The following is a 288,358-nucleotide window of genomic DNA, read 5'->3' as shown; positions in this document are numbered from 1 at the left end:
AAGCATAGCGCTTCATATGCAGGGATAGGATCCGAAAAACGTAAATTGCGCAACGCAAAATGTAAAAATACTTTCTGGATTCGTTCAATTCTAGCGGCATGGCACGAATAATACGGCGACCAAATGAAAGATGCATACTCCAGTTCGGAACGGATAAACGGCGTATACAAAAGCTTCAGCGTATGAAGATTGGAAAAATCGGAGCTATGACGCCTAACAAAAGCAAGAATGACGTAAAATTTGGCAATAATTAAAAGTATATGACTAGTAAAAGTAAGTTTTGAATCAAATATTACACTCAAGTCTTTAATTTCATTTGCACGTGATAGGGGTGTTCTTGAAATGTGATAAGAGGAGTCAATAACAGTGACTTCAAGCGTAATTTGGAAGCACTTATTTATGTTGAGTGATAGACGATTATTGATACACCAGTTCCTGAAATTATCTAAATCAATTTGGATCAATTCAGAGTCAAGTGAGCTAGTAATCGTCGATTAAATCTTTTCGTCGTCTGCATAAAGCAGGAATCTTTATTATGAAAAGCAAGAGTAAATATCGTTGATAAACAGAACAAAAAGAAGCGGGCCCAGAATACTAACATGCGGAACCCCAGAGCAAGCAGCTAAATTGCTATATCCATAAATCGGTAGAAAACTAAATTTTAGGAAGCTACTTGGAAGGTCAAGTCGTTAGCTATTATAAAAATATATTGAATTCACGTCCAAAGTCGAAAAAGGCAGTTTGGTCAGAATTTTCTGTATTAATAAATACGACTTTTGAAATCAGTTTATTTCAAATTTAAAATGCTTTCAGTTACTGAATTTTTACTCATATTAAAAATTGTATGTCCCAAAATGAGTCCCGAAACCAGTCCCGAAATTTTCGTATTAGTTTAAAAATGTCATTGCGCCGCTACTAGGGACGAAAATATTAACGGAATATTTTTTATCCCGACATTTTGGGATATTTTTAAACTAATCCCGAAAAATCGGAATCAAAATATGCCGCTAATATTTTCGTCTCTAGTAGCAGCGTAATGACTTACTAATTTGTTTTTAATTAGACATATTTGCTACATTTGAGCTCTACTCTCTTCAATGCTAGCAAGCAAGTTGGTGAAAAAATGATTTCCTAAGCATTTACAAATGCTACCTTAGTGAAGAGATTCATAGCGCCTGATTTCACGTGGATTTGGGATTGCATAATAAAGGGTGGTTAAGTTTTAAGGGTCGGTATTGATTTTGAATAAAATAAAATTTTTTTAGGAAATTATTATCATTTCACCTTATTATGATAATATTGGTATGGCTCAATTACGAGTGGAACAAAATGTTGGCCAAATGGGTGCCATGGCTTCGGCGGCACACCTCCATCCGATGGTCCAAATTTTCGATGATGCTGAGGCATAATTGAGGTTCTATGCCGTTAATGTGCCGAATTATCTCATCCTTTAGCTCTTGAATTGTTGCTGGCTTATCGACGTATACCTTTTCTTTCAAATAACCCCAAAGAAAGAAGTCCAACGGTGTCAAATCACATGATCTTATCGGCCAATTGACATCGCCGCGACGTGAGATTATTCGGCCATCAAATTTTTCGCGCAAGCCATTGATTCGTAAGCTGTGTGACAAGTGACACCGTCCTGTTGAAACCACATATCGTCCACATCCATATCGTCCAATTTGGGCCATACAAAGTTCGTTATTATCGTTAAATACGGCCCAATAAAGCCGCCGGCCCATAAACCGCACCAAACATACACTCTTTGTGGGTGCATTGGTTTTTCGGCAATCACAATTGAATTATCATTCGCTCAAATGCGGCAATTCTGCTTATTGACGAACCCACGGAGGTGAAAATGTGCCTCATCACTGAAGATGATTTTTTTCACGAAGAGTGCGATATGAATTTTGATTTGAACGCCCGTTTTCATAATAAACCTGAATAACTTTAAAGCGTTGCCCGATTATGTATCTTTCCATCATTTAAATTGAGTTAATCTGAAATTGAAAAATGTCAAATGATATGCAGAAAAAACTTGATATTTAGATGTGGTTTACATTCAACATCGGCCCTTGAAATTTAATCACCTTTTATAATGCAATTGTACAAGAAGCATACAGTGGTCGTACATTGAGAGGTAGATGGACATGTGCTGATACTCGTATTAAAAAAAAAATTTTTTTTTGATATTTTAAGCTTTTTTGTGAATAGCAGAAAAGTTCTTTTCATATTGGCCTGCATGAGCACCACTACTTTTTTTACTGGATATTTTTGTTTTACAGGTATAAAATTTTGGAATGAAAAAGACATATTACCCTCACGGCGCTCCAATGTATCTGGCTTATCAACGTAAACCAGCGACTAAACATAATTATATAGTACAATAAATTAAAATTTTTTATCATATTTCGTCTTTTAGTTTATATAAAAAAAGCATTGGAAAATTATTACAGTGTTTTTTTGTATGCAATTTTTAAATTAATTAAAATTTTCTTAAATTTAAAAAAAATTTTTTTTAATATTTTTTTTGTTAAATTTTTTTTATAAAACTTTTTTTAACATTTTTTATAAATTTTCTTTTTGTAAAAATTTTATTTGTATACAAATTTATTTAAGATAAAGTTTTATTATTTTTGTTTTTATTTATTATTATTTAATACATTTTTTTGTAAAATTTTGTTTTAATAATTTTTTTTTGTTATAAGGTTTTTATGTATAAATTTTTTAATAAATTTTTTGTAATGTTTCAATATTATTTTTTGATAAATGTTTTGAAAAAATTTTTTTTTATTTTTTATTTTGTGTCTTTTTTTTTTATAAATACGTACGTACTTTAAAATATGCATGAGAACAACAAGCGTATGCGCTGCGGTCTCAGTAAATTATTTTCAAATTCAATTTATTTATCTTATTTTTGCTTTCTCACATCGCACCTTATATGAATTTGAGGCTTAGCGTAAAACAAATTTTCCAACATTCTCACAAATATTCAAATACTCGCCGCACCGCAATACAATTTCCGCGTTTTTGTACATTTGTATGCGCACGGAATGCTCTTTAAATACTCCCAAATAAATTGCAGCGATGACAATGTGCTTCTGCCACTTAAGTTGCCGCATGCCGTTGCATTCTATACCGCAAACGCCGAACAGCTTCTGTAAGTTGCTCATGCCGCAAGTAGACCGAGCAAGTAGCAGCATTCTAACGACGCTGTGATTAAGCGCGCAAATATGTGTGCGCATTCGTCCTTGCGTGCGTATGTGTTAGTGCGTTTAGTGCAAATGTATGCACTAATTGTGCATTTCCCTAATTATGCAAAGCAGCGCACCAGCGCACCACACAAACACACACGCACACAGAAGAGCCGATGGAGAAAACAGCAAAATGTAAACTCGCACAAGTGAGCGAAATTAAGCAGAACGCATACAAACAGACGTGCACACACACACACACACACACATGCATACATACTTGCATTCTAAGTGAAGCACTTTGTGGCGTTAGCTGTGGAAATGTTAATGGTGCCATGGGAAATGCGTTTGCGGAATTTTCAATTTCTTCATTTCACACGAAACGCGATGCACAAGAATAGCAGCACAAATCAGCGAAGAGGCAGAAGAGTGCGAACTTACGTCCATATACACATAAATATACAAAATGCCATGTGGAAATTAGTGTTTGAAACTAATACGGCTGAGAGTTTACAAAAATAAGCGCACAACTTTATGCTTGCAAATAAGTGCTTATGTATATGTATGCTTGCATGTGTGTATGTATGTAAAGGTGCACGACGCAAGTATAAGCAGATATTTGTTTACTAAAATTTACTCCTTCTGAGCGCCAGTCAGCAAAATTCACAGCATTGTCTTAGTGGAGCGGCAAAAAACAGCAATAAAATCAAAGTAAGCAAGCAATGCATGACAATGAGTAATAAATAGAACAAAAGCGAAAAAATATGAAAATAAAGAATGTGCAGAAACACACGCACACACACACATGCACTCGTATAATCGCTCTTCTGCACTATGCGATCTGGCCACACTTCGTTGCACTTGTGAAATTGGCAGAATTTTCACCTTTTTTGTTATAGGATTTGCTACTTTTACGCCCACAGGCATAATACAAGTACACCTTGGCAGTTGCTTAATGTATTGCATATCCGCTCTCACTCAATTTCACTGAAAATTGAATGGCTGCAAGTGCAAAAAAAAAATTGCTTTTGTGTGTATGTAGTGGTGCATGACATAGAATTGAAAAAATGCTCTTGTGGCAGGCATAAATTGCCGGCAGCAATTAAAGTGGTTTGTTGCTGCTTTTCTACACATTCATGCTGTTTTTTGCATTGCCGTATTTTTACTACCTGTATTTATTAATGCAATGTTGCATATAAATTCTCACGAGATTTTTTCCCCCTTATTCCGTCTGCTGTTGTCGTGTCTTGTTTTCGTTTTCTTGTTTTTATAGTCTCTTATAACTGCATTATGGAAATATGTTCAACGAGCAAAAAGTTTTGCTGATGTTACAAATATCAATATGCGCTTGTGTATGTATGTATGTATTTAGGCGTACAACATACATACTCAGGCAAACATATGTGAGTTAATATAGATAAGTAAAATTTGGTGAATGACAGCTTCCTGCGTGCCTGCGTCAGTCTCCCCAACCGTCCATATATCTCTTCCTTCAGCTACTAAACGTTAAGTAGAACAGACGCATAGAAGTGTATTAAGCTGCTCATGCCATAAATCTTGATATTTTAGGCTTTTTTATGAATAGCCGAAAAGTTCTTTTCATATTAGCCTGCATGAGCACCAATATTTTTTTACGTCATATTTTTATTTTACAGGTATAAGCTTTTGGAATGAAAAAGACATATTAAAACGTGACAGAGGTCATGAAAATCGTTTTTTAAGAAAAATATCATTCTATGCCATACTTTTTTTCAAAGTGCACTTTTTTGTGCAGCTACCCTCATGCATATTGGCACTAACTCTATGAAAGTTGGCCTTTGGGCGATCCAATATAACTGGCTTATAAGCGTAAGCCAGCGAGTAAACATAATTAAAAATTTACATTTTTTATCGTTTTGCGTCTTAGGTAGCTTTGAAAGTATTGCAAAATTATTACAGTTTTATTTTGTATTCAATTTTTTTAATTAATTAAAATTTTTTAAATGCTTAAATTTTTTAATAAATTTTTATTTATTTTTGTTTTAATAAATTTTCTTAAGCCAGCGACTAAACATAGTTACAAATTAAAATTTGTTATCTTCGGTAGCTTTGATAAAAAAAAATAGTATTGAAAAATCATTACACCTTTTTTTAGTTAATTAAAATTTTCTTAAATTTTTTAATAAATTGTTTTTATTAGGGTTTTTGTAAATTTTTAATAATCTTTTTTATAAAATTTCCCTTAATAATTTTTTTTGTGAAATTTGTTTTAATACAATTTTTTTTATAAATTTTCTTTTTGTAAAAAAGATTTTTTTATACAATTTTTTAAGATAACATTTTTATTCCTTTTTTATTATTTTTTTGATAAATATTTTTATAAAGCTTATTTTTTGCAATAAATTTTTTTTGTATCCAGTTTTTTAATGCGTAGTTTTTATTAATTGTTTTTAAATGTTTCAATATTTCTTTTTTATAAATTTTTTGTGCTAATTTAATTTTCATAAATGTTTTTATAAACTTTTGCTTGTAATAAATTTTTTATGTATAACATTGTTTTTTTAAAACAAATTTTTGATTAATTGCCTTTTGTCCGGTTCTCGAATAATCATACCTACTTACAAAAAAAATTCCCTAAAATCGACTATTTTTTTAACCTTCACAGTGGCGTTCCCCCTTAATTAACATTTTTCAGTACATTTTTTTTTTTTATAAATTCTTTTTGTTTTCTTAATTTTCAAAAAATTTCTTTAATAACTTTTTTTTTTATTAGTAATTGTTTTTCCTACAAATTTTTTTAGACAAATATGTTTTTTAACTCTTTTATAAACAAGAATATTTATAATTTTTTTTTTTCATTTTTGAAACTTACTTTTATATGGCAGCTGAGCTTGGCTATTATCACATTTGCCAATTTGTAATATCAACCAATTACAAAAGCTACAAACGCAACGATTTTCCTTGAAATGTCCCAACTACTACTTGAAGAGGAATAATTAAGTGCAATATTTTCAATAGAACTAAAAATATTCATGCAAGTTGGGTAACTTACTTCCGTGCCATGGGGATAACGCTCGATCGATTGATCGGTTCGGGAATTTTAATTTTAATTTTTTAAATTTTCTTCTGTTTCTTATCCCTTAAATGAAAATGAAAAATCTATCTAAAAAAATGTGAAGGTTTCAATAAACTCTATTAAGGCTCTAGTAATAGGAACATTTTGCGCATAAAGAGATTTTATGAGACTAACACAGGAAAACTCCGAACTATGCGGAGCTCTGGCCGAAGTATTAAAGAAAATTCTCTCAAGAAGCACCGGACAGTCAACAGCATCACTGATGAAATCAAAAATGAAAGGCAAAGATAAGATTATTCTCCTGCACCGCTATGATTTTAAGTTAACCAATACGCCATTAGTCACACTGTCTTCTTTGAACTTTCTGTTTCAGAGGTAGCTTTTTTTAATCTTTTTAATTGACAATTCTTAGACTAAATAAATAATAAATAAATAAATGCCTTATTACTTTTTTACTCTTAGTTGGGTAGTTTTTCTCTTGTGCAAAGTCTTATACTTCACACGAATATTTAATCTATATAAGAAAGAATAATACGTATTTTTTTTGATTTTTTGAATATTTCGTGTAAGAAAAAAATTAGTTTCTTCTAGAAATTTTGGACAGAAAATTGCGGTTGTGCATGGAAATTAGGATAAGTGAGGTAGTAGGTAAGCTTTTTAGAATTTTTGCACTGACTATTTCACACAGGCCGTGTGGCAAAAGTGTTCTGCTCTGTACACTGAACATCATGTGCTTTGGTGTTCGTTTCTACTCATGATTGAGAGAATGCAGAAAGTTACGCAAATCGCGTTACGACTACTGAACGCTCAGTGAATTTGACAGAATCAGTTGTTGAGCTGACGTTAATGTAGATTTTTGCTTAGCAATCGCTCCTAACAATCGTTTTATTGGACGAATGGACCTTGCAACTTTTAGGCGCGGCGGTTATACTATATGAAAATTTATTCCAACAATATTTACGCTTTGTATTATCATTTTGGGTACTCAAGCCCATTAAAAATACCCGCATCTGAAGTAAAAAAAAATGTTATTTAAAAGCCCAAAAGCTTTATTGACCAACCTGTGCTATGCATGCCAAGATTTAGTGCTTAATTTTTTTACAATTTTTTGGTTTTTCTTTTTCTCCACACTTTGACTTACTAATTTGGAAGTCTTTATTTACTGCAGCGTTCATTTTTGAGTCTCTGTGTTTCATGCATGCAAAGCAAGAAAAAAGTACACGTATACATGTGCACTTACTTAAGTATGTGAATTGCTAAAGATGACAGCATTATTCATTAGACTCTAGAAGCAACGCATTTTTCAACTTTCTACTTTTCTTTCCCGCAGCTGCTTTACTTTCAACCTAATCTTTTAACTTCTTTCATTTGCACATTTTATCTCGTTCTCATAATTTCATCACATATTCATGTGTGAATGGCTTGCTTCATTCCCTATGTATGTGTGTATGTATGTACATATGCAGCGCTTGTTTCTTCTGCCATTTCTCTTTGATTTAGTCGGTTGTCACTTTGGTGCTCAAAGCAAAATGTTGCCGGAGCCACATTTAATCACTGTCAACATTTTATCAGACGACAGTCGGTATTAGCAAATATTAGCAAAGCTCTTTCGCGTTGCGTGCAACGAAGTTGAAGTTGCCACAAGCAAAAAACACACACACTAACACACCCATTTCATAAGCGTTATGTATGCAAAATAAAACAAAAGTATTTGCAACTTGCAGCAGTGAGGAGTTCGTTATACATACACATGCACACATACACACATACTCACATTGTCTCATGCAGTGTTTCATTTGCCAAAGTTTATGTGATTTAGAGTGAGTGTGTGGTTGCGTGTATGAAAGCAGCACGATTGTATGACATGTTGCAAATGCAATCACCATCAGCTAAACAACTGCAACTACACGTACGTATGTATAAATGGGTGGACAAGCTGAGTTTGAAATGGCAAGAAATACACAGTAATACGCCGTTTGAAGCGTTGCTGGAGTGCAACACGACACAGATACATACGAGTACAAGCATACATATCACAAGCGCAAAACCACTGGAAGGTATACAAATAACAGGAGCAATACCACGCAGCAGCAGCAGCAGCAGCAGCAGTAACAGTGGCGGTAGCAGTCGAGTGTCAGAAGGTTTGAGTGTTGTCAGCATAGCTGCTGTAAGTGTCGCATGCAGAAATTGACAAATAAATTTAACTACTTATATATAGAAACAAATGAACATTTAACACGTACATACACATTACGTCATATAAATACAGATGATGTTTAGTAGTCATGAGCGTGCCACGGCTATTTCTTTGGAGGGATAAACCAAACGATTTCATTAGGTGTTGATTTAATGCCGTCAAAACATGGGACCAACGTCATCTGGTGGGCTCGACAGTCGGTTCTATATAACCGGAATGACCCCCCCTTAAATTCGATCTGTCACTTGAGCAGCATTTTCCAGAAATGTATGGCGAATGTTTCATGATTTTACAACAACAATAACCAATTGTAAAATTTTAACTGTAACCTCTGAAATATCAGCTCAGGTGGCAGAGTTACTATCATATGGAAGCACAAGGAATATGAAATATAATTGGCGTTGCATCTTTTTACTGCTTCAAAAGTGTAAAAATGCTAATCAGTCAGAGAATATGCCATCCACCAAACGTAGTAGCCAAAGACGATAGATCACAAGTTTCGGTCATTCGAAGCAAAATTGTGAGAATAACTTCAGCTGTGAGCTCATAAGGAATTCTGCATGCTTTTTTCACTCGTATGTTTACGCTCTCCCAACCAGTCGTAGTTCTGACGGCAATGAAGTAATATGAGCAGTTTTCTTGCATTACCAATACAATCTCAGCTTTGTCATAAGCAAACCGCTGTCACATTCCCTGTTACGTTGGCAAATCAACTGAATACTTCAAATTTTCTGAGACCCCTCTAAAGGTCTGATGTTGGCCACACCTACTGAATTATCTCCACCGTGGGTAGAAGCAACGTCTGGTGAGTATAGCGGATTAGGTAAGACGCCCCTTTTTAGTATTTTTAAATGCATATTTTAAACTTTTGGTCAAACATTATCCTGTTGAGGTTAGGTGTTACTGTTTCTCATTCAGTATCTTCATCTTCTGGTCCTCAATCCCTGGTGGGACTAAGGGCATCATGATATTGATTTTATCTGAGGCTTAATTGTATGTTTCGTTATCGCTGAGTAAAACAGGGCGCCAGCCTATTTACCTCTATTTTAGTGACGGAACTTGTCCTCCTTATAGACTTCAGATATCCTTATTTTACCAGTAACCGTCTTCTGGGACTTCAAACCCCACCGTTGACCCACAAGGAGCTCATCCGCCACCCTTTCCATACGACCAAGGACCCTGGTGTAGTCCTTAGTACCTTTCCTACCTCGACTTCAAATCTGTTAAGGAAACTCCGACTAGGAAAAAAGAAAGTTGGTCCTCATTCGACTCCAGCTACCGTTTTCGCCTGCTGAGCTAATGCTAGCCTTACCGAGGGGTTCAACAGCACGGTCACAGGGTTCGCTGCTCTACTACATATCTACTACTGCCCTACTTTCGCAGAATACAATGTTTTGAAAATGTTTTCTGTTCGCCACTACTATGCCGCTCAAAGTTAAAATGATTGATAATGAATTTTTAATAAATAAATAATTCAGCTAAAAAGCCAAAACCTACCTCAAATGTTGAGAATTTTTCTCAAAAGCTAATAAATTTAGGAAGAAACATACATTTGCTAATGTGGTTTTGAGTTTGCTCATAGATGTTCGTGTTTACTGTATTATATTTTAGACCTGTTTACTTTAACAAACAGTTCCCACAGCAGTCATCTGTCGAGAAATGGTAAAAGCAAAGCTATACACTTACAATGACAGCTCTTTGTAAATAAGAAAAATATAAGCAAAACTCTAAAATTACGTCAGCTCAACACTTAATTTTGTCAAATTCACTAAGAGCTGAAGAGTGATTAAGAGTGACTAAGAGCACAGCACATGAGGCTTAGTTTAGAGAGCGCCTTTCTTCCTGGTTTACGTGAAATAATCAGTGCAGTTTCACCTGCAGGCTGTGCTTACTATAGGTCGCTACTGTCTTACTTGACTTAAGAGTCTCGCACAACGGCAATTTTCTGTTAACAAACTGTCAACCAGTTTGTATGGGATGAACTGAAATTGAACGGCGTCTGTAAGAAGTGAGCTTGATTTTTGAAATTTGGTTTTGCGGCAATTTTCGATGTGCTCTTTACACGCCCTTAATATTTTATTTCTTGAAATTCTTTCTTGAGATTTTGGACAATTAGATTCGAAATTTTGAAATACCACCTTTTAAGTATATTTTTCAACACTGCAATGAAGAATTGATTACTGCAGCATAGGCTTTAAAAAAAAATTAAGTTTAAATATTACGCCTGCCCAGCCAGCTCGATTAATACGTATGGCTTTATAAACAAGAGGCACCTCAAAATATGATACAAAGTGGTGCAAAATTAATCATCCTATCAGGAGATTGATAATTTTTGCAAATGGCGTCGTACGTCAATCATATTTGATACTAATGAAGCAGATAAGCAGTGGAGCGCCTGAAGTTCTATATAATGATTGACATCACTCAAAATCTTTTGCTTTTTAATTTACTAAAAATGGTATTCGAAAACAGTATTGGGTGATTATTTTTGCGCCGCCATGTATATGAGCAAATTTTCATAATTGGAGTAATTTATTTATTTATCAGGTAATTTTTTATATATTATTATTAGGTAATATTTAAATTAACAGTCAACTGAAGGCCCTGACAGTCGTGCTTTCTTTAAATTAGGAACATAATTATATTTTGTTGGTCTTATAATAAATAAATAAATAATTGGAGAAAGGTATACATTCGCGATTTAATACTATTTTATAAAAAAATCTAGTAGTTTTGAATTCAGAAACGTGCACTCAAATGCATTTCAGGCGACGTATAAAAAAAATTTGAGGCCGTGCGTTTACCTCTATCAAATTAGGGCTTTAATTGAAGGAGTGAAAATCTCTTAGCCACTTATAAAATAAATAAATAATTGGCGCGTACCCTTCTGTTAGATGTTTAGCCTAGCTCCTCCCCCTACTTAAATTGAAATTTGAATTTGAATAGATCGGTCCAAGGAGCACCAAGAGATTTGGTGGCTCCTAAAACTCTAACGCTAAAAGGCCCATTGTATAGTATTTAGAGCTCTGGAAAAATGGTAGATAGTCAAGGAGGAAAGGAGAAAAGTATCAGAGAAAGAGATAGGAAAGAATAATCACAGAGTCAAAGTAGTTTGTCCTGTGAGAATTTTCCAGATTCTCTGGCAAATCTGTAAATATCCTCCAGTTTTAGAGAACGAATATTACTCATTCTCATGACATTGGAACCCAAAATTCGTAGCCTTGCTCCTGCAAAGACAGGACACTCACAGAGAATGTGCTCAGTGCTATCCGCCTCCTCCAAGCAAGACAGGCACATCGGGTTCTCAATGATTCCAATGGTGGTCATATGCTAAGTCCATGGGTTTTGTCCTGTAATAATACCGACCATCAACCGTAGTTGTGCGCGTCTTGATGTTGTTACACTTATGCCTACTTAAATTTATTTGTAGCGCTCTAATATGCAAATTTTCTATAAATCATGAGTAATAGTCGTGCAGGAGACTTGATTATCATTGCAACGCGTCTTCGCACGCGTTATCGTCTCACACGACTTATATACGTACGTACGTTACATGTCCAAAACAGCTGCTGAATTTTCTTTACTGGCGGAAACTCACATGTATACATGCTCGGCTATGTATGTACGTGCATTAATGATTTATCGCGATTTAATATGAAAAATTAGAACTTTGTTTTCTGGTTTTTTGTATTTTGAAGCACCGAAGCATATTTTTGCATTGATTTTTTAACTCATACATTTTTTAATATCTTATGATTTTTTTATCTCATGACATTTTTTGTTTTTCTTCGGACTCAAATTTTTTTTCAAAATTCAATTGATATTTATGCCCTCCATACCCCTCTTTGACGTGCCCATTTACTGGCCATATTCCTTTTTTCTCTTTCAGCATTTCTCGCAAATTGTCAGCTGTTACTATGACAGAAGTGTACTTGAGATGTTTATGGTTGTAAACCTGTATATTAAACAATCAACTCCTACCAAATACTCGACAAACCAACGCACAACTTTTTCGCAATTTAGTTTTCAAACTAATACACATACAAATACTAAATGAATGTTTTCCAACCAAAGTTACTGACTGAAAATTTCCAAATATTTCTTGTTTTTTTGATATCCTTTGCAAGAAGTTTTTTCACATACCCACTCACTATTTCCATTGCCGCAAAAGGTTATTTGTTTTTGCAATAAACACCTCTGGGAAAGTGGAGCTGTTTGCCACTGTAAAAGAACTGCTACATTTAAATGCGTATATGTTTGTGTATTGAAAATAAAGTATTTATCTGCAGTTGAAGTAACGTGGATAGATGAGTGGATTTTATTTAAACGAGTGGACTAAATTTAAATTGAAAATGTTAAAGGTTCCTGAGTTCCAAATGCAAGTTTCGAGTTTAAGCATTTAACCTTTAAAGAGTAAGGCTGATAAATATTTCGATACATCATCAAACATTTCGTTCATAACTAACAGAAGAAATGGAAGTCATAGTGTATTGCTTGCAGCTGAGTATCAGCGGGCCTTGTAAGCTCTCAAATCCTTACTGTATTTTCAAAGCTGCCACATAGAGATAGCCGTACCTATAGATAGCTTATCATTAGACACCGGCTCTGAATATAAGTGTTTACAATTTTTGTGTCGAGCTCGACGCGAAAATTTTAGTAAAATCAGGCAATACTCCGCTGAAGTACTGAATCAAAAACCTTAACGCATTTCTCTCGAAACTATTGTACATTCTTCAAATTGGCCGGATAAATAGAGCAGCTTTTCAGAACTATATATTTTTTTTAGCTCAATAAAGCACATTTCCTGAACTACTCTTTACTGTTTATTGCTTGAGAAGAATAATAATTATTTCACTTATGTTATAAACTGAAGCACTGTCTACTTAGTCCTCTGGCCCTAAAAACTCATATTTTGTTAAAGGGAGCAACTTCGAATTTTCAACTCCAAGAATTTTCACAACTTGTTTACCAAAATATTTTTTCCCCCGCCTAATCCTGTCATGTCCTTGCTTCAAGGCTGCTCATTTCCCTACGAAATGGTATAAAATATAAAAAACTATTATATTTTACTTGAAGGCAGTCACTGTGAAATTCGCTGCGTTGAATGGATGGATGAGCTTCAAATGCAACAAAGTAAAAGACAGTTTACGCAATGCGCTGCAACGTTGCCCCAGCTTTGACACCAACTACTGCTGCGCATAGAAAATTGCAAACATACAGTGGTGGGCAAAATAAGAGCAGAGCGTCATGTTGGCAAGTTTAGACTAATGATTGATTTTTTATATTTTTTTTAATAAAAAACAAAATTTTTTAAATATTTTACAAAAAACTTTAAATGTTAAAACATTAAAAAAAATTAAAAAAATTAAATTTAAATTTAAAAAAAAATCTTAATATAAAAGAATTTTAATTTTTAAAAATAAAAAAAAAAATTAAAAAAGTTTAATTAAAATAATGTCTTTAAGTTTAAAAAAGTTAAAAAAAATTGAAAACAAATTTGTATATATTTTTTTTATATATGTATTTCGGCCAAACACCTAACAGAAGTGTACGCGCCAATTATTTATTTTTTTTTATTATTTAAAAAAAAGTTTAAAATTAAACATTTTTTTTTTAATTTTTTAAACAAGTGTAGTTAATGTTACAAGAGTCATACAAATCAAAGTTTCGAATTTTGTAAACGTTTTAAATATTCAACAAGTTTCCATCAGGTTTTAATCAAAATTAAAAAAAAAAATGCAAATTTCAAATAGCTTAAACTTCGCGTTGATTTTTGATCATTTTTTTGTCGATTTTTTGAAAATTTTACTATCATAATGAATGATAGAAATTTCTTTTAATTGATGAAAATACGTTACACTGTCAACGAAAAAAATTGTCAAAAATCAATGAGAATTTTCAGTTTCCTTAAAATAGCACTGTTTTATATCGGGTGTTTTTTTAAGAGCTTGAGAACTTGTAATAAAAATAGAAAAGAGAAATATGCTTGGAATGAATTTTTGTATTATAATCTAACAGATAATTACATGAGATTTATTTATTGAATATGAAATCCCTCATAGGTCCGTTGCTGCTCCGATTAACATGGTCCAATAAATCCAATAAATCTACTTTTTCCAATAAATCTGAGTAATAAATCTAAATGCGCCCAAACAGCAAAAGTGCGACGCATAAGATGGTCCTTTGGACGCAAAATTTTGCACGTAGTCGAAGGACAAAGGCCAAAAAGGGGAGACTAACGGCGAATCGGCGTCTTCTTTAACACTTCGCTCTATGAACTTCACGAGGAGATTAACTTCAATAATTTTTTTGTTGGCGGAAACACCAGTTATGCTTTTTTTTATGTAATGATACTTTTTTGTAATTAAAGAATTTGTGCAACTTTGTCAACAAAAAAATTGCCATAAATCAGTGAGAGTTTTCAGCTTCCTTCAATTTCCACTTTACTATACTTAAATACACTTTTTTATACTAAATCAAATACAAAACTGCGTCCACAGAATTTTCGGTGAAAATCCGAGTGTTAAAATTTGTTGCATGTTTAAATTTTGTACAAAGTTTGAAAATTCTAGTTATATGGCTTTTGTAGTACGAACTAGTCAACGGTATGAAGTGTTACCTATTCAAAACACCATAACTTTTTTGTGTGAAATTAGTTATTATTGATTTTAAAGACTTTAAAAATGATTACAATTTTAATATTAATTTACTTTAGTTCGATATGACCACCTTTTGCCTTCACTATAGCCTTCAAACGGTCAAAAAATTAGTTGTATGCTGCACGAATGTGATCTTGAGGTATTTTGGCCCATTCTCGCATAATCGCTTTTTTCAGCGCATCCATACTGGCATATTTTTTAGTCCTCTCCTTGCTCTCCAAATTGGACCAGATGGACTAGTCCATCGAATTTGCGCCTAGCGTATTCGAAAGCCATTGTGTGGACGAAAAGAAGTGTGGAACATGATTTTTTAACCATTCTTGGTTCACACGAGCTTTATGAGACGGTGCCGACTCTATTAGAACGTCCATGGTCTACGACCAAAATGTTTGCGTGTCCATGGCTCTAAAGCCGCTTCATAAACATTTTCCCGATAATAAGTCGCATTCACTTTGACACCAGGCTCGATAAAATCGATTGGAGAGCGTCCATAAGCGGTCACTGCGGCCCAAACCATTACTTGCGATGGGAAATTGCTTCGAGTGGCCATACGTAGGCTCAAATTCTCGTATGAGCGTTTGGTCAAGTAAACACGATCGTTCAGAGTGTTTATGAACTGTTCAATTGGAAAATTTTTTTCATCAGAAAACACAATGTGAGGAAATTCGCCTCGTTCGTGCAAGCGCAACAACTCCTTTGCTCTTTCGCACCGAACTTTTTTTTGCTGCGGTGAAAGATCGTGTGCTTTTTGGAACTTGTAAGCGTTGACCTTGAGCTCATTTTTCAATATGCGTCGAATGCTGTCTTGCGTTATTTTCCGTTCTTTGGCCATTTTTCTTAAACTTCGACGTGGATTTCGTTCAAGTCGACCCTTCACTTTCCGAACCATTTCTAGCGTTGTTGCGGTTTTTTTGGTCCAACTCCATAGCGTTTTGCAATGCTACCAGTATCATTGTATCGTTTTATAGTGCGATATACAAACATTTTATTCACTTTGAGGTGACTGAGCTCACGAACAATGGCTGGTTGTGATTTCCAGCCAAATATAACGCAATCACACTATTACGTTTGAATTCCATAACAGAAAAAAAAATTCAACAAAACTGAGATGCAAATGCTTTTGATGGCTTATAAACTATATATTGAACTGTCATTAGAAGAATTTTGTCGTTGATGTCATGAGCTGTTTTACAGATACAACCAGTTTGAAGTTGGTAACACTTCCTGTATATAAGAAATAATAAATTTTCAATAAAAAATAAAAAATCTTCAATAAAAAATAAAAAAAATCCAATAAAGCATATTCAATAATATTCAATATGCAATAAAAAATGAAACATATAAATATTCAATAAAAAATAAAAAATCTTTAAAAAAAAGTTATCAAATAGTCGAAACTTTGCAATATGCTGTGCTACTATATTTCGACCGCCACTATGCATGCACTGAGTGCAAACGTTTGTAATTTACGGATGCAAAGTTGTATATACATTTTTCTGAATTTTTTTCTCCTAAAGCTTCCTTCGAGTGCTTTGAAAGGATTGTTTTAGTCGCAAGGCAGTAGTAGCTCTATTTTTCGAATTTTGTTTTCATTCATTTTCGAAGATTTTGTTGGTTCAAAACTCTTAAAATATAGGACACGTATATCGAAAATAATGCGGTTATTACTGAGATTTTAATATCTCTGCTGAGTATAAATCAAAACTCCTTCACTTAACTCCTAATTTCTGCATTTTCCTTTTTATCACAATTAAAAACTACTACAAAACAACAAAAACAAAAAAAAAAAAACTGGCGATTAAATATTCAAATAGGTTTTAATGTTCCTTACGCTGCCCATAAGCAATGTATGAATGATCATAAGTTTGCTTACAAATCACTCGGCAGAAAAGTTGCGCTCATAAGTAGACTACGCTCAGTACTAAGTTGACGAACTGTAGCGATGCCAGTGCCACCACCTGAGTGTGTGTCAATGCAGCCATGAATTCCAGCAATGCAATTTAGCCAACTGTCAAAGGCTTACGCGTACTTACGCCCACGGCACCATCGGTACGGTATTAGACCTTAAGCGGTTTTCGCATGCCGCTTCAGGCTTTTTTCATACAATGAGCTCTTTGTGTGCACAGCGCTGCGAGGGTGTAATGACACAACTTAGTAGCATAACGAAGATACAATGAAAAACAAAAAACTGTACGAAAAACCAAGGAGGGAAATGTATGAAATAAAAAATGAATGCAGCACAAGCTTATGAAATGGCATTTTCCATTGAAAAAGGGGGAGTTGCGAAAACGGATACAGAGCAAGGCAACAACAATTCTGCTGCATGCCACTATCTAGAGTTGGTGCCAAACTTTACTTTAATACTTTTTTATAGCTGTGAGCGAAATGGCAAGCATTGAAGTCCCATTCAATTGAAGCATTTTATAAAGCCAATAATCGCGGCGTTAGACTAGTGGAGTCATCACAATTCTCTTGTACTAATGAACTAAATTTAGAGCTCCTCATTCCAATAAAATCGCAACTTAAAAATGCCTACTTATTTTTGCTAAATTACACTGGTCAACAAAAAAAAATTATTATAGCAATGAACTATGATTTGAGTTCCTTATAAAAATAAATCTACGAATTTGTAAAGTCTACCCCTTCTTTTTTAAATTACACTGGTCAAAAAAAAATAAAAAATTATAACAATGAGCTAAGCTTAGAGCTCCTTATACTAAATAATCAAGGAAATTAAAAAGGTCCACCTCATTTTTGTTAAATTACGCTGGTTAAGAAAAAAAATATTGCAGCAAATTTTTTATACGAAAAATTCCCGAACTTAAAATATGTCACCTTATTTTGAAAAACTACACTAGATAACAAAAACAAATTTTTGTACCAATGAACTAAACTTAGAATTCCCCATTCCAATAAAATAACAACTTAAAAAATTCCTACTGATTTTTGCTATCTTACACTGGTCAACAAAAACAAAATTATTATAACAATGGACTATGCTTAGAGTTCCTTATAAAAATAAGTCTACGAATTTGAAAAAAAAAAACCACCAAATTTTCGTTAAATTACACTGGTCAACAAACAAAATATTATAACAATAAACTAAGCTTAGAGTTCCTTATAAAAATAGGTCTACGAATTTGAAAAAAACACCAAATGTTTGTTAAATTACACTGGTCAACAAAAAAAAAATTATAACAATGAACTAAGCCTAGAAGTCCTTATACCGAATCCTCGAACTTGCAAAATGCCAACGTATTTTTGATAAATTACACTGTTCAACAAACTGCATTTTTTTAACTTCAAACTCCTTATACCAATATATAAACGAAGCTAAAAAATCGAAAAACTTAAAAAATGCCATATTACACTAGTCAACAAAAATTTTTTTTACAACAATGTACTCAGCTTGGAATTTCTTTTACCTACGAATAAATCGATGAAATTAAAAAGTCAAAAGAAACAAAAAAATGGGACATAAATATATGAACTTAAAAAATACCACCTTAGTTTGTTCAAATTACACTGCTCCACACAAAAAAAATTGTATAGCAGTGAACTAATTTTAGAATTTCTTTTCCCAATGTTTTCGGGAACTTATTGTCGACAAAAAAATGAGAAATGTTCCTTCATAATCAAAATATGGAGCCTCGAAATAGCGGCATCGAAAAATTTTGTTTCAGACAAATCGCCGCGGCGTAGTGCACGTGGCGGGGTCCGTTTTTTCAATACTACAGCAGATATTCTAATAAAATCGAGTTACAGTTATTTGACGTGGTTGCAAATATAGAAAAATATGCTATATTTTACGTCTTAGTGGCTTTTCAGCTGTTCAATTTCATACAGTTTTCAATCCCCATTGCTTCGACTTCTTAATGTTTAATGACTAAAAAATTTGAATCGATCAATTAATTTGGTCCCTGTTCACGTTGCTACAAATTTTCCGTGAGGGGCATACAAATTACATCACTTTGAATGCTATTTATAACAACAAAATTCGTAATAATCATGTAATATAAAAAAATTTACATCATTCATTAATCTGCGCCACTTCCTACTAACTTTTTTTCGAATACCCTCATGGCACAAATCTCGAAAAAAATAATTTCTATTTCTTCAAAACATTTAAATATTCAATCATTTTTAGTTGCCACAGCTGTGAAAAAGCTCGTTAATAGTAAAAATTCAATCATCTTGGGAGAAAATTAATTTTTCATTTAGGTGGAGAGGGTATCCCAAAAAGATCGATGCATGCGCAAAAAAAAAAATAAACCTGTTTGCATGTAGACCTACGCACACATTTACAGTAGCGGATGTTGTGTCGCTTTAGCGCGGAAGTTTTTACTTTTCTCACGTTCACGCAATTTCATCCATCCAATTTAGCCGATTTCAGCCATGATTTCCAACCCACACCAAATCTTAAGAAACAAGAAATTTCAAAAAAGTTTCAACGAATCTTGGCTGTTCGACTGGAAATGGTGGTTGGTGTGAAATAGAAAAATCGCTGTTACGATAGAAAAAATTGCGCGTAAATAATTTCGAACAGCTGCGCCCAAAGAAATGTATTCACCCCATGTCGTATACTTTAATTTCCCTTCAGCAAAAGCAAACAATAAATAGGTGTCGTCGACACCATTAAGGGGGTGCCCCGCGGCCTCTCTACCCACATACATATACAAACTTTCAGCACACAACAGCAGCTTGTTTATGTATGTATGAGTGTGCATGTACGTATCTATTTATGTAATGACTTGAGCTAACTGTGCGCGGCAAGTAAACAACTGTCGCGTCGTCTTCTCTTGCTTGCTTGCTACCTGACACATTCTTGTTTTTCCGTTCGCCGTTCGCCGCTCGTTTTTCTATCGCGTTTTCAATCAAATCAATAAAAATCACAAGCAACAACAACGCGCTGGCAATGTGGCAATGAATAATGTTACAAATTTTAAACACCTGTTTCTTATGTTTCACAGCTCTCAATGGAGGAGCGGAAGAAATCCAACGAACTAGAGTGTGTTTTTTTACGAAATGTGAAAAACACCGAAATGTGTCGCTGAGATTTGTTGCGACGCAAATGCATAAAATATTAGTAGCAACCCTCCATCACAACCCAAGATACAATCGCAGCCAGGTATTCATACTGCCTTCCCAAAGAATTTTCTTCACAGTGGATTTTCAAGCACTTCAGTGTTGCTTCTTTTACTTTTTACTTCACTTTTAGTTTTCGTTGCAGTAGAGTTCAAATTTTGAAGTTAGAATTTGTGTTTGTGCTGAAGTGAAATGAGAGTGAGTTTTTTTACAAAAATTTATACAGGGTGTTCTATATATACATTGGCAGCTAAAATAACAACCGCCATGAAGTGTCAGAATTTTAGAAATACTCATTTGGCGGTGTTTGGGCGCTTCAAATCGTCAAGAGATATTAGTTCTGCAGATAATTTTAACTTCAAAACGTCAAGAGATTTCACTGCCTCGGACAATATCATCTTGTGAGAATGTGGGCCAAAGTTTCTATGCAAAATTCGACAGGAAGTTGACTGAGTTACTCCGAATTAGTCAAATTTTGAGATGAAGCGCTTACGGCTACGATATTTTTGGTACTTTGATCGCTACATTGCCTCACTAGTTTATTGTACAGTTTGGTTGCAAAGTCAGAAAGCAAAAATAAATAGAAACTGATATTCTTTATTTAATACTAGGAAATATTTGCTGCTGCATCATTAGGGCAAAGTATAAAACCATATATGAAAAAATAGTACCTAACACAATAACACACCTTCAGTTATAGAAACCAGAAAGCATAGAGTTTTTATGTTTGCTTTGCTTGCTCATTTCGGCTTAGAGGAGTTGGGCACAGAGCGAATAGCAATTTTTTTACATTTTATTTTTCTATTTTTTTCAAAATTTTACTAGTAGTAAGAAGAAACTTATGCATTCCAGTAATGCAGAGTGCTAAAAAACACTTCGGAGTTTTATAGCAACAAATCCAATTTAACAATCGGTTGAGCGATTTTTGCTTTGTTGCAGTTTGAACTAACTTTATAATTGCTTGGCACATTTTGTCAAATCCACTCACTTATTTTAAAAAATGTATGCAATTTATGGTAACAAAAACCTTCCAAGAGAGTTTACCTTTAAAACACAAAAGGTCCTGCATTATTCGGGCATTCTGCGGCCGTTGTTCGATTACATATGCTCAAATCCTTAGACTTGATTTTATACGATGTGGAGTTAAACTCCCTCAACTCTAATTCGCTTATTATTATACAATAAGCCTTCAATAAGTTATGACATTTGTGGTGAAAATAGTAGAGCTAGAACTCCAGTTAGCCTCCTCTAAAATAAATTGTACATATGTTTGGTTTCCGCTTATTTTTGTTATTCCATCGGTTGTTGTTCCATATTCGGTACATGTGTGATATTTTTATTAGAATCAAAGACAATTTTTTCATGGAACTATATAAATAACTTTATTCAGTAATGTATTGCCCATTTTGATCAATGATCTTTTGCCATCTTTCAGGCAGCATCATAATCCCACGTTCATAAAACTTCTGGTTTTCATTAGCAGAAAACTGAATCAGGTACGATTTGGCATGATCATCATTATTGACATTTTTACCGTTCAAGGAGCTTTGTAAAGAGTAATCAGATGGTGCAAAGTCAGGACTATATAGTGGAAGTGCCAAATTATCCAAACCAAGCTCCAATATAATAATTTTTGCTGAGTGGCCAAAGATGTGTGTGGCCTTCCATTGTCATGATGGAATACAATACCTTTTTGATTTGTGAATACGGGCCGCTTTTCTACAACTGCATTGTTTAATTTCGTTAGTTGTTCAATGCAGACATCAGAATTGATCGTTCGGTTGGGTGGTAAGAGTTCAAAGAAGAAAATTCCATTGTAATCCCACCAAACTGATAACAATTCTTTTGATGAATATCAGCTTTTGATTTTGTTTGAGTTGGTCCACTTGCCCTGCTCCACGATCTCCCCCACGTATCGAGTTTTTGAACATAGCCAAGTTGTTTTAAGTGATTTTCAATGCATGTACGTGATAGATGAAGCATCTCTGCAAGCTCACGTATTGTACAATGACGATCCGAGTCGATTATTACTTTGATTAGGGCGTCATCAAATTCGTCTCCATAAACAGCACATAACTTTTTATGAGCTTGCGATGCGGAAATAAAAAAGCAAAATATGACGAAAAAGTCTCTTTCGATTTTTCATTTTTCAACGAACGCCAAACGAAAAGTACAGAACCGATCAAAAAACTTTTTTTACTGATTGACTGCTGAATTGCCAACTATCAAATAAGAAAATGTGTTTTAAATTTGTACTACGTCTCACCACCTCAAAATTCAACTGAAGCCATCTATGAGTGAAATCCGCAATTACTTAGTTGCCAACCAAATATTTCATGCATATAAAACAAATATTTTTACAGTTTTATGATTAAAGGTAAAGGCCTCAGTAATATTTCAAAATAAAATTTATAAATATTTCAGTTAGTTTTGCATCATTTCAGATAAGATTTTTTCTATGATATCTTGGAATTTCATGTAAAACGATAATTATAAATTTTTAGGTGGCATAAAATGAAAAAAATTACTGATACAAATATTTGTAAGTATAAGTGTCTTACTATTTCCTCCTTCTATTTGTGGCGTGCGTCTTCCTGTTGTTCCATAAATGGAGGGATCTACTGTCTTCAGGCAACTCCGAACGGCGAATGGTTCGTATGAGCAGGTTCTTCATGGCAGAAACACACTCGGAGGATTGCCATTGACTGATATATTTATATTTTACTTATAATTAGATTTTCACCAAAAGGCGTTTTAATTTACGACCGCAATTTGAAACCTCGAAAAATATCCCTCATAAAACAATTACTTTTTCCTCTATTAGCAGCAAAAAAGAAACCAAAATTTGGCATTCAGAAGCCATACCCAAAAATCGAAATTTTACAATTTAGTTCAGAATTTTTCCACTTCAACGGTAAGACAAAGTTTTCCTGCAAATATTTTCATTTTTCATGAAAGTATTCCTTTTTGCTCCCGCAAGCTGGTTTTTTGTTTAGGCAACACTGGTAATTTGCAAATAAAACAGACCCAAATAAGCGTTCCCTGCGCACACCGAACGTGTAATGCTGTAAAAGATGGTGTTGAAATCTAAATTGAAAACATTTACGCGCAGCGACTTGATAGAGTGAAGAAAAAAGCTTACAGTATTAGAAGCTGTTTTTGTTTTTGCGCAATTGCTTTACAACTTTTTGCTTTGTTATTATTAATGTAGACTCATTATAGATGCCAAATTCGAAAGCGAACATTGATTGTTTATTTGTGTTTTCGCTCAAATTTTGATATTTATCAGAGGCATGTTGCCGCCAGGAAAACGATTATTTCAGCACCTCGTCTGCCAACGAAACGTTGCAGTAAAAACAATGGCAGCTATCACACGTGCGATCTTAGTAAACTTACTTACACAATCCTGACAGTTGGGTGTCAAAAGTAATTACGTACATATGTACGTACACATGACAGCAACAAGAGGGTGCTTATATTTATAATGAAAACAGTTATGTGCGAAAACACTTGGGAAATTACAAATTTTGCTAAACACCTAAAAAGGTAAAGGGTAAAGAGATTCAAAAAGTAAAGTATGTACAGGGTCTTTCAGTAAAAGAACGTTTCAAGCTAAATATTTAATAAAAAATTATCGCTGAATTAGACCAAAGAAAGATTTAAGTTGTAAATAGGTTATTAATGCAATGAAACAGCAATTTTTCAGACTCTGCAAGGTATGCAATTGATCCAAATGCTCTCACGGATATTATCGAAATTTTTGTTTCGCAACCTTTTCTGTGTTTCAATTGAAGCAATTTACCGCGTTAATACAACATCTCAAAGCAGGCTAGTATGTACATGCATATGTGACACATACATACGCACATTTAGATACGTAAAACCAGTTACGAGTATTTTCATTTTCAGTTTTCTTTGGAAGACAACATTCAGTGGGTTATTTGTTTTTGCTTTGGTAGTTAGTCTGCATTAAAGGAATTAAGCAATTAAAGTTAACTGTAAGTGGGGATTATTGACACTCGAATAGCAATAGAGCCGTTTGTGTATAGTTCCTATACATTCACAATACAAAAACAAATGGCAAATGAAATTGTCCGTTAAATAATTGAAAGGGTAATTGCGTAAAAAAAGCAATACATACCGACATATCGGGCGGTGAGTCAATGATAATTGGTTGATTAAATTGAAATATTTGCGGAATATCTGTGTGAAAAATTGAATTAAATAGGGCAAAAATGTTGATTGAATTTGAACTTAAAATTTTGTGCTATACTTTTTTCTCTATACATTGCAATATATTCTTACAAAACGATACTTGAATATACTATACTTGAATGAAAAAAATTAGCAATGTTTAGCTATTCAATGAAAGTAAAAATTTCGGTGTATTTTTATTGAATTCACTAAATTGATTCGCTGCATCGATTTTCTCTGGGATGAAAGTTTTAGCTTATTCCGATTTTTTTACGCATTTTTTGTCACAAAATATTTTATATATTTTGAAGAAAATTTTCCCAAAAAAAGTGAAAACTCGGCAAATTTCCGCCTGTTGTACTTAAACTATTCAAGTGACTAAGGGAAAGGGTTTCCAAGCCTCAGAATTGCTTCGTTGAATCGATTTTCTCTTGGGTAAAGGCCTGAAGCCCTCATAAACATTTGTCCAATATGAAGCAATGAAAAAAATGCAAAATTTTCAGTCTTTTTAAATTTTTTACGTATTTTTTGCGACACAAACTGGTATATTTTTAGAAAATAATATTACAGAAAAAAATGTACAAACAATTTTTTCTCGAAAAAAGTAAAAATTCGTCAAATTTCCACCACTTCCAGCATCCACTTAAACTAGGGAGAAAAATTAAATTGGCATAAATATTTGGCCAATATGAAAGAATGGAAAAAATATGCAAGTTTTGAGTTTCTCTCGATTTTTTCAGAATTTGTTTCCGAAGTTTAGTATTTCTAAAAATATAAAATATTTTGTCACAAAAAATACCTAAAATTTCTGAAAATAATTCTGTTGCACTTGAACTATTAAATTGAGTGAGAGAATTTTAGTCTAAAACTGTTTGTCCCCTTTTGCATTACAATCAGTTACGCATGGCTCACCAAAAAAATTTGGTGTCCTCCCGGTGAAATTATATAATGTAACATATTTTAATGCTTTCGCCAAAATATTTCGGAAAAATATTAAGATTTACGTGAGCTGTACCGATTTGAAAATACCTTCAGTCGATTTTTTATAATTTTTTTCTAAAAAGGCACCTTAGACGATAGAAGAGTTTTGAGCTTATAAGTCTGCTTAGCAATATTTTTAAAATGTTATTGTTAATAATCACAAGAACGATAATATTGGTACTTCTAATTTGTCCAGCTCACGTAAATCTGAATATTTTTTTGAAATATTTTGACGATGGTCTTAAAATACAAAAAAGAAAAAACTTATAATTCCCATTAAAAGGTAGTGCTGGATTTTTGCGATGTACCCTAGTGTATTATGAGGATATTTTAAATTTTAGTTAATTCTAAAATTCAAATAAATTTTTTTTTTTAGGATTGTGGCTTAAAGAACGAAGCGTAAGAAAAAATTGTGTCAGCTCAGTATGGAAACTTTTTTCTGGTTTCGCTGTCTGGTATTATTTTCAACTAAAAAAAATATATACATATATGCTTCAAATATAAAAAATATATAAATTTAATTCTTTTTTTTGTTTTTGATTGAATATTAAATTTTTTTATTAATTCGAAAATTGAAGTCAAAAGAACATACATTTTTTTTCTTGAATATACAACTTTTTTATTAATTCTAAAATGTATGTCGAAAATATATTAAAGTTTTTTGTGTTTTTATTTAATATTAAATTCTTTTTATTCATTTTAAAATTAAAGTCAAAAAATTCGCTTAGATTTTTTTGGCTTAAGGAGCAAACTGTATAAGAAAAAAATTGTATCAGCTCAGCAAGGAAACTATTTTTTTATTTTTTTTGCCTAGTGTTATGTTCAACTTAACTGCTTTAAATATTCAAAAATATAAAGTAAATTTTTTTTATATTAACATTTTTTTATTTAATAATTCTAAAATTCAAGGCAGAAATATATTAATTTTTTTGAAATTAAAAAATTTTATTAATTCCAAAAATTCAAAAAGCTTTTAATGGCATAAAGAACGAACTGTATAATAATTTTTTTTCTGTTCTGGTTTTATTTTCACCCAAACTGCTTCAAATATTAAAAATTCAAAAACATTTTTTTATTTTTATTTTATCAATATTTAAAATATATTATTAATTGTAAAATAATTGTATATTATATTACTTTTTTGGATACTAAATTTTTTTTATTAATTTCTATTTTTAAAATTCAAGTTAAAGAAGGTTTTATTGATTTTTATGGCTTAAAGAACGAACGGTAAAGAAAAGAATTGTGTCAGTGCAGCATGGAAACTGTTTTCTGGATTCGTTACCTTGTGTTATCTTCAAATATACTAGTTTAAATATTTAAAATATTCCTATTTATTTATTATTGTCACTGCTAATCTTGTTTGCCTTTTCTGGTATACCAGACAACTGAAGCCAGTCAAGGAACAGCAGCAGTATATAATTTCTAAAACTAAAAAAACTTGCCATGGCAGAGTGCACTCGCACTTGCTACATACCTTCAAATGTCTTTACATTCCCGCTCTCCTGCCCTCGGCCATTTTTCCGTGGTTTGTCATATCATCATTTCCACCCTCTATTATTTTTTTATTCTCCTACTGCTTCCAGATTTATCCTTATTGCATTGAGCTATACGATATGTGTATGGCAATTGATTTAGTGGTGTCTCCGACGGTCCCTGCCCACCAACAACCATCTGTAGCACCACAAATGGCCCCCTTAGTCGCATCGCTGGCGACCATCAACAACATCATCAGTGACCACTTAATTGTCGCTAATTCCAATTTGAGTGGATAATTTAATTGCGGATTGATTGAGAGCGCAAAAGAGGCGGTCTAACTGTCGCTCTACCACAGCATATGCACCTTTGCCACGTCAGAGCGTCATTGCTGGCTTCTTGACACCGATGTCCTTGCCCGCCGTCATCCTTGCAAAATCGCCACGAGATAATTTGCTTTTGAGTATCGGTTTGTCTCGTGTATTTATCAGCTAATTGGCAGCGCAACTTGGTCAAAGGTTATGCTACTCGTACTCAATTCAAATGCCAGCGCAGAATTCTGCTGAATGGCGCTTAGCCCAGCAGCGACTAGCTGTCACTATTAAAATCAGATTGGCTGACAGAGCGATTTCCATTTAAACAGAGTTCACTGTAATTACAAGCGCTTTGTTTACAAACAGTATTAGTGTATGTGTAAATACATGCGAGTGTGTGCGCGTATGTGTTGTGCGTTTGCACTGGTAGTGGTGAATTATTGGTTGTGTTTGTGTACACGCAATCAATTCAATTACAAATACTGTTAATTGTTGCGGAAATTGGTACCCACATCCAATCGCCTCACTTCTTCAGAAGCTCAAAACTGTTTCTTTGTACTGCGTGGTGTGTGCCGCTTTGCTCTTAGTCTTTAAAGTTTAATTATATAAACTTAACCATAAGTATATTTTTACAGGCACAATTTTTAAGCTTTTTATTTCAGTACCGTAATTGGTATAGCAGACAGACGAGCATATAATTCTAACCTAAAATTCTATTGCAATTTTCTTTCTGTCCATTACCAGTAAACGTTTATATTGCCAGCGTTTGTGCTTTGGGAACCCCACTGAAATTTTCTGATAAATATTTTTTTGGAGCATTTTATTCAAGAAATGTTCTAGATAATCGGATTTTTTGTGTTTTTCTTGAAAAAGCGCTCAAATAGACCCACAAATATGGTCGCTAGCGGGTTAAAATGTTCCACTAAATAATTCCCATAAAATTCTACTCTAGAATATTGGCAATAATATTTGAATAAAATAACGATTTATAATGCTTTTTAAGCGAAATATAAAGGTTTATATCGGAAAAAATTTAAAATTTTGACTAACTGTTAAAAACAAATTTCGAAGTACTAGACTATAACTTTATTTTTCAAATCTGGTCCACAAATGCTATAATTTCAGGGGTCCGCCGCTAGGGGTGCTTAACTATCGGCACGTCGGCCGGTGTAAAGAATAAATTTGATTGAACAGAACACAATGATAGTTCAAAAATTTTAAGGATTTAATAGAACTTTATGCACTTATTAGGGTCTGTTTACTGTACCAGAACAATTTGATTGCAAAAGATGTCGAAGGAGCAAGAAAAATTTTTAGAGCATTTACACAGTAAGGTCATCGTCTCAGTGTCGCCAAAGGGACATTTTCCCGCCATTCCGAAAGTAGGCTATTGACAGGTAGAGCAACACCTATACCTACAAAATAGCTAAAGACACGTTGCCAGATTACAACAAGTCCAGAACTGACGAACTGTTAAGAAAGTCCAGAGCAGGCATCTTCAGAATTACGTCAACAATAATGGGTCATTGGCATATCGGAGAACATGCTAGGGAGATGGCAAGACGGTCTTCCACTACTGTGCACGTGCCCAAGTCTGAGCGCTCTACGACTTAGAAAGGTGAAAGAATTCTCAATAAACAACTTATTTGGTAGAAATTACAGGAAAGAAAATAGATGACATGGGCAGATTTATAATCAAATCAAAATGGTTTAACTAAATAACAGCATTGGTTCTACTAGTGGTGTGCCAAAATTCCACCTTTTGTGTTAATTGAGTCTGGAATGTGTCACTCAGACAGCACCTGTACCAACCAACCAACCAAGCTAATCAGGAATGAACAACTCTAAAGTGATTTCAGACTTTTACGATTAGTACTCAGTTGCTTGAATAGAAATCCGGAACATATATTTTCTGTATTGGAACTACACGAGCTACCTCGCATTTATACTGGTCTTGCTGAGGATACACGCGGACTCAAATTTTAATTGCGAATTGCACAATATTTCGTTTTTTTTATTTAAATTATTTGCTATTTGACCAAATTTCCTGGAATCTATGTTCAACGTTTGGTGCTTAAATGTATCATTGGCCTCCTCTGATGCTCTGAAAACTCTTTTCTCCTTACCTCCACTAGATTTGCCTGGCAGAACAGAAGGCAAGCAACACTGCTGCATGGCTTGCCGCAACTAATCAATGGCGCGATTTAGGTGTTGGACACTCGGCCATAACACTTGGTCTGGGTTCAAAAAATACCGTTGACTCTTGTTCGGATGAACCATAAATTTTAATAGATTATTTAGTACTAGAATTCCAGCTAGACGTGACTGGGTTGACTATATAACTGGTCGGGAAAACTGTTGACAATTCTTTACTGGTGGCTTAAAGGCGTCTTTGTTGATAGCTTTGACGATACACTTAGCTCTGGCGTCTACTGTAAGAAGCCAAATAAGCGTTTCGGCTCGTTTCAGGCTGAAGCTCTAGCCTTTAATGGGGTAGCTGTCTGGTTAGGCAAAAATATGACTACCCTTAGAGAAGCCTATATTTCTTCTGATAGCCAGCGGCGATCAAATCTCTCGCTAAAGTTGTCACTAATTCCATGATTACTCGCAAATGCAGGGCGTCTCTTAATGAGTTGGCGGAATATTTCCGCATCCTTTTGATATGGGTGCCAAGGCATAGTGACATATTAGGGAATTGTGCGGCAGTCAAATTAGCAAGGGAGGTCACTACACTCGCCTGCCCCTTGGTATGGAGACTGTAGGTATACCCACTCAACCCACAAACTGCAAAAAGAAATTGACTAGAATCAGATATCAGACGGGCTGCTTAATCGGTCAAGGAGCAACGTCTCTTTGAGTTACTTTGATCTTAGGCCACTGTCTCTTAGATCAGTATGCTCAAAGATTGAACGTAACTCATTTCGATTATTGCAGAAGCTGCGAAAATTTGGAGCAGGAGGAATCTGTCAGACTTCTTCTCTGTGACTGTCCTGCGTGGCATGTCACTAGGTTTAGGTACTTTGGCTGATCATTTTTAAATGATACTGACACCTTTAGCGATATAAGCGTCAGCTAGATCAATGGGTTTGCACCTAAAACAAAATGGTTTTAAAGAGGAATATCAGGTAAACTGCAATATCACAATGTATCCGCACCGTTCTAAGTGAGTTGGTTTAAATACCAACTACCGCTTCTGCCTACCTAAGTTCAAATACTTCTACGCTTGCATTCCCATCATCTAGTTGAGATTTATCAGCCAATCGCTGAAATTATTATTCTCGAACTTATAACTCTCTCGTTTCAAAAACATTAATCCACACACCAATCGAAAATCAAGCAAGAAGAAAATAGCTCTCCATCCCATTATAAAATCCGAAGTTCTATAAGAAGGTAGAGAAAATTATTGTTCCACTTAACCAGCATACACGTGCGGATACGTTGGCTGAATTCTCTTCCTATTTAAGCCACGCAACGTGTTTTCAATGCTGATTGAATTGAAATTTGATGTCAGCTTTGAAAATATTGGCTCTTCAAATACACAACGCAACCATGCCACTGGTGCTCTAGCAGGCAAAGAAGTGTCTAACAAACAGTGGCAAGTTTCGATGTCAAGATTAAATTTAGCGGGCAGCGTTGCTGTTGTTGTTATTATGTGTGAATGTACTTGTGTATACATGGGTAAGCACTTGCAGCATGCCACAAAATCAATGAGCATAAAGAATTTTCGAAAGGTTATATGACAAAGATCTAAGTGAAAACAATAAAGAGACAAAAACAACAAAGCTACTGGTATCAGTGCGAATAAAAGAAACAGCAAGCGAAGTTCAATCAATGTCGTTCCCTTTTATTTTGCCTGCGCTTGTATTGTTTAGCTTCGAAGCCAATTGTTAATTGATACTTTGTCACATTGCGTGGCAACATAAACAACAACAACAATAAACAAAAGCTTGGCACTTGGCGCACTAATTGACACTTGCGAGGAAAATGTGCATACATATGTATGGATGTGTGTGTATAGATAATAAAGAAACCTGTTTGCATTTGCCAAAAGGCGCACCTGTGCAACAGCAACGGCTGAGGCAGAAACAATGACCGGCACAGCCGTTGTCACCAACTTACTATGGCTTCTCTGCTACGTTGTATACACCGGGTGGTTCAAATACAGGCAACTTTTTTTTATTACTGCTAGCTTTTTCAGCACAATTCAAAGTACTAAATGCTAGTGCGATTATATCTTCGCCGAAGAAAATCCGTCATTTTAGGCCTCAAAAAGGGTCTGTTAGGATAGGAGAGATAAATGCCTGACCAAGAGAGGGGGCCCACTTGGACAAAAAATCAGAATTCGTCCATTGTAAAAGAGAAGGAAAGGAACCAAACAGGTGGCAGAAAGGAAGAAAGGGTTATGGATTAGAGGATGACGACCAGGCTACTGACGAATTTCGCCAGATGTGTGACATTTAACCAGAAATATTCGCAGGTGCAACAAAACAGTAAGAGCCCAGTTGTCTAAATCTTTTCTGGACGAGAGCAGGGCAGCTGAGAAGAAGGTACTGAGGGGATTCCACCTTGTTCTCCTTCTCGATCCAAGTCTCACCGCATACCTACCAAATTCGAGAACAGCGGCTTTGTTAGCCTTAGAAGTTTCCTCGATCGCCCCCAATCTATCCATAGCCAGAAGAATCTTGAGACTTTGAACATTTACGCACTAGACCAGTGCTCGCTGTATGCGTTTGTTGAAAATAATTTTTGGTCTAAGTAGATCTGGTTTAGGCAAGCTCGTACAAAAAGTTCATGAGCCTAAGTGCTTAGGACAAAACTCGGTAGACAATAGTCTTAGCCCTCATCGAATGTTAGTGAATGTGCCTGCTCCAGTTGAGACTGTGCCACTCAAGGCTGAAATATTGAATTCTATCAATCTGAAAAACTCAAGATTTCAGACGCCAGCTTAATGAGAACTTTGCACAAACTTCGCATATTCTTCACTTGTAAAGTTAAATTAGCTTGAGCTTCAAATGAGCTTGAATGAGGTTAAAAAAAATTTACTTTCTGTGGAAAATTTGCACGGTAGTCTAAATACATATTCGATTGAAAGAGGTTGGCCTCTGGAGGCAAAATCTTGTAGGATATGGTGGTACATATTTTGAGGCAGATTGCTCTTTCTTTGTTTGTACTTCGTACAGATCTCTCCATCCGCAAACAGGGTTTTGAGGGTTATGCTAGCGCTTTCTTCCCAAGCAGGCCGAATTGGAAGGAGAGGAGAGATCCACGGACATAGGTAACTCTATTTTCACCGACCGATCTAAGACGGAATCTGGAGTTAGAGCGGGGGTATTCTCTAGATCAGCCTATATTTCAGTCTCCTTTAAACTGTCGAAAGCTAGTAGTGTTTTTCAAGCAGAGTTCTTTGCGATCCTGTAGACATGCAAGATGCTTAGGAATCGCAGTTGGGAGGGAGACAAAGATATCTTTTCCGATAGTCAAACTGCGATCAAGGCGCTGTCGTCGTCTGGTCGACTCCTGTAAGGTGAAGATCAAACGTCCCAAATTTGCAGGAAACATTTATCGCATCTGTGTTGCAGGAACCTAGAAGGATATGGAATTGACAATAAGCTTGGCAGGAAGGTGTTCTCAGAACCGGTTTCAGTTGTCCCCATCTGACATCGGTGTCCCCTGGATCGTTGCTGAAGGAAAATTGCACAATTTTTTCTCAAAAAAGGGCAAGAGAGATGAAGTTCTATCTTATCGAGTACTATCTCAAAAATACTTTGGCCTCAGTATGACAAAGCAGGATACTTAAAGTGCCAAGCCGTTCAATTTCCAAACTCATAGCGGTGTTCAGTAGTCACTGGCTGATTGAAACTCATGCGGAGAAGCATGGACTCCCGTACATCCCCCATTGTTCAAATGTCTGGGTTTGGTGGCTAAGCGCTTCAGGTTTCTTAGTGTGCCTTTCAGGGGCAGTCTGAGACAGCTCTCCAGCATAGATCCCGTTTCTCTATTCCACTACATCAACAGCACTGGATTGGATGTAGATGGGTTTTATTAACCCTTAGTTACATTCTCCCTTTTGACTTATTGTTGGCGTTTGAGTTAATTTTTGAGCTTAAGTCTATTAAGAGGCTTATAGTAGAATTTTATGGCAAGTATTCTTGTGGTACATTTCAACCCGTTATATCCATCTTTTATATATATTTCTTGTGCTTGCCCACAAAAGTGACAAAATGGCCACTTTATTGAGGAGTTAGAGAGTTAAAATATTCCACCAAAATATTTTCCATAATTTTTCCATAAACCGTCTGAACACATCAGGCATCCAAACTGTGAAGATCTCATAGTTCCCTAGGCCGATTTACCATACAAATGTGCAAAAGCGTTATGACTTTGTTGCTTGTGCTTGAACCACCCGGTATGTATTCTCTTTGCTCACAAAGTTCATACACACGAACATTTTTACAACGCCACAGTGACAGGAAGCAGGCAGTGAAGTGAATGAAAATCGAAATTTGTGGTATGAAAAAATCAAAATTTCACTAAGCTAAGCGCGACAGCGAGCGAATAAAGGAAGTCCGTTTTGGGGCACTGAGCAGCATGCCACAATAAAAGCAGTAATGGCCAATCGGGATATCACTAATGGGCAATCGAGTGTTGTCAACACCTGCTTGCATCGTCCGCCCAGGCAATGCAGTGACCACCTTTTTGCTATTTCGAGTCACTTAATGAGTCAGTCAACTGTTTTCGCATTCCCTGCACACTTTCAACACCTACATTTACTTTTATATCCTTTCTCACACTCGTCCCCTTGTTGTAATAACTCATATTTTCAAGACTGCATTGGAAAAAAGTAGACACATTTTTTTTATATATTTTTTTTTTGTTTTACTCACTTTCCTTGTTTGCTTTGCTGCTCACCGAGTACTTAAAATGTTTTGTAAATTCATTATAAAATTATATAAAATATTTGGATTTTTTTCTTTGCCAAAGCGGAAATGATATTTTTATTAATTTCCGTTTGTCGTTTTTAATTAAAAAATTAAACGTAAATGCGTAGGGGAGCAAAAAAAAGGAGGAAGAAGCTTGAGTAATATTGTTGTTTTTAATTTCCTCTTGGCGTGCGAAACACGCATACGCTGCGTTTGCCGGCCACCCACCGACAAAGTTGACAGCTGAGATTATTTTGCAACACCGACGCATTGTCGTAATTTTTGTTTTCAAGTGGGCAAAAGCGATGTAAATTGAATTTCATACACTTACCCATAGTGTACGGAAAATTTGTGTTTAGAACTTTTAAATTATTTAATTAAAATTTGATGTGGAGAGCCAACACAAAGGAAATAATGGATATTACAGAGAGACTGGGAGTTGGAAGGTAGACAGTTATTACACGTTTAAAATTATGTTTTAAACAGACATAATTGAAATGATGTGTGCACACTGTAAAGCAGCAGACCAGTGGGGTTGTTGGTACAAAAGAGGGAATATGTAGATATTTTTCTTTTACCTCCTATTGGAGCATAGGACGTCACGCACACCAGCTTGAAGGCGCAGATAGACAGCCTGTCACCTAGCTGGGGTAGGTTAGGAAAAGTGGCTGTCTTAACCCTGCTACTACGTTAGGGTCTTTTGATGACCCAAATTGCATATAACATCACCGTATTTCTAACTCGTGGAATATATTTGAAAGTTTTTACTACTCAGTGCATCAATTGTTGAAATATATTGAATTCAATTAGTTTTATCACCATTTTAGGCTTAGAAAATTGTTTATTGCAAGTGCTTACGCATATCATGTTCGGGTCATTTTATGACCCCTTTCATATTTGTAAAACGAATAGTAAATATATAATGTAATATCCCCTGTTGCAGAGTCATCGTCTGGAACATCTCTCTGTAGTGAATGCTGGAGTGCGCTTACAGTTATAATTTTTGTATTCAATAACGAAACCAAATACTTTCAGTTCTGTGCTAAATATTGTAGTGATCAGTTGTTATTGTAAATCTAAGTTTATAGACGATAGATTTTGATAAAACATGGAATCAAGACATATTGTAAGTATATATAATCTACATTTTTTTTTTAAATTCATACTAGTATTTATACGGTAAAATTCGTTGTTGTATTTACTTGGCCATAATGTCAGCGTGGACAAATGACTGAGCATGACATTGGTGCATTCTTGAGTGACCTTGAAGACGATGCAAGTGATGATTGTGATGGTAATTTTGTACTTGAGGAAGACGAATGTTTATCTTCAGAACAGTCCATTTCCAATGGCACAGAAGCCTTCATTTCATTGACCGTAACTAATAGCACAGAAGTTTTTGATAAAGATCGGATGATAAAGTGGACAACAATACCTTCTTTGCAATGTCTAAGTCGTGCAGCAAATGAAAATATTCTTCACGGAAAACCTGGAGTGACTTCTTATGTTATTCGTTTCAAAAATTCGTGATACTTTTGATGTATGCCTTACAGAAGCTATGAAAAGGGATATAATTCACTACAGCAATTTGCAAGGAAGTGCTGTTTTCGAAAATTTTCAAGCTATAGATGCTACTGAGTTCGATGCTTACCTGGGACTTCTTATACTTATTGATGTTTATTTACAATATATTTTTCCTATTATAATTGTATAACGGACATATTATTCTTTTACGAGTCTACCGGTCATACGGTGAAAGTGTTAACTCCCTGTGGGACGAGTTTCATGGACGTCTGTTTTTGAAAGCAATCATGTCTTTGGAGCGATTTAGCAATATTTCTCGTGTACTAGAATTTGACGATAGGCAAAGAAGAAGATCAGAACAAAGAGGAGATAAACTTGCTCCTATTCGCACATTTTATGAGCAATGGACTCAAAACTTGCAGCTACTTTACGTTCCAAGTGCTAACATAACGATTGACGAACAGCTTATTCCGTTCCGAGGTAGATGTCCTTTCAAAGTAAACATTCCAAGTAAACCTGGGAAATATGGCATGAAAGCGTGGATAGCGGCGGATTCTGACACCGCATTTTGCTTACAGTTCAAAATACACTTGGGCAAAGTAGGAGACAATGCTGAAAGGAATCAAGGCGAACGGGTTGTTCTGGACTTAGTGTCTTCATGTCGTGGACGAAATGTGACTACCGATAATTTTTTTACGAGTCATAACCTTGCATTAGAACTGCTTAAGCAGAAAATTACTATTGTTGGCACAGTAACGAACAACAAACGTTTTCTGCCGGTTCATGCAACATCACAAGAATTGCGTAAGCTTCCAATACACTCAAGTAAATTTTTTTTTCATGAAACTGAAACTGTAGTTTTGTATGTGCCTAAAAAATACAGAATAATTTATTTGCTTAGCACCCTTCACCATAATAGCAACATTTTGGAAGATCATCCAAAAAAATTCCGGAAATAATTGAATACTACAACTCGACAAAAGGTGGAGTCGACACATTGGACCAAATGGTTCGTACATATTCCTGCAAAAGGAAAACCAATCGGTGCCAGTTGCCCTGTTTTCTAATTTATTAGATATTTCTGCTCTATAATATGGACCGAAATATATCTTGAATGGCAAAAACATATCAAGAGGCGTAGTCGGCTTCCTCGCGCAGAAGTCTCTGCGTCATTGGTACGAAGAATTCGAGAAGAAGACAGTACATCACCATCTACGAATTCGCCTTCTCCAAAACGAAAATGCGCTAGTGAACGGAAAAGGTGCAAGTTTTGCCCGTCGAAAAAGGAAAAAAAGACCTTTACTGAGTGCATAACTTGCAATAAACCAGTTTGCCCGTCACACCGACACACAACCACTCTAACGACGACATATTGCATTGATCACAAGCCTTAAAAATATTTTTGAACTGTACAAATTTGAATTTTCTCAATAAAAAAATTTGGGGTCAAAATATGACCCGAACATAACATGTGTATTTTTTTTTTAACATAGTAGCAGGATTAAGATGCATCCAGGCGAAATAGAGGCCCCTTGTGTGACCGCCGGAACTCTCCCATCCTTTTTCCTATTGGTCCTCTTTAAACCATCTTGCGGACTTTATAAAACTAGTTAGTCTAACTTATTTCATATGTGCAACTGGCTCTTCCTCTTCACCATCCTGACAGCCTCTGCAAAAGTCAAAATATGGTGCCCCAATTCTACTTAAGGAATTAGGGGCAGTCAGAGGCCCGAAAAAATGATGATTTTCAATAATTTTTTTTGTGCTAGTCAGTTGCTTTATTTTACAAAAATACGTAGTATTAATATGATAGATCATATTTCGATTTGACTTTAGCAAAATTTCAAAAAAAAAAAATTAATAATTTAAAAATTACCGCTGTTTGTGTAGAGCCCGTTTCTCCAGAAGTCCGTTGCGATGGTCATCACAAGTCCTTGGAGATTCATCTAAAATCAATCGGACAGGAGAAATTAGTTTTATTAATAGACAATCCTGCGCCTGATCGAAGCTTTTTTTTCCACAATTAACAATATGGCGGCCTTAGGAAATAGATCAGATTTTCGAAAAAAAAACGACAATTAATTGTTAAAAAAAAATCGAGATTTTTGAAAAGAAAAATTCTTGGATTAGGCACGAGTTTTTTATGTTTTTCTAAAGGAGTATAAATTCTATTGAAAGCTACCAAGCGGTTTTTAAGTTGCAGTGATCACCAGTTCAAAAAACATAATTTTGAGAAAAACGCATTTAAAGATTTGCACCGAGCACCGGATCGCCCTTTGTTAATTGTTGAATAACTCGAAAACTATTTGTTGGATTCACTTCAAATTTTCACCCAATATTTTTAGTATTATACTCTAAGAAAATGCAAAGAATCCAATATTTTGAAAATTCTGACTATCCCTAACCCCTTAAAGGACGTGCCCGGTTCAGGGTATTTCAAATAATCTCCACTGAGGCCACATTTCGCATGCTTACAGTTGGACAATTTTATTTACATAACATTTTTATTTATTTTTATCATATCGGACAGTTTTATGGTCCATATTCCCATGCCATATAGCAGAACTGACTACGCATAGCATTTCCTGAAGCGTATTTTTAGTTTCAGATTGAAGTCACAGCATTTTATGACTTTGACATATTTAAGATATGCGACCTAACTATGCGACCCCAAACTTTGCAAAAAAATAGTTCTAAAATTTTTTCTAAATAAAAAATTGTCAAAGAAGCTCATCCTAAGTTTGCCTGCCCCACGCTACTCCTACGACACTTTAGTTGCTTAAGTACAAAATAATAAATAAAATCCAATAATCCTTACAATTTAAAACGTGTTTATACACACATATACAAATACTTTTATGGCGCACTGTGTTTATGGAAGTAAAACCAAATCAAGGAATTACATTTTACCTGTCTTTTTATTTCACTTTTGCTATACCACTTGGCCCATTTGCTGTTCCACTTCATAAAATATGTAGGCAACCTGTACCTGTATGCATGTCTGGATTTTATTTTATTTGCGTTGTAAATCCGAGCATGAAACCAACTAACTAGAAAAATTTTCTGCTCCAGCTAAATTAATTTACAACCTACAATTTGGTATAAATTTACTATCTTTTACAATTTCACTTTATTGGGTATTTACATACATTTTGCAAGAGCGTGAGGCCAACGATCATTTCGTGACATGTTTTGTTACTGTTTTGCCTGTCTCATTCATTCATTTGCCCTTTTTGTTTCTTTGTGCTTGCTCATTTGAATGAATGCCCATAAAGTACCGCAAGTTTTACTACCCAGAGTTACTATTTACTATCTGGGATTTTACAGCTAGGTTGGTTTATTTCTGCCGTTTTATAAATGTTTAACTGCCTTTTTAGACAATTGTGAAAGATAAGAGGGGGGGACTGGCAGGTTGATTTCAATTCATTAAAAGGACTGGTGAAAAATAAACAGTTTATTTACAGGATTTAATGAATGCCGATTGACATAAATTTTTATAGGATATTAATGCATTTTATTTTTTTTTAAGAGATGGGCGGCTGTAAAAATTAAAATTTTTTTTTTTTTTTGTTTTGCTTAAGAGATATCCCAACAACTTAAAAATGATATACTTGAAGGATATAAGCGGACACAATTCCAAATCTATTTTCTGTTCTAGCGCAGCCGCACTCAGTTTAATGTGTACCCTGCCGAACACTTCAAGCACCTTTCCCTCGAAATTGCATTTTTCAAATCGGCCGAATTCTTTGCCTTGAAATTTTACTTTTATAAATATTGTATATTCACATTTTATTCCATATAATGAAATATCCGGCAAATAAAATGTGCTTGAAATGTGCTTTTTTTTAAATATTAATAATGTTTTGCAAAAATTGGCATTCGATTGGTATTTACATACCGTCGATGATAAAAAAAGAGGCATCTACTGGAACTTCACCGAACATCTGGAAGACCTGGCTGCTTATCAGTCGCGGATGACATTTGCTTGTTATCAGTCAAATACTCCGACACGCAAGCAAAAAACTCAACGTGCGTATAAAAAATTAAATAATGTGAAAAGTGCGCCTTCTAAGAACACCATTAAACGTTCGTAGGAAAGGTTTTCGACTGGTGATGCTCTTTCACATCCAAAGAGGCCAAATCAAGGCGTCGCCAAGGACATCCCAAAATCGCCGTTCTCAGCAGTTGGGCATTGCTCGGACCACCTTACAACGAATTATCCGGATTTATTTGCATTTATTCCCGTATAAGATTCGATTGTCGCAAAGATTGTTACCTGCGGACAAGCCTCGTTGATTGGAATGGTCCCAAAGAGTCATCGAAATCCGTCGAGTCCATCGAATAAGGGCAACCCTGTACAATTATATGGAGGTGGATAGGCAACACACTGCGAAAAGATGGAATGGAAGTCTGTCAGCAAGCTCTTGATTGGAACCCCCAAGGGAGCCGCTAGAAGGGCCGAACTTAGACTACATGGACCGCCACAAAAAGAAGTCTATGCATGTGAGAAATTGTGGAACGCACTAAAATTGCTAGCTAAAAACAGGACCACGTAGAAACGCTATATTGCGTCCTTATGCTCCAATGGGAGATAAGGGAATGATGATGATTGGTATTTTAAGAGTATTTTATAGTAATAATAGAGCGTCAAAATATTTCGGGGGAATAATAAGATTTTCGTGAACCGAACACATTTAAAAAAAAAAAAATAGTCCAAATATCAAGTTTTTTTTTTTTGTAATAAAATTAGTTTTAAAAGTTTTAATATCAGGTCAGTCCATAAGTTCGGCGTTTTTTAAAGGTGGTTTTAAAATTATTAAAAAAGATGTTTATGTTAATCAATAATATATTATCCTTCATTATTTACAATGTCTTCCCAACAATTAGGCAAATTTTTAATTCCCTGCTCAAACAATTTGTTGTCCTTGGAGGATAGCTTCTTTTGAGGAGTAGTTCTGGTTACTCATATGGAAAAGGTGATAATCACAAGGTGCAATATCCGGAGAGTATGGTGGATGAGGCATTAGCTCCCATCCGAGCTCGTTCAGCTTGCCTAATGTTTGCCTGGCGGTATGAGGTCTTGCGTTGTCGTGGTAAAACAAAACTTTGCGTCGATTTTTGTTAAGTGCCTCATTCAGGTTTGATAGTTGATGGTAATAATAATCAGCAGTTATCGTCTGATTTGGTTCCAGAACTTCATAATAAACAATACTGGCCATATCCCACCAAATAGGCATGAGAATCTTCTTGGGATGAAGGCCATCTCTAGGGGTCGGTTCTGGTGTTTCATCTTTATCTAACCATTGGCGTTTGCGAACAGGATTATTGTAAAGGGACCATTTGGTTAAAAAAACTTTCATTTTCAAGCCGTTGCAACAGCTGAGAACTCACATTCACTCTCTGCTGAAGGTTGGCGATGGAAAGTCTATGCGAAACCCATTTTCCCAGCTTTGAAACCTTTCCCAACTGAACCAGTGCCTGTGAACTGACCTCTTATACGCGTTCGAAGATTCCATTTTATTTTTTAACAACACGTGCTTCTATCCGCGATTAAAATCGCTTGTTGAATGCACAATATATCAAAAAAAATATAAATAGTTCCGTTATATTCCACGAATCATTTTTTGTATGCAAAAATCGTACAAAAGTGAAATTATGGGTAAAATACGCACGAACTTATGGACTGGCCTGATAGTTTTAAAAGTAATTTTATTTAATATCCCCAAATAGAAAACTTCACGCTTAAAAGCTGTGCATAAAAAATGTTTAAAAATTGTAGCAGCTCAATAAAAAGAATAATGAGAGTTTTAATGAGAGTTTTAATGGTGTATTTAATTTAATTTGGGAGACATCTTTAACTGAAACCTGTATAACTTAAGCAAATCGTGATCGACTTAAACCCATAAAATAGCATTAGAAATCTATTTTCTCACCACTTTTATCTTCTTGGAAAATTAACCCATTCTCGTCACACGTGGTTTTCTCCAAATATCACAATCTTGTTATTGCTGATAATTTGTTTTAATATATTTATGAATACCGTTTTAGCTTAAACTCTTCCATCCTCTGAGTTGATTTCTTTAAAAAATATTTAGTTTTAAAAATGTATCTTGTTTATTAAAATCTCGCTTTTTTGAAGTACTTTCAACTCAGTTCAGCTTACATAAATCTTATTAATAAATTTTTGTGAAATATTTTAATGAAAGTCTAAAAAGTCTATTTGCTAGAAGTCTAGAAAGAAAATACTATAGATTTTTTAATTAACTTGGAAAAACAGTGCCACTCTTTTTTTATCGAGAGTTATGCCGCCTTAGCAATCGTCAACATTCATAAACATGAAACGACAGAACGCCTGTAGACTAACGGCAGTGATAAGCAGCCAAAATGGGCATCCGTCGCAACACAGATTGTCACAGTTGCAAACAAACGGAGAAAAAGAAAACAATTTTCAATTTCCTCTGTGAATGCCCTGCCCCATGCAAGGACAGAATGTTAACCCTGGGCAAAGCACTATTCAAATGTCTTAAACTACTGTCTGGCTTAGATGTCAACAACCTGGTAAGGTTCCTGAACCGCACATCCTGCATATAGACCTGCTGCAAATAACAGGTAAACAGGTTGGTCCCGAGGATGTGGCAACAAAAAGGTTCGGAAGCGCTAATTGGATCCACACCGACCAGCCAACCTATGCCCCCCAAAGTGCCAGGACGACCTTTGTTAGATGTTTAGTTGAGCTCTTCCTCCCATTTGTGATGCGCGTCCTGATTTTATTCCACTAATGCTATTTTATGCCGCTTCCGAACGGCAAATGGCTTCAAAGCCAGATCCTACCGAATGATAGTCACGCGCGAGCTCATTCGAGCATTTCTGCAAGCGGCCGAAAGCGATAGACCGCAAAAATACTCCAAATATTTCTATTTGGAATTTTAACGCAGCTCCTCTCAGTCCGATGCGTGCCGTATTGAAGAATTAATTTTTTTTTTTCAATTTGCAACTGAAAGAAAACTGAAGGTTTAGCTAAAAACTACATAATTATTTTTTAAAAACAATTTTTGATCCTTTTTCGATTTGTCTGTAATTTCGAGCGCCATTTTTGCAAAAATCGATTCATCGAAAAATTCAACCGTATAACCGAAAAAAAAACTTTTCTTCCGAGAAAATGAAAAATTACAGGTGGAAGCAGAGAAAAACTTTCCAGCCGCTGTTTGCGCCTATATAACTTTGAAAAAAAAAAACAGAAAACAAATTTTGTTGTCTATGATACGAAGAACTTTTTCACAATTTTTATTTGTTTCACTGTTCTGCTGAAAAAGTTCCCAAAAGGTGTTTCTTTTCTTCCGCAACTACCGGGACCTACAGGATTGAATGTATAAAGCGTGGTAATATTTCGTATTAAGAAAGCCTCCAGACGTCCGCGCTTTGTAAAGGTTGCCTAACCCCATAACCCTAACCTTATCCCCTCTATAACCGTTACAGCATAACTTTATACCTAAATTGGATGCTTCTTCTCTTCGATGCCATTTATATTTCAATCCCCTCTTCGCTACCTAGAAGTACCCTCAACTTAACTTGTCTAAAATTGTGAGAATTGCTTATGGCTTTCCCAGTCAATTTGGCCTATGACCTATCCCAATATGTGTACTCGTATAGCTTTTTTAGGGTTTCTGTTTGTTGTCATTTTCTTTTACTAAATATAATAAATTTCCCGCTTACTCCACCACATCCTTCGCCTTGCTGTGTCGTCTAATCGATTCGGCTGTGCATGCGAAGTCACAATTGTATTATATTATATTTAAGTACCTTTTTTCCTAACCGCTTCTCCCTCCCATCATCTCACGCACATTAGACTTTACTTTTCGACCTCTTTCAGCTACTTTTTACACCTTTTCCAGAAATTTTTTTTTCAATTTTACGTTGCCACTACAAAGTTAAGTGAAAATTTTTCCCATATAATTGGATTTGTTAGCTAAAAAGGGCTGGCAGAAAGGTGGGAAGGATGATGCAGGGATGCGGGTATGGCAAAGCGTTTGGAAGGCATACAAGAAGCGAGCAATTGCTGTCATCGTATCGCTGCAAACGTGACGGCAATAAAGTTGTATGCATACACGCACACACCTACACATTTATGTATAATATTATGTACACACACACATATATATGTGCGTACGTATTTACTTGTGTAAGGCAGAAAGAAAAAATTCATGAACCGTGTACAAGTACTAGTGTAGCAAAACGTAAAATTAGTAAGGAAAGGGGAGGGGAAGTCACTTAGTAAAGTAGGGAAAAGTGCGGCGCGCAAAAGTTGTAGTGTTGCATTTTGCACAAATGACGGCAGCAACAGCTACAGCAACATGAACAAACTACAAAAAGGAAAAAACTCTGAACAATAAGGCAGCTTTATCGCTGTCGGCTTTGTACGGCCCGTCATCAAGTCACATTTCTATGCAACTCTGCAACTTGAGCGGTCCTGTCGCCATGGCGCGCGCTACCTTGTTAACTAACAAGCCTGCAATATGCGGACTACAAACTACTTGTACGGCTATGTATTATAAAGCTCCACGTATTTAACTTTTTAGAGCGCACATTATTAAAAGGTTACAAAGTTGAACGCCAAAGCGTATTAAAATTTTCACAAACGCACCAAAGTGAGGGCAAACAAAGCGAAATGAGCGCAAAAACTTTATAGGAAACTTTACAATCAACTCGGAGCAGGCAAAGCGGAAAAATGGCAGGGTTATTGATCGATAACATTAGCTGATTTCTTGGTGCTATTTAGAGGGGCTTACATTAACTCGGCAGGCAGGAGGTAGTTGTCAACAATAATGCAAAAAAAAAAACGGAATTAAATAAATGAACTGCTCTCAAAAGAGTTAACTGAGTACTCAAAGCCTCTTGTTAAGAGTTCATAAGAAGTTTGAAATCATTGTAATTAGAGGTTCGTAATAAGTGCAAACTATGCCTGCCAATCAAATATAGTCGTCATCATCATCATCATCATTTGGCGCTGCAGCTCCTTGCGAGCCATCGCCAAACAAATTATTCCAACTTCTTCTTCCTCTTGATTGGTGCGATAACCGCATAAGCGATTTTGGCCGAGTTTAACAAAGCGCAACAGTCGTGCTCCTGCTAACCGGCGTCAGTTGGACACACCAAATGAAGGCAAGTCCTTCTTCACCCGATCTTTCCAACGCAAAGGAGGCCTTCCTCTGCTGCTATGAGCTGATGCCACATCGAATACGAATTAAGAGCCGAAGCGATCGCATCCATTTGAACGACATGACCCAGCCAACGTAGCCGCTGGATCTTTATTCGCTGCGCTATGTCTATGTCGTCGTAAAGCTCATATAGCTCATCGTTCCATCGCCTGCGATATTCGTCCTTGCCAACGTACAAAGGTCCACAAATCTTTCGCAGAATCTTTCTCTCAAACAATCCAAGGGACACCTCAACGGATGTTGTCATCGTTAAAGTTTCTGCAACATGCGTTAGGACGGGCATGATGAGAGCCTTGTAGAGTGTTAGGTTTGTTCGTCGAGAGAGGACTTTACTGCTCAGTTCCCTACCTAGTCCAAAGTAGCACTTGTTGGCAGGAAAGATTCTAAGTTGGATTTGGAGGCTGACATAATTAACGTTGGTAGTGCTGGTTCCTAAATAAACGAAGTCTTTTACAATCTCGAAATCATAACTGTCAACAGTGACGTGGATTGTTTAATGGCAGGATGTGCTTCGTTTTGTCTTTGTTTACCTTTGCTTCTCTATCCAATTTGGATAGTTGATATTTGTATGCTCTTATGAAAGATTGTACATGAGCGCTTAAGTTCTGCAGCTCGCACGCTCTTTTCCAGCACTAGGTTGAAAAAGTAACACGACAGCGAGTTATCCTGTCTGAAACTTCATTTGGTATAAAACGGCTCGGAGAGGTCCTTTCCAATTCTGATGGCGCTGCTCGAATTGAGCAACCTCATTTTGTATAACCGTATTAGCTTTGCGGGAATACCAAATTCAGACATGGCGGCATACAGGTAACTCCTGTCGAATGCAGCTTTGAAATTGACGAAAAGATGGTGTGCGCCGATTCATTATTGTTAATATATTTGGTCGATGGTGGACTTTCCAAGTCTAAAGCCTCACTGATGCGATCCAATCAGTTGGTTGATAGTGGGCCTCGCATTTCACACAATATGCGCGCTAGGGCCTTATCGTCGATATTTAGAAGACTAATCCCGCGGTAATTGGCACAGATTGCAGTATCACCCTTCTTGGGGATTGAGCAGAACGCATTTAAATTCCAATCGGCAGACATGCTTTCATCTGACCGTATTTCGCATAGAAGCTTATACATGCAACTTACCAACTCCTCGTCGTTTGAGTAGTTCAGCCGGCAGTCAGTAAACACCCACGGCTTTCTTGTTCTTTAGCAGCGTTATCGCTATTCTCACCTCGTCATGGCTGGGTAGCGGAACGGCAGTTCCGTCGTCAACGATTGGAGTATCGGTATCTGCACCTTAGCTGTGAAATGCGCAGCTGTCACTATTTAGTAGGTTCGAGAAGTGTTTTCTCCATAATTTAAGAATGCTCTGGATGTCTGTCATCAGACCTTAGTCATAAGAGATTTGTTCTTACAGGAAATCGCCTCGGTCTTGAGACCTTCTGCCTAGCTGTCAAGCTCCTGGTAGAATTTTCGGGTGTTTTTCATATTGGCCGGAATTTCAAGTTCTTCGCAGTCACGAATATCGGCCTCTCGTCTCTTCCTTCTGATAATACATCTTTCCTCCGTTTTTAGTTCCCCCTAGCGATCCCACATGACTCGAATTGCGTCCGATCGCAGCGTAGCCCTCTAGCATCCTTTCTTTCAGCGGCGGCAGGGCATTCCTCGTCGTACCATAATAAAGAGAATAAAAGGAAATAAAGCCTACGAGTTTCTTCGGACTTAGGCTTGGAAATCCTGCGTTGTCATAGTCCGGTTTGACGTGTGACTACCATTCCATGGAGTCCGAGTTCAAATCTCTGGGCACGAAGCACCAAATAATAGGAAAAGAGTCGCCCCTCGGCAGGCACTGGCAAACCTTCGTGTGAATTTTTGCTTTGAAAAGCCCCTTAAAAAAATCATCTGCACTTTGGAGTCGGCATAAAACTGTAGGGTGCCTCAATTTGTTGAAAACCATCAAGGCGCAGACGAGAAATTGGAGGAGAAGGACAATTAACAAAAACAACATAATTTGTCATATCATATCATCACAACCTCAAATATAGCCAAAAACAGTGAATTTGCATTTCTAAGCCAGAACAACTGATGTGCTGATACTATTTTAACTACATTCAGGTCAATTTCAAATTTTGCGCATTAAAAATATGTGGACAAATTTAGTCTGCTTCTTGTTTATTTAATAATAAAATTTTGAAGGCTTTTTAATTTTTTTATTATTATTAATGCTTCCTCTTCTTTACTCAAGTTTGACTACCACAATAGAGATATATAGAAGCATAACTGATATTAATTTCAGAAGCTTCTAGTTTAGTTGACTGCGCTGGATTCACATTTTTCACGGCGTGTACTTATCAAATTTTATAGAAAGTTTTTGGAAGAAATGTATTTAAATATTTATTTTAAAACGAAGTCTATGCAGTTAGCGCCTACATAAGCGATATCAACTGAAATGCCAACTAAATCACATTTAAAACTCTTCGCGCTTTCCCCAACGCTGATTACCAACTCAGAAGCCCTTAATGTGTGCGCATACACACATATATACATACATTCACTCATACACACATATGCACTACACTAATATTGCGCCAGAATGAGCTTAAAGTCTTCAAAGTTCGGGAGGGCTTTAACAAAAACGGAAACCACAACAAACTAAATAAGATGTAAAACCTTTACGCACAAGCGTCAATTTTACCGCTAAAATAAATATGTAGTTTATTAGACTTACGTGTGACACATACATGCAACTCTGTATCGTTGTATGCGTTGAAAATAAAAAACAACTTTTTAAGTTAAACTTTTCGGAAAATATGAAATCTTTGTCAAACATAATCCTAGGCGAAATTTTTGTATTTGCGCACGCACACGCACACACACATACATAAATAAGTATATGGGAAAAGTTTTGAAGCACATCAAATAAAATAGAGTGAAGCAGGAGCAAACTTTGCCGCGCCCAATGCACGTTTGAGTGTTTGTAAATGAATGTTGCGCTCAGCAGTTCATCAACACACTCGTACATATAAATTAGTGGCAATAAAATGCTGTGCTGTGCGCGCGTGAAACAGACCAAAGACAACAACTTAGAAGCAGCAATGATACGATACTAAATATACTCCAAAAGACATTCATTCAGACGTATTTCAACTTAAATCCGCGCCACAAACTTCATCTCTCTCTATGTGACTGCATTCTGTGAGCACTGGCCTCAATCGACGCCTCAGCTACTTCGTAGTCTTTGCAGTGGCTATTTTTTGCATGAGCACAATTCTGCGCCGGCCACATATTTAGCTGTTAATGCTTACCGTTAAAAAGCTGTCAACCGTCAGCGGCTGCCAGTGTTGCCAGCGTTTGTGTGATTTGTAATTTTCGTTGATAACTTTTCAGTTGTTTGAGCGTAACTTAAAAACTTTTCCGGTATTGTTGTGCGCTCGTTGTATTTGTTGAGTTATTATTGCAATTGCACGTTTTGATGCCACATTATCAGGCCCCCTCTTTGTTTGGTTGGCTACAAGTGTGCCGGATTTTTTCATTTTATATTCTGACAGTTTTAAACTATTTCCCGCACTCTATTTTCTCTCTTTCACACTCGGCGATTTGGTTTCCCATTTCCAATTCATAGCTGTTTATTTATTTGTGTTTTCTCATTTGTTAGTTTCAAAACGGATATAAACTTTTTAAACAAGTTTTTGTAAGTATTTGCTATTTGACATTTGCTGCATAAATATTGTATTTTGCACTGAATGACAATTAGTTAAAGTTAAATAGGAAAATTGCGATGATACGCGCTCTTTTAACCCGGTAGTAGTACCAAGTTGCCATCGCTTAATTCCTTCAGCCAAAGTTATATAACTTCCTCAGCTCTCCGCTGATTTGCTGGAAATTTTAACTCAAAGTTACGGGAGCGTTTAGCTTTATAAATGTGTAAAAACGTAAAAATCGGTTACAAAAAAATTGGTCAAATGATTCCAAAGCGTCACCAGCCGACACCTGAAGCGAATGCATGCACGAGCTTGCTCTTCTTTGTCCGTTGCGCTTACCATTTCTATGGTGGTTTTCAGAGCAGCCTTAATGTATTTAAGTTTTGCATTAATATTTTCTTCAGCTACGCCCTGCACGTAATACTCAAAAACATTTTTTTTTATTTAAATAGTTTTTTTTAATAAATAAATAAAATTAATAAAATTTAAATTAAAATAATTTCATTTTTTAAATAAGAAGAGGTTTTCAAATGTTTTATTTTGTTAATATAAAAAAGGAAGTGCTTTCAATTTTGAAAATTAACAAAAAGTTATTAAATTAAAAATTAATTTTAAATTTAAAAAAATAGAAGCATCTTTTAATAAAAAAAAACATTTTTAAAAACTTACAAAAAGATTTAGCTTAAAAACCTTGTTTTTTTAACTTATATTTATATTATTCATAAAAAATCAGGTTTTTTATTAAAACAGAAATTTTTTGTCTTGAAAATAAAAGGATTTTTAAATTTAAAAAAAAGTATAATACAAATATTTTTCAATTTCAAAAACCTTTTTAAGAAATTAAAAGAAGAAAAGTTTTCAATTAAAACACTTACCACATAAGCTACATAATACAATAAACCAATAAACCACATCCAGCCAAATACAAACCATCGAATCGTCCATTCTTCTGATTGGTTTGATTTCTTGCATTTGAAGTTGTCAATGTGATAAGTGTTTTGTACCTCGATACAAAAAAGAACTTACTTCTGTACTTTTGAAGCAGCATTTCAGATATGCAAATTGCCTTTCTATGTTTATTTGTTCATATGGAACAGAATTCCCCATTTTGTTTGCTTTTTGAGTTTGGCATGGGTCTTCGTCCATGTTAGAAGCATTTTACTCATTATTCACATACGCCAGCAGTGGGAAATTGTCACAATACTTGGCAAAATACTTGGAATTTCCAAGCTGAAAATCTTCAATTGCTATAAGTGAGGCACTACCGACTGAGGATTTCGGCTTATCAAACATTGTATGTTCCATTTACGTAGTTTTTTCATGTAAGTTTTGTCTCTTAAAGTTATGAAATTAATATTGAAAAAATGTATTATTAAATTGCATGCACTGTAAAATATTCAAAATTTCGATTTAAAGATTGCAAATACCTGATGTATCCTCTGTAACCTATCCAACTTTCTCATCTTTGATAGCCTTAAAATACTGCATTTTTATCAAAAATAAAAAAATCTTGTGTTACACTTTAAATTTCATGCGCTCACTTTCAGAATTTTATTCTTAAAAACCGTCACCGAAAAAATTAAACTCAATGTAGCACATCTATACATACAAACATACATGCATAAAAATAGCGCGCATTGCCTTATCAGCTGACATTTGCAGTGACACCTGCCACACTGAATGGCCGCATATGTTGGCCCGGCTTGGCCGCGTGCACGTCCAACAATACTCGTATGCGGCACATTGTGGGCCCTTTGGCGCTGGCATACACACACAAACACATGCGTACATGCAGACATGCACGGCAAATGGAATGAAAGGGCTGCGATGGCACAAACGGATAGAATTTAACACTGCCACACCGGAAAAAAACAATCTGGCTTTCCGACATTATCAGATGGGTTCGCCCATTTTATTTGTTTCTGGACAAAAGTGTAAAAACTTGAAGAGATTGTTGAAATTGCGTGTTGTTGGCAAAGATAAATTGACTTTTTAAATGTTATATAAATTTATAACTGGCTTGAAATGGAAACGGGTGAATGAAATGGATTTTAAAACAAACTCAATTTGTTTTCATATAAATGTTTATTGGTTGAAAAGGTTTTTAAAGTTGATGTTGTGTACAAAATATGTGTGAAAAAAGTTTGAAAAGAATATAGAATAAATTAAAAAAAATTAAAAAAGCAAAAACACGAAAATCAAAAAAAATTGTCTCGGGTGCAATTCTTAGGTATTGTGTCTTGAAGTAGTTTATTCGAGAAACAATGCATATTTTCAATAAAATAAGAGACGAAACGTCTTTCGAATGCCTTCAGAGTATTTCAGGCGGAAGTGCTGGCAATAGGGGAAGCTTGTGGGCTATTTATTGCAGATTTCTCTTTTAAGTGGAATATAGCTTTTGTTTCGGATAGCCAAGGTGCTATCCAGACACTGGATACGACTACAACAACTTCTAAGCTGGTTTCACAAAGCAAAAAATCCATAAATTTTCATTAAAATTTCATAATTTTTAAACAGGGTATGCACTTTTGTAGTCCATTAAATATTAAGGTAAGAAGTGAAAATTTGAAGTCGCTCAAAATGTTCATTGACATTTTACCTTTTTGTCCCAAACAATGTTTCACATTTTTTCGAAAAAAAAACAAACAATGTCGTGCCTTCAAAAGGATGACATAAACTATATTTGTTTTCAAGCAAGTCGCTACATGCCCCGTATTTAGTTTTGTCGGTACGCACTGTCCCGGGAAATCGAATAATTAGGTGCTCAGAAGCAGAGATTTTACTCTACTAGATTTCGTTGAAGATAAATATTACACCCCTAAGCCAGCGATGTCGCAAAAGCCAAAACATCTTGATTGAAGGTGCCATTAACCAGATAAGTGCGAAAACTCGCGAAGGACCGCTGAAAATTTTGGTTGGCGTGACTGGAAGGCCGATCGTGGAAGTCTTTGTAATGAGCGTGAAGATTTAATAGCGAGGTTTATTCCTTAATGATATTTCTGATAGGTGTTTGGCCGAGCTCCTCCTCCTATTTATAACAAGTGTCTTGATGTTGTTCCAGAAGTGGAGGGTCTTACAAGTTTGAGACGGCTCCGAAGGGCAAATGGTTTTTATGAGAAGTTTTTCATCGCAAAAATACATTCGGATGATGTGACATAGGACCACAACGAAGCGAGGAAATCTAGCCTTATCCAATGACCTTCTTTTTATTTCGTTCCAGTTCAATGCACTTAATATTATTTCCTTTTCTAACTGTCTCTCCAACTGTGCGCTGGACGTGCCCTTCTGCGTGATCCCTGTGGGTTCCATTCGATGGCTTGCCTCTTAATATCTTGGGCAGGTTTTCTAAGCGTAGGGAGAATCTAACTGCATCTATTTTTCAGAATATTTGTTTTGATGATCGCATGGTTAGTCAATTCCCACAGTCTGTCGTTGGATATAAGTAGTTGCTGGCCAGCTTACCTTTAGTATACGCCAATGCTGTAAATGATATAAAAATCCTTGCCAAGTTGAGCTCTAACCTGCCAAGATATCTCAATCCGCATAACTTGGGAGTCTTTTGCCGAAGTTTTAAAAATATTTTTAAAATTTTTATTAATCAGTGCCTGCTTAAGGGTACAAAGCCATGTGCTTCGATTTGTGCGCTGAATACCAGCATATTTCTGTTAATATTTTTAGCTTAACTGAAAAAAAATTACTTGTAGAGTAGCTCATTCGAATAAAACTTCCTTTTTTCATTTTCCTTATCCCATCGACAACCTTCAATCACATTAGAAATATATATGTGAAAAACCCAGGTAGATATTTGAATAGAAGAATAAATTCATTATTCATTATTCACTATCCACTCGCAATCAGATTTGTGGCAAGAAGTGTGGCATTCATTTGCATGCAACTTCATTAACTTTTGCTTTTTTACGTTTCCTGTTCGTTATCATTGATTTCACTGGTCAATTCAGGCAAAGGTGGAAAATCAAGAAAGAAAAAAAAAAACAAACAAACGAATAAACGAATGAACCAAAGTCCAAATTGTGAACCAAAAAAGTTAGATCTAATAAAATAGAAACTTTGACAATAACAAGGTTGCCTAGCATTTCCTTCAGTTTCGTGCCACCCACTTCACACCACTCCGCTCCGCTCCACTCTACATCAACCAGCCAACCAACGACAAATGGCGCTCTTGCCTACCTATAATTTTATTTGCGCGCACAAGAGTCATCGCGATTGACCTTTCTGCATATTTTTAGCTATGTACAGGACGCTTGGAAATTCCATTTCACTGCGTGGTATGCCCAACTTTTGACCGAAAGGCACTAAGCAAAAGAAAAGCAAATAGAAATGCAACCAGCTTTGCCTTGTACTCATGTCAGCGCATGATTTTCGTACATAAAAGTTCGCATTAAGTTGAATACACGACTTTTTCGTGGTAGCCCATAGTCAAAAACCAAAAGTCCTTGCCACAAACAAACACCAATTCCCATGTACATAAATTACCGCATATGTGAGCGAGACTTGCTGTGTGCTTTGGTGTGGCGGATGATGTTACTTACATGCACATAAATATGGAAGGTGGAAATCGGTTTAGATTAGTTTGTTTTTTCACATGAGGGACACTTTTTGTATAGAAATGCGCCATTTTCATGGCTTTCTAGTATGCAGATGAGACTTGGTGTGCGGGCGCTTGTGTCTAACTACATGCATATGTATGTATGTATGTATGTATGTATTTATGTAAAATTCAGTTTTCAGTGCTATGCCAGTTTAGTTCTTTCATACTCAACATTATAGTGATCTATGTATGTATGTATGTATGTGCATATAAGTGGGTTTGTTACTTTTTTAGGGCATTAAGCGGACTACCTGGCACATAAATAAATTAAAGTGCGTTTGCTTGGGTGTATGTGTTAGTCCTTATAATCAGGGATAATAGGCTTTTTACCACAATTAAGCTTTGAACTCGGAAAAGAGGACATTACAGGGCTGATGTGTTGAATATTTTTATAAATACTTATCATGCGTGTATGAGTTCGCCAACAGGAGTTTGCGTGTAAAATTATTTTCAGGATAACTTTTTCAGCTTTTTTTATAATTTTTTAATTTCCTATTTTTTTATTTTTGTTTAGTTGTTCGTAAGAATAAGTCAACTCTGAAATTGCAATTTGTATGAATTTAAATATTTTTCGTCGCACAAAATTTTCTGCAAAGTAGGCCTTTCACGCTGACCGGAGACTTTCTGAATGAGCGCAGTTACACTTCTTAGTTTGAGCTCTTTTGCTTTTTTTTAAAATGCAGCTAATATCAAAATTTGGAAAAAAAATTAACATAGTCTCATGCTTGCATTTTTCGATCGGTTAGAGTCACAAAAATAACCTTTTTAAATTTTTTTCCAGAAATTCTCGAAGAAAACAAATTTTGCTTGCATTCTCGCAAAAGTGCTCTTTTAAAATATTTTTCAGAAATTAAAAAAAAAAAAATTTCCTGGTATTTTTCTACTCTTCAGAGTCTCAAAAGTGATATCTTAAAATATTTTGCAGAAACTGTTAAAAGAAGGTAATTGAAAAAGTAATATAAAATATCCATGAATTTGATTTATTAGTATGTCCTAAGTGAGAATTCAAACATAGTCAAAAAGTAAACTAAAAAGTAAGGAAAGGTTTGAAAATGATATTTCCGTCCTAAGAAAAAGTAAAATTATATTCCTATCCAAACTTTTATTGTATTTTTCAACTCTTTAGTGGCTCACTAAAATATGCTTAGAAATCCGAAAATCCCGACTGCATTCAAAAGTTCAAACATTTGGCCAGAAAGACTGCTTCAAAATTATTAATTTTTGACTTTCTTTTAAATTTTCTCATTATTTAATTATTTTTTCGGGAACGGTGTTGATTTTTCACTTGAGAAACTCTCTTCTTTTAGATGCTGTTTGAGTTTTATGTTTCAAACCTAATGGCCATGCGACGAGGATTTTTCGAAGGCTCAATTTTGGCGTTTTTTATATAATTGGAAACTTCGAAGACAGGCCGAAAACTGAGACGTTAGTGCCTATTTTTTACAATTGTATGTAAAATGTATTTCTATTAATAAGCTGCCATAGCCGAATGGTTTCCAATGTGGAAAAGGAGCGAATTCCCCTGTGAATGACAGGCAGTAAAAGTCAGCAACAAAAAGAATGCTCTCAGTTTACTTCACTTGAGCTAAAATAGTTGCTGCTATACCCATAAAATTTTCAAAAATTTACTTGGAAAAACGTCATAACTTTTTACACCACGACAATGCGCCAGCTCACACTGTTCACACACGAACGCCACATTCTTCGGAGCTGGTGTCGTGTAGCTTGGTAGATAGGTGAAACGATTAGCACTCCTCAAGTAGTACTGTAGCGCCGTTTTGATACCATTATGAGACCTCCAAAAGGCAGATATCTACAGCCAGCCAGAGCTGTTGATATGATGGAGAAGTTTGAAGAGACTTAGCTTGGCGCACTGCCCCAGGCTGGCGAAGAAAGGAGCACCCAGTGAGCATAATCGGCTAGCTGCCAAACCCGAACATTTACCGTGTAATTTCTGGTTATTTCCAAAAATTAATGAAAATTTTAGAGAAAATTTTTAGTCTTTGGTAGCAATGAAGATGCGGTTAATGTTGAACTTCAGAAGTTGCACAAACGCAAATTGGAGGACTGTTTTCAACAGTTGATTTACACATTGAAATATGTATCGAAATTAATGCTGATTATGTTGAGAAGATATAAAATAATGAGTATTAAAACTAAACAAATAAAAAAAAAAATGCATTCTCTTTTTCAATTCAATTTCCTGAACTTTTGTTAGTCCTCACGTATGTAAAAATTTATCTGGGAGACAAAAAATTTTATTTATTCTCAAATTTCTTTGTGTACTCAAGTATTGGCAAATATTTTGCTAATAGCCTTAATTTGCTTTATCTCATTACTTCTCAGGAGTAAAGCAGCCAATTCTTAGTTTAATATCAATATTTTTTGTTTTCAAATTTTTCTTATTCCTTGCAAACTCGGTTCTAGACAGAGAAAATTTGTTGCATTTCCTCACAGATATTTTACTACACTTTTGCTTGATTTCTTTTCGTACGAACGTGCATATCTATGTATGTATGTATGTATGTATTATATGTTAAATGCAACAATTCCTTTTTTCTCAGTTCTTGCCACACTTAGCTTACTTGCAATCTCTTTCTGCTGCTGTTTTTGGACGAAAAAGTTTTTTAATAAAAATATTAAATTTGCATATGTTTCGTTGTCGGCACAGTACCTACTCCTCGCCGTCTTCTTAAATGGCAAAGGCGGGTGACTGAGTGCTTTGTGGTTTGGTTGTTGGTTGCTCGGCTCCTGCTTGCTACCTGAGCACACGCGTGGCAGGCTGTAGCGGTCGACTATGTTGCGCTTTGGGTATCCTATAGTTGATTACAGGTACGTGTGTGTGTGTGTTTGCGTGTGCGAGTGTGTTATGCAGGAAACAACAAGGAGGCAACTGGCGAACTTCAAGCGCTCCGCATCATTGCTGCTAACATAGGCGAACATCATGTGGCATGCAACAATGACGTCTCACGAATTATGTTCAATCTTGGTTGCAGAAAGTTCAGTTCAAATAAGACGCATAAAGTGGAAGCTGCGGCTTGTGGCTGAGAGTGAAGTGGCTGCCAGTCTACCATCCAAAGTTTTATTTTGCTTTGTTGTTGATTTGTTATTGCTTCGACCAAATTAACTTCGCTCGAAAGTTTGTTCTTGTTTATTTTTAAGGCTGAAACTTACTTTCTTAAATATTTCCCTTTATTTTCTTTTTATTTTCATATCACTTTGGGAATTTATGCCATTTCTTCGTTGTTATTCGGAGTAGGCGCGCGAAAACGGCATTAAATTATTGGACTTTATGAAAGTTGGCGGCGCCGTACAGAGGACGAACGTGGCACAATCAACAATACTGGTTTTCTTTCATAGACGTTGGAAATTTGATTTTCTATTTACGCGGAATTCAATTTGTTCAAAAATTGTTGTTGATGTAGGACTTAGCAAGCGCCTTAATTAACTAGGGGTGCAAAGTTTATAGATAAAAGGGGAGTTTTTTATTTTTAGAATTTTTTTATTTACATTAAAATCTTCCACGCAAATTATTTAGAAGGAAGATTACATATACTTGCACGTATGTGTGTGTGTACTGTATAAATTCTTGTGCAAATGCGTGCTCAATTAGAAAATGGAAGTTATGCGTGCGAAAATGTTCTGGAAATGAGCGCAGCTTCAATGGGATAATAACTGCCTCGTCTTATAAATGAGTTTGTAAGATTTCAGCAGAAATTAGGCGATAACGTTAGAAATAAAATTAAAAAATTTCTATGAAGAGTGAAATATGAGGTTAGGTATTAGCCACCGCAGTGGCGGAAAAATAAGCATATTTTGAGAATTTTTTTAAGGTTATTTTTAAATATCTCATTAGCTATTTACATACAATATGGCGCAAAAGTGAGTTAGTTTCATAAGAAAATGAAAAAAAATACAAATAATTTTTTTTTTTTGATTCACTAAATATGTTCTTTTCTATGGAGTTCCAATTCATTAACTTTAATCAAAGAATCAAGGAAATATAAATTAACACAATTAAGCACAAAGCTCTAGGCGCACTTCTGCACCTGGCAAATTTTTTTTCTCTAATTTCTTTTAACTTAGTAGTTTGCACAATATTTTTTACATATTTTTATCAGCTTTATGCTATTGTACATCCAATCCTTTTAAGTGGAATAATTATATAAACCTATTACTCTTTTCAATAAATAAATAAATAAAAAATTTAGATATATGTATGCATATGCTTGCATTTCTTAAGTGTGTTGATTTTTACGGGCAGTTCTTTGGTCCGACACAAATTACTGTATCCACACGCATCTTGCAAGCATTCTACCAGCAGGTACCACAATTTTCCGCAGCCCGGCAGGGCAGTCGTTGTCGCCTTCTCACATTAGTTCACTTCAAGCTGGACGCTCTGAGCTGCTTGAACTATTCAATAAAGGAGTCGTTTCTGGCCATGCCCAAGTGCACGGGCAATCAGAAAGCTTTCCGCAATATGCACCGCTATGAATAGCTACATCTTCCTTAGTAGAGTACATTGTTGTTTTTTTTTTAATTTTTGGGATTTTGTCTTTGTTTTTGTGGTCTGAATTTTTAAATAATATAATTTTTCTTAATTTTTGGTAACTTTTTTTCTGAAAATTTTTTATTTTATTTTATTTATTTGTTTCTTTTATTTTGATTTATTTTAATTTTTTGTTTTATTTTATTTTTTTTTTTTTTATTTTATTTTATTTTATTTTATTTTATATTATTTTCTATCATTTATTTTTTATCACAAAATACAAGTATGCTGCACTTACATACGGCCATACATATGTATAAACAATATTTTTTTAATATTATTATTCGTGCTATACTCCGATAGAAGCGCTGATTTTTTTAGTATGTGTGTGTGCACTGTTTTTAGTTTTCCTTAAAATTTTCATCTGAAAGTATACATAAAAATAATAAATAAATAATTGGCTCGTACACTTCTGTTAGAAGTTTGGCCGAGCTCCTACTCTTATTTCGGGCGTACGTCTTGATATTTTTCCACAAATGAAGGGACTTACAGCCCCATGGAGGAACCCTTAAGCCGACTCCGAAGGGCAAATAGATTTTTATGAGGAGCTTTTTCATGGCAAAAATACACTCGAAGGTTTGCCATTGCCTGCCAATGGACGACTGCTATTAGAAAAAGCTTTTTCTTTATTTTATTAAAAAAAAAAATTATTCAAATATATTTCAAGCCCTTGACAGCGTTTGGCATGATGGCTTGGTAAAAGGCACTCCTCCAATAACTTGTTACATATTTATTAAGTCCTACCTCGGAAATTTATATCTTTTTGTCAAACATGGTGAGAGTTCAGCTGGTGTACCCCAAGGCAGTATTATGGGCAACATCCTACACTTGCTATATACTTACGATCTACCAGCTCCTGAAAAAACAATCGTTCCAACTATTGCCGCGCGGATTGCAGTACTCACAATTGACTCCTACCCTATGTGGCCTCCCAAAAACTACAAAACGGACTTGATCAAATAACTCTTTGGTTGACTTTGACACTAAGTCGAGAAACTTGCACACCCGTCAAGCTCAATAATATAATCTTCCTCCAAACTAACATCACAAAATATCTCGACATGCATCTTGTTAACAAACTTACATGAAAACCCCTTATTTTCACCAAACGCAAGGCTCTAGGAATAAAACTCAGAAGCCTATGTTGATTACTACATCGAAATTCTAATGTTTCTCTTGAAACCGATATGGGCACATGACATTAAACTTTGGGGTATGGCAGCTAACCCCAGTATCAAAATATTTCAATGATTCCAGAAAACGCTCAGAATGATCCCAAACTCCCTTTTTACATCACAAATTCACATATTTCTGATGTCAATATACCCACAATAATTTAAAAAATAAGAAAATATACCACATCACACAACACTCGACTCGAATCGCACTCAAATCCTCTTGTCAAAGAAATAATTGCAAGTTCTATAACCTTCACTCTTAAATCAATTAAATAGCTAAAACAGATCGCAATAAAGCAATGGATTAAAAAAAAGAAGATGTGTCATGCATGGAGATTCGAACCTACGCACTACTGAATGTCAGTCACGCAACAACCCATTCGATTACGACGGCCGAGGAAATGAAAAAAAAATATAAATACTGACGAAATATTTTACCATTCATCTTGCGCTCTCCAGCAAAGTGAACTTATTCCGTGAAGATATTTAGCATAATTAGCAGGCTGGTTTTAATTCCAATTGTATTTAAATGCCGACTCTGTGCGGGCCACTTCATGACTTCAAATTGTTGGTTGGTGATCCACTCCGTTACGATGTTCGCCGTGCTCTTATTGTCGTTTGATGACACGCGCCCATATTTTGAAACTTCCATTGCAATGGAAAGGTTATCAACAAACTAGTCAATTAATTCAGAACTCACTCTAATAACTGGTCCGACTCTGTTTGTGGTAATGCACCCGAAACCTTTGAAAGAACTACCAGCATTGCTTCACTGTAGATTGTACAAGGGATGGGCTTGAAGGGCATCATGATATGAGAGCGTTTACATAATAACTACTTTTAGCAAGGTAATTTTAAAGAATTCCGAATGGCGAAGTGTTCTGAAGGGAATATTAAAAGTGATATTTTCCAAAAAAGAGAAAGGCAGTCAATAGATCCAGTTATGACGTTAACGCCAAACTAGCAAGTTAATATGGAACTTCTGTCCCAGAGTAACGGAAGGTTAATGAACTGGTAGTGAAAATGGTAAGAAGGAGAGCAAATTTTAAAAAACGTTTTTGAGATTTTTGAACGGTTAGATTGAATTTTTGTGTTAGGCCTTCAAATAAACGCTGCACTCTCCAGTTTTGATTTAACGGACGCACTACACAGAAATTTAAAAAAAATCTTCAAATATTAATAGCAGCTGGAGCACCTCTTGGCATACACTGAATCAAATGCTATTTTGCAGTCCTATTTCTGGAATAAAAAGCTAGCTTTGGCTGCGCAAAAATTAAAAATAGACGTACTAAGAAATTTTTTCTACCACTGTGCAAAAAAAAAATGTATATTTTGAAATTGCTGCAGTGCCCTAACCCATTACAATAACTCAACTGTTCCTAAAGCGTTCACATAGGCCTGAAGCTTTAAATTCTGCGCTTTGATATTATACTACAAGTAGAGGTACCTACATGAAAACGGCGCTTTAGTGCTACTTGAGGAGTTCCTGACTGGCACAGCAACCATTTCACCTATTTTTTCGGAGGTACCTACAGTTTTAAGCCGTCTCAAAAAGACAACGAGAAGCTCTTTGGTGGCAGAAATGCACTCTGAGGTTTGTCGATAAGTTTTAGTATGAAATTGCATATATACTAGTTTTCTATTTTCCAATTCTAGAAAGTTAATATGACAAATCAAAACTATCGTGTGCAGCCTGTCTTATATTCAAAGTATTTTTGCTATTAAGGAACTAAAATTTTGAGTTAATTATTTCGCATTCGAACCTATGCTTTGAAGCATTTTGGGCGCTTAGCGAGCCTGAAAATATTTAATCAGCTTAAAACCGTTACCAAATCCCATTTAAGTAATTGCACGCAGGCACCGCATATAATATCAATATTTTACAACTACAGCAACAATTGTTACCTCAAACTCAACTCACCTTTGTTGTTGTTGATTAATTTAAGCCCGCCAAATAATATGGCAACATCAATACCATTATCGTTTTGCTGGCCACCTGTGACACAAAGCCGCTTTCTAAATATTACATAGAATAATGGTAGTCGTGGTTGTTTTTGTGTTTTTGTGTTTATGTGTAACGGAACATAATATTTGCCACAGTTGTTACTTCAGCTCAGTACATAGAAACACGCTTTGTTCTTGTTGCCGTTGCTGTTGCTCTTGCTATTGCTGGCATTGCTATATTTCGGCGAATGACTGTGGCATTAACGCTTTACGCATCGTTAGTTGGGGTGATGCGGACTGCTGTGCCATGACCACTATTTATGTACTATAGTTGGAACGCATGTTGTATGCAACATGCATTCTAAAACCGAAACGAAAATGTATGCAACACTCGCAGCAGCAGCTCGATAAGGCGAGGGTCAAATTTTACATACAATAATGCCTAAATAAAAATGTTCTTATGTAAGTGCAGTAAGGTAATGCATTTATGTAGCTGACCTAGAATGATGCACACTGTTTAGCAGAGTGGTGCAGGAGTAGTTCCTTATGGTGCAATAGCAGTCCGCGCCACTTTTACATGTAGTCTTCTGTACATGTAGTTTTATTGCTCATGGAATTTTAGTATAAAAAAGTATAAGTTTGAGGCAGGTACAAAATACCATTGATTTTTTACACCCTTTTTCGCTGACGTGTCACGCTTTTTCTTCAATACAAAGTAGTTGATCGAATATAGTATGCAAGAAAGAGCCTATGACCGTCGACGAAAAAAATTGCCATAAATTAGCGATATTTTGAAGCTACCTTGAACTTATACTTTTTATACTAAAATTCCATGAGCAATAAAACTACATGTAATGAGCTACAAAACCGCGTACTTTGAAAAATTCTCAAAATTCTGGTTAAAAAGTGGCGCTGATTGGTATTACAGTTCAAAGTCAATTGGAATTCTACAGAATAAAAGTTTGTGGAGAAGAGAACTTTGCAAGTTTCGGGACGAATATTTCTGTCAATTACGTGAAATATTCTTTTTAAAAGCACTTTTTGTACTTCTCTTAAAAAAGAGGTCAAATTGAGCCGCAAATAGAGAAGCTAGATGTTTAAATGGTCCACAAGAATTATCATCATAAAATTATACTTTAGAATTTTGATAATAATATTTCTGTCAGAAATCGATTTATGTTTTTTACACTAAAGTAATGACTTAAAGCTGAAAATTTTGAGTCACTGTAAAAAATAAAACTGAGGCGTGCTGGACTAAAATTTTGGTGCCACAAAAGAGGTCTACTTATGATGGGCTTTCAGGATTATATGATCGCTTTTCTTATCCAATACAGAAAATTAAAAATTCATATGTTTTATTTTACAACAACCACGTCATGCCTAGAAATTTCGTACCTTTTCTGTTCGCCCAGCTACACATATGTAGATAAAAGCAGTTGAATAGAGCTACTCCTCAATAGAAACTGTCCAATTATTTGCCCTACTGTGTTTATAATTAAAATAAGGGCGTATGCCCGTAAGTTTTCACACACACATACGCAATACATCTGTGATCTGCATTTGTTTTATTAAGGGATACTCTTTTGTGGTATACTTTTCGGTCAGGCAGTCGACATTGAACTTTAGGTGTTGAATTTTTTTCAGCTCTAACAGGAAGTGAAAAAAAGTTGTATATTTCGTTGTATGCATCTAATTGCAGGCACGCATCTCCATGAGTTGAAAAACGTAAAACATATCGCACTAATAAAATAAAATTTATATTTGTGCCTGTGCCTACAGTTAGCATTTCCTTGCATTTATGTATTCCCTTTTGCTGTATGTCCCATAATTCTTTTTGTTGATAGTGTAATTTTTTAAATTTCCTGTTTAGGTGCGCTTTTTATCATAACAAAATTATTGCCTTCCTCAATTATGTTTTTCAGCTGCTCTTCAATATCTGTGAAAATTTTGGGCATTCGATTATAATCGAAAATAATAATAAATAATTATTTACTGAAGTTGCAGGTGGTATTTTGCCAGTGACTCACAACCACCTACTACTTCACATTTGCTAGTTTATGTCATCAAAATATAGCTTCGAATATGCAGCTCACTTGTGTTTTGAGAATTTCTCCGATCAGGTGGACAACTTTTAAGAGTTCGTGGCATTACTGAATGAATGAATTCCAGCAGCAGAGGAAACAGGAGGAGCCTGCATATTTATTAGGCGTTAATCAGCTATCCATTGCATGTATTTTAGTTTAAAAATTCTGGCAAAGATCCATAAGCAAACAATTTGTGTGCGCCTTGAACCCGATAAAATAGAAAAAATTGCTTGCATTGTAGTGCAACTGGCGATGAAAAGGGATTCATTAGGAGAATTTGTATATTTTTTAAATTTAAGTAAATTTTCAATTTCTTGTAATTTTTTTTTTTTCAATCATAAGTGCGAACAGCTGCAGAAATAAATTTTTTGACAAATCAACTTTATCAAAATAAGGCAAATTTTCCTACTTTCAAACTAAAATGAAAATTGTCCGAAACGAAAAAAAGAAAGCGAAATATATAACCGATTTTTGCGAAACATGCGCATTAAGAAAAGTTAAAAATTTCAAAAAAAAAACATCACAATTTTTTTATAAGTAGACACATTTTAAGAAAAAGGCCTAAGCCCTCTAAAAAAAATTATCCGATACTTTTTTGTAAAATTAAATATGTAATCGATTTTTGCACAAACGGCTAATTTATTTATATTATATTAATTAAAAAATTTCATCCACTTTTTTTTCATAACAAGGAGATATAAATCGTAAAAAATGCAAATTGTTTTTTAATTTCACAGCTGGCAAAAAAATCGTCCTGTATATATTTTTATAAAAACGAAATATTAAAATATTTTGCAAAAATAGCGATTAAATAAAAAAATCAAAATTAAAAAAAAAATCTGGAAATTTTTTAATAAGAGTGAAATTTGCAATGCTATCAGAAGTTTTTTTTTTATTAAAACGTGACATAAATCGTGAAAAAAGGCATTTTAAATTTCATTTCATTCTTCATTTTAAAGTTGACAAAAAGAAAAGCCGTCAGCATTTTTTTTAAACCAAATTACACACTCGGTTTTTGCGAAATAGACTCACTTTAAGAAAAAAATTCAAAATTAAGAAAAAGCTCGTCTGAAATTTCTTTGTAAAATGAAATATGAAATAAATTTTTGCAAAAAATGCGCGTTCAAAAAGTCAATATTTTTTAATAAAAGAAACTATGGAAATTTTCTAATAAAAGCAAAATATGTATTTTTGCATAAACGGCCCCTATTATTAACTCAAAAATATGATCTTAATTTTTTTTATAAAAAGAAGATCTAAATCGTGTAAAACAGCACAATTTTCTTTTAGTTTAAAAGTTAACAAAAAGAAAATCATGAGAATTTTTTTATAAAGACGATAACCGAAATAGACGCATTTTAAAGAAAATACTAAAAATGTTTTAGAAAGAAAAATCAGCCGAAATTTCTCAACGAAAACGAAATTAATAATCAATTCTTACAAAAATTGAGCATTACAAAAATAAAAATTTTTTTCAGAAAATTTCAGAAATTTTTTCGTAAAGCGAAATATAAGTCAATTGTTGCAAAAAAGAAACGGTTAAAAACCAAAATTACAAAAAAAAAAAATTGACTGAAAGTTTTTTACGATCGAAATTTAAAAATAAATTTTTGTAAAAATAGTACGTTAAAAATATAAAAATGTTCAAACAAGTTAGCCGAAATTGGTTTATAAAAACGATAGACACAATGTAAACGATTTTTGCAAAACATGAGTAGAAAAAATTGAGACTTAAAATAAACATTGTCGGAAATTTTTTTGTAGAAATGATGTATGTAATGCGTCGAATATGTGAAATATGAAACGAAAAAATTCTATACTTCCATGCACAAGGTAATTGTGAATTTGTCTGTTGCTAAAACTTCAAGCCGACCGGTAAAGATTTGTGCTAATAATGTGTCCGGTCGACATTAAGAAGTAGTGTCGAGCAAAGCGCGTTCAATATTTTCGTTTATTTAGACAATTTTCCCACCTAAAATTTTGGAATTAGTAGACCTTTTTAAAATCTTACACATTTCTTGGAATTTCTGCAATGGCTGCACCTCTTCAAGAAACCAATTTCTTTTGAGAACTTTTTGATAAAATGCAAAACAGTCAACATTAAAACATCTTAACATTAAAAATTTCCGTGACTTCCCCGAGCGTAGCTTTATTGAACTTACATATTTATATTTCCTTATGCTCCAATTTTTCTCTACTCCGCTCCTTACTTACAGCCGCACTTGATTCTACTTTCTCAAGCGTAAAAATTGTGCCCGACCAATGAACTCCAAATGTGTCTGGAAACCCCCATCGGCCAACCATCACCAGTTGTTCATATCTTTATGCTCACATCATTGTTTTGTTCTCTCCGGCAGCTTACTCGCATTCCATTGCCATTTCATCTTTCTCATTGCCATTTATTGCAACCAACTTCCCTTTACTCTTCCTTTGACATTCTCCATATTTTTGTTGTTTTACTTGTGTCTCCATTAAACCAAAAGCAATCAGCCATTTTCTCGGCAATTCGCACCTGGGCTTTGCCACGCCTATGGCGACTGTGCCCCGCATATGTGGCAGATAACGGAGAAGTCTTACGTGCCGCACAAGAGAAAAATGTACTTACTGCGTATTATTTATATTTACATCCATATGTATGTAGCAATGTGAATAAATATGTATATGCATAAGCTGTACAAAGGGGAAATGAGGGTAAATATGATATAAAGGTCAGCGCTCAAATTTGTTATACCAGAACTTTTGTTTTCCTTTTTACTTTGGACTTTGTGGGTGAGCAAAAGTGTAATGGGATAAAAGTGAGGGAGTGAAGGAGAGAGAGGGCATAGAGCACAAAATAATTAAGTACTAATGAAGTTTATATTTGCACGTAAACTTTCATCAGAGTATAGTTCCAAGCAGGTGGAACGAATGTACATAAATGGAGATGCAAATTATTTGCATATAAACATATTTACATACATTCGTTGTTTCTTAAGGTAACAGGGTATTTTGACTCCACCGAAATAGTGAAATATGGCTCACTATAGATATCTAAAGAGAAAACTGCTCAGAACCTTTACTTCACATTCTACTTGGGTACATAAAAATTCAATAAAATGAACAAAATTAATTCCCTTTATTTAGGTAGGTAGGTGAAATGGTTGAAGTGCCGGTCTGGCACTCCTCAAGTAGCACTGGCAAATATCTACAGCCAGCCAGAGCTGTTGATATAATGGAGGAGATTGATTGGATTTAGGTTGGCGCACTGCCCCAAAGGAGCGCCCAGTTATCTTAATCGGCTAGCTACCAAGCCCGGACATTTACAGAGCCTTTATTTATTAGCCTAAGAATAATAAGATAAGGTATTTGGTCTCAGTTAACTAATTTTTACTTGATATAAATGAAGTATCAGTTAGCCCTTTTGAGGGCTTCGCGGAGCGCCTCCCTTGTCAACCAATTTTTTCAAGACGTTACTGCTGGTTTCTGGCTCTGGCTCTTTATCAATAAGGACTCATATGAAATATTCCTCTTAAGCATTTTCATCGTTTCTGGCTTAACTTCAAACCATCGATTTTTAAAATCATTCATAGAAAGAAAACAAAGGTCGCCAATATTCAGCTTCAATTCGGCTAACTGACATTACGAAGACGACCCAAAATTGGAACGAAAAATAGCTTTTAATGGGTTGTGTGGCATCTTCATTCCACCAAACTATCACTCTCTGCAAATGTTTCAGCTTCACGGCTATCACATGTGGATTTTGCGATTCCAGGGGCAGGAATTTGTTTTATTGATAAAGTTGCCGTAATGAAAACGTACCCTTTTCCAAATTTGTTGTCTAGTAAATTTGAGGATCACTGCAGTTCACATATTTCGAGAGGTCAAGCGAATTCAAACGAAAAGCTGTTAGTGTCAAAATATCAATGTAAACGTAGAAGTATATTTTTTTTTTTTGTAAATATTTTATTTGCAATCTATCTTAATACAATGATATTCAGCAAATTAGGTATTACAATCTAATAGCAGCGGTAGTATTTGCACAAATGCAAAACTTCATATAAAATTACGATATTTGTTCAAATCTTATATCTTAAATGTATTAAATTTCATTTGTACTAATGAGTTGCTTATCTTCATATAGGAACTTATATATTTTTATTTAGTGTTGAATATATAATTTAATTCAGCAAAATTAGAGAATCGGCAAGTCTAAGATATGATTACGCTTCAGTCGTATTGTTTCATTACTTGAGTCTAATAAGCATATAGCATTCGTATTTACATGGTTTGATAGCCGTGCAAGATATCTGTTAGAAAAGTTTGGAATTTCACTCTTTACAAATGGGATATCTAAGTCCTTGTGTATTGCTTCATTTGTGACAAACCAAGGGGCGTTAACAAGAGCACGCAAAGTTTTTGATTGGTAGCGTTGCAGGATTTCTATATTCGATTTGCTAGCAGTTCCCCAAAGCTGTATACCGTAGGTCCATACAGGCTTTAAAATAGCTTTATATAGTCTTATAATAAATGTGGCAAATATTTTTATTTGGGCTGCGCTGTATTGGCGCGTTTCCTTATATGGATGGAAGAAGTTCAGGTGACCATTCTGAAGTACATTTCACGCTTTCTGAAATACATTCTGTAGTACAATTGACCATTACGAAGTTTATTTGGCGCTCTTTGAAGAACATTGTATAGCTTCTGGAGTCCTACTGACTATGCTGAAGTATGTTTTAAATTTTCCGAAATCCAATTGACGATTGGGATGCGACCGAGAATTCAACTGACTTTTCTGAAGTGCATTTGACAGTATCGGGAGTTCATTCTGAAGTGCATCTGATGTTTTTTTAGTACAATTGACCAGTCTGAAATACGCTTGACACTTTCTGAAACGTATTTGATCATCCTTTAGAATGATTCTGTTGCTTACTGAAATGCAACTGCCTGTTCTGAGATTTTTTTGATGCTTTCTGAAATACAACTGACATGTCTCAAACTCACTTAGCGCTTGCTGAAATCTAATTGACTATTTTGAGGTATATTTTAAACTTTCTTAAGTCTAATTGACCAGTCTGAGTTACTTTTGCTGCTTTCTGAAATTCAACTGCCTGTTATGAGATGTATTTGATGCTTTCTGGAAATGGATTTTTGGTCAGGAATTCTGTAATTTATTATCAGGGAAATAAAAAACAAAACAACAAATAAAACCGCAACTATCCAATAGATCTACTCTCATGGGAAAGATGAAGATTCCAAAAATCTGTAAGTTCTCAAATTGGTCGCAGTTTCCACTCAAAACAGTAAATTGATAGTATGCCTAAATTGTGATGTACATACCTATTTACGGCCAATATCCCACATATTGTGTTATATACTGGCACTCTTTCATTGTATTATACTGCATTCATTCCGCTCATATCATCCTTTCTGTGCAAAACTTCCAATCCTGCATTTTCAATTCTCATTTTCTGTGCGCTGCGACACTCCTCTTCACCCAAAATCTCGTTACATTTTTTCGCATATTCGGTCATTGCGTTGTGGCCTACCACTGCAATCATAAACCATACTTTGTTACGCTGCGAATAAATGAAAGAAAAACTTTGCCAACAAAGAATTTTTGTGTGCTTGGACAGAAAAAGCACCACAACAGGCTCTGGCCAAGAGGACGTCTGCAAAAGGGGAGTGAAAATCGCACAAATTGAAAGAAAATTACACGTACGTATTGTTGGCTGTAAGATTTCATGCTTCCTTACATGTCGTTTCGTTACTCTTGTTTCACTATTTGCTTCAATCCTTCACGGAAGTGGCATGACTTTTTCAGGCTTCGAAATGCATTCACACATACAAATACATTACTGCACATACCTATGTATGTGTGTTGCTGTAAAAGGCAGTAACTGCTTGCGTTGATGTCTGATTTCTTTCCGAACTTGTTGCCGCCAAATGCTTGTGTGCGCTCAGGAGAATGTGTTTGGCAGCGCCACAGGGCGTTGGGCCGCACAAGTCGCAAGCGGCTGATAAGTACACCAAAGCAGATATACGTCATATATATATTGTATAGCTATGTAATAAATACATATGTACACATGCAGACATGCTCTGTGTCACTACTACGTGTAGCGCCAATTTTTGACGTTCTGCTTCCTTTTGTCACTTACTTAAATCATCTTCTTTAGTGTGTGCAGGAGAAAAATTGAAATAAATCCTGACAACTGCGTTTTTCTGCGTTTCAGAGATATGCGCAGACATGCATACAAATATTCACACAAAGCTTTTTAAATATTCTTCTACGTTTCCTTTGGGATAGTTAAATAAAATGATAGGTAAAGTTGGTGGAAAGGGTAAATTTATTTATTTATTTATAACGTACACTGATACAATACTCATGGGCACCCACTTTCGGCTGACACGCAATTCTTCTGTGCGCATACTTTTACATGCACACGCATGCTTATAAATACCATAGTATATGTATGTGTTAATATACTACATATATGTATGTACAGGTGTCGGTGCGTTAGCGAAAAGGGTTTTAAAAAATGTCGCCTGGAATTATCTGTGCTTGGAGCAGCATACTCGCTTACGGTTATGCCTCACAAGGGCCATTTAATATCACACGGTGTGATGCGTATTTTTCAAAGCTGTTGGAGTGATACCGGGTCAGAGTGATAAGTGCATTCAAATGCGTATTGAAGTGATTCTAGTATTTTTTTTTTTAAATAAAAAAATTCTGATTTTATGACCACTCATTTAAGAAGCAATATTTTATTTGTTTATTTAAAGTATATTATAAATATATTTCCAAAGAACTCTTTAATGCACGGATTGTAACACCTGGCTCGGTGCCTTTGAAAACTTGTGTATGAGTGCCTTTGAGGATATACAAATTTATCTGAAATTATTTGAATTAATTATTATTATGGGCGCTTCGAACAGTAAAGCAAAATCACAGTGGCCTGCGGACTCCGCCTAGAAAATCGCACAGAGGTAGGGATCTAGCAAGCTTCACTTAAACAAGATTATTAAGAAGTGATTCTAGATTCTCTTATAATATCTAGTTTTGATTCCTCAATCATCAGGTATGAATTCCCATCATTGCTTTGAATAAAATGTGATCCCTAGTGACCCTGCGGATTCTCTAATATTTGATGATCACAACTACTTCACTGAAGCTGCAGTGCTTCTCTACATACCCACATCTCTACTTATAAATCTTCCACTTAATTTCTTCGAAAGAACGCGAAAACTACTGAGCGGTTTTTAAATTTTTTTACACAGTTGGAAAGAAAATCTATGGGTAGTAGCTGGTTTTTGTGTGGCACTAATTTTAGCTGGGTGTTGCCACCTGTTTTTATTTAAAAAAAAATGTTATATTAAAAATTAGGCATATCTATTATATTAAATTTATTTAAATATTAAAAAAACGTATTTTAAAAATAGTTTTTCTAACAGTGCTGCCACCCAATCTTTATTGAAAAAATAATTTTTCACAAAGATTTATGTAGGTATCATATAAAAGGTGTTTAAACAAGTTTTCGAGTCGTTCATCGCTTTTGTGTGGCACTAATTTCAGCTGTGTGTTGCCACATGTTTTTATTAAAAAAAAAATTAATGTCTCAAAAAGTAGGCATGTTGATTATATCAAAATTATTTAAGTAAACAGAAAACATATTTTAAAAACAATTCTTCTAAAAGCGTTGCCACCCGAATTTCGTTGCAAAAATAATTTGTCACAAAGATATAGGTGTCACATGAACGGTAGATATTTAAACAAGTTTTCGAGTCGTTCATGGCTTTTGTGCGGAATTAATTTTAGCTGGGTGTTGCCACCTGTTTTTTTTTTAATTGTTATATTAAAAAGTAGGCATGTTTATTATATTAAAATTATTTAAATGTTAAAAAACTACATATTTTAAAAATAGTTTTTCTAATAGCGTTGCCCCCTGAATTTTGTTGCAAAAATAATTTGTCACAAAGATATACATAGGTATCACATGGAAGGTATTTAAATGAGTTTTCGGGTCGTAAATGGTTTTTGTCTGGCACTAATTTTATCTGGGTGATGTCACCTGTTTTTTATTAAAAAAAATTTTATTTTAAAAAAGAGACACGTACCCGAATTTTATTGCAAACCCAACTATTTGTCACGAATTTTGCTTAAATATTAAGATACAAGCATCAAATAAAAGGCTTTTAAACACATTTTAATAAAAACAATATGTTTATCAGGTATTGCCACCTATTCGTTTTTGTTTTTGTGGGAAATAAAATATTGATTGCAAACATTTACTCTAAAACTGTAAATTGTATTTGTACAAAAAAATATATTGTACTTATAGCAATGTAAAGGTAAATACCAGAAATAGCTTTGATACATTAATATTTTTAAGGTGTTGCCATCTAGTTTGAGGAAAAATTTTGATTAAAAACGAAATTCAATTAGATGTACGGATATGTCTTTGCAACAAAATGTGTTCAAAAAGATGAATAAAACTTTAATTAAAATTGTTAGCGCATGATGTTGCCACCTAATGTTAAATATATTAATAAATTCATGAAATATTAGAAGGTGGATATTACGCAAATTTCAATAGAGAGCGTTTAAAGTATCGTAAGTGCAACCGCGGTAATAGCCCAGACACACCAAAATTAGCGAAGTCCTTAACCATCTGTGTGATCCTTCTGCCAGAAAAATGTGACTCACAGATGGCGCTTCAGGCAGTAAGAAGGCGTTGTTCCTAAGCAACGACAGGTGGGCATTCCCACTACTTAGGACTGGAGGCGGCCGGCCAATCACCTACCCTCCTAGAAATCAAATAAATTAACGAAACCAACGCCAGACTGAGTCTTGTCGAGATCGTATGCGCCCGAGTGGAGTGAACAAGGAGAAAAACAGTCCCTTATACTACAAAAAATGTACGTACATATGTACGCATACATTACATACATTTATTTTGTTTCGAATGATAAATTACCATTTTGTAATCCCTCAATCTCCAATAAAAAATCCGAAAATCTAAAAATATGACTATCAAAAAATCTTCTAGTCAACCTTTAAAATTCAAATAATAAGAAATTTCTCAGTTTTCGAACCTACCTGAAGTATTCTAATTTGTCCCTTAACTGAATAAGAGCTCTTCTAGGATAAATAGTAATTCTTTTCACATATTTTTTTATACCCTCTCGATAACATATTTTTTGACATTAAATTTTATTGACTTTTCATAAAAAATTTAAAATGCCCGATAAACGAGAGCACGTAAATATTTAGACGAATTGTAACAATATTTTTTTTTTTGACGTGATAACGTCTTATAATTCGATTTAACAGGCTGCAAGCACGAAAAAATGTGTCGTTACCTTGCTCATTAGTGTTACTTTGCTCATATGTCGTTACCTTGCTCATTAGTGTTACCTTGCTCATATGTCGTTACCTTGCTCATTGTCGTAACCTTGCTCACTGCAAGCGAAAGCGCGGAACGAACGACAAAGCAAACGAACGGCAACGTTCGACATCTTGCTCTCTCCTATTTAAGTGAGCATATATATGTATGTATATGCGCATATGTAGGTATATAAATTCACATACTTGTATTTGCAAATGCCTTCTTCCTGTGTGCATGGCAATGAACCATTTCTCTGTTGAGAATAGGACGATGATAGAAAAAGTAGGAAATGAAAGGGAGTGTTTCGAGTGTAAAGTGTCTTGAAAAAGGCAAATCGATGATGGTGCCTCTTAGTGTTGTTGACTTATTAACGTCTGATGCACAATCGAAATTGAAGATATCTTTCATGAATTTGATAAATGTTTCGTCATTTTTCACGTTTGTGTAATGTGTAAATGTAACTTGACGTATTCCATTGCAATTCCATTTACCTCCTCCTCTATATCCATACAAAATATCTATCAAACAAATAAAATACAATTTTTTTTTTGAAAATTGCAACCATTCCATCAATATTTTCTTATGACGTTGTCACGTTAAACTATCGTCAGTAAACCGACTTTACAGACAACCTCTTTTTTAATTTTCATCGGGGTTGTTTGTTTATGAAAGTATAGCGAATTGTCTCACAAAAAAAAAATAAATGCAAGCTTTAAAGCTTTTACAAAAATTAGAAAAATTGCGAAAAATTTGCTTCACAATTTCATTTTTCCTGTAAGAACAAAGACGGCGAACTGGTGACCGACGTACAGAGCAATCTTAAATTATGGAGGGAACACTTCTCGAACCTATTAAACAGTGACAGCTGCGCATGTCACCGAGAAAGTGAAGATCCCGATACCCCAATCGTTGACGACGGAATTGTCGTTCCGCTACCCGATCATGACGAGGTGAGAATAGCGATAACGCGGCTAAAGAACAACAAAGCCGCGGGCGCCGACGGACTGCCGGCTGAGCTATTCAAACATGGCGGCGAGGAGCTGGTAAGGTGCATGCATCAGCTCCTATGCAAAATATGGTCGGATGAAAGCATGCCTGCCGATTGGAATTTAAGTGTGCTCTGCCCAATCCATAAGAAGGGCGATCCTGCAATTTGTGCCAATTACCGCGGGATTAGTCTTCTAAATATCGCCTATAAGGTTCTAGCGAGCGTATTGTGTGAAAGGCTGAAGCCCACCGTCAACCAACTGATTGGACCTTATCAGTGTGGCTTCAGACCTGGAAAGTCTACCATCGACCAAATATTCTCAATACGCCAAATCTTGGAAAAGACCCATGAAAGGAGAATCGACACACACCATCTTTTCGTCGACTTCAAAGCTGCATTCGACAGTACGGAAAGGAGTTACCTGTATGCCGCTATGTCTGAATTTGGTATCCCCGCAAAACTAATACGGCTATGTAAGATGACGTTGCTCAACACCAGCAGCGCCGTCAGAATTGGGAAGGACCTCTCCGAGCCGTTTGATACCAAACGAGGTTTCAGACAGGGTGACTCCCTGTCGTGTGACTTCTTTAACCTGATGTTGGAGAGCATCGTGCGAGCCGCAGAACTTAATCGCTCAGGCACAATTTTTTATAAGATATATTGACATCATCGGCCTTAACAACCGCGCTGTTAGTTCTGCCTTCTCCAAACTGGATAAAGAGGCAAAGCGAATGGGTCTGGTGGTGAACGAGGACAAAACGAAGTACCTCCTGTCTTCAAACAAACAGTCGGCGCACTCGCGTATCGGCACCCACGTCACTGTTGACAATTGTAATTTTGAGGTTGTAAAAGACTTCGTCTATTTAGGAACCAGCATTAACACCGATAACAATGTCAGCCTTGAAATCCAACGTAGAATCTCTCTTGCCAACAAGTGCTACTTTGGACTAAGTAGGCAATTGAGTAGTAAAGTCCTCTCTCGACGAACAAAACTAACACTCTACAAGACTCTCATCATGCCCGTCCTAACGTATGGCGCAGAAGCTTGGACGATGACAACATCCGATGAAGCGACGCTTGGAGTGTTCGAGAGAAAGATTCTGCGTAAGATTTTTGGACCTTTGCACGTTGGCAACAGCGAATATCGCAGACGATGGAACGATGAGCTGTATGAGCTTTACGACGATATAGACATAGCGCAGCGAATAAATATCCAGCGGCTACGTTGGCTGGGTCATGTCGTCCGAATGGATACAAACGCTCCGGCTTTGAAAGTATTCGATGCGGTACCAGCTGGTGGTAGCAGAGGAAGAGGGCGGCCTCCTCTGCGTTGGAAAGATCAGGCGGAGAAGGACTTGGCTTCACTTGGTGTGTCCAACTGGCGCCGGTTAGCACGAGAAAGAAACGACTGGCGCGCTTTGTTAAACTCGGCCAAAATCGCGTAAGCGGTTATAGCGCCAATTAAGAAGAAGAAGAATTTCACGAAGAGAAGCCCCAGTTAGTATTTGTCTATAAAATAAATAAATAAATAAATTACCATAACCAATCAAACCTAAAAAAACAGTTTAATGGTTAAAATAGTGAGTTTCTAGACTGGAGCCATAATCGCGCCCAGCTTTTTTTTCACCGTTTATAGCGAACAGCGACTTTTTTAATAAATAAATAATTGACGCGTACACTTCTGTTAGGTGTTTAGCCGAGCTCCGCCTCGTGTTTGTGGATCTACAGTTTTAAGCCGACTCCGACTGGCAGATATTTTATTTTTTTTGTTTTTTATTTTTCTGATGAGGAGAGTTTTCATGGCAGAAATACACTCGGAGGTTTGCCATTGCCTGCCGAGGAGCGGCCGCTATTGAATAATACGCTTTCCTTTCATTTTGCTGTTTCATGCACGGAGATTCGAACTTAGGCACTTCCGAATGATAGTCATTCACCAGCCCATTCGGTTACGGCGGTCGCCCAAGACTTATATCATCTGAGAGAACTATAGAACGAGCTTGACTTTAATATAATTTATGGTGAGTTATTTTTTTTTTTTAATTTAAATCTTAGTTGTTATTTAATAAAATGTTTGGTGCATTGCGGTGTAAGCATTTTTGTTTTTCTTTTTTTTTTCATTCTGAAAATAAAAACTTTTCATGCCAATATTTTCATACTCCTTCAATGAATTTATTTTATGATATTTTTCCTTTTTCCTGCAACTCTCTTCATTATAAAGTTCCTAGTTGCTAGCAGCACTTCGCTATTGCACTCAATTTGCACTCAGCACTCGCAGTATTGCAACTGGAATTGCAAATTCATGCCATGCAACTACTAAGCACAGCTTTGATAACATTTATTTTCCAACTAAAGTACGAAATTATTCATACATATTTGTTGTGTATATTTTCTTGCAAGATATACATTTTTTCCATTAATTTTATAGTAAAATTCATTTAACATGCACCACTGCAGCTTCGCTCAGAGCCACTGCTGCTAGTGCCGCTTCTAAGGCCATGAGAAACTGGCAATATGTGGCAATATTCATGAAAAATTCACCGTCGCTGTTTCTCTAACCAACACCGCGAAAACATTTGACACCTGTAAAAAGATGGAGAAGTGGCGGGGGAGTGGTTGATGGAGCAACACACCAATTCTCAATTAAAATTGAATGCAATGAAATCTACATTTCACCCGGCAAAAATGCACCACAGAGAAATAAAAATTCCAACGAAATATTTGAATTTTCACACAAGTTACCCAACAGCCAGCACTCGCAGTAGCCATCCAACGGGCAGTGGAACAATAGACTAGCGAACAAGTACATGAAAGGGCAATGTGACGGGCATGTGCCAACAAAATTACAAATACACTTGTACAAGTACACTCTTGAATACTCTCTCGCTCACATCGCAATATTGTTGTATAAATTTAAATAGTCCATGCACTGCGAGAGACCTACTCGCATGCAAGTATGTTGACTTGTGCACACACATTTCACTTATTTGGACATACAGAGAATAATTTAAATTATGCACGAATGCACCGGACTGCTCTTTCATTCTTCTGCCAGCAAGAATGCACTTTTTGACTTTGGTTAGTAAATTACAATTTTATTATTACACTTTTCTACCGAAATTCTCTCTTTTCACCACACCCGGTTACTATGCTATTTAATTTGTTCGGCAGGTAGCCGCTAGTTGCAGTGCCACTGTTGAAAAACGTAGGGGTGTGGAAAATTAAGATGTGTTGCGGTTCAAGCCAAGCGGGTCAGTTGCGGAGCATAAAATTGCAAACGAATGTAAGCAAAAGTATTTCATTGCACGTTTATGTGCACTTGCTGGTGGGAGTAATGGAAGCAACTGTAGTCGTCGCCTGTGTACGTGTGCAATAAGCAACTTTACTTTATTTTTGATCAAATAGCCAGCATTTCGCCCGACAGCAAAACGCTCGCACTTAAATTTCAAAATGTGAAAATTGGCATTTCACTCAAATTTAGTGTAACAACTGGCATTTTGCGGTTTTCCCATTTTGTTGCATAAGTTTCAATGCATACTCGTGCTCGGAGCGGTCATCGCAAGTGTGTGTAGATATTTGTGCGTGACTGCAATTTGGTTGGTCCCACATCGGAAATGGGCAAAAAATGCATGAGCTTGCCATATCAAATTATGCAACAATTATCTTAATGCGAGTGTGCAACATTTCGTAAAGGTCAGGGTGGGAATTATAATTTTTTCAGACACTTGAATCCATTTACAGTGGAATGCGAGAAGACTTACAGTGGTCGAAACCAAGCGGAAATTAATTGAAATGTTCTTAATGCAGAAGGGTTGCTAATTAAACTCTGAGCTAAGCAATAAAAAGAGAATTTTGGATGGAAAATGACTTTGTATATAAATATTTAATTGACAATATAACTATTTCACAAAGATCAGCTCTGGTCGCAGTGCGTAATGGCCTTCTAATAATAATAATTGACGCTTACACCTTGTTTTGGGTGTTTGGCGGAGCAGGAGCGTTTTAATGGCAGAAATACACTTAGAGGCTTGCCACCTGCAATTGATCATCCAATTTTGCGCCACCTTGTATTACTTGTAATTATTAATTCCAAATAAAATTAATTAAAAATTCTCAAAAAAGAGCGACCTGAACTTAGCTTTCGAGAAAGTAAAATATATTTCCGAAGAATTGCAAGTAAAATGAGAGGTATGTGCGGTTCTAACTCGTTCCAATCCAAGAGTTTCATGATTCTATAACCTTTTCGAAGAGATATTAAAGCGAAGGCGCTCAAGTAAAATTCCACTTCATATTTTATAGGCAAAAGAGCCAGCGATAAGATATTTCCTATTTTAGCTAAAGACATTAGGTTGATTAACCCGCACCTGGCACTATAAGCAGGTATTGGTTCCGTGAAATGGAAATAATGATGCGCAAACCGTGCAAGGGTACTACTTTTTTTGCTCAGAGTGAGGTAATTTATTTATTTATTGAACTAAAAATTTGTCGCCAAAAAAAGACAATTTCTGTCAAACTAATACAGATTCTTTAACAAATTAAATAATAAAAAGTCAATTCCAATAGATTTGTAAATAGTAAATTCTTTGCATTCAGAGTTTTTATAAAGCGAATATGGAAAACATCTGAATTATGAAGCGCCTAGACAGGCTATTAAGATAGATAAGATAAAGACAGAGAGACAGCCGAGACTGAAGGGATTTCAAGTTGACAAGCAGGTATCTGGAATAATATTAGGTTATGGGGTAATGAAAACGATGGGAATATAAAACAAAGACAATAACAATTTTTTAAACACATAAATAGCTTACCATGCTTTTACTCTGCTGAAATAAGAAGAAAGCACCGGATATCGAAATCAGACTATCCGACAGATGTCTGATCCATTAATTGTTTTTTGAACGCTCAAACATTCATTTATTTGCGTCGTTGTGTGGTAGCTCACATTCCCGTGGTGAAAAACTCTTCATGGTCGCTTTTGCGAAAGGTTTGGCTTACTGCTCAGAGCAATCTTGCATAATTCAGAATTGTCTAATCTCGCTTTGCTCTACTGACATCTTGGCGATATGTTCAGTTACTCCGAAATATCTGGCGACCATTTGCTTCAGATTGTTTCGCGCTCGAACAAGTTCTGTTGGATTTCGCTCCTCTCGAAATATCCACATAGTGAATTCTGGTTTAATTTGAGTTTAGCACTTTTTTTTACTTCTTCACTCTTCCATCGTACACGGTTCTGTGCTGTTCTTTTTGCACCATCCCATGAGATGTCGGCATCTGCTAGTTCGCGCAGTATTGACCTTTTCCAAATGTTTTTTGGTCGACCGCGAGCTCTGCTCACTTGCGGGTTCTAGTCCAGTGCCATTTTCGTGATGCTATCTGCTAGTTTTCTCGATGTGTGACCTATCCATCGCCAGTTTCTGCATTTGATTTGCATAAGGATAGGTTCCTCGTTCGTTAATCTCCATAGTGCATCGTTACTGATGGTGTTTGGCCAGAATATTCTGCAGAATACTGCCTTTACGTATGAGCCGAATATTCGTAGCTTAGTGCGCCTGTAGATTTTGCGTTTAGTATACCAAATATCTATGTTTCTTCACCTGTCATATAAAATAAGAAAATCAAAGTGACGAGTATGCAGCGTTACTAAAGAAAATATGTTGCTTGAGGTGCGAATGAAATGTTTTCTTGATATCAAGAAAAAGTTGATTTTTGTCGCACGTTGTCATACGCCTTATTTACTAAACGAAGGTACTAGGAGTTGTCTACAACAACAGTTATCAAAGTGTTCATTCCCCAGTACTTTGATTTTGAATCGATATTATTTTGCTTCTTTTTTTTTTTTGGTTCCATCCAGTCTGAGAAACACCATTTCGTAGATCGTTGAATTCATTCGTTGCCTTATTCATAGGCCCTAGCTTTCTCACTGATATTAACGCCTTCAATATCATTTTGATTTAAAGAAAGCATTTCTTTCAAGCACAATAATGCCAAATTATTTTTCTATAAAAAAATTCAGCTGCGCCTTTGAACAACAACTACAGTTTTTATAGATTTTTACAGCGGCCTCATCAAGTGATGCGGTGGTCATTTACGTTGCCGCAAAAAAATCTTGGCGGGCGGCATCAATTTTGTCTGCCTCCTACAATTTCCCTACTTGAATGAATATTTACTTTCTTTCTTTTCTGTGGCATAGTCCACTTTTTTCCATTAAATATTTGAGCAAAACGTATTCATGAATAAACAACGCCATATTGTTGAAATATGAAAAAGCAGGCTAGCAAAAGACATAAAAGTCATGCGAAGTGAATAGCAGGGGACGTGGCAGTAAATATTACCACATGCCGTCACAAGTGCGCAATGAAAGTTTACTTAGAAGCAGCAGCAAAGAGAATAGCTTTGCTCGACCCTCAAATGTCCTCGAGGCACTCGTCCAAAAACAAATCATAAACAATTTTATACGTTTGCCTGCTACTCACTCGGTCAAGTGCTTATACCATACATGCGCATATCTGCATATATGTATACACATTCACGTTCACAGATACATGCGAGTTTATTTCCATTTCCCTACCGAAGTAGTAATAATATGAACTCGTGTTTACTTCAACTCATAAAAACATTAACGCATTAAAGTTTGGATTCCGCTCAAATTTTCCAATGACTTTTCGTCGAGCAAACTAACCGTTCGGTGGGAATCAAGTTGACAGTTGTGTGGTTTGGGGGCGGTGAAATGAGAAAAATTAAATTATTGCCAAAAGCACAACAACACAAAAAACATCAATACAAGCTCGTTAGCAGCGAAAGGTGAAAATGTGAAAAAGTGAAAATAAAGGTAGTTAGTCGATAAGGTTGCGGAATCATTCAAATCGCCACAGCCAGCTATCAGCTGTCAGCACTGTACGCAAATTTGTCCCTTGAATGGTTATGCGACTGCCTCCTTTCTGAGCGACCTTCTTTGCTTTCACTGGAAATGAAATGGTAAAGTCAAACCTCCTCTGATACCTTAAGGCAGTGCATAGTCTGTTAAAAAACTATCGCAAATCGTTCAATGAAATCAAAAATATATATTGTTCAAGCAAACTTATTATAACGCCTTCCGGGTAGGCTGCTTCAGAAATATTACTTATAAGCGTATGTATTGGGTTGTTCGGAAAGTAATTTCAGTTTTCCCGACAGAGGAATTAATTGTATTTTTTCACAGCTAACTTCACTCTTAAGTCCCATTGTCATTATATGTTTTGACAACTGATATAGCAAGGCTTGTGTGTGAAATTACTTTCCGAATAACCCAATATATGAAAGAATAAAAAATTATAAATAAAATAATAATTAAAAGTCTTTTTCCTTGAATCAAAAGTTTAACATTTTTGGGTTCTTAAAAAAGTTAGGTCCCGCTAATGTCATTATCTCCGGATGTATTTAACGGATTGGAATTTTTTTGCTGTGGTACGTCCGGAGACTAAAAACCTCCTCCTCTTTTGGAAAGGGTTGGAAATTTTTTCCTAATGAATTTGAAGACAATGAGATTTGCTATGAAGTCTAGGTAAGTCTTAACACTTCAATTGATCTATCGGTTTAAAACCCAATCATGAGACTGTCAAGAAATTTTCTTAATTAGAAAACAAAAAAAATATTCATAAAAAATTTAGCTGACTTGAAAATTACATAGTAAAAACCTGTTACCTGTGGACTTATCATAGTTGCCTCCCATGAGAGCAAGACTTTTTGGCCAGAAAATGAGTCGGTATTCCAAAAAAATTTAACTGAATTTATATAAGTTATAAGCATTTAAGCTCCAATTTCCAAGCTAAACTAAGTTAAAAAAACCGTTTTTCTAGTTAAATGCTTTCTATATGCAAATTGGATGGCGAAACGTAAATAAACAAGAAATATAAAACTTTTGAAATATTTAATTTTGTTTTTTAATTTATAAAAAACTATGTTTTTGATCTTATAAAAAAACTTGATTTTTTTCTTACACACTAAGATGGCAAAACGTAAATGAGAAATCTAAAAAACTGTAAACTTCATCATTTGAAAGTAAAGGCTTTATAAATAAGAACTAAAAAAATGTGTTTAAACTTAATTTGTTTAGGAAAAGTTTGTTATTTAATTTAGTTTATTTTTAATTTAAAAAAACGAAATATGCAATGAAAAAAAAGAAAATTATGAAAGGAAATTAAAAAATATTTGAAATCCAATTTTTTGAAGAAAAAAGTTATAAATTAGCTTTTATTTTGATTAAATCTTATAAATAAAAAACTACATAAAAAAATGCAACTAATTTTTAAACCAAAACTTAATACGTCTAAAAAATTTTAATATAAAGTAGTTTTTATTGCGCAAAAATCTTATTTACAGGTAAAGGCTGTATTAATCAGAAATAAATTAAAAATTTTGTTAACTTAATTTTCGAAAATTATTTAAATTTAAATTCGAATTATTAAATTTAAATTGACTAAAATTTTGATAAATAAAAAAAAAATTGAAAAAAAAAGATTCTAAGCTTATTTTTTTTTAAGAAAAATAGTTAAAATTTACTTTTTATTCTGGAAAAAATCTTACTCATTCTTAATAATTGCAAAAAGAAAAATTTCAGCTAATTTTTATAAGAAGATTTTTTTATAAAATAATCTTTATTGCGCGAAAAATTTACTCAAATTCAAAAACTATCTAAATAAAAGTTAAGAAAAATGTCAACAGAATTTCCAGCAAAAACTTAATCTTTACAAAAAAATTTTATTATCAAATAGTTTTTATTGCATGGAAATCTTACTTAGAGATAAAGGCTATATAAATAAGATGTATAAAAAAATTTAAACTTAATTGTTTAAGAAAAAGTTTGTTATTTATTTTAGTTTATTTTTAATTTTGATATATAAAAGAAGAAATGAAAAAAAATTTTAACTTTTTTTAAAGAAATTTTTGTTATCAAATGAAATTGAAATTTAATTTGTTTAAGAAAATTGAGTTCAAAATAATTTTTATTGTGAAACAAATTTACTCAATTGCAATAATAGCTAAAAATTAACTTAATTGTCTAAGGAAATTTGGTTACAAAATTGTCTTAATTGCAAAGAAAATCGTCTGCTTCTTCTTGATTGGCGCGATAACCCATACTGATGCGATAACGAATACTCTCCCAGTAGCTCACAACTTTCGAGCTGCGCCCAAGGATCCGCTGGGTAGCTTCCGAGAAGGGGCGGTAGCTTCAAATGTGAGAAGGCGAAGCAACCCCGGATATCTTATTATACGCTAGATTTAGGACCCGCCACTTAAATATCGCTAAGCGAGAAAATCCTTCTTAAACGGAAAACCTACATAAATACAAAAAGCAAAACTTAAAGTTAATTTTTATAGATTTCTTTTTTTAAATTGTCTTTATTGCGATAAAATTTTACGCAAATGAAAAAACTATCTAAGTAAAAGTAAAAAAAAATGTTTCTAACTAATTTTTTTAGGAAAATTTTGTTACCAAATTGTTATTGCACAAAAATCTTACTCATAAGTAGAGACTATTTTTCATTAAAATTTGACAGCTCAAATGAACAAATATTTTCTATCAAATAAAATTTTACTTGAGAAATGGCTGTCAAATGTTGCAGATCAGATTTTTTATTTAGTGGCTTCGTGTCACCCAAAGGCATTTATCGAAATCGGAATTGCGAATTCTCTTTCATGCCTTCTATGGATTGAAGAGTTGTTGCTTTAAAGGTGCTAAATCCCCTCATTTTAATTTTTTCCAGTGCACCAATTACAGGAGCAAATAGCAGCTCAAGACGCATTGATCTAGAATTCGCACACTTCCTCGGCCCATTTTTCCTTCAAGCCTTCTGTCTTATTACCAGTTTCTTTATTTCTGCAATTTATTTATTATTCGAGCTCTGGAAAGAAAAAAAGTCAGCCGTAGCCGTACCAGGTAGTTGTTCATTAATATTTGTTCAGTTTATGGCCCGAAGCTCGCGCCCACTTCTAGCCTTCTGCGATGGTAAGTAACCAAGCTGCAAAGTTCATGAGTCTTTTTTCAGAAATTTGAAATTTCTGTATTATATATATTCCTTTTTTAAAATATTTCTTATTTATCATTTGAGCTTTTTTAGAATTCTCTTCCAATTCCTTTGAGCGAGCATTTTAAACGATCACTTCTCAGCACATTTTTAACAGAATGTAAAGCACACCCTCCCTTTATAAGCTAGCGGACCAAGTACTCAGTTATTTGTATTATTTTTTGCTTTTATTAAATACTAATGTGACCTCTGCGCCGTTTAGAAAATATTCATTTTAATGTTGAGTTTGCCCACTTTCATTTCGCAACAAGCTCACGAATAAGCAGTGGTCTGCAGGCGTATGCTTCTAATTTTTATTTTTTATTTCCAGTTAGTTTCTTTGCTTCGTTAGCTAAGTATTCACGCTTTACATACTTTTAGGCGCTTTAGCATTGTGTGTTTATTTAAGCTTCTTCGTGGTGCTCTCTCAGCTGTTTCGTAGAATTTGCATAAAAATTAAAGGTTAATTTTTTTTGTTGTCTTCAAGAATTTAATTACAGTTACAATTAGTATTTTGTGCGCGCGCATTGACACGTGCGTATTTGTGTATGTGCCACTCGCACTGTATTTTATTTTGCTTTATTTTTTCGTTCCTTTAACATCTGCATTAATTAAGTGTGGCATACTTTTGGGATTGTTCACTTGATATGCGCATTTCGCTTCAGCGGCACATTTTCTCTTACTTTCGCTTACCTTTTAGTCTTTATTTGGAAGTTCATAATGCTGATCATTAGCATTAATTAATTTGTATGTACATAGGAATGTAACTTTCATGTTTAAAAGATTTGTCTAATGAATAAATTAAATACCTTTGCAGATGTCTAATGAAGGTTATAAAAGAGCACAGATTTTTGCACAAAAACTGCTTTAGTAAGAAATTATTGTTATTATTTTCAAAGAGGCTGAAATATTTCTACTGCTTCCTTAAAAAAGTTAATTTTGAGCGATGGCTCTACTTGTACGAAGGTGCAGCCAAATATGCTGTGAATGCGACAAAAACGCTGAAGTGGAAGAAATGGCTTCTCATTGCTTCTGTTGCTGCCTTTGATGGTCGGAAAACAGTCCCTAGCATCTCAAGTCTATGTTTTTAGTCATTCTGAATCAGACGAATATCGACTTAACGTGACTGGTGGGATTAATCAGGAGCTTTGAGTATTTCCCGGGAGAGTAGTTTAGTCAAAGGTAGTATACTAAAGGGCGTACATTGTCCTAAACTGGATCTAGTGGTTATAACCTCAACTTTACCTCTCCTAACAGTCGAGTTAATATATTTCTTACATTTGGGCATTTGAATGAGAAATGCATGCTAGGTAATAGAATCAGAGGGGTCAATCACCGATATTGCTTAGCATGAAATGGTGAAATTTGAATAGGTCGAGCCAAGGAGCTCCAACAGATTTGGTGACTCCTAAAACGCTCGGGTTAAATACATTATATTTAGAGCCATGGAAAAAGGGTAGATAGTCACGGAAGAAAGGAGAAAAGTATCAGAGAAAGAGTTAGGAAAGAATAGAGACAGAGACAAAGTTAGTTAGTCCTGTGAGAATTTTCCAGCCTCTTTGGCAAATTTGTAAATATCCTCCAGTTTTAGAGAAAGAATATTACTCATTCTCATGACATCGCAACCCAAAACTCGTAGCCTTGATCTAGCAAAGGGAGGACACTCACAGAGAAAGTGCTCAGTGCTATCCACCTCCTCTAAGCAAGACAGGCCAATCGGGTTCTCAATGTTCCAATGGTGCTCATATGCTGATCATATGGGTTGTGTACTGTAATAATACCGACCGTCAACCGAAGGTTTCCCTTCCAAGTTTTGGTAGGAAGTTTAACAGTTTTCTGTCGGACTTGTCGCAAAACACTTTGCAGTTCGGCAGCGTTCTAGACCGGACCATCGCTCCTTATGTAGATTGCATACATAACCGCTGATCCAATTCAAAATTCCTGCGGAACTGATTTCAATTATTGGCTCTGGCCCTTGTGGGGGAACCGCTGATCCACGGTTGGCCAATTCATAGGCAATTTCGTTTCCTTAAACACCGGAGTGTCCTGGAACCCATATAAGTACAACCCTGTTCTCTCTTGTGACCGTATTAAGCTTCTCTTACATTCTTGAACAATTTCTGAGGTTTGCTTCGCGTTATCCAGGGCTTTCAGTGGCGGTAAGCACAAATGATTTTTCAGAGAAGCGGCCTCAAATACAAGCCTTAACTGGATGTCTAACAGTTCGTTGAACTTGTGGATTATCAACGCTAGACCAATGAGAGCAACGGCTTCTTCAATTTGCTCTTGAATTTGAGGTATTCTGCTCGTGAACGTCCTCAAATCGTGATTTTAATGCATTAACATCACGTTTGCTTAAAACTGATCACGCAACGATAAGTTCGGCTTTGTCACAAACAAATCAATAATCTTCTTATCTTTCTTTACAGATGTATTCTTCTCTGGACCCCTTTGTGGGCTTTCTAAATCTCTAACGAAATTAGTAAATTACGCAACGCGTATTGCCTGAAGGATACGCCAATTTAGCAGCATTTAAATTTGTTTAGAACAGAACTCTAAGTTAAAGTGGTTACAAAAATCCAGCAGGGCTAAAAGAAAATTTGTTTTTAGAAGGGATAACAATAGAAATATAGATAAAAAGATTTTATAAATTGTTTATTAGTACTGAAACTTTATAAAAAAAAAATGTTGCACGGTCTGCATCATTTCTCCTTAAAATGTTGATGGATCTGTCTGTTGGTTAGTTAGAGTGATGATTCATTCAGAATCCAAGTAGCGCTTCCGCACCATTTTGTTGCCACATCCTCGTTACCAACTTGTTTAACAGTTACTTACAGCAAGACTTTATACAATCTGTGCAGCTTAGGAATCTTATTAGGCTGTTGACGTCTATGCCAGACAGTTGCTCGAGACTCTCGAACAGCGGTTTGCCCAGGGTTAACGTTCTGTCCTTCCATAGAGCAGGGCATTCACAGAGGAAATGGAAGATTGTTTCCTTTTTCTGCGGTTGATTACAACTATGACAGTATGTGTTGTGAGGGATGCCCATTTTGGCGGCTTGTTCTCCGACAGACCAGAAGCCAGTTATGACTGCCGTTAGTCTACAGGCGTCCCGTCGTTTCATGTTTATCAATGTCGACGATTGCTTGAGGTTGTAGGTGGGCCATAGCGTCCTGTTGATTTTGCATTTCGTCTGGTCTCTCCATCTACAATCTGCAATTCGAAGGTATTTTAGCGAAGTTGCATTCTTGACTGCACCTAATGGTGTGAGTACCGATTGTGCAAGAACGTTATTCATGGCAGATCCCCCTCTTGCCAGTTCATCGGCTTTTTCGTTACCTTCTATGTTCCGGTTTCCCGGTACCCAAATTAAGGTTACTTTATGGTTTTCACTCAAGTTGGTGAGGCTATTCCTACTTTGCTCCACCACTTTAGAGGTTGTTGTAGCCGATTCCAGTGCCTGGATTGCAGCTTGGCTATCCGAAAGAATAGCGATACTGCCCTTAAATGAGGGATCTGCGATTAGTAGCCTAGAAGCTTCCCCAATTGCTAGTACTTCCGCTTGGAAGACACTGCTGGTATTAGGGAGACGCACAGATTTTTCAATTCCAAGTCTGTGAGAATATATACCAGCTCCAACACCACAATCCATTTTACTGCCATCCGTATAGACTGTAGTGTAGAAGTTGTTTAGTGAGAATCCCTTATTCCATTCCTCCTTAGATGGAAAGAGTGTGGAAAAATTCCTATCGAACGTTACCATCGGGACGATGTAGTCAGTCCTCACCGAGGTTAACTGAGTTTGTCGCAATAATAGACTAGCGTGACCGTAAGTTCTTTTCTTTCCAGCGACCCGCTTCATTTAACCTAAATGCACTCATGGTTGCCGTCTTCTTTATATGTGGGTCTATTGGAATAACATGTGTCAGTTCATTGAGAGCCTCTCTAGGACATGGTCTGATTGCACCGACCATTATTGCTGATCTTTGTATTCTGCCAATTAATTTGGTATTGTACTCTCTCCCTAGAGCTTTCCACCAAACTACCGAACCATACGATAAAATAGGTCGTATAATCGCCTTATACAGCCATAATGTATGCTTAGGTTGAAGACCGCTCTCCTGCTTCTTCCAAGCATATAATGCAATTTCTGCTTTCCTTACCCGTTCTTCGACATTTAATTTCCAGCTAAGTTTGGAGTCCAGAATTACCCCTAAGTACTTTGCACTGGATGAAAGTGAAAGAGTTTGCCCGTTGATATTTGGTAGGGTAAAAGTTGGTACCTTGTATCTGGTGGTAAAAAGCATAAGTTCTGTTTTACGCGGGTTTAAACTTAAGCCACATCCTGTGGCCCAATAGTGAAGCTTGTCTAATGCCCTTTGGATGGCCCCACTGATCGTTTTGGGACACAGTCCTGACACCATTAGCACCACATCATCAGCGTACGCCAGCACTTTTGCCCCACCTCTATTAAGTTTTATCAAGATTTTGCTGATCACACATAGCCAAAGAAGTGGAGATAATATTCCCCCCTGTGGAGTGCCCCTGTGGACCTTCTTAGTTATGTTGATATTACCCATATTAGCTTTGATGATCCAGGTTTCTAGTATAGAGATGACCCAGTTACTAATGCAACTGTCCACCTCTAGGTCTATCAACGCCCGTTGGATAGCATCTGTACTAACATTGTTGAAGGCGCCTTCTATACCCAAGAATGCCGTCATGGTATAATGTTTCCTCTCTAGAGAGCCCTCTATAGTTTGGATTACCTCGTGAAGCGCTGTCTCCGTAGATTGGCCTTTGAGGTATGTGTGTTGTGCAGTTAATATACCAGAACCCTCCAAAGAGCTTCTGAGGTGTATATCCAAAAGTCTTTCAAAAGTTTTTAAAAGGAAAGGCGAAAGACTTATCGGCCTGAAGTCCCTCGCTGATTTATGTCCGCTCCTACCTACATTTGGTATGAAGACGATCTTGACTAGTTTCCAACTATCTGGAATATGGCCTAAGTTTAAACACGCTTTAAAAATTTCCTCTAGCCATGGTAGGATACAGTCCAGGGTTTCCTGTAACATCTTTGGAATAATCCCATCTGGACCCGGAGATTTAAAAGGAAAAAAAGATTTGATTGCCCATGCAACTTTCTCATTATTGCATTTGCAAGGTGCTGTGGATTTTATTGGCTTCGCCTAATATTTCCCCTTCCACTTTCGTGAGCACTGCATCCCGGAAAATGCGTGTTTAGAAGAAGTTCTAGCGATTCTTCTGCCGTAGCAGTCCAAGTACCATCAGGCTTCTTGACCCAAGAAGCCATTGAATGGTCTTTGGAAAGAACACGGTTGAGCCTTGCAGAATGATGGATCTGTAAAAAGTAAAAGATCTTGTAAAAAAAGTCTGTCGAGCTGGATTTTGAACTGCGGTATTTTAAAAAAAATTATGCGTTTTACGTCATAAATCTCACAACTTAATTATGTTTATAAAATTTTTTAATACAAATATCAAAAATCTGGCTGGACAGACTATAGAGAAAACACTTGCGAATATTAAAAAAAACCGCATCAAAAGATATTAAAAACTGTATAAGATAACATGCGGACCGTGCCGGAACAAGTAGTCGAGAAAAACCGAAAGTAACGGCCAACTGCCTCAAACGAAGGACAGTACCTGTGCGCATCAAACTGCCGTCGGGCAATAACATTTTCTACCATAACTTTGTGTTTATGGGACGGATCAGTGTATGCCCTCGCTTAGTCCAAGCGGAACTTTCTCCACCCATATTCCATCAAGAGAAGAGCGGACCGGGGGCAACACTTGGGGCTGGGCCTCCTCGGTTGGAGGAGGAGAGCTCACCATCAAACTCAAATTCAGGCTACCGGATCACAGCCATGTTTTCCAAGCAGAGGTGGCCACAATCAAAGAAGCAGCTGACTGGCTATTTACTTGCGTAACAACTGTAAATATTTACTCCGATAGCCAAGCAGCAATTAGGGCCCTAGGCTCTATTATGGTGTATTCGAAACTGGTCAGGGAATGCCTGGGCTCTCTCCCGATTGCATTAGAATTCTTCGATATAAAGATAATTTGGGTACCTGGTCACAGTGACATTGCTGGAAACTGCGAAGCCGACGAGCTGGCCAGACAAGGGACCTGTGAGGAAGTGTGCCCGCGAAAAGAGAGGATCGGGATCCCCTTGACAACCTGCTGTCTACTCCTGGAAGGATGAGCTTTGCACCAACTCAGCGAGCGCTGGGCAAGTACACGAACGTGTAAGGTCGCGAAGTTCTTCTGGCCACGTTTGGATAGTAGGCGTTCGAGGGATATCCTGGGGATGACAAAATCTCATCTCTCAAATTTCGTGGGTGATCTCACAGGACAGAATCCGCGAGGTGTACATGCCGTGAGACTCGGAATTACTTCGAGTCCTGTTTGCGTCAGCTGTATGGAGGATGAGGTGTAATCGTCTCAGCACCTGCTTCTCAGCTGCCCAGATCTCGCGGGACTAAGATTCAAGCATCTTGGTTCTCACTTCTTTTCTGCGTCTGCTGATATAGCAGGTCTTGATATTAAAAATCTGATGAACTTCATCAGCTGCATAAAGAGGTTAACACAACCGCAGACTAGTCACCGTTCATTGTCTACAAACACTCAACCCCCCCGATCCCTTTCCTTTTCGTCCTATCGTTTTTTTCCTTCACCTCTTTTCCCCTTTTTGCAATGGTATCACAAAGGCTGAACCAAACTTATTTCGTCCAAGTGGGCCCACTCTCTGGGCAACCATTACTACCTAACCTTGTGTCTATGGGAAATTTTTACAATCGACTTGCACAGAAATATGCTTGAAACTATAAAGAATAATAATCTGTTAAAACATAAAATCGATTTTTTGAAAACTCTGTACCTATGTAACCCCTTGAGTTTTGCCGGTCACGCTGACTGAACAGACTGCAGATGCCTCCTCAGAAAATGAATATATCAATAAGTTCTTAGCTTATTTTTAAGCATTTTTTCATCGGTCCTCTTTAGCGCCATAGTCCAGTCAATATTGCAAAAAAAATTCTATTCATTCGCCTTAAAGTGAAAGAAGAAATTTGAACGTCTTTAAAGCCAAGATTACCGAACCCGAAACTCAATGTCCACACAAGCTCTCAAATATAATTACAGATACGTATATTTAATTCATCGTGTCAATTTCAGCGGCTGCGTTTTCTATTTACTTACCTACTTATTACTTGGACATACTTGCACCAACATATTCATGCACACACTTGGAGACATTGCTTGTGCGTGTGAACGTATTGCTTGCGGTTTCAACGCCAAATTACTTTTTCCATGCGAAAGCACATTAATTGCAAAACTGCCAAATATAAGCAAATAAGCTTTCAATGGCGCTGTGTATGGAAGTATTCTGTGTATGTGTGTGTGAGTGGTATGCGTTCCAAGCGTCCCCTTGAAACACTTTGCGGTTAAGTAACGCTGTCATTTACTGTTTAATTCTTTTCACTTGCCATGTACAAACACACACACATATACACACAAGTACACAAGCGAACATTTATCACCGCAGCCAAAGTCAGGCAGCCTGCACGAAAGCTTCTACATGCAGAAATACATATAAAAATATATAAATGCTCATGTACATGTTTGTATGTATTTATCTATGTGTGTGTGTAGTTAGGCAAGCGTGCGCACGTATAACTAAAAGCGAAAAGCCACAAGTGTAATTTAGACTTTGTCAAACGTAACTATGCTGGCGCAGCTTCGCTTCAAATTTGCTTGTATTTCAACTATTTATAGCATACTTTGAGGCAGACACACACCAACTGCTGTTACAGACCAAACAACCAGCTGTTTGATTGCGCTACCGACTATATAACCAGACTGGCTGAGTAACTGCACACATACACGCACTGTCTCTCAAAGGCTTTAGATGTATTGGCCTCTGGTTGACTAGTTTGCCTCGGTGGGTGTGTCTATGGCACAAAGAGTAATTAAATTAAATTATGAGACACGCGAAGGCAGCAAGGATTGAGACAGTGAAAGCGAGAGAGGCAAGGAAAATTTGAAGAAAAACGAATCATAAAATATCATTTAACTGCGGGTACACACACATGCGCATTTCATTAAATTAAAGTTTGCATTTATATGGATTGCGCTAAATAACTATAGCACAGGGACTTTTGAGCAAGTTTTGACAATTTACTTGCTTCTTGTTTAATTTTTATATTTTTTTATGAAAGCACAGTTTTTTCTGCTATAAAAATCATATAAATCGAAGAGTCAAACTTTGTGGAGACTGAAGGAAAATTACCCTTCCTTTAGATACCTTTTTTAAAACTTTCGGTTGAGCACCCAGATTTAGTGTTTTTGCGTCTTGTTCGAGTATTCTTTTTAAAAAGTTATATCCATAAATCGATAGAAAATTAAATTGTAGACAACTACCTGGAGGCCCAAGTTATTAGCCATAATATTATAGAAATATGATAAATTCACGTGCAAAGTCGAGAACGTCTGGCCAGAACCGGCTGCCCAACGGAGGGTGAAAAAAATCTCATCATATATCATTTCAAACTTCTTGAGTCACAAAAAACCAAAAAAATCAAGTATTCAGCTTTATAGTCCAACGCATTTTGGTGTCATGAAGTGTAAGTCTCAAGTGGCCGCGTTGATTTTTGATATTAACTTTATTCTTTTTTTGGGCAGTATTTAATGTTTTTTCCCTACAAGAAATGCACGATATTTTTTTATGCGAAGAAAATGCAAAACATCATCACAACAAATTCTAATGGGATATAAAACTTCGTACCAAATTTTTTTTTTAAATTCTGATAAAAATATTTTAAGTGAAATATTTTTGATGAAAATTTGTTGAATTTTTATATATCTGGTGCTTAGCTTGAAAGTTGGGTTAGTGAAGTATTTATTAAAGAATTTTATAAAAAACAAATAACTGAAATTAAAAAATTTTTAACTCAGTAGTCAAAACTTGTCAATATGTAGATAATTTTTCAATGGGATATGTGGAGAAAATACGCTACACGGGCAGGGAAAAAATTTTAGAAACCAACCAAATTTTTGAGCAACTTAGCAACCTTGAGTATATGAAAATTGAATCAGCCATAAAATTGCCTACCAAATTGTTTTTAGAGATTTGAATTTAGTTAGGTTAGAGATTTCTTATTCAATCTCTTGAATTCTCATACAACGTTTTTGGATCTGAAATGAAAAAAAAAAATTAACTCGATTTTCGGAAGCCGCAAGCAATTCTACATAGGTAGTGAATAGTGACATCCGATATGCAAACAAAAAAATTGAAAATTGTAAACCAGTGTAATTATTCTCAAATTCCTTTTCCATTAAATCCATGAATTTAAGCATCTTTCCATTGCTGTTTATTGTCTATGCTTCAATTCAGAAATAAGCATCCAGTAGCAATTCGTTTATTCCCGCAAAGGATAAAAATAGTATTTAAGTCTAAAAAGAAACACACAACCCTGCGCAAGCATCTGCTGCGCTTGGCCATTATTTTTTGTTCTTCATTTTTTTTAACTTTCCTACAAAACATGTTTAAGCTTTGACACTTGCGGCCAGCAGAGGCATGAGTACAAATTATTACAAATCTTACAAACACAAATACGTACTTACTGAGTCTATGTGTGTGTGTGTGTGGTGTGTATGTGTATGTGTATGAGTTTGTTTGTTCACAAAAGCTAAGGCGAGAGACAAATGTTTACATGTTTGTCGATAATTTTACAAGTTGGCAATGACTCCCCTGTGCACAATTAAAATACGCCACAGCAAACAACAGCAACAACAACCCACTACATACACACACACACATTCATCTATAAGGAAGTTGTTAGCAGCAGCAGTAAAAGCAACAAAAATAGCAACAAATCGCACAATCACAAATGACAGCAACAACACCAACAATAATAATAACACTACTACACATACATATATAAAGCCTTCATGGACCCTTTTTAGCCATTATGGTCGCTTATCTAAATTACGCTCGCACACACACACAACACGCACACAAACACAACCAACCAAATGGCTGGCTGGCGCTGGCAGGGAAGCTCAGCCCACACACCGTTAATAAACTCTTCAAAGTCCAACTTTTCAACAAATGTTTACTCGTACAATAACGTGTGTGAGCAGCCGTTAGACAAACGCTTTGCAAGGTTTACATTCCTTTCGGCACTGATTTAAAGCGTTAAAGGCGAACGGCTCCTTTTCTTCTGCTGCCACTTCGGGGCTTGTGGGCGTCCATTAATAAGTTTTTGTCAGCATTGACCATTGGTGAAGCGATGAAAGGTGCAACGGACAAACGTATGAACACACACAAACACAAATACCATGTAACTGGAGCGTACTACCTTTGCATTGGTGTTTGGCCGAGCTTATCCTCCAAATTTTCTACTCTTGCTAATGTGAGCAAAAAGTAGGTCCACATGATTCTGTATCACCTGATATGAGTTGATTCTTATGAGAAGATTTTTGTTGGCTGAAATGCTCTAGAAGGTTTGCCGTTACTTGATAGATGTTGGCCGCTATTAGAAAAAAGTTTAACTGTCCGTACTAGGCATCGAACCCGGCGTCAATCGATTGATAGTCACGCACAGATCTACTCGTCCACAGCGTCTGCTGGTACTACATAGATGTAGACGCATTAGGGCGGGTCAATTTTTTTTCGACATTGTTCCTAGCGGATTTCTATGATACATACATGGAATTATATGGCAAATAATCGATAAGAGAATTCAATGCAAACTTTATAGTGGGGAATTTCTGACAAAAAGAAATTATTTTTGTTATCTATTTTTTATTCGAATAATTGAAAAATGGCGCCACAAAGCAAATTATATGTAATTTTTTTGTATTGTAATATGAAACGAGACACTGGACGTAATTTTGTTCATACGCAAACCCAACTAAAACTTGTAAAAATGAAAAAAAAATTTAAAAATAAAGTTAAAAAGTTCTTTGCACCATAACAAAAGTAAAAAAGAAAACAAAAACTATTTTCACGTTTATTATTTTTGTTCGCACTATAACTTTATTTATCAAGCTAAAATTTGTAAAAAATGCACAAAATTTTTTTTTTCATATGCAAATCAAACTAAAACTTGTAAAAATAAAGAAAAGAAAAAAAGAGTTTTTTTTTAAATGTTTCGCCCCATAACAAAAGTAAAAAAAGAAATGATTGTTAAAATTTTGTTTTTAAAAGTTTTGTTTTAGTTAGTTTACTTTTTTCACATGAAAATCAAAGAAGAAAAAAAACACAAGAATAGGGATTATTTTTAACAATTTTTTCGCACCTTAACTGTTTTTACAATTAAGAACGAAGTATTTTTTTTCTGCTCTCTATCTTCACATCCACAACTGCATCTGTATTTTCGTACTAATTAAAAATAGCTGATTTTAAAATTGAAACTAAGTTTAGGGGCTCGCACTAATGCACTTTTTAATATAATTTTATGTAGAATCCAAACCAGCAAGGAACGTTGCCGAAAAAAATTGCTCCATACGAATTGACCCACCCTAATGCACATGTGAGGCTTTAAATTCCACTGCCACACCTCATGCCAACAGACCGCCGCCCACGGTGTCGCAAACAACAAACTCTTGCCATTGTCCCTTCTAACGCGCTTATCATGTCTGATGAAGTTGTCGATTGAAATCAGTGACTTTGTTGTTTTTTTTTGGTTCAGCCTGGAGTTCCTGACGTACGTTCGTTGTTCGCCTTTCAATGCCGCTCTTGGCAAATGTGTACGCTTTTCTCGATTTGCCTGCACGCCCATTAGTCGCTTACGTATGTGTGATTTTTTTTTGGGCGTTAATGTGGTAGTAATTGTTGGCAAGATAACTATCAGTGCACCCAAGGTGGTGAAATTGATTTGAATCGTCCAAAAACGGGTGTTTATTAATTTTTAGTGGCCGAATTTAACAACTAAAACATTTAAATTAATTTGTTGGTGACCGTAACGGTGGAAAAGCTGCAATGATAAATGATTTTTTGTTATTTGGGAATAATTAGTAAGATGTGTAATTTTTATGTCATAGTTACTGGTTTTGGAAGCCAACAAAAGCTTCTATTATATTTATGATTTATTATTGTGGCTATTTTGACTGCTATAGAAAATTTCATTTGGAAACTAACGCATTGCTAAGGCGAAAGGCGAGTTTTGTTGTTGTTTTATGTAAAAGAAATGTAATGTTGTGATGGAACTAGTTGGGTTTCCGTGAAATTAAAATGACGTCAAAGCACATGGATTACACCTTGCGGCAGTAAAAGTAATTCTAGAAAAATTAATTATTTAATTTATAAAGGGGTCCCGGTGGTCTGAAGCTCGAAAATTTAGCGTATTTTCAGGATGTTTTTTTACAATAAAAAAATTCAAAAACGATATTTAAATTTTTTTGGCTTTTTATTTAACTTCTTTAACATGCAAAAATGAAAAAAAAATTTAATTTTAATAATTTTAAAAATGGCGCTGTAGTTGACCCTTCCGAAAATTCGATCTGGACGGTGTTGTCCATTTTGGCTCTTCTATTTCTCCTACTAGCATAAAAATACAAAAATTTGACAAAATGGCGCGGCTTTCAATTTGACCCCTAAAATCGGGTTTTCGGGTTAATAGAAAAAATACGAAATAATTCAAATAATAATATGATTATAGTACAAGCGATACCCATTGATGTTGTGAAGAACATATGAAAATTTCAGACGATTCAGTTGAATAGGTTTTTTTTTTGCTTGACAACACCTGGTCGAATAAGTTTTGAGATAATTGAGATTAGAGGTTTGAGAGTGGCCACGTGACGAATCTGACTCTATCTGCTAAAACGGCTGTAGAATCGAAAATACTGGGAATATCTTTCCAAAAATTTGGCAATAACAAAAAATCGGTTTTGAAATTTCTTAAATTTGAAAAAAATATATATATATTTTTTTTATGTAATTTCTCTATAACATAAAATATAACAGAAAATAGAAAAAATTAAATGTAAAATATAAAATATAAAATGTAAAATATAATATAAAAAATATAAAATATAAATTATAAAATAAAAAATATGAAATATAAAATATAAAATATAAAAAATAAAATATAAAATATAAAATATAAAATATAAAATATAAAATATAAAATATAACATATAAAATATAAAATATAAAATAAAAAATAAGAAATATAAAATATGAAATAAACTAAAAATAAAAATTCTTAGAGCATTTTTTTCCCCCAACTCGAAAAATTCGATTTTGGGCTTCATTTATGCGCTTAAGGTTTCAAGTATATTAGCATCCAGAAAATATCTGTACGGCAGTCTTGAACGACAGAAATGTTTTGGAGAAATCTTTTGAGATACCATTTTTAAGAACATAAGGGAACATTTAAAAGAAAAAATATATATTTTTAAAAGACCAGCATTGACAAAGAAGACGCCAGTACCCACACCCAGAAGAAATATGTCACTCTTACATTCATAAAATATCTCGAGGACCTGCAGCTCTGTGGTAAACGGCATCTACACTTAATACAAAATGACTATTCTTTGTGGAAAAAGGGAACCACTGATTCCATTTCTTTTGGAAAAAATGTTAACAATCGATAAGCAGGAGAAAAAATTGGTCTCGTGTTCAAGGAGTGGAACAAGAATATCGATTTTGGCAACTCGAAATGAAAAAGATTTGGTTACCAACTTATCGCCGATATTGTTAGACGAACGTGTCACTGCAATTTGTGCCAAAATAAGATTATTTAACTTACCGATTATTTAACTTACTTTCGACACACAGGGTTTGAAAAACGGGTACCGATAATAAATATTGCCTAAATTCCACATTCATATAATTTTCATAGAAGGGGATGTCTACAACTTTCGGCACTTCTATTAAATGCCAGCACTTCCATTAAATTATTAAATTTCTAAGTATCTGCTTTCAGCATTACGACATTGCTTTAATGTCAAAAGTGTTGTTTTTGCTAAATGATTAACAAATATTGTATAATACATAAATCCTTTATTGAAGCATTAAATTTCATTAAAAATATTTTTTTGCTTTTTGTCCCTCAAAACAAGCCTCCTTGAATTTATTTTAGTAATTAAATTTGCAGCTGCCTCGGTATTTGCCTAAATAACTGAAATGTTTTTAACCACCTACCACGTAACTGGCATAGCTTTAATTAATTTCCATGCAAGGCTCTACCTTTAACTTTTTAATACCCCAATTAATTTTTGCCCCCAAAAGCAGGCAACAGCTTGATGAAACCATCAAATATGAGTGGTTGTCGCTTACCAAAATTCGTCATGTCGCTACTTTCAGACAAGAGTGCGGGTTTTAATGCTATTAAAGTATATTAATGCACGACGAGTTGCTACTTCTCTGTATATAAATTTATTTTTATTAAAAAATGTGTGCATGTTTGAGTGTTTGGGTGTTTCTCTATTTAGTCAACAGAATGGGAATCTATTTAAACATGCCCCAAATTTATAAAATTGATCATTTTCAGTTGTATATTGTTGAAATATTAGGCTATTCGAATTTTAATGTGAAAAAATTACCTGGAAGTTTGGAAATTTACTTTTTACGGTAATTTACCTTTTCAGACAAATTTAATTCATTCAAATTTAATCATATTAAATATTATTAATAAGTCATACAATATTATTCAGTATATTTCACATTTGACATATCAAAAAAATATTTAAAAAAAATATCAACAAATGCCATTAAGTTGCATATTTTTGCCTATTTTTTACGTTCCTAGAGAGAGGCGCGCTGAAATCCGCATAAGTCGTCATATTTGATTTTTGGCAGATAGCAAAGTGCTGGTGCCTGTTGCACGTCAGTGCATTCAGGAATTAAAGTAGGACAATTTTTCAGCAATTTTTTTTAAATAATTATGCAAACATATATATTTAATTTTAGGAAGTATGTGATAACCCTGAAAAGAAGAATGTGCCAACGTTAGAAAAGCTGGATATCATTTTTTATTCTATTTCATTTAAATATTCAAAGGTGTAATACCAGCTCAAGCTTTCTCAACCTTTTAATGGCACCGAATATTCAAGATTTTTTTTGTAATATGAAATATTTTTCAACTGTAATATAAAATAATTTGTTGATGTGCTGCGGCAAGTTGTCAAATTCAAAAATTCGGGAACATTTTTTTTTTGTGATTTTTTAATGAGTTTTTGTCAACAGCCATCAAGCTTTGTTGATGTGCTGAATTCAGAGCTGTAGCCAAGTTGTCGGATTTGAAATGGCTGACTAAGTTTTTTATTTTTTTGTTTGCTTCTTTTTCAATTTTTCTTTATTATATTTTTTTTTTTAATTTTTGCCAACAGATGTCTGAACTGGAATCGATTTTTCGAAAATTTGTCATCTTATAAAAAATTCTTTTTTTGTTTTTTTTTTGCTGTTCATCAATTTTTGCCAACAAACGTCTCAGGGTCAGTTACCGATAATTTGCCAGCTTATAAAGTATGTATCAATCTTTGTTGATGTGTTGAATTCAAATCCGTGGCGAAATTGTCAATATTAAAAAGGCTGACAAATTTGTTTTTTTCTTTTTTTTTGGGTCTTTTGGTCTGCTGATCAATTTTGGCCAACTCACGTCTAAATCGGAATCAATTTTTTGATAATATGACGCCCGTTTTTTGCTTTTTTTTTGTTTTCTGCTAATCAATTTTTACCAACAGACGTCAAATTTAAAATGGCTGACCAATTTTGGTTACTCTTAGTTTGTAGATCAATAATGTTCCATTTTCCAATACACATCAGAATCATAGCCGATTTTTCGACAATTTGCCGCCTTATAAAATATTTATCAAGCTTTGTTGCTGAATACAAATCAGTGGCCAAATTATCAAGCTCCAAATGGCTGATCAAAACTCTTCTTTTTTTATTTTTATTAATTTTTGTCAACAAACAGATCTGATTCGGGCAGAATCGCTTTTTCGATAATTTTTCATCATATAAAATATTTATTTCATATATGTGGCCATATTGTTAAATTCAAAACGCCCGACCCATTTCTTTTTTTGTTTTCTGTTATCTGCTCATGAAATTTTTCCAACAGATGTCAAATTCAAAATAGTTGACCTTTTTTTTTTTGGTTTTTTTTCTGCTGATAAATTTATTCTAACAGATATCTGTATCAGAATTGATTTTTTTTCTTTAATTTGTCACGTCTTAACACATCGGTCAATAAGTGCCAGGCCTGACCTCTAGATGGCGCCACTAATAGCATATCGATTTTGTTATTTAATAGTGCTAACTTCTAATGATATACTGTCAAAATATCCAGACATTCGGTTTATTATTTATCAAGTTATACTGCTTTAAGTGACACCACTTTTGCTATTTTTAAAAACAATGAGTTCAAAGAAATTTCGTGTGTTGATTTATCATTGTTTTTTTATGAAAAAAATACCGTTGAAGCAAAGCAATGCCTCGATAAACGTTATCCGGACTTTGCTCCATCGGAAAGAACCATCAAACGATGGTATGCTGACTTTAAACGTGGCCGTACAGACACCGATGATGCTGAACGTCCTGGTCGTCCAAATGAGGCAGTTACTCCAGAAAATATTGAAAAAACCCCCAATATCATCATGCGCAATCGCTAAAACTGAAGCGTATTTTGAGGCCAAAGATAAATCGTTCTACAAAACAGGCATAGAAAAGCTACTAAGTCGTTGGAATGATTGTGGCTTCGCTAACGGACTACATTGATGAATAAAGAAGAATTTTTGAAAAAAAATTTTATTTTCTTATCCAGGCCCGGGAATTATTGACAGACGTGTTAAAATATTTGTATACCTTTGTAGCCGAAAGCAAATAAGTAACCAAGTTGTTAAACTCAAAACGACTTACTCATTGTCGTTTTTCTTTTGGTTTTCTATTGTTTTTTGGCATTTTTCTGTTCATGTATCTGTGTTTTTTTTTTTTGGACGTTGATTCAGTTTTGCTAATGGATGTCAGATTGAGAAATGCTGAAGACAAGATCATTAGAAAAGTCAAGTTAAATCTATAATTGAGTCGAATCGCTTCATTTTATTCCGACTTATGAATGAATTGCTTCCATTTACATGCAGTTAGAGTTTCCAGCAGAAAGTAATAGGACTATGAATAAGTTCGTGCGGTTTTTTTTCGAAATTTGAAACTTTATTGACGTAAAATGGTTACAAATTTAATATTCAAAATATTGTCCATCGCTTACTACTACTTTTTCCCATCTTTCTGGCAATTCACGGATTCCCTTTGTGAAAAATTCGGTCGGTTTTGCCGCATCGTAATTACGGAAGTGCTGGTCAGCCAGGCCATGTTGCATCGATCGGAAGAGATAGTAATCGGATGGCGCAAGGTCTGGACTATACGGCGGGTGGGGTAGGACATCCCATTTGAGCGTTTCTAAGTATGTTTTGACCACTTGTGCAACATGTGGCCGAGCATTGTCATGTTGCAAAATAACTTTGTCGTGTCTATCGGCGTATTGCGGCCGTTTTTCTCGCAGTGCTCGGCTCAAACGCATCAATTGTCGTCGGTAGACATCCCCCGTAATCGTTTCATTCGGTTTCAGTAGCTCATAATACACAACACCCAGCTGGTCCCACCAGATACACAGCATAACCTTCAGGCCATGAATATTCTGCGCCGACGTCGATGTTGAAGCATGGCCAGGGTATCCATACGTTGCCCGACGTTTTGGATTGTCGTAATGGACCCACTTTTCATCGCCAGTCACAATTCGATGCAAAAAACCCTTTCTTTTGTGCCGTTGAAGCAGTTGTTCGCATGCCATAAAACGGCGTTCAACGTCTCTTGGCTTCAATTCATACGGCACCCAATGGCCTACCTTTCGGATCATTCCCATGGCTTTTAAACGTTTGGAAATGGTTGATTGATCAACTCCCAAAGTTTTTGCAACCTCTTCTTGCGTTTGAGCCGGATCTTGATCGAGCAATTCCTCCAATTCGGTATCCATGAACTTTGGCGGCGCACCCTCGCGTTCTTCGTCTTCCAAGCCAAAATCACCACTTTTAAAGCGTGCAAACCACTTCTGGCACGTTCGCTCAGATAGAGCATGCTCACCATAAACTTCCACCAAGATACGATGACTTTCGGCTGCTTTTTTCTTCATATTAAAATAATGAAGAAGAATTCCCCGCAAAAACACATTATTTGGCACGAAATTCGACATTTTCAAGTGTGGTAAAAATATTGTTGTTTACGCTTCAAATAAAAAACTTATACTGACGTTTGTGCCTTACGACAGTAGCTCTCCAATGAATGTTTGGAAATGTGGATCGATGGAATAATAATCAAGTTACGCCATCTGTTGTAAAACCGAAACGAACTTATTCATAGTCCTATTAATACATTTTTATTTGATATGTTATGATAATTTTTGTAGGTCTGTCAGGCATGCCTCATAACCACTAAAGTTTTTGTTTTTGTTTTTTTTTTGCGAGGAAGAAGCATCGAAAGCCTGTACCCCGCCTTTGAAAACCTCTAAACCTCCTATCGTCAATGTGCCGATCCCTTCCCGTGCAACAGTTAAGTAAATCGTCGGGAAGGCGGTTGAGGGCTAGGCTCTACGTCTGTTACTCTTCACATGTAGGCCGTCAAAAATTGCATGTACTTAAATCTTCCCCCAGTTTTGTTTATTCCCGAAGGAAACCACCTCAGTTGGGCCTGTCCATCCCTCCCACCGTACTTGTAACTCTTCGACTTTAGAGTCCGTTTCTTTGTCAAGTATCGTCTGTCTAGCTGCCGCTTACCTCGTGTATGTCTGCGTACTTTATGCATGTTGCATATCGCTGATTGCCTATGAAATTTTATCCCACGCATACTTTGAAGACATCATGATGTCGACAATGTTTCCTGGTACTATCGGATCTTCTGATAGTACAGCTAAATTGCCTCTGATAGTCGCAAATCGTGGGCATACGAAAAATACATGACTTGCATCTTCATCTTCGTGGCATACTGGACATAAAGGCGAGTCACGTATCCTAATGGGATTTAGGCACTTCTGGTAGCAACCTGTAAAGAGTTGTGTTAGGTGGAAGTTAAGCTCGTTATAGCTTCGATTTAGCCATTTTTCGATGTTTGGGATTAGCGTATAGGTCCACTTTCCCTTTGTGGGGTTCTCCCAACGCTCTTGCCACTTGAGTAAGGACATAGCCTTCTCTGTTTTCATGATTGATGCTATGTTAGTTCGTCCCTGCTCTTTTAGCGCGTACACTCTTGCTCGCTCTTTTGCCAATATATCCATGGGCGACACGTCTGTGAACACCATTGCAGCTTCGTCCAAGGTGGTTTGGTATACCGCTTATCACCCTCAGTGCCTCGTATGGACTTCTATAGATAGGTCTTTGCTTCTAAGGATTTTAGCCATACTGGTGCTGCATATAGCAGAGTCGATGTGATGACGTTTGTTATTAGCCTGTGTTTGCTGCTTCTCGGCCCCCTACGTTCGGGAGCACTCGAGAGAGTGCACCGAGTGGGCTTGATATTTTGCGGGTTATATACTTCGCATGTGACCCAAAACTGAGCCGATCGTCAACTAGGACACCCAAATATTTCGGCTGACGAGACGATTTAAATGTATGTGTGCCTATGCTGAAAGAGGCTATCTCAGGTTTCTTACGACGGCTTATGAGAACCGCTTTCCGCTGCAGTGGATAAACCAACACTATACAGCCGGTTTGTTATTGTTGCAATAGCAGTATTTGCCTTGAACTCAATATCGCTCACCAGTTTGTTAGTTGTAGCTATGATTATCACAGCTACATCATCCGCAAAGCCAGTGACCGCTAAAGCGTTAAAATATTTCGTTTGTTGGCTCATGAAATTCGTACGATGCTATAATGCACTAAAAAATATTTTATTTTGAAAATTAGTTGGCAGCACTACTCAAGCTGTTACTGGCTGGCAAAATGTCCTTCGCTTAATTTCTGTATTTTAATGCTTTATTAACTGCCTTAAACACTCAAGTAAAATTGGCAATTGTATATGCAAAGTCTCTGAGTTAACGCCTTACGAGGCAACAGGCATTTTCTAAAAGCATAATTTCGTAAAAATCGTTCTGAGAAATGTTTACTTCAAGTAAAAGGATATTACCATACTTCAAAGCATATAAATTATAAGGCAAAAGATTTGCCAAAAACATGTCAATGGAAGACAAAGTGTGCCAGTGACGGCAGTAGCTTTGCAAAAAGCAGAATGAGGAGTGTCAGAGAAATGACGTAATTGCATCATAACCAATCATGAATTACTTATACACACACACGCGTATAGGTGCGTACTTACACCAAATTTGCTCATAATTTATGCCACGAGTATGTTTTCCATCTACTGCATATTTAATATATTTCCAATTGTCATTTGCTGTGCAGGTTTTTTGCGAAGTATGCCTGTGTGGGGTTTTCTCGTAGAGGTGGGGATGTGTTTTTGTTTTTTTTTTTTGTTTTGTTTATGGAATCATCTGCTAATTCTGTTGTTTATTATTCAGTCACAGATGCCAAGCTGTCTTATTGGGCGACACGTGTAAATGGCAAATTTTTTTGTCCAATATAATGCCGGAATATCCGAAAAAGTATTCATCCAAGAATTTTTAAAAAGATATTTTAATAAAAGCGAAAATTTCAGCAGGACACCACGGAAAAAGGCTTTGATTTCCATTACCTTCGGTTTGACTTTGCACGCGCCCAAATTGGCAAATCAATGGATTTCTAGTATAAAGTTTTATTTACTGATGAATCGAAGTTCAATTTATTTGGAAGTTATTGCCGCACTAAAATATGGAGAAGAAGAAATGCGGATTTGGAAATGAAAAATTCAAGCACGGCGGTGGTATCGTATTAGTTTACGCACCTATATCTGCATCTGACGTTGGATAGGTGACCCTTATTAATAGTACTATGGACCGGTATATATATAAAAAAATATTGGAACAACATTTGAAGCCATCAGTAGAATGCATGAGTCTTAGGCAAGGCAAAAATCCTGGGAACGGAACGTGGTAAAACAGGGCGAGTTCATCTATGTATACACAGATGGCTCAAAGCTCGAGGGCAGGGTGGGCGGAGGTGTATATTCCGAGCATCTGGGGATCTCCTTCAATTTTCGGCTTCCCGACTACCGTAGTGTCTTTCAGGCTGAACTGATGGCAATAATGAAAGTCGGGACACTTATGTAGTATGATGCGAGACCGGGGGATGATATCTACATTTTCACTGATGGCCAAGTGGCTATAAAATCCCTCACAAAATAGTTGGCAACCTCCAAGGTAGTCATGAAACGCCGCGCATCTCTTAGCAAGATGGCTGAGTAGTTTCACCTAATGATAACATGGGTTCCTGGCCCGGAACTGCAGGGCCGATGAACTAGCGAAATTCGGTACCAAATTGACTGATGAGTACATAGCCAATTATATAGGTATAGCATATGTAAGAGTAGCGAATGAAAGATGGCGTAATGAAGCCACTTGCAAAATCTCCTGACAGTTGTGCTAAACGCACGGAACTTCTACTAAGAAGAGATAACTCTTCAGTCCTAACATACTGATTTCAGTTATTACGGGGCGCTGCCTAATCGGTAGGCACTCACAGAGAATGGGTGCGCAAACACATAACTTCTGAGGAAGTTGTATACACGAGGAAGAGGAAGAGGCAATCCCGCACCTTCTGTGTCACTGTCCTGCTCTATCCAGACGTAGACTCGCCATTGTGGATGGAGAATCCTTTAATGAATTGCAAGATCTCGGCTCTGTCGTAATTGAAGATCTTACGCAACTTTTGAAAAGTACACATTGGTTTTAGGAGGGATAAGAACTAGTTCCCCACGCGGCATCACACTAAGCCATGAGCCTGAGTGTGTCCCACAGTGGAAACCGCTTCAACCTAACCTAAGCAAAGCTGGGTTTTTCGAACAAGACAAACGACCCTAAGCATACTGCACTAAGTGTCAAAGAATGACGCTTGTATTACCCGCCCAGATAACTAAATATATCGCGCGGAATCCGAATTTAAGTCCGATAGATCATGTTTGGAAGCTTTTAGAGTTAAAAATTCGAAGAAGTAAAATAACTGACGCAAAATCACTATAGAAATAGTTGCTGGAGGCATGGCACCAAATAACGCGGGAATAACTCACCCAACTAGAAGGGATCAATGCCACGACGTCTTCAAACAGTGATTGTTAAGGGTGCTGGACCTAATAAATAGTAAAAGTATTCAAAAAAGCTAGTTTGAAATGCATGAATTTCCTTTTTTAAGCTAACTGAACTGCATGTAAACTTTTGGCATGCCGCTGTTTTTGTTGTTTTGTGTAAAGCAAGTTAAGTAATTTAATTTTTTTAAATGAAGAAATATTTATATTTTTTTTATTATCTATAAATTATGAAAATTATTAAAATAAATTATTATGAAATAAATTAATATGAATTCTGGAAAAAAAGCGACATCGACAGCTTTTCATTTATTGTATACCTGCTGGGAAATGAGAAAATCTGCAGCTGTATGTGGACTTAAGTGCTTACCTTTATGTGTACATCTTTCCGAACCAAAGATAATATCATACACACATCATTAACGCTTGACTCACACACGCACACCCACAAGCACATCGTAATGACCCTATTATTTGTTATTTTTTATGCTTTCATGCTTATATACTTACACACTTACCCACTTACGTACTTAAACACTTACATGAGTGCTACTTAGGAAGTGAGGTACTTTTTAATAATGCGATTGCGTTCTAGCTTTGGATTCGTAAAATTTTTCATTTATCACCGGAATTCTAATATTTCTTATTTTGACGTGCTGTTCTTATTTTCCTCTTTTTCTTTATTTTTGTGCTTATGAAATATTTATCTCACTGTAAATGTCAACATATCTTCCACTGCTGGCATGCACCGAAATATTTACTACACTTGCGCGCATATACGGATACAAATTTTATTATTTTCATATCTCAAAAAATGGCAGGTAAAAATACGTGTAGCACAGTGTACACACAAACATACATACATACATACATACACATTCAAAGTCACTAACACACTCTGCAATGAAGCTTATCACTTTAAGCGTCTAAAATTATGCTTTAATATTTTTGTGCACACAACCAATTCGGTAGCTGCTGCCCCGTTGCGCTAAAGCAGCATTTTATGCATCCCTGAAGTATGCAACACATTTTATAGTATATTCGAATGTTTTACTTTCTTATATTCCCCAGAGCATATATGCATACAAACATATGCATGTACATGTGTGCATAAGTGTGAGTATTGAAGTGTGTATGTGTGTTTGTAATCACACTTCCGTGCGCACATACGAAATTCTTTTAAAACTGCTGATGGCATGTTTTACACCTCAACGATTTATGCATGTATGCTCCATCGCTTTAACGAGTATGTATGTGTATGTGTTGTGTGTGAGCATGCGGGTGTATATGTGCCTTTGTTGCTTGGACTGAGCACTGCTGACATGCTGGCGCGCACTTTACCCAGTCAAGCAGCAAAAAGTATGCAATACAATCAATTTGTTATCCCCAACAATGTTCGAAGTGAAGTGAAGCTGTTGCTTTAGTGCTTTGCGATTCCCTTTACGAATATATGGATATTTTTATTCATGTACCTACTTCATTTTATATGCATGTATGTATGTATGTATGTGTGTGTCAGCTACTATGTAAATGACGGCTTCCAAGTAATTTCGCTGGTTTTTCCATTGGCGCATATTCTATCTTCTTTCACCTATCCTTTTGCCATCTTAAACTTTGCACTCGCCTACAATGCACGTTCAATCAATTCGCGCAACAATAAACATACACTTACCTATGCATACATACAGACACGCATATGCATACCAATACACACTGATACATTTACGTTTACGTATGCGTAATTGTGTGTGGCTGTGTAATTTGCCAGAGCTCACTTCTTCGAACGCTTTCATTTTTTGCACGTTTCACATTTCTTTTTTGTTGCGGTTGTGAAAACAACCAATATTCGAAAAGCAGCCAACCAACAGCCAGTCAGTCAGTCGTAGTGAATTTCGCTCTCTGCCGACAGGAAGTGTTGGCGGCAAAGAAAGCACAAAATAGGGACACGGAAAAATGCGAGTATAAATAAATAATAAGCCGGCGTGGCAGACTATAAATTGTAGAACAGTTTCAGATTCATCTCGTATTCATGATTTGCTTCATCAATCAATTAATCGATATTAAAATTGATTAATAAAAAGAAGATACCCCCGAATTTGCCAAGTCGCTCAATGTTAGCGAAATGCACCTCATCGCTGGCATGCCAAGTAAATACATAAATAATGTAACGAGCGATTGCCATAAAATTGCTGTATCAATGGATTAGCGGGGGCCGCTGTAGTCGCAGTGGCTTGTACGTGACTATAGTTTGGTTAACGCCGGATTAAACATGAAATTCTAAAAAAACGTTTCTTCCAATATCAGCAGGTAATGGAAAACCGCCAAGTGCCCTTTTTATCAAAGCCTCTTGCCCTTTGGAGGCGGCTTTAAACTGTAGCTGCTCCCATTTTTAGGAGACGTGCTTCAAAAATTGGAAGAAGAAGCTTAGTCAAACACTTCGTGTAGAATGAAAGTGCCAGTTATAAAGGGTGATTAGATTGAAGGTACTTTTCCTATTGGGTTTTCTTTTTGACAGATCACGCGTGACTACTGTCAAATTTAATACATAATTTTCTTCAGTCTTCATTGACATTTCATCATGGAAAGACTTACGCCTCAGCCACATTTACAAATCGTAAAATTGTATTACGCTCTGCGAAAAGTGTTGATCGCGCGCTCAGGCCAACTTATGGTGCGCAGGACCATTCTACCGAACGCACTATTCGGCAAACCATCGGCAAAATTGTGAATAATTTTGCATTGTCGGATGATACTTCCCCGATTAAATCATACACAGCCTGAAATGAAGAGAATATTACAACTGTAAATGGGAGTTTTGTCGAAGACCCGGAAGAATCGATTCGGCACCGATCTCAACAATTTGGGTAATCTTATGGCACTACTTGGGCGGGCTTACGTAAAAACAACCGTTTGGGATGGCGTATGGGCTGGAGGAATCATCGTCCCATATTTCTTCGAAGACGAGGCTGGTACCAATGCAACGGTGAATCTCGAACGTGCCATGATAAATGACGTTTTTACGTCATTCTCCTGAAATTAAAGCCCGTGATCTCAACAACATTCGGTTCCAACAAGACGGCGGCCGGCTACTTGCCATACAGCCCGTCAAGCAATGGGTCTACTGCGGCGTCGTTTCGGTGAGCAATTTATCTCTCGTCTCGGACCAGTAGATTGGTCACGAAGATCATGTGATGTCACACCTTTGGACTTTTATTTCTGGGGTATGTAAAGTCTATATGGATAAACCAGCTTCGATTGAGGCATTGGAAGAGAATATTACTAAAGTTATTCCGACCGAAGTCCGCCAGCGAGTCATTTCAAATTGATGTTTACTGAAAGGCGATTACGGCGCAGTTGCGACTTCGTTCGGATCCAGCAGTTTTATGGGAGGGTTGGTTGAAAGCTAATAAATAAACATTTACTTGTAATTTCATAGAATCTCATAGCCTAGACAGACAGTGGCGTTAATCGTGATCAATGAATAAATTCGTGATTAATGAATTAATACACATAACGCAGATTGACAACTAGATTTTTTTTTGTCGGGACAACTAACAAGTCCAGCACTCAGTAAACATAAAGTCCATTGTACTGCACACGGATTCCCTTATTAATTTTCTTTAAAAGCAACGACTTTCGAAGAAATCTTAGTAGATCTTGTGGTGCCAAGGAACCAAGGTGGTTGCTTCTTAACACATCAGTGCCAGAGACCTCAAGCCTGATTCGAGCGAAGACCGAGACCGCGGTCTCATCCTCCTTTCCATATGCTGAGCAGAGTGCACTATCTAAGTTCCTACCTTTGCATTTGCTTCGCCCATAGAAAGTGGCCCGTCAACAGTCCAATCAGCTACAGTCCCTTTTGAAGGTGAATGATAACTTATCAAACTTTTAAATAGAAGAACAAAAAAGCACTAACAGGTTCAACATTACATTAATTGTTTTGATATTTCGAAGCAGTTTGAGAAATTGTAATTAAAATTTTTTTTTAATAAATAATTATTTCTTAGTACCAGGGCAACTAATACCCGTATTTGTTGCTTGCATTCCACCTTTTGCTGACACACCTATCCAATAAGCAACCCAGCTGTTCACGAATGCGCGTAATAAAAGTCTGTCACAATACAAATTTTATTAACCGCAGGTAATCGCGATTAACGTCGCCGTCTGTCTGCGCTATTTGAGTATAAAGTTATCATAAAAACTAAGCTCCATAAACAATATTTACAGCTCCAGATTGTATTTTTACTAATTATTGCATAAAAATCATCACTCAGCACGCAATCCCAGCCGCCATTGCACAATCAAAGCAGCTCAACTTTCAGCAGTCTATCAATGTCAGAATTTATGGCCTAAATTAAAATTGTCACGTACACACTTTACCTTTGCCAACAACCACGTTGACTTACCACACACACACGCGCACATATTTCTTCGAAAACTCAACTCGACATTGAGTCACGCAAATTTTTTGCATTTATCACCAATGGCCACACAAATTATGCGACTTATATTTTATGTATGTACATAAGTATTTATGTAGCCACACGCAACTCTTGCGCAAATCCGCAAATATTAATAGGACTATGAATAAGTTCGTGCGGTTTTTTTTCGAAATTTGAAACTTTATTGACGTAAAATGGTGACAAATTTAATATTCAAAATATTGTCCATCGCTTACTACTACTTTTTCCCATCTTTCTGGCAATTCACGGATTCCCTTTGTGAAAAATTCGGTCGGTTTTGCCGCAATCCACGAATCGATCCATTTTTTGACTTCATCGTAATTACGGAAGTGCTGGTCAGCCAGGCCATGTTGCATCGATCGGAAGAGATAGTAATCGGATGGCGCAAGGTCTGGACTATACGGCGGGTGGGGTAGGACATCCCATTTGAGCGTTTCTAAGTATGTTTTGACCACTTGTGCAACATGTGGCCGAGCATTGTCATGTTGCAAAATAACTTTGTCGTGTCTATCGGCGTATTGCGGCCGTTTTTCTCGCAGTGCTCGGCTCAAACGCATCAATTGTCGTCGGTAGACATCCCCCGTAATCGTTTCATTCGGTTTCAGTAGCTCATAATACACAACACCCAGCTGGTCCCACCAGATACACAGCATAACCTTCAGGCCATGAATATTCTGCGCCGACGTCGATGTTGAAGCATGGCCAGGGTATCCATACGTTGCCCGACGTTTTCGATTGTCGTAATGGACCCACTTTTCATCGCCAGTCACAATTCGATGCAAAAAACCCTTTCTTTTGTGCCGTTGAAGCAGTTGTTCGCATGCCATAAAACGGCGTTCAACGTCTCTTGGCTTCAATTCATACGGCACCCAATGGCCTACCTTTCGGATCATTCCCATGGCTTTTAAACGTTTGGAAATGGTTGATTGATCAACTCCCAAAGTTTTTGCAACCTCTTCTTGCGTTTGAGCCGGATCTTGATCGAGCAATTCCTCCAATTCGGTATCCATGAACTTTGGCGGCGCACCCTCGCGTTCTTCGTCTTCCAAGCCAAAATCACCACTTTTAAAGCGTGCAAACCACTTCTGGCACGTTCGCTCAGATAGAGCATGCTCACCATAAACTTCCACCAAGATACGATGACTTTCGGCTGCTTTTTTCTTCATATTAAAATAATGAAGAAGAATTCCCCGCAAAAACACATTATTTGGCACGAAATTCGACATTTTCAAGTGTGGTAAAAATATTGTTGTTTACGCTTCAAATAAAAAACTTATACTGACGTTTGTGCCTTACGACAGTAGCTCTCCAATGAATGTTTGGAAATGTGGATCGATGGAATAATAATCAAGTTACGCCATCTGTTGTAAAACCGAAACGAACTTATTCATAGTCCTATTACTTTACTAAATTAAGCTCAAGAACGATTATCCTTTTATCCTTGACAACAAGAAACGAATGAAAATAACTAATTTTGGCAAAGTATGGAAGTGTGCGTCTATGTTGTTATGCATGAGTGTGCGTGCGTCTGCCAACATAATACTTAAGGCGCTATGCCGACGTATAACCAACACATTTACTTGCGTACACACACACATGCGCACATATTAAATGCCTAGCCATCCACAAAACCACTTCCTCTTAGTCGTTCATTCATTTATTTCTTCGCTCAATCAGGTTCGTCCTCCAGCCATTCCTGCTAGACAGTCTACTTCAGCTGCTTATCCACTCATCTTTGGGAATTGTCGGCATTACGAGTATAATGCCGAGTATAGATACACACGTAGGTTGCTTGGTTGGCATATTTTTGTTGTTGCGAAAATCTATCACCTCATTTTTCATTTTAGCACATTTTAACTAATTTGTGCGACAGCTTGTGTTTAGCCAGCACATCCGCTAGGAGGCAACTCGTCCACTTGAAGATCACAGCTCCACTACATCAAATTCACAAACCAACTTTGTATGCCACTAATTTCAAATCTCTTATATGAAAACCGCAAAAAAAAAAAAAAAAACAAGAACGCATTCACCAATGCCGAATACATTGCAGTTCTCTTTTTCGGCATATTAAGAAAATGTTCACCAACTCATGGCAAAAATGTTAGAAACCTCTTGACTGCATTGGATATCGCTCTGCTTGATTTCTTCGCACTCCCATTGATATATTACATACAGTTACACTCGTATGTATGTATGCGTGTAAGTACTCATTGCCACATTCGTATAAAATTCCAAAATTTCACTGGGCAACCAGCCACGCCCCAGCACTTTGGGCACACACTTGCTGCTGCTCGTGCGTCCCGTCGAAAGCAATCAACTCAAGCAACACTAAACTTTGATTTCAATGGCCGTAAATCGCACTTCATTTCTGATTCCTTTTCATTTCGCACAACTGCTCCCACCAAAAGTTGGTTGCCCCAGTGCGCTCGTACTTTGGTGTGGCAACATAGCAGAAGGGCTAACTGCATGCGGCATGTGGCATACGGCAAAGAGTCGGGTGCAGGTGTGGTTTCCTCTTCATAAATTTCCAATTTTTCCTTATGAAACAAACTCTCGCCAAAGTCTCGCCGAGTCAAGTTCTTTGGTAAATATTTTCGCCCACTTTTGGCCCACCAAATCAAAATTCAAGTAACTCTGCTCCCTATTTATCAACAAAACTCGCTCAACCACTTTATACCCCACCGCCTTCCCCGCTTAGTGGCTACAGCTACAAGCACAGCAGCAGCTACAGTCACAGCTATCTAAGAGGAAGCTTCTTTCTATAGCATTTAAGCCGTTTACAAACATTTTCTTATCTCTGTCACTTCCTCCTATTTCGTTTGCGGTTTACCATTCTCTACTCGTGTACATATACACATACATATGTATATATGGGTGTATGTGCGCGTTTGTGTAACATAACTTTTATACGTTCGTGCTTTTGATGAGTGTGTATTTGCCGATCTTTGGTCAGTTGGTTTGTTGGCGGGCTTTTGCTTTTATAATTCCATTTCCGTTTCCGGTAGCCAAAGTATTCACATATTTTTTTTTGGTTTTTTCTTGCAAATGTCTCCTTCCTTCCTTAACAGTTACAACACCACTCCGCTTTTCTGCACTGTTTGCTCTCATCCATTTGAAACGCATTCATCGCCACTTTTCCTGCAAATCAACACCGTCTGGGACTTTGCACACGCACACAGGCACAGCTGCTCCAATATTTGGTTTATAAGTACAACTTCGTTTAGATAAATGAAGGCGTTTTGCCTTATTCGAGTGGACTTTTATGTCTAAATTTGGAACAACGCGGCATAAATTGTGTGCAGCAATGTAATAATTTTGCACTTAAGTGTACTTGAACTTTGAAAGTATTGGGTTTTTGTTTTATTACATTCGTTCATTTTATATTTGTGGTATGCAAATACTGGATAAAATAGAGCTCCAGAAAAACATTAATCTAGAAAAACTGTATGATTTATTTTACTACTTTTAACTGATTCTGCTACTCTGTGAATTCTAATTCTATAATTCCATATAAATATCAATCAAACTGGGGCGATCAGGAATTAAAAAGAGAATCACTACTTGATGGTGAAAGCAGACGGGTAGTGCTGGGCTTAGCTTAAACACAAATTATACTTAGAAAGAGTTGCACGTGAACAAACTGAGTATCAAAATATTTTATTTTATTTTAATATATTGTAATATAAAACATAATACCTGATACACTTCAATCTGTTGAAGAAACCAAATTCTAAGGGTTGTTTCTGATGCACGTTTCACATTTCATAATCGTACGGATTTTATTCTAACTAAAACGCACTCAATACTTGGTTTTATAAGAGCGAATAGCTTCAATTTTACTACTCTTATGTTACAACTTGCAACATTTGTTTGATCTACTTAAGAATATGCCACGTTTCTTTGGAGACCTTTCTACCAATTATCTATCGACAGAGTTGAAGGAGTTCAACAAGTTTTTCTTAAGTACGCCCTCTCTCTTCTCTGAATTTCTCTGTTCCTGTGCCACCTGGTATAAATCCCGCTGGCTTCTAATTAATCTTAAACCGCCACAAAGTAAATAGACCATCGATTTGGTCACTCTTTTTTGTTTAATATTAGCCCTGAAGTTGAAGGCTTTGAGATGAAGCAACTGGTATAAATGAACATATCTTGACAACACTGGCATAGAGCTGCCTTAAAGTTTCATTTGTTCGTAAAATAATGAGTTATACCAGTTTTATGAGGTATAACGGTACTCGCTAGCTGCGAATCTCACTCGATAACTTTGTTGTTGTTTCCACATGCAAATTTTTCGTCAAGTTAGTCAAACAGAGAGATAGCGAGCACAGTGGTGGCAAATAGAAGAGGCCTATTATCAGGCGGAAATTGACTGAAATATTTTAGAGTCGGTGTCTATTTATAATTTGATTTTACTTTATCTAAACTAAGGTTTTCTGCTCAATTATACCATTTACTGTAATTTAACTTTTTAATACCGGCCGTCATAGCCTAACGGGTTCGTGCGTGACTACCATTCGGAAGTGTGTAGGTACGAATCTCCATGCCTGAACATGAAATAGTAATACGTTTTTTTAATAGCGGTCGCCCCTCGCCAGGCAATCACAAAATTACGCGTGTATTTCCGCATTGAAAAAAGGTCCTCATAAAAAGGCATTTGCCCTTTTTGGAGGTGGCATAAAACCGTTGGTGCGTCCTTTTGCGGAACAACATCAAGACGCGTGCCACAAAACAGGTGGAAAACATAATAGAAGTCGATTATTTATTTTTATTTTAGTAAGTAAGAATATTTGTATTATTTCTTAAATAGTCAAAAGAGCTTTACAAAATTAAAAAATAATAATATAAAGATTTCAGCTTGTTTAACTGGCGTCAGATAAACAGTACGAAATAACCACACCTAAAATGAAAATATTAATAAAAAGTAGTACTGAAAGAAGTTTTAAATATTGGTTAAGAACCTTTTCTTTAACTCCATCTCTATCTCTATATCTATCTCTATATTTTCCTCTATCTCTATATTTTTCTCCATTTCAATCTTTTTCTCCATCTCTATCTTTTCCTCCATCTCTACCTCGATCTCTATCTCTATCTCTATCCCTATCTCTATCTCTATCTCCACCTCTATCTCTATCTCTATCCCTATCTCTACCTCTATCTCTATCCATATCTCTATCTTTATCTTTATTCCTTTTATACTAACTCCCTTTCTGCAATCTCCTAACGTCAGTGAAATATACCGCACACAAATATTAAATTTTTCACACATATGTACATATACCCATACACGTATACTTATAGATACACACATATGTACTTAGAATGGATAATCCTTAACGAGCAAAATCTATGAAAGGTCCATTTATTTATTTAATAAAATGCTGTAATAAAACTTATGAAAACCATTTAAGATAAAAAAGAGTGCTTCAAGAAATTGTACACAAGCACATACGCATGTAAATACATACAGACGTCCACAGTAGCGACAGTGCAATCTTGAAATCATGCACATATTCGGTTGAAGATACGCTTACCGCATAAGGGAGTTGTGCGCCATAAAACTGTCCATTCACTTAACCGAAACCATTCAACTTGGGTAAGCTGGCATCTCACAGGACAACACACAACACAAACTCTTAGCAGTGCGCGCAGATGTTCCTGCAATCTTTGTATCCTCAAGTCCATATTTGACAAGTACAAACCTATATATTCACTGACGTGTGCTGTTGGATACGAGTGTATACACATACGGCCATACCTATGTATGTGTGTGTTTCATCGGTTCCGTCTGCCAGCTTGTTTGCCTGACCATCAGCTTTAGTAGTGGTTACCACGACGTTGACTCTTAACTGCTGATTACATTATCTTGCGGCCAACTCCTTCTGGGCGTTGTAGCTTCCTTAAAATCTCCCAAACTCCTTGCGGCCAGCATCATCTTCTTTCACAAATATACAGCGTTGTGAGTCCTTACACACAATATTTTTCAATTTTTATAACCGACCATTCAACTCAGACATGATTGCTATTATTTTATTTTAGATTTTTATCTCTATTAAGTTTTTGCTGTTGTGACTCGACATTTGATGGATATACGAGTAGTTATGTAAGTGAGTCGTTGCGTCTATATTGGGTATATTTGTATGCATGTGTTTGTGTGTTCTCATTTTTGTGGCTTTACAAGTAGCTTTGCTGTTCTGCGAGCAGCCCAAAAATGAAAATTATGTTCAAGTGCATCTGGAATATGAAATCTCCCCCCGTTCCAGTTAACCCTTGCCGGGCAATAAGGCAATCAATAGAAAATTGAAGAATTTTTTTTTTTTTGGGTGTGCTCGAATAGGAGATATTATGGATAGTAAATACAACAATAACAATAATAAATAATATGACACACACGCTGGTACAATTTCTTAAGATTTTCGTGGGCGCAGTGCATCCAAATCCATAGAATTAGCGCAATTGTAAAATATGTAATGGCCTAAATGGCTTAAAAAATATAGTTTCAAATAATTCTGATTTTTAGCAAAAACACTAAAAAAAGCTCCTAAGTTTCGATGGAAAAGATGCCTAGCAAATCGGCACACACTATTTGTAGTTCGTATTTCTTCATCGCGCGAATTTCTTGGAATGATTCTATGAAATACAGGGTGACTAGTCTAGCTTTTGGTATTTGAACTATCGACCGATTGACTTTGACTGCCGAAATAACAGCCGTGAAGTGTAAAAATTTATATTTGAAATAGAGATTTATGATCCCTTCGCATTTTTCTATTGGAAAAAGTTAAATATGTGTTACATTTTATATATTTATTTTAACCAAAAAAGATTATAATTAAAAACCAAATAATCAGCCGAATTAGTGCAAAAGACAAAGGCTTAAGAATTAATGAAACAAAACAAACACCCAAATTGTACTCAAAATTGTCATAACATGACTTGACTTATACTCTTAGAGCCATAATTGCTAGCGTCTGTATCCCAGAAAGCCAATACACTGCCAGTGCATTAGCACAATAAGCCATAGTAGACATTTAAGTATGCAAATCTTATACTGTAAGAACCAACGGAGGTTTTAGGTAACTACAAAGACAACAAAGAAAAGAAAAGCAACTCAAGAATCAGAAAGCCGAGTCGATAATAGATATTTAGACTATACTTTCTCTCCAATTGGTGTTTTGTGTGTATTTTTCATACAAGAAATATTCAAATTATTCAAACCAAATCTATGGAATAAAAAATCTCTCTGCTATTTGAGCTTTCAAACCAACTTATCCTCCGCGCACTTAGCACAAAATTCGAATAAAAACAAAATTAGCATCACGCAAAATAAACTAATGAATTCACCATCGCGCACTCGAATTAAATCAAGTGAAATTTCAAAGTGGCTAAGAAATCTCTCAGTAATATCTAATCAGCTGCCAAAGTAACAGATTTTCTCAGCTTAGTTTATGCACGCAGGAGTTACCAACCAACCTACAAACCAACTCATTTGCCTGCTACAAAATGGAAGCGCAAAAACTGCAAATAGTAAATTCACAATAATTCTGTTGACTTGAGTAGATTTGGTTGAAATAAGCGAGTTGTTCATTTCATGCGCCCCAGCCGGCCACAGACACACACACATATATACTTATGAATGTAAGATTTGCACACAAGCATAAACGTGTGTATGTATTTATACGCATGTGTGCCTATAGTCTCACTTCAGGTTGTCAAACCTTCGACATAGAATTTTCTCTTGCCCATTTGTGTATTGTATTCCCGGCAATTATTCCGGTGTCAAACTTTGAGAAAGAAACGATAACCTGCACAATACATATTAGCAACAACAACTTATTCATATTATACATACCCATACATATTATATATGAATTTATGCGAGTATGTATACGCGTATTTGGTTAAGTGTGCCGCGTAGGACTTTGCTTTTATTTGCATGAAGTTATATCACTGCGGTGAAAAACGAAACTACACAGCAAACATTCTAGTTGATTGGTATTGCTGTTTGCTGGTAGAAGTCTGACTAGTATGTTTGGGACCAGAAGTGGTCTAGTTTCAAAAGTACCAGTTAGAGGAATTTGCAAAATACGAGTTCTTGCAAAAGTACCAGTTAGAGGTATTTGCAAAAAAAAAACAATCTTCCACTTAATAAGAATTTTAATGGAATCATTCACCTGAATAGCGGGCCAAAAAAATGGCAAAACAAACTTTATCATGTTTATAAGTAATAGAGTTTTTAAATAAAAGACCTAAACAGGAGTTGAAGAATAGAATTTAAATTTCAATCCCATGAAATGTGTAATTTTTAACAATAAAGTCATTTTAAGTCGAATAGCAAACTTAAAGATAACAAAAAGCAAAAATTTCTTTATTTTTTAAATCATAAAAAAGTATTTTTCTAAACTTTCATTTATCACTTTTTATATATAGTTTTTTAACTTACCCAAAACTGGTGATTTTCGCCACAAATGGGACTAGTTTTTTTGTGTCTAGTATGGACCAGTTCATTAACTGGCATAAGATTGAACTATTTTTTAATTTACTTTTTAGACTCGTCCAAAACTGATGATTATCGCCACAAATGGGACTAGCGTATTTGGTGCCTTATATGGACCAGTTCATTAACTGGTCGAAGATTGAGCGATTTTTTAATTTACTTTTTCAACTCGACCAAAACTGGTAATTTTCCCCCAAAATTGGTGATTTTCGCTACCAATGTGACTAGTGTTTTTTGGCTCATTTATGGACCAGTGCATTAGCGGGCTAAGGATAAAGGTGTTTTTTTAAAACTAGTGATTTCGGCCAGGACGTCATTAATTTCGGACGAGGTCATTAACTGATATGATGCCGATGCAGAGACTTATTACTTAAATGTTTATTTAATTAGTATTACTAATTCCTTAAATATTAAAAATACCATTTTAAAAATATTAGTTACTAGCATTGACTAAAGATAAAAGACCTAGAGAGAAAGATAGATGGAAGAACTACTCCAACTGCAATACAAACTGATAGTATTGCCTACATTCAGGGGTGATAGATCAGAATTAGTAATAGTGGATGTAGAGAAGACTGGAATGCAAGAAAAATAGTTCAGACCTAGACGCAGCTTTAACTACAGGGAGGCTTATTCACCACAAATGGTAGGCTTTACTGCAAGGAAAGTAGTTCACAACTAGTAGAAGATTTAACTTCCTGGTTCACAAGCAGTACAAGGTTTGACTGCAGAAAAGGTGGTTCGCTATTAGTAGAAATTATGACTGCAGAGAGAGAGTTTAGAACTGGTGGGAGGTTTGACTGCGAGAATATTCACACATATGTAAAAGAGTAACTGTACATTCTGCCATTGTATGCGTAATTTGGCCTTTTGAATTTATGACTAACAACATTTCAAACATATCCTCCATTCGCCTCCATACATTGGTAAAAAACCTACAAAACCTAAAAAACAACAAAAATACAAACCTGCAAACGGTAAAATATTCAACCGACCCGGAAAAGCTCAAGTAAAGTAACAAAACGACAGCTGTTGCTGGGAACAATCCCAAGAAATTGAATTTTTAAGCATTTGCCTCACTTTGCCCACAACTTGTTTCTTTTATCCGCTGTATTTCTTTTCACTTTCTGTTCATTTTCCTCGCTTTATCTGGCAGTTTGAATTGTATGAATTTTATATTCTACGAGTATTCAAAGTAAATTATACGCAGCTTATCTGTGCCGTGGGGAAGCTAAGGATAACCACAAGTCACATGAAAAAGAAAAAAACAGGAAAATATGCAAAACTTCCTTTTTGTGTCTAAAAAAACTTTATTTCCTATATGTCCCTAGTCAGTAAAGAATGACAGTACAAGTTTGATTTGCCACATATTTCCTATTTTATTATTATCTATTTGATAACGTGGGTATGTGTCAACTCTATCACTGACTTTTTACTTCTTCATTTTAGTAAAAGGAATTGCTTTTTTACACAATCTGAAGTTTCACAACGTGCATGTGTGTATGCGTGTGTGGGTGTGTATGTATTTATTTATTTTTAAATGTGAACTTGAGAATAACTCTATCAACTCATTGAACAAATTTGTAAAGACCCAGCGGAATATTTTATCAGTTTTTTCTATACTTGCACGCATTTACATACTTACAAAAAGGGTAAATAGAGATATAAAAATCGGCTTATTCACAAGGGAGCGATTTCGGTGAAGATTTGTTTAATAAAGATGTGCAGTAACATATTTTTGGGAAGGTGAATAAATCTCTGCCTACCTTTTATTTTTGAGATTAAAAAGAGAATTTTTTATCATTTTTAGAAATAAAAAAAACAGTGGAAGAGCGAAAAAATGGCAACATTAACGGCATTTGGGCATTTTTGCCTTATAAAAGCCAACATTTTGCAGCACATTTTATACTAAAAAATTGTTTAGAAAATATTTTAAATCTATAGCCTGTAATATTCATAATTTTAATTTTAAATTTATTAATCATTCGATTTTCCACTTTATTTCAGATGAAGCAATCAGCGAACACGAAGGCAAATCAGTGGTGATACCTTGTCCGGTCAACAACGACAAATGCGGCAATTTGCATTCGATAAATTGGTTCAAGGGCGACGATCGCATTGCAGCAATGCTGTTGGGCGAAAGTAATGTGACGAGCGTGTCAGACGAGTTTGCGAAAAGGTGAGTAGAAATCAGGCATACGATTGGTATTTAACTAAAGGGCAATATGAGGAAGAAAGATTTTGAAATGCAAAAACATTGTTTTAAATGAAAACTAAATATACATGGCATTTGAACTTTAATACATACATACAAAAAAAAATCATAATAACACATCTAAGACTTCTGTCGAAATGTTTTCGGAACAATTTTAAAATTTACGTGAGCTGGGTCGATTTGAAAATACTTACAGATATCGAGTTTCTTAAAATAAAATTCCTTTTTAAAAAATATTTTTTTCCAAAACATTACGCCAGTTGATCGAAAAGCTTAAGTTTACACAGGGTCTGCATAAAAAATTATAGCAAAGGTATCAAAATAATGGGATTTCTGGAAATAATTTCATGTCAAACCAGCTTAATATTTTTTTTTATTATTACTTATTATAATTTAATATCTAATTTAATTTATATTTAATATCTTATTCTTCAAATTTCATATTTTGTTTTAATTTTACTCTTAATATTTTTCGGAAATATTTTGGTAGAAGTCTTGAAGTATAATTAATTTAATAGTTTAAATGGTAAAACAGTACCGATTATTTACATATGAAGATTTTTTTATTTAATAATTCCAACTTATTTTGGTCGTTTTTTCGTATATTTTTATTTAATTTTTTGTATATTTTTTTTGTTTTATATATTTTTATTTATAATTTGGTATTTATTGGGATCGTTTTTTCGTATATTTTTATTTAATCTTCTGCATATTTTTATTTACTTCTTTTATATTTTTTCGTGTTTCTTTGCATATTTTTGTATATTTTTATTTAATATTTGGAATTCATTTTGTGCGTTGTTTACGAATATTTTTATTTAATTTTCTCCATATTTTTATTTATTTATTGGTTTTTTTTTTTTGTATATTTTTTTAAATTTTTTATGTCTCTGTTTAACTTTTTGTATATTTTTTAAGTTGTTTTATATATTTTAATTTAATGTTCTGCATACTTTTTGGTTTTTGGGTTTTTTTGTTTTGTATATTTTAGTTAATTTTTTTTACATTTTTATTTTTATATTTTTCAAATTTTGTATTTTTTTACTTATTTTTCTTTAATTCCTTTATATATATTTTTTCATATATTTTTATTTAGTTTTTTTCATATTTTTATTTCATTTTTGGTATTTTTCATATATTTTTATTTAATTTTAAAAAGTTTTTTTTTGCTTTTTTCCTAGATTTCTATTAAATTTTTCCTGTTGCTTCGGATTTTATTGACCTGCATATTTTTTTCCATACATATTTTTTCGCCCAATACCTAAACGTACCTAACTATCCATAAATTTTAGTGAACCTCCTATTTTTAATTCTTAATTTGCTTATTTTTCTCTTCTTACAGAGTCAAAGTGGAGCAAAATCCATTTAGATTAGTTATTAATGACTTAAAAATATCTGATGAGGATACCTATCTTTGTGATACAACATTTCTTATACCAATCGAAACGTGTGATAATTTCAACGGCTATCGTGTCGAGTTGAATGTCTTAGGTAAGCTAAATAATTTCCTTTACATTTTTATTTTTAAGTTTGAATTTTCTCTATTCTTTAAAAATATAACTTTTAGATATTTACTTTTTGCTTTCAAAACTAAATTATTTGCGTTTCGCATGGTTGACAATTGATTTCTCTACTAAGTTGCTAAGTTGAAAATTTATTGAAAAAATAAGGTGGCGCAAAATTATTCACCCCACCGGAAGAGCGCGTTAATGTCAAAAGACAGTCACTTAAAATATTTTATTAATTTATTTCATAAAAAAGTTATTAAAGAATTGGGGATTAATTTTGCGCCACCTAGTACATATATGAATTATAATATACCAGGTATATACCTATGAAGTGAGACTTTCAGCTATTAGTCCATAGATGTCGCTAGGAGTATTATTAAACCTTCCCAAATGTCTTGTTTTTTCGCCTGTCATTTGTCAACAATATTCAGTTCATTGTTTGTTACGTTTCATACAACCGACATCGTGAAACGACTTGCGAAATGCTGCTCTTCCGGTTCAAAAAGAAGTATTTTTTGCATCGAATCGTTACGGGTGATGAAAAGTGGGTGTATTTCTCCAATCTCAAGCGTAAATGATCGTGGTCCGCCTGGCCAAAAGCCAAAAACAACCGCCAAACCAAATCGCTTCGGCCGCAAGGCAATGCTGTGTGTTTTCTGGGATCAGCGTGGTATGATTTGGTACGAGCTATTAAAACCAGGTGAAACAGTTGACGGTGCATGCTACCAACGACAATTGGCCGCTTTGAATAGCGCTATACACTGAAAACGCCCAGAATATGTCGATCAGCGTCACAAAGTAATTTTTCTTGATGACAAAGCAGCGCCACATGCACCGCCACATCGAACGAGAGCGACCCGGGAAATGGTGGGGACGTACGATTGGGAACCACTGGTGCATGCGGCTTACTTATGGTACTAGACTTTGCGCCTTCCGATTATCATTTGTTTGCATCGAGCAGCGCTTCAATTCTCACAAAAAGCCAAAAAATTGTGATGATTTGTTTGCGGCCAAAGACGGACCATTTTTTTGGCGCGGCGTCCACAAATTGCCTGAGAGATGGGAAATATGTGTCGCTAGCGATGGCTATTATTTTGAAGATTAAATTTGTAACCATTTTTTGTTAATAAGCGTTTGAAATTGAAAAAAAGTATCATTTCATAGGTATACACCTGGTAATTATTGTTAATGAATTGTAACAAAAAATTTGAGAATTTATTAAATTGTATTACTTACTGTTGATTTTGCTTTGTCTATTTTGATTAAATTACTTTTTGATTCTTGAAAAGCAAATAATTTTACTACAGAAACTGCATGTCATCGTGTCTGCTTACAAATTTTATGTGACAAATCAACTTTTTTGCTCGCGTTTTTGGCTGTATTTTCGGCTTTGCACGTCACCTATTGCATTTTGTCTGACACGAATTCTTGATTTTTGCATTCTTTAATGTGTTTATCATTGTAACACCTGCATTTTTGTAATTTCCTGGCACCCGAACATCTGTAGCCTCATATTGCCTGTTGGCTAAGCAAATCGACGCGCTGTTGGCGTTGAAGTCTTTGGTACGTCAGCACGTAAAAGTAGTTGAGAATGTAGATAGATAAAAGTCACTGTGGGCTTATTTTACTCAAAGTGAGTCATACGAAAAAAAGCATAATAAATTAATTGATAAAATGAAAATACTCAGCTCTGGTGGCCGCTCACAATTTTTTTTTTTTTTTGTTTGAAAACTAAAAAATTTTGAATTTTGCTTTTTAATATTTTGAGTTTTTTCATTGAAAGCTCACCTTTCAAAAACAGCGAGAAAAAATTGTGTGTTAATTGCCGCTTCTCGCGCAGTGCTCGGCTCAATCGCATCAATCGAAGTCGATACCGATCCGCAGTGATGGTTTCGCTTAGTTTTAACAATTCATAACAAATAACACCAACTTAGTCCCTCCAAATACATAGCATAACCTTCACAGCGACGACGTAGAAGCATGACCGGGCAGTCCCCATGACTTTCTTTTCTTTGGATTGCTGAAATTTCAACCGTCACAATGCAATGAAGAAAACCCTTCCTTTTTTACGCTGGAGCAGTTGTTCACAGGCGAAAAACGTTGTTCAACTTCCCTTGGTTTGAATTCATAATGAACCCATGCGTTTCAGCCGCCGTTTTTCGGTTTTTTCGAATGAAAGAGGAACATCAACACTTCCCGCAAATGACGATTATTCCGCACAAAATTAGACATTTTCACAAAACCAAAAGTATATGATACCAAAACAAAATCACTAATGTGTCGAAGTAGTTTGCTTACCATATGTCTAAGCTTGGTTTATGATGTTTAGGTGATGTTAGAATCGACTATCACACACTGCTGGCGGCATCTATTGACAAACAGCTAGGGCTTAGTTGCGCACCTTATATATCTAAATACGCCCAATTAACAAAAATACGACAGAAACAAAGGTCATTTGGCTTTAATTCCTGTACGAGCTGTATTTTATAGGCACGTAAGCAAAGAACCTTACGCAAAATTTCCCACGTAGTTGAAAGGCAAAGGGTAACAAGTGGCGAACTACGACGAGTCGTCATTTCGACGTTTTCTTCAACACTTCGATCTATGAACTTCGTGAACAGATTTATTTTTATTTTGTTCAAAGTAAATTTCCACTCAATAAATTGAGTCCAACGATAATTAGAAATTACCGGTGTAGTTGAACCGACCATCAATTTCTTTATAATTCTTGCAGAAGTGAAAATAATAATTTGCACACCTAAAAGACAAAATACTTCAAAAATATATATCTTTATTTAATTAATTAATTAATCCTAGATGTTTAGGAAAACCAAAATGCCATCTTTGCCAAAGCAATAGAAAGCGTGGCCGGATAGCAATCACAGTCTTTCCAACTGTCATCGGCGCAAATAAGCGAAGCTTTACGCTTAGTGAAAAAACGTGCTACCACCATCCATTGATTTCTAGATATTAGTCTATGCCCATTATTAACCCTTTGGGGACAGAGCCACCTGACGGCCGAGCGTCGCTGAGGACGAGAGGTATTGGAGTAAAAACTAAGGCTTTATTTAACACAAGAAAAATGTTTCATAAAATCAAAAAATAATTATAAACAAACAAATTGAAAACACCAAGAAGAAGATTGGTTGTATTTATGTATGCATTTTATATTCCGGCATTGCAATGACGGCAAGTAATGTAACTATCGAAAGTATCATTTCTAGATCGCTCAGCCATCGTGCGTAGGAAAAAATTCATAAAAATCCTGCTGGTTCCTCTGGCAGTGACCCTGTGAGACTGAATCGAAGAACTGAAATTCGTTCTGACTCTAGCGTCGTCTCACATCGTAAGTTTACTTTATAAGAAAGATAAGACTTCATCGCTAATGGCCCCTAATGTTTTTGAATAAAAACGTGACTCTTTTACTATACCTATGCCTATCTTATCGCTCAGAACGACAGAAGTCGCGAGCCTTACAGCTTCGAACTAATTTGGGCGGCTAAATGCCGACACGCGTCCGCAATGGTAAAACGGCTTGGGCGGCTATATGCCGACACTTGTCCCCAAAGGGTTAAAAACTTTATATTCTATTTTCGAAAAATAATAATTAGGGCACTTATTCGCAATATTTATTCAATTGTCACGCTTTAGCACCCGTCAAAGTTGCCTATGCCATCCATCTGCCGATTATTAATTTGCATTTCTTTTCCCATCACTCTTAACTGGTCCCCCTATATTATTAGTCCTCTAATGCCAATTTGTGATCTGATAAATCCACCTGCAATCTAAACATTCATTATGCCTATGTTGGCGCAATTGTAGGTGTCCGCTTTTCTCTACACCACTGCATTAGTCATGCGAGAGTATTGGTAACGATTCCAGTCAATCAGCAATCCGAGTCAAAAATTTCAAAGGAAATCTCTGAAAACCAGCTTGATCGTGTGTAATTATTGTATGGGCGTGCGATTTGTGATATCACTTGGCGATACTTATGCACTGTAAATAAAACTACGGTCGGTTACAAAAAAATTCCGCTACTAAACTCAAAATTACAAAAAATAGCAGTTGTCCGTAGTGAGTTATTTTGAGTACCTATCTACATACATATTGTACATCTGTAAAAATCTCGTACTAAACGAAAAACTATGCCAAATAAATCCTATTCCTTTATCACTCAACAACGTTTGTGGTTTTGCACTCCTCCATAATATCAGCGAACTCTTCAGGGTGTTCCTACGGAAAATAATTTCATCCACTCATCTTTTCATACACATACACACACACATATGTTATAACTTCTCTCTTTCATGCTGCTTTTATTACGCTTTTATTACTTACTAACTCAATTAAATCCATTTTACGCTTTTTACAGTATCGCATAATTTTCTGTTGGCAAATACTAATCACAAATGTCAATCATCTCTGCTTTGCATCCAATTTTAATATTTACATGCATACAAAAAAAATGTACTTCAGTTGCCATTGCTCAATAAAAAGTGAATGCTTTTTGATTGCCAATTTTATGTTGCTATTCATCTTTTACTATCCCTTTAAATTCGCTTACTATTATTCTCAGTTTTTGATGTCATTTTTTTACATACGAATTGTGCCTCTTTTTTACCATTATTCATACAACAAAAATAAGATCTCATGCGATTTTTTTAACTGATTGTACTTTTGATAAACCCCATTCCCACCGCTCTCTTCTACTACTACTACTACTCGTACCACTACTACTACTACTACCACAAAAACCAAATAAAAAACGCTCGTCAACATCACCACCATGGATTTGTAAATGCAAAATGCAAATGCAATGTTTTTATATGGAAATTAAATAAATTAATATACATACATGCATATATATATACGTATATGGCTATATGAACACTAAATAATAAAAATACACGCCTTTAACACCCGCCAAACCAAATTAAATCGAATCGAATCAAATCAATGAATGTCAAAATGAAATTTGTGCATACAACATAACCCCGAATTCATTTGCTTTGACAAATTTAAATTTATTTGTAACTGCTAAAACTCACAACAACAAAAAACCACAAAAAACCGAAAAAAATGAAAACAAAACCAAAATGCAAATCAAACGTTTTTCAAAAACAAAAACGTAGAAAATATTGGTAAATTACTAAACAAAAACAATTTTAATAAAAAACACCATTTTTTATATAGTTCAAATGGAATAAACTAGTTTTAGTTTTTGTTCGACTTTAATTTCATTTCGCACATGCAATTTTGTTCAATGCTTCAGTTGTTAATTGATTTTCAAGAATTTAGTGGCTTTTGATTTTCGAAACTTACTCCACAAATATTATTTTACAAACTTAAAACCATACAATTATTTCTTATTTTCCTCAATTATTTTAGTTTTATATTAAATGCATAAAAATCAGTAAGATTTACGATAAACTTAATTATTAATTTTGGCTATACAAATTCACGAATTTTTCTTTAATGAATCGACACTTAAATATCAACTATAACAACAACTACTGCAAAAACCAACCCTTCAAACATTTTATCCACTGCCAACAACGCAACAACAAATTGAAATACAAATCCAATAATTATCCTGTTCCAACTGAATCCACACACACACACACACTACTTCCGAATAACACAACTTGCCTTCGAAACACGAATGCTAAAACAACTATTAAAACATGCACGCACACACGCACATCCAACACTATGACGATTGGCGTAATTTGCATACGACTGTTTGGTTGTTGTTGTTGACTGAGCAGTGCCACCAACGGAGGTTGTGATTCTGGATGAGAAAGGCGATCATATTGAAAATGGTTCGATCATTGGGCCCATGCAGGAACGTCAGACACTGAAAGCCGAGTGTGTTGTACGGAACACACGACCGCTACCGCAGGTCGGCTGGTGGCGGAGGGATAAGCGACTAATGACGCGTAAGTACTTATTATAAAAATTTCTCTTATAAAAATATTAAACAAAAAAACACTGAAATATTAATTTATTATGGGGAGTTGTTCACTTGATAAAAAAGAAAAATGGTTAGATACATAATAAAACAAAATAAAAGAATCATTAAAAAGTAGGCAAGTGGAGCTACTCAGTGGGCTAGGATGACCCAAGAAATAATTCTTTTGTTGATGCTACCCCCAAATTTGGTTCTGTGTTACTAGGATGATTCGAGGCGCATTTATTAAAGGTGGAGGCACTAGACCAACAACAACGTTTTGTACGTTTGATTGTCAAAGCAAAGTATTGAGAAACTAGAAAACAGATAATGAATTCGCCTTTTTTCATTTTGAGCTGGCAACTTTGAGAACACGGGAGAACACTGAAAACAACTCAGCTGATTTACCAACGCCACCTTTAATAGATTCGCCCTTAGATGATCCAAATGATGATAATGGAGTGACCTCTTTAAATTTTCCACCACAAAATATTAAAAAAAAAATAATTAAAAATAGAAATGTTTGGCCATAAAACAAATTAAGCATTAAGAATTTTTTTTGTATTTGTTTTGAATACCATTTGTTCCAACGGGATTCCAATTCATGAATTTCATCTCTGAAGTGGGATTCTGGAAAGGCTGCAAAATACGCTTCCACTGCTGTTGCAAACTCATCATTTGATGAAAAACGCTTTCCACGCATGTATTTTTTTAGGTTCACAAACAGATGTACGTCGCTAGGAGTCAAATCTGTTGAATACGATGGGTGCTCCAACAGTTCGAGCTTTATTTCATCGATTTTAGCCACTGGGAAAATGCTCTTGTGAGACGGTGCATTGTACTGATGAAAAACAATTTTTTTCCTTTTCAAACTGGGTCTCTTTGCACGAATTTTTTCCTTCAGCTGGTCTAAAAGATTACAATAATATTCAGAATTTATTTTTTACCAGTTTGCTAGTAATTCTTAAACAAAATTCCTTTCGGACCTTCTTTGTCCGTACACAAACTCGTTTTGGAACCGAAGAACTAGGTTTCCACCATTCTTTAGTCTCTTGTTTTGTTTTAGGATCATGGCAATAAACTCAAGTCTCATACATAGTGATGAATTGAAGCCCAAAATCCAGTTTATTCTCTCGAAAACGCTCTTGATGAGGCTGAGAAAGTCGCGTTTTTGTTCCATTGTTAGCGAATGCGGCACCCATTCAGCACACAGCTTTCTGAAACCCAAAATGTTGCTTACACTGCCCAATGAGATGCGTAGGGCTGCTACTACATCTCTTTCAGTCACCCGACGATTTTCCAGTACGATCACATTTTCTACTGTACTAATTGATGGCGAAAAGTCCTTATATTTTTTCAACATTCGGTCATAATTTTCTTTTACTTTAAACCTTCCACAAATAGGAATTCAATTTTTGTACGATACTTGATTTTTTTCTATTTTAGAAAATACTGAGACACGTCGATACTAAATGGCTCAAAAAAATCTTCGCATTAATGATTTAATTCGCCTAGAGCGGGCTTGATCTGTGTATATATCGAAAATGCCTTTGGTTAGAACATTGAATGAGTTTGACGAGATTTAGTATTATTACAAATATAATTATAAACATAATTTAAAATTATCACCCAATAAATTAGAAGAAATTTTGTATTTCTAGGTTTACTAAATGAATAAGATAATAAATGAAATATAATTTTTTTTTTTTTGCTTGTTATCCACGGCAGACTAACGAGTAAATCGTTTTGGAGTTGTTTCCTCGGGATTTTGAGTTTATTGAGGCGAAATATTCATTCACTCCATTTTCAGCGCCTCTTTTAGGTAATTTAAACAAGAAATCTGGTATTTAGGGATATTATTTTTCGAAGTACACATTAAAGTCTGGCCATTGCGCTGGCGGCTTCAACAAATGTGGGCAATAATATATGAGCCAAGCCTGTACAATAACCGATTTGAGCTTTAGCTCCTTATTCTGATAAAATCAGAAATCCAATTTCATGGCCAGATTCGCGATGCTCTGCAACAAACTATCCTTTAGTATCTGCAGGTACTTAAATTTGCCCACTATTTCTTCAACAAATATCAACCGACACGTAGATCCAGACGCTGCCACTGATATGCTTCATCTTCGACCTCAAGTTTTCTTTATTCAGTTATTAGGCTATACGATTTTTTTTTTTTAAGTTGATTATTTATTTTTTAAATTTAGTTTTAAGTATATGATATGATTATACAATGACTCTAGACGAGTTCTCAACTACATGACGAGCTTCTTATAGATATATATAGTAACATTTAATTAATTGATGGTATTTTAGATGTGTCTGCTTTAATTTGAAGCTTTTATAATATTTTATGATTATATTGCAGAGAAAAAAACCTGTAAAAAACAGTGCATGCTTAGCTTTTTTAATAGAAGATAAAATGGTTTAAAAGGAAGTTGTGTCGGGTATTCGGCATAAAATAGTGTTTACGTTTGTGTATTGTTTAGCCACTAGCATTTTTTATTAATATCAAAGGCTTCTATTTTGTCTCTGGGGGATATGTGTGTATCAAAACGTTGGTTTTCTCTGTTAAGGGCTTTTGTCGTGACTGTTTTAACGTTGGCTCTTCTATGAATGTGATAAATTATCGGTATATGGTCCTTATTTTGTATAAAACCGTTCTTATCAAGATAGAGGAATGTTTCCGGTGGTGTAAATCCATTTTTAATGATTGACAGGAAATATTCATCGCTTTCATGGAAAGGTGCCCTTATTAGAGTGTTATTATTATTGTAAAGACAGCGCATTATGTGTCTCCTAATTAGATTTATTATATGGCAGTCGATTCTGGGTACCTTGGCTGTGTTATATACAATACTTTTGCATTCGTTACATATTTGGTGTAGTTGCTTTTTGCTGTCCTATATAAGGAAGTGCAAGATCTTATAATCCTTCTTTCGAGTTTTCTTATCCTTTCCATGTAAGATGGTGACAACTTATACCAAATAGGACACCCATATGAGAGTATAGGTCTTACCAATGCCTGATACATAATTGATTTTAGCCTGTTATGCAGAAATTTCGTCGAGAACATTTTCTTATAAACATAATATGCTCTAGTTGTTTTCTTTATGTGGTTGTTAATGTGGTGATTGTAGTACAAGAACTTATCTAAGTATATGCCGAGGCATTTGACTTTATCGGTTAGTTGAATTGTGGTATTTGTGCTCTCAGATTTAATTTTGAAATTTTTCCTGTTTTTTTTTATGTTAGTGTTGCATTTTTTGATAGGGGGACGGAATAGGATATTTTCACATTTATTGGTGTTTAATTTGAGGTGCCAGTCCGTTGTATATTCTTCTACAGTATTGTATTTAAGTTGGAAATGTGTGTTTATGTTGGCAATTGTATTGTCTGAGTGGTAAATAACAACATCATCTGCGAAGGCTATTATATTGTCGATTTTATGCAGTAGGTCTAGTATGTATATGTTAAAGAGGGTGGGGGCATTTACAGTTCCTTGCTGTAGTCCATTTTTTATATAGTAATCTCGACTGCTTTTTATATTATTTATCCATACCGAGAATGTTCTATTACAGAGCATATTGTAAATTAATATAATCAGATGGAGAGGAAATTTGTATCCGATAAGTTTTGTTATAAGTCCTTCTATCCATACTTGGTCAAACGCTTTTTCGATATCTAGGAAGCAAGCTCCTGTGACGTATTTTTTACTCCAGTTCCAGTTTATTTCCGAGACTAGAAGGTTGATAGCATGAGTAGTCGAATGTCTATATTTAAAGCCAAATTGTTTTTGGCTGATCAGGTTGTTATTTTCGAGTATTCTATTGATGTTCATATTTATTACCACTTCGAAGACTTTGCTAATATTTGGAAGCAAGCTGATTGGCCTAAGATTTTTAATACTATTTTTTTCAATGTCTTTTTTGGGTATAACAATCATTTTAGCCTTTTTCCAACAAGGTGGGAAATATGCATTGTTCAACATGTTGTTAAATAGAGTACAATATTCTAAAATTATCTCTGAGGAAAGATTTTTTAGAATGATATTTGGTATTTTATCTAAACCAGCTGACAATTTATTTTTAAATTTGCAAATACCCCAGCGAGGTCATTAGGTAGAATGAAAAAGCTTTCAGTCTGTTCCTCGTGAAAGTCATTTGCTCTTTTTTCGTTGCTAAATGTTGTTTTCTGCGATTCGATGCTATCAAATAAAGTTTTTATTCTTAAAAACTCATTGAAGCATGCATTTACTTGTGAGTGAACTAGATTAGTACGCACATTCTGTTTTGAAGAGTGGATTGCTTCGAAGTGGACGCCAATCACATCAACTACGTCTTTGTTGTTTTTAATAATGTAGCTGTTGGTTGCCAGATTCTTTTCAATTAAAGAGCTATCTAGTCCCGACTCTTGTATCAGTTCGGATGAAGCAAAGGGGATAGAAAGGTGACTGATGGTATTGATATACCATATTGATATTTTCCTGGATAAGTTTCTTGATTAATTTTAGTTTTGTTTTTTCTTGTTGTATGTTGCTGAGAGAGCACTGTAGTTGTAACCGGTTATATTTTTTTATATTAGTTAGAGTTTTGCTTTTTTCTAGAAGTAATGTTTTTAACACTGGTATTTTGGCTAGGTTATGAGTAATATTGTTGGTTTTTCTTTTCGGGACTCTCTTTTCTATGGCAGTAAGTATAATATTGTTTAGCTTGTCCAAGTGGTGGTTGATCTCAATATTAGATAGGTTTCTGTTCTCTGGTGTTCAGACTGCGTTCTGGAGTTCAGAAGTCAAGGTGCTTTTGAATTTATGGGGCAGGACATGCCAACCGAACCGAGTATAACGAATTTCCTTTCTGTGAAAATTACTAAAATTTCAGTACACTGAAGCCTTAGAAACATTGTCTGGGGATTTAAATACAGAAATTATGTGGCACAATGCGTTTTTCAATTTATTTATTTATTTATTTATTTACTGCGTCGTCCACGCTCTTCTTCTTCCCCTTCTTAGCATCACAGGTCTTGGTAATGGTAATTAGTAAGGTTGCGCTCATAGCCTTAGACAGCCCCCCAACCACATCAGGCGTAGCCGAGTCCTGTAAACCCAGGCTTAATTATGTCGGTAGACAAAACAGCCTGATGCTAACATGGGTTCCGGGACACGTGGGTATCGTGGGTAACGAGACCTCTGACTCCTTATCTAAGATGGACTCTGAGGCCAACTTCTTTGGCTCGGAGCCCGTTCTGCCACACCTTTCTGCAGCCATCAAAGCCAAGGTTAGCAAATGGGTTACTAGGATCCACAAGCGAGCTTGGCAGGCTTAGTGAGGCTGCAAATGGACTGATCTGATGTTCATGTCCGACCGACTGTCGAAAATTCTCCTGCCATTAAGAAGGGACTACAGACAGCTGGTTGGACTGATCGCGGGCCACTTTTTATGTGTAAAGCACATGGAAAAGGTGGGCATCTCAGACAGTGCCCTCTGCCCAGCATGTGGAGATGAGAATGAGACGGCGGACCACTTTCTGTGCATCTGCTCTGCCTTCGCTCGAATCAGGCTTGAAGTCTTTGGTACTTAGCACCACAAGATTTACTCAGATTTCTTCGGAGGTCGGGTAGCACCCGAGTGCAGTACAATGGACTTAATTGTATCTAAGTGCTATACTTACTAGTCTGTCCCGACAAAACACAAAAAAAAAAAATGGTTTATACTTCGTTCACAACCTTGCGCCATTTGTCTCTATCTGAGGATACCTCCTCCCACCGCCGCACGTTTAGCTTTTGCAGGCCAATTTCCACGTCATCTCTTTTTAGGGCGTCCTTTTCTTCGGCCTTCAAAAGCACGTAATTCAACTGCCTTCCGAGTTATTCTCTACTGGGGCATTCTCAAAATGTGGCCAAGCCATTGCCTCTGAGATTTTATAAATCTTATCACTGTTTCGTGTTTTACAAATAGTTCCAGCTCCTTATTATATCTAATTCAAATGTGCCATCTTGCAGTCTTGCAGGTCCGCATATTTTTCGTCCATGCTTACTTTCGAAAAATTTCAATCTGGAGTTTCTATCTCATCAGCGCATTTGGTCGAAATTCGGTTACCAAATTCGGTTACTACATTTTACAAGCATAGTTTTCAATCTATCGGCACCACACAATTCGCGATCCAATCAACTGATTATCTTCCATTTTTATATCTACACATAAAAAATTAATATTAAATGCTTACTAAGCTCATTAAATGGCCGAGTCCAAAGGAAAATTACATAATTATATGCGAAAAGTGCGGAAGGACTCAGTTTGCATTTTATTTTCCTTTTCTCTCAAAAGTGTAGTGGCGCAGGTCAACAACTTGAGCTGCCACTTAAGGCTAATCTCAGTCAAAAGTCCTGCTGAAACATTACGAACGACAGAAATTTACGACCTTACACGCTCAACGTAAGCCCTGAAAACTTGGGTGGTAGACTTAACACTTTGAGAATTTCGTTTGTTTCAGACTTTTTTCCGCTACTGCTACCCACTCGGTTCACATTGGAATAAGACGAATGCGTGTCTGCTGCGAAATTTATTGGTGTTAGAGCAAAAACACAAAAAAACGCAATGAGCGCGTAAAAAACGTAGTGATATAAGTAGCATCTTATCAAACAACGCTCAGCGGTAGAGCGCAGAAAAAGTATAAAATAAAAACGTTGCCAGAATGAAAGGATCACACTAAGTCCGCTTTTAAGGATGAACAGTGCGCTCTAAAACAAAAAAAAAAAGAAAGCACAAGAAAACGAACCGTTAAAAAGCATCAAATACTCACTCAACACAAGTTCATGCGCTCACACAGCCAAGCTTTATAGGAAAATCGCTGAAAGCGTACCTAATAAAATTTTTTTTATTGCCACGCATAAAAAAGCAATTGCATTAAATTTCTCAGAATGGATGCAAGAACAGGATAAAAAACGTACGCTCGGTCGGTAGTCGTTTGGTATCCTTTTTGCCTGTGCATGTATCTGCTTTAACGATGATTGTGCAACCAAATTAATTGGTTTGTTTTAAGGAGTGAGCAAGAAATATAAAAAATAAAATAAAAATAAAAAATAATTTAAGAAAAGGTGAAAAAATTAAAAAAAACAGAAAAAAAGTGCAATGCAAAAGCACTTTACGCCGCATCTTAAATCTCTCCCACCCTACTCAGGAAGCTGCTTTCGGAAATATAAGTTTGCATGTTTAGGGCAAAAATTAATGGACCACAAGCGTCAAGCCATTATTTAACTGGAATTCCGAACAAATACTGAACTCGGGAAAAACATTCATAGTAAAGGCTATGCGAGCGCATACCTTGGCGGCGGATTTAGTGCGGCTGCCCTTACACTCTTTGTCCACTTTTGAAGAGTTTCTGAATTCGCTAATAATTTTCTCCAACTCTGGTGTACTTTCACCAACATAAATCTTAACAATTGTTTTTTTGTTGGCTATTTACTCAATTTATGGCGAATAAGGAGAAATGAGTTTACGTTTTTAATTGTTGTTGTTTTTTTCGCTTATAAATGCTTGCTTTATGCTTTTATTAGTATAACCTCTTTTGCTTTTCTTTGTGCTTTCCCCTTCGCAGCCCTTTTTCTATGGACGACCTTTCAAAGTGATTTCTTCAATTAGATTTTTATCCACTTCCTTTTCGGTTGGTTTTCTTTTGTTCTCTCTCTAATAAAGGTATCTTTCATACGTCACTTTAAGTTGCGCGTTAATAACGGGCATCTGAATGCGATGAAAAATTTGTAAAAAGTACCATAAAGTAAAAGCGGCCAAAGGGCACAAAAAGGAATGATTAAAAAGGTATGCAGTAACGCCTAGAGGGCATGCAAAATTCATTAAGAATGTTTTTTATGGATTTGGGGATTTTGAAAGAATGTTGAAATAAGTGAGACTTTTTTTTATTAAAAATTAATACAAACACACACATCTACTAAGGCATGTATCGATAAGTACTTTTATGTGGCTGTAGAAAAATCTATTTAATTACTATTTTGTTTTAAAATGCGTGCCCGAAGGCGCTTCAAAAGAGCCACAAAGAAATAGCGAGTCATAATCTGTATGGCAGAAAAACATTCACAATGAATAATGGCATGCATATAGGCCTTAAACAAAGATCTGCATTGCCTTGAGTTGTGGCTGGTAAATTCCTGCTATGTTTGGCCGCTTCCAGTTTCTCCATTCACTGCACAAAAATAAAATCAGTTTTGTTCTGATCCACACTACTAATCCCACGCACGGCATTTCCAGATATACATACTTTAGTCTGCGTTCGGTCGTTCAATAGTCAAATCCAATGTAGCCATGTAGCCTCAATAGAATATTCTGAGGGAATTATTTCTCCTGGTAGGTAGTTATCATTCCGCTGTTTACTTGAGGATGGCGCATGGTCATGATTTCTATTTTCTTTTTCATCGTTCTGATTGTGCATTTGTGATTGAATATTTTACTACATGGTGACTTTCCGTTGTTTGTGCTGAGCCAGATCATATGTATCAAAGAGATGTGCGAGCATCTTACTTTCATCAACTGGGAAGAGCCCAGTTGACTTGAAGCCTTTAACAAGGTTGTCCACTTTTATATTATACCAAATGCTGAAAATTCGTTTCATCACGGAAGGCTGCAAAGTAGAAGCCTCCAATCCTATTTTTTGTTTTACCAAAATTCATTGAAATTCTAATAGTGTTGAGTGACTTTTTTCTAAAATTGTTGGGCTTTGTAGTCATAACCACCATAATCAAGACCAAAAGTTTTATCATTTGTCCAAAGAATCTTCGCTGCAAAACCTCAACAACCAAATTATCCCATGTAGGCAAAGGCCAAATTTCTTATCATTTAATATATAATATATTCTTTAATAATATTTTCTTTATTTATTTTTATTTATTTATTTATAAGACGAGGAAAATCTATATAATTATTTTTACACGAAATAAGGACCACTGGCGTTCGGCTTGCTGATGTTTAGTAGACTATAAATATGTACTTGGTTCAGAGCTTAGAGAATGCAATTTTTCTATTTTATTTCATTCAAAAAGGCCTTTGCACTCCACTTTGCCTATTGAGCCTAAGGAAGGTGCTGTTTGCACGAGTGGTTCTCTGCTTGATTTGATTTTTAGAATTTTCGCTTTTCCTCCAATGAAGCCTTTTAATAAAAGGATTTTTAATGAAGCCCTCAACTCCCATGAAAACGTAACAATTCCGCAAAAATGTGAATGCATTCATTGTCATTTTAAAAACTTCTCTACCGCTACAGGAGCGAAGAAAAGCTGAAACTCCTAAGGGGCTGCTTAGCGAATGATTCACGCTCTGGAGAAGAAGACGGCGTTTTATCCGCATACATTTTTTTGAGTTTCTGAAAGACTTGAATAAATTAGGAATATGGCTATGCTAGAATATGCGGCATCCTCTTCTTGATATGCCTGTGTAATCAATGGGTTTCAAACTAACTTAACATGAATTTATGGCTTCGTAAATTTATTACAAATAATTTCGGTATCAATTATACTTTTCTTGAGTATACGATAACATAATTTTATTAAGGCTTTTCTTCATTTTACCCTTTTAACAGATTCCGCCTCGTATGTCGAGACAGATGGCCTCTTTACTGCCACACTGGGATTAACACTCGAATTGTCAAGGGACGATCTGGCGCGCGACATTGAATGCCACGTGGAGTCAGCGGCTTTACCGAATAAAATAATCAACAAATTTCGCGTCGATTTGCAAGGTAAGCTTTCGAGATAAGCATATACAAGTAGATAGACCCATACATTAGGGTGCCTCTGCAAAAGAACTTCCAAAAATATCTCAAAAATTTAGTTTTTTATAAATAAAATTAGTTTTTAAAACAAAAAATCCTTAAAAAGTCAAGCTTTTCTAAATAAAATTAGTTTAATAAAATAAACAATTCTAAAACAATTGAACTTTTCATAAATAAAATTAGTTTTTAAAACGAAAAAATCGAGTTTGTATAAACAAAACTAGTTCTAGAAACAAAAAATCCTGAAACAATCGAGATTTTTATAAATAAAATTTGTTTTTAAAATAAAAAAAAGTCAAGAAGTCGAATTCTGTATAAATAAAATTGTTTTTAAACCAAAAAAATCTTGAAGAAATCGAAGTTTTTATCAATAAAATTAGTTTTTAAAACGAATTTTGTTTTTTTAAGTTTTATATAAATTAATTAGTTTTTAAAACAGAACATATTCAAGAAATCTTTCTTTTATAAATAAAATTAATTTTTAGAACAATAAATCGAGTTTTTTATAAATAAAATTAGTTAAAAAAAAATCCTCAAGAAATCAAATTTTTTAAAATAAAATTAGTTTTTAACACAGAAAATCCTCAAAAACTCGAGCTCTATAAAAGTAATTCTAAAAGTACAGTGCACTCGCGATAACTCGAACTAATTAAAACAGGCGCTGTTCGATTTATCGAATTTGTTCGACTTATCAATTGAGTGTGCTATGTTAAAAAAACAGTCATCGATATCGATTTTTCGATCGATTGTTGAAAATGGAAGCCAGTAGAAAATTTCTGTAGTATAGTTTCGTTATACGAATTACATTTTGGTCCATTGGCTGAATCAATGGTGTCACATTCGGCGGCATAAACATAGTTAAAATTAAACCATCCTCGGACTTTAATTCGATTTCGTTGGGATGTGATGGGGCATTATCAATTAGAAGAAGAGCCTTCTCAGGTAGTCCCCATCTTTCAAATTTTTTCTTACCTAAATATTAAAGTCATTTAACTTGGTTAAAAAAATTGTTTTAATGAATCTGGATTTTACCTGCGGCACGAACGAATTATGAAACCAGTCTTTGAAAATCGCCGAAGTCATCCAGGCTGATTTGGAATTTTTGTACTCCACCGGACAGTTAAAATTTTTGAAAACACGAGGATTTCTTGCTTTGTCAATAACGAGAAGTTTAAGCTTATGGTTGCCGGTAGCGTTAGTGCAAGCCATAAATTGCCTTATCTTTCTTTTTTATAAGACTTATGGTGGACTTGGCTACCCCATATTCCTTCGCTAGAGAAGTAACACTACGTCCACGTTTAATTTTGTTAAGGACTTCAGCCCTCTCTTTTAATGTTAAACACTTCAACCTTTTACGATCCATTACTCACGTGCACTGATATACTACAAATGACAAATCTAAGCAATTTGGTCAATGCAAGATGTTGTTCCCAGAAAACTAACGGGATATTAACGTCGAAATATTCATATGGACAATACACTAGTATACATATAATTTATATACATATACTATTACATATGTATCTATGTACAAAATGTACATGTTTGAAAAGAATGTGTGTACAAATAAATTTGTTTTTTTGTTAGAGTTATAGCGCTTTTTTATTGTTCGAGTTACAAAGAAGTCAATAGGGGAAAAAATGTGTTCGAGTTAGCACGTCGTTCGACTTAGCGGCTATTCGAGTTACCGCGAGTGCACTGTAATTTTTTTCTTCAAAAAATCAACACAAATGATATTAAAACTTAAACTACATAAACAATTTATAAATATTTTATCAACAGAACGAAGGTAATATTTTCAAAAATTAAGTGAAAATTACAATATATATTAAAACTTTATTTAAAAAACTTTTTTTTGGAAGCAGAAATGCGGCTGCGAAAAAAGAATCATTTGTTTTTTAATTTTTTTTTTAATATTCGCCATTTTGCTAGTGAATTATTGACTAAAGATGGTTGCTTCACAATTTCCACACCCTACCATTTATGGTATTTCATGCCTCAGACTTAGCTGAACATGAGCTTCTCTGCATTGGCTCAACTTTCACGATCTCTTTAAAGCTACTAAAGCAATCAGCATTGAAAAAGAATTTTATTTACGCCCGAATGAGGCTTTAACAAAAAAATTTCATGTTAAAATATGACACGATAAATTCCCATTTTTTAACTATTGAAACATTTTTTTTGATATTTTTAACCTCCTAAGAAAAAATTCTTGAACTTTTTCACCTTTGTTTTCGTTTTTTATTTTTTGTTTTTTTTTTTTGTTTTTTTTTTACCTCCCAATAGTAGCACTCATACCTTAAAACGGCTGGTGTTTAATGTTGTAAATGTCATTTACGACGTTTTTGTTTTTCTCTTTTTCGACGTATTTGCTAACATCAATGCGCAAATTGAAGAGGTCACGACACCAATTACTGTAATTAATTAAATGGAGGCACAAAAATGTCACATCGATTTACGCAGTCAGTCAACTTAAATTTGATGAAATAGCCGCACTTGTAAAAAATAAAGTACCAACTAAACCAAGTTTTTTGTTTGTTTTTAAACAGAAAACTGAAGTATTGGCTAATTAAGCTCTTGAACCTCAAGAAAAGTAAAACTTGCCTTGCTACAAAATCCAAAAACCACTTCATTATAATATTATATAAAAAGTATTGCATACATACATTCACACATACACGCATAGAAGCAGAAGAGTAAAAAACACCGGGAATTAGAACAATAGCATTAAATACTTAAGAGTAATTGGACGAAGGCAAAGGAAAAAAATGAGCTAAGCTGCCAGGAAAATTGATTGATGCCTTTTCGCATTGTAATCGACTGATGTAGAGCAGGGCGGCATTAACGTATACTCGTGCATATGTGTGTGTAATATAACAGGAGCAATAGCAATACACCCGCATGTAGCTATGTATGCGTGTGTAAATGTATGCACGCTAAAAGCCATTTTATTTCACTCTGCTCTACCCATTTTTTTGTTTTTTTTTCTTGCCTTCGTTCACTATTCGAACACGTTGGAGCTGTTTGAAAAGGGTCGCAAAAAAGTTAGATGCCATCTAAATTGATGTTATTAATTATGTAGGCACAAAAAAAAAAAGAGAAACGTAGAGCAAAGTAAAAGGAGCAAAGCGATGAAAACTTTGCCGCTAGCCAGGGTGGAAGGAAGATACCTTCGGTGACACAATATAATTGCCAACATTGCCGAGCATTTATTTTTCAATTTTTCATTGTAATGAAAGCAATTGGCCGCCGTTTTTCACCTGAAGCATTGTTGTGCATTTTTAGCATTCTTTATGCCATTCTATTATGCTGATTTACTTTATTTTGCATTCTCTTGTTCTATTTCATATCATTTGCAGTGCGTCCAACGAGCATATCCATCAATGGCGTGGAGCATCATACGGTCCAGGGCAGCAAAGTCGTGCTGACATGTGATGTAAGTATTTTGCAATTGCAGTTAATTTACATTCGACTATTAACTAGTACGCATACAAGTACTACTTATACAGGGTGGCGCATCTAGAAGAATTTGAATTTGGAATTTGAAGTTTAATTTTCGGTCGATTTGGCTTTGCCAACTATAAAGTTTATAGTTAGGTATTTGCAAATTGAGTGGTCTTTGGCTTGGAAATGGTTCTGTTTTATTGAAAGCCCTCAAAAGGCTTCGATAGCTGAAAAACAGCCGAAACTGTGATGTCAATTGGCCGCCTAGAGGCTGCGATGTGATTAAATCTTATAATTTTTTTGTGAGACGCTGTTGAGAAAAACTAATACGGCAACCAGTCTGACGCGATTCAAGAGTTAAAACATGAAGTTCTTTAATCTCTGCAATGAAGTTTTTGCAGTTTTTAGAGAATTTTAGCGAATTTTTTTAAGTAGAAAATTATTTTTTAAGTAAAAAATTATAAAGTAAAAAATTTCTTAAATGAAATGCAACATTGGTATTAATTAATCAATGATTACAGCGAAAATTCAAATTTTTTTAATATTTTATTTTTATTTTTTTCATAGTTTAACGTGATTTATACGCAAACAAAATTCATGACTGGAATTCAAATTATCTGCAAGCGAAAAATTATTATTTTTTTAATTTTTAACAAATATTGTTATTAACTTAAGTGGTTTCTAAATGAAAATATTGAGAGAGTATAAAAAAGCTCGAAGCTCGTGCAATTTTTCGGCAGAGTTTCACGAAGCATAAAATTTCTGATATCAGAGGAATCTCAAATGAAGAATTACTTATGAGATAGCGCTTCAGGGAGCTCATGCCGCATTCGTCAGTTAACAATTCCACAAAAAATGATTCGAAAAAAAATGTCTCAACCTAATTTGAAGAGCTGATGAAGAGGTTTAAATCCACCACCATGATCTTAAACTGAAACGTTTACAGTTCATTGAGGCTAATTATGATATTTTAAAAGAAGTGAAATTAAAGTATCAGTAAAAAAGGTTTTAGAACAGGTGCAAAAGCAGTAGATTTGCTTCAGAAAGGTAAAATAGTTATATGCAACTATTTTTTTTTTCCTTGTTCAATCCTCTCGGGAGCATAGGGCCTCGACAAGACTCTTCCATCATGCACAGTTCTGTGCTGTTGTTTCTGCACCGTCTCATGAGATGTCGGCATCTGCTAGTTCGCGCTGCTTCGACCTTCTACAAGTGTTTTTTGGTCGACCGCGACCTGTGCTCCCTTGAGGGTTCCAGTCCGGTGCCATCCACGTGATGCTATCTGGTGCTTTCTTCAATGTGCCATCCATTGCCACTTTCTGCGTTTGATTTGCCTAAGGAAGGGTTCGTTAATCTCCACAGTGCGTCATTACTGATGGTGTTCGGCCCGAATATTCTGCAGATGGTGCGGAGGCATTTGTTGATGAAGGATTGTAGCCTCTGTGTGCTGCTGTTAGAGACCAGCCATGTTTCGCTTCCCTACAACAATATTGCCTGTACGCATGAGGGGAATATTCGTAGTTTAGTGCGCCTGGAAATTTGCGGACTCCCCCCTACTGTATGCATTCGGCCGAATGACGCCCTCCACCATCTGCCGTGATGATGCAGCCGAGGTAGCAAAAGCTTTCGACAAATTCCACCGGGCATCCGTCAACCAATATCTGCCTTGCGCTATTGTCGTTAACTCTCATGGCCTTGATCTTGGTGATGTTGACCTCCAGTCCGACAGTGCGTGCCAGCGCGAATAGTTTGTCCGCCTTCGCTTGCATGTCAGAGAGTTTGTGAGAGAGGAGGCAGATGTCATCGGAGAAGTCCAGGTCCTCAAGATGTCTGGTGAAATTGCATACGATGCCTTTTTTGTGCAGGGTCAGTTGGCTCATGACGTCATCAAGGACGATGGCGTAGAGAAGGGGCGACAGGGGACAATGTGAAACTATGTATGTATATAATTGGGGCGTATATCCTTCGTTGGATGCTAGGCCGAGAATATTTTATCTGCTATTTATTCTTCATCCGCACAGTAAGTTCGACACCAGACCTTGCCGAATAGTAGTCATGCGCCAACCTGGTAAAAATCAACTCTGAATATTACTGCATGTTTTTGAATTAGATTAATAAAAAAAAAGCTTTTTTGCTTACAATATTTAGCAGAACTTACGCCTGACGCACTAGAAGTATCCTAGGCCATAAATATAATATAAGTAGCAACAAGTGCGTTGAAGAGAGATTATATTGATTAAAAAAGAAACTAATTTCATGTTAAAGTTTAAATTCTTTTATTTTTATTTTTCATATTTTTAGTTTTTGCAATTTTTTGCTTTTTTTTGCTTTATGACGTTTATATTTTTATTTGATATTTTCTTATTTATTTATTTTTTGTTTTTTTGCTTTCTCATTTTTTTGTTTTTATTTTATAATATTTAAATTTTTTGTTTTTTGTTATTCTTGTTTTTTGTTTCTCACTTTTCAATTAACCTGTATATCCATTGAAAGTATTAGATACTTTATGGCCTGTGTATAGTTATGCGCATCTACATACAAATAGTTTATAATTGTCTCCATATTCGCCAAAAATCGATGCAAAGCATTTTCAATCAACTGTTTTGCTGTTCAGTTTGCTGTCTTGTACGCAACCTAATCACTACCTAGGCACCTTCGCTTCCACTCCACATGCCTCTTATCGATATACGTATATGAAAATTGTGCATTTGTGTATGTGAATACATACTAACACTGTTAGGTGCACCAGCACATGCTGTTGAATGCCTCTAAATGCCGTGAGATAATTGCCAATAATTAACTACCAATTATTACTTTGATTTTTCTTCATGAAAATTTTAACAAGCTTAAATGAACCGTGAAGGTGGAAGTGAACGGTCGCACTAACATATACATACATGTAGCATATATTTTTGCGAAAATGTGTCAGTGTAACTGTTGCCCGGTAGATTGGCACTTTAACAGAATTATCAACGTTTAAACTTGTTACAATAAAGTATTGGCAAGCACTAACTATCAGCTACAAGCTTCCTGAGAACGTTGTGATTTTTGAAAAGTAGTTTTGTATAACTACTTATATGCATCAATATTTGCGATAAGCATATATGCAGATATATACAGCTGTGGGAAAAAATATAGCACCTCAACATTTTGACAAGTTTTGATTATTTATTTGTTTATTTTTTAATTAAAAATTTTTTTTTGAGAAAAATAATGTTTAATCTATTAAAGCGAGTACTAATGCAAGTTTCAAACTTAGCGCAAATTTTCATCAAAATTGAGAAAATAAAAAAATTTATTTCATCTGAATTTGAAAAAAGAAAATTGGCTACGCCGTTTCATAGCCTATTGAATTTTAGTATATTAAAGTGTAATATTGTATTGGCCGCGGCCTCGGTAGTCTAGCGTAAGTGCACCAGTCTGCCAACCCAGAGATTATGGGTTCGAATCTCACTCAAAGCACAGTCCTCGCACTTTTCCAAATTTACCTACTTTCCCTGTTTCTTAAAAAACAAAAATATCTCATAAAAAGAAAAAAAAACACCATATTTCATTCCTCAAGCCCAGAAAAAACTTATCCTTTCCATCCTTACTACCGCTCAATAGTCATCGCATTATTTGCATTGTGACTGCTAAAACAAAGAAAAACACCCAGTTACACATTGCATCAGTGGCGCCAGCAAGAGGAAGCGGGCAATCGCGATAATAGCGCAAACACACCAAATTTAGCGAAGTCCTCAACCATCTGTGCGATCCTTCTGCCAGAAAGATGGTGCTCCAAGCAATAAGATGGCGTTGTAGCGGCAAGCTAATCACTTACCCTGCCAGAAAGCAAAAATAGATTAACGAAACCAACGCAAGACAAGTCTTGTCGAGGATTTATGCTCCCGAGAGTAGTGAACAAGGAAAAAAAAGTTTAATTGGTTCAAAATCCTCGTTTATTTTTAATACTTTTTTTCATTGACGTTGTCGCGCATTTTCTCTATATAACGTATGTCCTGAACGAATCAGCCAAATTTTGTGATTTTCGAAGATATACGAATGTTTTTAATATTTCCTAACTTTAAGTGAAAGTCGACCTACTCTCTAACTGTATTACTTTAAGGTGGCACAAAATTAATCACCCTATCAGAAGACAATTAGACAAGCAGTGGAGCACCTAATGGTCGAAATAAAGATTTCCACTGCACAAAATCACTTTTTTTATTGAGTAAAAAGGTATGCCAAAACATAAATGGATTAAACTTCGCAATAAAAAAAACCGATTTCGTAGCTTTGTGATATGGAGAAAGCAGGATTTTCCAGCGACCTGAAACTTTCATTTTGTTATACTAAAATTTAAGTCAAACTTTCACTTTATTATACTAAAATTTAATGGGCTATTAAACGGTCTCTTGTGCATTTTATCCATTTAACGCCTACTACACATTTTTTTTATGGAAGAAAATACTTAACAGCATCAGAAGAAAATTTTTAAAAAAATCAACATAATTTTTTAACCGCCTGAAACACTTTCTTATACCAAAAATTATTCATCTATAAAACTGCATACCTGAAATTTTTCTAAACATTCTACGTAAAAAATTTGATATTTTGATGGAAATTTGCAGAATTTTTCCAAATTTTATTCAAAGCTCGAAATTTTGCGTTATATGTTTTTCTTTTTTGCAGTATGAACTATAGTTTTATTAAAAAATAATTGAAATTTCAAAATTAATAAATAAACAGCTAAAATGTATAAATATGTGGTGTGCACTTTATTTTGACGCTAACAGTACATATACATAAATAGTATACGCAAAAATATATGAATAGAATTTATGAATTTATTGTGTCATAATACCGACTAAGTTTTTGTTGTTTGAAAATTCCTGTGCGTGTATACAAACATACAAACGTACGTTCTGCCAAATAAGTACCAGGAATCGATCGTTAAAAATAGCTTTGGATATGTGTTTCGAAATTCAAAAAACCGGAAAGAAATAAAAATAAGATAAATAAAAAAATAAAAATGAAAACAAAAATAAAAATAAACAAAAAATAAATAAAATTAAAAATAATTAATATAAAAACGGTTAGCAGTAAATCCAAAATATTATCTGGGTGGTATGAAGCGCTTCAGAGTAACCAATTATTGAAAAAAGGCAGGTGTGTGGAAAGAAAAACACTTCAACTTTTCTTTACAATGAGTCACCATCCATTACACAGGCCTGCGAAATTTAACTTTTTTTAGTTTCTAGAATGGCTGTACTTGTTTCTTGTAGTTTTTTATGCGCTGAAAACGAATCTGACCTTCAAAATGCTCCATCACGTCAGGATTTTTGGTAAATGAAGCCTAAAAGGTCAAAAAATGGCCATTTTAGCCATTTTTGATAATTTTTTTTGGGATAGAAATTTTTTTTTTTCAATTTTCGACAAAAAGGTTGCATAGCACAACTCTTTGGCTTTAAAACCCATTTTTTTAAATTATTGTACGATTTTTTTAAAAAAAGTTATGACATTTTGAAATTAACAGTTTCAGTTACGCCAATAGACGTTATACCCAACGTATACGTAACTGAAACTGTTAATTTCAAAATCTCATAACTTTTTTTTAAAAATCGTACAATAATTTTAAAAAATGGGTTTTAAAGCCAAAGAGTTGTGCTATGCAACCTTTTTGTCGAAAATTGAAAAAAAAAATTTTCTATCCCAAAAAAAATTATCAAAAATGGCTAAAATGGCCATTTTTTGACCTTTTAGGCTTCATTTACCAAAAATCCTGACGTGATGGAGCATTTTGAAGGTCAGATTCGTTTTCAGCGCATAAAAAACTACAAGAAACAAGTACAGCCATTCTAGAAACTCACCCTCGCAGGACTGTGTTATTATCCACCAGAAATGTCGTCATTTTTTCAGACAGCCAGGCAGCAATAACGGCGCAATAGTCCAAAATGCACTCGTCAAAAGCATGGGATTTAACAAACTCCCAAGCGACTTATCCCAGTAGTTCGATGTATGCCTCATTTGGGTGCCAGGCCATAGAAATATTGCAGGAAACTCTGCAGCAGATGAACTTGGCAGAAAAGGTACAACGCAAACTATTCAATCGGATAAAGCGTTGGCACCCATACCCATAGCCACTTGTAAATTACTGATAGACAGACTAACTATTAAAATAGTAAATTCAAATTGGCAAAACCTAACAAAATGTGAATTAAGCAAATTGGCATGGTCGTAACTCAACAGTGGTGGTTCATAATGCCAGCTAAAACTCAACACAGAGAAGACAAGAACTTTGATAGGTGTCGTAACCGGTCAATATTTAATAGGTAACCACTACATACTGCGACTATTGTAGAATTTGTTATAATATAGAAGAGGAGGAAACTATTAGTGAGTGCGAATGATTAGCTATAAGAAGACTTTACACGCTTGGTAGATGGAGCGGATATAGCGCATTTTAAACTAATGAATTTAAGCTCGCTTATAAAGGCGACAGGATAGTTTAAAAGGGATTCCATAGTGTAAGCAGAAGTTCCAGTGGTATCACAACCGACCTACGACAGGCCTAAGAGTGCCATCTTGGCAGCCACCCGACCTATCTACCTAAATAACTATCTCACCAGGTCATCAGAGTGAATGAATTCCTGTCCCAGAACTAAATAAATATCATCGAATGCCCAACATATGGTTTTTGGTATGGGTCCGGCTGCCGTTTTTCTCTTTCCAAAACACAAACCACTACTTTGAAGCAAGCGTTTTTCGAGCGATAGAAAACTTGAAAGGGATTAAAGGCTTAAACTGAAATCAATTATGGAAAATACATTTGGAGACTATTCAAATGTTAAATAGTACTACTCCGACTCACTGGTATGTATAGAATATTAATTCAGAAGCGACCTACCTTGAAGGCAAATCGAATTGGTTACTACTATTAGTTACTGCTTGAATGTTAAATTATGGAAGTTGAAATTATATTTTTGAAACAAAGATAAATACTCGTATAATTGAAAGGGAAATTCTTAGAGGGTTAATTACATTAGCTTTTATAACAAAGAGAGCTAAAATTCACCACATTCAACTTAGCATTACAATTTTTTACTGTTTCCTGAAATTTTCCTAATTCAAGTAGTCTCAGGTTAATTGGAATTGTTCTAAAAAATTCGAGTAAATCTACATTTTCCACTAATATTGTTTTTAAGAGTCTATAAAAAATGTAATAGCGCACATTTTTGTCGAGCATTTTAAGCCAATATTTCTTACCCCTATGTCTTCTTCTTTTTCTCAATTGGCGCGATAACCGCTTACGCGATTTTGGCCGAGTTGAACAAAGCGCGCCAGTCGTTTCTTTCCCGTGTTAACTGACGCAAGTGTGACACACTAAGTGAAGCCAAGTCCTTCTCCACCTGGCAGAGGTGGCCTTCCGCTTCTTCTGCTACCACCAGCTGGTACTGCATCAAATACTTTCAGAGCTGGACATTGTTTCCATTCGGACGACATGATTCAGCCAACGTAGCCACTGTACCTTTATTCGCTGCGCTATGTCTATGTCGTCGTAAAACTCATACGGCTCATTTTGTCACTTATTTTTAAAAATCTGAAAAATAAGAAGTTTACAGAGTCGATGGAGGGTTAAAACATTGCAAAAAAATATTTGCCGCAAAATTTCAGTAGCAGTCCTCTCAGACGAAAATACGCTGCGATAACGGAGTAAAGTGCAGCATTAATTAGTTTCCAATATTAACCCTATTGTACTCACTTTCTTGTCCTTTTTATGGCTGCTGCATAGCTCAATTATTCTGATTTTTACTGTCCAATTCGCGGCACTTTTTTGACAGAATGTGAATAATACTAATATGAAATATTGTCACATCACTCGGTCATTGTTCTACAAAGTTATGTGCTACGCTCGTTATATTCCTGTCAAGTTATCTGCGGCAAATTGATATTCACTGCAACTTCAATCGCGTTTTGTAAACCTAGTTAAATCAATTGTATTTTAACAGCTTCTTTATCTTGATATCTCAGCCAACGTTTATGTATGTGTAGATATACGTAGGCATGCACTTTGAATGACAATTTATTGTTTTTGTAATATAAACTTACAACATAACCCCAAGTCAAAATATTTCAGCTGGAAATGATGCTAATTGGTTTTGCATTCAATCACTGGTGTTATTTTTTTCGGAATGGGTATGTAGGGGCAATAACAGAAACTAATATGCAATTAACTTTTGTGAAATTTGCATGTGAGTGTGTGTTAGGCATATAATTACGAACTTAATTATAATAGGAGCAAGCGGCGTTTTTGTTAGTTCATTGCTATGAAAAGCCTGTGTGGGAAATATGAATTATTAAGACAAATTTCTGGCGCCATACTTTTTAGAACGTGAGTGTGTCAAATCCATCAGTTGCTTATTATGGTTTCAATTTCACTAAAAACGCACCATTTTGGAAACTTTATATTTTTTCTTCCTACAAAAAGGTCAATCTACTCAAAACGAACTCTATGCCTTTGAAAAGCTAATTGTATGATATAATATACATTTCCTAAAACTCCCCGATTAAGTGTAAAACTAATGCAGACTGGAATAAAATTAGTCAGTTTTCAGTCTAAATAGTATTTTTTCGTGCATTAAAATAGTAGCCCATTTTCGTATATGGTAATGGTAATGGTTGTACGGGTTAGGCTAAGGCCTTTATGCAGTGCGACCTGATTGATCTATTGTGCGCCCCTAAACACTTAATTTTACTTATTTAGTATACCGAGGACTCGAACCAGTTCTTTTGGAGAGACATTTGTAAGTCTGAGTTCTCTACTAGGTAAGAGCCCAGGATTCTGTGACTCCTGTGACTTAATGCCCCACAATTTGTGATTTAGTGTTCCATGAACCACTCTTCATCACAACAGAACCTGCATAAATTAGTGCTAGATAATGCTTTTCTACTGAAATGTTTTTTGCAGGGAAAGTGGCCTGTAAGTGCTCCACAGAGTAACCTGAGACCCCTTTTGTCGGGCGTTAGAACAGATTTTGCTGTGTTGGTATTAAAGTTCAGGAACTTTTTGAAGTGATTAAGGCCATTTGTGCCGTTTTCATGTTTGGACCCATTTTTTGGTTTCTTACTTTATGTAGGTTGTTTTGACTAAAATCGAAAAATGGGGTTGGTCAAATAAATGGCTCTTCCGTCTCTCTTTGGACATAAAAGCCTCCTTACTCGTTTCCTTCGAGTTTCTCATGTCCTGGTACCCAAATCAGTGAGACCTAATTGAGAGTCGCCAGTTGTTTGCGTGCATTTTTGCACTCTATAAGGAATTTTGAATTAAACGTAAAGCTATTTAAGGCTTTGAGGAGTGATTGGCTGTCCGACAGTACTTTAATTTTTACTTTTTCAAACTCTCTTTTGGATACGATTTCCAATATTTCCATTATGGTGAAAAGCTCCATATGTTAAATGTGATAAATTAAGGATGTATGTGCTCTAGGCCTCACTATTCCTGCTCTTACCCTCTGGAACGTTTTCAGCAACGTTTTGGATCCATCTGTGTACCATTTTTGCGAGTTATCATGTAGCCATGTGAGAAAAAAGGAATAGCAAATTTAAAAAATATTATCACCATAAAAAACTCTCATAGACGGTATTTAATGCTACCTTAAAAGGCATTGTGGCTTTAATAATCCTTAGTTAAAGTTATAATCTGGATAATTTGATTCACGTTGCGCCAATATTCTACTCAGTTACGATTGGAGACACAAACGTGAACTAAGTTAGATATTTGCTTTTCTTTCTAATTCAATGAACACCCCAGTAATAGCAGAGAATGTTAATGCAATTGCAATTGCATTAACATTCTCTGGTAATAGCGCAGACACACCAAATTTAGCGAAGTCCTCAACCATCTGGGGGATTCTTCAGCTAGAAAAATGTGGCACACAGATGAAGCTTCAAGCAGTAAGAAGGCGTTGTTGCTAAGCAACGACAGGTGGGTATTCCCACTACTTAGGTCTGGTAGCGGCAGGCTAATCACCTACCCTGTCAGAAATGAAAATATATTAACGAAACCAACGCAAGACTGCGTCTTGTCGAGGCCCTATGCTCCCGAGTGGAGTGAACAAGGAAAAAAAATATATACATGTACACAAGGTGGCGCACAATTAATGACCCTATCCGAAGATTTACATATCTGGCACTAGTGAATGAGACAGTTGACGTACACAAACAGTGAAGCAATGAAGCGCGTAAAGGTGAAAATAAAGACTTCCATTACTCAAAATCATTTCTTTTCTTTTGATTAAGTAAAACAAACTATTCAAAAGCAAAATTGGTTGACGAGTTTTGTTACATCCTTCCAATAGATCCATTGTTTTCCTACTTCATTGCAGTTTCGATTTCTGTCTATGTTGATCAAAACTTTAATTTTTAGTGGATAATTCGTAATTTTTGGAAGCTTGAAATCCAAGATATGAAGTGTTTCATTTGATATACTATACCCAACTACATAGGAATTTATATCCAAGGCACCTTTTTTTAATACATTTCAGTGAAAGGCATAATAAAATTAAATTTATTGTAATTATGTAAACTGATTATTTAATAAGTTAAAAAAATTATGTAATTTGACGAGTTAAAATCATTCAGAGCGTTAAAAAATTTCAAGTAGCAGCATTTTCGTCATACTCCCCATCGACAGGAAGACAAATATGAATACATTCTTAATTTTTATCAAATATATTTAGTTAACTTTTTGTGCTGCTTGCTTTTGTATTTATTTAATTATTTATTCAAGCGCACGAAAATGCTTACTGACTATTTCATTTAATATTTACACCCTTTTAATTTCAGATTCATGGCGCTCGACCTGCCGTCAATTTGACGTGGTTCAATTCCTCCACAGTTATTAGTCCGGAAGAGAATGACTTGACAGAAATAAGAACAAAAGCGGTAAGTCACGCAAGATATTTGGAAGAATACTCAAAACATTACTCCTTGAGAAGTCACGCAAGAACTCTGTTAAGCCAAAGGGTTAAAAGGGTGAGGCGTGAGTAAAAAATAGAAATTAATGAGAAATTAAAATCTGCCTTATCAGCAGTGAGAGCGCCGAAAACTTGACGATTTTGAAATATACAGACCAAAGTTTAAAAATTAATGAACTTTTTTTAATTTTTTTAAAACATTGTTGGTACAACACTTAAATCTGTATATGTATAGGTGCATCCCAATAAGTCCTGTTTGAATTTAACTTCTCTTCGTAGCCAACCCAAAGCTACTAAAGCAAAAAATTTAATGAAAGAAATAAAATAAAAATGAATTAGTTTTCCTCGCTTGAATTGAACTCAGTTTTCGCTTTTGTTCCGCATATTGACAGTTCGAGAAAGACGATGGCACGTATCACACGCAGTCGGAGCTTATCTTCAATGCGACACGTTTTGAGAATGACATGAATTTTCGGTGCGACGCGGACAATGTGGTGCTGCAGATAAACCGCGAAAAACCATTCACGTCGTCGTTGACACTGGAAGTTTTATGTAAGTTTCATCAACACCAACAACAACACAATCCATGACTTCAAGCTACGTAATATTAATATAACGAATTTCTCTTCTATTGCAGATCCACCAGTGGTTAAGGTTAGCCCGCCCGAGATTACAGTAAATACCAGCGACACAGTGCTGCTCAACTGCGAATATGTCGCAAATCCCGCTTCCCTCACGCAAGTTGTGTGGTAAGTCATAAAACTTTTTATAAGGGACTCGTATTTTAAATTACAAAAAAAAAATCAAAGAAAAAAAGCAAATAAGTGCAAAAGTTGCCTATTGAATGTAAGGCCGCTCGCTCACTCTACTAACGTATTTACGTTTGACTTGACTCTTCATTTGATTGCTGCTATGTGCAAGTACGCAAGTCGATAAAAGCCTGCAACGACTATATTTAATTGCCTTCAAATCTAACCCAATGAAAGAGGAGCTCAATGATAGTAATTTCCCAGTGCTGCACTAAAAAAGGGCAATGCAACTAATGCGAGTGGAATAGAATATACGCACATGCATATATATAAAATCACGCGTACACGCATATACACACATACACACACATTCAAACGCAATCAAAGTAAAAGCCAGTCAGCATTGAGCATTGAGAGAATGCCATTCAGATGGAGAGACAATGACACTCGGCAAATGCTGCAAAGTGCAACCCAATTTAACTAAATTTCCAAATGTAAACAAAAATCTAATTAAAAACAAATACAAAAGCATCGAAAGCAAACCAGAGAAGGCATTGTGAATATCGCAGAGATAGTGGCGCAAATAAACCAAATAGCAAAATCGAAGTAGAAATGAATGAAATATGTACACATTGGCAGGTTGAGTGTACTGCTGTGGCAATCGGAAATGTGTAAATGCACTAATGCAGCCGCCAATAGTAAAGGCAAATAGTTCAAAACTGTTTGCATCGCATGGCCAAAGCAGGCAACGTCTAATGAAAGGCACACAAGCGCACACAGGCATACGCACGCAAATGCAGTTAACAGCAAGAATGAGGGGGTAGGCGTATATGAGGAGGGAAATATAAGTAGAGCTTAGCGACATCGTACTGCATAAATCAGCACTACAATGGCAGTTCAATGAAAACAGTTACATTTTTAATGCATACCCTCGCACTAACACACCCAAGCATGCCATATACGTACTGGGTACTGGGTACATATTCGTATAACGGCATGCATGTGCTTGCTTTTGTGATAATAAACATGCATTGACGTCGCGAATTCGCGCTTACGTAATAAATGCAAGCTCACAATTAAACCAATCCAACTATAACCACACACCTCCGCATACTACACGCAATTAATGTCCTCTTACTCACTTCCATATACACTCAAATTGCATTAGACGCTGCTTTTTGTTTGTGTTCCATTCAGCAGTGCTAACTGCAGACGACACACAATATGGCGAAATCAATTTATCTCATGATGTTGCAGCGCTAATAGCAACACAAATCTTTTTATTTCTTATTTGAATGGGGCGACGGTGCGTATACGAAACGCTGGAAGGCAGTGATAGCGCTGCATGTCTACTTCATAGGTGAAGGGTGTTTTTTTTTTTTCAAAGAACTTGAGAACTTTAAATAAAAAGGTTCGATTCCACTCGAGAACCATACAAAATAGATGTATAAGGTTTTTGTGACATAGTAAACATAAATAATTATAATTATAAAATATTATATAAAAATTTACAGTAAAAAATGTTGAGCGAAAAGGTTGCAAATATTGCAAAAGTATGTAATGGCTTAGATATGTAGTCACTGTGGCCACAGGTATGTCCATGAACAGCTAATAGATGCCCTGTCAAAAGGTATATTTGAAAAATAAACTCTTTGAAAAATAAAAACTATTAGGTCAGGGAATAAGTTCATAGCGTTTTTACCGAAGACTTTTATTTAAACAAAAAACAATAATTATACCAATAAGTTAATCAATTATATATTCACCGCTGCTGTTTACAACCTCTTCGACCAATTTGTTGAAGTCGTTCCGCCAAAAATCGCCTGGTCGGCTCTTCATATGGTTCGGCAGGGAGCGGAAAAGTTGGTAATCGGTCGGTGCAAGATCCGGAGAATACGGCGAGTGCTAAAAGACCTCCCACTCGAGCTCTTGTAGTGCGGCTTTGACGACTTGTGCATCATTGGACATGGCGCTGTCCTGAAGAGGTATAGTTTGACCATGTCGATCAGGTCTTTTCAGTCGAATAGCCTCACTCACGCGGTGTAGCTAGGCAATGTGGTGTTCCTTGTTACCCGTGACATTCCTTTCGAGCATTTCCCAATACACCATGCCCTCCTAGACCCACCAAACACATATCATGATTCTCTTTGAATAAAGGTCTGGCTTGACTCTCGGCTTTGGCGTATCTCCTGAAGCCACACACTCCTATCTTTGCTTCATATTGATGTCTCACCATTTTTCATCTCGCATGACGATTCCATTTATCACCGCGTCCTGCTCGATGGCGGGCGAGATGCTGAGAAGCAATTTGAAGGCCACTTTCTTTATTTTTTTTCGATGAGCTCATGAGGCATCTAGGCTCCCAATTTTTAGGTAAATCCCATTGAAAGAAAGTAATTGAGAATCGTTTTATGATCGCAGTTTATTTTGTTCGCCAATTCACGACTGGTTTGACGACACGACACTCCTTCAAAAGTGATTTGTGACGTTCTTCATCAAATTAAGACCATTTAACTTATTCCCAGTGCCCTCCAACTCCACCCATGTGACTAGACTCGTAAAAAGTGAAGTTAACCGAAACTCAGTTTGTTACTCCGGAATTTTTCGTACGATATTTCTGAGAAACCTTAGATCTCGACAAGTTTGTGACCAATGCTTCTAATTGCCATAAATTCATGAAAAGCTTGTGTGCCGTGTGTAAGTCCACCAAATATCTGCAATTTATGGCCTAACTAGTTCATTTTCATTTGCAAATTAAATGAAAGGCAGGAGGAAAAATCATTTACTGATGCTTAAGGCCGGCGGGCCAATTAGATGTCCTGAATTCAGTAGTTTTCGCGAAGCGTTGTAGGATGAGAAAAAAAACAATTAGCCAAATGAAGTTTTGGGGATAGTTTAATATATATTTGAACTAAAAAAAAAAATGTGTACAATCTCCAACAATATATTGTAAGCCGAGTTATCAATAGATTCCCAGAGCGCCTTGCCACTGAAGTATCCAACTTCTGTACAAGATACAACTTGCAATTTTCATCTGAAAACAAAAAAAAAAAAAGATTATTAATTTTGATGTAATTATCTTCGATGTGAACTAAGAAACAAGTAAAATTCGAATTTTTGGGGAAGGTAGAAAAAAAAAGTGGTTTTTCAAGGAAAAAAAAAAACTCTTCAACAGGGTAAAAAAGTCGCTTAAAAAAGTTTTTGTATGTTTTTTTTTAGTTCACATAGAAGAGAAAACAATACTGAAGATAACGCATTTTGAATGAAATGGATAGCTCGTTTAGTTCTTTTGCAATCGTGTACATAAAGTAGGTAAAATCGTGAAAATGAAAAGCCGAGAAAACGCGCTTCAAAGTAAGTAAATAAGCGCACGGTTGCTCGACGCCGCACTACGCTCGACTCTGTAGCTCTGCAAATACTTGGAATTTAACTCTGAAAATTTGTGTCTCATGTTCTTGAATATCTAAGCTATTGATTTCAGGAAAAAAAAAATCGATTTTTTTGACCTTTTAATTGGCCCGCCGGCCTTAAATTTAAATTAGAGTCTTAGAAACGTGCCGCATGAGAATATATCTGGTACTTCGTATGTGACTGTCACACATAAGTCCGTTCGTGACCAACAAACAGCACACATGCGACAACTCATTTAAGCTGGATTTCGGCGTGTGTATGTAGGTAAGCATGCAAAGGCACACACTCGCATGTGTCGGCGAGTAGATTGCGAAGTGTAGAGCATACATATACATACGCACACATAAGCCTGCAAACAGGCAAAGAGTAAGATATTCGAATAGTTGAGAGAATAGTTCCAGAAAATAAGCGACACTGACACAGAGGCAAAAGAAAGAAAATAGGGAAAAGTGGGAAGAGGAGTGTTTTGCAATGCACTTGAAAACTGGAAAACAAATGCGAATGCAGTGCAGTCATTCGTATGCTTCCTGCGTTGGATGGGTCATATGCACGCCCTGCTAACTTGCTTCCGCAGTTCCAGCTGTCAACTTGAGAACATTTCTTCATTTCGGTATATTCCCTATTTCAAGCGCCAATTCATAAGTCAAGTCGTTCGGCGTATCCTTCCTGCTGTTGGCCTGCCACAGCTGCACTGAGGGCCGCGCAGTGTAGCATGGTTGAAGTACAACAACAATAGCAACAATCACAACAAAGGGAAATATGCATTTTGAATCAGTAGCACTTCAACTTCTTGCACCGATTGTCTGCCTGTGTGGTTGTTTATCTAGTTGCCTGGTGCGACTGCTATACATACAGATGCATGTTGTTTTTGTTTTTGTTTTTTTCACTAGTTTTGCGGTGCTCTTACGTACACAAACGTGGTTGCAGTTGGGAGTGTGCTATACGTCGTTGCCTCGATGATGTGTTGCTTGTTTAGTTGACAGTTCGGCTAACGAGAAAGTGTGGCATGCAACTGCAGCTTGCAACAAGCCATTTTTGCAAGAGTTTGTTAAGTGCAACTGTACGATTCTAAATTTCTTGTGAAGCATTGCTCGACACACACGCACACACACACGCACACACACACACATGCATATGCATGAATCCATACCACTGTGTATGTGGCGTGTATGGGTGGCATACGACGCTGGTTGGTGTGTTGCTAAATTGAAATTGCCACAAAAGGGCAAATTCTGTATTCAAAAAGCATAAAATCAAGGAACAACAAAACTGGCATACAACAATTTTGTGAATATCCAGGCATTGTTGAATTTACTATTCCATTACTTCCCAGCTGCTAGCAGCAGCATTTGTGGCATTGTTGCACAAATCTTGCCACTCGGATTACTACAATATTCGGTGTATGTATAATTACACGTACATGTACGCACATGTGTATGTGAATGGATGCGTGCGTGTGAGTGGGAGTGGCGGTTGTGGTGTGACATGTTGCCACCGCTCCTTAAAAATATACAACGCATTCACCAGTCGAGTGTGTGTTTCACGCATACATTTTTTTTATGTTGACCCTACAGGGTGCAACTTGTATGCTTACACAAAATATGGCACGCATATGTCACATGCATTTTATCAACATTACTCGAGCCGCCTCCGCCTGAATACCCATTTTTTGTACATCCATCAGTTTGTTGTTCCTCAATCCTCCGGATCTGACGTGGGATGTAGGATCGTATTTTATAAAAAATACAACAAGAAGTTGATGAAGAGGCTTTCCAGCAGCTGTTAACCAAGTCGCAGGCATTTTGTTGTTATCAATTTTAGTACGAAAGCTCCAAAAGCCGAGTCCTCTTAAGGTCAAAAATTTCAAGCTCACAATGTCTCACAAATCGCTAAGCAATTAAATAAAAATTAAACAAATATTGAATAATAAATAAAAAATAAGTAGAAGAGTAAAAAAATTGTATTAAATAATAAATTTTATAAATAATCTAAAATAAATAAATAAAAACAGTAATAAATTGTATAACTTTATTAAACAAATTTATAAAATAAGAAATAAATAAAAAAAGGAATAAATTTTATAACTTTTACATATACTATACAATAAAAAAAGGTAATAAATTTTATAAAATAGATTAAAAAATGTTTTAAGTAATAATTAACTGAAAAAAATACATTTTACTTATTTATTTTTTTTTTTAATTATTAAATATTAAAGTTAAATAAATTTCTTATTGCAGAATTTTTTAAAGCGGTAAATTTTATAAATATATTTCAATAAACATACATATAATTTAGAAATCCCCTATTCGAGTACCTACAAATTAACGTACAAAACGGCAACTTCCAGCGGGCACTTAAATGCACTAATTCCACTTTGTAATAGAATGGCACATTTTCCTTAATGGTGGGATGCCCTGTCGAGTGATCCAAATATTTTGGACAATATCATACATGTTTCTAAAAATTAAGTTAATATATTTGTAGGCCTGAGTAAAATAAGGAAGAAATTGAAAAAATGTTCAAAAAAGTTTAATATTTATGAGACTCATTCAATGTTGAAAATTTGAGTATAGAATTTTTAAAGATAACTATTTGCGGTTCTTCTTAATATTTTTATAAACTTTTTGCTTAATTTTTAGGATAGAATATAATAAACCTTAACAGCCGAAAGGCACCACTACGGGGACATGAAAGGAATTCAGTTTTCATTTCATTTATTTATCATCGCTCTAGTTTTCTATAACAAATATTGCAACTTTGTAGATCCCTGGTTTGTTGGTCATATAAAATTATAAATCAAGTAATTATATTGAATTCATATCTAAACAAATCTGTTTAAATGTTTAGTTTAACTTTTCATCCTTATAAAGAGTTAGAGTTTCACCTAATTTTCCGTCGTCTTATGGGCGAGTATTACAAAAAAAGCTCTCGGCCGATATGGGTTAAAAAGAAAAAAATTGGAAACAATTTTAATTACCTTTATTTCTGAAGTGAAACTCTTTAGGCGTCGATGGACGAGCGAGAATGGCGAGTAAAATTTCAAGGCCATGCAACGTTTTTGACATTTTTGTTCCCCGAGAGGGGAAAAATATATAACGTAGAGGAAAAGGAGAGAGAGAGCTATACCTTATATAATATATCTTACATACACTTTAGGCTATTTTTCCTCAGTTTTTCCTTGTGGTTACTAATTTCTAGTGAGAAATAACACTGCCTACTTTTTGGCGCTTGTTTGTTGGTGCAAACTTGTAAGAAATACATTTTGAGTGCTTACTCATTGGCGTTATATTTCCTTGGTGGCTACTGTTTGCGGTGTTTTTTGGTCCCAATTTTTTTTTGGTGCCTACTTTTTGGCGCTTATTTCCGTTTCGTAGCTAGTGCTTGTGCGTACTATAAAGTGCTATGCATTCCGGCGCCGGATTTATTGGAATTGCCTTGCGGTAATTTTTGCCGTTGCTGCTAGAATCGCTGCGTTTGTGCGGGTGATAATCGCTCGGAGTAGTGCGCGTTGTTGCCACGGTTTGTGTCAGGCGTTTACCTACACCGGTCGACCCTTCTCCGTTTTTTGTAAATTTTGTCTATTTGTATTCTCTGCAAATGTTGTGAATTTATTTAGACATATATTCTTTCTCTCTCTCTCTCTCTCTCTCTCTTATTCTCTCTCGGGTCTCTCCCTCTTTCTTTGTCTGTCTTGAAAGTTTCACTTCTGTTATGGGTACACGCACTTTTTTTTTTGTTTTTTATTTTTATTATTAATTTATAAAAAAAATTTTTTTTAAAAAAGTTGGATTGTTTTTTTTTTTGGTCAAAATTTTTGGGCTCCAATATATAGAAAATAAAAATTTATAAAAAAGTAAACTTTTTTTGTTTTTATTTTTATATATTTTTTGATCATTATTTTCTAGGTAAAGCTATTTTTTGCCATTTTCCACGGTGTTTTTGGTTTTATTTATGTTTTTTTTTCAAACTTTTTTATATAATATTTTTTTATTATTTTTTTTTTTTTTCATTAATGACTGAGACTATGCTCAGTAATTCCAGAAAGTATGTAAAAATACGTACAACGAACCCGTAAGAAACACCGTACGGTACACTGAACAGGGCTAGTTTACTGGGCCGGCAGCCCTTGGTCGGGGGAAAACCCGAGTCATTCCGGTAACGTAGAACCGGCTGCCATGGGAATGTAAAAAACACCGTATATCTGCTTGCCAAGGCGCGTACGGGCGATCGATTTGTAAACGATACGCTACCACTTCGCTGGAGCAGTATTTCGAAAAATTAACGACAATGTCCAAAATACTTAGGTCCCTTGACATGGAATCGATAGGCAAACAAATACTATAGTAAATAAATCTATTGAGTCCTTTATATTTTAAGGCTACCAACTTTTTGATAAATGCTCTTCTCTTGACTTTTTTGAAATTGCTATAATTTTTTTTTGTTGTGTTTGCCTCAAAAATAGTCGGACGTTCGTTAAACGGAAAAAGTACATAAGACCGCCAGCAAAAAAAATTATAAAAAATCAACGCGTTTTTCGCGTACTCCAAGCTTGCACTTCATTGCATTAAAATTCATTCGACTATAAAACTGGATAATCGAAATCTTCCTAAATATTCTGATGACAAAATTTGTAATTTTTCAGAAAATTTGAAATGTTTTGAAAATTTTTAAATTGTTTTTTTGTTTTTGTTTTGTAAAATTTTAAATTAATCGGCTACTATTTATTCAAATTACGTATCTGGTGGACTGGGAAAATATACTTTCGAAAAAAAAAATGCGTTTTCCGTTTGCGGTAGGATATGAAGGCTTCGACAGGATGAAAGATGCTGTGCTAAAACTCAAAATAGAAGTGTTTAGACAATTTTCCCAACTTACTACCTTGAGTATTTAATTTAATAAATAATTGAAACCAAAAACATTTAAAAGTAAATCATAAACCGAATTAACAAAGTTTTAACGATTAAACAAAAACCATCTATGGTAGCGAAAATCAATGGGACTACCGACCTACAAATTTCAAGACTTATCTCTTGAGAGAGAGAGAGTATCTCAAAATACTTAACATCAGATAGGCTTAAGCAAAAACAGTTTTTAAGCAAAAAATGCAATATTTAGAAACTCATACACTGGCCTAAACTCCTATGAAAAATCTGTGCAAGTTTTACTCAGACTATCCCACATTAGTGCACATACATAAGTCACAGCTCTCGCACAATAAATCTATAGCTACTGTATTAAACAATTCGTAGTAGTACGAAAAATTTCCTCAATATGCAATATTCTACCACCATTCGGCCATACACACTCTTTACGCACCACTATTTGCCGAGCTGTCAGTAAGCCATTTGTATGAACTGCAAGTATTCTCGAGAAGTCAACTTAGCCTTTCCATACAAACCGTCGTCTCTTTTAATTCTGATTTCAAATATTTTCTTCTGCGAGTTGTCAGCGACATCGCTACACTTTTGTTTTGAAGTATCGCCTTCGCCAACTATTTACTCAAAGCAAATTTCATTTTCCTATGGCCACACCACACGAAAAGTTGCCACTATACGTTTTAAGCCTTTAGTGTTGCGTTGGAGGCGAAATGTCAAAACTCAGATCTGTGAGAAAATTAAACGCCAGCAACATCTACAACTCTGACAGCCACACGCACACACATACACTTACTCACTTTTAGTTATCTGCACATGCAATCGCTGACCCCGAAGCAAGTGCGCGCGTGCACTGTGGCATATGCAAGGCGCATACTGTATTTGTGTATTTTTGTGTGTCTGCGTGTTTGTGTGCCACCATTCAGTGAGTGAGTGAGTTAAGTGCGCGGAAGCGACTCTTGTGTTGCTGCCTCTTTCGTGCATGTGCATGCATGTTTGCCTGCGTCCACCTTCATATTCATGAGTGCGCCTGACACATTCCACGAGTGTCACACGCTTTCGTTGGAACTTTTTGTGCATGAAATGACACAATTTCAAAAATTTTCCTTTCGCCTACTGACTCGTATGCGCTCGAGTTGCAAGTACTCTTGCCACACTGCTGCTGCTTTGATTAAATCGCGTAAATTTTCAACTAAAAATACTCGTAAATGAAAATACGCAAGACACGCATGTCTTCGCATAAATTCGCAACGCACAACCTCAATAAGTATGTAATTATCGCTTTATTGTTGTAATCAAGCAAAATTTATGTGCACGCAATTTGCTCCCATTTTTAATTCGCAAGCATAAAGCACACAAATGAAGGTAAAAGACGAAATATACAATAAAAATTTAAACAAACCAAAAAATTGTAACGAAGCCACAAAGCACAGCGCTGAAAATCTGTGTGGTACAAATAATCCTTGATCCCGAACGGCAATGCAGCTCCCTCGTACAATTGTATACTTATACATATGCAAGTATGTATGGGTGTGTCGTACGAGGCACTAAAGTGCAATAAAGTTAATGTCAAAGAAAGTGTCTTGCCATGCGTATAATAGTTATCTGTGGTAGGCAAATGGTATTCTTCCACAGGCTGTACGAATTTATATTTTCATGAGGAATGCAATAAGACGAGGTCCGTGCATAAATGGCAAGTAAGTATTTGTAGTAAAGATTCATTTGTAATTACCGCCAGCGGGCAATTACCGTTCGAACGAATGTAATAAGCGTAGGCATGCCAGGCATGACAAAGTTGATTGGGATGAAGTCGAGCTGCGTGAAAGCAGACTTTGAAATATATGAAAATGGGATAAAAAGACAGAGCCAGAATACACACTTCCGATTCTTTAGACTCTTTTTGCTTTCAAATATGCCACTCGGCACTTTCGAAATGACTCTTCTTTCAGCAGACTAAAATTGTTTATAATTTTTCAATATCCAAAGGAGGTTAACGGATACACAAATAAAAAAGCATTTGGAAATAAATCACTTTTATCAATTTGCGACAAAAATTGTTGTTTTTCTGTAGAAGCACTATCAGACACATTTCAAACAATCTACTTCATATTTCATAAAAATAATAAATAGTAGTAGGTGATTACACCCTTTTTTGGGTATTTGATCGACGTTCTGCTAATATTTGTGGTATGAGCAACAGCTTTATGCCGCTTCAAAGAATTTTTATGAGAAGCTTTTTCATGGCAGAAATACACTCGGAGGTTTGCGATTGTCTGCCAAGGAGCGGCCGCTTTTGGAAACATCTTTTTCTATCATTTCGGTTTCAGAGTTTCGAATCCGGGCACTACCAATTGTTATTTACGCATCCACCCATTCGGATAGGGCGGCTGTTTTATAAAAGTAGTAAAGCTAAAACTTAGAAAAAGAAGAACAAAATCACGTATATTTGAGGGATGAGGGGCACGAAGGGAATACAATTGAGGACACTTTAGCGCAGAAGGATGCAAACACTCCCTTGGTAGGTTCTGAATCTTTCTGCGGGGGCCAGTTAAGGTCTGTACACTTCCTACCATTTTCCTTTCGGGAACAACGAGGCTTAATCGAGTAATGGGAGCATTCCATGGAAAATGGTAAATTTCGACCGCCGAATAAATTGCATTTCCGGATGATTATATTAGTGTTAATGTATTTAAAATATATCAATCTTCATTATAAACATCGACCTTTTACTTGACCTCAGTTTGAAGTATCTTTTTTTACAACAAAAACAACTCATAAAAATTTTATTTTCTGCTATCGAAATTTGGTCAAGTTTAAGTGCTTAGTTCTCATTATGTGTGACATATAGCGTGAAACTGATAATTGGTGGTAAAAGAACAAACTTTTACGTTTTGAAACGTAATATTAAAAAAGAAGTTTATTTATGAACAACGCAGATATGCTCTTTTAAAAAAATGGTTCGATGATGTCCCGTACGAACGCACTTAACACTGTACAGTTATTTTTGTGCTCATCCGAGTAACTTATTTGTTTCGATTACTTTACATTTAAAGCAAAGTACTGGTGCTCTTTTTACTTGTAAAGCATTGATTTCAGTTTGCATCGCAAATACGTTCAATATTCAGTCATTAAATTTTGTCCCGTACGAACACGGCGTATAAGTTTTTCTTTTAACAAAAAAATGGAGAAAATTAGTGAAAATAATAACAACCATAGGGTGTCACGTTATAAAAAATGGAGAGACGAGAAACGAAAAAAGGTCCAGATTTCAAAAACAACGAAAGAGAAAGAGTGAAACAGTGGAGGAAAAGAAAAACTGAAGCCATGACCCAGGAAGAAATACAGAAGAGGAAGAAGTACGAAAAAGAAAAAAAGAGAGTCCAATGAGCCAAAAAGTTGATCCAAACCCAAGACAGGGAGGCTGGTTCAAATATTGTTGGGTGATTGCGAATCTGAATGTTTTTCATACAAATGTAAGCAAACGTATGCTAAGGCTGTACAGAAATGTAAACGAAGTCTACCCAGTTCACCCACTAAAAAAAAGGCTGATGTGCGGGTGTGGCAAAAAAACTTGGACTTAGTATTGATAACGTTAGGAAAAAATCTATAAATGAACCACCAAAATGGTGAAAGATTTTTACTTTCGTCCAGACATTGTTTATACATGCCCGGGCATGAACGACACAATGGTCTGTTGGACTAACGGTAAAAAACTTACATTACAAAAGCACTACCTCACCTTATTTTTAAAAGAAGCTTTTTATATATTTAAGGAAGAGTTTCCGAACATAAAAATAGAGTTTTCTAGATTTTGTGCACTACGACCGAAAAATGTTTTGTTATTAAAAGACACGCCATCAGAACAGTGCAAATGTATGATTCACGAGAATTTTATTCTAAAATTGAAGTGTTTGAAAATAAGCTACAATAGCTCCTACTGGAGCAACATTCTCTGTGATACGGCCCTTGATTCAAGCTGTTGGAGAAATGTGTGCGATACATGTAAAAATGGAAATAAAATAGTAATACCTTATGATCCAGGGAAAAATATAATTCATAAGCAATGGAAAAAAGGAGACGATCAACGAGTAAAACTGAAGACAGAAGAAATCAGTTGTGGAGAGTTACACGAAAACCTTATATCCGACTTACCATATGTCATGTATCACATAAATATAAAAAGAGTACAAGCACAAGCATTCCAAAGCGAAAAAATAATGAACATGCAAGAATACTTCAAATTGATTTTGCTATGTCTTATTCTTGCGCATATCAAAACGAGCTGCAGTCAGCTTTATGGAGCAGGGAAAGTGTTACTCTTTTTACCGCTGCTTCATTTTTCATGGCACAATGTAAAACTTTTGTGATATGCTCTGATACAAAGCAAAAAGATAAAGACAGTATATTCGCCTTCGTGACACGTATTTTGCCACTTCCCATGATAAGGGAGTTGTAGACGGAGTCGGTGGCAATATAATCAAAAAGCCCGTAGCCAAGGAAGCAATACTGTAATCCAAAACGCGAATGATTTCGCAAAAGTTGCTGCCACATTAGTTCCTTCAACATCCATTTTTTTATATTTCTGCATCCGAAATAGCTGACAAAATGCGGGATGTTCGTCCCTGGGAATCGTCCAAGCCTATACCCGGAATATCCAAATTTCACGAAATATTAGAAAATGGGCGCGAAGTTACATGTAAAAGCCATCCTCAAGATAGCAACAGCATCAAATTTTCCCTTTAGAGAACGTTAAAATCAAAATTTAAGAGCTGAATTTCGTACGCGTCCCGTACGAACACAATTTGTCCCGTACATTTTCATTTTTACACTATAAGTCATTTAAACTAAATATGTTTTAAATGTTTTTGTTGTGTTAATAAACTCTAATACAATCACAATAAAATGCCATTTTCGTTTTCTTGTTAATATTATTAGTTTCGCTGAAATTTCACTTAATTCACTATAACTCAGAGTAGTGGTAGACTGGAGCTGTCCCGTACGAACATATACTTTTTTTTTTGATTTTGCAAAGATATGCGAATATTTTAAAGCACGTTTATAGGTTTCGTTTAGAAAACTACCGCACAGTATTAGTGCACTAAATAACTCGTTTTAAAAAGTTAGTGTTTGTCTATAATTAAGGTTGTAAACTGTAAAAATTCGTACGATTTGTCCCGTACGAACCATGGAATGCTCCAATGGAGACTTCAAACTTGGATACATTAATCGAAAATACTCATTGATCCAGAAAGTATAAAGGTAGAGGTAACCCTGAACCTCAGCAGGAAAGGCATACAACTCTACACTGAACTACTCACAGGAGATTGTTAACTCAATTACCACATGAAAGAAATGGTGTGGCAGAGTCTTGAATACTCTGTAAAGAGGCACAAGAAACAACGAAACATCTTCTATGAGACTGCCCAGCAGTGGCAAGACGCAGACCAAATTACCTGGGAAGCCTGGTTATATTTAAATCCAAACCTCCTGATTTAGGATATAGTAATAGCCTAAAACTGTTTGAAGAGGTTACTTGGCAGCACAATATATTCTTTTAGGTCGCATTGTACAAGCAGCCATTTTAAAATAGTAATAAAATATTTTTTTATATTTATACTAGCATTTCCCAGTGGGCTTCGCACCACCATACATAAATGTTTTTTTTATATCGCAAGAAATTTTTCATATTAAGTTTTCTTTATAGACCTCGTAAAATGTTTAAACAGTTGAATAAGTTGATTTTTTTCATTCAACATACTTTCTAAAGATGTCACAATAGCCTTTTCTGTACTTTTGTAAAATTTGATTGTGGTGGTCACCTATATACAGGTAAGGTGAAAGAGCCGATAAAAACTTGTAATTAAACTTTGATTCTTTAATTTCAATTTTAATTTTTTACGCTAAATAAATTATGCTAAAATAAATAAAGTTAAAAATGTTTTTCCAGTTCCTTGAATGCTCCAGTTTTTATTATATTTTCGTCCAAAATTAATATTAACATAATAACTTACAACCACAACAGTACAACAGAAACGCTCATAAGCGGCTGTGTATTTGTTGGTGTTTTTCCCATACAGGCATTTCGTATGAGAGGAAACCATTACTCACATAAAATGTCATAACTCAGGAACGGCTGCACCGATTTCAATCAAACTTCACACAAACCACCTTCTCAAAGATAGAAAAGAACTCTAAAATTGTTGTGTCAATCGGTTCGACGGTTCTTGAGTTATAAGATTACCAAGGAAATGTAACTTCTTTTTATATATATAGATTTATTTTCTAATAGAGTATATTCCTCAAATCCATGCCGTTTATAGGCGTTGTGTATCTATTGTTGTAAATTTTGTTTAAACATCTTGAATTACAAGATCAACTTTTGAAAATAAGAAGCTTCTGAATATTTAAAATGCCGGAACTTCTCCGTAGATTATTTCTATCAGGGTTGGACATAGTGCACTAAATAATTAATGCAATAAGCGGATAGTTAAACCACTGAGAAACTGAAGATTTAGTGATAATGAAACTCTTACTTTAACTACCACAAAAAAATTAGTGGTAGTGCAAAATGCCCAAACCAAATTTGTATAAATGTTATAGGAGGCTTACAACAACAAACGAGAATATTATTTCTCAGTCCCATTTCGAAAGGAAGCTTTTGTTTTCCTTCATACAACGAATACTCGATTTTTTTTTTTTGTTTTTCATATCGAGGAAAACACCCAACAGCGTCAGCAGAAAAAATTGTGAAAATTCAACGTAATTTTTAAGCTACATGAAACTTGCACTGGAGCAAAATTCAATGGACTACAAAAGTGCTTACTTGAGATTTTTCTAGGAACTCTGATTAAAAAGTTTGCAATTTTGCTAAAAATTTGCCGAATGTTTATAAATTTTGTACGAAGTTTAAAACTTTGCATTACATGGTTTTTGTTGTACTATAAGCTATAGTTTTATAAAAAAGTAATTGCAATTAAAAAATAGATAAATAAATAGTCAAAACTTGTCAATATGTGGTGTACGCACATGAATAAATTACCAAAGGTTTGTTCACTAGTGACAATCGATTTTTGACATTCCCTTGCAAAAGGTTGCATTTAGGAAGGTGAATAAAGTGGAAAATCTTAAATCCTTTTTAATAAAAATAGTAGCAAAAACGTATTTTCTTGCTTAAATGGAAAGAAACTGCGAACGGTTTAAAAATAACTATTTGAAAGTAAAGAATGGTACAAATAGAAGTTTAGGAAATTATTTCACTTAATCCAAGATTTTGTTTTGTGAATTAATTTTTAAATTTAAAACGGACCGCGAAGTTGCGAAGCTTCGCCAATATGAAACTATTTTGTTAAAAATAAATAAATAATTGGCACGTACAATTATGTTAGGTGTTTGACCGAGATCCGCCTCCTATTGTAGGGCGCGTTCAACAAATGGAAGGACCTACAGTTTTAAGCCAATTCCGGCTATTCTTTGATAAGCTTCCTCTGGACAAATCATCCATCCATGCGAAGGTGGACATTTATATAATGAGGTCTGAAATGTTATCGATCGCGACGGGGCTATCCAATTATTCACCCTGTCGGAACTCTTTGGGAAATGAGCTCTTTGCAAAACATGAATTCCTTCTAAATCAATACATCGCAAGAAATAAAGCTTCGTAAATTCTCCATTCATCGATCTTGGATTACGTCAAACACTCTATCATGTCCTGACTTAATGGATCATCCATGTCATACTACCATAGTCCTGAACATACCAATGAAACCTCTTGAGCGAGTTGTTGCTCGTAAGCAGATCATTTTGAAAATGAAATGTTTTTTCTACAAATTTTACATTTCCTCCACTTTTACTCAAAATTTCTAGAGCTAGCAACTCAGTGTCTTGCTAAGAGAGCCAATGTGTCGAGAGAGAAGGAGAAAGCTGCTTAATGAGCAAACCTTTTATCATTGAATTATGGTATACGCGGACATTATTTCTGAGTTAGCTTTAGGAAATGGGCCACCGTAACCCAATGGGTTGGTTCGTGACTACCATTTTGAGAAACACCATGAAAACACCAAATAATAATATATAATAATTTTGTTTTTTTTCAGTCTATGATCAATAATTCTTACGTAAAATTGTCCATGTAGTAAAAGAATAAATGCTAACAAGTTGATAATGACGACGATTTGACATTTCCGCGTCTTCTTCTACACTTCGCTCTATCAACTTCGCGTACAGATTTATTTTAATTTTTTTCAAAGTATTGAAATTTTCACAATTTGGCAGCGTTGTTCTGGCGTTAAACGATTTATGATGACTGGCCAAACCTTACTGAACAGAAATGTCAACACAATTTCTCAGCTGTCAAGCCATAATTACCGATATCGATAGTTCTCATGCACATAAACAAATACACGAGATAAAATAATTTCCATACTCATTTGGGGAATGCTGCTGAAATGGCAGTCCTTTGCCGGAAAAAAATTCGGATTGCTGCCGCAGCGCAGAAACGAATGTCAGAAAGAAACTCGTAAGAAGTTTTGTTGATATGCGCATGTTTTTTTAAAGAAATATAGTTCATACCACAACAAAAACCACTAAACGAAAAGTTTGAAATTTGGACAAATTTTTTTAAAAATTTCTTCAAAGCTTTGAACTGTTTAACTATAATTTTAAAAATTTCCTCGGTATACAGTTTTATATCTCATTTTATTTTAACCTTTTCTTCCTTTAGAAAAAATCGGGCATGTACTTCATATTTTGGAAAAAGATGTGATACATCAGCGAAAAAAAAAAAAATCAAAAATCAAAGATACTTCGTAGTCGCTTGAAATTTGCATTTCTTTAACTAAAATTCAATGGGCTATAAAACTGCATACCAAGAAACGCTCTAAAAACTCTGGTTAAAGTGCATAAAAATTAATATTTTTCAGTGAGGAAATGGGGAAATATCAAAAATGATAAACATAGTGTTTCAGCGTAGGTTGGACTCTCCGTGCATGAAATACCAAAAATGATAGAAAAGATGTTTCTAAAAGCGGTCGACCCTAGCCAGGCAATAGAAAACCTCCTCATAAAATCATTTGCCGTTCGGAGTTGGCTTAAAACTGTAGATCCCTCCATTTGTGGAACAGCATGAGGACGCACACCACAAATAGGAGGAAGAGATCGGCCACATACCCAGAAAAGATGTAAGGGTGTTTCGGCTAACACCAGTTTGTGATGGAAGGCGTTCATTCAACAACTCGTCGGAGGCCGCATATACCGTCAAATTGACTTTTACCTTAAATTCCGCCTGCATTTATAAGTTCTTAAAACTTTTCACAAGCAAATGACCGCTTGGAGCACAATTCGTATACTCTCGCGCTGTTTTCTTTTTTGTGTCCAATTGGAGTGCTCTCTTAAAATTATTTGTCAGTTATCTTAACGCTTTCGGTAGCTGCCAAGCAATTAAAAATACTCATTAATTGTTCATCTGGCATCCTTGGTCGTTTATAGTTCTTACTTGCAATTAAGCAATTTTTTAGCCAAATGATTTCCCATTCAACGCCTACAAGTGGGCAATATTTTCTCTATAACTTTAAATTTCTTGAGTCTTCACTATTCACCGCCACATACATATATTTTAAAGCGCTGAGCTGCACGCCACTGCTTGCCTTCGGTCAAATACTGGACCTCATACAAAGTGCAAGACACAATTACAACTTTCAAGCCATTCGTACGGCCGGTCACAGTGAGACATTTCCTTTGCGTCTGCATTTTCGCAGATTTGAGTCCAATGGCGCTCAAGCGTCCTTAACTTTTCCGACATGTTGGCTTACTGCGCCATTTGCCATTGTTGCCACGACCGATAATTACAATAAAATTAATTACGCCCCACAGTTGGCCGAATGCCGTTGCTAACGAAAATGACGCGTAGATTTATTGTATGCACAGCATTGGTCGTTTCGCATCTGCTATGCACACATACATCGATGTGCACAATAAAAGCAGTGTGAAATATTGGACAGCGTTAAATGCTTTGTTTAATGCTGTTTATTTTTTTTATAAAAATATAGTACGAATGCCATGCATTTTTTGTGTGGAAAAAACGCGCAACAAATTTAGGGCAAAAATTGTTATAAATCAAGGCGATTTTTGAGCCATTTCGAACTGGCATTGGATTATATCGAACTTTAATGGTCTAAATATCTGCGTACTCAGAATTTTTCTAAAAATTAGTGAAAAAAGTTTGGAATCTTGATGAACATTTTGTAAATTTTTACTTTTATTTTTTTTGAATTTCGTACAAAGTTTCAAACCTTGAGTTATATGATTTTTGTTGAAGTGCGAAAAATATTTTTATAAAGAAATAAAAATTGAATTAATAGCCAAAATTTTGCGCTGCTTTTACTGAGAGCACAGCTGTATATACACACATATGAAGATAATGCGCTCATTCATATGTTCATATGTATGTATGTGTGTTGCATGCAGGTAATATAAGGCTCATACAAAGCGTGCAAAGCATATCCAGCAGTCGGACGCCTGAATTGTCTCTGAGTCGCTGCGATGCGCAGACGGTGCATTTATTGCCACTTTTGGTTCATACACGCACACACACACAACTATCTACAATACTTTTCACAATTTATTTGTAGAACGTTAACGCAGCAGTGTGCTCTTTTATATGCGCACACCTTTGTTACTGGTAAATCAATTAAATTTTATGGCACACCTTCTGTTATTCGCGCGCATTATGGTCATATATTTACGGTCACAAAACGGCAAAACAACCGCAACTGAAAGCGCCAGGATTTTATATTAAATTTCAGCATCCGAAAAGCGCCGGGCAGTAGCCACACAGATGCTCATAAATATGCACACACACAATTGCATTTCTCTTATTTGCAGGAAATTCATTCATTTGGCGAGCTCTTGGCAAATTGCCACACTCGGCTCCGTCACTTTTATTGCATTCTTTCTTTTTCGCACAAAAGTATGCAACAGCATTGCGTGTAGCGCAACCCATGCGCTCGGCAACCGGTGATGATTCTTGGGTATAATTGCAATTCATGCAACATAATATTCAGTTATTTTCGCCCATAAATATTGAAAATTACGCAAAACTTCGATACGCCTAAAATGTTGCCGCAATGCCAGTTACGTAAGACCGAGTAGCACCCCGCGCCTGCCAAAGGTAAATTTCAGCAAACCTTTCGAGAGCCTTCTTTTACATAAATTACACAGCATAGCATGCAAGGCGAATATTTTGAATATCTTTTGTACTATTTTCTTCAATGCCGCTGCTCAAATTGAATATCAGCCATCGATTATCGTTCAAGTTACGCTTGAATAGTTAATGCAGCGCTTAATGCATTTTAAATCGCTTCAATGTAAATGACTTTCGTACCCCACCACCGAAACCATCGAGAATTGCTCATCAATGTTTCCTTATTCCCTGCAAGACTTCTAAATACTTTGACAATTGATTTACCCCGCCCACCATTGTCTACTCGACACTTGAGAATTTTTAAGCGACATTTAAGTTTGCTGCAGTTTTCCATCATAGAATGTCAATTTAATTTTATTTTAGCTTGTCATGACTCTTGCTTGCCTATGCAAGAGCAGGAGACATTGCACAACAGACATTCCGCAAACGAGGCAACGAGTTACACGTCAAGAGACAATGAACCCTAAAATGTAACACTAACGGCATTTGATAAGTAAGCACACATACACAAACAGATACAAAATTTGCAGGTAAAATGCAGACTTGTAACGTTTTCAGGTTATCAAAAATACGAACCAATCGAATGTATATATTTCTATGGGAAAGCATATTTGAGTAACTCCATTGGGTAAAGCAAAGCTTCAACTATTTAAATAAATAATAAATGATAATTTATTTAAGGGGACAGATACCTGTAAACGACCATATTTTCCCTGATGTTCATTAAAATTGTTTAAAATGAAGAAGTCAATATATTTTTTTGAAAATTGGCATACAGTTTATTTATACATTAAAATATTATAATTTTTTTTGTATTTTAATCATTTAAAATGGCGGATGTAGACTCAATTTTTCCAGGAAGGTCGCAGCGGGGCTTCTCAATCGACGGGCATTGTAGCATCGGCGTCAGTGACCTGAATACAAAAAACCAAACATTTTTTTGTTTATTAATGTCATAATTTCTATATTAATTAAACAAAAATGGAAAAAACATTCGGGGAATAAAATTTTTTTGAATAATTTTCGAAAACTTGAAACACCTAGAAAGAAATATCATACAAAAGATGTGTGCAAAATTTCAGGGATCTCGGTCAGTAACTTTTTAGTTATCGTGCACGCCAATTCGAAAAATATAGTTTTGATAAAACCGCGTCTAAAGTTTGAATGCAACGTAACTATACCTCCATATGCCTGTTGTTTTAAGTTTCCATACCTCGCTACTGTATGTTAGTAGAGATCGTACAAGCGCTTTATACATTGCCATCTTTTGAGCTTTTGTTGGCGCTCTTACTCGGTCATTTATTGCTACGAAAGCTTGAGAGTTACTGATGAGGAAGCGACCTAAGTACTTAAATTTGTCTACCCTCTGAATGCCATCACCATCGATTTCAATGTGTGCATCATTACTCGGTTTCCTTGCGAAATGCATATATTTCGATTTCTCTGCCCACTAGTCCGTATTAAAATATTTTGCCAATATATTGGTGAAAATGTGTTCAGCTTAAATCTTTCTCACTCAGCTTTCGTTTGTTGACAGCATTCCCATAAATTTCATCAATTATCTTAATTATCATATTTTTTGGTTGTATGCCTTAACATTTTTAGCAACCCTACTTAAAATAGATACTAAAGTATTCAAAAAATTTTTAAATAAACTTTCATAATGAATTAACTTAGATCTGTTTGAAAAGTTGGCAACCCTGCTCAAAAGTATGCCTGATTTTCGCGTAGTTCGCGTACGACACCAATATTGTAATATGCTGTTCAATTACCGAATCTAATCAATTACATTTTTTGAATGTTGGCAACTCTGATTAAAAATATTTATTGCTGAAACTTTCTCACACAGCTTTTGTTTGTTCACAGCATTCTGATAAGTTATATTAATTAATTATCATATATTTTACTCGTATGTCTTCAAATGTTTGACAACCCTACTAAAATTTATTTACGTGAGAGCCTTTAAAAATACCTTACGGCTGAAACCAATATTGTGATATGTTAATAAACTTACATCGCGAATTAATTTGAATCTACGTGAAAAGTTGGTAGCCCTGCTCAAAAGTGTGCCTGATTTTCGCGCAGTTCGCGTTCGACACCAATTTCACATTATCGGCTGATACGGAAATTGTTATATTTTTTTAACATATGTGCATATGTAAAAATCTAATTAATTATAAATTTGTTTAGTCGGCAGCCCTATTCAAGCCTACGCCCCTATTCAGGCTTTTTGTAACCTGTTTCGTTTTGTTTGATACCAATATTGTTATTGTTTCTTTTTTCATTTTGTGAGAAAGTTTACTTTTCATTTCCTCAGGGACCAAACTTTGGTCTTCATCGAGCAGAAATCAATTGAGACAGACAAATGAAGTATACATTTAAACCCACCCCTAAAGATTTATGCTGTATTAAAATTTTAAAATAATCTGCCAAGTTGTAATATACAAACGAACATTCATCACTAAAATGGATGAAACTTTTTCAGCTGGGATATCTATACAGTCCGATTTCGATTAAAACTTCTAAAAGGTCGTACTCCAAAACTCTCGTACCGCAACGAAATGTTGGAATAGCTTTTTTCACCAAAACCGCCTACACTATTAACAAGTAATCGTACAATATCCAAATCTTCTCGTCCAGTTCGAGCAGCTCATTCAAAACTGCCCTCACTGCCGAAGTATGAGTATAGCAAAAATATAGAAAACAAATTGTGATCATTTAGACGCGAATTGGATGTTCACTTTCATCAGCGATTCCACGCCCTTTTCTATCCTCTGCTGACTTTTTTTTTACAAATTTCGGGGTCATACTAAATCAGGTAGCAAATAACCAGGTCTGAAATAGCAGGTCTTCCAGTGACTGCACAATTCATGCATTCTCTGTCGCCGATTTGAATGAGGTACAATGAATTCTCACAGAACTCATGACGCATGTGACGCATTTAGATTTTGATAATAATAGAGTTGACTAATTTGCTAAACCAGGCACCCACTTGTCTAGGTAGAGTACGTCGAACGAAGAGTGAGAGATCTCACTCTCAGTTCCGAAGACGGGGAACTGACTCTGGGAAGACTCGTCTCACTCTATAAGGCAAGTTTCAAGCTCTCACAGGTTTGCAAAAATAATGCTACGAGCTCGCAACACGAAAACAAAAAAACCAACTTAATTTTATCACTCCCACGGAAGAAATGTAAAGTATTGATTGAACTACTGACGGGACGACCAAGGCTGTGGTCTATTGCCCCACATAAACTTGACTTAACCTTGTTAATAGCCCGGTTTTCCATTCGATACGTTTGAAGGTGATTGTTGGATTTTTTATTATCTACTAAACACGACAGTTTCTTTGAAAATAATTTTTTGCTATAATTTTCCTTTCCTTTTCGAAGAAGTTGGCTTCAAAATTATAGTCTACGGCCTTTACATTTTGTCTCACCCACAAGCGCACTTAACGAGCTACGACGCTGCAAGTTTGAAATTATCGAAAATAAATTTTCACAACCCATTGCTCATGTAAACCCGTAAATGTTTTTAACAAATTTCATCTAAAGGTTTTCACTTGCCATTACATAAATTTAAATACATGTTCATGTGTACATATATGCAGATGTGTATTATTATTATTTAAACTAAAATAAATATAAATTTTGCTTGTTTCTCATCCAATTACAGGTATCGCAACGGTGATTTAGTCAATGTCAACGACACTGAAAGTTATGAGGGTGGCAATTCCGAGAACGTTGCACTGGTTATACGCTCCACCGACAAGGAGGATGTCGGTAACTACACCTGTCAGCTATCAAATGCCATTGGCAAGGGCATCTCTGAGCAGCAAATTGACCTGGATGTGCAGTGTAAGTGCCGAAATACGACGTTTATATTTCTATATATAAGTAAATATGTAGATTTGTAGGTATGCACAAAGTACCTGTGTCACTCCGGCAATAATCCGCCCTTACTCCTACACAAGCATTATCATTTTACCAACATTCGGAACTTATATTCACGATTCTTCTCTCTTCTTCTCTCCCTCCGAAAACATTTTTGGCTCATTTTGTTGTTATTATTATAAGTGTTCTATTGTTATTGTTATTATTGTATAAATGGCATTGTCATTGTCATTTACCCATGTTGTCTTCACCATTCAAGTAGTCGTTACTGATGTGCTTTTCGGTTGTCTTCTAGTCTTGCCGTATTTATGTATGTATGTATGTACGAATTTGTGTTCATATCATTTCAGTTGTGCCAATTGTCGAAGTGCTGATGATACCCGAGGGTCCCGTAAAGGAGAGTGACGAATCGAATGTGACACTCTACTGCAACATCTTAGAGGCTAATCCTGCGGTGCTGACAAAAGTGCGTTGGTATGCCAATTCGACCTTACTGAAGGAGCTGCCCGATTGTGAAGAGACAAAGGTAAGCTACGAGTAAACTACAACTGTACTTATACGTGTGCGAAAGAGTGAGATGCTACATAAATTTTGTGCTGACTATCGCAAAGGGAATTGTTGACTTTAAAATTTTCCACCTTTAATATTTAATAAGTGTGCTTCTTCTTCTCTGTTTTGTTTTTGGTTTTTTTTTTGTGCACTAAAATCTCAATACTTGAATTAATTTTACAGGAGGATTTATGTCACATTGATCCCAGTAAATTGCTGTTGGAGAGCATTGGGCGCGGCTTCTTCTACAATTACTCTTGCGAGGGTTACAATGCCGCCGGTTGGGGGCCGCGCAGCGAGGATAAAGAATTAATGGTAAGTGGAATTTTGTTTTTTTGTGTTTGCGCCTATGTTGAAACTTTTTGTGTGCATTTCGTATATCATTACTTTTTGCAATTTGGCATTATTTTATTATAAAAAGGAATGTATTCGGATCAACGTATGGATTTTGCTTTTTTGATGTGAAAGAGATTTTTTTTCTGTTTTGTATAGTGAGAAAATTGGCAAACATGAAATTATTCATTTTTGGTCCTTTCATATACTGCAAGCAATTTCTCCATATACGAGGGTTGCCTTTTATATCTTGTGCTCTGTAATGGAAACGTAGTAAAATAAACACGAAAATGGCTTTATTTTTTTTTTTTCAAAATATTCTCATTCGAAGTCATTACGAAGATCATTTGAAAAGTTTATGCAAAAATAAAAACTACCTAATCGTAATTTTTTTTATTTTTTGGCATGGCCTTCCTTTAGCCTATTTCCATTAAATTTTCTACCACAACACTCAGAGCCGTTACATTGTCGGGATGGAAAAGGAAAATCACTCGGTTTCTCCGATTCAATGGAAGGCCAAATAAAAAAATGGACGGAACTGGCTGAAACTTGGTGTCTGTTCTTCTAAGAGCTGCTACTAACTAAATATAACCTCGGCATGCGCCAGTAATGCCATCTCTCTGACTTTGCACGAACTTTTCAAACGACCCTCGTACACTCCCGCATTTGTTGGAACCAATTTTCAAAGCGCTTTTGCCACTCAAAACGAGATGTGTAAAAGTTTCAACCGCTACTTCAAACGTTAAAAAACGTTGTCCTCGCTTTTATTTTACATGTTCGGCGCCAAATTACAGCTGTGAGGCGGATAACTCATTAATTCGATCTTTGGAATATTCAAAAAGTCTCTTGCGTAAGCCGATACGTGAAAACTCCCATTGTATTGGTGAAGAGTGATTCGTCTTCGGTGGTTATTTTCCCTTAATCCTCCGAAAACTTCTGGCAAATAAATATTAGTGCACCAATCAGAATGGGCTACTTTAAATGCCAGTTGCGGCGTGACCAGATTTTTCGGAAAAACCGGCAGTCCTCTTTGTTAAGGTACTTCTTTCGTGAATAACTTTTGTTGATTAAGCTTATCTTGGAACATCCATACGGTGGATTGCTGTTTTGCTTCTGGCTCATATGCATAGAACCAAGATTAGGCACCTGTTACGATATCATAGACGTTCGCTGAATGTATGAATCTCTTCACCATTTCTTTTTACCAACTTTGGACAATTTTCAAATGTATTGAATGTACGCTAATTCAACTAATTCCCAAGGATGTCTCTATCTCGTGATATGTCACATTACGATCTTGTGTCATCGATTGACACAGCATCGATTGTTTCAGACACAACTACCACTTCACAAAACTACAATCTTCACAAAACTCATCCTTGGACTCGTTGTATCAGCGTTTCATAGTGGCTAAATGTGGCGATTCAACGCTAAAAGTTGAAGTGAATTGAAGTCGAAAATCGTTATACATTATTGAAATTTTCACGAATTAATTCCATTTTTTAAACGAGATGAATTTTTCAACTCAATGAAAACAGAACAAATACTTAAAAAGCTCATAAGAAAAACGTTAGACTTTTTATCATATCTTGGCCAAAACCAACACCATAATCACACCTCAGACACCGCATTTACTAGATTTGGTTCTCTGATAACTTTCCTTGTTCCCAAAAGGCCCGTGGGAAGAACGTAAATTCGCTACGTTTGAGGAGACGAAGTGCTGATAAGTTCAAGAACAGGCCAAAAAGTTCATACTAAAAGTGATTCAGAGGCCACTAAAAGTGTATTATATCTGAGCTGGATTACTTAAAAGGAAAAACCATAATTTTTTTTCGAGAAAATTAAAAGTAATTTTTTTGTTTGCAAATCTTGTATGCAAGTAGCAGAAATTTGTTCTGAGATATTCGAAATGGCCTTCATATGCAAATGTGAAGCTATTACGCAAGGAAACTGACGCGTAAATATTATAATAAATTTATTTTTATTTCATGCATATTTAGTAGTTACTATCTGTCTCGATAGGCATATCTGCTCTTCCACTACTGCGCATCATCAAATCTTCCGTTGCTCAAAACTGTATCTCAGTCTGTATGGAATTCGTTCTTCAAAACTGTATGGCCATCTTTTGCCAGGTGTATGAGTTTAATGAAATGCTGTTTTTGGCTACAAGCCTTTGAAAGACGACGCGCAAGTAGCCAGCGCATTGTCTTTCTTAACATTTGACATCTCACTTAACATTTTTTTTGTCAAAATGAACAACTCTCGCGCGAATGATTTTTTTACAGAAGTGAGAGGCACTGCATTCGAAAGAGAATGCCTCACGTTCAACAGCTGACGTTCGCTGTTATTTGGCCCTTACAAACATCTCGTATACGAGTATTCATACGTTCTGAAGTACGTTTTTTTGCTTGTACCGCATTTAGTAGAGCGAACAATTTGAGACTTTTTGTTAGATTTTTCAATTCACTTTTTTAAATTCTTCACTAAAAATCTAAAAAAAATCATATTTTCTACACTAATGCCTATATAAAGGGTTTTCCAATAAGAGGTGTTAGGTGTTAAACAGGAGAGATGATTAACGATTTTTTATGGCCAGAATTGGATGGTCTTGATCTGGACAACGTTTATTTTCAACAAGACGGCGCTACGTGCCACACAAGCAACGAAACCATTGATCCTTTATGGGAAAAGTTTCCGGACTGTGTTATCTCTCGAAGAAGTGATCACAATTGGCCACCGAGATCTTGTGATTTAACACCTTGTGACTTTTGGGGCCACGTAAAAGAGAAGGTCTATGCCAACAGCCCAGGGTCGATTCAAGACCTCAAAGATGGAATTCGTGAGGTTATCGAGGACATAGGGCAGCCACTTTGCAATTCGGTTATGGAAAATTTCATGAAGAGTATATTGTCCTGTAAGCGTGGTCATAGTGGTCATTTGCCTGATGTTATTTTCCACTATTAAAGGCATACCTTCCTCTTTATAATAAAAAAACATCCGATCATTTATATTAAAAAATAGCATTTTTCTTTGATTACCAAGTAACACCTCTCATTGGAAAACCCTTTTCATGTCTATATAAGCAAAATTCACCAAATTTAATTTTAATTTTCAAGAAAAAGGGTAGAGGTTCAACCCTATAAATAACAAAATCTGCTAAATGTATATTGAAATATTTGCGTGAAAAAATATTTCCATTGAGTTTTTTGCAAAAACCAAAATACTTATCAATTAATATTTTTATTTTTATTTGCTTATTTTTCACATCTAGGTCCATTATGAGCCCGGTCCCGCTACGCTCACCCACTTCCCCTTGATTGCGGTGAAGAAGAAGAGCGTAACTTTTTCATGCTCGGTGGACGATCCCGGATATCCCGAATCGAATAGGTCTGTAAAGTCGTACAAAAGTATCGCATATGCTTCATCATTCAATTCCATTAATCCCCTAACCAAATTATCTGAGACAACAACCAAATCATATACAACAACATATCCCATCACCACCGCTACATCCACACCCAATGCGGGTGGTAATTTCCTAATTCGTTTTCATACCGTACAAGCGTTGCAACCCTCTGAGGCTGAGGCAGCTTATGAGGCGTTGATACGACAAAATTCACCACTGCTTCAACAACACCAACAACAACATAGCAATCAAACGATACAAAAAGAAACCCACACACTAATTGGCTTGAACAATCATACTCCTCTCTGTACATTGCTCACACTCACCACATTCTCACCAAAATCACAAATTCTAACACTCTACAATGTGGCAAAAACCAACATGGCTGACACTTCATCACAATCATCATACGATTCATCATCAACATCTCTTGACATCAATTCATCATTACAACAACACCACCACCACCACCAACTTTCATTATACCGCAAAATGGGTGCCTTTACTCATCGCGCTCAAATGTTAATGCATCCACATAGATTCCGTTGGTTGCGCGGCGGTCGTGGTCCGCTACAAGACATCGTCACCAAGGATTGGACTGTGGAGCCAGTGGGTTTGGATAGCCGCACCAACTACTCCTGCTATGCATTCAATGAGGGTGGCAAGGGTGTGATGGCTACCGTCAATCTGGAAGTACATGCCCCACCATTCTTCATCAAGAATTTGGTGCCATATACAGGCATGCTGCACACATCGCGTACAGCGAATTTAACATGCCGCATCGAGTGTGTGCCACGTTGCGAAATCACTTGGCTGAAGGGTACGGATCCCATTGATAAGAACGATACGCGCTACTTCATCAAGGAGAAGTACGTCGACGCCTCTCCTGCGACCGGTGACTTCGAGAGTATGCTCTCTGTATTGGTAAGTAAACGAGGCGCTAGATGCAATTTGTTTAATATTATGTTAAATTGAAGGAGGGTAGACTGATTTGGTGTGAGTTGACTGAACTTGTATGTCGCAATTTGAGTATTTTGATTTAACTTTTAGTATAAAGTAAAAGGTTTAGAATTTAGCAAAAGCGACGAAACTTTAGTCGCAAATTGCTCGCAACCAAAGTCATAATAGTTTGGAGAAACATAAATTCATCACTTTTAATTTATATTTAGCGCAAATGATTTAAAACTGTTTTATGGTCGATCCTTAGCTCCTGGGCGATGCTACGACTATTAGCATGCCGATCAACTGTGTGAAATGTTACGTGACAACGAGCATAAACTTTGAATTGTTTGATCGATACTTTACGGAGAAAATAATGGATTTCGTTTTCCCCCAAACTAATAATTTGGTGCCAACGAGTGCCGTTTCGATATTTGTCACTAAAAAGCAGATTTATTATACACAGATCCCTATAGAGCTGCCTTGGTAGTCTAGCGTAAGTGCACTAGTCTGCCATCCCAGAGGTTATGGTTTCGACTCCCATGTAAAGCACGGTCCACGTACTTTTCCAAATTTACCTCCACCCTACCTACTTCCCTATGTCCAAGAAAAAAATCTTCCAATTCCATTCCTCAACCCCAAAAACTTATCCTTATTCCCGCGCAATAGTCTGCGCATTATTTGCAATTGGGCTGCTAAAAATCAAGCACAAAACAAAGAAAAACACAGTTACACATTGCATCAGTGGCGCCAGAAAGAGGAAGCGGTAATAGCGCAGACGCATGAAATTTAGCGAAGTCCTCAACCATCTGGGCGAGCCTTCTGCCAGAAAAATGTGAAACACAGATGGCACTCCAAGCAGTAAGAAGGCGTTGTTCCTACGCAACGACAGGTGGGCACTCCTAGGATTGGTAGCGGCAGGATATATACCTACCCTGCCAGAAATCAAAAACAGATTATCGAAACCAACGCAAGACTAAGCCTTGTCGAAGCCCTATGCTCCCGAGAGGAGTGAACAACGAAACCATAAAGACTGTATAAACATACAATACAATATTTTTCAAAGTAGACCAGGATACTTTGAAAAATTCTATGTTTATACAGCCTTTATGCTCGAAAAAAACAGTAACAGTGGTCACAAAAAGAGCACAGCGAAATGTTACCAGATTTTTATTGTACTATTTTCCTTTTATTTATTTTAAATTTTCTTTTAGTTTTTTCTTGAATTATAGGTTATAATACAACAAAAACCAAGTACATAACTCTAGCCTTTACCCGTTGTATAAATTTAAACAAAAATCAAAAAATTTCCATCAGTAGTCAACATTTTTAGAAAAATTCTAGGCGTGCCTTTTTATAGCCCATTCGGTTCGAGTATAATATTATTATAAAAAAGTAAATACATAAATAAATAAATAACACTACCTGTTTAGTACCTGGCACGAAAATTAAAAAAAAAGGTTGCGTGAATATTTTTTTTCGTTCAGGAGACCTTCAGTGTGTCCTCACATTACTTATTATTATAAACTAAAATAAACAACGTTCCTCAACTTCCCAAATTGCAGCACTTCAATATGACCAACTGGCCAAACCAAAAGTTCGACATCGAATCGGATAGCGCCAACTACACTTGTGTTTCGACAGGAAACTCCGTTGGGCCTGGCATCAAAAGCGCCACTTATTTCTCCATCGAATGTAAGTTGCGAAAAAAATTTAATAATAAATAAATTGAAAAATGAATGAATAGAAAATGAAATGTGACAAATTACGAACTGCACACAATTACTCACTGATTATCATGAAGCTTCTTTAACTGACAGCAACAACAATGACGATTCGTATGACATGCACTCATAAATTCATTTTTCTTTTTTGATATCAATACATAAGCTTTTTTCGTTCCTCTTTAATTTTCGACGTACGCGTAGATGCGCCTGAGAACTCAACCGTTTCGGAGGAGGTGGTTTACGTGCAGGAGGGCACTATACCCGGACGTGTCATTTGCAACGCCAAAGCTAATCCCAGTAAGTATCCATTGCAGATTACATATATTTTTCATACATCAGATATGTAAATAAAATACACAAATACCCACACACATTCAACACTTCATGTATTTAATAACCGGGCCGATTGTTATTGTATTGACGTTTGTAGCAAACGCCAAGTTGAAATTGTCAGCAATTTCTGTCAGCGCTGACACAAATGACAAGAGTGACATGACAACACGCATCAGACTCAGCTGCCCGACTACCGTAACCTTAGCCAGTGGATTGCGAGCGCCTCGTACGCCTCTGCTGTGGAGCGTGTTGAGTGACATTCGGTCTCAAGTGACACAACAGCGCCGTTATGTAATACGCTTGTGTCAGCAGCGCACCAAGATGCGAGTAAAATGTCGAGGTTGAGACATGTTGGAAGTGACATTTTTGAAGGGTGCCCATGTGTGTTGTTGGGAGTCTTAAGCACGCATCAACAAAATTTTACAAACACTTGTATCAGCATGTAAATATTCAGGGTACGAGTGCATATGTATGTGTGTGTGATGAGACGGCACTAATACCTAACTCTAGAGTGGATTATATATGTAAATCAAAGGTGTCAGGTGACTTGAGGTATGAAAACAGTTAATTTTTTAAAGTTTGGTGGGTAGTTAGAGCTTCAAAAGCTTCAAAGCAAAATACTTTTTTTTTCATATTACTGGAGATACTTCTCCAATCGAGGAGCTGCATCACGCTCGTGGTGTGTGCCTTGATGCCTTTCCACAAACTGAGTGTCCTAAAGTTTTAAGCCGCCTCCGAACGGCACATGGTCCTTGATTTTATGAGCAACTTATTTAGGTATAAGGTGTTTTGGGGTCTTCGGGAGGGACTGATCGCAAAACGACAATAGTCAATGGGTGCTCTAATCATGCCCAGATGACTGCGTATATGCAGTGGCTTAGCAGAATGCCCGTGAGTTTTCACAGTTTACCCCTAGGAGGAGTTATGAGTTGTCTGAACCGCTTCTGATTATACTCTCCCCCCATAAGTAATCCACCTGCTAACATCTCTTAGCCTTAACTCTACAATCCTAAGCTTTTTCGTGCGGGCGTGTTGTCCCATGGCAAGGAAGGGCTCGGGTCCTATTACTAACGATGCCGCAGTCTCTCTGGTCAATGCAACCGCTTCTTCGTTTCTTGATACACTCAAGGACCAGGGAGGACCTAATCTCACAGAATGATAGTGACTTGAGTTCCACCTTGAGTGCCGCCTGACAGTCGCTCAGAATGGCAATTCGCCCATTCCGAAAACTTCTGTCTAAATTTATCTCTGCACATCGACAGCTGGCACACATCACCGCTTGGAAGATGCTTGGTAAATTACCCATCGGCACAGTTCTCGCTTGATTCTGGGGCCATAAATTCAAGCGCCTATGCCTTCTGTTGTCTTCGAGCCATGTAATAGACCAGGGTTTAATCCTGGAGCATCTTTTCAAATGCAGGTTTACTCCAGTTTAACTTATCCTCCGGTTCAATGCTACTCTTCTTTTCGAATTTGATGACTTTATTGATATCATCTCTGGGTAGCTGTGTAAGTGGAAGCTGCAGCCTCAGCAATTGCATAGTTTTAGGTGACACCACTTTTTCTCTACCGAAGCCTTCCCTGGTAATATTCAACAGAGTACGCTTGGCTGTTTGCTTGATAACTATATGAAGTGGTGCCAACTCAAGCATCACCTCCATCGCAGCTGTAGAGCAGGTCCGCCATGCACACATGCTAAGCGCAGGAGCTTATTTAGCGCTGTCTGCACTGGCGCGAGAGTGGCTCTCGATGCCCAAGCGACCGCTCCATATGCCATCACTGGTCTTATTATCTTGATGTACATCCATCTAAGAACTCTTGAGCTACAACTCCAGGCTTTTCCTGCTAGGCGTTTGCAGATCCTGAGAGTCTTTGTTGCTTTGGACAAGTTTTCCTGCTATGCTTGGCATCTAGGACAAGGCCAAGATACAAAGCTTTAAAAACTTAAATTGCTGCGAAAACAAAAAACTGAATATACAGCATTACTATAGAAAATCTGTGATTTTTCGGGCGTATGCAATTTTTCTGACTTACGAAAAGACGTGATTTTTGTCGCTTCCTCTTACCAACAAATTATTGCGTTGGAGAAAATTTTTTTAAATTAAGCTACACATACACACTTGAGTACTGGCATTTGGGGAACAACTCACAACCAGAAACACTTATGCCCTCTTATTTCATCTAATACAAATGGTAACCCCAAAATCAATTTTGTAATATAATGCAATTTATTTTCCAATTTTCAGGCGCGCACTACAATTGGATATTCAATAATACAAAACTCGGACAAGATCAAGCTCTAATCATCAACACACCAATGACACGCAATGATTCGGGCGTCTACACATGTGTCGCCTCGAATAAGCATGGCAAGAACACAGCTGAAACATTCATCGACGTACAATGTAAGTGGACACTTCTCAATCGTTTAGTAAATTTCATTTTTGGCTTTTCAATCGAACTTATTATATCAGCAGATTCCATAGAAAAAGGGACGCTTTTGAAATTACAACCAATATGAAATTGTCACATGTCAATTTTAATCTACCCGCTTTGAAAATGTTAAAAAAGAAAAAATACCAAATATATTTGATGTCGCATTTTGCGATGGCTGCTCATAACCCCAACACAGCTGGATTTATGTGCTCCAACACAGCGCACAACAGGCATATGTATGCTTGCGTTTAGAATTATTTGTGTCAACCCACACATATATGCACATATACATACACATATATGGAATTTAAAAATGTCCCTTTATTTGCTTTATTTGGTGGCTTATCAAGCGTATGCCATGGCAATGGTGGCAAGTGTTTGAAAATGTCCGAACAATTCTACGAATTTTATGATTATTTCCATTTTGATACTTTCCTTTTCAGAGTAATTTCAAAGATTTTGTTTGAACCTTTTTCAGCAATTGTTGCCAAGTTGTGGCTATGACTTGTTATTTCCTTTGTGTACTACACCCCCGACCGCGTCATCAAAATTTTCAGCATACAAACGAAGTGAATGCCGCTGAATGTTGCATATTGGTTGCCTGCCGCGTTTTCCTAATATCTCCATTCTGTAATATTATTTGGTTGGTTAATATTACATATTTGAGCAAAGAAAAAAAGGTATCCGATAAACATTTCACAAACAGTTTTGCGGTTTAACAATGTTATGGGATATGCACACACACACACACAACCACAGCCACAAATAGGCGTAAGGTGTGCTTTTAGTGGCGATGTGCGATTATCGAGGTGTGAAACTGGTCACGCTTTGATAAGCCCATTTAATATTTATTATTGAAAAGTTGTAACGCCATTCAAGTATAGTTAAAAGTTTTTATGCTGAGTTCGGGTATTTTGTTAAATTAAATCATATCCATACAATTCAAATTGACCGGAAGTGTCCTCAAATGGCGCTAAGTTGTAGCCGGCGTCCTTTCTCAGCTCCATATGTGCGTAATAGAATAAACGGTTTTCATGTGGAAAAATGGCTGTGCAATGCTGATATAGAAAATACGAGACTGCACGCTTTGCCTTGCGGTTACGCAGAAGATTACTTTTTATTACAAACTACCTTAATAGGATCATTTTAGGCCGTAAAATCCGGTAAAACAGAAGACTGTTATATCTATATTGGCATTAACTGAGGACTGCAATGAGGAGAATTCAAAATATTATTGACACAAGTATTAGCAAGATTTTACGGTGTGCTTTCCAGAGAGAGCAGAGTGGAGGGAAGCGAAGATGATTAGTAGATTCGGTATTGTAATCCATACTGGTATTGTAATACATACTAAGATGAACAGTGGTGCCAGAACAGGCCTCTATTCCGAGCCGCTCAATTTCAAGTCCAAATCAATTCGACTTATTGACTATGCCTGCGTGCTCCAGGCAGAATTTTTAGCAATCAGAGAAACATGCAAATCACTAAAAAACTCCACAAAGGAATTGGTGCAAGAGCAGCAACCTTTCAGACAGTCAAGCAGCTATCAAGGCCTTAGACTCCAATTCCATTTCATACAAACTATTGTAGTTTTACTGTGTAAAAAGGAACTAGAATGGCTTGGCCACTGGCTTCAAATTAATCTGATATGGATGCCCAGTCATAGAAATATAGAGGGTAACGAGATAGCAGATGAGCTAGCGAGAAAATATCCGGCTCTAGTAATAAAAAAAGCGGTGGCGGTTGCTACCCCATTCAACACAATAAAAACATACACTACTTCACTCTACTATGTTTTAACCCAAAGAAGGTGGAAGCAATAAACTAGATGTACTAAAGCAAGAACAACATGACCCGAGGACAACATCCAGAGGTCAAATTATCTGTTAGGATGCTCTATCCCAAACATTTTACACATCATTGCAACACTCACAGGACACTGGAAGGTAGGGGACCATGCAGCCAGACTCAACCTTCCTTTCAATCCTATCTGCAGAAGCTGTTTGGCTGGGATGAAGGAAAGTTTTTTCCACTATTTATGAGAATTTCCAGGCTTAGCCAGAACAAGACTTCGCTCTTTCGGTAAACCATTCCTACAGCAGATTAATGAAATCTCAGATATAGGGATAAACAAGTTTCTGTTATACCTGGATCCCATGAAATGGATCAGTCTTAAAAAAAAAAAACTCACGAAAACAGTGGTAATAAAACGGCGTTAGTCGCTAATTAAGGTCATTTAAGTATTGTATAAATACACAACCACATGAATAACAACAATGTAGAGTCGAACTAGAATTCCTTGGTCACTTACTTCAAATTACTCTGGTATGGGTTTCCGGTAGGTGACTTACAATAGAGATCCGAATTGAATTTATACAGCTGAGCCAAAAAGAGGGCTTGTTCAAAAATATAATTTTTCTCCAAAATCCGCGTCTTCATATTTACAACTGAGCCTAAATTTTGATAATACTTTTTAATGATTTCCACACGGTTGGCCAGTAGGAGACGATGCATAATAAAATGACGAGCCTTACTGAATATTTTAACAGCTGTATGGTATGTCAATGGTAACTTTGAACTCTGCGTAAATGTAAGACTTACAAAAACTATTTTTGTTATCTGGTCGCCTTTTAAACGATTCCCTTCAAGTCCCATCGAACGCACAACAAAAACTTATTGACCATTAATCCAGAGCTCACCACGACCTTTTCCGGCTGTCGCTCTCGTAAGAAAACCTCTTTTAATCGCCCGCTTAAAAATTTTGCTTAATACATTTATTGCAATAAGAATTGGAGCCATAAATTCGGCCCAAAAGATTATTTTATGTTTTCATGTGTCACCCAAACAACGAGCTTCTACTTGAGGTTAGACTTATGAAAAGAATTCTTAACGGTATTTGGGCTAATCCACAACTTTGGGTAATAAAATAAGTGCTCGTTTGCCGGTTTCACGGCACGATTTTTATGATATTTAGTGTGCGATTTTTTTGACGACAGACCTTCCAAAGCGTGTTTCACTTTCGATATCCTTATTACCAGAAGGGAATCGGTTAATTCACGACTCACCATTTCATTAACAGCACACATTTTTGGGCCTCCTGTGACGACGTTTCCCCTTAGTCTTTGTGGTACTGACAAATTTATTAATTTTTCTCTTTATCACACAACCGATTTCATCAAATACAAAACTATGAAGGTGCTTTTTTTGAAGTCTTATGTAAACTTTAAATATCCGTAAAGTTCGGCTCGATACAATTAAACAGCTAGAGATGGAGATTTTTGCTATAGGAATACATAGAAAATGCTCAGAAGCCTTAACTGCTTTAAAAAGCTATAGCACAGAGATTTATTGAGCGGTTTAGACAGTTCATTTTTTTTTTCTTATTTAATTAAAACATTTAAATTTGAACTGCTCCTCATCAGAATCTTGGTAATGGGAGCCCAGATTTTTAAAAACATGGATAATTTTTGCTACTTGAGATGTATGACCGCCGCTGATGGAGTAAAGGAGACTGGCATTGAAAGCAGAACTATCAAAACCAAAGCGCCGTTCGGCACTCTTGCGCCGCTCTGGAAAAATCATAACATAACTACGCACATCAAATTGCGAATTTTCAACGCATACATCAAGTCCGTCCTGCTATAATTGCAAGGTGTCTCCAAACTTTCATTAATCGGTGCTTGAATCGGACTATATTTAACTTCAAATTACTGAGAAAAGCGAATCAATCCGGTGAAGGAAATGGCACTGAATTTGACACACTCTGAGGAAAAGTGACGACAGCTGTGATGCCATAAAGGCGCTGCGATGGAATCTCTTCCAACAGATAGGACGAAATGTAGACATACCACGAACTACCCGGCGCCGTTCAACGGAGACTGAAATAAGGTCTTCGAAAAAGACTAGGAATGAACTTAGAGCTCTTAAACAAAACCTGGTTCAATGGCAAAGAGGAGTTATCGACACCTTATGATCCAACTATGAATTAGAGAATCCTATCTATACTTATACATTATTTAATTTTAATAACTTTGTGCAAATAAAAAAGCGAAATTTAAAACATTTTCGTGAAAATTTCTCGCTTTTCAATCAGAGTTTTTAGCTAATTAATTAATTAATTTCGCTTATTAGAGCACGGAATTCTGGCATAATAGGGAAGAATTTTCAAGAGGTTGAAAAGTGGCATTGACTTTTGATTATTTTTTTGCTTGACAGTTTTGGATATAGAAGAAAACACCGAAGCCCATCAGAAAAGAAAATTATTAAAAATCAACGTGGTTTTTGAGCGACTTCAAATTTGCAATGTTTTTGTATCAAAATTTAAGGTTCTATAAAACTGCACACCCGAAAGTTTTTTAAAAATACTGTTTGAAAAATTAGATGTTTTGATGAAAATTTGTTGAGTTTTTTTTTTTTAATTTGCACAAAGTGGCAAATTTTCTTCTTCTTGTTTGGTGCGAGCGCACTAGTCGTTTCTTTATTATCCCAACAAGCGCTAGTTGGAAACACCAAGTGAAGCTTCCTTCTCCATCTGATTTTTCCAACACAAAGGAGGCCTTGCTCTAGAAAGTTCCAAAACTCTTTCGCAGAATCTTGCTCCCACACACTGCAAGGTACACCTCATAGGATGTTGTCATCGTCCATGCTTCTGCACCCACGACACTGTTGACAGTTATGATTTCGAGGTTGTAAAAGACTTCGTTTATTTAGGAACCAGCATTAACACCGATAACATTGTCAGCCTTGAAATCCAACTTAGAAGCTTTCTTGCCAACAAGTGCTGCTTTGGGCTAAGTAGGCAACTGAGTAGTAAAGTCGTCTCTCGAGGAACAAAACTAAGACTCTATAATGCTCTCATCATGCCCGTCCTATCGTATTGTGCTGAAGCTTGGAGTTTGAAGCTTGAATTTGTATATTTTTGTTGGAGAATCAAACATAGTTTCATATAAAAATTACTAAAATTAAATGAGTAACTAATAAGTTGTCAAAATTTGTGAATCAATTTTGTATTTTTTTTATATAGAAGAAAGCACTCAAGCCCGCCAGGAAAAAGTTATTAAAAATCAAAATGGTTTTTGAGCGAAATTTCGTACTTTTTTCATGAAAATTCAATGTTTTATAAAACTGTATACTCAAAATTTTTCTAAAGATTGCGTTAGAAAAGTTAAAGGATTTGGTGAAAATTTTTTGAGTTTTTTTTTTTAAGTTTACACAAAATGATAACGTAGATCTTCTAAACTTCTCAATAAGCCCCTGTTCTCTAGTAACTTAACACAACTCGTCTTGTTTTTTTTTTAATTCATAGGAGCTACATACCTTAGAAAAAGGGTCTTTAAATCCATTTTCATAATATTAATTGCGCAATAACTGTAAAATACAAAAAAAATCTAAATTATTCACAACTGACTTTCTTTTTTTCTTTTATTTTCATCAATTTTTCGATGCATTTGGGACTCATCGCTGACTACAAATTCGCTGCTGCTGCAAACGTCAACGATACTTTGGTTTTTGCTGTTACTGTTGCCGTTGCCGCTGATGTTGATATTCCCGTTGCCGATTTTTTCTTTTATATTTTGGCATTGCTGATTGCATGTCTGCATGCAGTTAAGCCACGTTGCGAAATTGAAAGGCACGAGATCGATGACCAGGATACACTAATTTGCACAGCATTCGGAAATCCTGTAGAGGTAAGCGCACAAGCATACAAAAACATAACCGCACACACGCACACACACACACTCTACCAGCACTACCGCAAAATATTCTCACATTTGCAATTACATAACCACACATTGGAGCTAACTCTAGCTCCCCTTTCACAAATCCACAATGCAGGCAATGACAGTAAGTGAGTGGTGTGAGTAGCAGGTTGCTAGCCCAGTTTTTCGTAGCTTTCAACGTTGCCAACAGAGAACGACTTCTGCCATAACACGAATGCTGTAAAGTATGCAATGCATGCGTTATTTTTCGTTAACGCTGCTGATTGTTGCATGTGAGCGGCATCACAGACTGCGCAGTGACGTACAGCTGAGCTGCGAATAGTTTGAGTTCAATACAGAGAAATCGGATATGTGCAAGCAAGAGTGCACTGATGCGTGGAAAGTGCCAGTAAGGGACGAGCTTCACACCAGTTGTTTTATTTTACCTACATTTGGATGCGTGCTAGTGTGTGTGTGTGGCTTACTGGTTGAATGGCTGTATGCCTGAACGAGTGAAACTGCCGGACTCGTTGCTTGGGCTGGTGTATGCTTCAGCTGGCACGAGTATTGCAACTGTTGCGTGAGCTGGTGTGCTAGTTGTTGTTGCTGTCGTTGCCTTGTTGTTGTTGGTATTGTTATTGTTTCGATTTATTGCTGTTGTTATTGCAAGAGCCATAAAACGATAGCTTTTCAATTGCAAGCACCAACGCACTAACGCGCCACAGCAATTTCAGGAGTGCTCAAAATACACACATCTACAAGTGCAATTGTATTGGTATGAGTGTAATGCTTATGTATACCTATGCGCTTATGTAAGTACGCAAACAACAATCTTTACAAACATACCAACACACATACATACATGTGTACATATATTACTTTGTAGGTGGGGAACAAAAATCGAAAATCATAAAGGTTGCATACCTGCCACACACACACATACAAATGTACAATAGCAAATTTCGCATTTCTACAATCATCTTCTAGGCTAGGCTGCGCAGCGAAACGTATGTAGATATGTATGCAAATACACTTAAACCAACATACCTGCATATTTGAGTATTTAAGCGGCATTCAATTTTTATAAGTCCCTTCTAGAGTATTTTTTTCTTAAGCTTTCGCTTTCAGAAGAAATTGAATAACATAAACCTACAGAGTTCTTAAATTCTTATGAGTTTATCGATTATAAGTAGGAAGTCGTAGAAAGTGCTCGTATTAGCCAGCACTAAGATTTCAGGGTTGGGCATTTTGTACTACCACAAATTGTTTAGTGGTAATTAAAATAAAACTAAACCTTCCGTTTTTCAGTATTTTAGCTATCCACTTATTGCATTAATTACTTATTCCATTCCATCCTGTGAGATTTTATTCAATTCCAAGTAAAAAATGTGGGAAAATAATACAAAATCAAGAATAAATTTACTTTTGCTCGATATGACCACCTTTTGCCTTGACTATGACCTTGAAATGGTCCAGAAACGAATCGCAAACCGTCCGAGTGTGACTTGCAGATATTTTGACCCACTCACGGACAATGACATTTTTTAGCTCCTCGAGACCTTTAGAGACTCGAGACTCCTCGATCTTTTAGTTCGGACCTTTCTCTCTAAACTGACCCAAAGAGAATAATCCATCGGATTCGAGTCTGGTGAATTTGAGAGCTATTGTATGGACGTTATGAAGTTCGGAATGTTGTTTTTTTGCCATTCTTGGTCACTCGAGCTTTGTGAGACGGTGCCGAGTCCTGCTGAAACGTCCATGGTCTGCCACCGAAATGTTTGTCTGCCCACGGCTTCCAAGCAACCTCCAAAATACTTTCCCGATAATATTTCGCATTTACTTTGACGCCAGGCTCGATGAAAATGATTGGAGAGCGCGAATCTGTGGTTACAGTGTCCCAACCCATTACCTGTGGCGTGTGCTCCCTCCTGGTGGTCAATCGATGACTCAAACTCTCGTATAAATGGTCGGTCAAATAAACCCTATCGTTTTGGGAGTTTTCGAGTTGCGCAATTTGAAAAATTGTCTCGACAGAAAACACAAAGTTCGGAAATTGACCGCTTTTGGCCAAGTGCAGCAACTCGTTCGCCCTCTCAAGTCTGACTTGTTGATGCTTTTGTGTGAGATCGTACGCCTTTTGGATCTTCAGTATGTGGCGGATGATACGGTCAGATATTTTCAGTTTTTTCGCCATTTGATTGGCACTTCGCCGGGGATTTCGCTCAAGCCGGTTCAGAGATTTTAATTTTTGGAAGGTTTAAAAGCAAAGAAAATTTATGAACGAACGCTAAAAGTATATAGGGTCTTTTCCGCTCATGTGTTATGACCTGAAAAAATTGAATTAAGTAGCGCCCTTGAACGTCTGCCGTCCCATGCCTTCCCGTGTTTGCTGAAGTAACAATGCTGAAGTAACCGTGCAGTTTGTAGGTTGAGAGGGGTATACTTACAATCTCCATATCAAGAGGGAGGCGAGTGGCAGTGCCCTCTCTCGTTAATTTGTCTCCCTTACAATTTCCTGGTATGTCACCATGCCCTGGCACCCACGTCATATGGATGCGGAAATATTCTGCCATCTCGTTAAGAGAGCATTTGCGAGTAATGATGGGATTAGTGACAATCCCACCAAGAGATATAAGTTCCGCTTGTCTAGCAGAATAAATATAGATTTCTCAGAAGGTAGCCACATTTTCGGCCTAACCAGCGACCTTATTAAAGGCTAGAATGTCAGCCTGAAATACTCTACAGTGATTAGGAAGACGAGCCGAAATGCTTACTTTTGGCTATTTGGAGTAGACGCCAAAGCCAACTTAATCGTCAAGCTTTGAGCCATCAATAAAAAATCGTCAGCGGTTATTCCCATCTGGTGTATTGTCAACCCACTCACGTCGAGCTGTAATTCTAGTACTAAATAACCTATTAAAATGCATGGTTCCTCCACACAATAGTCAACAGGATTAATTGCACCCTAACCCAGTGTTATGGCCGAGTGTCCAAGACCTAAATTGTGTCATTGGTTAGTTGCGGCAAACCGAGCAGCAGTGTTACCTGCATTCTGGTTTTGATTTTTCTGTAAAGTATTCTATATTTCATTAAATTTTGTAAAGATGGCAATATTTTATTTATTTTGTTTTATTTAATTTTTCAACTCAAAAAAAGGGTCCACTCATTTCATTGTAATGCAAAACAAAAACCAAAAACATACAGAGAATTCACGATGCAGCTTTAATGATACACTTAAAAAGGCCCAACTATTCATTTCTAATTTTTAAAACTTTAAGGGATTTAGTAACTCGTTGGGTATCTTTTACAAACAACTACAGCATGAAGTCTACGTGGCATGGAGGCGACCATTTTTTTATTTATTTTGGACCAAATAAGTGCCCTTCAAGAATCGCTTTTTTGCGATCAGATTTATTATGGATGTCATATTTTCTTAAATTTGTCTTCAAAACCGACCAGAAATTATCGATGGCATTCAAAGCCGGTGATTGTGCAGGAGTTTCAACAATGGCGACATTTAAATATTAACCCTGTTTATAGTATTTGTGACTTGTGCTTAGAGTCGTCCACTTGATAAGAGCGAAAGGCATCTTCTATTTGTAATTTCTAGCGCTTAGAACCAAATTTTCTTGCAGACGTTTTAAATAAACATATTTGTTCATTGTTTCTTCGATAAAGATGAAATTTCCAACGCATATCCAAACAATCCGCAGTGTTTTATATTAGCTCGCGAAATTCGGGGTTTGAGCGACATATTGGCTTCACGCCAAATAAAAGGTCTGCCATCTGGGCAAAAAAAGTACCTTTTATTTTTACCTCGTCAGCAAAAAGTACGGTCCGCCAAAGTGCTGGGGCTTTAATTAGATGGTCCCGCGCAAACTGCTCTTACTTCCCTTCCTGGCACTTACGAAAATTTTATTAAGTGCTATTCTACCATACAAATTTTCCTCCCTCAGTATTTTTCGAACAGTTTCTGGATAGCAAGTCTTACCTAAATCCTTTTGGCCATTTCAGTTAACTTTGGAGCGCTTGTTACTGGATTTTTCCTCACTTGGTGCGCTAACAACTGACAGTCTTTACCTGTAAAGGTTTTATTTGGGACTTGTCTTCCCTTATTTACCGCACGATTTTCATGCATTAGGCGTTCAATAATGAGCTGAACTGTTGACGAACTTAAATGTACAATTTCAGCTATTTTACTGACTTAATTTCGTTTGTTGAAAATTGCGCCGTCGTTATGCATAGTAGTCAACTACGCCATTTCCGGCAGGGATCCCAGTTGTGAAGACTAAATATATTACAATCCTTTTAAATTTTACTTAATAATCGACAGCAATTTTGTTTGTCAACAACAGTGTAAGCCAATTTCCCATATGGTACACCAAGGACTATTGCAATGAGTTATCAAAAAACGTTTACATTCCGGCACATACGCGCATTCATACACACACAAATGTACTTATTTGTGTACATGTATTTATATACAATACATACGCAATGGCATTTAAATTTACTTCACTGAATGCAAGAAATTGAGTGGATATGAAAGTTTACCCACATACTGATATAAATATACACACATACATACGTACATAAACGCATTAAAATATTTACACTTTTTGCCCGGCTTACTCTTAATCAAACGATCGAGTATTTATAACCAACCCACCGAAAAAATACGCACACAATACCACCACCACCAATGCCAATGGTAATAAAAACCGCTTCGATAACAGTGACAAAAACGTTTTAATGCAAACACTGTATTGCACACGCACACCCAAACTCACTTCAACACAAACACAAACACAGCTATACGAGTATTTGTGCACACCTACAGCCTTGCAGTCATGAATTTTATTCATTTATGGTTTATTTGCTTATTTGTATTTGTCATTATTTTTCATTTTCCTTTTTTTTTTTTTTTGTTTCAGGCTGATTTTTCATGGTCAATTAAAGCGGAAAATGACAGCGCCGAATGGCTGGGCACTGGCGAGCGCCAGGGTTATAAGGACAAGAGTTTTTATGTGCTGGACGATGGTTATGCGATTGCACGCACTTATCGTTGCATCGCCAACAACACCGTCGGCCCGGGGACATTTTGTGAAATCGAAGTGGCTGGTAAGTAGCGGGTTGAGAAAAAATAAAAGGCTGCAAGATTTTACATATGCAAGGGTTAATGGGTTGTCTATTGCTTTCGGCAATTGGTTTTGTAATTTGGATATGTTGGAAACGACTTTTTCCAATGAGGGGTTGTTAGTAAAGAAAGCAGTAAAGGCGCCAAGTGATACAAATTCGTTTTTTATCATTATAATATAATATTATAAACACATAGAAAATTATTTTGGTTGAGTTCATACGCAGAAGCTCATCAAATCGAGAAATGTATGTCTGTGTAAATACTAGATCGAGTGATATCACATATTTTGAAATTTCAGCAAAGAATCCTTCAATTTTATTCCATATTTATTTGTATTTAACTATAATCAACAATCAGTAATACTATAAAACTACATTTTGACTTAAATGAAAGGAGTTGTCCGGGTATTTTCTCAAACTGAGAATTTTTTTCCAAGCATTTCAAATGTATAAGTCTCTCTTCTCCTTCGAAAATACAAAAAAAGAAATATAAAAAAAGAATTATGGAGCTGTGTTGCTGCAGTGAATTTAAGTCTGTGATCAAAATCTAATAATCGAATTTTGTTTTTGACTTATTTTTGCTAACAATCGTCAGAGTCGAACACGAACTTTAAAGGGCTTGTGGCCTGCTGGTACCTACTTTTTAAATTTCTTAATTTTGGCCATAAATTACAATTCAGCCTCTTGTGAAAGCACCTTACGCGTACATCTTTAACACGAAATATTCAATTTCAAAAAGGTGCCACCAAATTGCATATGCAATTTTGATTTATTGGTTTGCAAAATTTCGATCGGGCAATTTTGATATCGAAGATGCACCGCGTTCGGGAAGGCCGGTTGAAGCTAATAAAGACGCGATAAAGGCATTAGTTGATGCAACCCGGCGAATAATAACACTTGAGATCGGTAAGAGGTTAAATTTATCGATTTCAACTGTTTATGATCACCTGAAAGGCCTGGGTTTAACCACGAAGTTCGATATATCCACGAAAAAACGAAATTACTTTCCGAACAACCCAATAGCTAAGTTACTCCAAAGACAAAATCAAATACCCAAGCATTTTGGACTTTCTCATGATTTTCCCTAAAAATGCGTTTATTTGCAAGCTTACGTACAATACGAAGTAAACAGAGAAATTTTGAAAAAATGTTATAACTTTGAGATTTTTTCAATTTCCAAATTTCGAAAATTTTTGTTTAAACTCTTTAATGTGAAATAACTTTCTTCGTTTGAACTTTTCTTTCTATAATATTATAAGATTAATAGCTTAAAATTTTTTCAAATTCAAAATTTTGGAAATTATTGCCTTAATAAAAATTAATTAAAGAAAAAATTTATTATAATTTTTCAAGAAAATAAAATATATATTTTTGAGATTTTTTTTTGTTTACTTACTTTATTTGCAATCTGTCGTGTTAACATTCAGCAAATGTAATAAATTTTTACAAGTAGCAGAATATAAAAATAAATATAAAACAAATTTCGTTTTTTTAATTTCGAAATATTGTAATTTTTTCTTGAACTTTTTAATGTGAAATAACTTTCTTCGTTTTAACATTTCATTTGGAAAAAATTTAATAAATAAAAACGCGTTTATTTATAGTGTTGAGTGTAATAAGTAGTAAATTGAAAAAGATTTCAAAACAAAAAAAAAAAATAAAGATGTTTACCTTTTAATTTCGAAATTTTTTTTTTAACATTGTAATGTGAATTAAATATTTCGCTTTAAAATTTTCTGAACTTTTTGTGTTAATTATTTCTGACAAAAAAGGGGAAAAATTAGATTTTTTTGTTGAAATTACTCGAATTTTGCTTCTTATTTTTGAAATTATTTTACTTTTACTTTATAAAATTGAGCAAGTAAAGACATTCAAATCTTTCGGGCAAATAAATATCTTTATTGGCTGCAGTTTAATATAATTTTCTGCTTCCTGATTTCTGATAGTAATGCGACAGATTTAAAGTCGAAATACTGTGCGTCGCAAGGCCCAGCAGTTTTGTACACTGCTCTGACCACAGCATTACTGGGAGGCTGTGATGCTTGCTTTTTTCTTACTTTGCTCGTAAGAGGATTATGAGGATCATTTTTTCGGGTTATTCTTGATGCTTGGGCACAAATCTGATTCCTCGAAATGGGTGCCTGTTCTACATCTGGAATGGCGCTCCCATTCATTAGAGAGTTTGTTTTATGTTTCATTGCAATGAGGCGGCTCCCAATACCCAACATTCTCGTACAACACAATCTAGGCTATTATTCTTATACTGGCAGCAAAACCTCTTTACTTTCATGGAATTTTAGAAATTGATATCTGGTTTACTTGATTCACTTCTTATGCCTGAAATGGACAATGTAAAGTGAGAAATAATTTTGCGTTTTGAATCATTTATTCTTCTCCTGTCATAACCGAAGGCAAAGCTGAAGCAATAAGAGTCAATTTATATAACCAGCTGCATGCCAATATAAATAGAAATTCATGCCAAGCTTCGATTGGTGAAGTTACTCAAGCGACTGGTCGAGCGAACGTGCGCTGTGCACTCCTTGGAAAGCAGCAAAGCGCTCTTCCTCCAACGTTCAACTTATTTGCAGTTATTACTATTAAACAGTTATTGTGTTGCACTACAGAGTCGTCAGTCCGTATTTCCACAATTCAAGTTAGTTTATTATGCTGCCATTGCGGCAACATAGTAACATGAACCACAGCAACTAATCAAAAAAGAGAGAAGAAAGATGCAATGAAAAAACATAAAACAAAAAAACGCAGTAGTTCCTGAAATCAAGAATCGAAAGGACGTCTGCAGTCAGCTGCAATGGTTGGCGCTGATTACTGTCAATATTTGTTTCAGCTGGCGCTGTTACCACGCTACACATGCCCACTCGCGGTCAACGGTCATGGCATAAGCCAACGCTTCCGCATCACTGCCAACAAAAACAGCCATAGCAAAAACTCTAAATATTTCGCTCCGAACATTTTTAAATAAAATCAGACGAGCGAAACAGCCAGCGCACATAAGGAATGGGTGCAAAATTGAAGCAACCGGTTAGGAATTCGTGTAGTGGCTACAATTCCTACAGCAACAACAAATTGTGCAGCATACTAACTCACAAAAAAAAGCAATAATAACCAAGCTTTACTTACCCCAACCAAAGCTGGCAACCAGCGGCGCTCTCACTCGACAATTCGCCAACTCGCAGCACCCGCAGGGTGGGGCTGCTGCCTGGATATTCAATGCCGTATCCGCATTCTGGTATGCCGACATTAGCAATTAGGGAATTGTTTGGATTTTTATTATGCAGCTAACGTGGCTTACCCGCATAGCCGCGCAACTCTCCCTTGCCACCGTGCACGCTCGTGTGCGCTCTTGCATGCTCTCCACCAAAGCAGTTTTTTTTCTAATTTCGCGCTGGACTAATACGTGGCCTTCGCAACCCATTGGTGGTCATCAGCGATACCAGCGATTCCAGCGCTTCTTTTTGTTTTTGAATTCTCATTTGCACCGCACCGGAAACGGAAATTGGATTTGCAGCAATTCTCTCACCATCACTCTTTGACTCTGGTACTACTGACTTAGCTACCACTTTTTTCAGCATTTCGTGGCACAGCCTTTACTATGGAGCATCAAGTTCTTAGAGTGGAGCATTTTTTAAGCCGCTTAAGTTGCGATGTTTTAAACGGATTTCTGTTTAACACCAATCCATTTGGGAAGGCGAACGATTGTAAGCGAAAAGTTGTGCAACTAAAGAATAGAATTGGTACAGTAGAGGGATTTGACACAACAACAATAACATTTATGAATTGTTCTTGTATACTTAGTATACGCCAAAAGTTTCTTTGCTAATATTTTGAGTTGCACTTGCAGTGATACATAGCAGTTGAAAGTATTTTAAGCCGATTTTGAGAGTGGCTCGAACTTGTTTTCTTTTTCGTGATTTTTAATCCATTCTAAAATAATTTGATTTCATTTGCTATTGCTCATATGCGCTTTACATACTTAAATGTATATATTAGGGTGCGCCACTCTCGATGCAAAAATTAAATCGGTACTGCTTTTTCAATGGGATTATAAAATTTATTATATGCAAATTTAATTAAACTATCGCAAGATTTAGAATTTTTGCTATTGAGGTCGTGGGTCAATCATATTTGACATTTGACATTTGTGAACTAAACAGCTGCACTATACAAACCAACAATCAATAAAGCGGGTAAAAAACAACATAAAGTTTGCAGTGACTCAAAAAAATTTTTTTTATCAGTAAAAAAGTTATTCAGAAACAAACTCGGATGACTAATTTTGCGTGCCACCTTGTACTATAAAGCTTGCGGTAAAATATTTCGGAAAAAATACAAATATTTACGTGAGTTTGAACGATTTTAAAGTACTGCCAAAAATTCCATTACTTTGATTTCCTTGATTGAATTAGAAATATTTCTATCCAGACCTTTTAGGCATAAATTCTGCAACCAGCTGAAGTGATTTCTGGGGGAAAATATTTTTAAAAACTTATTTATTTAAAAAAAAATCCGATTTTTGGCAATACTTTCAAATCGGTCCAGCTCACGTAAATCTTAATGTATCGGGTGCGTTTTAGCAACATAAGATAATTATGGCTTGAGAACTGAGCACTTCAAACTGTGCTGACATTTCTGTTCAGTAAGGTTTGGCAAGTCATCATGAGTTGTTTAACACCAGAGCAGCGCTGCCAAATTGTGAAAATTTACTTTGAAAAGAAAACAAGAAAAAAATAAATACACTCGCAAAGCTAATATGTAGATCACTGGCGGCATCATCGGTCTTTATTTCGTTTGAAATGAGGAAGGAGCTGCCGTTTCGGTGAATGGCCAGCGCTATCGAGCAATGTTGACTGAATTTTGGACTCCAAAAATTAATCAGCTAAGCATCGAAGACATTTCTTTGAAAAAGACGGCGCAACTTGCCATACAGCGCGCTTTGCAATCAATTTATTGAAAGGCTTAGGCCACTATTGACGCCATACCGCCAAATTTATTGGAAAAAATAGTCAAAAACTGGACAGATAGAATGGACTATTTAGATTATGGCCGCGAAGAAGATATACCGGAAATGATATTCAAAAAAATAATGCCATGAAATTATCTGTCAGATTATAATTAAAAACAAAAAATTTTTTTTCAAAAATTTCTGTTTTCATTCATCTTTTTAAGCTCTCAGACCAAAAAAAATACACAATATTACAGAAATACTTTGACAGAACATTTAACCCTCCTTTGGACGCCTTTTTTAAAACTTTCGGTTGGGCGCCCGTGTCTGGCCTTTTTTCGTCCTGTTCGAAGATAAGTTTTAAAAGGTTACATCCATAAACTGATAGAAAATTAAATTATAGAAAGCTACGTGGAAGCTCAAATCGTTAGCTATAATAAAAATATGTTAAATTCACTTCGAAGATCGAAAAGGTCTGGTCAGACCCGGGTGCGCAACAGAGCGTTAAAGTACAAGTGGCGCAAATTATTCATCCATTTTTTTTTTAACTTTTTCTAACTAAAAAAAAATATTTTGGGAAATGAAAATCTTTGTTATGTCCTTTATGCGCTCCATTGTTTGTCTCTTTGTAACAGTTTTTTTTATTTTCTATTATTTTTTTCATGTGTTTGGGGTCACCCTAATATAGTATATGCATACATATTTCAAATAATCTGAAACCACTTTATTTACGATTTGCTTTCTTTGAAACAGCGGGTTCTGCATTTTACGTCTGGTGGCAAGGTAAAAAGCCTGCAAAATTGAATTTTATCGCCGCGGTGTTAATTGCTTTTCTCCAAATGTCTTGTGTCCCACATAATTGAGTTCTGTCTGACCCTTTGCATATCCCGCGGATTGGCAGAAGCTCATTTACTTATGCATCTGAAAAAAATACAAAACATTTGAAATCACTTGAATGTGCTTTTGAAACCAATATCGCTAGCATCCACATAGTGACACAAAAACATTCGTATATTCATAAGCAACTAAAAAGGAGTAGTCGAAGTTTATATTTCTAAAAGCAAAAAGTTAAATGTCGCTAAAAATCATCGCATCTATTTAGTACGCAGCGCATATATGCAGACAGCTACTTCTTATCAATTGCGGTCAAGGAGTAATGGCTCAGAAGTAGATTAAGAAACAATATGTCCTTAAAAACACATTTTATGTTAGTCTGGAGACCAGCTAAGCGAAATTTAAGTAAATGTAATTTACCTTGCGAAAAATTCCATTTTTATGCTCAAAAGCCAGCGAAGCAAAAGTGATTTTCCAGCTATTTATGAATTCTTAAGCATTCTACTGAAAGACGGTTTGTCGAAGGTACGAGTGGATGAAAAAAATTGGGGAAAAAGAGGGAGTGTTGGAAAACGAATTATGAAATTTTTATTTTTTTTTCTATTCAAAATATTCTCCTTTAAGCTTAATACACCTCCCGAGGCATTCTCTACTCTAGCGTAGTGTCGCCTTTTCGTGAAATGTGAGTGATTTTTATTTGCCAATAAATTTAAAATTATTTTACAAGGAAAAAATTAAATATGCATTCAGCAAAAGAGTTATATTTATTCAACTTTTTTTTAGGCAAACAAATTATATTATTAAAAAATTAATAAAATTAAATCTGAGGTAAACAATCTGTACTTTTAACAACTTCTAGCGTTCTCAGTTTCTTAGTTTTATTTTTTCGTCAATTTCAAATATTAGACGACGAGCGTGTAGCGTATTAGACATAATAGAAGTGAAATTTTCGAGGTAGACGAAGAAAGAGGGAGAGACCCGAGAGAGAATGAGAGAGAGAGGGAGAAAGATTATATATCTAAATAAATTCACAATATTTGGAGAGAATACCAATAGACAAAATTTATATAATACGAAGAAGAGTTGACCCGTGTGGGTAAACGCCTGACACAAACCGTGACAACAACACGCACTACTCCGAGCCTTTATCACCCGCACAAACGCAGCGATTGCAGGACCGCAGCAACGGCACAAATTACCGCAAGGCAATTCCAATAAATCCGACGCCGGAATGAATAGCACTTTATAGTACGCACAAGCACTAGCTACGAAACGGAAATAAGCGCCAAAAAGAAGGCACCAAAAAAAGCGCCAAAAAGTTTGAGACCAAAAAACACCCCAAACAGTAGGCACCAAAGAAATATAACGCCAAAAAGTAGGCACCAAAAATATATTTCCTACAAGTTCGCACCAACAAACAAGCGCCAAAAGTAGGCAGTATTATTTCTCACTAGAAATTAGCAACCACAAGAAAAAACTAAGAGAAAATAGCCTAAAGTGTATCTAAGATGTATATAAGGTATAGCTCTCTCTCCCTTCTCCTCTATGTTATATTTTTTTCTCTCTTCCGGAACGAAAATGCCTAAAACGTTGCATGGCCTTGAAATTTTACTCTCTATTCTCGCTCGTCTATCGACGCCTAAGAAGTTTCACTTGAAAAATTGTTTTAAATACTTATAGCCACTTTATGATATGAATATGGATACTAAGCGAAAGAGGATATGTCCATATATTTAAAAAAAAAATTGTTAACTTTTCAGCATGGAAAATGTAGAGCAATAAGGCCCTTTGAATACTAAGTTTTAATTTATTCATCAATTAAATGTTTTGAAAGAATTTAAGGTTTCAATAAGGAAAACGTGAAAGGGTGGCCCACTGCGTATACTTTACTTAATGGGCCAAAAGTTAGACAATTTGTTTTACGTTTTTATAAAACAGCAGGTAGAATGAAGTTAAGGTATGTATTACTACAATACATATATATAGATATATATCTTTAATATATTATTATTTCCAAAATAATTCATTAGAGAATTTCATTTATTTTAATTCGAAATTTAAAATATTTTTAAAAATAATTGAGGATACAATTTTATAAAGTCATTATTCTATTATATTTGACCTGCGCAGAACAAACAACATCTTTTTTTAGTATCTGGTTATATTCTCTTTCGTTTGATATCCATGTGCATAAGTATTTAAAACTATTTTTTGAAAACTGCCACCACAAACTGCTAGTTTAGATTTCTAATTTTTCGCAACGAAAGTTAATATTTTGAATATATTTTAATAAAAATAAAAATGTATACATCCTGCTACTATGATATTTCAAAAACCATGAAATCCGTATACTTGTTCAGCATTTGTATTTATGTGTATTTTGTAGTTTAGTGCGACTTGCAGCTATAACTAATTAAAATTTCAAACATTTCCATCTCTTTCCTTCTTCTATCTCTTCGTCATATCTCATCTAACACATTTTCCAAATAATGCTTCAATAACATAAAATTCGCAATAATACAACAACGTAACATTGCTAACTAACAACAAACAGTGCGTCCAAAAAGTAAGTAGAAGCAAATGTGCTATAATCCGCAATAAATCCATGCAACCTACATATGCACGTTCACCGTTTACATTAGAATATTTTGTTTTCTATATTTTTGTAATTTTCACTAAAAAACGTGCACTTTAATTTGAAATTTATTATGACATTTCCAAATACCAAATTATTTATATGTATGTATGTATCTAATCTTGCTTTGTTGTCAAAGCTGGCTTTTAGATCTGTCACATAGGTGTTCGAAATATCACACATACACACACACATACATGCCGTACCATTGCTTTATAGCTTAAGGCTAGATTTTTTATATGCTTACAAAGGTCCGGGATTTACTCACAAAAGATGAACTAAAGCCACAAACATAAATATGTACCTTCCAACTAACAACGAGTTCCCTAATGGAGTAACTGAAATGTGTTTCACTTTATGTCTGCGTGGAGCACAAATCTCACTGACATTTTTTGCCATTAAAAATATTCTAAAGAGAGAAAATTATTAGTACGTGCGCCAATCACTATTAGTTCTTACCCAAATGATGTTTTCTTATACAAATTTTGGCTTTTTCTGCCATAAACCAAAATTTCTTTAACATAAAAAATATAAAAGAAAAAGTGTAACAACTCAGCAAAAAAAATTGTCAAAAATCAGCGGCATTTTATTGTTACCAGAAACTTTAGATTAAATTAGCTTAGATTAGTTCGAGGTTCACACTTCGATCCCTTGGTCTTTTGCGCCCACTGCTCATCAGTGTACCTCATTTAGAGCCAGTTCCCTTATTAAACTACGGATGGAGTTGAATTGAACGTATCTGTCTTTCTTCTGGCTGCAGTTAGCCGAGATGTGTCAACTATAGCGTCACATTCAAGAAGCAGGTGCATTGGAGTCTCCGGGGATTAGTTGCACAAAGCACAAGAATCAATGCACCATATCCCGGTCATGCGCAGATGACTACGCACTCTGCGGTGGCCTGTGAGAATGCCCGTCAGCCCGTGTTTTATCCCAATAGCAAGGAAGGGCTCGGGTCCTATTAAAGGCGAAGCCCCAGCCTCTCTTGCCAATGCGTCCGCTACTTCGTTCCCAATTATTCCCCTGATTCCTCAGACGTTTTTTATACTAAAATTCGATAGGCTATAAAACTACATATCTGCAGAAATTCTAAAAATTCTGGTTAAAAGCAAAAAGTTTTGATTAAAAAATTTGAAACATTTTGACTTTTATAGACTTGAAACAAATTGTATATTATATGAGAAGAAATCGCATGGATATGAGTTAGTACAGGTTAGGACAATTGCAATATAAGAAAGAAATAGCAGAATTTAATGGTCAAAGCGTGAAACTCAACATTCAGCAGGAGTAAGCCATTCAACGCTTCAAAAAGTAACTTGAAAACTTGAGATGCATTTCTATTTCTTAAAACAATTGATGCCACAGCCACGAACCACGAACACTTCCAACCAAATAATAAAATCTATGCCAAGCATCAACTTCTAATATTACATCTGCATGAGCCAATTTTCTGCTCTTGAAAAATGTCTAATCGCTCTTCAAAGCTCGTTAACAGCTCTTGTATAATTAAATATAAAATTGTTGACTCTGTGGCAAATTCGAAATAGTGCTAAACTGTAGGGTAAATCATCACCACGTCAAACATATATGCGGATTTATGATTTGTATGTATTTAAACTCGTGCAATTAATTGCATCAGCAGCAGCAACAGCAATGAAAATGGCACATAAGTTGGCAAACACCACAAAATCTTGCTTATTATGGATATATATTTATGTATTCCACTTGTACAAAATTCAGATAAAAATGCAATTTGCTGTTAAGCTCACGAGCACCGCAAAGTATGCTTTGAATATTTGTGAATGCATTTGCAGACCTGCAATTGCATACTGACAGAAATGTACCCTGCAGGCAAAAATACCAATTATGTTACGACTAGGTGCGAGAGAGATGATTTTTATAAAAAAAAAATTATAAAAATAATTGTCACATACACTTTTATTAGCGTTTGGCCGAGCTCCTCTTTCCCCAAATGTGCTAAGAGATGTTTTTTATGGTAGTTCTTCAATTTTACTTAAAAATGTCAGTTAAACGTATACATTATCAAGGAATAAAAACTTAAAAATTAATAAGCATACTACCAGCGCATTCTCAGCTCAACTCGTTCATGTTCTGTCCAGTTTTCATGTCAGCAAGTGGTAGTTTTAATATGGCGATGTACTACGAAATGTCAATTGTACGGCCAATCATCAGCACAATGCCAGCTCATACTAGCCAAACAAATTCTAGTCCAATATGTTTCTAACGTAATCAGTTTTGGAGTAGTTCAACTACAAAGAAAACATTCAGGCCATTCCATTCCAACGTTTTACGTCATTTGTTTATGATAAAAATGCATGCAAAATATTTTTTCTTAAAATTAAATAAAACTTCTTTCAGGTACAAAATTTGGTCAGGTATGCAGAAATTAGTTCAAACTTACACTAGAAGTAAATTTAAAACAAAAAAAAAAAAACTTTTATTTGGTTCCTTCCATAAAAAGAACTATATAGCTGAGCTTAAATTTAAGCTCACAAATAAAGTTAATGTAATATATATTATTCTATATGTCCAGTCGCTTTTGCTCCTGGGTGATGTTATGACTACTAAAAGAATACAGTTTCTGTCAATTATATTTCGTGGAACTGGAATCCTGTGCATGAAAATAAGAAACTCAAATTTTGTTTCATCAGCCATCCTACAAAATGTCCTTTCATTTTTTTTATCTTTTTTTATTTTTCTGTTATGAAATAACTTCACTTAGAATAGGCAAATAAACAATTTTAATTATAAAAAACATACCTCCATTATGCACAAGGTTTTTCACGAGAAAAAAAAACAATTGTAATATTATATATGTATAAAGCGGTTCTGAGAAACGCGAGAGTACGTAGATGAAATGAGAAAAACAAGCTTACTATCCAAGGAAATTAAGACTATTAATATAATAGGACTATGAATAAGTTCGTGCGGTTTTACAACAGATGGCGTAACTTGATTATTATTCCATCGATCCACATTTCCAAACATTCATTGGAGAGCTACTGTCGTAAGGCACAAACGTCAGTATAAGTTTTTTATTTGAAGCGTAAACAACAATATTTTTACCACACTTGAAAATGTCGAATTTCGTGCCAAATAATGTGTTTTTGCGGGGAATTCTTCTTCATTATTTTAATATGAAGAAAAAAGCAGCCGAAAGTCATCGTATCTTGGTGGAAGTTTATGGTGAGCATGCTCTATCTGAGCGAACGTGCCAGAAGTGGTTTGCACGCTTTAAAAGTGGTGATTTTGGCTTGGAAGACGAAGAACGCGAGGGTGCGCCGCCAAAGTTCATGGATACCGAATTGGAGGAATTGCTCGATCAAGATCCGGCTCAAACGCAAGAAGAGGTTGCAAAAACTTTGGGAGTTGATCAATCAACCATTTCCAAACGTTCCAAATTCCAGCAATTTCGCGTTCAATATTGGCTCTGAGCTCACAAATCGTCGCCGGTTTGTTACTGTAGACCAATGACTTCACATAACCCCAAAGAAAATAGTCTAGAGGCATCAAATCACACGAGCGCGGCGGCCATTCGACCGGTCCATTTCTGGAAATAATGCGCTCATCGATCTTACTCTTCAACAAATCAATTGTAGCGTGTGCTGTGTGGCTTGTGGCCCCGTCCTGTTGAAACCACATGTCGTCTAAGTCCATACCATTCAATTGTGGCCAAAAATAATCGTTTATCATGTCGCGGTATCGATTTCCATTCACAATAACGTGGCGATCGTTCTCGTCAACGAAAAAATATGGGCCAATTACGCCGCCGGCATGTAAACCGCACCAAACAGTGATATTTTCGGGATGCAACGGTACCTCATGACTCACGTGTGGATTGCTTTCTGCCCAGTAACGCATATTTTGCTTGTTGACAAAGCCATTGAGCTTCATCACTGAAGATGTTTTTTTGGAAAATTTATAAATTTTCATAAAAAATTTACACGATTTGCAATCGTTGCTCAAGTGTGTTGCGTTCTATGATCAAATGTATACTAATGAAGTTTACAAATGACAAGCGAAAAATAAAAAATATTGCGTCGTTTGCCCTCCCTATCGGAAAAAAGTTGAAGCGCACCTATTGAAAAACGGCTTATATACATTTTTTTAATGAGATGAGCAGTTTCAGCACACCATACGGCTGATTGTTCACTCAAATGCCCATTTATGTTAACTAAAAAAATTACGTAAGCCCTTTTCATAAAATTTTTAATCTCTTTTACGCGTTGTTCAACTGACTATCACTCCAAGACTAAGTTTGCCAAAGCCTGTAGTGCCAATTGTCTGAAAAAAGGTATTGAAAAATTGACATAACACAAATAATTGCCCCCAAAGATCTGCATCACCCTTGAATCGCCCTATATAACCATTATATTCCTCCTCCAATTTTAGACCAAATCAATATTCTCAATTCACACAGAAATTATTGTTAATATTTAAAAGCAATAAATTTATGCATTTATACACAAAACATTTTCTTTAAACTCTGTTATCTACATTTTTATGTACCAAAAATTTACTACTTCTTCTCCGCCCCACCACTTGACACCAGCAAGCATTTCTTTGTGTGTTACTTTGTTTTCAGTTATTGTCTACTTTTTTAGTTCACGCAAAGCATTTCCAAAAAACCTGAAAAATAATAAATTATCATTCACTCACAGAACAACTGGCCTGGTGGCAACGCTGGGATAAGACAACACTCATCATTCTGGTAGCCTCAATACTGGCGCTACTTCTGGCCGTGATTATAATTTGTTGCATCATCATCTGCATATGTCGCCGTCGCAGACGTCAAGATAAATGTAAGTACAGTTATATATTATGGAAAAAAGATTATTATAACTTCATATATGTATAAGAAGTATTTTTACATGTAAATTCCCATTTAAGATATTTGAAAGTTAAAAAGCGAGAAATCCTTAAGTAGTTTGAAAGTTTATATTTTTAATTTTGCATTTGTTAGGGGTTTTTAAAATCACTTTCTCACACAAAATTAGGTTTATCTCCAATATATTTTTGATACAAACATTTTCTATTTTTTTTTTTTTGAATTTTTAAAAACTAATTTTTTTAATATATAATATTAAGAAAAAATATTTTCAACTTTTATTTTATTTTATTACTGGATTTTTAGTTTTTTTAATTTTGCGTTTGTTAGAGGTTTCTAACTTAATTTTTTACACGAAAGGTTGGTCTACAATATATTTTTAATAAAGGAATTTTCAATTTTTTTTTTGGATTTTTTAAAAAAGTTTTTATTTGTTTTCATTTCTTAATTTTTTTGGTTTATTATTAATTTTTTTTTTATTTGTATTCGCTTTTTTCTGAATTTAAAAAAAAGGTTTGTGTGGAACTTTTAAAAATGTTTATGTTTTGAATGATTCTTTTTTTCAAATTTTTTTATTTGCTTACACTTTTTTTAAATAATTTTAGTTCTTTTTAAAACAACTCTTTTTTAATTATTTAAAATTTTTTTTTTAACTTTCAACCAAGGAATAAAAAAAATGATTGTTTTAAATAAAAATAAAAATAACAAAAATGTTTCTTTAACAAATAAAAATATTTGAAAGAGGTAATAAAAATGTTGAAAAAAATATTTAAAAAAAAATTAATTGTTGAAGATAAAAAAATTTAATTAAAAATATAGTGAAGACAAACCTGTTTATATTAGTTTTTTTCAAATTTTTTTAATTTGATTTGAAAAAAAAAAAAATTTTAATTATTATTTAAAAAACTTAAAAAAAAATATTTTAACATTTACAAAAAAAAAATTGTTTAGTTATTATTTAAAATTCTTGTTTTTTATTTATTATTTAATAAACTCTTTTTACTACTTTTTATTAGTTTTTTCAATTTTTTTTATTAGATTTAAAAAAAAAAATTTTAGTTATTATATAAAAAACATTTTTTTTTAAATAATTTTTTTACTTAAAAAAATATTTTTAATTACTATTTAAAAAACTTGTTTAATAATTATTATGTAAAATAATTTTTATTACTTCTTTCAAAAATGTTTATTTGAGTTTTCCCTAACACACACGAAATTTACTCGCCACTTTTGAGTTTCCGCAATAATAATTGTAACTTTTTGATTTGCATTCAATTATTTGTCTTTTAAATAATTATCAATGTTTGTTACAATATTTGATGTACATTTTGGTATTTGCGTCTATATACTCATGCATGAAGAAACCCAATTCAGCATTTGTCAAGTTTTCGCATCTGACCTTTTATTAATTAAAGTGAATTTCTACAATTACAACAAAAACAAAATCAAATATTCCTGCCATATCTTCCCGTTAAAACCATTTTGAAACGCCCAAACTATTAAACTCTTAAATAAATTCAGAAATGCCACTTTCTTCGCTCTAACAAAAAATCCATTTACACCTAAAAAAATTCCATTTACAAACAATAATAATAAAATAAAATATGTAAATAAATAAAAAATAAGCCAACTTCCATTTATGTCAATAAGCGAGCATTTGTTTATTTATTTAATCGTAATTAATTTAATAAAAACACACACGCTCGCCATACCATGGCCCCGCAGTTAGTTATCTAATGCATGGCAAATAATTCAATTGTGTTCAATTTCATTACATTGCGCCTGCAGCTATGCCATAATTTTGTTTGAAATTATTATTATTTGTTTGCTCACCCGCTTTCAATCATGCCCACTAAATTATATGGATGTATGCAAAGCAAACAAAAATTGAGTGCTTCTACATAAAACTTAAAATCAATACGCATCCCACTAATGATTCATTGTACATAATAAAGAAACTAATTAAATTATATTGCAATGCAGTTATAGTGAATTATTTGTTCATCGATTTTTTATCATTATATCAAAAATACATACCTATGTACACATTTTTTTGTTTCGAAATGAATTCTCTTGTTTTGTTGATACAGTGTGTTACAGATTTTAGAAAAAAATATAAAAAATACTAAATAACAAAAAATGCAAAACAACAGACTCATGGAATTGAGTAGGCCAGCCAACCTAAGTGTTTTTCAAACAGAAAAATTGTAAGACGCCAGCCTGAAAAGGGAAGCAACTTTTCTAGTGGAGACTGAATGAATGAAATGTAAACTGATTTGCCTTAAAAACAGTTGGGCCATTAAACAAAGTAAAGTGGCCACGAATTATAAAATGAACAAAAACTCTTTCTTCGACTAACAATACAAATTGAATCATTATTGATAAACGAAAAATGATGAGTTCCATTTATTTCATTTGTCGCGAAAGTAATTTTTTGAAGATGTAGTTCTTTTAGTTCAATAATTTTCCAGGCCTCCTTAACTCTTTAAGAATTCCGTAAGCTTTAAAAAAATTTAAGAAAATGTAAAGTATTTTTTTATACTATTTTGTTGATGTGCTAAATTCGGTGAATCTCTGTTAAAATCTACTATTTTGAATTAGTAAGGTTTGAGTACAGGATTCGCAATTTCTAGTGAAAGTAGGCTAATGACAAGTATTTGTTAAGATTTAAACCGGTTTTGAATTTTTCTATAGGCTTGAATTTATAGATAGTAATAATTTAGTAGTAATTTGTTGGACGATGACAACATTCGATGAGGGACGCCTGGAGTGTTGAGTGTTTGGAGGGTTTGAGAGAGAGGTTCTGCGAAAAATGTTTGGGCCCTTGCACCTTGGTGAAGGCAAGTAACACAGGTGATGGAACAATGAGCTGTAAGAGCTTCCCGACGACATAGACATAGTGCTGCGAATAAAGATCCAGCGGCTACGTTGGCTGGGTCATGTCGTCCGAATGGATATAAACGCTCCGGCTCTGAAAGTATCCGATGCGGTACCAGCTGGTGGTACCAGAAGAAAAGGAAGGCCTCATCTGCGTGGGAAAGATCAGGTGGAGAAGGACTTGGCTTCACTTGGTGTATCCAAATGGCGCCGGTTAGCATGAGAAAGAAACGACTGGCACGCTTTGTTAAACGCGGCCAAAATCGCGTAAGCGGTTATCGAGCCAAATAAGAACCCAAGACTCTGTAAACCAAATAATAAAATTATATTCAACTAATTGTTATTAGTTATTTGCCTTAGTTTTCCTAATAATTGGTTGAATAACCATCATTTTTTATTACGGCTGCGCGTCTGCGTGGCATGGAATCGATCAGATCACAATACTATTTTAATATAATTTGCTTGCAAGACTTCTAGACAGTATTCTATAGATCTACGATCGACAACATGGTTTGTATAACTGTCCATAGATTCCCTATATGGTTGAGGTCTAGTGACTGAGCAGGCCACCACATCACCTCAACTCGCTTGACCCGAAACCACTCCTTAGTAAATTTACTTGTAGGTTTTGGGTAGTTATCTTGCTGGAACAACCACTTCAATGGCATATTTCATTCAACGTATGGCAACAATACATTTTCTAAAATTCTCACTTACAACTGCTGATCCATTTGCTTTTATATCAAAGGGATTGATCCAACGCCATTAAAACAAAAACTTCCCATACCATCACTTTCGTACTGCCATGTTTGACTGTCTTCGCGTACGACATACTGCCTAGACTCAGTTTCTCCAAATAGAACCACCTTAGTTTCATCCGTCCACAAAAGATTTCTCCACTTTTCCTTTGGACAATTTACGTGTTCTTTGGCAGATTTTAAGCGTGCCGCAACGTGCTTTTTTGCCATCAAAGGAACTTTTCGTGGCCTGCTTCTCATAGTTGTGGTGTGCGGACATAGCGCATCTAAAACTAACGAAGCTTTGCTCCTTTATTAAAGTTACCAGATGGTTTGAAAAGGAGCCCATAGGGTAAGGATAAGTTCCAGTGGTATCACAATGGACCTATGAAAGGTCTATGTGTGTCATTGCGACAACCACCCCACCTACCTACCCACAAGTGTCGACAATTTTAAAACCTGCTTCAAGCAGTTGATGGTGGTTTGGGAAGCAAAAAGCCCTAAAATTAAATGGAGGCACCACCAGGTACGAAGACTTGGCAGGCTTATATTTTCGCATCGATTAAATCACCTGGCAGCAAATTTGAAATCATCTGGCAGCACAGCAGAAATCCGGTATGTCATTGCTCGACAATTCTCTTCCTCTTCCTGTTTCCTCACGCCATCGAATAAGCAAGTTTTTCCTTAAAATAAAAATGAACAAATTAAAGATTATTTTTAGGCATCGCACTTTTTGATCTAAAACTCCCTGACCAACAAAATTCTGTAGCATACTGTGTCAGCAACATACACACATACATACACACTTATCTATATATGCGTACTATTTATATATAAATTGCGAGTTCCAAAACACTTTACATTAATTATTTGCTTAATTTAATTTGACATGTGACTTAACAGTAAATTTATGTTTTCTCTCCTCTTATTATGTTTTGCGCTTTTATGTGTTTTTGTGCTCCAAAAACTTAAAACAAAAACCAAAAAAAACTTTTGCTGATGAAAACTGAATTAACGGTCAACATAAAACGTAACAACAACAACACTAATACCTTGACACTAAAATCATTTCATATGCGCTCCTGTACCATCTGCCGAATAAAAAATACTTTAATAAATCGGTTTAAAAACCATTTAAACAAAACTCAAAAAACATTAAAAAAACGAAAAAATTAAATCGACAAATACACAATGAAATATGGCAAATCGTGCAATGAATGCAAAATTGTGTGGAAAATTGGTAAACAATGCGAAATTTATATAAAACGTCAACTTAAAACGCAAATGATTTATTGCAAAAACCCAATATAAACACACACACACCATTACCTCTGAATTGTGCTAACCTATTAAAAAAATCATATTCAAAAACACACACACATACACACATATTTGAAATTCAACAAATATTTATTAACGAAATTAAATTGAATATTATTTGTTTTCTTCTGCGCTTAAATACTTTGCAAATTTTTCGTTGCTTCTCGTCTGCCCACTTATGATGAACGCATTGACTTGAAATGGCTTAAATTGGCTTCAAATGGAATAATTGCATATGTGTACTTACTTATATACTTGTATTTGTGCATATACATACATATTTTTTGCTTGCCTTTACGTCTGCCTGTTGCCGTTGTTGCCGCTTTTCGATGTTTATTTCGTTGCCGAAATATTATTAACACAAAATGTACTCAATTGAATGGCAATAATATGGACATATACAAAAACAAAAACAAAAATCACAAAATATGAATAAACTACGAAAACTTACAAAAACAAAAATAAACTTTATAAAATACCCAAACAAAACTCAACAAACAACATCTGCTGCTTTTGTCAATTAACTAATTGTGCAATGAAATCGAAACTGACACTCACACATACATATGAAATTTATACCTACAATACATACATACAAAACCTACTAATCGCTACAAAATTGAACCAATCATTCTCCCAATCAACACTTAACTGCAACTATTGGCAAATTATGTCGACAATAATACACATCACACACACACATACACATAACCACATATAAATGCGCCTGTCAACCCAAACACTGCTGCTGTTTCACAAACACCCACATCAACAAATGTCCAATGTCCGCCAATCTCATTATGCTCACATCATCAACAACAAAAACAACAACAACACTTGAAAAACAAATCGATTTTTTCGCAAACCCTTTAAGATCGCACCGATGTCTCCATCAGCGCCACTCACAGGTAAGCTGAAAGAAAATTAACAAAAATTTGCGAAATCGCTAAGTAACAAGTATTATTGCTAAAATTTTCTTCATTCCGAAGATATTTTTCGATTATTTGTATTTGTAGAAATCAATTATATAAATTTTTAGTTCTTTTTTTGTAACCCTCAGCAAGTGTTGGCAAACTAGTAAAACAGATTAAGTAACTTTAGATTAGGTGCCAGTTTGGCACTCCTCATGTAGCCTTAAAGTGGTAATAAGAGCACTACTTGGAGCTTCTAGTCTTTTCAAATAAGTATTAGGGGCGCAACTAAGTTTTTGATGAAAAAACAACTTTATTCTGAAAAAATAGTTATTAGTGAATCATTGAAAGTATTGCCCATGGCTGGCTACTACTTTTTCCCATCTTTCTGGTAGATCTCGTATACCGTCGCTGTAAAACTATTCATCTTTTGAGGCTATCCACGGATCAAGCCATTTTTTGATGCCCTCATATGAATGGAACTGCTGGTCAGCTAGACCATGTGCCATCGATCGGAACAGGTGATAATCGGAATATCTGGAGAATATGGCGAGTGGGGTGGGATTTAAAATTTCAGTGTTTCCAGGTAGGTTTTAACGGGTTTGGCAACATGAGGCCGAGCGTTGTCATGCTGTAGAATCACTTTTCATGCTTCTTCGCGTATTGCGGCCGCTTCTCGCGCAGTGCTCGGCTCAATCGCATCAATTAAAGTGGAAATCGATCCCTAGTGATGGTTTCGCTTGGTTTTAACAGTTCATAACAAATAACACCAACTTGGTCCCACCAAATACATAGTATAACCTTTGCAACATTAATATTCGTCCGAGGCGACGACGTAGAAGCATGACCGAGCAGTCCCCATGACTTGTTTTTTCTCTGGATTGCCTTAATGAATCCATTTTTCATCACCCGTCCCGATTCGATGAGGAAAACCCTTCCTTTTTGCTGCTGGAGTAGTTGTTCACAGGCGAAAAAACGACGTTCAACGTCTTTAACTCATAAGGAACCCAAGTCCCCTGTTTCTGAATCATTCCCAAAGCATGCAATCGCCTGGAAATGGATTGGTGGGTAACTCCTCATACTGAAGCAAACTCTTCTTGCGTTTGTCATGGATCCTGACTGAGCAATGCCTCCAATTCAGCGTCTTCGAAGGTTTTTGGCCCTCCTTTACGCGGACGGTCGTCAACATTGAAATCACCGTCTTTGAAGCGTCGGAACCAATCTCGGCACGCTTCAGGCGCCGTTTTTTTCGAATAAAAGTGGGAAATCAACACTTCCCGTAAATGAAGATTTTTGGGTACAAAATCAGACATTTTCACTAAACCAAAATTATATGATACCAAAACAAAATCACGAATGTGTCGAAACAGTTTGCTTACCATATATCTAAGGTTGGTTTATGACGTTTAGGTTATGTTAGAATCCACTGGAAACACACTGCTGGCGGGAACTTATTTGTGCACCTATTAACTATCGTTTCTAGATAAACAACTAGTGGATTAACATGTACTCGTCGGTTCTGTTCGCTCTATTCGTTGTTGCCGAATAGAGAAGTTACTGCTACTACGGCTACTGTTACTGTTACATTCGCAATCTGTGCTACTAAACTAAAGCTTTTAACCAGCACATAAATGTACCTCTGCAAAAATATCAAAATGTGCCTAAAGTAGTTTAAAAAACAAAATTTATTTGTTTTCTTAGGTTAAAGCAAGATCAGAGAAGGTGTTCAAACGTTTCCCTCTCTTCTAGTTCATTGCAAAATCTGCAGCTATCATTGTTTGCAATTCCCATGTCGTATGCGTGTGCCGCTTACAAATTGTGACCTGTCAGTATACCTACGATAGTTCTGCTTTCCTCTCTAGACAGGACTAGTACGAATCTGGCGTATTTGTCTACATTCTGTATACACATGATATTCGCGGTTTTGCAAGTGGCTAGATTATTCCACCTCCTGTCTATCCGTGTTTTCATGTCCGCAGCGATGTCATTGTTTACCGTATCTAAAGGTTTCAATATGTCGTTGTCTTGTGCGAATTGTACGAAAACAGCGCAATCTACAATTTCGTTTTCTGCAATGCCCTTATGTCCGGGTACCCAATAGATGTGTAACCGTCTATCTGCGGCTGGTCTCTCTCTCTGGCTTCCCTGGTCCTAAGAACGATGAAATTTAGATAAAATTTCATATAAGTTTACTGTCTTTAGTGCCGCTTGACTGTCAACGTATATATTTATGTTGGAGTTGCTCGATGCCCTTGCTAGTGCTATTTCTGCAGCCTTTCCTACCACATTGTTTTCTTAGGTATATAACAACATTTCCCGAGGCAACACTTCGAGGCTAGAGGCGAAAAACCGACGTTTCCTCGACATTTATTTCCCCATTACCGGCACGGCGCAGTTGTACAGAACTGCCACTTTGGCAGCATTCTTCAGCATAAAGCATGTCTTCTCAACTTCATTGGACATCATTAAAAAAAAAAAAACAAATATTAAAACTTTTTATTCAGGAGATTTCAGAGGGTTGGTTAAGTTAGCCAGGTTGCTTGTCTGAGACAAGAGACTGGCTAGCCTTAAGGCCCATTTGATACCTGTATTTGATTTCCAGCGCCTAACTAAGTTGCTTAAACCACTTAGCTATTTTTAAGAAGTTAACTAGTCCCTCCAGTGAGACATTTTAAAAATGTTCCCAGGTCTTCAATCAAATATTTGCCAGCTCCTTTGAAGTGCAGCGTATTCACAGAGGAGGTGTTGTACCGACTCAATTTCTTAATCATCTCCACAACTCCTGCAGAAGTCATTGTTCTACTGGCTAGGGTGGCATTTGTGCAGTGACCAGTTATAACACATGTGAGAACGCTGGTAGTTGATCGGTTGAGTCCAAACTGACATTTTGTCCTTTTAAGACTGAATTTTGGCCAGGGCGCTTTGGGGACCCTACAGTTAGGTGTCAGAGACCACCTACTATTAGTTTCCGCGACTACGCTAAAGTCGATCGCAGTCTACAGTTCGTTTAGAGGAATGCTAACTTCCTCTACCACTCGCTGAAGGCCCAGTTCAGAGCCTTTCCTTGCACACCCATCCGCTCTTTTATTTTTCTCCACTCCAGAGTGGCTGAGGACCCAACAAAGTGTGGTGTTGTTTTGTCGCATAAGCGAGAGCGACCTTCTACATTCTTTAACACGTCCTGAATTGAAGCGCGCAGTGCCTTAATTGCTGCTTTACTATGAACAAAAATGGCAAGATTTGCCGGGGATAGGTCCATTAGTCTTACCGTTTTCGCTGCTTTGCCTATGCGTAGATCTCAGATTGGAAGATTGTTTCGAGTACACTCCCGATCCAGTGTCATTGTCCATCTTTGAACCGTCAGTATAAATATGGCGGCCACTATCATCTTTGTCCACCTGGGGCTTTCGGAGGGGAGATACAGTCTGGCTCGTCTTTTTTGGACTGCTTTGTTCGGAAACTGTCGTACTCAAAGCAGTCTGCCACTCGTATTTTCGGACGTTGTATGCGTGCTTCTTCCTCAGCGCTTTATCCCGTGTGGAAAGAGAATTTGGGTCACGCTTGCTCAGCTTCTCAAGAAACTTGATTGAGCTTTTGTAATCCGATTTCATCTTTTCTTCCCGGGTATTGTCCACCGCAGATCTCTGTGATGGAGTATCACTTGATTTGGTCTTTGATCAGCCATCTGAGCAAACAGTGCTTCAGTAATATGACCATTGCTCGAGCTTGGGAGCCGCCGACCAGGAAGCCGCTCACTATGAGACAGACACTTCTGGATTTACGAACGTTGATGATCTACCTGGAAGTTGCTCAGCAAGTAAGGCAAAGGTTCTGGTTTAAAACATGGACGGACTTGTACTTGTCTTTGTCTGACATCTCCAGGCTGGCCTCTCTAGCATATGTAACCCTTATGGAGCAGCTAAGCTCTCCGTTGGCACAGTCCAGCCTTTCGCAGATGCACGCAAGCCCAACCACCACCGTCAAGGTCCAGCTACGAGGAAGGCTTAAAATAAATACCTTTTGTTACTAGCGTTTTACAGTTTGCCTAATACGCCTTTCAATTTTCATTGTTTGTTTTTAAAATTTCACAGCGTTAATAATCAATATTATCACGTTGAAAACACTTTATCCGTTTTATTAATATTTCATAATTTCTTGATGTTATTAATTTTATTTGTTTATTTTTTTCTTTTTCGTTGCATATTTTGATGCGTGCACCGTTATTTACTCCTTAAAAAACTGTATCATGTCTTCCAACGTCAATAAATTTTTGCTTGTCTTAAATAAATGTTGTTGCTGCTAAATTTTTCTTTTAAATTTTATGCTTTTCATAAATTAAAATTAAAATAATCAAACTCATCGCTCCACACAACTGCATCAACACATCAACTCATCATCGAATACTTGCATTTCCATATAAACAAAACAGTGTACTTTCCTATCAGTCCAATGCAACAAAAGTAGGTGTTGTTGCACCGGCGCTCGCAACGATCACTCCCCAACCGCCGACTACAGGGTGTCTTTTGCCCAATTTAGCCGCGCAAGAATTGCCACAACTTTCCGGTCCAAAACTGCCACCCAGATCACCACCTCCCAAACCGCCATCCAAGATCTCATTCAAGCCCACACCCACACCCACAACCACTTCCACAGAAAACCCTCCAATCATTACGACACCCACTCGCACACCCAGCTTGCGCATAAGACATGCCGCACAAGCACCCAAATCACCGCCGCGCTGGCCGTTGCGCCCTGGCGTCATGGTGCATGTCAGCAGCGATACAAAAGAGAATCTGGCAACCAATCGTATGACACTTCGACCGCACACATTGACGGCTCAGCTGTCGAATTTGACATCGATGGCTGTGGCTGACAGCAGCACTGCATCAAGCGCCACACTAAATGCATCTGGCTTCTCAGCTTGCACCGCGCAAACAACACTGCTCAATGCATCTACGCAGACCGCCAATTCCGTCGCCTCCAGTAGCATGGGTGCAGTTGTAAATGCCGTTGGCGATAGCGGCAGCGGCGCTGGTTTCGATATTCCCAAGCAAACGTCAACGCTCGACCGTTTTGACTGTAGGCGCAAGCGCGCCGAAGGAGTGGGCAGCGAGCACGCTAGCCCTGTCGCCTATACACAAGGCACCGCATGCCAAACACTGCCACATAAATTTGTTAAATCATCGCAATTGACACCACACCCGCCCATCAATGTTAATCCAAATAATCAAAATTTGACAGTCGAAAATTTCAACAGAGGGGAACAGCAATTGACAGTGTTGACAGTTATCGGAGACGAGCAACTTGAGCGCCTGTCAGGGACGAGCGCGCAGTCGACAGGAGTGTCAGCTACAATGCCACTGACAACTGAAGCAACAACATCAGCTCAAACGGATGGCTCGGAACAGGTGGCAGTTGTCAGCGCCGAGCCAAAGTGTGATGTTAGGGGCGTAAGCGGCAATACAGACAAACGCGCTGCTGCTGATCGACGTTTGGGACGTGTGGAAAAGTTCTTTGCAGATATTTTCAAACGACGCGGTGCGGGCGTTGATACCACGCGTGACAGCCAACGCAGTCATGTCGGACTGCTTGGCGGCATGTGGCAAGCGGGCGCCGGCGTGTTATGGCAGCGTCGCGCTGACGGCGTAGAAACTACGGAAAAGTCGCCATTCGCCGCAGAGCATCGCCTAAAGGGTATACGTTGCAGTGGCAGTGGTAATTAATTAAATGTCACTTATTTTTTGCCTCTATTTTCATTTTACTTAAAACAAACTTTTTCGTTTTCGCATTTTTTATTTTTTTCATTTTTGTAATGGCTTGAAAATACATACATACATACACACACACATCACCAAAACAACAAAAACCTGAAAAATATCAAACGCACTCACCACTTGTAGTCACGTACAAAAAGTCGCCAGTACGCACGTCGCAAAGCGACAATGCCGTCCACGGTTCTAGCAATAGCAATAATAACAACAACAACAGCACCAACAATCACGCTTGTATGTCGCTTAGCGCAAACGCGGCCACAAAAGCTAGTGCTACCGAGCTAAATACAAACTCCGAACACTCTGCTTCTAATATTACCACTACAGTCACACCAACAGTCATAGTCGCAGCGAAAGCACCGCCACCACAATCGCCTCCAGCTATGCAGCCGCCTATGCAGCTACCAGCCAACAGTCCCCGATCACATGCCTCTGTGACATTTCAAATGCCTTCATACGGCAGAACTCCAGCGAACATCCGCAGCACGGCGATGGCCACCAGCGGCGCGAGTGGGATCGTCAGCGGAAACAGCAGCAACAGCAGCAGCACTACGACGCCGACACGTGGACGATCACAACTGCTCGACCGTGGCACACTGAAGAATCCTACGCCGCCGCCACGTCCACCACCGCCTTTCAAAGCGGCACCGCCGCCCTTGCAGAAACGCATGGTGGCCACAGTTTCGCCGACGAAAGTCGAGCGGGTCCAAAGTAAGAAATAACTAATTATCATTTACACTCAAACTCATTTCATACTCATACTTATGCTCATTGGCACATAGCTGATGTCACATACATGCATACATACATACATACATTTTCAATACTTTCACATTTTATTTATTCGTACAATTACACTTCTTGGTCTATTTATTGATATTGTATGTGTGTGGACTCTTCACATGTAAGTCAAGTTAAAACGAAATATAAAAAGAAAAGTTGGGCATTTTATCCCCCAAGTAAAAGGGTATCACGGTCTCAATTCAGTTAAAAAAAACACTTATTAAGTTAGAATAGCAGACTTCACATTTCGAAAGTTAAGTATTTCATTATATTATGAAAGTCCCTGTGGACTTACAATCATGCACTGCGCCAGGGCAGCGATGTATGTGACTGCCCTTCAGTTCAGGCTTCGCACTTCACATAACGCATGAAATAATAGAAAAAACATTTCTAATGACGGTTGCTACCCGGCAGGCAATAGCAAACCTCCGAGTGCTCTTCTGTCATGAAAAAGTTGCACATAAAATACTAACTACCATTCGGAGGCGGCATAAAACTATAGTTTGATCCATAGGTCGATAGAAGAGTATCAAACCGCATACCGCAATTGGTTATGTTGATGCTGGCAAACCAGAAAATAGAAAGAAAAAGTGGTTTCTAAGCAAACAAATATTTGAACAGAAATCAAGGCCTGTTCAACAGCTAATTCGGTAAAATTCACTCAGAGCCAAGTAGCCAAGTAGCGTATCGCGATTTGAGCAACTTTGCCTTTCTCTCAACGGAGGTGAATAAAATATTTTCCAGGACATTCGAACTCTTTATTAGCTGATTTAAATTTGGTATTTACAAAACTTACCAGATATTCCAAAATTTTTTTGGCTTGCATGTATAGAGTAACATCGGGTTTTGTGGGCTATTCGGGTAATGTGGTCAACGTCTGTATTTTTCATAATAACGAACATTTTTTTTTTTTTTTTTTTTTTTATTACAAACATAATATAGATACAATATAAAATACATAACAATGTTTGTTGGCACTGCAACTAGTTACAGATAAACTAACGAGCAGTACAATTTTGGTAACATAAATAAAATTTTGTGAAGAGATTTTCATAGTCCCTTCCTTAAGTTAACAGCCATCATGCCAGATCATGTGGTTTAATTCGATGCAGTCGTCGAGTTAGGCCTGAGGTGTTGAGCAGATTGCTAGCTTCCTCGTTCACGTGCCTTTGAAGCCTATGGGAGTGGGCTTCTGCTTGTTTTTTAATTTCTTCAGCGACCGTAGGGATATTAAGGTCACGATGAATATCCTTATTGCGAACGAACCAAGGTGCGTTGAGAATATCTCGAAGGATTTTATTCTGGAGTCGTTGAAGTATATTTATATTACTTTGACTGGCGCAACCCCATAATTGCGCGCCATAGGACCACACTGGTTTTATAATTTGTTTATATATCGCTATTTTGTTATATATGGATAGCTTTGATCTTCGTCCAATTAGCCATTTAATTTGTATTACCTTCAGATGGATTTCATGCCGTTTAAGTTTTATATGCTCCTTCCATCGAAGCTTAGCATCAAGCGTCATGCCAAGGTATTTTGCAGTGTTTGCATGTGGTATTGCGGCACCTAGCAGCATTATTGGATAATGATTCACTTTTTTGTTGGTGAAGTTTACATGTATTGACTTGGTATTGTTCAATTTTATGCGCCAAGTTTTCGTCCATTCTTCAATAGCGTTTGTTGCAATTTGAAGTTTGGTTGCAGCTTCTTCAGCACTTTTTCCAATTGCTAGGATGGCAGTGTCGTCGGCGAAAGTGGCGATCAAGCTATTCGAGGGTATCGGCAAGTCTCTGGTGTATAAAAGGTATAAGAGCGGACCAAGAATGCTTCCTTGCGGCACACCAGCATTTATTTCTTCAAGGTCAGAGTATTCATTTCCTTGTTTAACGCGAAAGTAGCGTTCACTCAGATACGACTTTAGGAGGGCGCAGAAACCGCTTGGAAGGCAGGTATTTAGTTTGTTATTTAAACCGTCATGCCAAACCTTGTCGAAAGCTTGTGCGACGTCCAAGAATACTGCTGAACACACGTTATTCTGTTCAAAAGAGTTTTCAATTTCGGCTGTGATTCTATGCACCTGATCGATGGTTGAGTGCTTACACCGAAAGCCAAATTGATGCGAAGGTAACAAATCTTTAGAGTCGATAATTGGCGTCAACCGATTGAGGATGAGCTTTTCAAATAGCTTACCAATTTGAGGCAGCAACGAGATTGGTCTGTACGAGGAAACAAGATGTAGATCTTTTCCCGGTTTCGGAATCATTATCATTTCCGCAACTTTCCACAGGGTTGGAACATAGTGAAGCTGAATTGAATGATTAAATAACTTTACTAATTTAACCAAACTTATGTAGGGTAACTTTTTTAAAACCTCAGCTGTAATTAAATCGAATCCGGGCGCTTTTTTATCTTTTAGTTGTTTTATTTCCCTTTTGAGTTCTTTTATAGTAATGAATGAAATAGGAGTGTTTTCATCTACAGTATGAGTATACAAATTGTCAGATTGATTTTCGTTGGGTTGGAAAGTTTCTGTTAAGTGTTTTGCAAAAGCTACTGCCTTGTCTTTGTCACTTTTTGCCCATGTATTATTATCTCTTTTGATTGGAGGAACATGACAATTTGGTCTTTTCAAATATTTGGTACACTTCCAAAGTGAGTAGTCACCTTTTTTATCAGATCTCAAGCTTGAAAGGTATTGATTTATTGATTCATTTTTAATACAATTTATTTCATTATTTAATTCTTGTGATGCTTTGTTGAGCTTGGTTTTGTCACTAGGGGAACGAGTATGTTGCCATTTTCGCCGTAATTTTCTTTTGTTTGTGATGAGCTGCTTAATTTCTTTGGGGTAGTTAGCTCCATTTGTTACCCTTTTGAAATTGGGTGTACTCATCCAGGCAGCTTTCTGGATTTCTTGGACAAACCTTTGGACTTCTTCTTCTAGTTGATCTTTGGTGGTTACTAAGAAGTCATTTTGTTGAATGTTTTGAAGAATTTTTGCAAAGGATTTCCAGTCAGTATTTTTATTATTGAGCGTCGGTTTACTTTCTTTCTCGATTATTGTTTCACTGATAGTTAAGAATATTGGTGAATGATCAGAATTGAGATCAGAACCTTCGGCTATTTGAATAAAGTTCGTTGACAGTTTTTTTACAATGAAAAAGTCGATCAGGTCCGGAGTTTTATTGACATCAGTTGGCCAATATGTTGGTTTCGCCGTAGAAATGAAGTCACATCCAGTTTCTCGCGCTGCTTTGTACAACTCACGTCCTTTCACTGTGGTTAAACGTGATCCCCAATAAACATTTTTTGCGTTAAAATCTCCACCAATTACGAACTTAAATTTGTGCATGTTGATGAGTTTCTTGTATTCTTCTGAAGATATATTGTATCTTGGTGGACAATATATGGCAGTGATTGAAAGTGGTTGGTTTTTTGTTTGGATTGTTACAGTTGTGGCTTGGAATATTTCTGTACTTAAATTGAAATCTTCGTACTGCTCAATATTTTTCTTAATAATTACGGCACTACCACCCCTTGGACAGTTGCTTGGGTGTGTAGTGTGGTAGATATTATAATGCTTGAATTCAATAATATAATTCAATAATAACGAACATGTACTAGAAAGATTGCTTATGGACCTCAAAATTCATATGGCGGATGTTTTACGCTGATCGCCTTTTGAATTGGACCCTTTACTGATGAGCAGTTGATCAAAATATTTTGTGAAGTGGAGTTCACATGTTTTTCAGTGGCGTGTAATATTAATGGTATTTTTAAGCAAGTGATTATTTTTAGAGTGTGAAAGTTCAGATATTCTGCATTATAATACTTTTTTCTTGTAAGTGGTAAAGTGGCTTATGTGGGCTAGTCAGTGTCTATTTTCCTAATTCTCGCTAATTTTCTTGTGTTGTATTTCCCAATTATACATATTTAGACATGCCAAAAATGGGGAAATAAGGAAATGGGACTCCGGTATGATAAAAAAGCCATTGTAGCTGTTAGGAATGAGAAGGTGGGCACACTTTTTGCATCAAAGACTTTTGATGTGCCGCTTTTTACATTGCAAAGAATGGCAAGGAGTAATGCATCCCCTAGCCTGCTTTTAAAACCCCCACTTGGGCGTAAGCCAATACTAAACGAAGTAACAGAAAAAGACCTTGTAAAATATACATTAGAAATGGAGTCAAGACTTTGCGGCCACACAAGACACGATATTCGTTCCCTGGCGTTTCAATTGGCGGAAAGAAATAATAGGCCAAACAAACCTTGTGACGAAACCGCAACCTTAGATCATATTCTACAATCTTGTCGAAATCTACACACCTCCAGACAACAATTCTTTGGATCCTCTCCTGCACTGGATTTTCTTAAAGAGCCATCTGCAAGCAATATACTGACTGTCTACAAATTTCTAAAAGCCAACGACTTGTTAAGACGGATCTAACATGTACCTTTGTTTATTTTATTTAGTTATAAGCTTGTAAATATGATAATTACTTAACGTTAGACCTTATTTAAAGTACATTTACATTTTTTGTTATCTGACAGCCGATGGCCCATCCTGCTAGTGCTGCTGCCTTCTTATATTTGTATAACTTGTTATTATACAAATTTAATAATAATAATAATAATAATAAATTTTCAGTTCTTTAGTAACGTGCAGGGAAAGGTTGGCTGTATGGATTCCTGCGCAGGCACAAACAATGAGTTTAGTTTTCTCTCTCCAATAGGAATGTCTGTTAATATAGCAATGGGTTTCATAAAAGTAAATGTAAAAATGTTTTTAGATTTACTTAAGCAAAAGTATGAGAAACACAAATTTCCACCAACTGCTATTCAGAATGTGGATTTATATTTAACTATGTTTAATAATTTTTTTTTTTTTCAAATAGTCGTTAATTAAAATTAAAAAAATATATGAATAAATTCATTGACTTATTATTACCCAAATACCCTGGGCCACATTAACCGCCATTTTTCTTTTCATCAACTTTTTCTCTATTATCAGACGAAAGCGATTTTATTAGGATATATTTTGCAATAAAATATAAAGCAAATTAAGTACCTGTTAGAAAGAAAAAATATCGCTTTTCCATCACGATTCTTTTGGCATAAATTAATATCAAGGTAAAATGGAGCCCACAATACCTAACTTTACTCACTTATACATACACCATTTATCACAAATAAAAAAAAATAATGAAAACCTGAGACACCTTATTTCTTCAAACTAAAAATATAAACATATATTTTTTTTGGATTTGGCTGATATTCAAAAAATTTAGAGTAAATAAAGTATATTTGTACATATATGCGCGTTATTTATCACAAATAAACTGTTTTTTTTTGTTTTTCAAAACTAAAAAATATTTAAAAATCTTAAGGTAGTATTAAATTTGAAAACTATATTTTTTTCACATACGCAGATATTCAATAAATTTTAAATCATAAAAAAATTTCATGTGCAGACATCATTTATTACCATTAAATAGTCTTCTCAAAAATCAGAAAATATTAAAAACAAATTTAAGCTAATACGAAAAACTAAAAAATATTATTTTTACAAAAATTAGCCAATAATCAAGAACAATTTAACAAAAATCTTTGAATACATATACACGTCCAGACATAATTTATAGCAAATATATATATTTTTCCAAAATTTTTTATATTTAAAGAATTTAAGTAACTGAAATTAACTAATAGTGAAAAATCAAAAGAATTTTTTTTATTAGAAAATATTAAAAATTAAGGTTTAGAAAAAATTACCAAAAACATATTTAACAAAAAATCTGTCAATATTCAAAATATTTTAAATAATAAAGAAGATTACAAGAAATTAGCTACTATACAAAAATCACATTAGAAAATAATAAGAATGTTTAAAGTATAAAAAAAAACGAAAAAATTCGCCGATATTCAAAATATTTTAAGTAATAAAAATATATAAAAATTTCTTTGACTTACATGTATACACACATTCATACATGCATACATACAATATTTATCACAAATAAAAGCACTTTCTCTGAGTTTTCTATTTTCTTAAGCAAACTAATAAGAGGGTTCAGACAGCAGCTTCTCGTCACTGTGCACTAATGACTACTAACCACTAAACATTTTTAAGCCATCAATATTCGTGCAAAACCGTACTAAATAAATAATTATAATGTCATTAATTTAATAACAACACAATTTTAGTATTCTAATAAAAAATGTGTATTCTAGAAAATTTATTTTAACAAAAAACCATTGCTTAAAATTAAAAGAAAAAAAACTTAAATTGAAAATATGTAATCCCGTGTCAAGGCAAATCTATTCTTACTAAGGAAATTTGCTTGGTTTGTAAAAAAATTAATTAAAATGAAATTTACTTTTGATAAAAAAAAATTATAAATTGGCATTTAATAAAATTAAAATTGGAAATTGCAAATTTTTAATCCTGTTTCTAATAAAAACTGTTTCTAATAATAAAAAAATTTACTATTTTACTAAAGGATATATTTTCAATAAACAAACTTTATATTTTTTTCAAAAATATTTTCAAATTGAAAAGAACGAATCCAGTTTGAAATACAATTTTGCTTTTAATTGAAACAAAAAATTTAAGAATTTTATTAAAAAAATTTCAAACTCAAAATTTTTAATACTGTTTCTAACAAAATTTATTTTTGAATGAAACCTTACTTATTTCAGTAAAGAGTTTAATTTATATATACTTTATTTTAAATAAAAACACTTTAATATTTTATTTAACAAACAATTTCCTTTTTAAGTAATCCAGGTTCCAATAAAAATTATAAAGAAAAAATTTACCTATTGAAAATAACGAATCCATTTTGTAATAAAATTTTGCTTTTAATAGAAAGTATTTAAAATTTTTCATTAAAAAACATTCAAACTGAAATTACTTAAACCTGTTCTAATAAAATATATTTTTATTAGGAAAAATTTGCTTTTTTAGTTAAAAAAAAATTAAAAAGTTTTGTTTTAAATAAATTTCAAAAAAATTTTATATAAATATTTTTAACATTTATTTACTAAGATAAGTGAATTTTCTCATTAAAAATAAATTTAGTTGTCATTAATTAAATTGTTATATTCTAATTTCATTAAATTTAATGTCTAAATTCTAATTTTCATTAAATTAAGTTTTTAAATTCTAACTTTCAACTCGGGCGAGCTTCTGAGGTTGACAAAATATCAGCTCTCGAATCTCGTGGGCTTTCTCACAGGTCACTATGCGCGAAGAATGCATTCTGTGAGGCTTGGAATTACCTCAAGTCCCTTTTGCGATGGATATATGGAGGAGGAGGTGGAATCATCTCAGCACCTACTCCTTAGCTGCCCTGTTCTGGCGGGGCTAAGATCCAGGCATCTCGGCTCTTACTTCTTTGCTGCGCCTGCTGATATAGCAGGCGTTGACTTTAAAAATCCGATGAATTTAATCAGTAGCACAAAGCGTCATCGTTCATAATCCACACACTCTAACCCACCCTCCTAACCATCCCAGCGCCACCTCTCCCCGCCCTCTCCCCGCATCCCATCGGTCTTCCTCTCTCACCTCACCTCCTTCATAATGGTATCACAAAGGACGAATCCGTTTTTTCCTCCTCCAAGCGTGCTCATTCCTCGGGCAACCATACCAACCTAATCTAACTTTCATTAAATTAAATTTTTAACTAAATTTTAACTAAAATTTTAAACAATTTATTTTCAATACAATTTATTCAAAAAAATTTTAATTGAAAGTAATTAATCTAATAAAAATATTTTAACATTTAAAACCACAAACAAAAGTTAGTAAAACATTTGTTTTTTTTTTTAATAGAAAACAATATTTAATTGTACTATTAAAAAAAATTCAAATTGGAAATATTTAGTCCTATTTCTAATAAAATTTTGTTTTTATTAAGAAAATTTGCTTATTTTTGTTAAAATAAATGTATAAACTTTTATTTCACGTAAATTTTACAAAAATATAATAAAAATTATAAAAGTATTACATTTTTTTAACAAATTTTATACCCAAATAAGTAAGATTTCTCATAAAATATATAATTTTGTTTTAAATAAATTTTAAAAAACTTGTATAACAAAAATAAAAATCATAAGATTTTGTTTTAAATAAATTTAAAATTTATTTGAAGAAAATTTTTTTTGAGAACAAATAACCGAATTTGCTATAAAATTTATTTTTACTAAGAAGACTTACTTATTTCGTTAAAATATTTGCTTATAATAAAATTTTTTCTGAATGAACAAAAATTATATTTTATTAAAAAAAAAAATTTGAATTGAAAATAATTAATCCAGTTAATTATAGCGTCGTTTTCATTAAAATAATTTATTTATTATAGTTAAAACGTTTTTTTAATATCATATAATAAATTTGAACAAAAAAATTTTAATAATTTAGTTCAAAAAAATTTTCAGATTGATATACTTCATCCTTTTCAAGAATATTTCTTTCAGTAAAAAAAATGTTTCCAATTTGAAAATATTTATTTTCTTCTGTTTCTAATAAAATATATTTGATTTCAAGAAAATTTTCCTATTTTAGCAAAAAAAATACTTTTAAAGAACTTTACTTTTTTTTCTAATCAAAAAACTGAATACTTGAATAAAAAATATCAAATTGAAAATACGTCGTTCTGTTTTTAATAAAATATATTTTAAACAAGAAAATATTCCTATTTTACCAAAAAAATACTTCTCAGAAACTTTTTTTCTAATAAAATTATGCACAAAAATATAAAAATTAAATTAAATTAAAAATATTTAATCTTTTTCGCGAGTATTTATGGCTAAAAATAATTCATTGTCTAACATTTCAATACCTAATACATACGTCACCAGTGGCACAGTGATCGGTCACTGCCGTCCGAATGCTGTCATTAAATTATTTAACAAAAAAATTAATTTCAAACTAACTTCAAATCTTCTAATTTCACTTATATGTATTTATATGTAAGTAATTCTAAATGCTTCATCGTGTGAAGTCCTTATTTAACAACTATTCTCAAGTAAGCAATCCATTTTTTCCCACTTACTAACGAGTGCTAAATTTTTTTAAAATATATTAAGTTTTTTATCGTTGTTGTTCTAAATGTTGTGAAACTGTATTAGTTCTTAAATTTTATGCTCAAGTTTTTAAGCCATTTCGCCCTTTTGATGTTTTTGAAAGTTAATAACCGACAACGAAATTATTTGCCTGCGGTTTGCGTTAGCTTTCAATGTAATGCATGCCACTTTATCATTTTACCCACTTCTGAGTGACTCGTAATTATTATACTTTATATATGAACAACTTTTTTTGAGCACATATTTTACATATTTAAAAACCAAGCTACACATATATTTTTTTGATTTTTATCTACCCTGGTTTGTTGATTTTTTATTACTATTCTATTTTGAATTTATTACTACAATTTTTTGTTTGCATATTTTTAGACCATCTACACAGATAATATAAAATTTAAGTTAATATTAAGTTTTTTCCACCTAAATTACAATCTGAAATATTTTTAAGTAGATGTTTACCCTCTAATTCCATATTTTATTTTTCCAATTTTTTTGAAATTTATAATTTTACTTATTTTTTTAATGATTTACATTTTTTTTACCTTTCTGCGTTCATCTTTAATTGTACGTAAATGCAAAACGCTGCTGCGCTAAATATTATTCCGCCGTTACAAATGAAATGCATACAATGTAAAAAAAATTAAAAATAAAAATTGAAAACCACGCACAAATGCAACTTTGAAAATAACGAAAATGTATTCATCCGTCTGTCGGCAAAACAAATTCGAACGAAATGTTAACTCACAACTCAAAATATAGTACAAGACAAGTCATCTTCACTGGGGGATCCATTGACGGAACCTGGCGAGTATGAGAATCTACCATTTCATGGTCTGCAAACGGCTCCTAATAAGGTACTTACATACAAACCTATATCTGATTATCATTCTATACAAACAACTAACAATTAGTCAACTATGATCACCACATCACATCACATCAATGGAATCACAGACTGTCTGAGCACAATCAGCACACACTCACATATACATGCAATAGGAATAAAACACACGCACACATACACCAAATTTGCATTACTCATTTGCATTCATATATACGCATATCGTATTTTGCGATTTTCCATTTATATTTCCATATATTTTGTTTCAATTTGCATTTGGCAGGATACTCTGTTGTATTATCGCCATTTTAGAAAATTTGTCTGCAGTAAAAATCAATTCTTTTGATTGCAAATATGGAAATTAAAAATTCTTTACTAAGTTTTATCGATGTAAACTGTTGCTTTATTTGGTATGCTAAAAATTGTAGATAGTTTGTCAATCAGGCAGAAAATTTATACAAAATTTCAGTACGAATATATGTTTGATTATGGAGCTATGAATAAAAAATTACCTCAATATTATTATTTGTTCTATTCTAAATTGAGTTTTCTGTAGAGAAATGTGTTTGTTGTAATGCATCTGTTTATATTTCGTATTTGTACATTGTTAGAATTCATTACTATTTGCTATTAAATTCACATTTTCACCATATTTCATATCATATTACACTTACCACATTTAAAGAGCAGAAAATCAAGAATTTGGTTTTATTAAAAAAACAAGAAAATAATTTGTTATTTTTGCCATTTTGATTGCGATTTTTTTTTTTTTTTTTAAACGTAAATTTTTTTCGAATTCAATTTATATTATCTTTTGAACTCCATTAGCATACTTTACGTTTTCTTAGTGGTTGAAAATACGTATTTATTTCGTATTTAATTTATTTTATCTCTTGTTTGTAAATACGTCGCTATGGCTAAGTAAGTTGTAATACTATCACTTTTTCTTATTTGAAATATATACCTGTAAGGGGCTCAAGCGCGTTAACTTTCTATCCAGATATATAAATATGTGCGTACTTATCCCAATTTCCACAATTTAAATTATTATTTGTCTTCATATTCCAATTGTTTTAATTTACTCTATGCTTTTTAAATTCTTTCTCTTTCTTTATAGTTAATTAAAATTATGTCCATTTTTTAGCTATTACTATTATTTACATAAATATTTATTTTAAATAGTCTATAAACCAAACCTTTTTACTCTACATAGGAAATGCCATTTATGCCAGTATGAAAAATATAGTCTATCCAATTTTTTTGTAATCTGTTTTATTTTCACATCCTAGAATTTTAGATATTTTAGGCTTTTCTCATTTCTATTTCACTTTCATTTATTTAAAATATTAAACTAAACTTTTATAGTGCAGCAAAGTTAATAAGTAGATTAAGAGTAACCAAATAGTATGATTGCGTACTAGACTAGGGTAGGCATACTAGAGTAGATAGTCATACTCTTACTGCATTATCAGGTATGGGTTAACGAAAGTGTAAATATCGAACATCCTTGAAGTTCCTATTCGCCTTTGCACGATTTTTTAGCTAAATAATAACTGAAAATAGAATAAGTTTTTGCAACTCACATACATTTATAAGGGCATTACATCTTGAGTACGCCTAACATTTAATTCGAATAAAGATCTTTCAAAAGACGCCCCCAAATGTTGTATTGAAATAAAGTAATCCGAAATGTAAAATCCACCAAGCAGTGGAACACTCGATTCATGAATGCCTAATTGTTGAGAATGTTGAGATATCGATGTTGAAGGTTGTTCAGCAACTCTTTGCCCCACAATATTCTCAATAGAACGACCAATCTAGAACTTCGCGACAGAACTAATTTCTAGAAATTATTTTAGCAACCTCTGAATTGTCAACTCATTCGGATGATTTATTCCACCAAAAAATCACAAATTTGGCGATATTTTGTTCTTGAAGTTCGACCATTTTCATAATAAATTTCAATAATTTGTATGCTTTTTTGTTCTAACTCGTGAAATTGTACACCAGTCTGTTATCAGTCTGATATCTTCAGAGATGATATAAAGTAAAGGTACTGTCTAGGAATCATTCACTACTGATATCTAGGCGTCACTTTTAAAAGATCCTAACTATATATGCATATATATAATTGGCGCTTACACCATTTTTGGGTTTTGGCCTAGCTCCTCCTCCTATTTGTGGTCTGCGTCTTGATGTGGTTCGACAAATGGAGGGACCTACAGTTTTAAGCCGACTCCGAACGGCAGATATTTTTTATGAGGAGCTTTTTCATGGCAGAAATACACTCGGAGGTTTGCCATTGCCTGCCGAGGGCGACCGCTATTAGAAAAACTTGTTCTATTATTTGATGTTCACGCACCGAGATTCGAACTTACGTTCTCTCCGGATTGCGAATGATAGTCACTCACCAACCCATTCGCCTACGGCGGCCTACCCTAACTAACTGTTATTAAATTACAGGGATTTTCCTAGACGTCGCGCATTTTTAGAAGATTTACGCGAAATTATTGTGAACATCATCAACATCAAAGTTGGTGTGACGATCTGGGTTGAACCTTGACTTCCCTTAATAACTTCGACAGAAGTTAGAGAATCTCGATCCTTTGCAGACGCCCCGCGACAAAACGATAGCGCATAAACATTTTGACCAGTTTCGACTATTTCTCTTGTTTTTTTTTTTTTTTTTTTGACTGCTCATTAGTTTTATCTTAAAGTAGAGCTCATCAACTAACAAAACTTATATAAATCCACTTTTAGAATTTTATAGAAAAACTGGAGCAACTTCACAATTTTTTCATCCCAATTCCACGTTTTAGTTTTTTAAAAATAAGAATTGCTAGATAGATTTTTGGTATGCATTTTCATACGGGTAAATCGAAAATCAGATGTTAAGTAAATCTACTAGAGCTTGCGAAATAGCGTAAATATAATAAGGAGGATTAGAAGACCACAACCCCATGCACTCTTTCATAGCTACACCAGTAACCAATTCTAGTTTACGAGATATCATTGTTGTTCAACCAAGTTTTTCTAACCTAACCTAGCTGCAAAAGAATTGTTTATTTAAAATAAAAATTTATTTGTAGTCAAATATGGTCAAATATCAATCACCAAAGTAAAGACGATTTTTCATGATAATAGCTATCGGCATGATTTTTTTACACAGCATAAAAGCCGTGCTGATGGTGATTTTTACATGTTTATCTAAAATAATCGCCCTTCGGAGAAGATTTATAATTGTAGGTTCCTCCATTTGAGGAACAACACCAAAACGTACACCACAAATAGGGCGGGGAGCTCGGCCAAACACCTAACGCGCCAATTATTTATTTTTTTATTTTATTTTATTTAAAAAAAGGATTTTGTTTTTGACTGTGACAGCAAATATTCGATATGTTATTTTAAACATTTAGCGGTTAGATTACATGTCAAATATCACGACATGTTTGGAATATTCAGGTTTTTCTGTAGTTTGTCAAAATTATAGGGTTGGGTGAAGGAATTGTAGGAGCCCAAGTATTTAAAAAAAATTTGAAAATTGTCTATGTTAACCTTATAGCTCGCTTTCCTAAATATAAAATGAAATATATAAAGAAATATTAAAGCTCTAAATAGAAGCCATCTTTTTACACCAATTTTTTAAGAAGCAATAAAGTATACATACTGATACATTTTCTTTAGAAATGTTAAATTTCTAGGAATATTGTCAAAGTTTAGGAAAAATTCAAGAAACAGCCCAAAGTAACTAAAAAATGTATTTAAAAATTTCTTAACCTTTTTTTTAATGAAAATTTTGAAATCTAAACAAAAATATATAATAATCCGAAAAATCTTTATTTGCAATTATCATAATTCAATTTTATTGAAAGAAAACGAGCGGCTTGAAACATATTAATGTGTAAAAAAAATTCTTGATAAAAAGTTCAATATTTCAAAAATAGCTCAAAATTTGTTATAAACTCTTGATCTCTAAAAGTTTCTCACTCAATCCTGCAGTTTTTTTAGATTACAAAAAATACTGGGGACTCATGCTGATCGGGGTATTTTTGATATTCTTTTACGTTTAGACTATCGGAATAGAATATTTACTGATCTATTGATTTTCGAAAGTTTTTGCACTTTTTACACTTCCTGATTCTTAGATTTCATAAGTATTATAATAAAAATTACAGGTAATCATAAAGTAGTAAGAGGAACGTTCCTATATAGTATTTTACAATATTCGTTTAGATAAAAATTCTGGATGAAAACGTGAAACAAATTCTAAACAGCCTAATTTCTTTGGGTCACAAGTCTCTATTTTCAAAATTCTGAAAAGGTAAACTAATGTAGAATTAATACTCTGGGATTTAAAATATTGTATGCCAATTTATTTCGGTCACAATTCCAAATTTTTTGAAGTACTGTAAAGAAAAAAAAATTATTTTATATTTCCAATGAAAAAATTAGTATTTATTAAAAACTCAGAAAAAAAGGAAAACTACTCGGAATTCCCCAATAACATATCGATGTGAAAATATTCAATTGAATCGTTTCTGAAATTATGACTAGTTTTATTAATAATGTTGCGCACTTCTTTTGATCATTCACATGATTCTCAGCGTTTTACAGTACAGAATTTTAACAGTCAGAATTATGGATAAAGAATTTTACACTAAAGTTTTATATTACAGTATTTCAACAGCCAGATTTATGAATACAGAATTTTATCAGGTAGAATTTTACATTACAGAATTTTAACAACCAGAATTATGAATACGAATTTTGAATAGGGAATAATGCACTATAATTTCGCACCTAACCCAACTCTAAGATTACTGATTTGCTTTTTGCAATATTTATTATTTCATTCGATTTTGTTTATATATCATTTGTAAGTATATAATGTGATTATATAATTAAGAAAAAAAATGTGTGCTTATTTTCCCTATTCAATTGCTTACGTTTCCCGTTTTTAATCAAACACTCATGTAGTTAACGTCTAGATGTTGTGTATCATTTGGGTCTTCTAACATTTTACTTACACAGACACACCAATATTTACGTTGTTTTGAAAATTTGTCACAAGTTGCGTTGTTTTTCAAAAATATTAGCTTTCCAACTAATTTTCAATTTATATGCTAACAAAAAATTGCGAAGAACAACAAAAAAAATACAGCAACTAAAAATTCATGTCATACTAATCCAAAGCAATTTTGCTATTTTTTCGCTCTCCCGCATGCAAACACGCATCGCTTCCCCGAATGAAATGCATAACGCAAACAACTAAAATTATGTAACCAACCAACTAAACCATCTACCACTAACCGCCCTTCGTACTTCGTGCTCTGAACCGTGCGTCTATTGGATCGCGCGCTCGCAGTTCTCTACGACTCTTACAAATTTTAATAACAACACCAATGTGGTGCGCGTCGCTCCACGACCCAAGAGACTCAATGGAAATATTGGCCAGCAACAGCACCAGCAGCAACAATACGAACAGGAGCAGTACGACCCACAATTTCAGTATCATCAACACCAACAACAACATCAACATCAACAGCAACAGCATCAGTACAACACCATGCAATATGTTGGGGGCGGGGGACGAGCGAATCAACAGCACCAGCAATCGCACACAATGAATTCCCACAACAAAGCGATGCTGCAGCATCACCAACAGCATATGTTGATTTCAGTAGCGGCGGATGGCGGCGAGAGTATCGGCGGCGGCATCGTTGGCACAGGCAACACCGCTTCTGGTGGCAACGGTTATATGAACGGCGGCATCGTTGGCACTGCACCCCATCAAATTACATACAATCTGAATAATTGCTTTCCGAAAAGTTACACCGAATATTATCATCAACAGCAGCAACAGAAGCAACAAAACTCAGTCTCGAATAACACTTCCAATGCTCAGCTGTTGAATGCCATTGAACATGACTACCCTACGTACGCAGTGGTGGAGCGCAACACAACGAATACTTCCGGTTTTGATGTGGTTGGTGCAGACGCCACCGGTACACGTGCTTGCCCACCGCCCACTGCATCAGCCAGCACGAACCCTTTTTTGGCCATAAGTAATTTTAAAAAATATGACACTAACAGCAGCCCAGCCGATAATGCCTATCAACCGCATATATTGGACGTCGGCGGCACTGGCTCAATGCAACGCAGCGGTAAACGCAAGTCGATATTGGATGGCAAAATGGAGGAAAAGAAGTTCTATTCGCTAAAATTTAACGCCGTTGGTGGTAAGAACAAAGCGCCTCATTCAGCGCATAAGCCGCCGGCGAGTGGAATGCTAAATGCGTCGATGATATTCCCCGGCAGCAATAGCAACAAGTGTAAGCGACATCATTCTTTTGCTGGTGGTAGCATTGGCGATATTGACTCCGCTGGCCCAGGCGCCCAACATTCCGCACATCACATTAAATCATCGGCATTGATGCGCTTCTACGATCCGCCTGCGTATGAGAATTTGGCCGCCGATAGCGCAGCCGCTGTACAGGTGCACGAGTGTGCCGTAGAGGCGCATCCATCGCCAGCTGCTGGTGGTATGAGTGGCACGGCCACCATATTGCTACATCCGCAGCCCACAGCTAGTGGCAGCGGCGCGAACGGCACTAGCACGCAAGCTGGACAAACGGGCCACAAGAAAAAACATCACCATCGCCAACACCAGCAGAAGGATGATTTCAATTTGATTGAGCCAGAGCGATTGAGCATCTACCGCAGCGATTCGGGAATTTCGAATAGCTCATATGAATGTGTTACGCCTGTGCCACCACCGCCGGGCAGCACGCGCACAACGTCCCTACTAAACGGCACGCCGCCACCCAAAACGCCCAAGAGCTCAAAGCTATCAAAACACAGCATGTCCGGCGGGGGGGGCACAAGTAGCACAGGTCACATCAACGTCATTAATTACAAAAAGTCCACGCGTCCGCCCAGCGGCAGTAAGAGCAACATGGCAAATGTTGCGGCCAACGGCACATCGTTGCCTGTTTATATGAATGTTGATGGTCAGCCCACAGCGCAATATGAACGCTCCTGTTCGCCGAGCTCCACTTTGGTCAATTCGTCGTATGAATCTGCTTCGTCTTCACAAAATGACGGTCATGGCGGTCCCGGCTCGACCGATCCCACATCGTTATCCTCCTGCAACTCGCTATACAGTAGTGGGACCGGCACACTAATTGGCGTGAATCCGCTCATGAAGACGGGTATGGGCATGACGGCCTCTCGTTGCGGTTTGCATCAGAAACCTGCAGAAATCACGACACCCGAGGAGTACGAACAGTATCAGCTGGGCCACCACCGACATTCTGCCTCATCGCTGAGCGTTGCCAGCACGGTGAGTGCGAGTGGAACACGGCGATGCAAAAAACAGCAATCGGCACTAGCGTCAGCGGGATCCGTGACAGGAATTGAGGTTTGTAGCTAAATTTGTACTAATGCTTAAGCTTTTACTGCCCTATAAATACACACACAATAGTAACAAATTTCATATTTTAATAAGAATATTTATTCAGTTATTATGGTTTTTCGTTAGCGATTTGGCCAAACAAGCACGGAGTGGTAATAAAAAAATGAGGTGAAGACTGGATAGATAGTAATAGTAAGACGTGTAAAGCATATAAAATAGTCATTTCATGGATAGTGGGACGTATACGTTCCACGTAATTGGATATAATATATATAATATTTAATATGTATACATTAAAGTTTACCGGGTCATTAAACTCATATCTGAGTTTCTTTTTTCATTGACTTCAAACGAAGTTTTTTTTGCTGCAGTAAAATAACTATTCTCAATGCACTCAGCTTCACTTAAACAGAACCTGGTTAGGCTTTTCAATTTTTAAAAATAATTTCTTGTGGATGCATCCCAGTTCATGTTAAGGTTGGTAAATTTAGAAGTATTCGATTTTAAATTCAAATAAAACAATAAAAATTCAAATTGATTTGGCAGTCTTTATTATTTTTGTGTAGAACCATTCATGGCATTCGTTTTGAAAGATAATCCCGTAACGGTGCCGTAATTCGGCCATCTGTAAACACCAATTTTCAATGACTCGCTGGAGGACTTCGGTCGGTATCTAGTGAATAATTTTAGAAATGTCAACTTCCAAAGCCTCAATCGAAGCTCGTGCATCCACAAAGCATTTAGATTTTACATAACCCCAAAAATTAAAGTCCAAAGGTGAGATATCATACGAGACGAGAAATAAATTGCTCCCCGAAACGAATACACAGTGAATCCGCTGTTTCACGGGCGGTATGACAAATACCCGCAATGACCGTCTTGTTGGAATCACAGACCAAATATTGTGGAGAGCATGGGCTTCAATTTCCGGCATCAAAAAGTTGTTTATAATGGCGCGATAGCTTTCGCTATTCACTCTTACATTGGCACCAGCCTCGTCTTTGTATAAATATGGGTCGATGGCTCCTCCAGCTCATAAGCAGCACTCATATAATTAAGTCACTTCATCTTTTTAGAATGCTCACAATATTTTTCATGCAAAATTTTGTTCGAACAAATTATTAACATATTGTAATTAACTTGTGATTTTAACATTATAAGACTAAAATTGAATGGGCTAAAAACTGCGTACCTAGACATTTTCTCTAAATTGTGATTAAAAATTTGGAGGTACATTTTTCGAAACCGATTAAATTTTTGTGACTTTTGTATCAAATTTAGAACTTTGACTTATAATATTTTTGTTATACTATGATTTGTGTTTTTATAAAAAATTAACGAAAAAAATGTTGCATCAAAAATATTGCAGATATTATGGAAAGGTGAAGGACTTAATTGTGTGAGGACAAGTGTAACTGCTTAGTTGGGAATATTTATGCTATATAATTTTATAATTTTATTAATTTTTTCATGTAGCGTTTATTTAATTGATTTATTTTATGTTTTTCATTTCATATTTCATTAATTTGCTTGCGCAAACTCCCAACGTCACCTCTTTCATGGTTATTAAATTCCCTCATTCGCCTCTAAAACACACGTACACGTGCATGTCGCATGCAACAATTAACCTGGCGATAATGATCCTGCTTACAACAACAATAACCCCGTAAACTAATTAACTAATAGCATTTTGCAATTGGCATCACTAATCCATTTCTAGCAAGTGAATGCGTCACAACAGCGGTCACCTGCGCTGCCAACGCCGCCGCCACCTCCAGCCGCAGCCTCAATGCCCATGCCAATAGCAAGAAACTACGACGAAAAACTATCAGCGACCCCTACGCACATATCCGGTACATCACCTATGGCATCGGTCGCTACAACAACACCACCAACAACAACGGTGTTACCAGTGACCAAACACACGCCGACGATTATCGCGCCCAATGTACGAGTAGCGCGCCCAAGGCAACAGCAGCATACCAACAGCAAGTTAAATCACAACAACAGCATAACAACAACAATAGTCGCGGACATCAGCAACAGCATCAGCACTATCAACAATCGCTGCTAATCTCGCGAAAAACGTGCGGCAGCAATAACAACGACGCGAATGTTGATGTCGACCACAACAACAAGGACATGGCAATGCAGCAGCTCAGATTAGTACCGTTAGGTGGTGATGCCGTCGAAGCGGATATTGTTGCTGCAGCCACCAAGAAAATTTCTACCACAGCAGAGCATATGGACGATAATGTTGCAGGTGGCGTTGAAGCTACCACCAATTTAATGTTGCCACATGTGGCAGTTGATGAAAGTGCAACAACAGCACAACTGACTTCTAATGGTGATTATCTGGCGCGCAGACCAGTCAAGCTGCCACTCCGCAAATATCACAGCTTCCACTTTCAGCCATCGCAAACCGTAGCTGGCACTTTGCGTCACTGTAAATTACAGCAATTACGCATGCAAATGCAACACAAGCAACAACAACAACCATACAGTTTCCAAGCAGATATTTTAGTGCACGAGCCACTCCGCCAAGTACGCTCCGCGCAAGCCGAGTCAGGTGCAGCGCTCCCAGTCAAACGCTACGCCATCGAAGGAGGACCGCTCGTTTTTCGGCCGCTTTCATGGCATGAGCAGCGCACTTTCAAACCAATTTCCTCTCCAGTGGACGTTGGCGCAGCAAAAGTAGAGGGGCGGTCTGTAACCGCAAAAATACCAACCAAAATGACTGAGAAAAAGACCCAAAACCGCACAGCAGCGCAAGCGGAGGCAGAGGCAGAGGAAGAAGAAAAATCTGAAATGAGCGAAGAACTTGCGGAAGAAATCAAACAAATTACCAGAAGTGCGCAATTACCACATGTGAGCCTTAATCCCGCAGCCTCACTGGAGGCCTTGGAGGCGCTCACCAAACATCATCCCGAGCTAATTTATGCCACTAAACCAGGCACTCGGCATAACTTACACAAACAACTTGCATTACCAGACCAGTGGGCACAACAGTTAATCGACGAAAATCAACCAACCACAGGCAGTCCGTCGAAAGACTATGCCGCAGAGGAGAGCGAGAGTGCAACAAAAGTAAAAGAAACCGAAACAAAGGCCACGATTGAGAACGAGAATGATGATGGTGGCGATGATAATGAAGATGACGAAGACCAGGGCTACTCCTTTTGCGAGGACTACGACGAAGACGACGATGAGCTGGAAATTCCGGCAGTGCAAAGCTCGCAAAATGCGAACCCAAACATTGACGCCAGTGTTGGTGAGCAGCGAACGACCGCGGAAGCAGAGTCGCCGCGTGTGGTGCTCTCAGCTGGTCGTAATGGCGGTAATGTGAAGTACATGCTGCGGCAAAGCTATCGCGAAGTGCATATTTAGATGCCACCAGAAGTGGCGTCACTCGCATGTGCTTGTGGATGTACCGCTGAAGCCGCCTTTGGTTTAGCGGCACTTTTATTGCCAATCATTTTTCCTAAAATTGCCGACACAAAATTCAAATGAAATTTCAACTGCACAGCGTCCACTGATTGTAGCCTCAAATTTATACTCGCATGTAAGCATTATTTCCTTTTGAGTGTGCAGCAGCAACAATAACAACAAAAAATTCACAGCCCCAGCAATAAGCAGAATGGCCTGAATCAAGTGTAAATAAATAAAAGACCTAAAAAACAAAACAAAAAAAAACAACCACCCTACTAATAAATAATTCCAACTAATTTAAGTCAGCCGCGCCTTGCCATGACGGCGCAAACAAGCGCTCAGAATATAAGTTCAGTAAGTAAGTACGTGAAATTAGCTGTAGGTATTTATAAATTCCATACAAATAAGTGCATAAAGGTATAAATGGCATGTATACTTATATACTTGTAGGTAAATGACTGTCAACGTGTTAAGTTTGTTGGTATTTTTCAATTAAAAAACAAGAGAAAAAAGAGATGAAAAACAAAAAAAAATAACAGAAAACCAAATAATTTGTTTAGATATTGGATTTTTGAATGTATAGAATTTTAATATTAAATGCAAACCAAATTTATATACATACACACATAGTCATACATACATAAGAGTACATAGCATATATTGTGTGAAATATGATATGAATGGTAATCCATTTTATGTAGCATACATTTAATTAATTTCATTATGCTGTAAGTACGTCTAACTATGCGTTCATATGTGCGAATGTATGCACAAACATGCATACCTGCTATTATGTGCGTGTAAGTAGAAAAAATATGATTTTATATATTGCAATATTTATATTTAGGCGCATAGGTACATATGTATATTAATATCTACACGGACGTAAAAAAAAATTTTTCGGTATACAATTTTTTTATATTTTTTTTTTGTTTAACCAACAGCTTAGATGATTTATGTTATTTTTTATTATAATTTATCAAGAAACATTTTTTTTTGTAAGTTTTTTTTTATAAATTTTTTTTTATAATTTGTTTTTTGTTTAACCATCGCAAACATGCATAATGGCAGGTCATGTGCGTGTAAATAGAAAAAATGATTTTATGCGTTGCAATATTTATATTTAGGCGCATATATACAATACATAATTTCTAGATGGAGGAAAAAAAATTGTTTATAAACTTTTTTATAATTTTTTTTTATTAATTGTTTTTTTTTTTTGCTTTTTAAACCAACGGCTTAGTTCATATATGCTTTATGCTATATTTTATTATAATTATTTTATTTATTAAATTATTAATCAAATATTAATTTAATCTACACCTTTCTTATTTATTAACAATTTAAGCAGTTAGGTCATCGTAGGGGCAAACAACTAAGATAGTGAAATAAATTTATTGAAATATTTTTTTTTTAATTAATTAATAATTTCAAGAAATTCAAACCTGTTCTGACACTCTTTTTCCAGCGGCAAAATGAAATGAATGATAATTCTGAAAAAGGTTCTTACTGTAAATGCCATGAGTTGCGTTAAATTCTTGCAAAAGCCGCCGTACTCGAGTAAGTTTATGGCAAACCTCTGAAAGTGTTTCTACCTCTGAAAGCTTCTCCTAAAAACTATCGGCCTTTCGCAGGCGACACAAAGCTAGAGCCAATTTAAACAATGACTTTTCACCCTGGGTTTTTTGCATATTTCTCTTTAACGAAATCTTCGAAAATCTTCGTGCATTTATGTGATGACTTTTTGCTTGCGACTGTCCTTGTGTGTTTTTGACGTTTAAGTTAGGAACTTTCTTGGGTCATTCGTTCGTTGAGCTCGAGTTAAAAGTTCCTACAGGTTCCTCTTTAACGATGCACACCACAAAATGTATTCACCCTTTACATATCCGTGGTTGTATGACACAGCAGCTTAAGTCGATATGAAAATTTACATGCATCATTAATATTTTCTATAAATTGAAATGGACGAACGATAATAAATAAAAAACAGAAAACTATGTATGCGGCTTAGTAGAAGGCTAGAAGACTATTAACCATTTAACTCACAGGGGGGACCGCGCTTTCTCTAAAAGAATAAGAAAAGACCCAAGCAAAGCGATTAAAAATTAATTTTTTATTGATTGAGAAATACCAATACTAACAGAATTTCGATAACATTTTAACTTTTTTAGTGGGTGCGGCCAGTCCAACTGCACCAGCAATTTTTGTTTTTTAGTTTTATGCTGAGCAGAAAATTTTCTATTAAACATACATTAAACCATCACGAAATATGTATAAACTTTTCATTTGTCGATTTATGCAAAATTAAGCCACTTTTTTCATTTTTAAAAAGTTTTTAAAATGATCGGAGGATTTTTTTTTTTGCATAAACTAAATTCCTCGATATAGTAATTTCCATACTTCCATGCTGAGTAAGATTTGGTATACTCGTACTCAGTTAAAATGTCAAGTCAATGCCTTAAGTTTTGCTTGAGTTATATGTAAGTTCCGCCGGCCTGAAAAATTAAGTTTAAATCAAAAACGCATTTACAGTTTTCGATACAGGTCCAACGGAGGAAATGCAACACCACTCAAAACAAAAGTATTTATACATCTTTAGCACCCTTCATATTTGAGTTCGTTAGTTTTAAGGTATTAGGGCCAGTAAAATTTTGTTTTTAATTAAACCCCCTAAGCAAGTGCAAATGCATGCTTAATATTTACATACATACATAGATTTCCATTAATTTTTTTTTATTGAAAACAAAATTCAGTTTATGACCCAAAATTAGTTAAAAATTTATTTAAAGCTTACACCAAATGAGACTTAGTCATTTATGTTATGAAAAATCGTATTATTTAAAAAAAAATATTTATTTTGAATTTACCAATTTTAAAATTTAAAACCGTTTAACAAAATAAACAAAATTTAAAACATTTACTTAATTTCTTTTTTCGCTATAAGAAAATTGTTATATTTTTAAATATTATATATGTATATATTTTTTTTTTATTTTTTTTGAGAATGCCCAAAAGAGGCAAAGCAATTACTTCAAATGGAGCATAGGGCATCGACAAAACTCAGTCTTGCGTTGGTTTCGTTAATCACTTTTTTCTGACAGGGTAGGTGATTAGCCTGCCGCTACTTTAAAATTATTTCACGTTAATTATCTACGGTCATAATTCACTTGAAAGCGTGTTTATCTCGTACTTCTTAGTGAAAATCTTAGTGCACTTGCAATTTCAAAAACTCCCCTCTATGGTAATTTGCAACTGCCACGAACTAGAGCATTTGCACTTAATTGTGAGTTTCCCTATTGTTTGGAGCAAATTTTATATCACCATTGGCTAAATTTGCTAAACTTTTCATAAATCCCGTGCCAAATACCTTTCCCTAAATTTGCGCACAAGTAACTTTCCCTAATGCCCACGCTGGCCACAAATCCAGTTGCAGTTTTATCCAGGCACTCGTGGAATAAATATGTAGAATATACAATAATTGAAAGTGAAAAAATTTCAAGTGTACAGTAAAAAAAAGTTTGCATTGAAAGATTTAAGTAAATGTGAATTTTTTTAGGCAAATTCCCACTTTCTTCAACCAGCCTACTTAAATTTTACTTAAAATTTCTCTGTGAAGCGGCACTGATTTTTAATACAAGCGAAGTTTTATTTTTACTTAGTACAAGACAGGTTTTACTTTTACTTACCAGTATTTTAGCGCTTTTTCCACCTCTACGATATGGCATGTGTAGAAGTCCACGCAAGTGGGGAAAGTTACTGATCGCCATTCACTTGGGAGTGGCCAGGACGATTCTTCTACATATGGTTCAAGCAGCTCACAACGGCCGGGATTAGCCCACGTATCCTCTGGGTAGCTCCCGAACACCCGTTCGGGAGTGAGCTAACGTGAGAAGGCGAAGCATTCCAGGATAGCTGGTTGTGCGCTGGGTTTGGGACCCGCCACTTAAAAATCCCCCCCAATGAAAAGAATTACAAAGCCTCGGATGAGAACTGCCTTTACTGATGACGACCCCTGCAAACGAAATAAGGAATATGATTTGAGGGCATGCACCTGGAATGTCCGGTCCCTTAATGGGGAAGGTGCCTCTGCCCGGCTGGTTGATGTCCTCGTGAGAGTAAAGGCTGACATCACTGCCATCCAAGAGATGCGATGGACGGGGCAAGGTAAGAAAACCATAGGACCTTGCGACGTCTACTACAGCTGCCATGTAAAGGAGCGCAAATTCGGTGTCGGATTTGTTGTGGGAGAGAGACTTCGTCGCCAAGTACTGTCGTTCACTCCGGTGGACGAGCGTCTCGCAATAATCCGCATCAAAGCGCGATTTTTTAACATCTCGCTAATTTGCGCTCACGCCCCGACGGAAGAGAAGGACGATGCGACCAAAGATTCCTTCTATGAGCGCTTGGAACGTTCCTATGAGCGCTGCCCCCGCCACGACATAAAAATCGTGCTTGGCGACTTCAACGCCAGGGTGGGCAAGGAGGGAATTTTTGGTCCCACAGTCGGAAAATTCAGCCTGCACAACGAAACATCCGGTAACGGACAGAGGCTGATCGACTTCGCCGGGGCCCGAAACATGGTAGTCTGCAGCACCAGATTCCAGCATAAAAAGATACACCAAGCTACCTGGCTGTCTCCTGATCGAAAAACGCGAAACCAGATCGATCATGTTGTGATAGATGGAAGACACGCTTCTAGTGTATTAGATGTACGTACGATCCGAGGGCCCAACATCGACTCGGATCATTACCTTGTTGCAGCCAAGCTGCGCACCCGCCTCTGTGCAGCAAAAAACGTACATCTACCTACGCAAAGAATGTTCGACATCGAAAAGCTGCAATCACAACAGACAGCCAGAAGATTCGCCACTCGACTCTCACTCCTGCTCTCGGAGAGCACTGCCCAACAAACCGGCATGCGCGAGCAATGGAGCAACATTTCTCGTTCACTACGTACCGCCGCCGAAGAAGAAATCGGATTCCGGCGAGCCCGAAAAAACAATTGGTACGACGAGGAATGTCATGCTGCCGCAGAAAGAAAGGATGCCGCCTATAGAGCCACGCTGCGATCGGGCGCAACGCGAGCCATGTGGGATCGCTACAGAGAGCTGAAAAAGGAAGAGAGACGTATTATCCGACAGAAGAAATGAGAGGCCGAAATACGTGAGTGCGAGGAGCTTGAGATGCTGGCCAACAGGAACAACGCCCGAAAATTTTACCAGAAAGTTCGGCGGCTTACAGAAGGTTTCAAGACCAGGGCGTTTTCCTGTAAGAACAAAGACGGCGATCTGGTGACTGACGTACAGAGCAATCTTAAATTATGGAGGGAACACTTCTCGAACCTGTTAAACGGTGACAGCTGCGCATGTCATAGAGAATGTGAAGATCCCGATACCCCAATCGTTGACGACGGAATTGTCGTTCCGTTACCCGACCATGACGAGGTGAGAATAGCAATATCACGGCTAAAAAACAACAAAGCCGCGGGCGCCGACGGACTGCCGGCTGAGCTATTCAAACATGGCGGCGAGGAGCTGGTAAGGTGCATGCATCAGCTCCTATGCAAAATATGGTCGGATGAAAGCATGCCTGCCGATTGGAATTTAAGTGTGCTCTGCCCAATCCATAAGAAGGGCGATCCTGCAATTTGTGCCAATTACCGCGGGATTAGTCTTCTAAATATCGCCTATAAGGTTCTAGCGAGCGTATTGTGTGAAAGGCTGAAGCCCACCGTCAACCAACTGATTGGACCTTATCAGTGTGGCTTCAGACCTGGAAAGTCCACCATTGACCAAATATTCTCAATACGCCAAATCCTGGAAAAGACCCATGAAAGGAGAATCGACACACACCATCTTTTCGTCGACTTCAAAGCTGCATTCGACAGTACGGAAAGGAGTTACCTGTATGCCGCGATGTCTGAATTTGGTATCCCCGCAAAACTAATACGGCTATGTAAGATGACGTTGCTCAACACCAGCAGCGCCGTCAGAATTGGGAAGGACCTCTCCGAGCCGTTTGATACCAAACGAGGTTTCAGACAGGGTGACTCGCTGTCGTGTGACTTCTTTAACCTGATGTTGGAGAGCATCGTACGAGCCGCAGAACTTAATCGCTCAGGCACAATTTTTTATAAGAGCGTACAATTGCTGGCGTATGCCGATGATATTGACATCATCGGCCTTAACAACCGCGCTGTTAGTTCTGCCTTCTCCAAACTGGATAAAGAGGCAAAGCGAATGGGTTTGGTGGTGAACGAGGACAAAACGAAGTACCTCCTGTCTTCAAACAAACAGTCGGCGCACTCGCGCATCGGCACCCACGTCACTGTTGACAGTTATAATTTTGAGGTTGTAAAAGACTTCGTGTATTTAGGAACCAGCATTAACACCGATAACAATGTCAGCCTTGAAATCCAACGTAGAATCTCTCTTGCCAACAAGTGCTACTTTGGACTAAGTAGGCAATTGAGCAGTAAAGTCCTCTCTCGACGAACAAAACTAACACTCTACAAGACTCTCATCATGCCCGTCCTAACGTATGGCGCAGAAGCTTGGACGATGACAACATCCGATGAAGCGACGCTTGGAGTGTTCGAGAGAAAGATTCTGCGTAAGATTTTTGGACCTTTGCACGTTGGCAACGGCGAATATCGTAGACGATGGAACGATGAGCTGTATGAGCTTTACGACGACATAGACATAGCGCAGCGAATAAAGATCCAGCGGCTTCGTTGGCTGGGTCATGTCGTCCGAATGGATACAAACGCTCCGGCTTTGAAAGTATTCGATGCGGTACCAGCTGGTGGTAGCAGAGGAAGAGGAAGGCCTCCTCTGCGTTGGAAAGATCAGGTGGAGAAGGACTTGGCTTCACTTGGTGTGTCCAATTGGCGCCGGTTAGCACGAGAGAGAAACGACTGGCGCGCTTTGTTAATCTCGGCCAAAATCGCGTAAGCGGTTATCGCGCCAATTAAGAAGAAGATATGGCATGCGATGGCGAAACATACTGTTTCATGCTGCTAAACTTCAAGTCATTCGAAAGGCACTAAATTTATAGATAAATAATAGTAAGCACTTTGACCAATAAGTTCATTGTGCCCTCTACTCTTCTCAAAACCTGATGCAGACTGAGTTTCAATAAAGCTAAGCTGCTGCTAGGGTAGGCTGAGCGTATATGCCTTTCTTCTGGTCGTACCACCACGAGAAATGTAATTCTTTTTTTCGATGGGGCACTGCAATCTCAGAATAGACAGAAGTAGTTAACTCACATTCTGCACTATCTTATAAGGATGCCCGTGAGCATCATTAGTTTGTTCTTATAAAGGCTAATGAAATACTTGAATCTGCTCTGATTGTATTCTCCTATTCCTGTCACATTGAACGATTTCGATTATTTGTCCTGGTGGGATCTTGCATGAGCAGACATTTATCCTCACCTTACTAAGCTGTCCTAGTAAGATCTTTGCTCGTTATAGCCCGTAAATGTGTTGACCGCTTGAGTTCCGTTTCCAGAGACATTTATCAACAGAGTATATAGTACGAGCGCTCAACTGCAAACTTAAGCTTAAAACAAAAAACGAATAAAGTGGTCTTTGAAAGCAAAGGCGGTCATTATTTTGAGTTAAGTAGAGTATTAAAAAGGAAGAAGAGAAATGCGCAATATGCTTTCAATCCAATTGTAGGCAATGAAAAGTTCTTTTGAAAGTATGATACATAAGAACAAGCACATATTCATACATCCATACATACTTTCTCACATCATTTTCATTCCATTTAACGCAGCGATGTAAAATGGCAAAAATATTAAACAGATATACGCAGATAACACAAATGTGCTCACTTCTACTCACCTTCAACTAAATTCGTGTTTTTTAACAACAAATTTACAACAACAAAAAAATAAAAACAAAAGCAAACGTTATTCAAAACAATTTCACGCATACATATACTCGCCAATTTCATATTAACTACTCAGATCCTTTGCCAATTGTTATCTGGAAAATACTGAATATTTATTTTATCTTCGTGTCTCATTGTAGCAAGTGTCCGATTTTGAGGATCCCTATAAAGGCAGTAATACGTACATTTTCTAACACTTAAGTCGAAACATTTGCGTACCACACAACTCAAAACCCAACTGATATTGTATTTGCCAACAATATACGACATACATATGTAATATACATATATATATAATTATATATATTTGTAAATGTTTTCTTACTTTACTCGTGATTAATTGAATACGTTACTGAGGTGAATTGAGTGTTGAAATGTTTTTGACAAGGTAAACCTGAATTGCTTACTATTATTATTGGCTTACAAAATGCAGCATCTAAATTAGTTGAAATACACGATATGAATTTAACAGATACCTAAAAAGTTATTTACATTGCATTGCATTAAAAAACCTTCTGGCAACTCGTTTCTGCATATCTTCTTATTTATTCTTCTGTCGTGAGCTCACTGTGTTGCGATTAAATTTTACATACGCATACATATGCACGCTTATGTTTACATATGCAAGCATATGGTGGCATAAGCTGACATATACATACATATGCTGACATATACCTACATATGAAGGCATGTCTTTACATAAGCGCACATAGTCTTACATATGCGTACATGAAAGTACATATGTGTGTATGTTTACATATGCAAACATGAAGACATGTGCATATGTTGGAGACATGTGCACACATAGGCTTACTTATGCGTACATATGCTTACATATGCGTACATAAAAATACATATGCACTCTTATGTTAACATATGCAAACATATGCTGGTATAATCTTACACAAGCATATACAAAAACACATATGCGGACCTATGCATACATATGCTCTCTTATGTTTACATATGCAAACATATTCTAGCATAAGCCTACGTATGTGGTAATGTGCATACATAAGCTTACATAAGCATACATAGTATCCAGTCACACGCACACATACGCAAGCTTATGTTTACACATGTATGCGTACTAATTTGTTTTTTGTTTACTAATTGTGTAGACTACAAATTACTTATTTTTGTGTAAACTTTTATGTGTCCAATTTTTCGCTAAGCAAATGTGCACCTATAAAATTAGTATATTTTTATAAAAACAAATCAAAAACCAAAAATTAAAAATCAAATTCTTGATCATATTTTTTGTTCATTTCGTACGGTCATTTAACATTTATCGCTTTTCATCTTTCGTCATTTTATATATTTTAACCCTCATTTTATCTCTTCATACAGGCATTTTTCCGTTTAGTATTTTAATAAGTTTTCTATGTTATGCATAAATATTTTGATCAAAAAAGCGCTACAACTGTGTTTAAAAAAGGCTTGAAATTTAATGCAACTTAACGCACTCACAGAAAAAAAATTACAAATTGCGACAGAAAAATAATTTGTTTGCTTAACCTTTCTAAAAAAAAAGACAAAACCATTAATTGAAATTGAAAATGTTGTCTTAAACTAGTCCATACAAACTCATACTCGTAAACGCAGCTTCCCAAGCAAAATGTGTGTTCTTGTATAGACTCTTGTCAATCGCAGAAAAATATTTATTTATGGAGGCAGCCAGCTCAGAAGCGTACTCCGAAAAGCTCAGACAATTATAACCCATATTTCAAATCTACTTACGAGTATCCAAAAGAAATAAATCAGCCTTTTTTTTGTGTCTTCTTTTTTATTCATTTATTCATTAAAAATACTTGACAGCCGCCGTAGTCGAGTGTAGTTAAACCTGATTTACATTCGGTGGGTCCGACTTCGAAACTCACTGTAGGCAATAAACGTGAAATGATAGAACGAAATTATTTCTAATTGCCGTCGGCTCGAGGCAGGCAATGGCGAACCCCTTAGCATACACAAAATGATTCTCATAAAAACTAGCTGCTTTCAAACTATAGGTTACTCCACGAGTGCGCTAGAACTATACTAAAACATGCGCCACCACTCGGAAAAAAAGTAGGAACTTTAATTAAACAACCAGAAGTCACACGAAGCTCAAATATTGCAATACGGGGATCAAGTTTTTACCAAAGGAGCCTTTTTTTTAATTTTTATCAGAAGCGACACGCATGAAAACCAGTCGCAATTAGTCTGTGCTTAATCTGGTGCAGAGGTTATAAGAATCAGTGCTGTCACGCTAAGCGCCTAGATCACTCTTTAGCGCAATTTGTAAGAAACAATAGCGCATTGCTATTGAGTAAAATTACTTTTGGTTGTCTCTTTTGCTACCCTGTCTTTTTTGTGTGTCTTTTTGAGCAAATAGTTAGTTTAAAATAGTTTAGTTTAAATACTTTTACCTGATTTGAGAAATTCATTCCATACTCCAAGCTTACGAAACTTTCACAACTTCTCACAATCGTAGTCTACAGACACAAGACTTGGCGTAATCAGTAAAATAACATAAAATATGAGAAGCTTCTGAAGATGTAAGCTGGCTTTTAGTGACACGGGTGAACACTATAAAATCACGGGATTTTTAGCTTCCGAATTTTAAAAATTCATTATCACATAAAATATGTTGTTAGAATTTTAAGAGTCCCCTTCAGTAAACTGAATTTTATCGTCTGCGTTTTAGTATAAAATTCCATGATAGTCGCTGCGCCTTCTAACTGAGCATAAACTACTCAAATAATTCGACGAAAACTCGATCCACCTTAAAATCGATCACCTATGTAAATTATTGTAATATTTTTCTTCTTACTGACTTCACTAACCCGTTTACAAATTTCCTTACTTGCCTATATTTGCTAACCAAAGCAAACGCTTGCTGTTTAAGTTTACGGCATTATGGCAGCGGCATGCGTACCTGCTTTTAACTTTCGTTTATATGGCAAGTACCCCAAAAAGATAAAAATGAATTTCTCAACACCTTCTCTTCAGCCCTTGAGCGCTGCTGAATTCGACGATGAGCTAATCTATGCCGATTTAGAGAGTCAGCATTATGGACCAATCAACTATAAAGCGGCTTCGATTTATGCGCTCGTCAAAAAAGATAAGAAATCCGGTGCCTTGAATGAGGCAAAAAATTGAAAGCCAACTAAGCGGAAAAGTTGTTTTTGTTAAATTTTTCGCGTAAAAGAGTTGTCAGCAAATGAAGACGACAGAAAAAAAAGTTTTGGTAATGAAGCAGAAGATCCAAGCAGGAGGAATAGATATATGGGCGCTGATCTTTGCCTGTGCGAAGTACGCCAAACTCTGTTTTTATTTTAACTAAACAGTGCATTTCAATTTTGTATAAACTCTGACTTATTTAAGTAAGTTAAAATATATTTGTTTTTGACAAAGAAAAAAAAAAAAAATTAAAAAAATATGTTAAAATGTATATCTATGCATAAAAAGAGTACTTAACTTTTTGTTTCAATTTTTTTTGTTTTTTGTTTTTAAAAAAATATGTTAAAATGTATATCTATGCATAAAAAGAGTACTTAACTTTTTGTTTCAATTTTTTTTGTTTTTTGTAAAATATGCATTGAAAATTTGTCCAACTATGCGCTATTTTTTAGGCATAGCGAGTTACAAAATAGATATCTAACAAAACATGTTGGTGTGTATTTATTAAAAAAAAAATAAAAAAAATTGTAAACGAATTTCATACTTAAAAAAACATGTACTTAAAATATATAAGGCTAACATACACACATACATTTGTAATTAAAAGGTATAGTATATAATGAAAAGTATAATGTTGTTGTTATCAGTGTAAATCAAATGATATTAAGTATTTTTGGGGGTAAACACTAATTGAGTCAGTACATTTAGTAAAAATTAAAAATAAAATAAAATAAAAATAAAAATAATTGAAAAAGTTAAGCTATAAGCATTCATTGTGTCCGTTTTCATAAGGCATTACGCACATATGAATATTCGTTTATTTTCCTTTTGTAAAAAATGTTCATACAATTTACGTAAAAATACAATATTAAATATTGCCAAATCCTGCGACTCAAAAATAATAAACAACAACAAATATATATAAAAATAGTTATTAGTAATTTCCATAGTGTCCGTCTCTCTAAATCACTCTAATCGCCATTTATACTACAACTTACTGCATACATATGTACATACACATAACTACATACTTACACATATACATGCAAACGTTTAGAAAATAATTAACACAAAAACAACAACAAACAACAACACTCATACTCCAAGTTGTTAGGCATCTCAATGGCATGCATGCGTAAACGCACACTACACACTCACACACACACGCGTGTAGTAGTGGCTCTCGCGTGCACTCAACATTGGGTGGATTTTTAGGCGCTGCGCTCAAACGTCGATAACTTAAAATGAATACCAGTAAAATTACAATTCAATCTGTATGTAAATTTATGCGTTAAAAAAAATAAATAAAAAACAAAAAATATATATGAAACGAAAGGAATTTTTCTACTCGAAAGCAACCTGCAAACAGAAATTGATATACATACAAATATAGCTACTAACTATTATAGGAGAATTAAAAAATAAATAAATAAAGAAAAACAAAATACCACAGCACTCATAGTTTTGTACATACACAAACAAACAAGGAAACAATTAAATAGGAATCACTCATTGCAATTGTATGTATCTATAGAATAACGGCAAATACGCTGGGATTATAGCAACAATGAAGTAAAATGGAATATAAAAAAATATAAAAACCAGCATCTAATAATATAGAATAAAAAATGTGCAAGCAAAATGTATAAACGCAATAAATTTGCAATTGCTTGAGATCAAAAAAAAAAAAAACACAAGGAACCAAATGAAGTCAATGGCTAACTAAACATTCTTAGCAATGTTGAGCAACCAACTTTATTTCCCAAACATTTATTTGATTATATTTAGCAACTTTTTGTTACCAAATAAGTTAGATAAAGCGTTTTATTTTATTTATTAATAGTTTATGACCACCTACTGTTAAAAAAATGAATACCAAATACTGATTGAAAATGCATTAAAAAATAATATTTTGAAATAAAAAAATGCATACTTATTTGAAAAGCAAAAGAAAGAGCGTTAAAATTGCAAAGGAAGCTATGAATTTAAGCATTTAAGAAATGCAAATACCGCAAGAAATGAAAATAAATATAATTTTCTAATCTACCAAAATATAAAAAAATAATTATTAACCAAATGAAAAATAGTAATAATAAAATAAATATAAAAAATTAAAAATATGAAAAATAATAATAATTTATTAAACAAATAAGAACTAGTAATATATAAATGAAAGTAATAATAAATAAAAAATAATAATAAATAAAAATAAATTATAAATATATAAAAAAATTAATTAAAATAATAAAAAAAAAAACCTACTTATACACATCATTAAAGCAAACAATGAACTACATAAAATGGCAATTGCAATGCCAACTCATTCTGCGGTCTATGTTTTATGGTTATTTAAAGTGAAAAGAATGAACGCAAATATTAGGCTGACGATATTGATAACAAATTTTGACTTCAGTATATAAAAATGAATGATGAAAATAAAAAGAAAATCAAAAACTTAAACAAAACGATTGCACTGTTTTATTGAAGAAAGGTTACATTCACTGCAGTTGCAGAAGAGGTAAGTTGAAAAGCGTAAAGTAGATGAGGGGCAGGACTTGGTTTCACTTGGTGTGCCCAACTGGCGCCGGTTAGCACGAGAAAGAAACGGCTGGCGCGCTTTGTTAAACTCGGTCAAATCGCGTAAACGGTTATCGCGCCAATTAAGAAAAAGAAGAAGATGATGAGGCATTCGCCAAGCAATAATACGCCTCTTTCCTATTAATGGAAACGAATCATGGGCACTTATCCGCGCAGATAAGCAATGCCTAAAAAATTGCGAACGTAAAATACGCCGAAAGATCTTTGAACTACTTCAGAAAACTGATGGCACTTAAAGAATACGGTACAACGACGAGCTGTTATCCTTATGTAAGGGAGAACATGTTATTAAATCACAAAGAATAGGTTGGTTGGATCATATTGAACGCATGAACACTGGCCACTCGCAAAAACACTTGGCCACTTATAATCCGCACCACCCAAAAGTGCACTGGCTAGACCAAGATATCGTTGGCCTGCAAAAGATGCACGTAAACAACTGGAGGAAATCAGCCAAAAATCGTGACGCGTGAAAGAAATTTGTGACTGAAGCTAAAGCTCACCCTGTAACGCTGCCTGCTGCTGATGATGATGAGTCACTTAAATTCCGGTAATGTACCAATGACACACAAGCAAATTCAGCTATAGACTAGTTTTTAACTCACTAGGACGCACTAAGCCCCCTTGTTAATTCTCTAATGTTTCCTACGCCTCCTTTACGGCGCTCTGATGTTTTCTCTTGAACTCTATTTCTCTGAGTTCTCTTTCTATGACTGCTCTTGCGCTGCAAGCTCATCTTGTATATATATATTTTCCCATAGTCCCTAGATGAAACATAGGGTCTCAATAAATAAGTTATAATTTCGTTTGCTTAGAGCTAGATGTTTAATTCGACTCCAGGAACGGCCTGCTCTGTCCGCCTCTGCTGCTACTTGTCCCCTCCATGTGTTGGGTGGTCTCCCGCGCCTACGGCTTCTTTGCGGATTCCAGTCTAGCGCTGTCCTTGAGATGTCACCCCATGGTGTGCGCAATGTGTTCCCGATCCATTTCCACTTGCGAGGCATAATTTCTATGTGAACTGGTGCTTGCCCGTCTGCCGCTCAAAGATCCTCGTTGCTTATAATATCTGGCCAGATTATCTGCATTATCTTTCGTGATATGTTTGTTGTTAAGCTCCATATTCACATCCATACAGAACTACCGACTTTACGTTGGCATCAAATATTTTCAGTGGTGTGTGCCTGGAGATGTGGGTTGATCTCCATACCTTGTCTAGCATGCCAAATGCAACGCGCCCCTTAGATATTCGGTTGCGTATGTCAGTTGGTGATCCGTCCTTTTTTCGAAATTATGCTCCCAAGGTAGCAAAATTCATCTACATCTTCAAGCGGCGAGTCGGCAATTTGAAGCGCTTGCGTTTCGGTGGTGTTAACCCGCATTACTATAGTCTTTGCTATGTTAATTCTTAGACCTGTTTGTGCTACTGCATGGCATACCGGTTGTAGTTTAGCTGATGCAGCTGAGTATTTGTGCGATAGTAAAGAAGTGTCGTCCGCATAGTCTAGGTCTTCAAGCCGGCCGCATAAGCCCCAGGAAATTACCCTGCTGACGTCACACGCTAGTCGCATTACTAGGTTCAGGACTAGGTTGAACAAGAGTGGAGATAATACACATCCTTGCCTAACACCGGTTTGAACTTCGATACTATCACTTAGAGCATTTTCGTATTTCACGCGGCATATAGCGACCGAGTACAATTATTTTATGATGGTGAGAATTTTCTCAGGCACTCCTTCGCATTCAAGAGATTGCCAGTTCCCTTCAGGGTTGAGGGTGTCGAACGCTTTCTCGAAGTCGATGAAGCAGAAGTAAAGAGGCAAGTGCGACTTACCAGTGCTTCAATGAGTTGGACAGCCTTTTGTGAATTACGTGTGACATCACTTTGTTCACCATGCTTAGCAACGTAATTCCTCGCACAATTGTTGCACTCAGATAGGTTGCCTTTCTTCGGAAGATATCAGCCCCTCTTTTAACTCAGATGGTATTCTTTCAGAGTTCCAGATGTTAGAAGTTCATCTTGTGGTATAAGAAAAAAAACGCAGTGAACTTGATCGGGGCTATGGGGTACGTGCCATAATATTGAACTAGCTTTTTTCGCCAAACAGTGAGCCAAGAACAAGCCATGCTCGGCGAGTTTGAGCGGGTGACGCAAAATACGTCAAGATAAAATAGTCCATTCGAGCGTAAATTTGTGAAGCAGACAACTTGTTACAACTTGGACACCATTTCTGTGTTTGTAACAGCATACAAAATTCAATAAAATTTTTTAGAGAATACTGCTTAATTGACCATTGGCGGTTATACCTTTTTTGGGTGTTGGCAGAGCTCCTCCTCGTATGGGTGGCGGGCGTCTTCATGTTGTTCTACAAATGGAGGTGCCTACAGCTTTAAGCCGAGTCCGAACACCAGATGATTTTTATGTGAAACTTTTTTCATGGCAGAAATACACTCAGAGGTTACCTGCCGAGAGGAAACCGAAAACTTTTTCTATAATTTGATCTTTCATGCTCGAGGCTTCGAATATGTGCACTTCCGAATGGTGGTACGTACCAATCCATTCGACTAAGTTAGCCATCAATTTATGTACTTAAATTTAGGCCAATTACGCACGGCAGATATATCCAAAATGCATGCTGGATATACGAGCACCGTTTGAAAATTCAGTGCGATTCTTTAGAGAAAACCTTTTTTATTTTCGTCATAGACTCCTTCTAAGCATGCGCACTTCGTCCAATGCTTTTCTAGTTTGTTGAACCCTTTCGAATAACAGGAGTTGCCCAAGTCTGAAATACAGCCATTCGTTTCTGCAATCACCTCCTCGTTTTAATAAAATATTTCCCAGTCAGCCATTTATTCGATTTGGGGAACAAATAGTAGTCCGAGAGATCCGAGGAAGCCAATTATAGAGAAAAGGGTGGATGTAAAGTGAGCTGGAATACTATTTCTATTCATTTTGCGCCCACAACTGCTGAGGCGTAAGCTTGTGCGTTGTCATGATGGAAAATAAGAATTACTCCACTTCCTCCATGCAAACGAATGCCAAGCACAAAGAAATATAACGATTTGGCTGAAACTTAGTATCTAACTAAAAATAACCCCGATACGTACCAGTAATGCCATTCCTCTGACTTTGCACCCACTTTTCATAAGACCCTCGTACCAAGTTCAGTTTCGCCCTCGCTAAGTAGCGAATGTAATCCCAAAATTTCCAAATCCATTAAAATCCATTCTCATTCTAAGTGCTAATAATACAGATATTCTCACGCCCTCTTCCCAATGCCTCCACACACACACATGCATACCCACTTTGAATGTAATTAATAAAAATTCCATAAATCGCAATACTAAAACCGAAATGCCGCATTTGCGGTTAGAAAGTGTTGCAACTGAGGCTAAAATTTCATTACATGAATTTTATTTTAGCTGTTTTTTTTGGAAATTTTATTTATTTTCAAATTACATGATTTCAATTTCGCATCGTTGGCATAATTTTGGGCGATGCACACAAATTAGGAACTATGCAAAAGCCCCATCGAAAACATGAAAAGCAATGGACCAAATAAAATCAACAACAAATACAACAGTAAGTGCATAACGGAAGCAATCGAATTTGGAGGCACCAAATGCAGCTACGACAAAAAGTTACAAATACAAACACATTATTGCATATATATATATACATAAATATATATGTATATGTGTGCGTGTGTGTGCATGTGCCATTGCAAGTGTATAAATGAATTTGACCAAGAAAGTAAGTACGAGCGTCGATTTTAGCGGGAAATGGAAGCACAAAACGGAAATAATTTTCGAATTTCCATACCTTGAAAACGGAAATGACTCAGCAACTACCGGCAACAAACGAGTCGGCTTATTGCATTTGCCAGTAAGGGTGGCAAAGCAGCTACCCTCTACATATGAATACGTGGAGGGGGGGTGTAGGCACTACATTTTATACCGGCTCACAACTTCAATTTCGGTTTGCATTGCGAAATTTATCTCCAATTTTAGTAAAGTTTATTTCGTATTTTGTTTCCGAACCATTGGCGCACTGACTACACTAATTCGGTTGTAACCTAATTTCTTTCAGCCCAGCGCCCACTTTAATTGACACAAAATAGGTTAATTTCACGACGGAAATGGAAATATCGCGAAAAAGTTGCATAAACATTGAAATTCGAACGTGAATGGTGCTAAAAGTTAAAAGCAAACATCGCATTACTGTTAGAATTGTTGATAATAAAAATGGAAAAAAAAAAAAAAAATTCAGAAAAAAAATAAAATTGCTTGTGTAGAACTTGCTAATTTCGCTGAGGTACATAATTTTCAGTGAATTCACTCATTATAGCATTTTTTGCAACTCACCAAATGAGTTCAGGGTTAATTGAGCAATGGCTTTGCATTAGGTTACGAGGATCCCAGACCTCATGTGAGTCCCCATGTATACAAAATTTGTTCGGCCTGTTCTCCGGAATAGCTCATTAAGTTGAGTATAAAAGAGGTATGCTTGCTGGTTAGACTGACCAAGAGGCACAAACTATGGCATGCCTGACGCTCACTAGGCAAAAGAAAATTGTCCTCAAATGTCCTGTCCTAAATGCATCAACTCTTCAACTTCAACCACAGAAGCGAACTATCTTGGCATCAACTTGGATGAAACGCTCACTTGGAACTCTCATCTTGAGAAAGTTACTGCAAAAGCAACAGGGCATTCATTGCCTGTAGAAGACTTTTTGGAAAAACATGGGATTAGGCTAGATTAGATTAGATTTGTGGGGGATTGGACAAGTCTAAGCACTCAGTCAGGAGACGATTCTAAAGGGTTTTCGTTGTTTGTGTGGCACATAGCGCCGTCTTGTTGAAAATAAACGTTGTCCAGAGCAATACCATCCAATTCCGGCCATAGAAAATTATTTTCAAAAAAGTAAGGTCCAATGACTCCGCCGGATGATAAACCGCACCAAAGAGAGGCTTTTCAACAATAATTCTTGGATTTTCTGAGCCCCAGATACGACAATTTTGCTTGTTGACGAAGCCATCGAGGTGGAAATGGATCAATCACTCAAGATTATTTTTCGATGGAATTCCGCATAGTTTTCATGCATTTCAACGCCCCAATCAACAAAGACACGACGTTGTTAATGATCGGCCGGCTTGAGTTCTTGATGAATCTTAACAGATCCGGAAGAGAAAGAGCATGAATTTTATCCATACTTAGTATATCGCAACCCAATATCCTAAGGCTGATTCTGGAAAACGCCGGACAGCTACAAAGAAAATGCTCTACTGTGCCGTCATCCTAAAGACAGAATAGACATATCGGGTTGTCGACGACCCCCATGACAGCCATATGCTGACCACAGGCATTGTGCCCTGTGATTACACCCACCAGTACTAACAGGCCCTCTCTGCTGAGTTTTAGTAGAAAGGTCACTATTTTCCTCTTTGGTTCTTTCACAAAGCATTTGGCTACTCTGCACGAGTTAAACCCAGACCAGCATCCTCTATGGGTAGACCTCATGAAACACCTAGAAATTTTTCAGGGCCTACTGGTATACCTGCAGAGCATTCATTAGCCAATTTATCAGCTAACTCGTTCCCTGTAATACCACAATTTTGCAGGCATCCAAATAAGACTAACTTTGTTGTGTTTTGCAACACTGTTCAGTTGTTCATGGGATCTGAGTACCTAAAGGCTGTTACAGTATCAGCACCACTCACGATCCCAGCGGTCCCACAGAATGGGACAAACAAAAAACAGAAAACGAATTTTTTAGTGAGAAATGTTACCTTAAATTTTTTGATCGATACTTTACGAGATATCGAGCACTACAGGCATCTACTGAGAAAATAATGAATTTCTTTTTCCCCCAAACGAATATTAGCAGAGTTCATACTGGTTTGAGTTGCCTTAAAATTAACGCACAGTGAGAAACAAAGAAAAGAGAAATCATTAATTACATTTTGGCATATAATTCTGATAGCCAAATGTAGTCAACGAATTTCAGATGTAAATAAAAGTCAACTATTTGAGAAGCGCTTGATATTTCTGAAACTCAATAGAGCCCTTAACTACAATTAAGTTTTACTGGCAACAGTCTACGAGCACAAAGCTACTTTCTTTCTATTTTTTGATTGACAAACGCAATAAGGTCAAACAATTGAGTGATGAATGAGTTAGGCTGGCGATGAGTATGCGGCTGACACTTGAGCTAATTAATTGCCACAACGAAGCCTTGTCATTGTTACGAAGCAGTAGAGCACAAAGGATGTGTTGATATGCGCTACTGCGAAGCCTCACAATGCAATGGTTTGGGGTTTGGCAAAGATCTACGAACAGGAGGCGTCGAAAGTTAAATCGGTTTGCTTGTTAGAGGCCGAGTTAAAAGCACAGAGAAATATGGTTTACTGCGACCTGCATTTGTCACTTATTCGATATATTACAATATTTGAAGGGTATATCGTTCACAAATCACTATAATTAATTGCTCTTTGGAAACTAGCGCACATGCGTGCATGCGTACATATACGACAACGAGTGTGTGCAAATATCACATGCGTGTTGAGCGGGATATCACCCGTAAATACATATTTCAATACTTAACTAGCAACCTGTGTATGCTTAGCGTCTACCTGCAAAGTCGAAGTGGAAACTTACTTTGATTATACATTAGGGTTGTCGGTTGGAAAAGCATATATGTAGAAACTGATTTAAGAGTGATGCAGATCTTTCGCAGCAATTATTTATGGCATGCTAATTTGTTTTTTTATTTATTCAACAATTTTGTAATAATATAACTTTTTTCATTAATTTTTTTAATAATTTTTTTATAATTTTTTATTATTTTTCTTAATAATTTTTTTATAATTTTTTATTAATTTTTTTATAATTTTTTTTTTATTGTAATAATTTTTTTTTAATAATTTTTTTTATAATTTTTTTATCCATTCTTTCAGTAATTTTTTTTTTAACTTTTTATATAATTTTTAATTAATTCTTTTAGTAATATTTTTTATGATTTTTTTATTAATTTTTTTTTTTATAATTTATTTTATTAATTCTTTTACAATTTTTTTAATAATTTTTTTATAATTTTTTTCATTACTGTTTTTATAACTTTTTATTATTTTTTTTTAATAATTTTTTTATAATTCTTTTTATTAATGTTTTTATAATTTTTATATAATTTTTTTTAATAATGTTTTTATAATTTTTAATTTGGGTCATGGAGTAATACACATTTGAACATGTTTTCTGAGAATGGTTTTTGTTGTTATTGTAGCAACATAAATACTTCCCATACAATTACTGGAGTGCTGCTGGAGTGACAGTTCTAAACCGGATATAAGCACGGGTCATTCCAATAAGGAAGAATCAACTGCCATGGAAACGTATAGAATGATCGTTCTGCAATATGCGGTCTCAGAATCTGGGAGGATTATTTCACTACGACATAAAATGACTACCAATTGTACTTCTTTCTCTGAGTCTACGTGAAAAGTATATTTCAGCGCTAAAGGATCATCTTTTATGAGTTATATACAGTTCATTATATGTCAAAAATTAATTTCATATGCCCATCCTGTGTTGACAGAGTAGTTTTGGTAGCATTTTACGGATATGTGACAAAGATTCAAAAATATAGTGGAAAAAATATTTCGAAAAATTTTGTTGTCTTTTATTTTTGTAAAACTAAAATCTGCAGATTTATTGAATCACTGAATCATTGAAGAGCCTTTTGAAATGAAGTAATATCGATCGGACGATTGGGGCTTCCGTAGTCGAATGGATTGGTGTTGTACAGATTCGAACTAAGCATTAAATAATAAAAAATGCAATGGCAAACTTCCGAGTGTATTTCCACCATAAAAAAAGCTCTTGATAAAAACCATCTGCCATTCGGAGACGGAGTCGGAGAACCGAACTTTTTATAAAAAAAACTTGGTATAGCGCCATTATCTGAAAAAATTTTCAACTCGATATACCGGTCCACAATTTTTCTTTTGTTTCTTTTGAGGGGTAGGGTTCAACATGTTCGCACCAATCTGCTCCCTAAGGGTATTTCTTGCTTTTTACATAAAACAAATATCTGTCATATCTTACTATGATAATCATAGATAAAACTTAGTAGATAAAATAAAAAATAAAAACGATAGTTTAATATTCAAACGCCAAATCGAGACCCCGAAAAGCTGGACTACATCGTCAAACCTGAAACTTGGCACCCCAATCAGCTGGTACTATGACTTGAAGTGCACGGCGATGTAATTTATAAAATTATCGGCTGTTTTTTTAAAAACTTAATACAAAACATAAATATTGTCGGAACGCATTTTTTAATTAGATTCTGTTATATAATTTCATAGGAATTATTTTTTGTATATCATATCCGGCGTACATCCGCCAGGGCTACGTGTTATGTGCTTCATTCGATAAGTTCAATTGTAAATCGATTGTTAGACGCGCTGTAGGGCAAGTCTTGTTGGAATTAAATGCCATCCATATTTAGCTGATTATTTAAAAAAAAATACTCAGTCAGCATGGCTTGATAGCGCGCGCCATTCACGGTGTCGGCAGTTCCGTCTTCATTTCAAACGAAATAAGGACCGATGATGTCACCAGTACTCTATGAACTTCGTGAGCAGATTTATTTATATACATATATATTTTCTTTTTTTTTTCAAAGTAAACTTCCACAGATTGAAGGCGTCGTTCTGGTGTTAAGCGATTCATGATGATTTGCCAAACTTTGCTGAATAGAAATGTCACTTTGAAATTCCTAGCTTATCGATGGCGATACTTGTCATACAGCTAAACACAACACCCGACGCATAATATATTAAGGCGGCTCTAAATTTTATTATATTTTAGGAAAAAAAATAAAGTCAGTTGTCAAGTATATTTCTTACAAACAGATGGAGAGGCAGATCAGCGACGGCCAAGCTGCGCTCATGACCTTAGACAGCCTCCAACCACATCAGTTGTAGTCCAGTCCTGTAAATCCAGGCTGAACTATGTCGATAGACATAATAGCCTGATGCTAACATGGGTCCCGGGACACGTGGGTATCCTGGGTAACGAGACCTCTGATACCTTAGCTAGGATGAGCTCTGTCGTTCTCCTACTCCTTCTGCAGCCAATAAAGCCACGGTTAGCAAATGGGGTACTCTGACACACAAGCGAGCTTGGCAGGCGGAGAGAGGCTGCAGATGAACTAAACCGATGTTACCTATCATGCCCGACCGACAGTCGCAAATCCTCCTGTCATTAAGAAGGGACTGCAGACGGCTGGTTGGACTGATGACGGGCCACTTTCTATGGGCTGGAAAAGGTAGGCACCTCAGACAGTGTAAGTACTCTGCCCAACTTGTGAAGATCAGGATGTGACGGCGGACCACATTCTGTGCGTCTTCCCAGCCTTCGCTCGAATCAGGCTTGAAGTCTTTGGCAGTGATGTGTTAAGAAGCGACCACCTTAGCTACTTGGCACCACAAGATCTACTTAGATTTCGTCGGAGGTGGGGTAGATTTAAGGAAAATTAAAAGAGAATCCGAGTGCAGTACAATGGACTTAACTGTGTCTGAGTGCTGTACTTGCTTGTTTTCCCGACAAAAGAAAAATATTTCTTACAAAAAATCAACTCAGATAATTAGATAGGCTTGAAGAGTCTGCATAAATTTTTTTTAAATTTGTATTAATAGATTCAACGGAATGGCTGTATGTTGATATATTCAAAATAACAGAAACGTGAGTGGATTTTCAAGAAATGAAAAGGGCGAAAATATCTCTCCAATGTTGCTCTAGGAGCCTAAATCGGTCAAGATGTACATCAGCTATTTAAGTTCTCCTTAAACCTATCTTTCAAAATCAAGCTTGAATACTTCAACAAAAATCTCATTATTTCATTACAGCTTACATAAATTTGCATATTTTTCCCAAATTTTCTAGCGGAAGTTATAAAATATAATAAATTTTATGATTCCCATGGAAAAAGAGCACCGCTTGTTTGTTTTTGTATGCAGAGTGGGGCACTCCAATATGCACATATCAATTTGCATGTATTATATGTAAGAAACAAGTTCATATAAAAATGTACGTAGACGTACACGTTGGCCCTCAAGCCACGCCACTCACCTATTCTTTCCCATGGCAGTATTTATTGGTCCAAGGATTAATAGTTCTCACTGTGGTCTTGTTTGTATTGTACGTGTTTGTATGTCTGTAGGTATGTGTGTAATTCCAAGGCCATGTGAGTTACATACGTACGTATGTATGTGTGTATGTGCGAAAGTCGGTATAGAGTTATTGCACGCAGGAGACTTTGAAGGTAGTCGGTGTGCACAGCCTAAGTCAATATATGGCATGCGGTTTGCGGTACGCTCCGTTGTGACCGTTAGGATTTGAGAAATCATTGCGGTTATTCGAGAGACATGCAGAGGAGATGAATGCGGAAAAAGTTCAATGGCGAAATAACCGAAATGCTGCAAGGCTGGAAGTCTACCAACACACTCTTACATACAAATTTATGTATGTGTGTGTGTGTGCATGAGGATGGACAAAGCGTAATGCGTCTAATGCCGCTAGTTTTTGCTGTTGGAATGATATGTTATTTCTCGTCGCAGCAGATTGCCGGCAGCGCAACACTTCACTTCACGGAAATTATTGCAACGACGATGCTGTGCACGCCCATGGCCAAGTGCACGCGTGCAAGGAGGGAGGGGGTGTACGTTTTGTGGGCGTGAGCGTGTGCGTGAGTAATTCACTTGCTAGTGGGCGTGACTGCAGGCTTGCTAAGCGAATCCGCTTGGGACACACGCCACCTTCTCTAGTCTTCCATTATGAGTTTGTCTATGTGTATGTGTGTGCATGTGTGACAACTTAATTATACCACATTCTGCTGTTGTTACGCACATATGCGTGAATGTGTGTTCGTGTGTGTGCGTCTGTGGGTATGTGTTGATGCGGTTGCCGCATGAGTCGTTCATCACTTGAAACAATGGTAATTTTGGCAGCTATCGGCTGTGCGAACGCCCAAGCGACATCGCCACTGCTACTGATTTATGTGTTTAGGATGCATGCGGGTACTTGCAGTGGCATGCAACAATACATATATAAACAACAACAACAACAACAGCAATAGCTGCAGCCATAAAATAAAGCAAAACTCTGTGCCATGCGTGCGAAAAACGGAAATGAAGTAAATAAAGGCATTTGATAAAGAACTAAACTTTGTCACTTTTAAGTGAGCGGGGGGACAAATTCAATGAGTGATGTTGAAAACGCAGATATTTTAGGCAAACACTCGTTGAAGCAAAAGTTGCAACTTGCTTTATGTACTTTAAAATCCAGTTGGTAGGAGTTCAACTTAATGGCTTCTCGTTCTCTTTTTTCTTCTTTGTGTTTTGTGAAAGTTTTTACTCACTCTTCAATTCCTCAACGGAAAGCATAGTGTTTTATTTGGCCTTTACTTCTGTGTATGGCCAACACCTTCATACTTCAGTGCAATAAATTAAGTTTTGTTGAATTATTCCTATAGCACCAGTAGTAGTCAGTCCTCACATACTAACGAAGCACCACTTATAACTTAATACTTTGCCTTTCTTTCTGCAGTTATTACAAGCAGCTACAGCAACAATGTAATCACCGCACAGATGATCGCCTAAAGCTTTCTGTGATACCCTTACACACATATGTGTGAACATATGCACACTCTATTCCAAAAAAAATCAACTTTTTACAAATCGAAATCAAATAGAAATAAGTAGTGCATATTTTGGCGCAATTTTTTTGCATTTAATAATAAAGACGCTTCTTAATACGTTCCACAATTTTGCAAGTTTTTTGTTTTGGTTTTTTATTTATTTTTTATTCAAGTTATCTAACGAGCTAACTCTGTTCTTTTGAAAAATTATGTTCAAAGCTCAGAGCACATTAGTTTGAGTGACTTGAATGGACTCATCAAATGCGGCTTTCTGAATAGTTAAAAGACGAAGGCTACCAAGCGAGGTAAATACAGTAAATGGTGTAAACAAAAAATTTTACTTTTTGTCACTCACAAACTCGCGACTGAACATTCGATTTGTTCTACATCAGCCCCAAATTGTTGTGTTGCATAAATCTTGAATTGAGCGCATGCAGACTCGGTCGAAGTGTAATACTCAATTGGTTGAGGAAGCCCTTATTACATTTCTCAAAATTTTGCAAATCATTTTTTATTCTTTTTTAATGAAAAAACGAATTTTTCATTTCGCTATCCCATTGAAACCGCTTGCGCTGCTTAGAACTTTGCATGTGGGATAAAAAAACCATTGTTATATAAGTGCTTTTGAAGCATCTGATGCTGGATGGTGCTGATCTGGTACGGCCTCAATTAATTAATTTTTTCACTTAATGCTGATTATCTCATGATTATCTTGTCAAAATTTCAAGTACACCGGAGCAAAATAGACGAAATTATGAGTTTTTGAGCTTACTTTGCCTCAGACTGTGTTATTTTATTTTATTGATATTTTTGAAGTCAGCATGCGGTAGAATTAGAAATTTACTGAACAAGAGTTTCGATATTTTGCTCAGTTCTTTTTCACATAATTCACCAATTATTAAATAGCCCTTTTTTTATTTATTCTGTTATATTGTTATTTTGGGTCAATCATAACACTAAAAATTTCGCAGTTTTTAATCAAAATCGCTTCTTTGTCTTCCAAAAGCTACTAAAAATTGCAAAATCGGTAAAAAGGTGGTCTCAAAAACCGCAAAAAGCATTTTTATTTACTTATTGAATTCAATGAACTTATTTGAAATGAAATAAGATGTTTTCATTGAATTTTTATTAATGAAAAAGAGTAAATTTCATTAGGGATCTTCTTACTTTTAAGGAGGAAATACTAAAATATTTTATTAAATTTGAAATTTAATTATTGCGTTTTGAGTTTTTATTTTTTATTTCAGGTAATTCATTTGCAAGCTGGGATATATACCGCAAAACAAATGTATTTCGAGGCGCCTCCGGAAATGCACTGTCACTCGCTTAATTTCTGGAATGAGAATACAGAAAAAAATGGGGCGCAAAATAAGTCACCCTATTGGAAGTTTTATAATACTTGCAATTGGCGACATTTGAGAGCCAAACAGCTACAGTTTAAAATCAGACACGCAATGGAGCGGGGAAGTTCAAAATAAAGTTTTCAATGACTCAAAATAATTTTTTTTTTTATTTAATAAAGTTACACGGCAAGACTTTAGGCTCACTTGACCGATTTTTTTTTAACGATTTTCGTAGGTTTAGCATGTTTAAAAAGTTCAACACTTCCGTAATTTTGTTTAAAAATGTTAAGCAAATCAGAGGAAAGCTGAGGGAGTTATAGAGCTTTGACTGAAAGAATTTAGCCAGGGCAACTTGGTACTGGTGAGGCTTTAGGCGCATTTGACCGTTGTTTTTCTTTACGATTTTTGTGCTTTCTATATATTTAAAAAGCTTAACACTTCTGTAGTTTCGTGTCAAAGTTTCAAGCGAATCAGATGAAAACTGAAGGAAGGAATTTAGCCAGGGCAACTTGGAACTGGTGAAGCTTAAGGCTCATTTCACCGATTTTTTTTTAAGCAGAGTTTTTAGTTTTTTACTTATTAAAAATCTTCACGATTCCGTAATTTTGTGTTAAAATATCAAGCAAATCAAATTTTTAAAGTCTTTAAATTTTTTTTTTTATTAATAAATGAACTACGTTGAAAAACTGTAGCACTGGGCCTTATTGATAAGTGTTGACAATTTATTTGTTATTTCTTTCTTTAATTTTTCTAATTTATATATCTTTATTTTTTTAATTATATTTTTTCAAATATATTCCATTCTTCTAGAGAAGCCATGCAAATCCAAGTTTCACATCGAATTTCCATCAAAATCTCGAACTTGCTAATATAATAAGAATTTTCAGAAAATTTTCGGCCGCTTAGTTGTAAATCTAATGAAATTTTATTATAATAAAGCAAAAAATTACATATATTTCATGCTCTCCTATGCCTCGTATGAGATGAATATACAAAACTTATGGCGATTGACAGCGGGCCGAGAAATCTGGAGAAAGATATAATAGTTACGGAGTGGTGGTCCACCCAGCACTGTCATGCTAAAAAAGCAGGAAACGCAAGTTTCAAGTGTCTCAAAAATCGCATTAATTTTTTTTTTTAATTCCATTTACGATGTGGGGTGTTTCTTCTATATACCAAAAATATCGAGCATTCAGCAAAAAAAAAAATTTATAAATCAAGTTGACTTTTTTGTTACTTACAATTTGCTATAAACTGCATACTCGAAAATTTTCTAAAAATTCTGATAAAAAGAAAAGTGGAACTCTGATGGGCATTTTTTAATCTTTTTTAATTTGATTTGTTTTTTTTTTGTTTTTGCGCAAAGTTTGAATTTAGTATTTATGTAATTTTTGTAGGAGAATAAACTATGGTTTCACACAAAAAAATCTAATTAGAAGTTTCGAAAAATTTTTAAAAGTCTATAAACAAAAATGGGGGTTTGGTGGGCATTTTTTAATCTTTTTTAATTTGATTTGTTTTTTTTTTGTGCAAAATTTGAAATTTGGATTTTTGTGGTTGTTCTAGGAGAATAAACAATATTTTCATACAGAAAAAAATCAAACTAAGCTTGAAAAAAAATGTGTATAATTTTCCAATAAGTCCGACTGCTTAGTTATTTAACTTAATGTATGTAGTTCGCTTGTTGTTTATTTATTTATTTATTTATTTATGTTTTTTTTTTTTTGGAATAGAGCGTATTTATTTGCTCCAATGTAATTGCTTTCCCCTTAACCGCCTCGCACCCCGTTCCAATTATATTGCAACAAAACTGTCAATTTCCAATTTATTGCTCGCAATACAATAATAACATCGCTATAGAGCAACAGTGTCGAACGCAATCGGGCGCCACAAATAATCTGCGACCATTAAGTAATAATTCACTTCCGGCATAAACTGACACAATGCCCTTTTATCTTCATCCGCCTGTACAGCACAAACAGGCCTGCGCGCTCATCCGCTGACCTGGACAAATACAACTACAACTGCTGCGGAGCTTAAGTTTTCTGACGTTTCACGAAGCTTTGCACTACTTTCAGCCAGCTAACTTATGTACAGCAATACTTCTCACAGAATTAATTAATTTTTTTTTTCGGATTTTTGCGACACTTGTGCCTTTACTTCTTCGCCACGTGCTATTGTCATAGCCGCTCACTCGTCTGTGGGTCTTAATTCATTAAATTTAAAACACTTCGACTCATTTCGTCTCAACTTTGCTGAGTTCGCCCGAAGATGCTTTCCGCCTTTCTGGCTTAAACAAATTAATTTATGTGTAGGCCTTAATCTTTTCGGGTGTTGGGCTTTCGAGATTTTTTCCTCTTTGTTTTGTATTTTCTGTTTTTTCGGAATCAATTGCGGAGCTGTGGTTGTTTTTGGTGAGCTTCTCCCACCATCAATGTTATTAAGTAGTAGCCATCGGTACTTTATCATTCCACCCACATTTAATGACTGCGCGCCGGTCAAATTAAAGTGAGTGGCAGCACAGATTTTCGCTAGATTTAGTGACACTGGCTTCGTTTTAATTAAAATCACCAATTCGCCATTGCTGCTGGCTACCGCACTAAATTATTTTAAATACTGGCAAATTAATGCGATTTAAATGCGCTAGACTGTCTGCGCTAAACAATAGTGCGACGTAGGTAAAATACAAAAACAAAAAAAAGTAATTCATCCACTCTATAAACAGATTGAGTAAATAAAATGATTGACCAAATGAACGAGATAAATGCCGCATTGATAGATGGTCAGCGTCTAATGGAAGTAATTTTATGTTTGTACGTATGTGTGTGTGTGTGCAAGCGCATAGGTATTAGTGCATATCGGTTGGGTCAATAAATCGTATATAGCAATAAATCAAGTAGTAAACGTTTTGCACTTGTTGGTATATTCATATTGAATTGCCACATCGGAAGTGCAGGGTGTAATTTGCGAACATAAACTTCCGGTTGTTTACACTTTCCAAGCGCTTGCACACACACACACAAAATAACAGCAGCGACGAGTACAAAAACAATGTGAGAACACAAAATAAGTATTTATGTGTGAATTGAAATATTTGCGAAGGCGGCCAATAACAATTATTTACATATATTTACTTATACTCGTACATTCATATAAAGATACACGCACGCATACATAAAGCAAGCGGGTGTTTACAAGCTCATACATATGTATATTACAAAGCGGCGTTTGTATGTAGGTAAGAACATTACAGAACAATGACGCTTTTTTATATTTTTTTTTGTACTTTTTTATACCTTACGTGTACATATGTATTCTAAGGCTGACCATAATGACTGACCATGAAACAAAAATTTGTTAGACATAGGCATCGAAGTCTAGTTGCCCGCGAGTATGCCCACTTGCCATCCTCGAGGCTATTTTATATTAATGCTGGGTGGAAGTAACTACAAAGTGGTAATACAGGATGACTTTAATTATCTACAATGAATTCTGCCTGTAACTAAACTGTTATCATTTTTCTGTCCCTCTCACTTCTACTACTAATTTTTTACCAAATATTTTATTATCGAATTCTATACTTCTATACTATAGAGCTAAAACCAAACTAAACAAGACTGGAGTCATAAAAATGTGTTTGCTGGCGCCATCTTTTGCGTTGGAAGTTACATCCTTAGCTGACTTCCAGTGAAAGCTTGGTGACATTCGGTTCAGTGGAAGCGAAGTTCTTGCGTCTAAAGTGTCAGTATGTTTGTGTCATCGGTACAAAAATGAGTTTCGAACAAAGAGATAATCTCAAAGTTTTTTTAAAAATCGGTAAATCGGTAAAAAGTTTACCGAAACATTTAAATTGATGAAAAAAGTTTATGGCGATGATTGTCTATCTTGTGCCAGGGTTCATGAGTGGTTTATACGTTTCAGAGATGGTAAATGACAATGAACATACGGGCAGCCCAAAATCAGTAATAATCGAAAACTCCATCGATTTCGTTCGTAAATTTATCAAAAAGGAATCGAAATCATCGTTGAAATTCATGGAGTCGGTGTTAGATTTCTCCAAAACATCGATTTATCGCATTTTAACTGATCATTTGGGCTTTCAAACGGTCTGTGTACGTTCATTCCGCTCAAGTTAATTGACGACCAAAAATTTCTCAGAATTGAACATTCGAACGATCTCATTCAAATGTGGTGTTTCCAAGATGAACTTCAAACTAAACGTCAAAGTGCCGAATGGAACGCCTCAGACGAGCCACCACCCCAAAATCGCGTTTGGAGAATTCAAAACTCTAGTCGATGCTCATTTGCTTTTAAGATTCCAAGGGAATTGTCCACAAGAAGTTCGTACTAATGGGACAACCCGTCAATGCAATTTTCTATCTTGGCGTTTTAAATCGTTTGTTGCATCGCATTCGTCGAATTCGCCCTGAATACTGCGAAGCAGGAACCTTGCGCTTATTGCATGATAATGCATTATCTCATCGATCCACTCTTGTGACTGATTTTTTGACTAGAAATCGCATTTGAACCATCAACCACTCACCGTATTCACCTAATATGGATCCCTGTGACTTCTACCTCTTCAGGAAATTGCATTTGGCCATGAAAGGAAAACGATTTTCGTCCGTAGAGGCCATCCAAAATACTAGTAGCGACATCCTGAAGGACATTCCGGTCAATGACCTGAGACGCTCTTTCGAATAGATCGTGCAAAAATGTGTATCGCGGCCAGAGGGGATTATTTTCGCTCAGTCTTGTTTATTTTGGTCTTCCCCTTGTATATTTATCTCTAAGCTTAATTTTACTTACACATACATAAAGAATGGGCACGAAAAAAACTAGTCGATTGTGTTTACTCATATTTACTACTGATTTTCAATTAAAATATAATGTCGATTTTGATAAAAAGCAGCGGCCCCTAGGAAGAATCGGATTTCGAAGACATGTAATTTGATGTTTCCACGCTAGTCGATTTTATGCTGTAGAAGCGACTCGAATTTATATCTGGCCAAGGTAAATCACTTCAACTGGATTCTTCAAGCGTTTACTGGGAATGTTTACGCAGTTACAACATTAAGTGCTTAGAAGACTTTTTTGACTTAAAAGTCTCTCGTTAGTTACGAAATATATCTCATTTTTTACAAAATTCGTTAGATTGTCTTATACAATACAACGTGTATAAGTATTTCATTACGACTAAAATAGGCCACATAATAAGGTAAATGGAGGATATTGCAGAGTCTACGGTTACGAGTAGGACAATTAATAAGTATTAGTGGCATTTGATATGATTCGTGGCTATGACCATTATAAACATTACCGATAAATTTTTTCTTCGCATTTCTAATGTTCGGCCTTCGAAGTGTAACCAATAAAAGGCCATAAATTTAGTTGGGAAAATTACTTTTATTACAAGCTACCCGAATATGAATTGCAGGTATTTTGGTCCACTCGCGGACAATGACTTTTTTCAGTACCTCGGCTCTGGTGAACCTTTCAGTTCGGACCCTGCTCTCCAAAACGGCCCAAAGAAAATAATCCATCGGATGCGCGTCTGGTTAATTTGAGAGCCATTGTGAGGGCGTTATGAAGCTCGGAACGTTTTTTTAGCCATTCTTGGTTCACTCGAGCTTTGTGAGACGGTGCCGAGTCCTGTTGAAACATCGATTGTTTGCCACCGAAATGTTTGTCTGCCCACGGCTTCAAAGCAACCTCCAGAATACCCTTCCGATAATATTTCGCATTTACCTTGGCTCGACGAAAACGATTGGAGAGCGCCCATCAGTGGTTACAGCAGCCCAAACAATTACCTGTGACGGGTGCTGCCTACGGGTGACCAATCGATGACTCAAATTGTAGTATGAACGGTCGGTCAAATAAACCCTATTGTTTTGTGAGCTTACGAATTGCTCAATTTCGGCTTTCGGCTTCGTCTTCGGCCAAGCGAAGCAACTCCTTCTCTCTCAAGTCTGACTTGTTGCTGCTTTTGCTGCTAAGGTTTGACTTTGAGATCATTTTTCAGTATGTTATGGAGCTACGGTCAGATATTTTCAGTTCTTTCGCCATTTGATTGGTACTTCGTCGGGGATTTCGCTCAAGTCGCTTCTTCACTTTTTGAACCGTTTCACGTATTTTGATGACCACCTCCATGACGTTCCGCGATGCTACCAGTATCATTGTAACGAGTAATGGTGCGATAAACAAAAACTTGATTTACTTGAAGGTGCTCGAGCTCACGACCAATCGCTGGTTGTGATTTTCCAACCAAATATAATGCAATCGAACTATTACGTTTGAAATCCATTAAGGATTTTCGTTCTTCGCATTTACTGTCGGCCTGTCTGTCTTCGAATGCCGGATCCTGTATAATCATAATCAATCGCAACTTTGCGTCTACTGAAGGACAAGTGCTCGCATTTACCAGAATTAAGGAAAGGAATTATCATCACACCAAGCTTCCAATCTTGTTAAGTCGTCTTGAAGTCTCATCCAGTCACCTACGTCCTGTTAGACTAAATATTCTTAAAATGGTATTAGAACTAAAAGGACTTAAGTGTGAAGGTTAAAATGAGTTTGAAGTCCATTTGTAAGTCAATTATTTTATGGAGCAACATAAAGACGTACACCGGAAATAAGAGGAGGTTTCGGCTAAGTACTCAACAAAGTAAGAGTAAGCGCCAATTATTATATTTTTGCGAAAAAATTTTTGGCAAACAATTATGATTTTTTTTTTTTTTTGTGACAAGAAATACAATTTTATTTTAACTTCAAATAAAGTTGTAAAAAACTGTTCGAATTGGAAAAATAAAATCATGTATATGTACCGGTTTGAACGAATGTAATAGGTTTCTTATTAAGAAAAGGGTAGGTGAGTAAATTTAATAATAAAATAGAATTAATAAAATTAAATAAATTTAAATAACTTTTTACTAAATATACCTACTGTACTAAAATCAGGTACATCAAAGCGCAAAGGACTCGATGGTACTGTCACATTTTACAAATGACACTCTAAAAAAGATATTCGAAACAAATCTACAAGGCGACAGAAGAAGGGGAAGGCCGAGAAAACGATGGTGAGATGACATTGGAGGCGACTTTGGAGCTATGGGCATATCTGGTATCAAACGAAAAGCTGATAACCGAATAACATGGAGGGCAATTGTAATGGTTCACCCAAAATGATTTTGAGTCATAGAAATCTTAATTTTCAAATTTCTCTCAATTGCTTGCCTGTTCGTAGACTGCAGCTTTTTAATTCAAAATTGTCAAATACGATTAAAGCACGACGGCACTTGCAGAAATGATAAATCTTCCGATAGGGTGATTAATTTTGCGCCATATTTATATTGATATTCTAGAGCTAAAGCAATGTGTAGTACGAGTAGTATGTGTAGATTTTATTAGATCTATGCTGTCATAGAAAGATAACAGAGCATCTACGGCAACCTTCACCCTCTGAAAAGATTGCTTACACGCAGCAAAAATGGAGCTTGGGTATCGTTCTTGACGAAAAGCTATCAATAAATTCAGAACCGTTAAGAACACCACAGAGTGCTGGTGCAATAAACAATATTTGCTGCAGGTAGGTAGGTGCAATGGTTGAAGTACCAGGCTGGCACTCCGCAAGTAGCGCTAAAGCGCCGTTTTGATGTCATTATAAAACCTCCAACCGGTAGATACCTACAGCCAGCCAGAATTGTTGACTAATGGAGAAGGTTGATTGGATTTAGGTTGGAGTACTGCCTCAGGCTGTCGAAGAAAGGAGCACCCAGTGACCTAGCAACCAAAACTGGACATTTTACAGAGAAAGTGTTCAACAGTCTCCTTCTCTGGAAAGTCCTTACAGTTTCTGTCATGGAGATTAAATGATAAACCCAGCTTTTTTTGCGTATGTGCTGATTGCCTACAGCAACGAGTTTGGAAATCGAATGGTGTGGAGTCTCCAAGACTTTCTGCGTGCTGCGTCTATTGTACTGCGGCCAAAGAGTTTGCTCTAAATTCAAGACAAATTTGTTGGGCGTAGCTAATAAAAATTTATTTTGTCCCGAAAAAACTAATATTAATTAAGTGTTAAGATATTTTCTTCTTCGGGGTTAATTGAGAACTAAATCAAAAATATAACTGCAAGTTTTTTTAATACACGAAATATCTTCACGTTTTATTTGAAAACAAAACCAAAAATATAGCTGCAACTTTATAATAAATACAATATATTTTCAGTGTGTAATACTTAAAATTTAGCTGCTTATTCTCCTCTTCTTTTCCTTTTTTCAACCTCTCTTACACTGGTATTTAATGCTTATCTATTCCTTTAAAAATAAACATCTCTCCATGCCAAGAAAAATATGCGGCCAACTTGCAATGACCAACTTTCAATAGCTGAAATATCTATAATACCAGACTACCCTAAGGTGGAAGTTCCTAAGAGACTGGGCGCATTTTCATTGTCATTCATTGCAAGCCAACCTGTATTAGTTTATCGATTGTATCTGACACAATTTGGTACAGACTTACACATATGTATGTTTGTATGTATGTATGTGTGCACATACTCATAGATAAAGTCTTCCTTTGAAAATACAATATTCGCAAATTTCGCACATATATCCTCTGCTTATCGAACAATTGTCTGTGCCTGTTAGTGATAGCATCTTTTGTATTATTTGGCTTTTGTCTAACTTCTGGGCTTCCAAAAAAAATGATAAAAATTATTTTGGATGAAGCATAAATGTGTGTAGATTCAAAAGGTTTGTGATTGAAGATATCGAGGACAATATACTAAGTTATGTGAGAAAGAAGACTTTTGCACAAATGTGCCTGGCGAATGGTTCTAAGTAATTTCGAGTTAGAAGTCATTTTACTCATTTGCGAAATGTTTGAAGGCTGTTTAATACTAATATAATTAGAAATAAATTTTAAAAATGATAAATAGTTAATTCCATCAGAACGTTAAAGATGGTATGATGCATATGTAGACCCTATTCTTGAAACAAAAAATGTTTCCTACGATTGTCTAAAAATTAAAGGAACAGCCGCGATTAAATATTCTATTCCTGCAGCCAAGAAACTGCCAAATCTCTTCTTAGTGCAGTCTGAGGAAATTTATTTCTCATAATTACAAGAGATATTTAGCTTTCATCGGCTGCTGCAGACGAATGAGTTCATGCTTGACTAAATTTCATTACGGTTTTAAATTCGAAAAGGTTTTTGTCGAAAACTTTTGTGAAATCACCCCTCGGCAAGCAATGGCAAGCCTCTGAATATATTTCTGCCTTAAAAAAATAAAAACCATCTGCCAGTCAGAGGTGGCATAAGGTGGCAGGTCCTTCCTTCATCAAAATATATACCACAAATTGGAGATGGGGCTCGACCAAATATCCATCCTTTTTACGGGAACAGAATGAAGTTTTATTACTAATAAAAACAGGTGTGTGAAAAGTTGTTATGAAATTATTTGTTTTATTATTTGAAAGGCCTATGTGTGTCACACGTATTAAATATGACATCCTTCAAGTGCCTGCAGTGTCCGGCTCCAGTGGCACCAAAGAGATCGTTTATTTTCAATCACTGCTTCATAGAACTTGCTAAATATGAGCAAATATCTAAGTTATGTTGTTGCTGTAGGGCTTGCATTAGATCCAACAAACACTGCATTTCACCAGATATGAAAAAGAACGATTCTCGCCCAATGTTTTCGCCATTGTTTACAATCGGCAGCTATGCACCGAAAAATAATGGAGTGGTTAATTTACTTTCCATCGTTGACGATTTTATCGAACACATCGATACTTGCAGTCATTTTTCAGCAAACCAATTACTATCCCTGGGAATATTATAGTCAACCAACTAAACGGAGCCGATACACTCACAAGACAGACACCTTGTCTTTGTCTACAAGGAGGCCAAAACCTTCGTCGAAAAATTCGTTTCTATTGTATTGTATGCGACAATCCAGTATGTCAACAGCACTTGAAAACCACTTATTACATGTTTTGCTTGCCTTCCACCGTATCCATGAATAAATATCATTTCATATTTTACCATAAATTTCATTGTAATCAACGTTTTTTCAACCTTCTTCGAATGGAATCAAAATAAAGTACAAAACAATTTTTTTTTCACACACCAAAATATTTTCAGTGATTATTTTTGCTTCTGTAGCTAACTCAATGCACGCCAAAACCAATTAGAAAGGTAAATAAGTAAAACTATATACCTGCGATACTTAAAAATGAATTATAAATATGGCGCATTTGCCACATACTCCATAAAAATGCATGTAAATACATACCCGAGTGCCCAACCGAAGGTTTTAAAAAAATTGTCCAGCTAAGGGTTAAGTTTGTATGTCGCCGGTAAATGATTCAATGAGAAGCCCTTTTGCTATTACCCGCCAGTAGGCGACATCTCCTGTCTGGGCGATCCAAGTATTTTGGGCATTGTCGTAAGTTTTTCTATAATTTGGTTTATTTGAAACTAAAAATATTTCGAAAAACATCAATAATTAAAAACAAAAATTAATAATATTGAGATTTATTCGATGCTGAAAACTATGTTATGAAGTTTTTGGGACTGAAATAAAGGGTTTTCCAATAAGAGGTGTTATTTTGTATTCAAAGAAAAATGCTATTTTTTAATATAAATCGGATGTTTATTTAATTATAAAGAGGAAGGTATGCCGTTAATAATGGAAAATAACATCAGGCAAATGACCACCACGACCACGCTTACAGGACAATATCCTTTTCATGAAAATTTCCTTAACCGAATTGCAAAGTGGCTGCCCTATGTCCTCGATAGCCTCACGATTTCCATCTTTGAGGTCTTGAATCGACCCTGGGCTGTTGGCGTAGACCTTCTCTTTCACGTGGGCCCAAAGAAAAAAGTCACAAGGGGTTAAATCAGAAGATCTTGGTGGCCAATTGTGATCACTTCTGCGAGAGATAACACGGTCCGAAAACTTTTCCCATAAAAGATCAATGGTTTCGTTGCTTGTGTGGCACGTAGCGCCGTCTTGTTGAAAATAAACGTTGTCCAGATCAATACCATCCAACTCTGGCCACAAAAAATCGTTAATAATCTCTCCTATTTAACACCTAACACCTGTTATTGGAAAACCCTTGTCTTCGGTTATGTTTTAAAATTTTGCGAAAGTTTTTAGTTTTTTTTGTTTTTTACTGCAAAATACACTTAAAAAATATTCAAATTGAAAAAAGGTTAATTTTGGCTCAAAATTTGGAAAAGCGAAATTATTTTCCCATTATGACTCGTCGGGCATAGTTTATAAAGAGAAATTTTGATGATTTCAGATGATTTTTGGACTATACCAAGTAAAATTTAGAACTATATATAAATACTAGCAAACCCGGCCCGCTTTGCTGAGCACACTAAAATAGAATAGATATGGTTTAGAACAGAAAAGATATGGTTTTCATATTATTTATTTATTTATTTTTTATTCAAGCGCTTTGGCATAAACAATATTTTTTGCTTTTTTTTATTTGTTTTTGAGTAAATATATAATGTTGTTGGCTTCCCAACACGTGAACAGCCAACGTATAGTTGACCATGGGTGAATACTGGTTCTTCTAAACTCATCCCGCATATTTCTAAAGTTTGCCCTTTTGATTTATTGATAGTTATTGCAAATGCTAAACGAATGGGCAGTTGCAAACGCTTGAATTCAAATGGCAATTCAGGTGGAATCATTGGAATTCTTGGTATTAAAACGTCTTCATTCTTGAATTTGCCAATTAAAATAGTTGCTTGGATAACATTATTCATCAATCGTCTGACTACTTCATTTTGTTCTTGACGTTCTTCTGATTTCGCGTTATTCCGGGCATTTGTCATGCGCCTATTATTATTTGTCGAACGACCAATATGATTACGTGATTGTCTTGGCATTTGTACTGTAATAAACATGATTGTAATTATGGTATTCTGAGATTTTAAAAAATGTTTTTTTTTTTCAATTTTGTGGATTATATTTTCGATGCATATGAGTTTAAAAGCCCAAGTCCACATTGTCAGGATTATTTTATTTTGTTGTGATTTTCTTAAGGGGTTATACGCAGTTATGAAGCAAATAAAAGACGGGTTGTCAAGGATTTATCCTGAAGAAACTTCAGAATATTTTAATTCGAAAATTTTTGGCGGTTATAAAAGCATCCTTCAAGAACGTAACAAAATTTTTTATATATGAAAATGTTGATTATAGAGCGCGCTGCAGGCGATTTCTGGAACCTCCTTTAAAAAAAGACGATTTACGGTGTACATCGTAACTCAGGATTGGATTATCTGAAATCAAAAAACCAAAAAAATTTTGTTAATATATTAGATTATCTAGTAATAAATCGTTCGGCTAATCAAAATAGTGAATTTTCACAAAATGGCAGCTTTTAAAAGAAATGATTTCTATTTTTACGTTAAAATTTGGCCGTAAATTGATTATAAAATGGAAAATAAGTATCAGATTTACAAAAGGAACGATCAATTACTAGAAAATGTATCTTTAAAGATTGAGTTAATAAAACGGTTGACCGATCAAACAAGCCGTTTTCGAGATATCGTGTACACCGACTTGAAAAATGCCGTTTTGAAAAAAACACGTTTAAAGTTTCAATACCTACCTTAAAACGTGCCGAGGCATCTCTACATATTTAGGTATAACTCCGAAAGTATTGCTTAGATCTACTTCAAATTTCGTGCGCATACTTTTGAATATATGTACATTACAAAAATGCTATAAAAAAATCGATTTTTTTGAAAGTCATAACTGCGTATAACCCCTTAAACCATCTCTTTTGTTCTGAAAATTGTTGACAATTTGCATGATAAGACTATTAATTTTTTCATCAAAGTTACGCATTTTTCGTGCTCTCCTTTTGCATCCTTTAACAGTTTCTTTTGTTTTTTCATTTTTTTTACCATTTTTTTCACTCGTGGTGTATCGTAGCTTATCGCATATGAACCGAAAAAATAAATCCACAAAACATAATTTCATTTGAACATTCGGATTTCACATTAAATTCACAAATTTCGTAAGAAATTATTCACTGTTCCAAAATCCACTCCAAAAAAATTCACAAAAAATGTTTACACTTTGCACTTACGTCTTCTCCTTATGGCGTCCAAATCAGAAAGAAATATTGACACATTGTAACTCACACAGTCAATTTGACAGTTCAGTTCCGCCCCAAGCGTTAAAAAAGTAAGCGACATTATGGCTGGTTCAAAAGAACGCTGTACCCGTTGCCAGTGCTCCGAATTACAACCAAACTTTACGAAACCCATTTTCAATACTTACTTAACAATGTGCATAAGTTTGGCTTAATTCGGTGCAAAGACACGGCGGGTCCACGTTTTGGCATATATTTCGAGACCCTAGTCATCAATAGGTATGAAAATTACCCCGTATTAAAGCACTTATCAACAGCTTTCATTTGATACCCATATTGTACATACACAACCAAAAGTTACCCTGGTCCATGTTTTGACCTATATCTCGAGCCCCCAGTCACGGAGCGGCATGAAAAATACTCGGTACTAAAGCATTCACCAACAGCTTCCATTTGATATCCATATTGTACAAACACATGCTAGGGTTACCCGGGTCCACGTTTTGGCTATATCTCGAGACCCTAGTCACGGAACGGTATGAAAAATACTCTATACTATAGAAATCATCAACAGCTTCCATTTGCTACCCGTATGGTACAAATACATCCTAGGATTACCCGGGTCCACGTTTTGCCGTATTTCTCGAGACCCTGGTATCCGATTCTTTCAATTTTAAAACACAAACCTTCTCCACATGTGTCTCTTCAATGTGGCAAAGTTTGGCTAAAATCGGTTGAGCCATTCTTCGTTAAGTTCATCACAACGCGAAAAACGGCTGAATTTTTATATATATACATAGATAAATGTATAATAAAATATAAAAATGTAAATACAATTTTTTTCCAAATTATTTTTTAGGAATGTTTCCTCCTTAAACACTAAAACAAAATCACAAAATCTTGAAAGGAAAGAACCATTTAACTTAAGCGAACTCACTGTATACTCACTGTATACAAATATTGTCAGCAATAAATAGGTAGGTGTAGTGGTTGTCAATAGGCCTGCTGTAGGCCCATTGTGATACCACCAGGGCTGTCCCCTCTCCTCACTCTGCATTATCCTCATTGAATCAACCTGTGGCTTTAATATATCCAGAGCCATACACCCGCATAGAAAGTGTTCTATAGTCTCTTCTTCTTCAATGTCGTTACAGCTTCTGCAGTAGTCGTTATAGGGTGCTTTCAATCCAATGGCATGCCTGCCAATCCGACAGTGCCCTATTAGGACCGCAAGAAGATTTCTCATGTCCTTCCAGTTCAGTTTCAACAGTCGGTTTGTGCGTCCCATGTTCCATTCTGGCCACGTCATTCTACTTCTTGCGCACTTCAGGTACTGAGTCCATAGCCCGTTGGCAGCTCTGACAGTGTGTTTGTCTAGAAGCACCTTACAAGTTACTAAAGATATAGGTATGTTCACTTTGTCTGGTTATCGTTAATGTGGTACTCAATCTGGCTAGTTCATCTGCTTTGCAGTTGCCTGCTACGTCGCAGTCACCAGGCACCCAGAGCAGGTTTATTGTGAAGTACTGTGATAGTTCTATCAAAACATCGATACATTCTTTTACTGTCTTCGAGTTAATATTAGGCGATTGTAATGCTTTCAGGGTCGATTGGCTATCTGAATATTTATTTATTTCTCTTGTGGTGAGAACACTCTTCCTTAGGGCTTACAGACCTTTCCTGGTAGTCAAGATTTGAGCTTGAAATACACTACAGTAATCTGGTAGCCAGAATGAAATGTTGGCACTCATTTCCTCAGAGTGAAAGCCTCCGCCTACTTTTTCATTTAGCTTGGAACCATCAGTATAGATACTGATTCCACTTCTATTGTTCATTACTCCATTGTCCCAATCTTCTCTCGTTGGGAAGGTTGTATTAAAGGATGTGCTTAGATGCACCTCTACTGAGTTACAAAAGTCTGTCGTTTGATGTAAGAAGGGGTATTCATCTAGTATTCTTGCGTGACTCCCCCTGTTAGTGGCTAGGTTAGAAGATTCTCTTACCCTAAGTGCCGATTTCGCTGACAGCTGTTTGCTGTAGGCCTCAATCGGTAATAAGTTCAGCATGACATTCAGTGCTGCCGTGGGCGTAGTCTTTTGTGCCCCTCTTATGCAGAGACTAGCACCTCTTTGAATACTTTCTAAGCGTTTTACTGTTGTTCTTTTCTCAAGTGTTGGCCACCAAACTAAGACACCATATGTCATGATAGGCCTTACCATTGCTGTATACTTCTTTTGGGGTTAGGTCTCATCAGCAATAAATAAGTCTCAAAATTATTGTTGAAATGCAACTCCGTGCAATGCCAAATATTAAAATTTCAAATGTAGCTTGAATAGAAATTACTTACTTATGTTTTCTTCTTCAGAGAGCGCACAACAAATAAATTGAGTTACGGAGCTGTAACAAAACGTTTGTGTGTGTCTTTCTTATTTGAAGCTGTACTTCTACAGCGCAGGAGTCTGTTCAACAATTATTACATTTGATAAAAATGTACTTCTTATTATCCTCAAGTGTATAAATCAACCAATTTTTAGAAGAATGGGCGACAATATGCAAAATTTCTTCGACCACTTATCGTAGAGGCAGGCGCTCATCTGCTACCAGAATAAAAATTTCTAAATCTTAACGTTTCATGCCTCTTGTAGCCTTCGAATGCTAGACCAACAGGATTGTAGATGGTGGAGTATGCCAGTTCACTCGACTCCCGTATTGTTATTTAGCCGATCAAAGTGCACGAAACCTCCGCATATTTCGATAATTGAATATTTGCATGTCCTTTTGCCAGAGATTCTTAAATTAATTGTAATTCATCAGCATTTACCAAAAGCATTAAAACTGCTGTGCCGTTGCCGTTTATCCCCAACCGCAAGCGCGTTCATTCCATTTAATAATATAATTCTGTGGCCATATAGAATATTCACACACACACGCACACACAGATACCATCGATTCAAAGCATCTGCGCTATGCGGTATGGTGTGCGGTGCCATATTCTATTTCTTACCGGAAAATGCTCCAGGCACAACACGAGACCCACCGCAAAACTCAACAAGAATAATTAAACGCACACACATACACACATATATATGCAGCAAACATGCGACAGCCCACACACACATACAAGCACCTTAAATACGAATAAGATTAATTGCATTTGGCGGGACAATTAAAAACAGATCCGCTCATTTGAACTCGTGTCATTTGCTTGCTTGTGTTATGTCCAATGGGATGGGGATGGTATGGCGTCGATGCAGCTACAGATGAGTAGGAAAAATGTCGGATATTGTTTGTTTGCTTTTGTAGTTCTTGTTGGTTTTTTGTAGTTGTGGCTAGCGGTATTGTTCGTTTGTTTCTTTCTCTTCTTTCGCAGCACTTCATTTTTGTGCGATTGCCTGTGGCTCACTTCTTTTTTCGGTTTCATTCTTCTGGTTTCATTTAGCTATTTGTAGCTGTTCTCTTCTGAGTCTGTTTGTGTGCCCACATAACCACTTTTTGCTGACTCGAGCTTTATCATCTACAGTTATATGTATGTAAGTTTTGTTTTAACGAAAACACAAGCAATTAAACTCTTTAAATAATCAGAGACAAGAGCTGACAAAACCCTGCTGAACATTAGCCATTAGAAGTGCTCAGTGCTGCTGTGGTCGCATGTGTGTGTGTGTCCTCGCCTAATGCACACATTTGTCACTAATCGTGCAAGGCGGTCCATTTCTAATGCCTGAGATGAATGCTCTTTAAAGTAAACGTTTCACATTCATGGTAGGGGGCGTCTTATTGTCGGAAGAGATTTTCTATTTATTTGTGGTTGTAATATATTTTGTATAGATGTAGATTCCTTTATATTGGCTTTCATTCATTGATTTAATTCTTGTACCACATACATGCATGCCAGGGATGTAAACTTTCGAAGTTTCGCCGATTTCAGGATTTTCGGGATTTTTTTTTTGGTCCCGGGATTCCGATGCTTTATTTAAAATATTTTTTTTTTTTAATTTTTTTGTTTTTTTTTAATATTCTAGAGGAAACATATACGTTATACCCTATGATCAAAAAGTACCGAAAATTTTTAATTTAAACGAATTTTTTTCTTATGTTAGTAGGACTGTAAGACCCACATCTATCACTTTTTAGCGTCATCGGATCATTAGTATCTGCCTGGCCGACCAGCAATGTGGGCAAACAGTTCTTGGATTTTGATTGGTGATAACGCGCCATCGCACCGAGCCCAAATTGTGTTGGATTATTTGACCAAACACCAAGTAAATACCATCGTGCAAGCACCGTATTCACCTGACCCCGTGCGACCTCTTTTTTCACCCCAAACTGAAATTAGCACATCATGGAAGGAGATTCCAGTCGATAGAGGAGATCTAAGAGAATGCGAGGAAAGAGCTGAAGGCCATCCCTTCGTCTGCCTACCAGGGGTGCATGGAGAACTGTGTTAAACGTTGGCACAAGTGTGTTGCTTCAGACGGGTCATATTTTGAAGGTGATAAAATGAATTTGCCTGAAATTTCACTCTGTTTTGTTTTATTTAAATATTCCCGGTATTTCAGATCATAGGGTACATATACATAAACAGTGTAGTCTCTTTTAAGCGATCACCTAAACGATTGAAAAACTTGTGGGACTAAGAAAAGTGGTATGTACCTCCGCTTATGGGAGGTGTCCGCTTAAGAGAGATGTCCTTTAGAAGCGAGTACACTGTATACATATTTAAATTAAGCATGAACTTCAAAATTTTTAATCATTCAGAGTGTTATCACTCAGGCGTCACGATGTACAGAAGAGAAAGTGGGATCAGCATCAAACTGTCAATCCATTTTCAGCGAATTTGAAGGAATCAGCTGATTTACTGGCATAATAAGAGATATGACAGCGGTTTTTCCACAACAGAGATTGGCAAAAGCTGAGATTGTGTTAGTGATATTCGAGAAATGCAACGCAGCCACTGCTTATATTACTTCTTTGCCTTCTGAACAAGGACTGATTGGAAAAGTGTAAGAAAAAGTGTTAAATGAGCGACAACAACTGTGCTGCGAAGTCCCGTATGACGTTGCAGTGACATTTATTTACACAATTTTGCTTTGAATCGCCAAATCTTGTAATCTTGTAAAAGTCTTATCGAAATTTATTG

General features: G+C 35.9%; 2 protein-coding genes across 2 annotated transcripts; both read left to right on the top strand.

Moving 5' to 3' along the window:
• The first annotated feature begins 108,566 nt into the window (after positions 1 to 108,566).
• On the top strand, positions 108,567 to 256,156 carry LOC128861996 (uncharacterized). The gene is given in 29 exon segments (XM_054100368.1): positions 108,567 to 108,591; positions 120,416 to 120,587; positions 121,966 to 122,114; positions 127,900 to 128,070; positions 137,670 to 137,828; positions 141,221 to 141,297; positions 152,130 to 152,228; positions 152,653 to 152,812; positions 152,898 to 153,009; positions 176,167 to 176,348; positions 176,735 to 176,910; positions 177,117 to 177,248; positions 180,538 to 180,653; positions 181,212 to 181,596; positions 183,177 to 183,306; positions 183,540 to 183,635; positions 185,918 to 186,076; positions 191,712 to 191,794; positions 196,741 to 196,927; positions 210,054 to 210,194; positions 216,029 to 216,062; positions 220,495 to 221,780; positions 221,966 to 222,547; positions 232,470 to 232,564; positions 237,917 to 239,971; positions 241,686 to 242,037; positions 242,040 to 243,340; positions 251,433 to 251,466; positions 254,180 to 256,156. Coding segments are annotated over 29 exon segments (8,904 nt in total). The 3' UTR covers positions 254,434 to 256,156.
• LOC128861076 (uncharacterized) lies at positions 221,837 to 231,652 on the top strand. The gene is made up of 2 exons (XM_054098963.1): positions 221,837 to 222,547; positions 231,602 to 231,652. The coding sequence occupies exons 1-2, from the start codon at positions 222,073 to 222,075 to the stop codon at positions 231,637 to 231,639; spliced, it is 513 nt and encodes a 170-aa protein (XP_053954938.1). The 5' UTR covers positions 221,837 to 222,072; the 3' UTR covers positions 231,640 to 231,652.
• Positions 256,157 to 288,358: the final 32,202 nt, after the last annotated feature.

This window comes from Anastrepha ludens, chromosome 4, assembly GCF_028408465.1.
Source record: "Anastrepha ludens isolate Willacy chromosome 4, idAnaLude1.1, whole genome shotgun sequence".
Classification (NCBI taxonomy): Eukaryota; Metazoa; Arthropoda; class Insecta; order Diptera; family Tephritidae; genus Anastrepha; species Anastrepha ludens.
This window is presented reverse-complemented; position numbering and strand designations above follow the sequence as displayed.

Bases quoted from the DNA above. Each gene is read 5' to 3' on its own strand.
- LOC128861076 (XM_054098963.1), top strand. From the start codon at position 222,073: ATGTCGCTTAGCGCAAACGCGGCCACAAAAGCTAGTGCTACCGAGCTA. The intron at 222,548-231,601 runs GTAAGAAATAAC...TTTATATGTAAG, and splicing joins GAAAGTCGAGCGGGTCCAAA to TAATTCTAAATGCTTCATCG.